Raw genomic sequence first — 233,131 nt, 5'->3', positions numbered from 1 at the left:
TAGTTGTGCAGTCTGATGGTCCAGTAGGTGGCGCTGCCCCGGCTCTGGGTGTTTACCTGTGCAGTCTGATGGTCCAGTAGGTGGCGCTGCCCCGGCTCTGGGTATATTAGCTGTGCAGTCTGATGGTCCAGTAGGTGGCGCTGCCCCGGCTCTGTGTATCTTACCTGTGCAGTCTGATGGTCCAGTAGGTGGCGCTGGCTCGGCTCTGGGTATATTAGTTGTGCAGTCTGATGGTCCAGTAGGTGGCGCTGCCCCGGCTCTGGGTATATTAGTTGTGCAGTCTGATGGTCCAGTAGGTGGCGCTGCCCCGGCTCTGGGTATATTAGTTGTGCAGTCTGATGGTCCAGTAGGTGGCGCTGCCCCGGCTCTGGGTATATTAGTTGTGCAGTCTGATGGTCCAGTAGGTGGCGCTGCCCCGGCTCTGGTATATTAGCTGTGCAGTCTGATGGTCCAGTAGGTGGCGCTGCCCCAGCTCTGGGTATATTAGTTGTGCAGTCGGTCCAGTAGGTGGCGCTGCCCCGGCTCTGGGTGTGTTACCTGTGCAGTCTGATGGTCCAGTAGGTGGCGCTGCCCCGGCTCTGGGTATATTACCTGTGCAGTCTGATGGTCCAGTAGATGGCGCTGCCCCGGCTCTGGGTATATTACCTGTGCAGTCTGATGGTCCAGTAGGTGGCGCTGCCCCGGCTCTGGGTATATTAGTTGTGCAGTCGGTCCAGTAGGTGGCGCTGCCCCGGCTCTGGGTGTGTTACCTGTGAAGTCTGATGGTCCAGTAGGTGGCGCTGCCCCGGCTCTGGGTGTGTTACCTGTGCAGTCTGATGGTCCAGTAGGTGGCGCTGCCCCGGCTCTGGGTATATTAGTTGTGCAGTCGGTCCAGTAGGTGGCGCTGCCCCGGCTCTGGGTATATTAGTTGTGCAGTCTGATGGTCCAGTAGGTGGCGCTGCCCCGGCTCTGGGTATATTAGTTGTGCAGTCTGATGGTCCAGTAGGTGGCGCTGCCCCGGCTCTGGGTATATTAGTTGTGCAGTCTGATGGTCCAGTAGGTGGCGCTGCCCCGGCTCTGGGTGTTTTACCTGTGCAGTCTGATGGTCCAGTAGGTGGCGCTGCCCCGGCTCTGTGTATCTTACCTGTGCAGTCTGATGGTCCAGTAGGTGGCGCTGCCCCAGCTCTGGGTATATTAGTTGTGCAGTCTGATGGTCCAGTAGGTGGCGCTGCCCCGGCTCTGGGTATATTACCTGTGCAGTCTGATGGTCCAGTAGGTGGCGCTGGCTCGGCTCTGGGTATATTAGTTGTGCAGTCTGATGGTCCAGTAGGTGGCGCTGCCCGGCTCTGGGTATATTACCTGTGCAGTCTGATGGTCCAGTAGGTGGCGCTGCCCCGGCTCTGGGTATATTAGTTGTGCAGTCGGTCCAGTAGGTGGCGCTGCCCCGGCTCTGGGTGTGTTACCTGTGCAGTCTGATGGTCCAGTAGGTGGCGCTGCCTCGGCTCTGGGTATATTAGTTGTGCAGTCTGATGGTCCAGTAGGTGGCGCTGCCCCGGCTCTGGGTGTTTTACTGTGCAGTCTGATGGTCCAGTAGGTGGCGCTGCCCCGGCTCTGGGTATATTAGCTGTGCAGTCTGATGGTCCAGTAGGTGGCGCTGCCCGGCTCTGTGTATCTTACCTGTGCAGTCTGATGGTCCAGTAGGTGGCGCTGCCCGGCTCTGGGTATATTAGTTGTGCAGTCTGATGGTCCAGTAGGTGGCGCTGCCCCGGCTCTGGGTGTTTTACCTGTGCAGTCTGATGGTCCAGTAGGTGGCGCTGCCCCGGCTCTGGGTATATTAGCTGTGCAGTCTGATGGTCCAGTAGGTGGCGCTGCCCCGGCTCTGTGTATCTTACCTGTGCAGTCTGATGGTCCAGTAGGTGGCGCTGCCCGGCTCTGTGTATCTTACCTGTGCAGTCTGATGGTCCAGTAGGTGGCGCTGGCTCGGCTCTGGGTATATTAGTTGTGCAGTCTGATGGTCCAGTAGGTGGCGCTGCCCCGGCTCTGGGTATATTAGTTGTGCAGTCTGATGGTCCAGTAGGTGGCGCTGCCCCGGCTCTGGGTATATTACCTGTGCAGTCTGATGGTCCAGTAGGTGGCGCTGCCCCGGCTCTGGGTATATTAGTTGTGCAGTCTGATGGTCCAGTAGGTGGCGCTGCCCCGGCTCTGGGTATATTAGCTGTGCAGTCTGATGGTCCAGTAGGTGGCGCTGCCCCAGCTCTGGTATATTAGTTGTGCAGTCGGTCCAGTAGGTGGCGCTGCCCCGGCTCTGGGTGTGTTACCTGTGCAGTCTGATGGTCCAGTAGGTGGCGCTGCCCCGGCTCTGGGTATATTACCTGTGCAGTCTGATGGTCCAGTAGATGGCGCTGCCCCGGCTCTGGGTATATTACCTGTGCAGTCTGATGGTCCAGTAGGTGGCGCTGCCCCGGCTCTGGGTATATTAGTTGTGCAGTCGGTCCAGTAGGTGGCGCTGCCCCGGCTCTGGGTGTGTTACCTGTGAAGTCTGATGGTCCAGTAGGTGGCGCTGCCCCGGCTCTGGGTGTGTTACCTGTGCAGTCTGATGGTCCAGTAGGTGGCGCTGCCCCGGCTCTGGGTATATTAGTTGTGCAGTCTGATGGTCCAGTAGGTGGCGCTGCCCCGGCTCTGGGTATATTAGTTGTGCAGTCTGATGGTCCAGTAGGTGGCGCTGCCCCGGCTCTGGGTGTTTTACCTGTGCAGTCTGATGGTCCAGTAGGTGGCGCTGCCCCGGCTCTGTGTATCTTACCTGTGCAGTCTGATGGTCCAGTAGGTGGCGCTGCCCCAGCTCTGGGTATATTAGTTGTGCAGTCTGATGGTCCAGTAGGTGGCGCTGCTCTGGGTATATTACCTGTGCAGTCTGATGGTCCAGTAGGTGGCGCTGCCTCGGCTCTGGGTATATTAGCTGTGCAGTCTGATGGTCCAGTAGGTGGCGCTGCCCCGGCTCTGTGTATCTTACCTGTGCAGTCTGATGGTCCAGTAGGTGGCGCTGCCCCGGCTCTGGGTATATTAGTTGTGCAGTCTGATGGTCCAGTAAGTGGCGCTGCCCCGGCTCTGTGTATCTTACCTGTGCAGTCTGATGGTCCAGTAGGTGGCGCTGCCCCGGCTCTGGGTATATTAGTTGTGCAGTCTGATGGTCCAGTAGGTGGCGCTGCCCCGGCTCTGGGTGTTTTACCTGTGCAGTCTGATGGTCCAGTAGGTGGCGCTGCCCCGGCTCTGGGTATATTAGCTGTGCAGTCTGATGGTCCAGTAGGTGGCGCTGCCCCGGCTCTGTGTATCTTACCTGTGCAGTCTGATGGTCCAGTAGGTGGCGCTGCCCCGGCTCTGTGTATCTTACCTGTGCAGTCTGATGGTCCAGTAGGTGGCGCTGGCTCGGCTCTGGGTATATTAGTTGTGCAGTCTGATGGTCCAGTAGGTGGCGCTGCCCCGGCTCTGGGTATATTACCTGTGCAGTCTGATGGTCCAGTAGGTGGCGCTGCCCCGGCTCTGGGTATATTAGTTGTGCAGTCTGATGGTCCAGTAGGTGGCGCTGCCCCGGCTCTGGGTATATTAGCTGTGCAGTCTGATGGTCCAGTAGGTGGCGCTGCCCCAGCTCTGGGTATATTAGTTGTGCAGTCGGTCCAGTAGGTGGCGCTGCCCCGGCTCTGGGTGTGTTACCTGTGCAGTCTGATGGTCCAGTAGGTGGCGCTGCCCCGGCTCTGGGTATATTACCTGTGCAGTCTGATGGTCCAGTAGATGGCGCTGCCCCGGCTCTGGGTATATTACCTGTGCAGTCTGATGGTCCAGTAGGTGGCGCTGCCCCGGCTCTGGGTATATTAGTTGTGCAGTCGGTCCAGTAGGTGGCGCTGCCCCGGCTCTGGGTGTGTTACCTGTGAAGTCTGATGGTCCAGTAGGTGGCGCTGCCCGGGCTCTGGGTGTGTTACCTGTGCAGTCTGATGGTCCAGTAGGTGGCGCTGCCCCGGCTCTGGGTATATTAGTTGTGCAGTCTGATGGTCCAGTAGGTGGCGCTGCCCCGGCTCTGGGTATATTAGTTGTGCAGTCTGATGGTCCAGTAGGTGGCGCTGCCCCGGCTCTGGGTGTTTTACCTGTGCAGTCTGATGGTCCAGTAGGTGGCGCTGCCCCGGCTCTGTGTATCTTACCTGTGCAGTCTGATGGTCCAGTAGGTGGCGCTGCCCCAGCTCTGGGTATATTAGTTGTGCAGTCTGATGGTCCAGTAGGTGGCGCTGCCCCGGCTCTGGGTATATTACCTGTGCAGTCTGATGGTCCAGTAGGTGGCGCTGGCTCGGCTCTGGGTATATTAGTTGTGCAGTCTGATGGTCCAGTAGGTGGCGCTGCCCCGGCTCTGGGTATATTACCTGTGCAGTCTGATGGTCCAGTAGGTGGCGCTGCCCCGGCTCTGGGTATATTAGTTGTGCAGTCGGTCCAGTAGGTGGCGCTGCCCCGGCTCTGGGTGTGTTACCTGTGCAGTCTGATGGTCCAGTAGGTGGCGCTGCCTCGGCTCTGGGTATATTAGTTGTGCAGTCTGATGGTCCAGTAGGTGGCGCTGCCCCGGCTCTGGGTGTGTTACCTGTGCAGTCTGATGGTCCAGTAGGTGGCGCTGCCCCGGCTCTGGGTATATTAGTTGTGCAGTCGGTCCAGTAGGTGGCGCTGCCCCGGCTCTGGGTGTTTTACCTGTGCAGTCTGATGGTCCAGTAGGTGGCGCTGCCCCGGCTCTGGGTATATTAGCTGTGCAGTCTGATGGTCCAGTAGGTGGCGCTGCCCCGGCTCTGTGTATCTTACCTGTGCAGTCTGATGGTCCAGTAGGTGGCGCTGCCCCGGCTCTGGGTATATTAGTTGTGCAGTCTGATGGTCCAGTAGGTGGCGCTGCCCCGGCTCTGGGTATATTAGTTGTGCAGTCTGATGGTCCAGTAGGTGGCGCTGCCCCGGCTCTGGGTATATTAGCTGTGCAGTCTGGTGGTCCAGTAGGTGGCGCTGCCCCGGCTCTGGGTATATTAGCTGTGCAGTCTGGTGGTCCAGTAGGTGGTGCTGCCCCAGCTCTGGGTATATTAGTTGTGCAGTCGGTCCAGTAGGTGGCGCTGCCCCGGCTCTGGGTATATTACCTGTGCAGTCTGATGGTCCAGTAGGTGGCGCTGCCTCGGCTCTGGGTATATTAGCTGTGCAGTGTGGTGGTCCAGTAGGTGGCGCTGCCCCGGCTCTGGGTATGTTACCTGTGCAGTCTGATGGTCCAGTAGGTGGCGCTGCCCCGGCTCTGGGTATATTACCTGTGCAGTCTGATGGTCCAGTAGGTGGCGCTGCCCCGGCTCTGGGTATGTTACCTGTGCAGTCGGTCCAGTAGGTGGCGCTGCCCCGGCTCTGGGTATATTAGTTGTGCAGTCGGTCCAGTAGGTGGCGCTGCCCCGGCTCTGGGTGTGTTAGCTGTGCAGTCGGTCCAGTAGGTGGCGCTGCCCCGGCTCTGGGTATATTACCTGTGCAGTCTGATGGTCCAGTAGGTGGCGCTGCCCCGGCTCTGGGTATATTAGCTGTGCAGTCTGATGGTCCAGTAGGTGGCGCTGCCCCGGCTCTGGGTATATTAGTTGTGCAGTCTGATGGTCCAGTAGGTGGCGCTGCCCCGGCTCTGGGTATATTAGCTGTGCAGTCGGTCCAGTAGGTGGCGCTGCCCCGGCTCTGGGTATATTAGTTGTGCAGTCGGTCCAGTAGGTGGCGCTGCCCCGGCTCTGGGTATATTACCTGTGCAGTCTGATGGTCCAGTAGGTGGCGCTGCCCCGGCTCTGGGTATATTAGTTGTGCAGTCTGATGGTCCAGTAGGTGGCGCTGCCCCGGCTCTGGGTATATTAGTTGTGCAGTCTGATGGTCCAGTAGGTGGCGCTGCCCCGGCTCTGGGTATATTAGTTGTGCAGTCTGATGGTCCAGTAGGTGGCGCTGCCCCGGCTCTGGGTATATTACCTGTGCAGTCTGATGGTCCAGTAGGTGGCGCTGCCCTGGCTCTGGGTGTGTTACCTGTGCAGTCTGATGGTCCAGTAGGTGGCGCTGCCCCGGCTCTGGGTGTGTTACCTGTGCAGTCTGATGGTCCAGTAGGTGGCGCTGCCCCGGCTCTGGGTATATTAGCTGTGCAGTCTGATGGTCCAGTAGGTGGCGCTGCCCCGGCTCTGGGTGTGTTACCTGTGCAGTCTGATGGTCCAGTAGGTGGCGCTGCCCTGGCTCTGGGTATATTAGTTGTGCAGTCTGATGGTCCAGTAGGTGGTGCTGCCCCGGCTCTGGGTATATTAGCTGTGCTGTCTGATGGTCCAGTAGGTGGTGCTGCCCCGGCTCTGGGTATATTAGTTGTGCAGTCTGATGGTCCAGTAGGTGGCGCTGCCCCGGCTCTGGGTATATTAGTTGTGCAGTCTGATGGTCCAGTAGGTGGTGCTGCCCCGGCTCTGGTTATATTAGTTGTGCAGTCTGATGGTCCAGTAGGTGGCGCTGGCTCGGCTCTGGGTATATTAGTTGTGCGGTCTGATGGTCCAGTAGGTGGCGCTGCCCTGGCTCTGGGTATATTAGTTGTGCAGTCTGATGGTCCAGTAGGTGGCGCTGCCCCGGCTCTGGGTATATTAGCTGTGCTGTCTGGTGGTCCAGTAGGTGGCGCTGCCTCGGCTCTGGGTATATTAGTTGTGCAGTCTGATGGTCCAGTAGGTGGCGCTGGCTCGGCTCTGGGTATATTAGTTGTGCGGTCTGATGGTCCAGTAGGTGGCGCTGCCTCGGCTCTGGGTATATTAGCTGTGCAGTCTGATGGTCCAGTAGGTGGCGCTGCCTCGGCTCTGGGTATATTAGCTGTGCAGTCTGATGGTCCAGTAGGTGGCGCTGCCTCGGCTCTGGGTATATTAGCTGTGCAGTCTGATGGTCCAGTAGGTGGCGCTGCCCCGGCTCTGGGTATATTAGTTGTGCAGTCTGATGGTCCAGTAGGTGGTGCTGCCCCGGCTCTGGGTATATTAGTTGTGCAGTCTGATGGTCCAGTAGGTGGCGCTGCCCCGGCTCTGGGTATATTAGTTGTGCAGTCTGATGGTCCAGTAGGTGGCGCTGCCCCGGCTCTGGGTATATTAGTTGTGCAGTCTGATGGTCCAGTAGGTGGCGCTGCCCCGGCTCTGGGTATATTACCTGTGCAGTCTGATGGTCCAGTAGGTGGCGCTGCCCCGGCTCTGGGTATATTAGTTGTGCAGTCTGATGGTCCAGTAGGTGGCGCTGCCCTGGCTCTGGGTATATTACCTGTGCAGTCTGATGGTCCAGTAGGTGGCGCTGCCCCGGCTCTGGGTATATTACCTGTGCAGTCTGATGGTCCAGTAGGTGGCGCTGCCCCGGCTCTGGGTGTGTTACCTGTGCAGTCTGGTGGTCCAGTAGGTGGCGCTGCCCCGGCTCTGGGTATATTAGTTGTGCAGTCTGATGGTCCAGTAGGTGGCGCTGCCCTGGCTCTGGGTGTGTTACCTGTGCAGTCTGATGGTCCAGTAGGTGGCGCTGCCCCGGCTCTGGGTGTGTTACCTGTGCAGTCTGATGGTCCAGTAGGTGGCGCTGCCTCGGCTCTGGGTATATTAGTTGTGCAGTCTGATGGTCCAGTAGGTGGCGCTGCCCCGGCTCTGGGTATATTAGTTGTGCAGTCGGTCCAGTAGGTGGCGCTGCCCCGGCTCTGGGTATATTAGTTGTGCAGTCTGATGGTCCAGTAGGTGGCGCTGCCCCGGCTCTGGGTATATTACCTGTGCAGTCTGATGGTCCAGTAGGTGGCGCTGCCTCGGCTCTGGGTATATTAGTTGTGCAGTCTGATGGTCCAGTAGGTGGCGCTGCCCCGGCTCTGGGTGTTTTACCTGTGCAGTCTGATGGTCCAGTAGGTGGCGCTGCCCCAGCTCTGGGTATATTAGTTGTGCAGTCTGATGGTCCAGTAGGTGGCGCTGCCCTGGCTCTGGGTATATTAGCTGTGCAGTCTGATGGTCCAGTAGGTGGCGCTGCCCCGGCTCTGGGTATATTAGTTGTGCAGTCTGATGGTCCAGTAGGTGGCGCTGCCCTGGCTCTGGGTATATTAGCTGTGCAGTCTGATGGTCCAGTAGGTGGCGCTGCCCCGGCTCTGGGTGTGTTATCTGTACAGTCTGATGGTCCAGTAGGTGGCGCTGCCCCGGCTCTGGGTATATTAGTTGTGCAGTCTGATGGTCCAGTAGGTGGCGCTGCCCCGGCTCTGGGTATATTAGTTGTGCAGTCTGATGGTCCAGTAGGTGGCGCTGCCTCGGCTCTGGGTATATTAGTTGTGCAGTCTGATGGTCCAGTAAGTGGCGCTGCCCCGGCTCTGGGTGTGTTACCTGTGCAGTCTGATGGTCCAGTAGGTGGCGCTGCCCCGGCTCTGTGTATCTTACCTGTGCAGTCTGATGGTCCAGTAGGTGGCGCTGCCCCGGCTCTGGGTATATTAGTTGTGCAGTCTGATGGTCCAGTAGGTGGCGCTGGCTCGGCTCTGGGTATATTAGTTGTGCAGTCTGATGGTCCAGTAGGTGGCGCTGCCCCGGCTCTGGGTATATTAGCTGTGCTGTCTGGTGGTCCAGTAGGTGGCGCTGCCTCGGCTCTGGGTATATTAGTTGTGCAGTCTGATGGTCCAGTAGGTGGCGCTGGCTCGGCTCTGGGTATATTAGTTGTGCGGTCTGATGGTCCAGTAGGTGGCGCTGCCTCGGCTCTGGGTATATTAGCTGTGCAGTCTGATGGTCCAGTAGGTGGCGCTGCCTCGGCTCTGGGTATATTAGCTGTGCAGTCTGATGGTCCAGTAGGTGGCGCTGCCCCGGCTCTGGGTATATTAGTTGTGCAGTCTGATGGTCCAGTAGGTGGTGCTGCCCCGGCTCTGGGTATATTAGTTGTGCAGTCTGATGGTCCAGTAGGTGGCGCTGCCCCGGCTCTGGGTATATTAGTTGTGCAGTCTGATGGTCCAGTAGGTGGCGCTGCCCCGGCTCTGGGTATATTAGTTGTGCAGTCTGATGGTCCAGTAGGTGGCGCTGCCCCGGCTCTGGGTATATTACCTGTGCAGTCTGATGGTCCAGTAGGTGGCGCTGCCCCGGCTCTGGGTATATTAGTTGTGCAGTCTGATGGTCCAGTAGGTGGCGCTGCCCTGGCTCTGGGTATATTACCTGTGCAGTCTGATGGTCCAGTAGGTGGCGCTGCCCCGGCTCTGGGTATATTACCTGTGCAGTCTGATGGTCCAGTAGGTGGCGCTGCCCCGGCTCTGGGTGTGTTACCTGTGCAGTCTGGTGGTCCAGTAGGTGGCGCTGCCCCGGCTCTGGGTATATTAGTTGTGCAGTCTGATGGTCCAGTAGGTGGCGCTGCCCTGGCTCTGGGTGTGTTACCTGTGCAGTCTGATGGTCCAGTAGGTGGCGCTGCCCCGGCTCTGGGTATATTAGTTGTGCAGTCTGATGGTCCAGTAGGTGGCGCTGCCCTGGCTCTGGGTATATTACCTGTGCAGTCTGATGGTCCAGTAGGTGGCGCTGCCCCGGCTCTGGGTATATTAGCTGTGCAGTCTGATGGTCCAGTAGGTGGCGCTGCCCCGGCTCTGGGTGTGTTACCTGTGCAGTCTGGTGGTCCAGTAGGTGGCGCTGCCCCGGCTCTGGGTATATTAGTTGTGCAGTCTGATGGTCCAGTAGGTGGCGCTGCCCTGGCTCTGGGTGTGTTACCTGTGCAGTCTGATGGTCCAGTAGGTGGCGCTGCCCCGGCTCTGGGTGTGTTACCTGTGCAGTCTGATGGTCCAGTAGGTGGCGCTGCCTCGGCTCTGGGTATATTAGTTGTGCAGTCTGATGGTCCAGTAGGTGGCGCTGCCCCGGCTCTGGGTATATTAGTTGTGCAGTCTGATGGTCCAGTAGGTGGCGCTGCCCCGGCTCTGGGTATATTAGTTGTGCAGTCTGATGGTCCAGTAGGTGGCGCTGCTCTGGGTATATTAGTTGTGCAGTCTGATGGTCCAGTAGGTGGCGCTGCCCCGGCTCTGGGTATATTACCTGTGCAGTCTGATGGTCCAGTAGGTGGCGCTGCCTCGGCTCTGGGTATATTAGTTGTGCAGTCTGATGGTCCAGTAGGTGGCGCTGCCCCGGCTCTGGGTGTTTTACCTGTGCAGTCTGATGGTCCAGTAGGTGGCGCTGCCCCAGCTCTGGGTATATTAGTTGTGCAGTCTGATGGTCCAGTAGGTGGCGCTGCCCTGGCTCTGGGTATATTAGCTGTGCAGTCTGATGGTCCAGTAGGTGGCGCTGCCCCGGCTCTGGGTATATTAGTTGTGCAGTCTGATGGTCCAGTAGGTGGCGCTGCCCTGGCTCTGGGTATATTAGCTGTGCAGTCTGATGGTCCAGTAGGTGGCGCTGCCCCGGCTCTGGGTGTGTTATCTGTACAGTCTGATGGTCCAGTAGGTGGCGCTGCCCCGGCTCTGGGTATATTAGTTGTGCAGTCTGATGGTCCAGTAGGTGGCGCTGCCCCGGCTCTGGGTATATTAGTTGTGCAGTCTGATGGTCCAGTAGGTGGCGCTGCCTCGGCTCTGGGTATATTAGTTGTGCAGTCTGATGGTCCAGTAAGTGGCGCTGCCCCGGCTCTGGGTATATTAGTTGTGCAGTCTGATGGTCCAGTAGGTGGCGCTGGCTCGGCTCTGGGTATATTAGTTGTGCAGTCTGATGGTCCAGTAGGTGGCGCTGGCCCGGCTCTGGGTGTGTTACCTGTGCAGTCTGATGGTCCAGTAGGTGGCGCTGCCCCGGCTCTGTGTATCTTACCTGTGCAGTCTGATGGTCCAGTAGGTGGCGCTGCCCCGGCTCTGGGTATATTAGTTGTGCAGTCTGATGGTCCAGTAGGTGGCGCTGGCTCGGCTCTGGGTATATTAGTTGTGCAGTCTGATGGTCCAGTAGGTGGCGCTGCCCCGGCTCTGGGTATATTAGTTGTGCAGTCTGATGGTCCAGTAGGTGGCGCTGCCCCGGCTCTGGGTATATTAGTTGTGCAGTCTGATGGTCCAGTAGGTGGCGCTGCCCCGGCTCTGGGTATATTAGTTGTGCAGTCGGTCCAGTAGGTGGCGCTGCCCCGGCTCTGGGTATATTACCTGTGCAGTCTGGTGGTCCAGTAGGTGGCGCTGCCCCGGCTCTGGGTATATTAGTTGTGCAGTCTGATGGTCCAGTAGGTGGCGCTGGCTCGGCTCTGGGTATATTAGTTGTGCAGTCTGATGGTCCAGTAGGTGGCGCTGCCCCGGCTCTGGGTATATTAGTTGTGCAGTCTGATGGTCCAGTAGGTGGCGCTGGCTCGGCTCTGGGTATATTAGTTGTGCAGTCTGATGGTCCAGTAGGTGGCGCTGCCCCGGCTCTGGGTATATTAGTTGTGCAGTCTGATGGTCCAGTAGGTGGCGCTGCCCCGGCTCTGGGTATATTAGTTGTGCAGTCTGATGGTCCAGTAGGTGGCGCTGGCTCGGCTCTGGGTATATTAGTTGTGCAGTCTGATGGTCCAGTAGGTGGCGCTGCCCCGGCTCTGGGTATATTAGTTGTGCAGTCTGATGGTCCAGTAGGTGGCGCTGCCCCGGCTCTGGGTATATTAGTTGTGCAGTCTGATGGTCCAGTAGGTGGCGCTGCCCCGGCTCTGGGTATATTAGTTGTGCAGTCTGATGGTCCAGTAGGTGGCGCTGCCCCGGCTCTGGGTATATTAGTTGTGCAGTCTGATGGTCCAGTAGGTGGCGCTGCCCCGGCTCTGGGTATGTTACCTGTGCAGTCTGATGGTCCAGTAGGTGGCGCTGCCCCGGCTCTGGGTATATTAGTTGTGCAGTCGGTCCAGTAGGTGGCGCTGCCCCGGCTCTGGGTATATTAGTTGTGCAGTCTGATGGTCCAGTAGGTGGCGCTGCCCCGGCTCTGGGTATATTAGTTGTGCAGTCTGATGGTCCAGTAGGTGGCGCTGCCCCGGCTCTGGGTATATTAGTTGTGCAGTCTGATGGTCCAGTAGGTGGCGCTGCCCCGGCTCTGGGTATATTAGCTGTGCAGTCTGATGGTCCAGTAGGTGGCGCTGCCCCGGCTCTGGGTGTGTTACCTGTGCAGTCTGGTGGTCCAGTAGGTGGCGCTGCCCTGGCTCTGGGTATATTAGCTGTGCAGTCTGATGGTCCAGTAGGTGGCGCTGCCCTGGCTCTGGGTATATTAGCTGTGCAGTCTGATGGTCCAGTAGGTGGCGCTGCCCCGGCTCTGGGTATATTAGTTGTGCAGTCTGATGGTCCAGTAGGTGGCGCTGGCTCGGCTCTGGGTATATTAGTTGTGCAGTCTGATGGTCCAGTAGGTGGCGCTGCCCCGGCTCTGGGTATATTAGCTGTGCAATCGGTCCAGTAGGTGGCACTGCCCTGGCTCTGGGTATATTAGCTGTGCAGTCTGATGGTCCAGTAGGTGGCGCTGCCCCGGCTCTGGGTATATTAGCTGTGCAGTCTGATGGTCCAGTAGGTGGCGCTGCCCCGGCTCTGGGTATATTAGTTGTGCAGTCTGATGGTCCAGTAGGTGGCGCTGCCCCGGCTCTGGGTATATTAGTTGTGCAGTCTGATGGTCCAGTAGGTGGCGCTGCCCCGGCTCTGGGTATATTAGCTGTGCAATCGGTCCAGTAGGTGGCACTGCCCTGGCTCTGGGTATATTAGCTGTGCAGTCTGATGGTCCAGTAGGTGGCGCTGCCCCGGCTCTGGGTATATTAGCTGTGCAGTCTGGTGGTCCAGTAGGTGGCGCTGCCCCGGCTCTGGGTATATTACCTGTGCAGTCTGGTGGTCCAGTAGGTGGCGCTGCCCCGGCTCTGGGTATATTAGCTGTGCGGTCGGTCCAGTAGGTGGCGCTGCCCCGGCTCTGGGTATATTAGTTGTGCAGTCGGTCCAGTAGGTGGCGCTGCCCCGGCTCTGGGTATATTAGTTGTGCAGTCTGATGGTCCAGTAGGTGGCGCTGCCCTGGCTCTGGGTATATTAGTTGTGCAGTCTGATGGTCCAGTAGGTGGCGCTGCCCTGGCTCTGGGTATATTAGTTGTGCAGTCTGATGGTCCAGTAGGTGGCGCTGCCCCGGCTCTGGGTATATTAGTTGTGCAGTCTGATGGTCCAGTAGGTGGCGCTGGCTCGGCTCTGGGTATATTAGTTGTGCAGTCTGATGGTCCAGTAGGTGGCGCTGCCCCGGCTCTGGGTATATTAGTTGTGCAGTCTGATGGTCCAGTAGGTGGCGCTGGCTCGGCTCTGGGTATATTAGTTGTGCAGTCTGATGGTCCAGTAGGTGGCGCTGCCCCGGCTCTGGGTATATTAGTTGTGCAGTCTGATGGTCCAGTAGGTGGCGCTGGCTCGGCTCTGGGTATATTAGTTGTGCAGTCTGATGGTCCAGTAGGTGGCGCTGCCCCGGCTCTGGGTATATTAGTTGTGCAGTCTGATGGTCCAGTAGGTGGCGCTGCCCCGGCTCTGGGTATATTAGTTGTGCAGTCTGATGGTCCAGTAGGTGGCGCTGCCCCGGCTCTGGGTATATTAGTTGTGCAGTCTGATGGTCCAGTAGGTGGCGCTGCCCCGGCTCTGGGTATATTAGTTGTGCAGTCTGATGGTCCAGTAGGTGGCGCTGCCCCGGCTCTGGGTATGTTACCTGTGCAGTCTGATGGTCCAGTAGGTGGCGCTGCCCCGGCTCTGGGTATATTAGTTGTGCAGTCGGTCCAGTAGGTGGCGCTGCCCCGGCTCTGGGTATATTAGTTGTGCAGTCTGATGGTCCAGTAGGTGGCGCTGCCCCGGCTCTGGGTATATTAGTTGTGCAGTCTGATGGTCCAGTAGGTGGCGCTGCCCCGGCTCTGGGTATATTAGTTGTGCAGTCTGATGGTCCAGTAGGTGGCGCTGCCCCGGCTCTGGGTATATTAGCTGTGCAGTCTGATGGTCCAGTAGGTGGCGCTGCCCCGGCTCTGGGTGTGTTACCTGTGCAGTCTGGTGGTCCAGTAGGTGGCGCTGCCCTGGCTCTGGGTATATTAGCTGTGCAGTCTGATGGTCCAGTAGGTGGCGCTGCCCTGGCTCTGGGTATATTAGCTGTGCAGTCTGATGGTCCAGTAGGTGGCGCTGCCCCGGCTCTGGGTATATTAGTTGTGCAGTCTGATGGTCCAGTAGGTGGCGCTGGCTCGGCTCTGGGTATATTAGTTGTGCAGTCTGATGGTCCAGTAGGTGGCGCTGCCCCGGCTCTGGGTATATTAGCTGTGCAATCGGTCCAGTAGGTGGCACTGCCCTGGCTCTGGGTATATTAGCTGTGCAGTCTGATGGTCCAGTAGGTGGCGCTGCCCCGGCTCTGGGTATATTAGCTGTGCAGTCTGATGGTCCAGTAGGTGGCGCTGCCCCGGCTCTGGGTATATTAGTTGTGCAGTCTGATGGTCCAGTAGGTGGCGCTGCCCCGGCTCTGGGTATATTAGTTGTGCAGTCTGATGGTCCAGTAGGTGGCGCTGCCCCGGCTCTGGGTATATTAGCTGTGCAATCGGTCCAGTAGGTGGCACTGCCCTGGCTCTGGGTATATTAGCTGTGCAGTCTGATGGTCCAGTAGGTGGCGCTGCCCCGGCTCTGGGTATATTAGCTGTGCAGTCTGGTGGTCCAGTAGGTGGCGCTGCCCCGGCTCTGGGTATATTACCTGTGCAGTCTGGTGGTCCAGTAGGTGGCGCTGCCCCGGCTCTGGGTATATTAGCTGTGCGGTCGGTCCAGTAGGTGGCGCTGCCCCGGCTCTGGGTATATTAGTTGTGCAGTCGGTCCAGTAGGTGGCGCTGCCCCGGCTCTGGGTATATTAGTTGTGCAGTCTGATGGTCCAGTAGGTGGCGCTGCCCTGGCTCTGGGTATATTAGTTGTGCAGTCTGATGGTCCAGTAGGTGGCGCTGCCCCGGCTCTGGGTATATTAGTTGTGCAGTCTGATGGTCCAGTAGGTGGCGCTGCCCCGGCTCTGGGTATATTAGTTGTGCAGTCTGATGGTCCAGTAGGTGGCGCTGCCCCGGCTCTGGGTATATTAGTTGTGCAGTCTGATGGTCCAGTAGGTGGCGCTGCCCCGGCTCTGGGTATATTAGCTGTGCTGTCTGATAGTCCAGTAGGTGGCGCTGCCCCGGCTCTGGGTATATTAGTTGTGCAGTCTGATGGTCCAGTAGGTGGCGCTGCCCCGGCTCTGGGTATATTAGTTGTGCAGTCTGATGGTCCAGTAGGTGGCGCTGCCCCGGCTCTGGGTATATTAGTTGTGCAGTCTGATGGTCCAGTAGGTGGCGCTGCCCCGGCTCTGGGTATATTACCTGTGCAGTCTGATGGTCCAGTAGGTGGCGCTGCCCCGGCTCTGGGTATATTAGTTGTGCAGTCGGTCCAGTAGGTGGCGCTGCCCCGGCTCTGGGTGTGTTACCTGTGCAGTCTGATGGTCCAGTAGGTGGCGCTGCCCCGGCTCTGGGTGTTTTACCTGTGCAGTCTGATGGTCCAGTAGGTGGCGCTGCCCCGGCTCTGGGTATATTAGCTGTGCAGTCTGATGGTCCAGTAGGTGGCGCTGCCCCGGCTCTGTGTATCTTACCTGTGCAGTCTGATGGTCCAGTAGGTGGCGCTGCCCCGGCTCTGGGTATATTAGTTGTGCAGTCTGATGGTCCAGTAGGTGGCGCTGCCCCGGCTCTGGGTATATTAGCTGTGCAGTCTGGTGGTCCAGTAGGTGGTGCTGCCCCAGCTCTGGGTATATTAGTTGTGCAGTCGGTCCAGTAGGTGGCGCTGCCCCGGCTCTGGGTATATTACCTGTGCAGTCTGATGGTCCAGTAGGTGGCGCTGCCCCGGCTCTGGGTATATTACCTGTGCAGTCTGATGGTCCAGTAGGTGACGCTGCCCCGGCTCTGGGTATATTACCTGTGCAGTCTGATGGTCCAGTAGGTGGCGCTGCCTCGGCTCTGGGTATATTAGCTGTGCAGTGTGGTGGTCCAGTAGGTGGCGCTGCCCCGGCTCTGGGTATGTTACCTGTGCAGTCTGATGGTCCAGTAGGTGGCGCTGCCCCGGCTCTGGGTATATTACCTGTGCAGTCTGATGGTCCAGTAGGTGGCGCTGCCCCGGCTCTGGGTATGTTACCTGTGCAGTCGGTCCAGTAGGTGGCGCTGCCCCGGCTCTGGGTATATTAGTTGTGCAGTCGGTCCAGTAGGTGGCGCTGCCCCGGCTCTGGGTGTGTTAGCTGTGCAGTCGGTCCAGTAGGTGGCGCTGCCCCGGCTCTGGGTATATTACCTGTGCAGTCTGATGGTCCAGTAGGTGGCGCTGCCCCGGCTCTGGGTATATTAGCTGTGCAGTCTGATGGTCCAGTAGGTGGCGCTGCCCCGGCTCTGGGTATATTAGTTGTGCAGTCTGATGGTCCAGTAGGTGGCGCTGCCCCGGCTCTGGGTATATTAGCTGTGCAGTCGGTCCAGTAGGTGGCGCTGCCCCGGCTCTGGGTGTGTTACCTGTGCAGTCTGGTGGTCCAGTAGGTGGCGCTGCCCCGGCTCTGGGTATATTAGTTGTGCAGTCTGATGGTCCAGTAGGTGGCGCTGCCCCGGCTCTGGGTATATTAGTTGTGCAGTCTGATGGTCCAGTAGGTGGCGCTGCCCCGGCTCTGGGTATATTAGTTGTGCAGTCTGATGGTCCAGTAGGTGGCGCTGCCCCGGCTCTGGGTATATTAGTTGTGCAGTCTGATGGTCCAGTAGGTGGCGCTGCCCCGGCTCTGGGTATATTACCTGTGCAGTCTGATGGTCCAGTAGGTGGCGCTGCCCCGGCTCTGGGTATATTAGTTGTGCAGTCTGATGGTCCAGTAGGTGGCGCTGCCCCGGCTCTGGGTATATTAGCTGTGCAGTCTGGTGGTCCAGTAGGTGGTGCTGCCCCAGCTCTGGGTATATTAGTTGTGCAGTCGGTCCAGTAGGTGGCGCTGCCCCGGCTCTGGGTATATTACCTGTGCAGTCTGATGGTCCAGTAGGTGGCGCTGCCCCGGCTCTGGGTATATTACCTGTGCAGTCTGATGGTCCAGTAGGTGACGCTGCCCCGGCTCTGGGTATATTACCTGTGCAGTCTGATGGTCCAGTAGGTGGCGCTGCCTCGGCTCTGGGTATATTAGCTGTGCAGTGTGGTGGTCCAGTAGGTGGCGCTGCCCCGGCTCTGGGTATGTTACCTGTGCAGTCTGATGGTCCAGTAGGTGGCGCTGCCCCGGCTCTGGGTATATTACCTGTGCAGTCTGATGGTCCAGTAGGTGGCGCTGCCCCGGCTCTGGGTATGTTACCTGTGCAGTCGGTCCAGTAGGTGGCGCTGCCCCGGCTCTGGGTATATTAGTTGTGCAGTCGGTCCAGTAGGTGGCGCTGCCCCGGCTCTGGGTGTGTTAGCTGTGCAGTCGGTCCAGTAGGTGGCGCTGCCCCGGCTCTGGGTATATTACCTGTGCAGTCTGATGGTCCAGTAGGTGGCGCTGCCCCGGCTCTGGGTATATTAGCTGTGCAGTCTGATGGTCCAGTAGGTGGCGCTGCCCCGGCTCTGGGTATATTAGTTGTGCAGTCTGATGGTCCAGTAGGTGGCGCTGCCCCGGCTCTGGGTATATTAGCTGTGCAGTCGGTCCAGTAGGTGGCGCTGCCCCGGCTCTGGGTATATTAGTTGTGCAGTCGGTCCAGTAGGTGGCGCTGCCCCGGCTCTGGGTGTGTTACCTGTGCAGTCTGGTGGTCCAGTAGGTGGCGCTGCCCCGGCTCTGGGTATATTAGTTGTGCAGTCTGATGGTCCAGTAGGTGGCGCTGCCCCGGCTCTGGGTATATTAGTTGTGCAGTCTGATGGTCCAGTAGGTGGCGCTGCCCCGGCTCTGGGTATATTAGCTGTGCTGTCTGATGGTCCAGTAGGTGGCGCTGCCCCGGCTCTGGGTATATTAGTTGTGCAGTCTGATGGTCCAGTAGGTGGCGCTGCCCCGGCTCTGGGTATATTAGTTGTGCAGTCTGATGGTCCAGTAGGTGGCGCTGGCTCGGCTCTGGGTATATTACCTGTGCAGTCTGATGGTCCAGTAGGTGGCGCTGCCCTGGCTCTGGGTGTGTTACCTGTGCAGTCTGATGGTCCAGTAGGTGGCGCTGCCCCGGCTCTGGGTATATTACCTGTGCAGTCTGATGGTCCAGTAGGTGGCGCTGCCCCGGCTCTGGGTATATTAGCTGTGCAGTCTGATGGTCCAGTAGGTGGCGCTGCCCCGGCTCTGGGTGTGTTACCTGTGCAGTCTGATGGTCCAGTAGGTGGCGCTGCCCTGGCTCTGGGTATATTAGTTGTGCAGTCTGATGGTCCAGTAGGTGGTGCTGCCCCGGCTCTGGGTATATTAGTTGTGCAGTCTGATGGTCCAGTAGGTGGTGCTGCCCCGGCTCTGGGTATATTAGTTGTGCAGTCTGATGGTCCAGTAGGTGGCGCTGCCCCGGCTCTGGGTATATTAGCTGTGCTGTCTGGTGGTCCAGTAGGTGGCGCTGCCTCGGCTCTGGGTATATTAGTTGTGCAGTCTGATGGTCCAGTAGGTGGCGCTGCCCCGGCTCTGGGTATATTAGTTGTGCAGTCTGATGGTCCAGTAGGTGGCGCTGCCCCGGCTCTGGGTATATTAGTTGTGCAGTCTGATGGTCCAGTAGGTGGCGCTGCCCCGGCTCTGGGTATATTAGTTGTGCAGTCTGATGGTCCAGTAGGTGGCGCTGGCTCGGCTCTGGGTATATTAGTTGTGCGGTCTGATGGTCCAGTAGGTGGCGCTGCCTCGGCTCTGGGTATATTAGCTGTGCAGTCTGATGGTCCAGTAGGTGGCGCTGCCCCGGCTCTGGGTATATTAGTTGTGCAGTCTGATGGTCCAGTAGGTGGTGCTGCCCCGGCTCTGGGTATATTAGTTGTGCAGTCTGATGGTCCAGTAGGTGGCGCTGCCCCGGCTCTGGGTATATTAGTTGTGCAGTCTGATGGTCCAGTAGGTGGCGCTGCCCCGGCTCTGGGTATATTAGTTGTGCAGTCTGATGGTCCAGTAGGTGGCGCTGCCCCGGCTCTGGGTATATTACCTGTGCAGTCCGATGGTCCAGTAGGTGGCGCTGCCCCGGCTCTGGGTATATTAGTTGTGCAGTCTGATGGTCCAGTAGGTGGCGCTGCCCTGGCTCTGGGTATATTACCTGTGCAGTCTGATGGTCCAGTAGGTGGCGCTGCCCCGGCTCTGGGTATATTAGTTGTGCAGTCTGATGGTCCAGTAGGTGGCGCTGCCCCGGCTCTGGGTATATTAGTTGTGCAGTCTGATGGTCCAGTAGGTGGCGCTGCCCCAGCTCTGGGTATGTTACCTGTGCAGTCTGATGGTCCAGTAGGTGGCGCTGCCCCGGCTCTGGGTATATTACCTGTGCAGTCTGATGGTCCAGTAGGTGGCGCTGCCCCGGCTCTGGGTGTGTTACCTGTGCAGTCTGGTGGTCCAGTAGGTGGCGCTGCCCCGGCTCTGGGTATATTAGTTGTGCAGTCTGATGGTCCAGTAGGTGGCGCTGCCCTGGCTCTGGGTGTGTTACCTGTGCAGTCTGATGGTCCAGTAGGTGGCGCTGCCCCGGCTCTGGGTATATTACCTGTGCAGTCTGATGGTCCAGTAGGTGGCGCTGCCCCGGCTCTGGGTATATTAGTTGTGCAGTCTGATGGTCCAGTAGGTGGCGCTGCCTCGGCTCTGGGTATATTAGTTGTGCAGTCTGATGGTCCAGTAGGTGGCGCTGCCCCGGCTCTGGGTATATTAGTTGTGCAGTCGGTCCAGTAGGTGGCGCTGCCCCGGCTCTGGGTATATTAGTTGTGCAGTCTGATGGTCCAGTAGGTGGCGCTGCCCCGGCTCTGGGTATATTACCTGTGCAGTCTGATGGTCCAGTAGGTGGCGCTGCCTCGGCTCTGGGTATATTAGTTGTGCAGTCTGATGGTCCAGTAGGTGGCGCTGCCCCGGCTCTGGGTGTTTTACCTGTGCAGTCTGATGGTCCAGTAGGTGGCGCTGCCCCGGCTCTGGGTATATTACCTGTGCAGTCTGATGGTCCAGTAGGTGGCGCTGCCCCGGCTCTGGGTATATTAGTTGTGCAGTCTGATGGTCCAGTAGGTGGCGCTGCCCCGGCTCTGGGTATATTAGCTGTGCTGTCTGATGGTCCAGTAGGTGGCGCTGGCTCGGCTCTGGGTATATTACCTGTGCAGTCTGATGGTCCAGTAGGTGGCGCTGCCTCGGCTCTGGGTATATTACCTGTGCAGTCTGATGGTCCAGTAGGTGGCGCTGCCCCAGCTCTGGGTATATTAGTTGTGCAGTCTGATGGTCCAGTAGGTGGCGCTGCCCCGGCTCTGGGTATATTAGTTGTGCAGTCTGATGGTCCAGTAGGTGGCGCTGGCTCGGCTCTGGGTATATTAGTTGTGCAGTCTGATGGTCCAGTAGGTGGCGCTGCCCTGGCTCTGGGTATATTAGCTGTGCAGTCTGATGGTCCAGTAGGTGGCGCTGCCCCGGCTCTGGGTGTGTTATCTGTACAGTCTGATGGTCCAGTAGGTGGCGCTGCCCCGGCTCTGGGTATATTACCTGTGCAGTCTGATGGTCCAGTAGGTGGCGCTGCCCCGGCTCTGGGTATATTAGTTGTGCAGTCTGATGGTCCAGTAGGTGGCGCTGCCTCGGCTCTGGGTATATTAGTTGTGCAGTCTGATGGTCCAGTAAGTGGCGCTGCCCCGGCTCTGGGTGTGTTACCTGTGCAGTCTGATGGTCCAGTAGGTGGCGCTGCCCCGGCTCTGTGTATCTTACCTGTGCAGTCTGATGGTCCAGTAGGTGGCGCTGCCCCGGCTCTGGGTATATTAGTTGTGCAGTCTGATGGTCCAGTAGGTGGCGCTGCCCCGGCTCTGGGTATATTAGTTGTGCAGTCTGATGGTCCAGTAGGTGGCGCTGGCTCGGCTCTGGGTATATTAGTTGTGCAGTCTGATGGTCCAGTAGGTGGCGCTGCCCTGGCTCTGGGTATATTAGTTGTGCAGTCTGATGGTCCAGTAGGTGGCGCTGGCTCGGCTCTGGGTATATTAGTTGTGCAGTCTGATGGTCCAGTAGGTGGCGCTGCCCCGGCTCTGGGTATATTAGTTGTGCAGTCTGATGGTCCAGTAGGTGGCGCTGCCCCGGCTCTGGGTATATTAGTTGTGCAGTCTGATGGTCCAGTAGGTGGCGCTGCCCCGGCTCTGGGTATATTAGCTGTGCAGTCTGATGGTCCAGTAGGTGGCGCTGCCCCGGCTCTGGGTATATTAGCTGTGCAGTCTGATGGTCCAGTAGGTGGCGCTGCCCCGGCTCTGGGTATATTACCTGTGCAGTCTGATGGTCCAGTAGGTGGCGCTGCCCCGGCTCTGGGTATATTAGTTGTGCAGTCTGATGGTCCAGTAGGTGGCGCTGCCCCGGCTCTGGGTATATTAGTTGTGCAGTCTGATGGTCCAGTAGGTGGCGCTGCCCCGGCTCTGGGTATATTAGTTGTGCAGTCTGATGGTCCAGTAGGTGGCGCTGCCCCGGCTCTGGGTATATTAGCTGTGCAGTCTGATGGTCCAGTAGGTGGCGCTGCCCTGGCTCTGGGTGTGTTACCTGTGCAGTCTGGTGGTCCAGTAGGTGGCGCTGCCCTGGCTCTGGGTATATTAGCTGTGCAGTCTGATGGTCCAGTAGGTGGCGCTGCCCTGGCTCTGGGTATTTTAGCTGTGCAGTCTGATGGTCCAGTAGGTGGCGCTGCCCCGGCTCTGGGTATATTAGTTGTGCAGTCTGATGGTCCAGTAGGTGGCGCTGGCTCGGCTCTGGGTATATTAGTTGTGCAGTCGGTCCAGTAGGTGGCGCTGCCCCGGCTCTGGGTATATTAGTTGTGCAGTCTGATGGTCCAGTAGGTGGCGCTGCCCCGGCTCTGGGTATATTAGTTGTGCAGTCTGATGGTCCAGTAGGTGGCGCTGCCCCGGCTCTGGGTATATTAGCTGTGCAATCGGTCCAGTAGGTGGCACTGCCCTGGCTCTGGGTATATTAGCTGTGCAGTCTGATGGTCCAGTAGGTGGCGCTGCCCCGGCTCTGGGTATATTAGCTGTGCAGTCTGGTGGTCCAGTAGGTGGCGCTGCCCCGGCTCTGGGTATATTACCTGTGCAGTCTGGTGGTCCAGTAGGTGGCGCTGCCCCGGCTCTGGGTATATTAGCTGTGCAGTCGGTCCAGTAGGTGGCGCTGCCCCGGCTCTGGGTATATTAGTTGTGCAGTCGGTCCAGTAGGTGGCGCTGCCCCGGCTCTGGGTATATTAGTTGTGCAGTCTGATGGTCCAGTAGGTGGCGCTGGCTCGGCTCTGGGTATATTAGTTGTGCGGTCTGATGGTCCAGTAGGTGGCGCTGCCCTGGCTCTGGGTATATTAGTTGTGCAGTCTGATGGTCCAGTAGGTGGCGCTGCCCCGGCTCTGGGTATATTAGCTGTGCTGTCTGGTGGTCCAGTAGGTGGCGCTGCCTCGGCTCTGGGTATATTAGTTGTGCAGTCTGATGGTCCAGTAGGTGGCGCTGGCTCGGCTCTGGGTATATTAGTTGTGCGGTCTGATGGTCCAGTAGGTGGCGCTGCCTCGGCTCTGGGTATATTAGCTGTGCAGTCTGATGGTCCAGTAGGTGGCGCTGCCTCGGCTCTGGGTATATTAGCTGTGCAGTCTGATGGTCCAGTAGGTGGCGCTGCCTCGGCTCTGGGTATATTAGCTGTGCAGTCTGATGGTCCAGTAGGTGGCGCTGCCCCGGCTCTGGGTATATTAGTTGTGCAGTCTGATGGTCCAGTAGGTGGTGCTGCCCCGGCTCTGGGTATATTAGTTGTGCAGTCTGATGGTCCAGTAGGTGGCGCTGCCCCGGCTCTGGGTATATTAGTTGTGCAGTCTGATGGTCCAGTAGGTGGCGCTGCCCCGGCTCTGGGTATATTAGTTGTGCAGTCTGATGGTCCAGTAGGTGGCGCTGCCCCGGCTCTGGGTATATTACCTGTGCAGTCTGATGGTCCAGTAGGTGGCGCTGCCCCGGCTCTGGGTATATTAGTTGTGCAGTCTGATGGTCCAGTAGGTGGCGCTGCCCTGGCTCTGGGTATATTACCTGTGCAGTCTGATGGTCCAGTAGGTGGCGCTGCCCCGGCTCTGGGTATATTACCTGTGCAGTCTGATGGTCCAGTAGGTGGCGCTGCCCCGGCTCTGGGTGTGTTACCTGTGCAGTCTGGTGGTCCAGTAGGTGGCGCTGCCCCGGCTCTGGGTATATTAGTTGTGCAGTCTGATGGTCCAGTAGGTGGCGCTGCCCTGGCTCTGGGTGTGTTACCTGTGCAGTCTGATGGTCCAGTAGGTGGCGCTGCCCCGGCTCTGGGTGTGTTACCTGTGCAGTCTGATGGTCCAGTAGGTGGCGCTGCCTCGGCTCTGGGTATATTAGTTGTGCAGTCTGATGGTCCAGTAGGTGGCGCTGCCCCGGCTCTGGGTATATTAGTTGTGCAGTCGGTCCAGTAGGTGGCGCTGCCCCGGCTCTGGGTATATTAGTTGTGCAGTCTGATGGTCCAGTAGGTGGCGCTGCCCCGGCTCTGGGTATATTACCTGTGCAGTCTGATGGTCCAGTAGGTGGCGCTGCCTCGGCTCTGGGTATATTAGTTGTGCAGTCTGATGGTCCAGTAGGTGGCGCTGCCCCGGCTCTGGGTGTTTTACCTGTGCAGTCTGATGGTCCAGTAGGTGGCGCTGCCCCAGCTCTGGGTATATTAGTTGTGCAGTCTGATGGTCCAGTAGGTGGCGCTGCCCTGGCTCTGGGTATATTAGCTGTGCAGTCTGATGGTCCAGTAGGTGGCGCTGCCCCGGCTCTGGGTATATTAGTTGTGCAGTCTGATGGTCCAGTAGGTGGCGCTGCCCTGGCTCTGGGTATATTAGCTGTGCAGTCTGATGGTCCAGTAGGTGGCGCTGCCCCGGCTCTGGGTGTGTTATCTGTACAGTCTGATGGTCCAGTAGGTGGCGCTGCCCCGGCTCTGGGTATATTAGTTGTGCAGTCTGATGGTCCAGTAGGTGGCGCTGCCCCGGCTCTGGGTATATTAGTTGTGCAGTCTGATGGTCCAGTAGGTGGCGCTGCCTCGGCTCTGGGTATATTAGTTGTGCAGTCTGATGGTCCAGTAAGTGGCGCTGCCCCGGCTCTGGGTGTGTTACCTGTGCAGTCTGATGGTCCAGTAGGTGGCGCTGCCCCGGCTCTGTGTATCTTACCTGTGCAGTCTGATGGTCCAGTAGGTGGCGCTGCCCCGGCTCTGGGTATATTAGTTGTGCAGTCTGATGGTCCAGTAGGTGGCGCTGGCTCGGCTCTGGGTATATTAGTTGTGCAGTCTGATGGTCCAGTAGGTGGCGCTGCCCCGGCTCTGGGTATATTAGCTGTGCTGTCTGGTGGTCCAGTAGGTGGCGCTGCCTCGGCTCTGGGTATATTAGTTGTGCAGTCTGATGGTCCAGTAGGTGGCGCTGGCTCGGCTCTGGGTATATTAGTTGTGCGGTCTGATGGTCCAGTAGGTGGCGCTGCCTCGGCTCTGGGTATATTAGCTGTGCAGTCTGATGGTCCAGTAGGTGGCGCTGCCTCGGCTCTGGGTATATTAGCTGTGCAGTCTGATGGTCCAGTAGGTGGCGCTGCCCCGGCTCTGGGTATATTAGTTGTGCAGTCTGATGGTCCAGTAGGTGGTGCTGCCCCGGCTCTGGGTATATTAGTTGTGCAGTCTGATGGTCCAGTAGGTGGCGCTGCCCCGGCTCTGGGTATATTAGTTGTGCAGTCTGATGGTCCAGTAGGTGGCGCTGCCCCGGCTCTGGGTATATTAGTTGTGCAGTCTGATGGTCCAGTAGGTGGCGCTGCCCCGGCTCTGGGTATATTACCTGTGCAGTCTGATGGTCCAGTAGGTGGCGCTGCCCCGGCTCTGGGTATATTAGTTGTGCAGTCTGATGGTCCAGTAGGTGGCGCTGCCCTGGCTCTGGGTATATTACCTGTGCAGTCTGATGGTCCAGTAGGTGGCGCTGCCCCGGCTCTGGGTATATTACCTGTGCAGTCTGATGGTCCAGTAGGTGGCGCTGCCCCGGCTCTGGGTGTGTTACCTGTGCAGTCTGGTGGTCCAGTAGGTGGCGCTGCCCCGGCTCTGGGTATATTAGTTGTGCAGTCTGATGGTCCAGTAGGTGGCGCTGCCCTGGCTCTGGGTGTGTTACCTGTGCAGTCTGATGGTCCAGTAGGTGGCGCTGCCCCGGCTCTGGGTGTGTTACCTGTGCAGTCTGATGGTCCAGTAGGTGGCGCTGCCTCGGCTCTGGGTATATTAGTTGTGCAGTCTGATGGTCCAGTAGGTGGCGCTGCCCCGGCTCTGGGTATATTAGTTGTGCAGTCTGATGGTCCAGTAGGTGGCGCTGCCCCGGCTCTGGGTATATTAGTTGTGCAGTCTGATGGTCCAGTAGGTGGCGCTGCTCTGGGTATATTAGTTGTGCAGTCTGATGGTCCAGTAGGTGGCGCTGCCCCGGCTCTGGGTATATTACCTGTGCAGTCTGATGGTCCAGTAGGTGGCGCTGCCTCGGCTCTGGGTATATTAGTTGTGCAGTCTGATGGTCCAGTAGGTGGCGCTGCCCCGGCTCTGGGTGTTTTACCTGTGCAGTCTGATGGTCCAGTAGGTGGCGCTGCCCCAGCTCTGGGTATATTAGTTGTGCAGTCTGATGGTCCAGTAGGTGGCGCTGCCCTGGCTCTGGGTATATTAGCTGTGCAGTCTGATGGTCCAGTAGGTGGCGCTGCCCCGGCTCTGGGTATATTAGTTGTGCAGTCTGATGGTCCAGTAGGTGGCGCTGCCCTGGCTCTGGGTATATTAGCTGTGCAGTCTGATGGTCCAGTAGGTGGCGCTGCCCCGGCTCTGGGTGTGTTATCTGTACAGTCTGATGGTCCAGTAGGTGGCGCTGCCCCGGCTCTGGGTATATTAGTTGTGCAGTCTGATGGTCCAGTAGGTGGCGCTGCCCCGGCTCTGGGTATATTAGTTGTGCAGTCTGATGGTCCAGTAGGTGGCGCTGCCTCGGCTCTGGGTATATTAGTTGTGCAGTCTGATGGTCCAGTAAGTGGCGCTGCCCCGGCTCTGGGTATATTAGTTGTGCAGTCTGATGGTCCAGTAGGTGGCGCTGGCTCGGCTCTGGGTATATTAGTTGTGCAGTCTGATGGTCCAGTAGGTGGCGCTGGCCCGGCTCTGGGTGTGTTACCTGTGCAGTCTGATGGTCCAGTAGGTGGCGCTGCCCCGGCTCTGTGTATCTTACCTGTGCAGTCTGATGGTCCAGTAGGTGGCGCTGCCCCGGCTCTGGGTATATTAGTTGTGCAGTCTGATGGTCCAGTAGGTGGCGCTGGCTCGGCTCTGGGTATATTAGTTGTGCAGTCTGATGGTCCAGTAGGTGGCGCTGCCCCGGCTCTGGGTATATTAGTTGTGCAGTCTGATGGTCCAGTAGGTGGCGCTGCCCCGGCTCTGGGTATATTAGTTGTGCAGTCTGATGGTCCAGTAGGTGGCGCTGCCCCGGCTCTGGGTATATTAGTTGTGCAGTCGGTCCAGTAGGTGGCGCTGCCCCGGCTCTGGGTATATTACCTGTGCAGTCTGGTGGTCCAGTAGGTGGCGCTGCCCCGGCTCTGGGTATATTAGTTGTGCAGTCTGATGGTCCAGTAGGTGGCGCTGGCTCGGCTCTGGGTATATTAGTTGTGCAGTCTGATGGTCCAGTAGGTGGCGCTGCCCCGGCTCTGGGTATATTAGTTGTGCAGTCTGATGGTCCAGTAGGTGGCGCTGGCTCGGCTCTGGGTATATTAGTTGTGCAGTCTGATGGTCCAGTAGGTGGCGCTGCCCCGGCTCTGGGTATATTAGTTGTGCAGTCTGATGGTCCAGTAGGTGGCGCTGCCCCGGCTCTGGGTATATTAGTTGTGCAGTCTGATGGTCCAGTAGGTGGCGCTGGCTCGGCTCTGGGTATATTAGTTGTGCAGTCTGATGGTCCAGTAGGTGGCGCTGCCCCGGCTCTGGGTATATTAGTTGTGCAGTCTGATGGTCCAGTAGGTGGCGCTGCCCCGGCTCTGGGTATATTAGTTGTGCAGTCTGATGGTCCAGTAGGTGGCGCTGCCCCGGCTCTGGGTATATTAGTTGTGCAGTCTGATGGTCCAGTAGGTGGCGCTGCCCCGGCTCTGGGTATATTAGTTGTGCAGTCTGATGGTCCAGTAGGTGGCGCTGCCCCGGCTCTGGGTATGTTACCTGTGCAGTCTGATGGTCCAGTAGGTGGCGCTGCCCCGGCTCTGGGTATATTAGTTGTGCAGTCGGTCCAGTAGGTGGCGCTGCCCCGGCTCTGGGTATATTAGTTGTGCAGTCTGATGGTCCAGTAGGTGGCGCTGCCCCGGCTCTGGGTATATTAGTTGTGCAGTCTGATGGTCCAGTAGGTGGCGCTGCCCCGGCTCTGGGTATATTAGTTGTGCAGTCTGATGGTCCAGTAGGTGGCGCTGCCCCGGCTCTGGGTATATTAGCTGTGCAGTCTGATGGTCCAGTAGGTGGCGCTGCCCCGGCTCTGGGTGTGTTACCTGTGCAGTCTGGTGGTCCAGTAGGTGGCGCTGCCCTGGCTCTGGGTATATTAGCTGTGCAGTCTGATGGTCCAGTAGGTGGCGCTGCCCTGGCTCTGGGTATATTAGCTGTGCAGTCTGATGGTCCAGTAGGTGGCGCTGCCCCGGCTCTGGGTATATTAGTTGTGCAGTCTGATGGTCCAGTAGGTGGCGCTGGCTCGGCTCTGGGTATATTAGTTGTGCAGTCTGATGGTCCAGTAGGTGGCGCTGCCCCGGCTCTGGGTATATTAGCTGTGCAATCGGTCCAGTAGGTGGCACTGCCCTGGCTCTGGGTATATTAGCTGTGCAGTCTGATGGTCCAGTAGGTGGCGCTGCCCCGGCTCTGGGTATATTAGCTGTGCAGTCTGATGGTCCAGTAGGTGGCGCTGCCCCGGCTCTGGGTATATTAGTTGTGCAGTCTGATGGTCCAGTAGGTGGCGCTGCCCCGGCTCTGGGTATATTAGTTGTGCAGTCTGATGGTCCAGTAGGTGGCGCTGCCCCGGCTCTGGGTATATTAGCTGTGCAATCGGTCCAGTAGGTGGCACTGCCCTGGCTCTGGGTATATTAGCTGTGCAGTCTGATGGTCCAGTAGGTGGCGCTGCCCCGGCTCTGGGTATATTAGTTGTGCAGTCTGGTGGTCCAGTAGGTGGCGCTGCCCCGGCTCTGGGTATATTACCTGTGCAGTCTGGTGGTCCAGTAGGTGGCGCTGCCCCGGCTCTGGGTATATTAGCTGTGCGGTCGGTCCAGTAGGTGGCGCTGCCCCGGCTCTGGGTATATTAGTTGTGCAGTCGGTCCAGTAGGTGGCGCTGCCCCGGCTCTGGGTATATTAGTTGTGCAGTCTGATGGTCCAGTAGGTGGCGCTGCCCTGGCTCTGGGTATATTAGTTGTGCAGTCTGATGGTCCAGTAGGTGGCGCTGCCCTGGCTCTGGGTATATTAGTTGTGCAGTCTGATGGTCCAGTAGGTGGCGCTGCCCCGGCTCTGGGTATATTAGTTGTGCAGTCTGATGGTCCAGTAGGTGGCGCTGGCTCGGCTCTGGGTATATTAGTTGTGCAGTCTGATGGTCCAGTAGGTGGCGCTGCCCCGGCTCTGGGTATATTAGTTGTGCAGTCTGATGGTCCAGTAGGTGGCGCTGGCTCGGCTCTGGGTATATTAGTTGTGCAGTCTGATGGTCCAGTAGGTGGCGCTGCCCCGGCTCTGGGTATATTAGTTGTGCAGTCTGATGGTCCAGTAGGTGGCGCTGCCCCGGCTCTGGGTATATTAGTTGTGCAGTCTGATGGTCCAGTAGGTGGCGCTGGCTCGGCTCTGGGTATATTAGTTGTGCAGTCTGATGGTCCAGTAGGTGGCGCTGCCCCGGCTCTGGGTATATTAGTTGTGCAGTCTGATGGTCCAGTAGGTGGCGCTGCCCCGGCTCTGGGTATATTAGTTGTGCAGTCTGATGGTCCAGTAGGTGGCGCTGCCCCGGCTCTGGGTATATTAGTTGTGCAGTCTGATGGTCCAGTAGGTGGCGCTGCCCCGGCTCTGGGTATATTAGTTGTGCAGTCTGATGGTCCAGTAGGTGGCGCTGCCCCGGCTCTGGGTATGTTACCTGTGCAGTCTGATGGTCCAGTAGGTGGCGCTGCCCCGGCTCTGGGTATATTAGTTGTGCAGTCGGTCCAGTAGGTGGCGCTGCCCCGGCTCTGGGTATATTAGTTGTGCAGTCTGATGGTCCAGTAGGTGGCGCTGCCCCGGCTCTGGGTATATTAGTTGTGCAGTCTGATGGTCCAGTAGGTGGCGCTGCCCCGGCTCTGGGTATATTAGTTGTGCAGTCTGATGGTCCAGTAGGTGGCGCTGCCCCGGCTCTGGGTATATTAGCTGTGCAGTCTGATGGTCCAGTAGGTGGCGCTGCCCCGGCTCTGGGTGTGTTACCTGTGCAGTCTGGTGGTCCAGTAGGTGGCGCTGCCCTGGCTCTGGGTATATTAGCTGTGCAGTCTGATGGTCCAGTAGGTGGCGCTGCCCTGGCTCTGGGTATATTAGCTGTGCAGTCTGATGGTCCAGTAGGTGGCGCTGCCCCGGCTCTGGGTATATTAGTTGTGCAGTCTGATGGTCCAGTAGGTGGCGCTGGCTCGGCTCTGGGTATATTAGTTGTGCAGTCTGATGGTCCAGTAGGTGGCGCTGCCCCGGCTCTGGGTATATTAGCTGTGCAATCGGTCCAGTAGGTGGCACTGCCCTGGCTCTGGGTATATTAGCTGTGCAGTCTGATGGTCCAGTAGGTGGCGCTGCCCCGGCTCTGGGTATATTAGCTGTGCAGTCTGATGGTCCAGTAGGTGGCGCTGCCCCGGCTCTGGGTATATTAGTTGTGCAGTCTGATGGTCCAGTAGGTGGCGCTGCCCCGGCTCTGGGTATATTAGTTGTGCAGTCTGATGGTCCAGTAGGTGGCGCTGCCCCGGCTCTGGGTATATTAGCTGTGCAATCGGTCCAGTAGGTGGCACTGCCCTGGCTCTGGGTATATTAGCTGTGCAGTCTGATGGTCCAGTAGGTGGCGCTGCCCCGGCTCTGGGTATATTAGCTGTGCAGTCTGGTGGTCCAGTAGGTGGCGCTGCCCCGGCTCTGGGTATATTACCTGTGCAGTCTGGTGGTCCAGTAGGTGGCGCTGCCCCGGCTCTGGGTATATTAGCTGTGCGGTCGGTCCAGTAGGTGGCGCTGCCCCGGCTCTGGGTATATTAGTTGTGCAGTCGGTCCAGTAGGTGGCGCTGCCCCGGCTCTGGGTATATTAGTTGTGCAGTCTGATGGTCCAGTAGGTGGCGCTGCCCTGGCTCTGGGTATATTAGTTGTGCAGTCTGATGGTCCAGTAGGTGGCGCTGCCCCGGCTCTGGGTATATTAGTTGTGCAGTCTGATGGTCCAGTAGGTGGCGCTGCCCCGGCTCTGGGTATATTAGTTGTGCAGTCTGATGGTCCAGTAGGTGGCGCTGCCCCGGCTCTGGGTATATTAGCTGTGCTGTCTGATAGTCCAGTAGGTGGCGCTGCCCCGGCTCTGGGTATATTAGCTGTGCGGTCGGTCCAGTAGGTGGCGCTGCCCCGGCTCTGGGTATATTAGCTGTGCGGTCGGTCCAGTAGGTGGCGCTGCCCCGGCTCTGGGTATATTAGTTGTGCAGTCGGTCCAGTAGGTGGCGCTGCCCCGGCTCTGGGTATATTAGTTGTGCAGTCTGATGGTCCAGTAGGTGGCGCTGCCCTGGCTCTGGGTATATTAGTTGTGCAGTCTGATGGTCCAGTAGGTGGCGCTGCCCCGGCTCTGGGTATATTAGTTGTGCAGTCTGATGGTCCAGTAGGTGGCGCTGCCCCGGCTCTGGGTATATTAGTTGTGCAGTCTGATGGTCCAGTAGGTGGCGCTGCCCCGGCTCTGGGTATATTAGCTGTGCTGTCTGATAGTCCAGTAGGTGGCGCTGCCCCGGCTCTGGGTATATTAGTTGTGCAGTCTGATGGTCCAGTAGGTGGCGCTGCCCCGGCTCTGGGTATATTAGTTGTGCAGTCTGATGGTCCAGTAGGTGGCGCTGCCCCGGCTCTGGGTATATTAGTTGTGCAGTCTGATGGTCCAGTAGGTGGCGCTGCCCCGGCTCTGGGTATATTACCTGTGCAGTCTGATGGTCCAGTAGGTGGCGCTGCCCCGGCTCTGGGTATATTAGTTGTGCAGTCGGTCCAGTAGGTGGCGCTGCCCCGGCTCTGGGTGTGTTACCTGTGCAGTCTGATGGTCCAGTAGGTGGCGCTGCCTCGGCTCTGGGTATATTAGTTGTGCAGTCTGATGGTCCAGTAGGTGGCGCTGCCCCGGCTCTGGGTGTTTTACCTGTGCAGTCTGATGGTCCAGTAGGTGGCGCTGCCCCGGCTCTGGGTATATTAGCTGTGCAGTCTGATGGTCCAGTAGGTGGCGCTGCCCCGGCTCTGTGTATCTTACCTGTGCAGTCTGATGGTCCAGTAGGTGGCGCTGCCCCGGCTCTGGGTATATTAGTTGTGCAGTCTGATGGTCCAGTAGGTGGCGCTGCCCCGGCTCTGGGTATATTAGCTGTGCAGTCTGGTGGTCCAGTAGGTGGTGCTGCCCCAGCTCTGGGTATATTAGTTGTGCAGTCGGTCCAGTAGGTGGCGCTGCCCCGGCTCTGGGTATATTACCTGTGCAGTCTGATGGTCCAGTAGGTGGCGCTGCCCCGGCTCTGGGTATATTACCTGTGCAGTCTGATGGTCCAGTAGGTGACGCTGCCCCGGCTCTGGGTATATTACCTGTGCAGTCTGATGGTCCAGTAGGTGGCGCTGCCTCGGCTCTGGGTATATTAGCTGTGCAGTGTGGTGGTCCAGTAGGTGGCGCTGCCCCGGCTCTGGGTATGTTACCTGTGCAGTCTGATGGTCCAGTAGGTGGCGCTGCCCCGGCTCTGGGTATATTACCTGTGCAGTCTGATGGTCCAGTAGGTGGCGCTGCCCCGGCTCTGGGTATGTTACCTGTGCAGTCGGTCCAGTAGGTGGCGCTGCCCCGGCTCTGGGTATATTAGTTGTGCAGTCGGTCCAGTAGGTGGCGCTGCCCCGGCTCTGGGTGTGTTAGCTGTGCAGTCGGTCCAGTAGGTGGCGCTGCCCCGGCTCTGGGTATATTACCTGTGCAGTCTGATGGTCCAGTAGGTGGCGCTGCCCCGGCTCTGGGTATATTAGCTGTGCAGTCTGATGGTCCAGTAGGTGGCGCTGCCCCGGCTCTGGGTATATTAGTTGTGCAGTCTGATGGTCCAGTAGGTGGCGCTGCCCCGGCTCTGGGTATATTAGCTGTGCAGTCGGTCCAGTAGGTGGCGCTGCCCCGGCTCTGGGTGTGTTACCTGTGCAGTCTGGTGGTCCAGTAGGTGGCGCTGCCCCGGCTCTGGGTATATTAGTTGTGCAGTCTGATGGTCCAGTAGGTGGCGCTGCCCCGGCTCTGGGTATATTAGTTGTGCAGTCTGATGGTCCAGTAGGTGGCGCTGCCCCGGCTCTGGGTATATTAGTTGTGCAGTCTGATGGTCCAGTAGGTGGCGCTGCCCCGGCTCTGGGTATATTACCTGTGCAGTCTGATGGTCCAGTAGGTGGCGCTGCCCCGGCTCTGGGTATATTAGTTGTGCAGTCTGATGGTCCAGTAGGTGGCGCTGCCCCGGCTCTGGGTATATTAGCTGTGCAGTCTGGTGGTCCAGTAGGTGGTGCTGCCCCAGCTCTGGGTATATTAGTTGTGCAGTCGGTCCAGTAGGTGGCGCTGCCCCGGCTCTGGGTATATTACCTGTGCAGTCTGATGGTCCAGTAGGTGGCGCTGCCCCGGCTCTGGGTATATTACCTGTGCAGTCTGATGGTCCAGTAGGTGACGCTGCCCCGGCTCTGGGTATATTACCTGTGCAGTCTGATGGTCCAGTAGGTGGCGCTGCCTCGGCTCTGGGTATATTAGCTGTGCAGTCTGATGGTCCAGTAGGTGGCGCTGCCCCGGCTCTGGGTATATTACCTGTGCAGTCTGATGGTCCAGTAGGTGGCGCTGCCCCGGCTCTGGGTATGTTACCTGTGCAGTCGGTCCAGTAGGTGGCGCTGCCCCGGCTCTGGGTATATTAGTTGTGCAGTCGGTCCAGTAGGTGGCGCTGCCCCGGCTCTGGGTGTGTTAGCTGTGCAGTCGGTCCAGTAGGTGGCGCTGCCCCGGCTCTGGGTATATTACCTGTGCAGTCTGATGGTCCAGTAGGTGGCGCTGCCCCGGCTCTGGGTATATTAGCTGTGCAGTCTGATGGTCCAGTAGGTGGCGCTGCCCCGGCTCTGGGTATATTAGTTGTGCAGTCTGATGGTCCAGTAGGTGGCGCTGCCCCGGCTCTGGGTATATTAGCTGTGCAGTCGGTCCAGTAGGTGGCGCTGCCCCGGCTCTGGGTATATTAGTTGTGCAGTCGGTCCAGTAGGTGGCGCTGCCCCGGCTCTGGGTGTGTTACCTGTGCAGTCTGGTGGTCCAGTAGGTGGCGCTGCCCCGGCTCTGGGTATATTAGTTGTGCAGTCTGATGGTCCAGTAGGTGGCGCTGCCCCGGCTCTGGGTATATTAGTTGTGCAGTCTGATGGTCCAGTAGGTGGCGCTGCCCCGGCTCTGGGTATATTAGCTGTGCTGTCTGATGGTCCAGTAGGTGGCGCTGCCCCGGCTCTGGGTATATTAGTTGTGCAGTCTGATGGTCCAGTAGGTGGCGCTGCCCCGGCTCTGGGTATATTAGTTGTGCAGTCTGATGGTCCAGTAGGTGGCGCTGGCTCGGCTCTGGGTATATTACCTGTGCAGTCTGATGGTCCAGTAGGTGGCGCTGCCCTGGCTCTGGGTGTGTTACCTGTGCAGTCTGATGGTCCAGTAGGTGGCGCTGCCCCGGCTCTGGGTATATTACCTGTGCAGTCTGATGGTCCAGTAGGTGGCGCTGCCCCGGCTCTGGGTATATTAGCTGTGCAGTCTGATGGTCCAGTAGGTGGCGCTGCCCCGGCTCTGGGTGTGTTACCTGTGCAGTCTGATGGTCCAGTAGGTGGCGCTGCCCTGGCTCTGGGTATATTAGTTGTGCAGTCTGATGGTCCAGTAGGTGGTGCTGCCCCGGCTCTGGGTATATTAGTTGTGCAGTCTGATGGTCCAGTAGGTGGTGCTGCCCCGGCTCTGGGTATATTAGTTGTGCAGTCTGATGGTCCAGTAGGTGGCGCTGCCCCGGCTCTGGGTATATTAGCTGTGCTGTCTGGTGGTCCAGTAGGTGGCGCTGCCTCGGCTCTGGGTATATTAGTTGTGCAGTCTGATGGTCCAGTAGGTGGCGCTGCCCCGGCTCTGGGTATATTAGTTGTGCAGTCTGATGGTCCAGTAGGTGGCGCTGCCCCGGCTCTGGGTATATTAGTTGTGCAGTCTGATGGTCCAGTAGGTGGCGCTGCCCCGGCTCTGGGTATATTAGTTGTGCAGTCTGATGGTCCAGTAGGTGGCGCTGGCTCGGCTCTGGGTATATTAGTTGTGCGGTCTGATGGTCCAGTAGGTGGCGCTGCCTCGGCTCTGGGTATATTAGCTGTGCAGTCTGATGGTCCAGTAGGTGGCGCTGCCCCGGCTCTGGGTATATTAGTTGTGCAGTCTGATGGTCCAGTAGGTGGTGCTGCCCCGGCTCTGGGTATATTAGTTGTGCAGTCTGATGGTCCAGTAGGTGGCGCTGCCCCGGCTCTGGGTATATTAGTTGTGCAGTCTGATGGTCCAGTAGGTGGCGCTGCCCCGGCTCTGGGTATATTAGTTGTGCAGTCTGATGGTCCAGTAGGTGGCGCTGCCCCGGCTCTGGGTATATTACCTGTGCAGTCCGATGGTCCAGTAGGTGGCGCTGCCCCGGCTCTGGGTATATTAGTTGTGCAGTCTGATGGTCCAGTAGGTGGCGCTGCCCTGGCTCTGGGTATATTACCTGTGCAGTCTGATGGTCCAGTAGGTGGCGCTGCCCCGGCTCTGGGTATATTAGTTGTGCAGTCTGATGGTCCAGTAGGTGGCGCTGCCCCGGCTCTGGGTATATTAGTTGTGCAGTCTGATGGTCCAGTAGGTGGCGCTGCCCCAGCTCTGGGTATGTTACCTGTGCAGTCTGATGGTCCAGTAGGTGGCGCTGCCCCGGCTCTGGGTATATTACCTGTGCAGTCTGATGGTCCAGTAGGTGGCGCTGCCCCGGCTCTGGGTGTGTTACCTGTGCAGTCTGGTGGTCCAGTAGGTGGCGCTGCCCCGGCTCTGGGTATATTAGTTGTGCAGTCTGATGGTCCAGTAGGTGGCGCTGCCCTGGCTCTGGGTGTGTTACCTGTGCAGTCTGATGGTCCAGTAGGTGGCGCTGCCCCGGCTCTGGGTATATTACCTGTGCAGTCTGATGGTCCAGTAGGTGGCGCTGCCCCGGCTCTGGGTATATTAGTTGTGCAGTCTGATGGTCCAGTAGGTGGCGCTGCCTCGGCTCTGGGTATATTAGTTGTGCAGTCTGATGGTCCAGTAGGTGGCGCTGCCCCGGCTCTGGGTATATTAGTTGTGCAGTCGGTCCAGTAGGTGGCGCTGCCCCGGCTCTGGGTATATTAGTTGTGCAGTCTGATGGTCCAGTAGGTGGCGCTGCCCCGGCTCTGGGTATATTACCTGTGCAGTCTGATGGTCCAGTAGGTGGCGCTGCCTCGGCTCTGGGTATATTAGTTGTGCAGTCTGATGGTCCAGTAGGTGGCGCTGCCCCGGCTCTGGGTGTTTTACCTGTGCAGTCTGATGGTCCAGTAGGTGGCGCTGCCCCAGCTCTGGGTATATTAGTTGTGCAGTCTGATGGTCCAGTAGGTGGCGCTGCCCCGGCTCTGGGTATATTACCTGTGCAGTCTGATGGTCCAGTAGGTGGCGCTGCCCCGGCTCTGGGTATATTAGTTGTGCAGTCTGATGGTCCAGTAGGTGGCGCTGCCCCGGCTCTGGGTATATTAGCTGTGCTGTCTGATGGTCCAGTAGGTGGCGCTGGCTCGGCTCTGGGTATATTACCTGTGCAGTCTGATGGTCCAGTAGGTGGCGCTGCCTCGGCTCTGGGTATATTACCTGTGCAGTCTGATGGTCCAGTAGGTGGCGCTGCCCCAGCTCTGGGTATATTAGTTGTGCAGTCTGATGGTCCAGTAGGTGGCGCTGCCCCGGCTCTGGGTATATTAGTTGTGCAGTCTGATGGTCCAGTAGGTGGCGCTGGCTCGGCTCTGGGTATATTAGTTGTGCAGTCTGATGGTCCAGTAGGTGGCGCTGCCCTGGCTCTGGGTATATTAGCTGTGCAGTCTGATGGTCCAGTAGGTGGCGCTGCCCCGGCTCTGGGTGTGTTATCTGTACAGTCTGATGGTCCAGTAGGTGGCGCTGCCCCGGCTCTGGGTATATTACCTGTGCAGTCTGATGGTCCAGTAGGTGGCGCTGCCCCGGCTCTGGGTATATTAGTTGTGCAGTCTGATGGTCCAGTAGGTGGCGCTGCCTCGGCTCTGGGTATATTAGTTGTGCAGTCTGATGGTCCAGTAAGTGGCGCTGCCCCGGCTCTGGGTGTGTTACCTGTGCAGTCTGATGGTCCAGTAGGTGGCGCTGCCCCGGCTCTGTGTATCTTACCTGTGCAGTCTGATGGTCCAGTAGGTGGCGCTGCCCCGGCTCTGGGTATATTAGTTGTGCAGTCTGATGGTCCAGTAGGTGGCGCTGCCCCGGCTCTGGGTATATTAGTTGTGCAGTCTGATGGTCCAGTAGGTGGCGCTGGCTCGGCTCTGGGTATATTAGTTGTGCAGTCTGATGGTCCAGTAGGTGGCGCTGCCCTGGCTCTGGGTATATTAGTTGTGCAGTCTGATGGTCCAGTAGGTGGCGCTGGCTCGGCTCTGGGTATATTAGTTGTGCAGTCTGATGGTCCAGTAGGTGGCGCTGCCCCGGCTCTGGGTATATTAGTTGTGCAGTCTGATGGTCCAGTAGGTGGCGCTGCCCCGGCTCTGGGTATATTAGTTGTGCAGTCTGATGGTCCAGTAGGTGGCGCTGCCCCGGCTCTGGGTATATTAGCTGTGCAGTCTGATGGTCCAGTAGGTGGCGCTGCCCCGGCTCTGGGTATATTAGCTGTGCAGTCTGATGGTCCAGTAGGTGGCGCTGCCCCGGCTCTGGGTATATTACCTGTGCAGTCTGATGGTCCAGTAGGTGGCGCTGCCCCGGCTCTGGGTATATTAGTTGTGCAGTCTGATGGTCCAGTAGGTGGCGCTGCCCCGGCTCTGGGTATATTAGTTGTGCAGTCTGATGGTCCAGTAGGTGGCGCTGCCCCGGCTCTGGGTATATTAGTTGTGCAGTCTGATGGTCCAGTAGGTGGCGCTGCCCCGGCTCTGGGTATATTAGCTGTGCAGTCTGATGGTCCAGTAGGTGGCGCTGCCCTGGCTCTGGGTGTGTTACCTGTGCAGTCTGGTGGTCCAGTAGGTGGCGCTGCCCTGGCTCTGGGTATATTAGCTGTGCAGTCTGATGGTCCAGTAGGTGGCGCTGCCCTGGCTCTGGGTATTTTAGCTGTGCAGTCTGATGGTCCAGTAGGTGGCGCTGCCCCGGCTCTGGGTATATTAGTTGTGCAGTCTGATGGTCCAGTAGGTGGCGCTGGCTCGGCTCTGGGTATATTAGTTGTGCAGTCGGTCCAGTAGGTGGCGCTGCCCCGGCTCTGGGTATATTAGTTGTGCAGTCTGATGGTCCAGTAGGTGGCGCTGCCCCGGCTCTGGGTATATTAGTTGTGCAGTCTGATGGTCCAGTAGGTGGCGCTGCCCCGGCTCTGGGTATATTAGCTGTGCAATCGGTCCAGTAGGTGGCACTGCCCTGGCTCTGGGTATATTAGCTGTGCAGTCTGATGGTCCAGTAGGTGGCGCTGCCCCGGCTCTGGGTATATTAGCTGTGCAGTCTGGTGGTCCAGTAGGTGGCGCTGCCCCGGCTCTGGGTATATTACCTGTGCAGTCTGGTGGTCCAGTAGGTGGCGCTGCCCCGGCTCTGGGTATATTAGCTGTGCAGTCGGTCCAGTAGGTGGCGCTGCCCCGGCTCTGGGTATATTAGTTGTGCAGTCGGTCCAGTAGGTGGCGCTGCCCCGGCTCTGGGTATATTAGTTGTGCAGTCTGATGGTCCAGTAGGTGGCGCTGCCCCGGCTCTGGGTATATTAGTTGTGCAGTCTGATGGTCCAGTAGGTGGCGCTGCCCCGGCTCTGGGTATATTAGTTGTGCAGTCTGATGGTCCAGTAGGTGGCGCTGCCCCGGCTCTGGGTATATTAGTTGTGCAGTCTGATGGTCCAGTAGGTGGCGCTGCCCCGGCTCTGGGTATATTAGTTGTGCAGTCTGATGGTCCAGTAGGTGGCGCTGCCCCGGCTCTGGGTATATTAGCTGTGCTGTCTGATAGTCCAGTAGGTGGCGCTGCCCCGGCTCTGGGTATATTAGTTGTGCAGTCTGATGGTCCAGTAGGTGGCGCTGCCCCGGCTCTGGGTATATTAGTTGTGCAGTCTGATGGTCCAGTAGGTGGCGCTGCCCCGGCTCTGGGTATATTAGTTGTGCAGTCTGATGGTCCAGTAGGTGGCGCTGCCCCGGCTCTGGGTATATTAGTTGTGCAGTCTGATGGTCCAGTAGGTGGTGCTGCCCCGGCTCTGGGTATATTAGTTGTGCAGTCTGATGGTCCAGTAGGTGGCGCTGCCCCGGCTCTGGGTATATTAGTTGTGCAGTCTGATGGTCCAGTAGGTGGTGCTGCCCCGGCTCTGGGTATATTAGTTGTGCAGTCTGATGGTCCAGTAGGTGGCGCTGCCCCGGCTCTGGGTATATTAGTTGTGCAGTCGGTCCAGTAAGTGGCGCTGCCCCGGCTCTGGGTATATTAGCTGTGCAGTCTGATGGTCCAGTAGGTGGCGCTGCCCCGGCTCTGGGTATATTAGCTGTGCAGTCTGATGGTCCAGTAGGTGGTGCTGCCCCGGCTCTGGGTATATTAGTTGTGCAGTCGGTCCAGTAGGTGGCGCTGCCCCAGCTCTGGGTATATTAGCTGTGCAGTCTGATGGTCCAGTAGGTGGCGCTGCCTCGGCTCTGGGTATATTAGTTGTGCAGTCTGATGGTCCAGTAGGTGGCGCTGCCCCGGCTCTGGGTATATTAGTTGTGCAGTCTGATGGTCCAGTAGGTGGCGCTGCCCCGGCTCTGGGTATATTAGTTGTGCAGTCGGTCCAGTAGGTGGCGCTGCCCCGGCTCTGGGTGTGTTACCTGTGCAGTCTGATGGTCCAGTAGGTGGCGCTGCCCCGGCTCTGGGTATATTAGTTGTGCAGTCTGATGGTCCAGTAGGTGGCGCTGCCCCGGCTCTGGGTATATTAGCTGTGCAGTCTGATGGTCCAGTAGGTGGTGCTGCCCCGGCTCTGGGTATATTAGCTGTGCAGTGTGGTGGTCCAGTAGGTGGCGCTGCCCCAGCTCTGGGTATATTAGTTGTGCAGTCTGATGGTCCAGTAGGTGGCGCTGCCCCGGCTCTGGGTATATTAGTTGTGCAGTCGGTCCAGTAGGTGGCGCTGCCTCGGCTCTGGGTATATTAGCTGTGCAGTCTGATGGTCCAGTAGGTGGCGCTGCCCCGGCTCTGGGTATATTAGTTGTGCAGTCGGTCCAGTAGGTGGCGCTGCCCCGGCTCTGGGTATATTAGTTGTGCAGTCGGTCCAGTAGGTGGCGCTGCCCCGGCTCTGGGTGTGTTACCTGTGCAGTGTGGTGGTCCAGTAGGTGGCGCTGCCCCGGCTCTGGGTATATTAGTTGTGCAGTCTGATGGTCCAGTAGGTGGCGCTGCCCCAGCTCTGGGTATATTAGTTGTGCAGTCTGATGGTCCAGTAGGTGGCGCTGCCCCGGCTCTGGGTATATTAGCTGTGCAATCGGTCCAGTAGGTGGCACTGCCCTGGCTCTGGGTATATTAGCTGAGCAGTCTGGTGGTCCAGTAGGTGGCGCTGCCCCGGCTCTGGGTATTTTAGCTGTGCAGTCGGTCCAGTAGGTGGCGCTGGCTCGGCTCTGGGTATATTAGTTGTGCAGTCTGATGGTCCAGTAGGTGGCGCTGCCCCGGCTCTGGGTATATTAGTTGTGCAGTCGGTCCAGTAGGTGGCGCTGCCCCAGCTCTGGGTATATTAGTTGTGCAGTCTGATGGTCCAGTAGGTGGCGCTGCCCCGGCTCTGGGTATATTAGTTGTGCAGTCTGATGGTCCAGTAGGTGGCGCTGCCCCGGCTCTGGGTATATTAGTTGTGCAGTCTGATGGTCCAGTAGGTGGCGCTGCCCCGGCTCTGGGTATATTAGCTGTGCAGTCGGTCCAGTAGGTGGCGCTCGCTCGGCTCTGGGTATATTACCTGTGCAGTCTGATGGTCCAGTAGGTGGCGCTGCCCCGGCTCTGGGTATCTTACCTGTGCAGTCTGATGGTCCAGTAGGTGGCGCTGCCCCGGCTCTGTGTATATTAGTTGTGCAGTCGGTCCAGTAAGTGGCGCTGCCCCGGCTCTGGGTATATTAGCTGTGCAGTCGGTCCAGTAGGTGGCGCTGCCCCGGCTCTGGGTATATTAGTTGTGCAGTCTGATGGTCCAGTAGGTGGCGCTGCCCCAGCTCTGGGTATATTAGTTGTGCAGTCTGATGGTCCAGTAGGTGGCGCTGCCCCGGCTCTGGGTATATTACCTGTGCAGTCTGATGGTCCAGTAGGTGGCGCTGCCCCAGCTCTGGGTATGTTACCTGTGCAGTCTGATGGTCCAGTAGGTGGCGCTGCCCCGGCTCTGGGTATATTAGTTGTGCAGTCGGTCCAGTAGGTGGTGCTGCCCCGGCTCTGGGTATATTAGTTGTGCAGTCTGATGGTCCAGTAGGTGGCGCTGCCCCGGCTCTGGGTGTGTTACCTGTGCAGTCTGATGGTCCAGTAGGTGGCGCTGCCCCGGCTCTGGGTGTGTTATCTGTGCAGTCTGATGGTCCAGTAGGTGGCGCTGCCCCGGCTCTGGGTGTATTAGTTGTGCAGTCTGATGGTCCAGTAGGTGGCGCTGGCTCGGCTCTGGGTATATTAGTTGTGCAGTCTGATGGTCCAGTAGGTGGCGCTGCCCCGGCTCTGGGTATATTAGTTGTGCAGTCGGTCCAGTAGGTGGCACTGCCCCAGCTCTGGGTATATTAGTTGTGCAGTCTGATGGTCCAGTAGGTGGCGCTGCCCCGGCTCTGGGTGTGTTACCTGTGCAGTCTGATGGTCCAGTAGGTGGCGCTGGCTCGGCTCTGGGTATCTTACCTGTGCAGTCTGATGGTCCAGTAGGTGGCGCTGCCCCGGCTCTGGGTATATTAGTTGTGCAGTCTGATGGTCCAGTAGGTGGCGCTGCCCCGGCTCTGGGTATCTTACCTGTGCAGTCTGATGGTCCAGTAGGTGGCGCTGCCCCGGCTCTGGGTATATTAGCTGTGCAGTCTGATGGTCCAGTAGGTGGCGCTGCCCCGGCTCTGGGTATATTAGTTGTGCAGTCTGATGGTCCAGTAGGTGGCGCTGCCCCGGCTCTGGGTATATTAGTTGTGCAGTCTGATGGTCCAGTAGGTGGCGCTGCCCCGGCTCTGGGTATATTAGTTGTGCAGTCTGATGGTCCAGTAGGTGGCGCTGCCCCGGCTCTGGGTATATTAGTTGTGCAGTCTGATGGTCCAGTAGGTGGCGCTGCCCCGGCTCTGGGTATATTAGCTGTGCAGTCTGGTGGTCCAGTAGGTGGCGCTGCCCCGGCTCTGGGTGTGTTACCTGTGCAGTCTGATGGTCCAGTAGGTGGCGCTGGCTCGGCTCTGGGTATATTAGCTGTGCAGTCGGTCCAGTAGGTGGCGCTGGCTCGGCTCTGGGTATATTAGCTGTGCAGTCTGATGGTCCAGTAGGTGGCGCTGCCCCAGCTCTGGGTATGTTACCTGTGCAGTCTGATGGTCCAGTAGGTGGCGCTGCCCCAGCTCTGGGTATATTAGTTGTGCAGTCTGATGGTCCAGTAGGTGGCGCTGCCCCGGCTCTGGGTGTGTTACCTGTGCAGTCTGATGGTCCAGTAGGTGGCGCTGGCTCGGCTCTGGGTATCTTACCTGTGCAGTCTGATGGTCCAGTAGGTGGCGCTGCCCCGGCTCTGGGTATATTAGTTGTGCAGTCTGATGGTCCAGTAGGTGGCGCTGCCCCGGCTCTGGGTATCTTACCTGTGCAGTCTGATGGTCCAGTAGGTGGCGCTGCCCTGGCTCTGGGTGTGTTACCTGTGCAGTCTGATGGTCCAGTAGGTGGCGCTGCCCCGGCTCTGGGTATATTAGTTGTGCAGTCTGATGGTCCAGTAGGTGGCGCTGCCCCGGCTCTGGGTATATTAGTTGTGCAGTCTGATGGTCCAGTAGGTGGCGCTGCCCCGGCTCTGGGTATATTAGTTGTGCAGTCTGATGGTCCAGTAGGTGGCGCTGGCTCGGCTCTGGGTATATTAGTTGTGCAGTCTGATGGTCCAGTAGGTGGCGCTGCCCCGGCTCTGGGTATATTAGTTGTGCAGTCTGATGGTCCAGTAGGTGGCGCTGGCTCGGCTCTGGGTATATTAGTTGTGCAGTCTGATGGTCCAGTAGGTGGCGCTGCCCCGGCTCTGGGTATATTAGTTGTGCAGTCTGATGGTCCAGTAGGTGGCGCTGGCTCGGCTCTGGGTATATTAGTTGTGCAGTCTGATGGTCCAGTAGGTGGCGCTGCCCCGGCTCTGGGTATATTAGTTGTGCAGTCTGATGGTCCAGTAGGTGGCGCTGCCCCGTCTCTGGGTATATTAGTTGTGCAGTCTGATGGTCCAGTAGGTGGCGCTGGCTCGGCTCTGGGTATATTAGCTGTGCTGTCTGGTGGTCCAGTAGGTGGCGCTGCCCCGGCTCTGGGTATATTAGTTGTGCAGTCTGATGGTCCAGTAGGTGGCGCTGGCTCGGCTCTGGGTATATTAGCTGTGCTGTCTGATAGTCCAGCTGCCTTGGCTCACATGAAGGAGAATACGTTTCTAACTACTCCATTGTAGTATCTGACATCCTTTATGTGCACTGATACACTGTGTCTGCTGCTGCTGACGCATTTACCGCACCACTACACTGTAGCAAACCTTCGGCTGTGATAAGTATTAGGTCAGGACTGGTTTCCCACATTTGGATCACTGTCTGACACTTTTGTGACTTTGTGTTGCAGGATGATCCTGAAGGAGAGTGGTCTGTCGCGGTACCTGCACTCTGCCGTGCTGATCAGCGGCGCCATGCTTGTATTTGGTGGTAACACACATAACGACACATCTCTGAGCAACGGCGCCAAGTGCTTCTCTGCAGACTTCCTGGCTTATGACATCGGTGAGTGACTGCCAAGTGTCCAGAGACATAGAGGAGGACTCTAGTGTTACCTCCAGCTAGACAACGCTTAGTCCATGCCTGCACTTCTACCAATTACACTCATTCCTTTAATACGCCATTAAGCCAGCTTGGATTATTAGGGAATCACAGAAAGGCGTAAGAAAGTTCACGTACGAAATCAGTGACGCAAAATTATCAGATGCCAGATTAGAGGAAATTTACAAAACAACTAAGTGTATCGTGACGCACATCCACTGCCGACGACGCACATCCACTGCCGACGACGCACATCCACTGCCGACGACGCACATCCACTGCCGACGACGCACATCCACTGCCGACGTCGCACATCCACTGCCGACGACGCACATCCACTGCCGACGACGCACATATACTGCCGACGACATACATATACTGCCGACGACGCACATCCACTGCCGACGTCGCACATATACTGCCGACGACGCACATCCACTGCCGACGACGCACATCCACTGCCGACGACGCACATCCACTGCCGACGACATACATATACTGCCGACGACGCACATCCACTGCCGACGACGCACATCCACTGCCGACGACGCACATATACTGCCGACGACATACATATACTGCCGACGACGCACATCCACTGCCGACGTCGCACATATACTGCCGACGACGCACATCCACTGCCGACGACGCACATCCACTGCCGACGACGCACATCCACTGCCGACGACGCACATCCACTGCCGACGACATACATATACTGCCGACGACGCACATCCACTACTGCCGACGACGCACATCCACTGCCGACGACATACATATACTGCCGACGACGCACATCCACTGCCGACGACGCACATCCACTGCCGACGACGCACATCCACTGCCGACGACGCACATATACTGCCGACGACGCACATCCACTGCCGACGACGCACATCCACTGCCGACGACGCACATCCACTGCCGACGACGCACATCCACTGCCGACGACGCACATCCACTGCCGACGACATACATATACTGCCGACGACGCACATCCACTGCCGACGACGCACATCCACTGCCGACGACATACATATACTGCCGACGACGCACATCCACTGCCGACGACGCACATCCACTGCCGACGACATACATATACTGCCGACGACGCACATCCACTGCCGACGACGCACATCCACTGCCGACGACGCACATCCACTGCCGACGACGCACATATACTGCCGACGGCGCACATCCACTGCCGACGACGCACATCTACTGTTGACAACTATGTATTATGTATAAGTAATAGGCTCTGTAGCTTTAAGAGATTGTGCGCTCGGCCTGTTGTAATAATGATGCACCAAGAATATTCCGGAGAACTTGTGATAAATGGTGCCTGGACAAATCTCCATATAGTAATAACAGTAAGAAGTAACTGCTAGTATACAGGGTGTCCGGAAAGTGCGTACACAGAATGACAGGGCGGCAGACTTTGGCCGGTATATGAAGCGTCCTTTTATTAATGAACATGTGGCCGGTGATGCACGGTTGTGGTGCCGCAGGTAGGCCGAGATGTCGGTTGCCTATCCCTGGCTGTGCCATGTGACAGGAGAAACGAAGATCTTTTCTTGTGGGGACAGGTCAAGTCCATTGTGTACACAACGCCTGTGCCAACCTGCGAAGAGCTCGTGAACCGCATCCAGGCTGCGTACGTCATGGTGAGGGCCATGCTAGGAGTCTGAACGGGCGCGTCAGTCCATCTCCCGGCCTTGCGCTGTTTGCATCGAGGGAGGCGGCAGCACTTCCAGCAATTCTTGTAATAAGTAACAGTGATGAAGCGCATTTCCCATTAAAGCGCTTTCTCTTCTTCGTTTCTCCTGTCACATGGCACAGCGAGGGAGAGGCAACCGACATCTCGGCCTACCTGCGGCGCCACAACCTCAGCCTACCTGTGGCGCCACAACCGCGCATCACCGGCCACATGTTCATCAATGAAAAACGCTTCATATACCGGCTAAAGTCCATCCTTTTAATTTGTGTACTTACTTTCCAGACACTCAGTATATAGGTCAGGTTCTATGCTCTAGTCACTTCTAGAGCTGCTGCTACTACAATTATGTCTATTTCCCGTTAGATCTGTAGGTCCAGGTCCTGACGTGTCACTGCTGCCCCCTGCTGGATTATTGTCTGCACAATCCTGCAATCATAAATAGCTGGAGATGTAATGTTTATAGAAGTTAGAAAAATCCAGCATCCACGTAGATAAAAAAGTATTTCTTTATTGTATCAAATTAAAAAAACATATTTCACCAGGTCAGAGGTGCTCCCTACCCCAAACGCTAGAGAAAATGATGACGTCGGCTGACGCGTTTCAGCACATGCGTGCCTTATTCATAGCCAACGTCATCATTTATGTTTTTTTAATTTGATACAATAAAGAAATACTTTTTTATCGACGTGGATGCTGGATTTTTCTAACTTCTGCATGCTACACCTTGAGCCGACGAGGATTCGTATCCCGGGCACCCGACCATATTACCTGACCGTGTGAATTCAGCATATAAATGCGTTTGGATGTGTATGCTATATTGGGCTCATATTGAATACTGTGTGTATTTGCAACTTTCAAAGCATTTATATCGAGGATATTATAATGGGACTCATGAATTCCAAGTTGCATTAAGATATGGCCTGAAGGATTCGTTTGTTTGGGCTGTGTTTTCCCTTTTCCCCAACTTTCCTATCTAATCATGTAATGTTTATACCTATCTGATCTGACATGTTATATGGGAGCGTGTGACTGCAGCTCTGGATGTGACACGTTATATGGGAGCGTGTGACTGCAGCTTTGGATGTGACTGGAGTATATCACGCAATGTCATTCAGGATGAGCCTTCAGAATGGGCCGGTTATTTTCCCGCCACTGTCCATGAGGCAATTAGCTCTTAATTGTCAGCTTTTTGCCGCCTCCACATCTCCCATAATTCCTCCTTACAATGGCGGGGGAGGGGTGGGGTAATAGATGCTCCTGAACAATAAGTTGTTTGATTCGCATCTTTGTGCCGTTTTTTGTTGTTGTTGTTGTCGATACTAAATTGCCTGTTACTTTCATGGCACTGTCGCACTTAAACTCCGGCAAAGAGAAAGCGTAATGCTATTTTTTTTCTGTGGCTTTAAGGTTCCGGACTATTGTGCCGCTTCATTTTCTCCCTTTATTTGGAGCTTTTCTGCGGCTCCGATCGGACGCTGTAATAACGGTGTTCAGCGAGCACTCCGGCGCTTTTAAAGGGAATCTTGATTAACTGGGAATGGCGAGAAGAGCGTCCTGCGCCGCCGCTGTATGGCTGGTTCTGGAGCGTCCACAGCAATCAGAGCGAAGCGGCTAATTCTCCTCTGGTAAAAGCCTCATTCATCCGCACCTTCTGCCGAATGAATCAAATCAATTGCAAATACTTAGATAATGGAGCCATTAACTCCGCCGGAGCGCCCACGCTACCGCCGGCCCCTCCCTCATTTTACAAGCGCTACTTTCATGCTTTGGCACAAAGCAAGACGCATTGTTATGTTCACAGATGAAACCACTTACCTCCGCGCCATTGTGTCTGGGAAAGTAGGTCTTATTTACCCGCGGATTATTACATGGGACTGAGTCTGTTTACGGCTAAATCTACGACCGCCACTACTAAGAAGCAAAATCAGGCGGTTTTTGTTGGATTTAATAAGTCCTTGTCACTTCCTGTGCAAAGCAGAGCAACAAGTCCATTAGATTTCAGCAAATAATAAAAAACCTGCAACAAAATAACTTAAGAAACATAAAGTTGGAAATGTACATGGACATTCTACAGATGTCCACCAGGGGGCACCACATACAGTAGTACAGTACAGTACAGTAATACAGTACAGCCTAGTGGTGCACGCAGGGGAGGCTATGCCGTATATCACTGATCCTACAACTCCCAGCATCCTCTGACACCTGCAGACCACTGTACTAGAAGTCACAATGAGACCAGATTTATAGGCAGAAGAGTAAGTGGATTCAATGCGTCAAGTCTACAAATCTGTGGACACTGTTCACACTGCTCATCCACTGCAGAATCCTACTGTCAGTCTTAGGTTTCTGCTGCAGCTGTGGAAGTAAAATACAGGCCTGACGCACAATATAGAATATAGAAATCCGACAGGTGTGTCAGTCCTGTGCCTGATGGGAGTTTATGGCAGTAGTTCTATGTCCTGGGCTCTGGATAACGCTGGATACTGAGGCGTGGAGACTTCTGCAATAGCTAAGTAAGGAACATTTAGTGCGCCACAGTCTATGAGTCCAGCACAAATGTAATTACCAGTCTGGTCTGTACGTGATATACAGGTAGAGTTGTGATCTCATTGTCCTCGCTGCCCCTTTAAGAACAATGCTCCAGTCTTAACATTGGGCGGACGCGATGCCGGAGTGTGAGTAACCCTGAAAGTGACCGTATTATATGCGGTGGAATGCGGCCAGGAGGAACAACACCACAACAGATGTCGCTCTTGGGCCGACAGGTGCCGTCTGCCAGGGAGAGTTCTCATCTGAAGCTTGTGATTGATGCACAAGGTGAAAATGAAATCCAGGTCACAGCCCCAGGTGATCGCCAAGAACGCCACGCGTACGGCGGTGGAGGGCACAGCCAAGGTAGAGAATACGGAGTAACCTTGTAACTACTTCACTAAGCTACAGGAGTGTGGTACTCCAGTCACATCCAGAGCTGCACTGATAATTCAGCTGTCTGTCAGTAGAGATTGGCTGTACTGCATCGTGGGAGGTGTAGATTAGTCTAGTGCCTGGTGTAAAGACAGAGTATTTGCAGCTCTGGATGTGACTGGAGCTCCAGAACTTGTAGCAAGATGTGTTATTCTGTACATGTAAGGTCATTGCCAACTACATCAATGACTCCATTCTGTAAGTAGTAACGCCGCCCCCTCCCCATATTGGGCTGCAATTGATCCCCCCCCCCCCCCCCAGTCTCTCTATCATCGATGGGTTAATTGCTGTGGCAGACCAGATGCTCCTGAATGGAGACGGCTGCGCTGATCAATGGGGAGCTCTGGTTTCACTGGACACTCCAGTCAATGAAATAGATAAACTAACTAGTTACTGCCCCCTCCCCATCTCCAGGAGGCGCTATTACCCTCCCTCCACCACCAGGAATACAGTCCATGGATACATGAATATAGAGCACTCGATCAGGAGACTGGGACTTGCGAAGACAATAACAAATTCCTAATTAAAGGAGTTTCTTTCTTTTATCTGCTTCTTGGAAAGTTGGGTGACAACCAATATAGCCACGGCACGCCTGACCGCAGCATCACCAAACTGTCCCAAACTCTTGAATGGAAAATGTATCTTATCTGATAGTTGTTAGTAAGCACCCCTCCCCTGCACCTCTCTGTCATGGCCGCCCATTACTCCCCGCTGCAGGCGATCTATCTCTGGCATTTAATATTCACGGGGCGAATGCGGTGCTCAGATTCATCCCGCTGATTGTCAGGTGCAGAGCCATCTGTTATACTAAATTACCTGCACTGGTGAGTTACTCCCATGGATGGCGCCAGCTGGGGCAAAAACAGAGGCCCCTATTTTGTTGTCATAGAACTGCGGCCCCCACGCCATGCACAGTGTCAGTGTATCCTGTGTGATGTCACATCTGGCAATGTCACCTACATGTAAGAGTGGAGAGAAAATGGGGGAGGCCAGGAGAGCAGTATTAGCTCCCCAAGACAGTAGACATAGGCAGTGTGAAGTCATATCTCATAGGATACACTGAAGGTGCTGCACACAGTGCACCCACATCATATAGACAGGTAGTGTAGCGTTACATCTCATAGGATACACTGGAGATTTTGCATACAGTGCACCAACATCATACAGACAGGTAGCGTGAAGTTACATCTCATAGGATACACTGGAGATTCTGCATACAGTGCACCCACATCATACAGGTAGTGTAGAGTTACATCTCATAGGATACACTGGAGATTCTGCACACAGTGCACCCACATCATATAGACAGGTAGTGTAGAGTTACATCTCATAGGATACACTGGAGATTCTGCATACAGTGCACCCACATCATATAGACAGGTAGTGTAGCGTTACATTTCATAGGATACACTGGAGATTCTGCATACAGTGCACCCACATCATACAGACAGGTAGCGTGAAGTTACATCTCATAGGATACACTGGAGATTCTGCATACAGTGTACCCACATCATATAGACAGGTAGTGTAGAGTTACATCTCATAGGATACACTGGAGATTCTGCATACAGTGCACCCACATCATACAGACAGGTAGTGTGAAGTTACATCTCATAGGATACACTGGAGATTCTGCACACAGTGCACCCACATCATATAGACAGGCAGTGTAGAGTTACATCTCATAGGATACACTGGAGATTCTGCACACAGATAGCATAGACGGTCCTGTCTAGTACATAGTTTATATCATCACTTGTACTATTGATGTATGACCAGTTGATAATCTAGAACAGTGATGGCGAACCTTTTAGAGACCGAGTGCCCAAACTGCAACCCAAAACCCACAAAATTTTCGCGGAGTGCCAACACGACAATATAGACTTAATACTATGCGGATCCACAATTGCGGACAGTTACTGACCAAAAATTACAGTCATGTGGGGCTTTACAGAGCTTTCAATAATACAAACAACGTTGTACTGAAATGTAAAGGTCTCGGCATTTGGGACTTTGAACAATTAATTTTCACTATTTACATCGCACAGGATCTGTTTTATAGTTACCGTGTAATATTCTTACATCCTGTACTAATATCACGTCTGCTATAAAACAGATACTGTGTGATATAAATAGTGAGGGGACCCCAGACAGTATTATATGCTCTGCAGTGGGCCCACCACACAATATTATATTCTCCACAGTACCACAGTAGCCCCCCAGTGTTATATGCTCCGCAGTAGGTGTCCCCCCCCACAGGATTATATGCTCCACAGTGGCATCCACACACAGTATTGTGTGCTTATAAATAGCCCCCCCCCCCAGTATTATATGCTCTTTAGTACACCCCCCAGTATTATAAGCCACCCCAGTATTATAAGCCCCCCCAGTATTATACACTCCCCCCAGTATTATAAGCCCCCTCAGTATTATACACTCCCCCCAGTATTATAAGCCCCCTCAGTATTATACACTCCCCCCTGTATTATACACTCCCCCCAGTATTATACACCCCACCCAGTATTATAAGCCCCCCCAGTATTATACACTCCCCCCCAGTATCACACACCCCACCAAGTATTATAAGCGCTCCCCCCAACATCATATACACAGTGAGCCACTCTCATACTCACCCCTGAAGAGCCGCCGGCATCCACCTTCTTGTCACTGGCGGCGCTGATGACGTCATCGCGCCCGCGTCGGGGCAGAGGTCAAACTCTGCAGCCAGTGTAGGCCGCGGTCGCGCGATCCGCGGCCTACCCTGACAGCTTTCAGCTGTATGTGCATTTGCACATACAACTGAAGGCAGTGATCGCTCATCAACGGGGAATCCTGTACCGGATTCCCTGTTGGTGAGCGATCCGGGCGACCGCACGCGTGCCATAGGTTCGCCGTCACTGATCTAGAACATGTGACGATCCGGCAGCGATTAGGTCATGTTACTTCTGGATTACCATCATGTTACACTTGTCTATTATACGTGTGTAGTACAGGGAATCCCTGTGAGTGTATCAGCGGTGGCAGCGGACTGTGGGGGAGGAGGATACCGCCACAGCGTAGTACAATGTGTCTGATTAGAGGCCGCGCCGCTCTGAACTTTCACCACTTGTTAATATTAATAGAGTTTTAATGAAGATAAAAGCGATATTTATAGGAGATTCTGATGAATAAAAGACGCTGATATCAAAGTGGCGAGAACCGCGAGGTAAACGCCACCGTCGCCCGCCCCTACTGCCGCCCGCCACTGAATAATGGACTTTGATGAGAGATAATTACATCTTCAAAGCCTAGAACTCCGCTGATGTCCAGGGGGTCACGGGGCAGGGGCGACCGTCCGCCAAGTTCTGGGCGCTGTGACCTGTGTCTGGTCTGTACACACCTGTCAGCACACTTGGGATAACGGCACCTAAACATCAGGCAAATAGTGGGCCAAAGTCATGTGACCTGACCGACACCATGCAGAATGTGGACGTAATTCACACTGATGAGATCGGTGCCAGAATATCCTCTATGTATATATGATCAGTCCCTGTTACACCTGGTCTTATACTCCAGTCACATTCAGAGCTGCAGCCACTGGTAACATGTCCTCTGCTCCAGTCACATCCATAGCTGCATCCACTGGTATCATGTCCTCTGCTCCAGTCACATTCAGAGCTGCAGTCACTGGTATCATGTCCTCTCCTCCAGTCACATCCATAGTTGCAGCCACTGGTAGCATGTCCTCTGCTCCAGTCACATATAGAGCTGCAGTCACTGGTATCATGTCCTCTGCTCCAGTCACATATAGAGCTGCAGTCACTGGTATCATGTCCTCTGCTCCAGTCACATATAGAGCTGCAGTCACTGGTATCATGTCCTCTGCTCCAGTCACATCCATAGCTGCAGTCACTGGTATCATGTCCTCTGCTCCAGTCACATATAGAGCTGCAGTCACTGGTATCATGTCCTCTGCTCCAGTCACATCCATAGCTGCAGTCACTGGTATCATGTCCTCTGCTCCAGTCACATATAGAGCTGCAGTCACTGGTATCATGTCCTCTCCTACAGTCACATCCATAGTTGCAGCCACTGGTAGCATGTCCTCTGCTCCAGTCACATATAGAGCTGCAGTCACTGGTATCATGTCCTCTGCTCCAGTCACATTCAGAGCTGCAGTCACTGGTATCATGTCCTCTGCTCCAGTCACATCCATAGCTGCAGTCACTGGTATCATGTCCTCTGCTCCAGTCACATATAGAGCTGCAGTCACTGGTATCATGTCCTCTGCTCCAGTCACATCCATAGCTGCAGTCACTGGTATCATGTCCTCTGCTCCAGTCACATCCATAGCTGCAGTCACTGGTATCATGTCCTCTCCTCCAGTCACATCCATAGTTGCAGCCACTGGTAGCATGTCCTCTGCTCCAGTCACATATAGAGCTGCAGTCACTGGTATCATGTCCTCTGCTCCAGTCACATTCAGAGCTGCAGTCACTGGTATCATGTCCTCTGCTCCAGTCACATATAGAGCTGCAGTCACTGGTATCATGTCCTCTGCTCCAGTCACATTCAGAGCTGCAGTCACTGGTATCATGTCCTCTGCTCCAGTCACATTCAGAGCTGCAGTCACTGGTATCATGTCCTCTGCTCCAGTCACATATAGAGCTGCAGTCACTGGTATCATGTCCTCTGCTCCAGTCACATCCATAGCTGCAGCCACTGGTAACATGTCCTCTGCTCCAGTCACATTCAGAGCTGCAGTCACTGGTATCATGTCCTCTGCTCCAGTCACATCCATAGCTGCAGCCACTGGTAACATGTCCTCTGCTCCAGTCACATATAGAGCTGCAGTCACTGGTATCATGTCCTCTGCTCCAGTCACATCCATAGCTGCAGTCACTGGTATCATGTCCTCTGCTCCAGTCACATCCATAGCTGCAGTCACTGGTATCATGTCCTCTGCTCCAGTCACATCCATAGCTGCAGTCACTGGTATCATGTCCTCTGCTCCAGTCACATATAGAGCTGCAGTCACTGGTATCATGTCCTCTCCTCCAGTCACATCCATAGTTGCAGCCACTGGTAGCATGTCCTCTGCTCCAGTCACATATAGAGCTGCTGTCACTGGTATCATGTCCTCTGCTCCAGTCACATTCAGAGCTGCAGTCACTGGTATCATGTCCTCTGCTCCAGTCACATTCAGAGCTGCAGTCACTGGTATCATGTCCTCTGCTCCAGTCACATATAGAGCTGCAGTCACTGGTATCATGTCCTCTGCTCCAGTCACATCCATAGCTGCAGCCACTGGTAACATGTCCTCTGCTCCAGTCACATTCAGAGCTGCAGTCACTGGTATCATGTCCTCTGCTCCAGTCACATCCATAGCTGCAGCCACTGGTAACATGTCCTCTGCTCCAGTCACATTCAGAGCTGCAGTCACTGGTATCATGTCCTCTGCTCCAGTCACATCCATAGCTGCAGCCACTGGTAACATGTCCTCTGCTCCAGTCACATTCAGAGCTGCAGTCACTGGTATCATGTCCTCTGCTCCAGTCACATCCATAGCTGCAGCCACTGGTATCATGTCCTCTGCTCCAGTCACATTCAGAGCTGCAGTCACTGGTATCATGTCCTCTGCTCCAGTCACATCCATAGCTGCAGTCACTGGTATCATGTCCTCTGCTCCAGTCACATCCATAGCTGCAGCCACTGGTAACATGTCCTCTGCTCCAGTCACATTCAGAGCTGCAGTCACTGGTATCATGTCCTCTGCTCCAGTCACATATAGAGCTGCAGTCACTGGTATCATGTCCTCTGCTCCAGTCACATCCATAGCTGCAGCCACTGGTATCATGTCCTCTGCTCCAGTCACATCCATAGCTGCAGCCACTGGTAACATGTCCTCTGCTCCAGTCACATTCAGAGCTGCAGTCACTGGTATCATGTCCTCTGCTCCAGTCACATATAGAGCTGCAGTCACTGGTATCATGTCCTCTGCTCCAGTCACATCCATAGCTGCAGCCACTGGTATCATGTCCTCTGCTCCAGTCACATTCAGAGCTGCAGTCACTGGTATCATGTCCTCTGCTCCAGTCACATATAGAGCTGCAGCCACTGGTATCATGTTCTCTGCTCCAGTCACATCCATAGCTGCAGTCACTGGTATCATGTCCTCTGCTCCAGTCACATCCAGAGCTGCAATCTCTTTCTTACTGTTTATACCTGGTCTTCTTACTCCAGTCACATACAAAGCTGTAGTCTCTTTCTTGCTATTATACCTGGTCTTCTACTCCAGTCACATACAAAGCTGTAGTCTCTTTCTTGCTATTATACCTGGTCTTCTTACTCCAGTCACATACAAAGCTGTAGTCTCTTTCTTGCTATTATACCTGGTCTTCTACTCCAGTCACATACAAAGCTGTAGTCTCTTTCTTGCTATTATACCTGGTCTTCTTACTCCAGTCACATACAAAGCTGTAGTCTCTTTCTTGCTATTATACCTGGTCTTCTTACTCCAGTCACATACAAAGCTGTAGTCTCTTTCTTGCTATTATACCTGGTCTTCTTACTCCAGTCACATACAAAGCTGTAGTCTCTTTCTTGCTATTATACCTGGTCTTCTTACTCCAGTCACATACAAAGCTGTAGTCTCTTTCTTGCTATTATACCTGGTCTTCTACTCCAGTCACATACAAAGCTGTAGTCTCTTTCTTGCTATTATACCTGGTCTTCTTACTCCAGTCACATACAAAGCTGTAGTCTCTTTCTTGCTATTATACCTGGTCTTCTTACTCCAGTCACATACAAAGCTGTAGTCTCTTTCTTGCTATTATACCTGGTCTTCTACTCCAGTCACATACAAAGCTGTAGTCTCTTTCTTGCTATTATACCTGGTCTTCTACTCCAGTCACATACAAAGCTGTAGTCTCTTTCTTGCTATTATACCTGGTCTTCTTACTCCAGTTGCCAGACATTTTTCCCGACACCCCGTATTTCCCGGACACCCCGTATTTCCCGGACACCCCGTATTCCTGGACACCCCGTATTCCTGGACACCCCGTATTTCCCGGACACCCCGTATTTCCCGGACACCCCGTATTTCCCGGACACCCCGTATTCCTGGACACCCCGTATTCCTGGACACCCCGTATTTCCCGGACACCCCGTATTTCCCGGACACCCCGTATTCCTGGACACCCCGTATTTCCCGGACACCCCGTATTCCTGGACACCCCGTATTTCCCGGACACCCCGTATTCCTGGACACCCCGTATTCCTGGACACCCCGTATTCTCGGACACCCCGTATTTCCTGGACACCCCGTATTTCCCGGACACCCCGTATTTCCTGGACACCCCGTATTCCTGGACACCCCGTATTTCCTGGACACCCCGTATTTCCTGGACACCCCGTATTTCCTGGACACCCCGTATTTCCCGGACACCCCGTATTCCTGGACACCCCGTATTTCCCGGACACCCCGTATTCCCGGACACCCCGTATTCCTGGACACCCCGTATTCCTGGACACCCCGTATTCCTGGACACCCCGTATTTCCCGGACACCCCGTATTCCCCGGACACCCCGTATTCCCCGGACACCCCGTATTTCCTGGACACCCCGTATTCTCGGACACCCCGTATTTCCTGGACACCCCGTATTTCCCGGACACCCCGTATTCTCGGACACCCCGTATTCCTGGACACCCCGTATTCCTGGACACCCCGTATTTCCTGGACACCCCGTATTTCCTGGACACCCCGTATTTCCCGGACACCCCGTATTCCTGGACACCCCGTATTTCCCGGACACCCGTATTCCTGGACACCCCGTATTCCTGGACACCCCGTATTCTCGGACACCCCGTATTTCCTGGACACCCCGTATTTCCCGGACACCCCGTATTCTCGGACACCCCGTATTTCCTGGACACCCCGTATTTCCCGGACACCCCGTATTCTCGGACACCCCGTATTTCCTGGACACCCCGTATTTCCCGGACACCCCGTATTCCTGGACACCCCGTATTTCCTGGACACCCCGTATTTCCCGGACACCCCGTATTCCCCGGACACCCCGTATTTCCCGGACACCCCGTATTCCTGGACACCCCGTATTCCTGGACACCCCGTATTCCCCGGACACCCCGTATTCCCCGGACACCCCGTATTTCCCGGACACCCCGTATTCCTGGACACCCCGTATTTCCCGGACACCCCGTATTCCTGGACACCCCGTATTCCCCGGACACCCCGTATTCCTGGACACCCCGTATTTCCCGGACACCCCGTATTTCCCGGACACCCCTCTTTGCCTGAGCGGTGCTGTTAGGGGGCTGAGGAGAAAGCGCGGGAACCGTGTGGAGGATTCCAGTCAGATCAGACGAGTTTGAATTCCTCTTCAAAGCTGTGAGCGCGGCGCTGATTGGTGCTCGGACTAGTCAGTCTTTGCCCATCGTTGTCGAGCACCAATCAGCGCCGCGCTCTTCTGTGTGTGACAGCAGGGGGCGTGGCCTGGCCGTTCTCCTCAGCGCTCCGTCTTCCCCTTTGGCGCCTTCCTGTGGCGGCGCCGCTGACTGAGAGAAGATGGCGGGAAGGTAAGAAGGCCTCCGGTACCGCAGGAGATCTCACGGCTGGGTTCACACTTGGATACGTTTTAGATGGCTGTGGCGGGGAGTCTGCGGCTTCTCAGCTCTGTGGAGAAAAACTGCAACAAATCCCTGAAATTCATAAGAGGCCGAAAAACGCAGGAAAAAACCTCAACATTTATTAAAAATATTTCACAAGTCACTTATAAAGCTGCTGTTTGTAAGCTGAACAGCGACTGTGACTGGAGCCAACTGTACATGTATACTAGGACTGAGAGTGCAGCTCTGGATGTGACTGGAGCCTATGTTATACATGTATACTAGGACTGAGAGTGCAGCTCTGGATGTGACTGGAGCCTATGTTATACATGTATACTAGGACTGAGATTGCAGCTCTGGATGTGACTGGAGCCTATGTTATACATGTATACTAGGACTGAGAGTGCAGCTCTGGATGTGACTGGAGCCTATGTTATACATGTATACTAGGACTGAGATTGCAGCTCTGGATGTGACTGGAGCCTATGTTATACATGTATACTAGGACTGAGAGTGCAGCTCTGGATGTGACTGGAGCCTATGTTATACATGTATACTAGGACTGAGAGTGCAGCTCTGGATGTGACTGGAGCCTATGTTATACATGTATACTAGGACTGAGAGTGCAGCTCTGGATGTGACTGGAGCCTATGTTATACATGTATGCTAGGACTGAGATTGCAGCTCTGGGTGTGACTGGAGCCAACATATATACTAGGACTGAGAGTGCAGCTCTGGGTGTGACTGGAGCCAACATATATACTAGGACTGAGAGTGCAGCTCTGGATGTGACTGGAGCCAACTTGTATGATAGGACTGAGATTGCAGCTCTGGATGTGACTGGAGCCTATGTTATACATATATACTAGGACTGAGAGTGCAGCTCTGGATGTGACTGGAGCCTATGTTATACATGTATACTAGGACTGAGAGTGCAGCTCTGGATGTGACTGGAGCCTATGTTATACATGTATACTAGGACTGAGAGTGCAGCTCTGGATGTGACTGGAGCCTATGTTATACATGTATACTAGGACTGAGAGTGCAGCTCTGGATGTGACTGGAGCAGGCGTTATACATGTATACTAGGACTGAGATTGCAGCTCTGGATGTGACTGGAGCCAACTTGTATGATAGGACTGAGAGTGCAGCTCTGGATGTGACTGGAGCAGGCGTTATACATGTATACTAGGACTGAGAGTGCAGCTCTGGATGTGACTGGAGCCTATGTTATACATGTATACTAGGATTGAGAGTGCAGCTCTGGATGTGACTGGAGCCTATGTTATACATGTATACTAGGACTGAGATTGCAGCTCTGGATGTGACTGGAGCTTATGTTATACATGTATACTAGGACTGAGATTGCAGCTCTGGATGTGACTGGAGCCTATGTTATACATGTATACTAGGACTGAGATTGCAGCTCTGGATGTGACTGGAGCCAACTGTACATGTATACTAGGACTGAGATTGCAGCTCTGGATGTGACTGGAGCATACATCACAATGTTCTACAAAAATCACAACTTGGATATCTCTTGGAAACGTCTGACTTTTGGGTAGTTTTATTCCTCGGACTTGGATTCTCGCTTCTTTTGGGATGTCCTTGGTACTAGTGACCCTCTACCTGCGCCCCGCCCCTCCTCTACTCCTCTGGGCAGACGAAATCTATTTCCAGTGAACTTTCCCTTCTGTCAGTTTGACAAATAACACTGAGCTGATAAGAAATGATTTCATCTCCCGTCTGTCCTGCGTCTTATCTGCAGAGCGCCCGTTTAATAACGGATTTATGGCGTCGCCGCTCCCCCTCCCCCCTTACCGATCATTTTGTACATTGTAAGGTCTCTAAGATATTGTGCAAACTTTACTCCATAAACACATTACACACATGATAGGCGCTGCTAGTCAGGAGCCTGGGAAAGCTGAATGGCAGTCCCAGCAGCAGGAATATTGAATCCTTTTTTTCTTAGTTTTCTTTCTGAGTCTGGGAAAGTTGGGTTATTTTCCTGCTTTTTTTTTTTTTTTTTTTTTTTTTTAATGTTTTACAGCAGTACACCCCTTTCTGGTTTTGTAATGTAGAAAGTTTGTTGCTCAAACACTTGGGAAGTGCAGTGATAGCGTCAGCCATGTTGGTTGTACCCAGGGTGTAGCTATTGGGGTGTGGAGGTCGTCATTTCTACCGGACTCGGGAGCCTCAAGGAGACATAAGAAAGTGCCGCTATTATAGATGTCACCTGGCCAGTGGGGGTCGGATGCAGATTGCATTGGGCACAGGAGCTGCAAGTTACATATCTGGTTGTCACCCAGGTTTCCCAAAAACAAAGAGCAATAGCGTAGAGGAGGTGGAAGCACTGACCTGTCCTTTAGGACCAGCTTCATGTCCCTATTCCTAACTTGTCACTTAACTAGTCATGTTAGTCATTCAGAAACATGGAAAAGCTGGGTGAATACTCACGTATTTGCATAATGGCAGCCATATTAAAGAGGCCGACTTGTCACTGAAAACTTTTTGAATTTATGGTATAAACAATGTGATTTTGCATTTCTGCAGCTTAAGAGCTGGAAAAAAATACACAAATGCTAACAGGCTACAGACGTGTGTGTGTGTGTGTGTGTGTGTGTGTGTGTGTGTGTGTGTGTGTATATATGTATATATGTATGTATGTGTATATATATATATATATATATATATATATATATTATTAGTGTATTCAATATTAACAAGAAAGCACGTTGTCAAAAGACAGAAGCACCAATTGTAAAATGGTATAAATGTATTCATTAATGATATCAATAAAATGATGCAAATAATAAGAAGAACAAACAAGGAAAGGGGGGGGGGGCAATGTTACCTCATATGGAGGAATAGAAACATGACTATAATACAGGTGGTGATACAATGTATCTATATACTAACAAGTATCGCTAGAAGCACCTCAGTGACATCATGTGGACAACATAGAGTGACCTCCTAATAATACAATCAGGTGGATACATAAACCATACAAGGTGCAATATCATAATAAAACACCACTAGTCTGTCCTTAGGAGTATAACCTGAGTCTCGCCATACGAGAACGCACACCGACACGCGTTTCGCCACACTGGCTCCGTCAGGGGGTCACTTAAGAGCTGAAATGGTCCCAGAATTCCCTGCTTGTTCAGTGTCTGGTGACTTTCATTCTGGGACGTGTAGTCTTTACAGCAGTCATCTGATGGATGAAAGCCAACTCTGCCAGCAGAAGTGTGAATGCAGCTCTAGTTGTAACCAGAGTAGCATAATCTATAATAACTGGTAATAGTTGTCATTTAGGAGTTCTGTTACAGTCCACACAGGGTGATGCTCGGTAATACTATCTGTGATTATTAACATTCATCCTTTTTATTTCTTCATCAGCTTGTGATGAGTGGAAAGTTCTGCAGAAGCCGAATCTGCACCGTGACGTCAACCGGTTTGGCCACTCGGCTGTAGTCAGTAATGGGTAAGATGTCATGTTGCATCTTCTTATACCGGTGTGTTCACACAAAGTTTTTTGCTGGTGTATTTATTCAGAGCAAAAAAAAAAATAGTGTCAGGACCCATTTGCAGGCGGAGTTCTCCTTACAGAGGCTTTTTTTTTATCTGCCTCCTATTCATTTCAATCGCTTTACAAGCCTGAACATAAGTCCTGACGCTTCTATTTCCCTCTAGCTGAAAAAATCAACTAGAGGAAAAAATCTGCCTGACTCCTGAATAAATGAATGTGAGAACTGGGAGGCGGATTACACCATAAAAATCCACCCGCAAAAAAACTCTGTATGAATGTCATTATATGAATGTAACAGTAAAGAATCTTTCCCTGTCAGTCATGTAGATCCGTGATTTAATAGTGGTGTATATGACACAGCCGGTGTATTGTGCCGTATCCAATCCTTTCCTGAGTGTATCTAGAGCTACCTATAGTTTACTCCACTCAGGGGGAGTTCACCCTGACGTTAACCTTGCTGTCATCCTATGGTGGAAGATGGCAGCGGACTTTAGTCACGGTAGTGTGATCTCCTCCTTACAGCAAATAAATCCCTAATTCCGGCTGTTTTCCAGGTTTACGCTTTTGAGAGCTTGTGTAGTATTTTTCCTGAATTATCCAGAAGGCGGCGAGGAATATCATTAATTAAGTCACAAATATTTGTGGATCAGCTATTTTACCCCCCAAGCCTTTGTCAATCCAGAAGTTTCTATAGGACGATGTCTCTACTTACACATTTCTACAGTGCCCAGAAGTGCAGTTTTTGTAGTTTACTGCTCTTACTGTGAAGAATCCTCTCATTTAGTAAAGGTCTTTGTGCCACATACACAGTTATACATAGAAATGGAATTTATCTTCTTCTTCACATTGTAATGGCCGCTCATCTTCACCCCTTCAGGTCCATGTTCATATTTGGTGGTTTCTCCAGTGTTCTCCTCAATGACATCTTGGTGTACAAACCTCCAAGTTGTGAGGCCTTCCATACTCAGGAGCAGTGCACCAACGCTGTACAGGGCATCTGCTGTCTATGGGACAGGGGCCATTGTGTCTCATGGGAGACCGCGCATACCAGCAGCAGCCTGTTCCGTGCTCACTGTACCAACAAATCTGGTAAGTCTGGCACTTGTCTGAAGTTACATCATGCCTTATACACAAGTCACTTCCAGAGCTGCAGTCTCCATTTATTGGTTTAGCTCTGCTCTGTTGTCATGTGGTCACTTGTGTACCTGTCATTGTGAGGTAACATGCCTAGTCTTCTCATCCCTCCTCTGCAGCGCCAGCAGACGACAGATGCTACAAGAACACAGACTGCGCCAGCTGCACCGCCAACACCAATGGCTGCCAGTGGTGCGATGATAAGAAGTGCATGTCCCTGAGCAGCAACTGCAGCATGGTGAGGCGGAGCAAAGAAATGATATAGATGTGTTAATTATATATAATTGTTATGTCTTGGTTCTCCAGGCATGCTGGGAGTTGTTTTTTCACAACAGCCGAGAGCCTTAGCAGTGCTCTAGGTCAGAAATCAGCAACCTTCAGTATTCCGGCTGTTGTCAAACTACAAGTCTCAGCTGGTGTAGTGGATCAGGGTGGTCTGGCCAGAAGACATGACCACCGTATTAGTTCTCTCATATAAGAACATACGTAGGCATTCATCATTCAGTAGTCAGGGAAAGCTGAGTGGCAATCAGTATGGCCACAGCCACGTCTTCAGAATTGAATGTCACCCAACTTTCCTGGTGCTCTTATCTTCTCACTCTGCAGACATTATTACCAGTTGGTGTAGGGGATCAGCTGTTCTCAAAACTCCCATAGAAATAAGTGAGCATTGCTGAGAGTTGTAGTGCTAGAGTCCTAGGGGTGAGCCGTGTTACCTGCACTGCGGTTATGTACTGCCCCCTGTGGTTCTGTATTCTGTATGTCCCCAATTATTGGTTTTATGTTCTGCTTTCTAGTCTGTGAAGAATTATGTGAAATGTTACGTGAGGAATGAGCAGATCTGCAACAAACTGACCAGCTGCAAAAGCTGCTCCCTCAACCTGAACTGCCAGTGGGACCAGCGTCAGCAGGAGTGCCAAGCTCTGCCCGGTGAGTGCCACCTCCTCAGTGATCCTGTGTCTGGCTAAACACTCTGCAGGAGGGGCTGACTTTGTTCTCTTCTCATAGCTCACCTATGTGGAGAAGGATGGAGCCACGTGGGAGACGCCTGCCTGCGCATCAACTCCAGCCGCGACAGCTACGACAATGCCCGAGTGTACTGCCACAACCTGAGCGGTAGCCTCGCCTCCCTCACCACCCCAAAAGAGGTGGACTTTGTGCTGGATGAAATGCAAAAGTATACAGTACAGGTGAGAAGATACCACACCTCACAATATACCAGCACACAATACACCACCACACTGTACAAGTCTGCACAATAAACAACTGCTTTACTGTGCAGATGAGAAGAGGTTTATTCTGGACGGGCACAGTGCACATAAATGTACAAATGCTGTGTAATAAACCCCTCCTAATCCTCCAAGACTCCTCTGTCCTTCTCTAGTCCTCTCTGTCCCCTCTCCAGACTCCTCTGTCCCCTCTCCAGACTCCTCTGTCCCCTCTCCAGACTCCTCTGTCCCCTCTCCAGACTCCTCTGTCCCCTCTCCAGACTCCTCTGTCCCCTCTCCAGACTCCTCTGTCCCCTCTCCAGACTCCTCTGTCCCCTCTCCAGACTCCTCTGTCCCCTCTCCAGACTCCTCTGTCCCCTCTCCAGACTCCTCTGTCCCCTCTCCAGACTCCTCTGTCCCCTCTCCAGACTCCTCTGTCCCCTCTCCAGACTCCTCTGTCCCCTCTCCAGACTCCTCTGTCCCCTCTCCAGACTCCTCTGTCCCCTCTCCAGACTCCTCTGTCCCCTCTCCAGACTAATCTGTCCTTCTCTAGTCCTCTCTGTCCCCTCTCCAGACTCCTCTGTCCCCTCTCCAGACTCCTCTGTCCCCTCTCCAGACTCCTCTGTCCCCTCTCCAGACTCCTCTGTCCCCTCTCCAGACTCCTCTGTCCCCTCTCCAGACTCCTCTGTGCCCTCTCCAGACTCCTCTATCCTTCTCTAGTCCCCTCTGTCCCCTCTCCAGACTCCTCTGTCCCCTCTCCAGACTCCTCTGTCCCCTCTCCAGACTCCTCTGTCCCCTCTCCAGACTCCTCTGTCCCCTCTCCAGACTCCTCTGTCCCCTCTCCAGACTCCTCTGTGCCCTCTCCAGACTCCTCTGTGCCCTCTCCAGACTCCTCTATCCTTCTCTAGTCCCCTCTGCCGCCTCTCCAGACTCCTCTATCCTTCTCTAGTCCTCTCTGTCCCCTCTCCAGACTCCTCTATCCTTCTCTAGTCCTCTCTGTCCCCTCTCCAGACTCCTCTGTCCCCTCTCCAGACTCCTCTGTCCCCTCTCCAGACTCCTCTGTCCCCTCTCCAGACTCCTCTGTCCCCTCTCCAGACTCCTCTGTCCCCTCTCCAGACTCCTCTGTCCCCTCTCCAGACTCCTCTGTCCCCTCTCCAGACTCCTCTGTCCCCTCTCCAGACTCCTCTGTGCCCTCTCCAGACTCCTCTATCCTTCTCTAGTCCCCTCTGCCGCCTCTCCAGACTCCTCTATCCTTCTCTAGTCCTCTCTGTCCCCTCTCCAGACTCCTCTATCCTTCTCTAGTCCCCTCTGTCTCCTCTCCAGACTCCTCTATCCTTCTCTAGTCCTCTCTGTCCCCTCTCCAGACTCCTCTGTCCCCTCTCCAGACTCCTCTGTCCCCTCTCCAGACTCCTCTGTCCCCTCTCCAGACTCCTCTGTCCCCTCTCCAGACTCCTCTGTCCCCTCTCCAGACTCCTCTGTCCCCTCTCCAGACTCCTCTGTCCCCTCTCCAGACTCCTCTGTCCCCTCTCCAGACCCCTCTGTCCTTCTCTAGTCCTCTCTGTCCCCTCTCCAGACTCCTCTGTCCCCTCTCCAGACTCCTCTGTCCTTCTCTAGTCCTCTCTGTCCCCTCTCCAGACTCCTCTGTCCCCTCTCTAGACTCCTCTGTCCCCTCTCTAGACTCCTCTGTCCGCTCTCCAGACTCCTCTGTCCGCTCTCCAGACTCCTCTGTCCGCTCTCCAGACTCCTCTGTGCCCTCTCCAGACTCCTCTGTCCCCTCTCCAGACTCCTCTGTCCTTCTCTAGTCCTCTCTGTCCCCTCTCCAGACTCCTCTGTCCTTCTCTAGTCCTCTCTGTCCCCTCTCCAGACTCCTCTGTCCCCTCTCCAGACTCCTCTGTCCCCTCTCCAGACTCCTCTGTCCCCTCTCCAGACTAATCTGTCCTTCTCTAGTCCTCTCTGTCCCCTCTCCAGACTCCTCTGTCCCCTCTCCAGACTCCTCTGTCCCCTCTCCAGACTCCTCTGTCCCCTCTCCAGACTCCTCTGTCCCCTCTCCAGACTCCTCTGTCCCCTCTCCAGACTCCTCTGTCCCCTCTCCAGACTCCTCTGTCCCCTCTCCAGACCCCTCTGTCCTTCTCTAGTCCTCTCTGTCCCCTCTCCAGACTCCTCTGTGCCCTCTCCAGACTCCTCTATCCTTCTCTAGTCCCCTCTGCCGCCTCTCCAGACTCCTCTGTCCTTCTCTAGTCCTCTCTGTCCCCTCTCCAGACTCCTCTGTCCCCTCTCCAGACTCCTCTGTCCCCTCTCCAGACTCCTCTGTCCCCTCTCCAGACTCCTCTGTCCCCTCTCCAGACTCCTCTGTCCCCTCTCCAGACTCCTCTGTCCCCTCTCCAGACTCCTCTGTCCCCTCTCCAGACTCCTCTATCCTTCTCTAGTCCCCTCTGCCGCCTCTCCAGACTCCTCTGTCCTTCTCTAGTCCTCTCTGTCCCCTCTCCAGACTCCTCTGTCCTTCTCTAGTCCCCTCTGTCCTCCCCCAGTCCTCTGTCCCCTCTCTAGTCCCCTCTGTCCCCTCTCCAGACTCCTCTGTCCCCTCTCCAGACTCCTCTATCCTTCTCTAGTCCCCTCTGTCCTCCCCCAGTCCTCTGTCCCCTCTCTAGTCCCCTCTGTCCCCTCTCCAGACTCCTCTGTCCTTCTCTAGTCCCCTCTGTCCTCCCCCAGTCCTCTATCCCCTCTCTAGTCCCCTCTGTCCCCTCTCCAGACTCCTCTGTCCCCTCTCCAGACTCCTCTATCCTTCTCTAGTCCCCTCTGTCCTCCCCCAGTCCTCTGTCCCCTCTCTAGTCCCCTCTGTCCCCTCTCCAGACTCCTCTGTGCCCTCTCCAGACTCCTCTATCCTTCTCTAGTCCCCTCTGCCGCCTCTCCAGACTCCTCTGTGCCCTCTCCAGACTCCTCTATCCTTCTCTAGTCCCCTCTGCCGCCTCTCCAGACTCCTCTATCCTTCTCTAGTCCCCTCTGCCGCCTCTCCAGACTCCTCTGTCCCCTCTCCAGACTCCTCTGTCCCCTCTCCAGACTCCTCTATCCTTCTCTAGTCCCCTCTGTCCCCTCTCCAGACGCCTCTGTCCTTCTCTAGTCCTCTCTGTCCCCTCTCCAGACTCCTCTGTCCTTCTCTAGTCCCCTCTGTCCCCTCTCCAGACTCCTCTGTCCCCTCTCCAGACTCCTCTGTCCCCTCTCCAGACTCCTCTGTCCTTCTCTAGTCCCCCCTGCCGCCTCTCCAGACTCCTCTATCCTTCTCTAGTCCCCTCTGCCGCCTCTCCAGACTCCTCTATCCTTCTCTAGTCCCCTCTGCCGCCTCTCCAGACTCCTCTGTCCCCTCTCCAGACTCCTGTCCCCTCTCCAGACTCCTCTGTCCTTCTCTAGTCCTCTCTGTCCCCTCTCCAGACTCCTCTGTCCTCCCCCAGTCCTCTGTCCCCTCTCTAGTCCCCTCTGTCTCCTCTCCAGACTCCTCTGTCCCCTCTCCAGACTCCTGTCCCCTCTCCAGACTCCTCTGTCCTTCTCTAGTCCCCTCTGTCCCCTCTCCAGACTCCTCTGTCCCCTCTCCAGACTCCTCTGTCCCCTCTCCAGACTCCTCTGTCCTTCTCTAGTCCTCTCTGTCCCCTCTCCAGACTCCTCTATCCTTCTCTAGTCCTCTCTGTCCCCTCTCCAGACTCCTCTGTCCTCCCCCAGTCCTCTGTCCCCTCTCTAGTCCCCTCTGTCTCCTCTCCAGACTCCTCTGTCCTTCTCTAGTCCCCTCTGCCCCCTCTCCAGACTCCTCTTCTGATCCTCTTCTGTCATTGCGCCCTCATGCATATAAAGTAGTCACCTGAAGTCGCGGGTTTCACCTAATGTGCATTAGTAATTATAAATGCTGTAACTTCCCGTGTTTGTCGCTTTGTGCTCCGATGACAGGTAAACTGCATAGAGTGGTGAACCTACACAATGGCAGCCCCAGTAGGTCAGGGACACATCACACATTCATGTGACAGTCTGACAGCACTTATAATTTTTTTGTCAGCTGTCTGTCATTTTGGGCACTCTTTGGTAGCCATGCTGAGTGGCTCGGACCCTTGTGGTGCCCCCTGATGCTTGAAAGCCTTTTTACAACCCTAGCTGCAGCTGTTTCTATAGAAAGCTGGGATGTATAGTTATATCATGGGGGGCTTGGGGCCCTCTGATCTCCAGTCGCCAGGCCCATCACCCCAAGTCAGTCACCAGGACAATCACCTCAAATCCTTGTGTATGTAAAAGAAAAAGTCATCATTGACATTGAGAAGTTGCCCAAGATCCTGGCTGTCCCCCTACTAATATGGTGGCTCTGGCCATCCTGATAAATGATTCATCACACTCGTCTGTCGTCTTGATCTGCTCTTATGGTGTTTTGGCTGCTGATATATCACTAAATGAAGAGCAGATGAAGGTTCGGGGTTGGCAAGGGACAGTCACCGCTCAAAGTCGTAATGCACTTTACAACCGAAGCAAATGGACGCCATTATCCGCAGCCTCACACTGTGACCGAGACCAATCAATAGGATTATTCCGGAAATCAGCGGCCGAGCCATCCGTCTGGATGTTGGCAAACGGCCCTGAGGTGTGAAGAAGTAGAAGTCGCAACTTACACATCAGATATTGTCTGAACATGTTCTGCTCTGTGAATGTGGTTGACGGGTCATGTACCAGGAGAGGCGGCCGCCATAGTAGTTCTCCTATATAACTGCATACATAGGCAATCTTCGTTCTCATATCAATACATAGCTATCCATGTATCAGTCACAAATTGGACAGCTGGGTGTCATTCAATATGGCTGTTCTAGTTCTGTCAGAGAATGTCACCCAGCTTTTCCACCTGCTGTTATACGATGACGTCCAAGTTCTTCTATGTGTACATAAATATCCATGCGACAGTGAAAGCCGGGTGTCAATCAATATGGCTACAGTTTCAGTTCTAGTAGTGAATGTCACCCAGCTTTCCAGGGGCGTAGTCTGCTTCTTATCCCAAATTCCCATGACCATGAATTTTGACCTATTTGTCAATCAGGAATCAGAGAAAGCTGGGTCAGTTGCAGTGGCCTCCAAATTGGATTTCATCCAGAATTGGATAAAACTAAGTAACAATGAGTAAATCGTTCCCAGCTGTTGCAGGTAAATGGCGTAACTGTAGGTAATTTGGGGGCCGCGCTCACTGCCGCTTCTTTCACTCCTCGGTCAGGGATCATTTTACGTCTGGCATTAAAATATCGCTCTGCAGACATTGCTACAAGGTCATCACAATAGTAGGAATATGGCCGCTGCTGCCGCCTCGAGGTTTTACGACTAGGAAAACAGCGGATTTATAACCATAGAAATAAACAAGACTGCAGATCATGGAGAACAGGGAAAAAGTGGCATAATAATCCTTGGACAACATCAAAATAGAGGAATATTCTGGATTATCACAACTAGAACAAGTCTGGATTGTCCTGGACCTGATGCTTCAGGGTGGGGCCCCTGACTGCTGCACATATAGGGGCCAGTTAGTCAATGGGGCTGCATCACCAGCTTTGATGGACCTTTACGTAGGGACTGACATCACAGAGGCTCTTCCTGGTGACACCGCCCCTTTAAGAAGTTCCTCTCCCTTTATGTCTGTGATTTCCATGGAACGTTTTGTCTCATTTTGTGAGGCGCTGCGGTCCTCAAATTTCTCAACACGAAAAGAGAAAACTGAATTTCGGGTTTATTAAGAATTTAGAAATGAAATTATCACATAAATAATACACTGAGCCTAATGAGAAGACGCACGGCGGGGAACTGATACAGCGACTCACGCCAAAAGGAATGTCAGACAGCGCGGCAGAATCACAGAATGCCGGATTATTCTCTGGATAAAATGATTCTCAGCGGGAAGTGAGATGTTCATGAAGAGCGGCTGATTAGCTGCAACCTCTACTGTGGAGATGTATGGAGCTGTACGTTATATACCGCCTCCAATATCTGTATTACATGCTGCCCAAAGTAACTGATCACTGAAGAGTCGTGATGTCACCGCCAGAAACTCTAGAGAACACTGATGTCACCTCCTGTATACCTAGAGAGCAGTGATGTCACCTCCTGTATACCTAGAGAGCAGTGATGTCACCTCCTGTATACCTAGAGAGCAGTGATGTCACCTCCTGTATACCTAGAGAGCAGTGATGTCACCGCCAGAAACTCTAGAGAACACTGATGTCACCTCCTGTATACCTAGAGAGCAGTGATGTCACCTCCTGTATACCTAGAGAGCAGTGATGTCACCTCCTGTATACCTAGAGAGCAGTGATGTCACCTCCTGTATACCTAGAGAGCAGTGATGTCACCTCCTGTATACCTAGAGAGCAGTGATGTCACCTCCTGTATACCTAGAGAGCAGTGATGTCACCTCCTGTATACCTAGAGAGCAGTGATGTCACCTCCTGTATACCTAGAGAGCAGTGATGTCACCTCCTTTATACCTAGAGAGCAGTGATGTCACCTCCTGTATACCTAGAGAGCAGTGATGTCACCTCCTGTATACCTAGAGAGCAGTGATGTCACCTCCTGTATACCTAGAGAGCAGTGATGTCACCTCCTGTATACCTAGAGAACACTGATGTCACCTCCTGTATATCTAGAGAGCACTGATGTCACCTCCTGTATATCTAGAGAGCAGTGATGTCACCTCCTGTATATCTAGAGAACACTGATGTCACCTCCTGTATATCTAGAGAGCAATGATGTCACCTCCTGTATATCTAGAGAGCAGTGATGTCACCGCCAGCAACTCTAGAGAACACTGATGTCACCTCCTGTATATCTAGAGAGCAGTGATGTCACCTCCTGTATATCTAGAGAGCAGTGATGTCCCCTCTTGTATACCTAGAGAGCAGTGATGTCACCGCCTGTATATCTAGCGAGCAGTGATGTCACCTCCTGTATATCTAGAGAGCCGTGATGTCACCTCCTGTATATCTAGAGAACACTGATGTCACCTCCTGTATATCTAGAGAGCAGTGATGTCACCTCCTGTATACCTAGAGAGCAATGATATCACCTGCTGTATATCTAGAGAACAGTAATGTCACCTCCAGCAACTCTAGAGAACACTCTCTAGATATACAGCAGATGACATCACTGTTCTCTAGATATACAATAGGAGATATCTGTGTCCTCTAGAGTTGCTGGCGGTGACTTCAGTGTTCTCTAGATATACAGGATGAGACATCAGTGTTCTCTAGATATACAGGAGATGACATCACTGCTCTCTAGATATACAGGAGATGACATCACTGCTCTCTAGATATACAGGAGATGACATCACTGCTCTCTAGATATACAGGAGATGACATCACTGCTCTCTAGATATAAAGGAGGTGACATCACTTCTCTCAGAACACTGATGTCACCTCCTTTATATCTAGAGAGCAGTGATGTCACCTCCTTTATATCTAGGGAGCAGTGATGTCATCTCCTGTATATCTAGTGAGCAGTGATGTCACCTCCTGTATACCTAGAGAGCAGTGATGTCACCTCCTTTATATCTAGGGAGCAGTGATGTCATCTCCTGTATATCTAGTGAGCAGTGATGTCACCTCCTGTATACCTAGAGAGCAGTGATGTCACCTCCTTTATATCTAGTGAGCAGTGATGTCACCTCCTGTATATCTAGAGAGCAGTGATGTCACCTCCTCTATATCTAGAGAGCAGTGATGTCACCTCCTGTATATCTAGAGAGCAGTGATGTCACCTCCTTTATATCTAGAGAGCAGTGATGTCACCTCCTGTATACCTAGAGAACACTGATGTCACCTCCTGTATACCTAGAGAGCAGTGATGTCACCTCCTTTATATCTAGTGAGCAGTGATGTCACCTCCTGTATATCTGGAGAGCAGTGATGTCACCTCCTTTATATCTAGGGAGCAGTGATGTCACCTCCTTTATATCTAGAGAGCAATGATGTCACCTCCTTTATATCTAGAGAGCAGTGATGTCATCTCCTGTATATCTAGAGAGCAGTGATGTCACCTCCTTTATATCTAGAGAGCAGTGATGTCACCTCCTTTATATCTAGAGAGCAGTGATGTCATCTCCTGTATATCTAGAGAGCAGTGATGTCACCTCCTTTATATCTAGAGAGCAATGATGTCACCTCCTTTATATCTAGAGAGCAGTGATGTCATCTCCTGTATATCTAGAGAGCAATGATGTCATCTCCTGTATATCTAGTGAGCAGTGATGTCACCTCCTTTATATCTAGAGAGCAGTGATGTCACCTCCTTTATATCTAGAGAGCAGTGATGTCACCTCCTGTATATCTGGAGAGCAGTGATGTCACCTCCTGTATATCTAGAGAGCAGTGATGTCCCCTCCTTTATATCTAGGGAGCAGTGATGTCACCTCCTTTATATCTAGAGAGCAGTGATGTCATCTCCTGTATATCTAGAGAGCAGTGATGTCATCTCCTGTATATCTAGTGAGCAGTGATGTCACCTCCTGTATATCTGGTGAACAATGATGTCACCTCCTGTATACCTAGAGAACACTGATGTCACCTCCTTTATATCTAGAGAACACTGATGTCACCTCCTGTATATCTAGAGAGCAGTGATGTCACCTCCTGTATATCTAGAGAACACTGATGTCACCTCCTGTATATCTAGAGAGCAATGATGTCACCTCCTGTATATCTAGAGAGCAGTGATGTCACCGCCAGCAACTCTAGAGAACACTGATGTCACCTCCTGTATATCTAGAGAGCAGTGATGTCCCCTCTTGTATACCTAGAGAGCAGTGATGTCACCGCCTGTATATCTAGTGAGCAGTGATGTCACCTCCTGTATATCTGGTGAGCAGTGATGTCACCTCCTTTATATCTAGGGAGCAGTGATGTCACCTCCTTTATATCTAGAGAGCAGTGATGTCACCTCCTGTATATCTAGTGAGCAGTGATGTCACCTCCTGTATATCTAGAGAGCAGTGATGTCACCTCCTGTATACCTAGAGAACACTGATGTCACCTCCTTTATATCTAGTGAGCAGTGATGTCACCTCCTGTATATCTGGTGAGCAGTGATGTCACCTCCTTTATATCTAGAGAGCAGTGATGTCACCTCCTTTATATCTAGAGAGCAGTGATGTCACCTCCTGTATATCTGGTGAGCAGTGATGTCACCTCCTGTATATCTAGAGAGCAGTGATGTCACCTCCTGTATATCTGGTGAGCAGTGATGTCACCTCCTGTATATCTAGAGAGCAGTGATGTCACCTCCTGTATATCTGGTGAGCAGTGATGTCACCTCCTGTATATCTAGAGAGCAGTGATGTCACCTCCTGTATAATATAACATATATCTTGTGAGTGATGATGTAACTGGTGTCACAATTTATTTATTTTTCTTCTCTTTTACAGAAACTCTCTCCTTGGGTTGGATTACGGAAGATCAATGTTTCATATTGGGGTTGGGAAGACATGTGCCCGTTCACTAACACCACCCTGCAGTGGCTACCTGGAGAGCCCAGTGACTCTGGGTTCTGCGCCTACCTGGAGAGGGCAGAGGTAGCTGGACTCAAGGCAAATCCTTGCACTGCCATGACTGATGGCCTGGTGTGTGAGAAGCCAGTAGGTAGGTGTAATACATCCATAATGGAGAGTCACAGGTAACAGATCAGTAATATACAGGCGCAGAAGCATCCCCATAAATAGTGACGTATGTGCAAACCCCATAGCTGACACCTGTGACAGGAGAACTGAAGGCGAGTTTAAGGTGTTTCCTCCCCATTATCCAGCCCTATGGCTTTGCATTTTGGGGACCAATCGTCAGTGAGCGTATAATACAGGATCAGTAATTTACTATATGTATAGAGTGACTGCACCAGCAGAATAGTGAGTTCAGCTCTGGAGTTTTACAACTTTCCATAGTAACAGAACTAAGAACAATAGAAATCTCATGTAATGCTCCCTTTCAGTTGTTTCTGGTTTTTAACCCTGTGGTGGCTGTCTTGCGCTCCTTCTTGCTGCTGTGCACCGCTCCCCCGCTCAGGTTTCATTGTGTCGGGCTCTGGAGAGCTGTGCTGGATGTTCTAGGAAGAATCTTTGGCGCTGTGCATATAATGAGTGCTGTGGTGAGCACTTGTGCATTGTGTCTCTCGCTTCTTCAGCGTCGTTATAAATGATCTTTTTGTCCCTTTTCCTTGTCCCGCCTCCTACGGGGTCACTCACCTTTTGTTATATCCGGTGTCCCTCTGGGCATTATTAAATCTGCTACCAGTCCATTACACACTCGGATCTCAGACAACTTTTAGCGGCTTATGAAAGGTAAAAAAAAAAAAAAAGATGCTATTTTAGACGCTGCACCGTTTGTGATCACAGCAGTAGAAGAGAGCGGCCCGGACCAGTCCTCAGAACTCCAGATACAGCCAGAAATGTGACCTCGGTCCACACAGGAATCATCTCAGAAAAGCCTTGAAATAAGGATTTAGTCTGTGGGAAGCGTTTGTCAGTTCAAGTGTGTGGGGGAGGGAAGGAGAAGAGCGCAGAGTTCAAGGAAGAACAGAGACACCTCAGAAATTGTGCAAGAAAGAAGAAAGTAGAACGCTCATCCCATCACACTGGGGACCCTCCGGCAGCCATATTGTAAGGATCCAATAGTGTTCCTTCCTTCTGTGTTCCTAGTAAAACTTCAGACATGATTTCTGGTTGAATAAAGGAGAAGATCCTCACTCATCTTCCCATCATCCCTTCACCATTCTTTCGTCTATTGTCTACTCATTGTCCTCATCCTCAACACCCTGTCTTTGTTTTCTCATTGTGAACTCTTCATCCTCTCATTGTCCTCTTATTGTCCCCGTTACCTGTCTATCGTTCTATCTGATCATCTTCTCATCATCCTTCCATCGTTCTCTCATGGTCCTTTCATCATCTTCTCATTGTCCTCATATCGTCCTCTTGTCTTATCATCCTCTCATTATATTTTCATTGTCCAGTTATCTTATTCTCCTCTTCTACTCATCCTCACTCATCTTCCCATCATCCCTTCATCATTCTCTCGTCTATTGTCATCTAATTGTCTTCTCATCGTCCTCATCATCATTCTCAATATCCTCTCATTGTTTTCTTATAGTCCCGTTACCTGTCTTGTCTTATTGATCTCATCAACTTCCCGTCATCCTTCCATCACCCTCTTATCGCCGCCTTATCGTCCTCTCATTGTCTTCTCATCCGCCTTTCATAAACTTCTCATTGTCCTCTCAGCGTTCTCTTAGTCTTCTCATCATCCTCTCATTGTTCTCTTACTGTCCTGTTACCTGTCTTGTCTTATCAATCTCTTCATCCTCTTATCGTTCTCTCATCGTCTTCTCGTTATCCTTCCATCGTCCTCTCATCATCCTTTCATAGTCTTCTCATTGTCTTCTCATTGTCTTCTCATTGTCTTCTCATTGTCTTCTCATTGTCTTCTCATTGTCTTCTCATTGTCTTCTCATTGTCTTCTCATTGTCTTCTCATTGTCTTCTCATTGTCTTCTCATTGTCTTCTCATTGTCTTCTCATTGTCTTCTCATCGTCTTCTCATCGTCTTCTCATCGTCCTTTCAATCACCTTCTATCATCTTCTGAACGTCTTCTCATCTTCTATCGTCCTCTGATCGTCTACTCATCATACCTCAATCGTCCTCTCCATCGTCCTCTCCATCGTCCTCTCCATCGTCCTCTCCATCTTCTCATTGTTCTCTTATTTTTCTCTCATTGTTTTCTCATCATCCTCTCGTCTTCTCAACAAACTTCCATCGTCCTCTCGTCTTCTCATCGTCCTCTCATGATATTGCCATCGTCCTCTCATGATATTGCCATCGTCCTCTTATCATATTGCCCTCGTCCTCTCATCATACTTCCATCGTCCTCTCATTGTCTTCTCATGATACTCTCACCATATTTTCATTGACCTACTATCTTCTTCTCATCATCGTCATCATTTCATCTTCTTTTCAACTTCTTATCATTCTTTCGTCATCTCATTATTTTCTGATCCACCTGACATCAAGAACTTTATATTCTCATAATCTTCTCTTCTTCCTATCATCGTTATCTTATCGTCTACTCTTTGTTCCCTTCTTGCCTCGTCATTTCCTTCTTATTGTCTTTTCACCGTCCTATCATCATCCCTGCAGTGCCGCCTCACATACCATAGAGGGTTTTCTGACACTGAAGACGGAAACCTCTTTCCATGACTATTTGGCTCATTCCCTACCCCCAGTTGCTAATGATGTAGAGTTCTGCCCATATTTTTACCAACCAACAGAAGTAATGGGAACATCCAAGAGCCCCATATATCTAACCCCCATGTGGTCTTCCCATATAGTACCTCACATCACAAGAGATGTGATTGACTGTAGGGTGTGTATGTATATATATATATATATATATATATATATATATATATATATATATATATATATATATAGCTTATAATATTATTCCCACTCCCCTGTGCACTCCCCACATGGATTTCTATGTATATTCATCTAATGTGCATTTATTGTGTGGTTTTCTTCTATAATTGATGCGGAGGATCTTATTACTAATAATAATAATTCAGCGGGTGACCTGATATCCGAGTGACTGTGCTGTGGATTCCAGAAGATCACACACCGCTCTTACGGAGCCATTAGCTAATGAAATGAGCTCTTGTGAAGGTCACCCCTCCCCCAGCCCTCTGTGATAAAGTAATATCTCGCTAATATGAAGGTACATAAGAGAATTATCCAGGCTGGAGGTCTGCTGCGCTCTCACCCCTAATTGTGCTGGGGGAGGAGAGGGGGCTGGGTAGGCCTCAGGGGGTCCACACTTATGTGGCTGACTCCTGGCTGTGAGAGCTGCTCTTACCTTGATGACTATGAGCGCAGCACTATGTATACATGTTTATCACTGATGCAACGTTGCTCTCTCTTTCTATCTATACAAGGGCTCCTCAAACTTTCTAAACAGGGGCCAGTTCACCATCCCACAGACCATTGGAGGGCCAAAATATAGTTAAAAAATAAATAAATAAGAAAATACACAACACAGTAGCCCCCATCCCCACAGTATTATATGCTCCATAACACGTCCCCCACACAGTATTATATGCTCCTCAGTACACACACACACACACACACACACAGTATTATATGCTCCTCAGTACGCCCACACACACACACACACACACACACACACACACACACACACACACACACACACACAGTATTATATGCTCCTCAGTACACCCCCCACACAGTATTATATGCTCCTCAGTATACCCCCCCACACACAGTATTATATGCTCCTCAGTACCCACCCACAGTATTATATTCTCCTCAGTACCCACCCACAGTATTATATTCTCCTCAGTACGCCCCCCACACACACAGTATTATATTCTCTGTATACCCCCCACAGTATTATATTCTCCTCAGTAACCCCCCCACAGTATTATATGCTCCTCAGTATGCTCTCATACACACAGTATTATATGCTCCTCAGTACGCCCCCCCCCACAGTATTATATGCTCCTCAGTATACCCCCACACACATAGTATTATATGCTCCTCAGTATGACCCCACACAGTATTATATGCTCCTCAGTACGCCAACACAGTATTATATTCTCCTCAGTACCCCCCCCACACACAGTATTATATTCTCCTCAGTACGCCCCCCACACACACAGTATTATATTCTCCTCAGTATACCCCCCCACAGTATTATATGCTCCTCAGTACGCCCCCACACACAGTATTATATGCTCCTCAGTATATCCCCCCACACTCACACCTAGTATTATATGCTCCTTAGTACGCCAACACAGTATTATATTCTCCTCAGTACGCCCCCCACACACACAGTATTATATTCTCCTCAGTATACCCCCCCCCCACAGTATTATATGCTCCTCAGTACGCCCCCCACACACAGTATTATATGCTCCTCAGTTTTTCCCTCCACACTCACACCTAGTATTATATGCTCCTCAGTACGCCAACACAGTATTATATTCTCCTCAGTACCCCCTCCCACACAATATTATATTCTCCTCAGTACGCCCCCCCCACACACAGTATTATATTCTCCTCAGTAACCCCCCCACAGTATTATATGCTCCTCAGTATATTCCCCCCACACACAGTATTATATGCTCCTCAGTATATTCCCCCCACACACAGTATTATATGCTCCTCAGTACACCCCCCCACACAGTATTATATGCTCCTCAGTACGCCCCCCCACACAGTATTATATGCTCCTCAGTATATTCCCCCCCTCCCACAGTATTATATGCTCCTCAGTACGCCCCCCCACACACAGTATTATATGCTCCTCAGTATACCCCCCCACAGTATTATATGCTCCTCAGTATACCCCCCCACACACACAGTATTATATGCTCCTCAGTACGCCCCCCCAGTATTATATGCTCCTCAGTATACCCCCCCACAGTATTATATGCTCCTCAGTATACCCCCCACACACACAGTATTATATGCTCCTCAGTATGCCCCCCCAGTATTATATGCTCCTCAGTATACCCCCCCACAGTATTATATGCTCCTCAGTACGCCCCCCACACACACAGTATTATATGCTCCTCAGTATACCCCCCCACACACAGTATTATATGCTCCTCAGTACGCCCCCCCAGTATTATATGCTCCTCAGTATACCCCCCCCACAGTATTATATGCTCCTCAGTATGCCCCCCACACACAGTATTATATGCTCCTCAGTACGTCCCCCCCACACACAGTATTATATGCTCCTCAGTATACCCCCCACAGTATTATATGCTCCTCAGTACGCCCCCCCAGTATTATATGCTCCTCAGTATACACCCCCCCACACACACAGTATTATATGCTCCTCAGTATACCCCCCCAATCAGTATTATATGCTCCTCAGTATACCACCCTCCCCCCCACACAGTATTATATGCTCCTCATTATTATATGCATGGAGTGCATATATTGGACTCCCCGTTAGTGAGTGATCCGGGCGATGGTGCGCGGGCCACATGTGGCGGGCCGGAAAAATGTCCACGGCGGGCTGTCGGTTGAGGACCCATAATCTCCACATTGGTTGTTTTCTGCTTCTTATTTTGAGCATGTCAATGGTGATTATAACCGGCACCATCTTCTGTGTATAGGAGCATCCAATCCGCCTAGTCCTGCTCGCACAGATGCGGGGTTGTTACAAGGTATCCAGTGTAGGCAGTCGTCCATACCAATTTTACCTGTACTTCAGATCCATCTATAACAGTAGGGAGGAGATTGCAGTAGTCAAGATGGTGTGTATATATAGAGTATATATGTATAGAGTGCACTGTGTATAGGGAGCCCTGCGCTGTCTGACACTCTCTCTTCTTCTCTCTGCAGTCAGTCCCAACCAGAATGCCCGGCCATGTAAGGTGCCATGTTCCCTGCGTACTTCATGCTCCAACTGCACCAGTAATGGCATGGAGTGCATGTGGTGCAGCAACACCAAGCGATGTGTGGACTCCAACGCCTACATCATCTCCTTCCCCTATGGACAGTGCCTGGAGTGGCAGACCAACACCTGCTCCCGTGAGTAGCCATGACATGTGGCTCTGTCTGTCTGTCTATGCCATACACTGGAATTAAGCGTGCAGGTTTGGATGTGACTAGAGTATAAGACATGATATAACTCAGGATCAGTACTTATACACTACTTGTACGACACCTCGCTGAAGGTCTGAGATGGGCTGTAAGTCATGAGCGCCAGCCTCTACATTACCCGCTACTGGCCGGGTCCACCGCCAGTCCCATCGCACTCATGACTGAAGTGATTGGAGACAGATGGGAAATTGATATAAAAGAGGCTGCAAACAAATGGGAACAAACTGTCTGCTGGCAAGTGCAGGGCTGACATTTGGTGGCAGGAAATAAATGAAATTAGAAGCAAATGAAAAAGACGTATAATCTGCTTTATGTAAAATGGTTGAGGTAGAGAACGGCGGCGGCGATGGTGGGAGGGGGCGCTGTGGTGGGGGAGGGGACGATTTTTCTGCAGACCTGGGGACAGGTGCGTAGAGCAGACAGGCAGCAAGTACTTACAGATAACCCTGGACCTCATCTTACCCGGAGCCGCCGTGTCTGACGCAGGTTAATAGCCGGGTCTTTCCATTGTACAAGCAGCGTATATATTCGCACAATGTGAGGCCACCATGATTCTGACATACGGCGAGTAATTCACTTCTCATTCTGCAATGTCTTATAAAAAATGTATATTTTTATTAAATAAGCCTAATAGAATTTTCCGGCTGTCCGACCGTCTTTGCATAGATGCCGCACATTGAAAGATTGTAGGGTTTCTTTTTCCATTGTCCAGATACAAAACAATTTCCATAAGTTTAAGGACAGAGAAACAAAGAAAGAGAGAGAGCACGGCAGAGAGTAATGAGATTACGCTGCACTCCGCGCTCCTCAGTGGAGAATTCAATATTACATGCGGCATTGAGATTTACTGGCTTTTATGGACAGTAATTATGTGCATTGTAAAATTAAAGACGTTCGGCCCAGCAGACCTTGGTGCTGTGGCCCGTGCCATTGTCACATCCCAGTGAGGAGGGGGAGGAGGGGACAGCGCTGCACTGATTCAACAATAATAACCGTAATATTGGTCCTATAAAGCACCTAATGTTTCACGAGCAGGTTGTGTTGCGTAGAGGAGGAACACACAAGCTGTTCTCACACCACCATGAGGTCGCTGTGACCTTGCTGTGAGTTTATAAGCCTGAACTGGGATGTTCATTATAGATTGAATCCAGCTACAGCAGTACTGAGAATATATGAGAAGAAAAATAATCTAATATAATATTACCCCCTGTGTGCAAGAATATAACTACTATAATACTGCTCCTATGTACAAGAATATAACTACTATAATACTACTCCTATGTACAAGAATATAACTACTATAATACTACTCCTATGTACAAGAATATATCTACTATAATACTACTCCTATGTACAAGAATATAACTACTATAATACTACTCCTATGTACAAGAATATAACTACTATAATACTGCTCCTATATACAAGAATATAACTACTATAATACTGCTCCTATGTACAAGAATATAACTACTATAATACTGCTCCTATGTACAAGAATATAACTACTATAATACTACTCCTATGTACAAGAATATAACTACTATAATACTACTCCTATGTACAAGAATATATCTACTATAATACTACTCCTATGTACAAGAATATAATTACAATACTACTCCTATATACAAGAATATAACTACTATAATACTACCTCCTATATACAAGAATATAACTACTATAATACTACCTCCTATATACAAGAATATAACTACTATAATACTGCTCCTATGTACAAGAATATAACTACTATAATACTACTCCTATGTACAAGAATATAACTACTATAATACTACTCCTATGTACAAGAATATAACTACTATAATACTACTATGTACAAGAATATAACTACTATAATACTACTACTATGTACAAGAATATAACTACTATAATACTACTCCTATGTACAAGAATATATCTACTATAATACTGCTCCTATATACAAGAATATAACTACTATAATACTACTCCTGTGTACAAGAATATAACTACTATAATACGGCTCCTATGTACAAGAATATAACTACTATAATGCTGCTCCTATGTACAAGAATATAACTACTATAATACTACTCCTGTGTACAAGAATATAACTACTATAATACTACTATGTACAAGAATATAACTACTATAATACTACTCCTATGTACAAGAATATAACTACTATACTACTCCTATGTACAAGAATATAACTACTATAATACTGCTCCTATGTACAAGCATATAACTACTATAATACTGCTCCTATGTACAAGAATATAACTACTATAATACTACTCCTATGTACAAGAATATAACTACTATAATACTGTTCCTATGTACAAGAATATAAGTACTATAATACTACTCCTATGTACAAGAATATAACTACTATAATACTACCTCCTATGTACAAGAATATAACTACTATAATACTACTCCTATATAGAAGAATATAACTACTATAATACTACTCCTATGTACAAGAATATAACTACTATAATACTACTCCTATGTACAAGAATATAACTACTATAATACTACTCCTATGTACAAGAATATAACTACTATAATACTACTCCTATGTACAAGAATATAACTACTATAATACTGCTCCTATGTACAAGAATATAACTACTATAATACTGCTCCTATGTACAAGAATATAACTACTATAATACTACTCCTATGTACAAGAATATAACTACTATAATACTACTCCTATGTACAAGAATATAACTACTATAATACTGCTCCTATGTACAAGAATATAACTACTATAATACTGCTCCTATGTACAAGAATATAACTACTATAATACTACTCCTATGTACAAGAATATAACTACTATAGTACTACTCCTATGTACAAGAATATAACTACTATAATACTACTATGCACAAGAATATAACTACTATAATACTGCTCCTATATACAAGAATATAACTACTATAATACTGCTCCTATGTACAAGAATATAACTACAATACTACTCCTATATACAAGAATATAACTACTATAATACTACCTCCTATATACAAGAATATAACTACTATAATACTACCTCCTATATACAAGAATATAACTACTATAATACTGCTCCTATGTACAAGAATATAACTACTATAATACTGCTCCTATGTACAAGAATATATCTACTATAATACTACTATGTACAAGAATATAACTACTATAATACTACTCCTATGTACAAGAATATATCTACTATAATACTGCTCCTATATACAAGAATATAACTACTATAATACTGCTCCTATGTACAAGAATATAACTACTATAATACTGCTCCTATGTACAAGAATATAACTACTATAATACTACTCCTATGTACATGAATATAACTACTATAATACTGCTCCTATGTACAAGAATATAACTACTATAATACTACTCCTGTGTACAAGAATATAACTACTATAATACTACTCCTATGTACAAGAATATAACTACTATACTACTCCTATGTACAAGAATATAACTACTATAATACTGCTCCTATGTACAAGAATATAACTACTATAATACTGCTCCTATGTACAAGAATATAACTACTATAATACTACTCCTATGTACAAGAATATAACTACTATAATACTACCTCCTATGTACAAGAATATAACTACTATAATACTACTCCTATATAGAAGAATATAACTACTATAATACTACTCCTATGTACAAGAATATAACTACTATAATACTACTCCTATGTACAAGAATATAACTACTATAATACTACTCCTATGTACAAGAATATAACTACTATAATACTACTATGTACAAGAATATAACTACTATAATACTACTCCTATGTACAAGAATATATCTACTATAATACTGCTCCTATATACAAGAATATAACTACTATAATACTACCTCCTATGTACAAGAATATAATTACTATAATACTACTCCTATGTACAAGAATATAATTACAATACTACTCCTATATACAAGAATATAACTACTATAATACTACCTCCTATATACAAGAATATAACTACTATAATACTACCTCCTATATACAAGAATATAACTACTATAATACTGCTCCTATGTACAAGAATATAACTACTATAATACTACTCCTATGTACAAGAATATAACTACTATAATACTACTCCTATGTACAAGAATATAACTACTATAATACTACTATGTACAAGAATATAACTACTATAATACTGCTACTATGTACAAGAATATAACTACTATAATACTACTCCTATGTACAAGAATATATCTACTATAATACTGCTCCTATATACAAGAATATAACTACTATAATACTACTATGTACAAGAATATAACTACTATAATACTACTCCTATGTACAAGAATATATCTACTATAATACTGCTCCTATATACAAGAATATAACTACTATAATACTGCTCCTATGTACAAGAATATAACTACTATAATACTACTCCTATGTACAAGAATATAACTACTATAATACTACTCCTATGTACATGAATATAACTACTATAATGCTGCTCCTATGTACAAGAATATAACTACTATAATACTACTCCTATGTACAAGAATATAACTACTATAATACTACCTCCTATGTACAAGAATATAACTACTATAATACTACTATGTACAAGAATATAACTACTATAATACTACCTCCTATGTACAAGAATATAACTACTATAATACTACTATGTACAAAAATATAACTACTATAATACTACTCCTATGTACAAGAATATAACTACTATACTACTCCTATGTACAAGAATATAACTACTATAATACTGCTCCTATGTACAAGAATATAACTACTATAATACTGCTCCTATGTACAAGAATATAACTACTATAATACTACTCCTATGTACAAGAATATAACTACTATAATACTACTCCTATGTACAAGAATATAACTACTATAATACTACCTCCTATGTACAAGAATATAACTACTATAATACTACTCCTATATAGAAGAATATAACTACTATAATACTACTCCTATGTACAAGAATATAACTACTATAATACTACTCCTATGTACAAGAATATAACTACTATAATACTACTCCTATGTACAAGAATATAACTACTATAATACTACTCCTATGTACAAGAATATAACTACTATAATACTACTCCTATGTACAAGAATATAACTACTATAATACTGCTCCTATGTACAAGAATATAACTACTATAATACTGCTCCTATGTACAAGAATATAACTACTATAATACTACTCCTATGTACAAGAATTTAACTACTATAATACTACTCCTATGTACAAGAATATAACTACTATAATACTGCTCCTATGTACAAGAATATAACTACTATAATACTGCTCCTATGTACAAGAATATAACTACTATAATACTACTCCTATGTACAAGAATATAACTACTATAATACTACTCCTATGTACAAGAATATAACTACTATAATACTACTATGCACAAGAATATAACTACTATAATACTGCTCCTATATACAAGAATATAACTACTATAATACTGCTCCTATGTACAAGAATATAACTACAATACTACTCCTATATACAAGAATATAACTACTATAATACTACCTCCTATATACAAGAATATAACTACTATAATACTACCTCCTATATACAAGAATATAACTACTATAATACTGCTCCTATGTACAAGAATATAACTACTATAATACTGCTCCTATGTACAAGAATATATCTACTATAATACTACTATGTACAAGAATATAACTACTATAATACTACTCCTATGTACAAGAATATATCTACTATAATACTGCTCCTATATACAAGAATATAACTACTATAATACTGCTCCTATGTACAAGAATATAACTACTATAATACTGCTCCTATGTACAAGAATATAACTACTATAATACTACTCCTATGTACATGAATATAACTACTATAATACTGCTCCTATGTACAAGAATATAACTACTATAATACTACTCCTGTGTACAAGAATATAACTACTATAATACTACTCCTATGTACAAGAATATAACTACTATACTACTCCTATGTACAAGAATATAACTACTATAATACTGCTCCTATGTACAAGAATATAACTACTATAATACTGCTCCTATGTACAAGAATATAACTACTATAATACTACTCCTATGTACAAGAATATAACTACTATAATACTACCTCCTATGTACAAGAATATAACTACTATAATACTACTCCTATATAGAAGAATATAACTACTATAATACTACTCCTATGTACAAGAATATAACTACTATAATACTACTCCTATGTACAAGAATATAACTACTATAATACTACTCCTATGTACAAGAATATAACTACTATAATACTACTATGTACAAGAATATAACTACTATAATACTACTCCTATGTACAAGAATATATCTACTATAATACTGCTCCTATATACAAGAATATAACTACTATAATACTACCTCCTATGTACAAGAATATAACTACTATAATACTACTCCTATGTACAAGAATATAATTACAATACTACTCCTATATACAAGAATATAACTACTATAATACTACCTCCTATATACAAGAATATAACTACTATAATACTACCTCCTATATACAAGAATATAACTACTATAATACTGCTCCTATGTACAAGAATATAACTACTATAATACTACTCCTATGTACAAGAATATAACTACTATAATACTACTCCTATGTACAAGAATATAACTACTATAATACTACTATGTACAAGAATATAACTACTATAATACTGCTACTATGTACAAGAATATAACTACTATAATACTACTCCTATGTACAAGAATATATCTACTATAATACTGCTCCTATATACAAGAATATAACTACTATAATACTACTATGTACAAGAATATAACTACTATAATACTACTCCTATGTACAAGAATATATCTACTATAATACTGCTCCTATATACAAGAATATAACTACTATAATACTGCTCCTATGTACAAGAATATAACTACTATAATACTACTCCTATGTACAAGAATATAACTACTATAATACTACTCCTATGTACATGAATATAACTACTATAATGCTGCTCCTATGTACAAGAATATAACTACTATAATACTACTCCTATGTACAAGAATATAACTACTATAATACTACTCCTATATAGAAGAATATAACTACTATAATACTACTCCTATATAGAAGAATATAACTACTATAATACTACTCCTATGTACAAGAATATAACTACTATAATACTACTCCTATGTACAAGAATATAACTACTATAATACTACTCCTATGTACAAGAATATAACTACTATAATACTACTCCTATGTACAAGAATATAACTACTATAATACTGCTCCTATGTACAAGAATATAACTACTATAATACTGCTCCTATGTACAAGAATATAACTACTATAATACTGCTCCTATGTACAAGAATATAACTACTATAATACTACTCCTATGTACAAGAATTTAACTACTATAATACTACTCCTATGTACAAGAATATAACTACTATAATACTGCTCCTATGTACAAGAATATAACTACTATAATACTGCTCCTATGTACAAGAATATAACTACTATAATACTACTCCTATGTACAAGAATATAACTACTATAATACTACTCCTATGTACAAGAATATAACTACTATAATACTGCTCCTATATACAAGAATATAACTACTATAATACTGCTCCTATGTACAAGAATATAACTACTATAATACTGCTCCTATGTACAAGAATATAACTACTATAATACTACTCCTATGTACAAGAATATAACTACAATACTACTCCTATATACAAGAATATAACTACTATAATACTACCTCCTATATACAAGAATATAACTACTATAATACTACCTCCTATATACAAGAATATAACTACTATAATACTGCTCCTATGTACAAGAATATAACTACTATAATACTGCTCCTATGTACAAGAATATATCTACTATAATACTACTATGTACAAGAATATAACTACTATAATACTACTCCTATGTACAAGAATATATCTACTATAATACTGCTCCTATATACAAGAATATAACTACTATAATACTGCTCCTATGTACAAGAATATAACTACTATAATACTGCTCCTATGTACAAGAATATAACTACTATAATACTACTCCTATGTACATGAATATAACTACTATAATACTGCTCCTATGTACAAGAATATAACTACTATAATACTACTCCTGTGTACAAGAATATAACTACTATAATACTGCTCCTATGTACAAGAATATAACTACTATAATACTACTCCTATGTACAAGAATATAACTACTATAATACTATTCCCTATGTACAAGAATATAACTACTATAATACTACGTCCTATGTACAAGAATATAACTACTATAATACTACGTCCTATGTACAAGAATATAACTACTATAATACTGCTCCTATGTACAAGAATATAACTACTATAATACTACTCCTATGTACAGGAATATAACTACTATAATACTGCTCCTATGTACAAGAATATAACTACTATAATACTGCTCCTATATACAAGAATATAACTACTATAATACTACTCCTATATACAAGAATATAACTACTATAATACTACTCCTATGTACAAGAATATAACTACTATAATACTACCTCCTATGTACAAGAATATAACTACTATAATACTACTCCTATATACAAGAATATAACTACTATAATACTACTCCTATGTACAAGAATATAACTACTATAATACTGCTCCTATGTACAAGAATATAACTACTATAATACTACTCCTATGTACAAGAATATAACTACTATAATACTATTCCCTATGTACAAGAATATAACTACTATAATACTACTCCTATGTACAAGAATATAACTACTATAATACTACCTCCTATGTACAAGAATATAACTACTATAATACTACCTCCTATGTACAAGAATATAACTACTATAATACTACTCCTATGTACAAGAATATAACTACTATAATACTACCTCCTATGTACAAGAATATAACTACTATAATACTACCTCCTATGTACAAGAATATAACTACTATAATACTACTCCTATGTACAAGAATATAACTACTATAATACTATTCCCTATGTACAAGAATATAACTACTATAATACTGCCTCCTATGTACAAGAATATAACTACTATAATACTACCTCCTATGTACAAGAATATAACTACTATAATACTACTCCTATGTACAAGAATATAACTACTATAATACTACTCCTATGTACAAGAATATAACTACTATAATACTACTCCTATGTACAAGAATATAACTACTATAATACTGTTCCTATGTACAAGAATATAAGTACTATAATACTACTCCTATGTACAAGAATATAACTACTATAATACTACCTCCTATGTACAAGAATATAACTACTATAATACTACTCCTATATAGAAGAATATAACTACTATAATACTACTCCTATGTACAAGAATATAACTACTATAATACTACTCCTATGTACAAGAATATAACTACTATAATACTACTCCTATGTACAAGAATATAACTACTATAATACTACTCCTATGTACAAGAATATAACTACTATAATACTACTCCTATGTACAAGAATATAACTACTATAATACTGCTCCTATGTACAAGAATATAACTACTATAATACTGCTCCTATGTACAAGAATATAACTACTATAATACTACTCCTATGTACAAGAATTTAACTACTATAATACTACTCCTATGTACAAGAATATAACTACTATAATACTGCTCCTATGTACAAGAATATAACTACTATAATACTGCTCCTATGTACAAGAATATAACTACTATAATACTACTCCTATGTACAAGAATATAACTACTATAATACTACTCCTATGTACAAGAATATAACTACTATAATACTGCTCCTATATACAAGAATATAACTACTATAATACTGCTCCTATGTACAAGAATATAACTACTATAATACTGCTCCTATGTACAAGAATATAACTACTATAATACTACTCCTATGTACAAGAATATAACTACAATACTACTCCTATATACAAGAATATAACTACTATAATACTACCTCCTATATACAAGAATATAACTACTATAATACTACCTCCTATATACAAGAATATAACTACTATAATACTGCTCCTATGTACAAGAATATAACTACTATAATACTGCTCCTATGTACAAGAATATATCTACTATAATACTACTATGTACAAGAATATAACTACTATAATACTACTCCTATGTACAAGAATATATCTACTATAATACTGCTCCTATATACAAGAATATAACTACTATAATACTGCTCCTATGTACAAGAATATAACTACTATAATACTGCTCCTATGTACAAGAATATAACTACTATAATACTACTCCTATGTACATGAATATAACTACTATAATACTGCTCCTATGTACAAGAATATAACTACTATAATACTACTCCTGTGTACAAGAATATAACTACTATAATACTGCTCCTATGTACAAGAATATAACTACTATAATACTACTCCTATGTACAAGAATATAACTACTATAATACTATTCCCTATGTACAAGAATATAACTACTATAATACTACGTCCTATGTACAAGAATATAACTACTATAATACTACGTCCTATGTACAAGAATATAACTACTATAATACTGCTCCTATGTACAAGAATATAACTACTATAATACTACTCCTATGTACAGGAATATAACTACTATAATACTGCTCCTATGTACAAGAATATAACTACTATAATACTGCTCCTATATACAAGAATATAACTACTATAATACTACTCCTATATACAAGAATATAACTACTATAATACTACTCCTATGTACAAGAATATAACTACTATAATACTACCTCCTATGTACAAGAATATAACTACTATAATACTACTCCTATATACAAGAATATAACTACTATAATACTACTCCTATGTACAAGAATATAACTACTATAATACTACTCCTATGTACAAGAATATAACTACTATAATACTACTCCTATGTACTAACTACTATAATACTACTATGTACAAGAATATAACTACTATAATACTACTCCTATGTACAAGAATATATCTACTATAATACTGCTCCTATATACAAGAATATAACTACTATAATACTACCTCCTATGTACAAGAATATAACTACTATAATACTACTCCTATGTACAAGAATATAATTACAATACTACTCCTATATACAAGAATATAACTACTATAATACTACCTCCTATATACAAGAATATAACTACTATAATACTACCTCCTATATACAAGAATATAACTACTATAATACTGCTCCTATGTACAAGAATATAACTACTATAATACTACTCCTATGTACAAGAATATAACTACTATAATACTACTCCTATGTACAAGAATATAACTACTATAATACTACTATGTACAAGAATATAACTACTATAATACTGCTACTATGTACAAGAATATAACTACTATAATACTACTCCTATGTACAAGAATATATCTACTATAATACTGCTCCTATATACAAGAATATAACTACTATAATACTACTATGTACAAGAATATAACTACTATAATACTACTCCTATGTACAAGAATATATCTACTATAATACTGCTCCTATATACAAGAATATAACTACTATAATACTGCTCCTATGTACAAGAATATAACTACTATAATACTACTCCTATGTACAAGAATATAACTACTATAATACTACTCCTATGTACATGAATATAACTACTATAATGCTGCTCCTATGTACAAGAATATAACTACTATAATACTACTCCTATGTACAAGAATATAACTACTATAATACTACCTCCTATGTACAAGAATATAACTACTATAATACTACTATGTACAAGAATATAACTACTATAATACTACCTCCTATGTACAAGAATATAACTACTATAATACTACTATGTACAAAAATATAACTACTATAATACTACTCCTATGTACAAGAATATAACTACTATACTACTCCTATGTACAAGAATATAACTACTATAATACTGCTCCTATGTACAAGAATATAACTACTATAATACTGCTCCTATGTACAAGAATATAACTACTATAATACTACTCCTATGTACAAGAATATAACTACTATAATACTGTTCCTATGTACAAGAATATAAGTACTATAATACTACTCCTATGTACAAGAATATAACTACTATAATACTACCTCCTATGTACAAGAATATAACTACTATAATACTACTCCTATATAGAAGAATATAACTACTATAATACTACTCCTATGTACAAGAATATAACTACTATAATACTACTCCTATGTACAAGAATATAACTACTATAATACTACTCCTATGTACAAGAATATAACTACTATAATACTACTCCTATGTACAAGAATATAACTACTATAATACTACTCCTATGTACAAGAATATAACTACTATAATACTGCTCCTATGTACAAGAATATAACTACTATAATACTGCTCCTATGTACAAGAATATAACTACTATAATACTGCTCCTATGTACAAGAATATAACTACTATAATACTACTCCTATGTACAAGAATATAACTACTATAATACTGTTCCTATGTACAAGAATATAAGTACTATAATACTACTCCTATGTACAAGAATATAACTACTATAATACTACCTCCTATGTACAAGAATATAACTACTATAATACTACTCCTATATAGAAGAATATAACTACTATAATACTACTCCTATGTACAAGAATATACTACTTAATACTATAATACTACTCCTATGTACAAGAATATAACTACTATAATACTACTCCTATGTACAAGAATATAACTACTATAATACTACTCCTATGTACAAGAATATAACTACTATAATACTACTCCTATGTACAAGAATATAACTACTATAATACTGCTCCTATGTACAAGAATATAACTACTATAATACTGCTCCTATGTACAAGAATATAACTACTATAATACTACTCCTATGTACAAGAATTTAACTACTATAATACTACTCCTATGTACAAGAATATAACTACTATAATACTGCTCCTATGTACAAGAATATAACTACTATAATACTGCTCCTATGTACAAGAATATAACTACTATAATACTACTCCTATGTACAAGAATATAACTACTATAATACTACTCCTATGTACAAGAATATAACTACTATAATACTGCTCCTATATACAAGAATATAACTACTATAATACTGCTCCTATGTACAAGAATATAACTACTATAATACTGCTCCTATGTACAAGAATATAACTACTATAATACTACTCCTATGTACAAGAATATAACTACAATACTACTCCTATATACAAGAATATAACTACTATAAATACTACCTCCTATATACAAGAATATAACTACTATAATACTACCTCCTATATACAAGAATATAACTACTATAATACTGCTCCTATGTACAAGAATATAACTACTATAATACTGCTCCTATGTACAAGAATATATCTACTATAATACTACTATGTACAAGAATATAACTACTATAATACTACTCCTATGTACAAGAATATATCTACTATAATACTGCTCCTATATACAAGAATATAACTACTATAATACTGCTCCTATGTACAAGAATATAACTACTATAATACTGCTCCTATGTACAAGAATATAACTACTATAATACTACTCCTATGTACATGAATATAACTACTATAATACTGCTCCTATGTACAAGAATATAACTACTATAATACTACTCCTGTGTACAAGAATATAACTACTATAATACTGCTCCTATGTACAAGAATATAACTACTATAATACTACTCCTATGTACAAGAATATAACTACTATAATACTATTCCCTATGTACAAGAATATAACTACTATAATACTACGTCCTATGTACAAGAATATAACTACTATAATACTACGTCCTATGTACAAGAATATAACTACTATAATACTGCTCCTATGTACAAGAATATAACTACTATAATACTACTCCTATGTACAGGAATATAACTACTATAATACTGCTCCTATGTACAAGAATATAACTACTATAATACTGCTCCTATATACAAGAATATAACTACTATAATACTACTCCTATATACAAGAATATAACTACTATAATACTACTCCTATGTACAAGAATATAACTACTATAATACTACCTCCTATGTACAAGAATATAACTACTATAATACTACTCCTATATACAAGAATATAACTACTATAATACTACTCCTATGTACAAGAATATAACTACTATAATACTGCTCCTATGTACAAGAATATAACTACTATAATACTACTCCTATGTACAAGAATATAACTACTATAATACTATTCCCTATGTACAAGAATATAACTACTATAATACTACTCCTATGTACAAGAATATAACTACTATAATACTACCTCCTATGTACAAGAATATAACTACTATAATACTACCTCCTATGTACAAGAATATAACTACTATAATACTACTCCTATGTACAAGAATATAACTACTATAATACTACCTCCTATGTACAAGAATATAACTACTATAATACTACCTCCTATGTACAAGAATATAACTACTATAATACTACTCCTATGTACAAGAATATAACTACTATAATACTATTCCCTATGTACAAGAATATAACTACTATAATACTGCCTCCTATGTACAAGAATATAACTACTATAATACTACCTCCTATGTACAAGAATATAACTACTATAATACTACTCCTATGTACAAGAATATAACTACTATAATACTACTCCTATGTACAAGAATATAACTACTATAATACTGCTCCTATGTACAAGAATATAACTACTATAATACTGCTACTATGTACAAGAATATAACTACTATAATACTACCTCCTATGTACAAGAATATAACTACTATAATACCACTCCTATGTACAAGAATATAACTACTATAATACTACTCCTATGTACAGGAATATAACTACTATAATACTATTCCCTATGTACAAGAATATAACTACTATAATACTACTCCTATGTACAAGAATATAACTACTATAATACTACTCCTATGTACAAGAATATAACTACTATAATACTACTCCTATGTACAGGAATATAACTACTATAATACTGCTCCTATGTACAAGAATATAACTACTATAATACTGCTCCTATATACAAGAATATAACTACTATAATACTGCTATGTACAAGAATATAACTACTATAATACTGCTACTATGTACAAGGATATAACTACTATAATACTACTCCTATGTACAAGAATATAACTACTATAATACTGCTCCTATGTACAAGAATATAACTACTATAATACTACTATGTACAAGAGTATAACTACTATAATACTGCTACTATGTACAAGAATATAACTACTATAATACTACCTCCTATGTACAAGAATATAACTACTATAATACTACTCCTATGTACAAGAATATAACTACTATAATACTGCTCCTATATACAAGAATATAACTACTATAATACTGCTCCTATGTACAAGAATATAACTACTATAATACTACCTCCTATGTACAAGAATATAACTACTATAATACTACTCCTATGTACAAGAATATAACTACTATAATACTACTCCTATGTACAAGAATATAACTACTATAATACTGCTCCTATGTACAAGAATATAACTACTATAATACTACCTCCTATGTACAAGAATATAACTACTATAATACTACTCCTATGTACAAGAATATAACTACTATAATACTACTCCTATGTACAAGAATATAACTACTATAATACTACTCCTATGTACAAGAATATAACTACTAGAATACTACCTCCTATGTACAAGAATATAACTACTATAATACTACTCCTATATACAAGAATATAACTACTATAATACTACCTCCTATGTACAAGAATATAACTACTATAATACTACTCCTATGTACAAGAATATAACTACTATAATACTACTCCTATGTACAAGAATATAACTACTATTATACTACTCCTATGTACAAGTATATAACTACTATAATACTACTCCTATGTACAAGAATATAACTACTATAATACTACCTCCTATGTACAAGAATATAACTACTATAATACTACTCCTATATACAAGAATATAACTACTATAATACTACTCCTATGTACAAGAATATAACTACTATAATACTACTCCTATATACAAGAATATAACTACTATAATACTACCTCCTATGTACAAGAATATAACTACTATAATACTACTCCTATGTACAAGAATATAACTACTATAATACTACCTCCTATGTACAAGAATATAACTACTATAATACTACTCCTATGTACAAGAATATAACTACTATAATACTACCTCCTATGTACAAGAATATAACTACTATAATACTACTTCCTATGTACAAGAATATAACTACTATAATACTACTCCTATGTACAAGAATATAACTACTATAATACTACTCCTATGTACAAGAATATAACTACTATAATACTACTTCCTATGTACAAGAATATAACTACTATAATACTACTCCTATGTACAAGAATATAACTACTATAATACTGCTCCTATGTACAAGAATATAACTACTATAATACTGCTCCTATGTACAAGAATATAACTACTATAATACTACTCCTATGTACAAGAATATAACTACAATACTACTCCTATATACAAGAATATAACTACTATAATACTACCTCCTATATACAAGAATATAACTACTATAATACTACCTCCTATATACAAGAATATAACTACTATAATACTGCTCCTATGTACAAGAATATAACTACTATAATACTGCTCCTATGTACAAGAATATATCTACTATAATACTACTATGTACAAGAATATAACTACTATAATACTACTCCTATGTACAAGAATATATCTACTATAATACTGCTCCTATATACAAGAATATAACTACTATAATACTGCTCCTATGTACAAGAATATAACTACTATAATACTGCTCCTATGTACAAGAATATAACTACTATAATACTACTCCTATGTACATGAATATAACTACTATAATACTGCTCCTATGTACAAGAATATAACTACTATAATACTACTCCTGTGTACAAGAATATAACTACTATAATACTGCTCCTATGTACAAGAATATAACTACTATAATACTACTCCTATGTACAAGAATATAACTACTATAATACTATTCCCTATGTACAAGAATATAACTACTATAATACTACGTCCTATGTACAAGAATATAACTACTATAATACTACGTCCTATGTACAAGAATATAACTACTATAATACTGCTCCTATGTACAAGAATATAACTACTATAATACTACTCCTATGTACAGGAATATAACTACTATAATACTGCTCCTATGTACAAGAATATAACTACTATAATACTGCTCCTATATACAAGAATATAACTACTATAATACTACTCCTATATACAAGAATATAACTACTATAATACTACTCCTATGTACAAGAATATAACTACTATAATACTACCTCCTATGTACAAGAATATAACTACTATAATACTACTCCTATATACAAGAATATAACTACTATAATACTACTCCTATGTACAAGAATATAACTACTATAATACTGCTCCTATGTACAAGAATATAACTACTATAATACTACTCCTATGTACAAGAATATAACTACTATAATACTATTCCCTATGTACAAGAATATAACTACTATAATACTACTCCTATGTACAAGAATATAACTACTATAATACTACCTCCTATGTACAAGAATATAACTACTATAATACTACCTCCTATGTACAAGAATATAACTACTATAATACTACTCCTATGTACAAGAATATAACTACTATAATACTACCTCCTATGTACAAGAATATAACTACTATAATACTACCTCCTATGTACAAGAATATAACTACTATAATACTACTCCTATGTACAAGAATATAACTACTATAATACTGCTCCTATATACAAGAATATAACTACTATAATACTGCTCCTATGTACAAGAATATAACTACTATAATACTACCTCCTATGTACAAGAATATAACTACTATAATACTACTCCTATGTACAAGAATATAACTACTATAATACTACTCCTATGTACAAGAATATAACTACTATAATACTGCTCCTATGTACAAGAATATAACTACTATAATACTACCTCCTATGTACAAGAATATAACTACTATAATACTACTCCTATGTACAAGAATATAACTACTATAATACTACTCCTATGTACAAGAATATAACTACTATAATACTACTCCTATGTACAAGAATATAACTACTAGAATACTACCTCCTATGTACAAGAATATAACTACTATAATACTACTCCTATATACAAGAATATAACTACTATAATACTACCTCCTATGTACAAGAATATAACTACTATAATACTACTCCTATGTACAAGAATATAACTACTATAATACTACTCCTATGTACAAGAATATAACTACTATTATACTACTCCTATGTACAAGTATATAACTACTATAATACTACTCCTATGTACAAGAATATAACTACTATAATACTACCTCCTATGTACAAGAATATAACTACTATAATACTACTCCTATATACAAGAATATAACTACTATAATACTACTCCTATGTACAAGAATATAACTACTATAATACTACTCCTATATACAAGAATATAACTACTATAATACTACCTCCTATGTACAAGAATATAACTACTATAATACTACTCCTATGTACAAGAATATAACTACTATAATACTACCTCCTATGTACAAGAATATAACTACTATAATACTACTCCTATGTACAAGAATATAACTACTATAATACTACCTCCTATGTACAAGAATATAACTACTATAATACTACTTCCTATGTACAAGAATATAACTACTATAATACTACTCCTATGTACAAGAATATAACTACTATAATACTACTCCTATGTACAAGAATATAACTACTATAATACTACTTCCTATGTACAAGAATATAACTACTATAATACTACTCCTATGTACAAGAATATAACTACTATAATACTGCTCCTATGTACAAGAATATAACTACTATAATACTGCTCCTATGTACAAGAATATAACTACTATAATACTACTCCTATGTACAAGAATATAACTACAATACTACTCCTATATACAAGAATATAACTACTATAATACTACCTCCTATATACAAGAATATAACTACTATAATACTACCTCCTATATACAAGAATATAACTACTATAATACTGCTCCTATGTACAAGAATATAACTACTATAATACTGCTCCTATGTACAAGAATATATCTACTATAATACTACTATGTACAAGAATATAACTACTATAATACTACTCCTATGTACAAGAATATATCTACTATAATACTGCTCCTATATACAAGAATATAACTACTATAATACTGCTCCTATGTACAAGAATATAACTACTATAATACTGCTCCTATGTACAAGAATATAACTACTATAATACTACTCCTATGTACATGAATATAACTACTATAATACTGCTCCTATGTACAAGAATATAACTACTATAATACTACTCCTGTGTACAAGAATATAACTACTATAATACTGCTCCTATGTACAAGAATATAACTACTATAATACTACTCCTATGTACAAGAATATAACTACTATAATACTATTCCCTATGTACAAGAATATAACTACTATAATACTACGTCCTATGTACAAGAATATAACTACTATAATACTACGTCCTATGTACAAGAATATAACTACTATAATACTGCTCCTATGTACAAGAATATAACTACTATAATACTACTCCTATGTACAGGAATATAACTACTATAATACTGCTCCTATGTACAAGAATATAACTACTATAATACTGCTCCTATATACAAGAATATAACTACTATAATACTACTCCTATATACAAGAATATAACTACTATAATACTACTCCTATGTACAAGAATATAACTACTATAATACTACCTCCTATGTACAAGAATATAACTACTATAATACTACTCCTATATACAAGAATATAACTACTATAATACTACTCCTATGTACAAGAATATAACTACTATAATACTGCTCCTATGTACAAGAATATAACTACTATAATACTACTCCTATGTACAAGAATATAACTACTATAATACTATTCCCTATGTACAAGAATATAACTACTATAATACTACTCCTATGTACAAGAATATAACTACTATAATACTACCTCCTATGTACAAGAATATAACTACTATAATACTACCTCCTATGTACAAGAATATAACTACTATAATACTACTCCTATGTACAAGAATATAACTACTATAATACTACCTCCTATGTACAAGAATATAACTACTATAATACTACCTCCTATGTACAAGAATATAACTACTATAATACTACTCCTATGTACAAGAATATAACTACTATAATACTATTCCCTATGTACAAGAATATAACTACTATAATACTGCCTCCTATGTACAAGAATATAACTACTATAATACTACCTCCTATGTACAAGAATATAACTACTATAATACTACTCCTATGTACAAGAATATAACTACTATAATACTACTCCTATGTACAAGAATATAACTACTATAATACTGCTACTATGTACAAGAATATAACTACTATAATACTGCTACTATGTACAAGAATATAACTACTATAATACTACCTCCTATGTACAAGAATATAACTACTATAATACCACTCCTATGTACAAGAATATAACTACTATAATACTACTCCTATGTACAGGAATATAACTACTATAATACTGTTCCCTATGTGCAAGAATATAACTACTATAATACTACTCCTATGTACAAGAATATAACTACTATAATACTACTCCTATGTACAAGAATATAACTACTATAATACTACTCCTATGTACAGGAATATAACTACTATAATACTGCTCCTATGTACAAGAATATAACTACTATAATACTGCTCCTATATACAAGAATATAACTACTATAATACTACTATGTACAAGAATATAACTACTATAATACTGCTACTATGTACAAGGATATAACTACTATAATACTACTCCTATGTACAAGAATATAACTACTATAATACTGCTCCTATGTACAAGAATATAACTACTATAATACTACTATGTACAAGAGTATAACTACTATAATACTGCTACTATGTACAAGAATATAACTACTATAATACTACCTCCTATGTACAAGAATATAACTACTATAATACTACTCCTATGTACAAGAATATAACTACTATAATACTGCTCCTATATACAAGAATATAACTACTATAATACTGCTCCTATGTACAAGAATATAACTACTATAATACTACCTCCTATGTACAAGAATATAACTACTATAATACTACTCCTATGTACAAGAATATAACTACTATAATACTACTCCTATGTACAAGAATATAACTACTATAATACTGCTCCTATGTACAAGAATATAACTACTATAATACTACCTCCTATGTACAAGAATATAACTACTATAATACTACTCCTATGTACAAGAATATAACTACTATAATACTACTCCTATGTACAAGAATATAACTACTATAATACTACTCCTATGTACAAGAATATAACTACTATAATACTACCTCCTATGTACAAGAATATAACTACTATAATACTACTCCTATATACAAGAATATAACTACTATAATACTACCTCCTATGTACAAGAATATAACTACTATAATACTACTCCTATGTACAAGAATATAACTACTATAATACTACTCCTATGTACAAGAATATAACTACTATTATACTACTCCTATGTACAAGTATATAACTACTATAATACTACTCCTATGTACAAGAATATAACTACTATAATACTACTCCTATATACAAGAATATAACTACTATAATACTACTCCTATGTACAAGAATATAACTACTATAATACTACTCCTATATACAAGAATATAACTACTATAATACTACCTCCTATGTACAAGAATATAACTACTATAATACTACTCCTATGTACAAGAATATAACTACTATAATACTACCTCCTATGTACAAGAATATAACTACTATAATACTACTCCTATGTACAAGAATATAACTACTATAATACTACCTCCTATGTACAAGAATATAACTACTATAATACTACTTCCTATGTACAAGAATATAACTACTATAATACTACTCCTATGTACAAGAATATAACTACTATAATACTACCTCCTATGTACAAGAATATGACTACTATAATACTGCCCCTATGTACAAGAATATAACTACTATAATACTACTCCTATGTACAAGAATATAACTACTATAATACTGCTCCTATGTACAAGAATATAACTACTATAATACTGCCCCCATGTGGAGATTCATGTTACTGCCAAAATTGTCCTATTGTTTATAGTGTGATATTGTCTTTATTTCACGGTCACTGAAGTTCTTTTGTCTTCCTACAGCTCAGAATTGCTCCGGCTTCCGCACTTGCTCTCAGTGTTTGGAGCACCCTGGCTGCGGTTGGTGTAATGACCCCAGTAACACTGGGAAGGGCAGTTGTATAGAAGGTTCCTCCCGGGGACCTATGAAACCTCTGGGCAAACAGTCAAGTGAAATGGTTCTAGATTCCAGCTTGTGCCCTCGGGACAAGAACTACGAGTGGTCATTTATCCACTGTCCAGGTGAGTGGGACGATGGTGTCTACTGTCTGATGTATGATAAATAGATATATATATAGATTTATATGTGCATATGTCATGTCTCTCTCTCTCTCTCTTTATATATATATAATCTCAATCTCTTCCAAAAGTACTCACACCCCTTGAACTTTTTCACATTTTATCTCAACCACAAACTTAAATGTATTTTCTTGAGATTTTAATTGATGACAAGACAAAGTGTCAGAAAATTGTGAAGTGGATGGAAAATGATACAAGGTTATCAACATTGTCATTAAATAAACATCTGACAAGTGTGACGTGCAAAAGTTTTCAGCCCCCTGTACTCTGATACCCCTAAATAAAATATTATGTACTGCAGCTAAGAAGCCCATGGTTAGTGCGGAGGAGCTGCAGAATTCCTCATGTACAGGAGAATCTGTCCACAGGACACCTAGAAGTCACTGCGCACCCCACAAATCTGACAGTCTATATGGAAAAACGGCAAGAAGAAAACCATTGTTGTAAGAAAGACTTAAGAAGGGGCGTCTGCAGGCTATGGCCACAAAACATATAGGGGCACCCTGCAAACATGTGAGAGAAGGTGAAAGGAGACAAAAGGGGGACTTTATGGCCTAATTGCAAAGCCCTATGTGTGGTGGAAAAGTAACCTTGCATCCCCCGAGCACCCTGTCATCCTCCAACTGTGACACATAGGGGGCAGTATCATGCTGGTGGGAGGGGCGCAGCAGGGACAGGGAAGCTGCTCAGAGGGGATGGGAAGATGGAGCGAAATACAGGACAATCCTGGCAGAAAGCCTGAGACTGGAGGCTGCAAAAGACTTAACTCTGAGAAGGAGATTCCAGCAATGACCCGAAACCTCCAACTCCAGCCCCTGTGAATGCTTTAGATCACAGAATATTCCGGGGTGAGAACGGCCCCGTCACAGGCCAGAGCATCTGTGGCAAGACATGAAAATTACTGATCACAGACGTCTCCATCCAATGTGGCTGCAAAGGAGAAGGGCCGGAAATCTCATCTCTACATGTGCAAAGCTGAGACCGAGCCTAAAGGACTTGTAGCTGGAATTGTAGCCAAATGAGGCTCCAAGAAGTATTGGTACAGGGGGGCTGAAGACTTTTGCACATCACTTGTCAGATGTGTATTGGATTACACTTGTGATCATCTTCTATCATTTTCCTTCCACCTCCTTCCAATTATCAGATACTATGTGTTGGCTATAACTGAAAATCTCACTAAAATACATTGAAGTTTGTGGTTGTGAGAAAGTTGAAGGGGTGTGAATAGCCTTGCGTGGTACTGAGTGTGTGTGTTATACTATATATTAGCATGTACCTGCAAATTCGCTGCGGGTTTAGCGGTGGCGCTGAACTGCTTATATGTATGCAATCGCTGATTGGCGGTGCGAACCCCTGCTTGCCCCTGCCTCCCATTGGCCCTTGCTGGGCACCGCGGTCTCTGTACCTACCTGTACATCCCAACTTTTGAAGAGCCGAAAGAGGGAGAAAATATGCGCCGCACGCGGTGCCAGATACTTAATGCCGCCCACTTTTATGTTGATTCCGCCCATTCTCATGGTTTTTTTTATGTGCCCCCACATGTTCCCCCCTCCTCTGCCCAGTGTCATGCCGTGCTCCCCTTCATCTGCAGCAGTGTGATGACGTTCCCCCCCCGGACCTTCCCCAGTGTCATGCCGTTCTCCCCTTCATCTGGCCCAGTGTCATGCCGTTGTCCCGCCCCTTCATGTGCCCCAGTGTCATGCTGCTCTCCCTCCTGCTCTTTATCTGCCCCCAGTTTCATAGGCTCCTTACATCAGGGGTCTCAAACTCAACTCAGCATGTGGGCCGCAGAGCAAGATCCCAGCCAGTCGGCGGGCCGCACCGCGGCAAATTTAACTCCACCCACTTTTATGTTGACTCTGCCCATTCATTTTTCATGTGCCCCCACACTGTATAATCTTCCTACAGTCACCCGTAAACTATATGTCCCCCTCCATCTTTCCCCCAGTTACATATACACCCTTCATCTGCCCCGCAGATTCATGTCCCCCCATCTCTGCCCTCAGATTCATGTCCCCCCATCTCTGCCCTCAGATTCATGTCCCCCCATCTCTGCCCCCAGATTCATGTCCCCTCCATTTCTGCTCCAGTTTCATGTCCCCCCATCTCTGCCCCCAGATTCATGTCCCTCCATTTCTGCCCCAGTGTCATGTCCCCCCCATCTCTGCCCCCAGATTCATGTCCCCCCATCTCTGCCCTCAGATTCATGTCCCCCCATCTCTGCCCCCAGATTCATGTCCCTCCATTTCTGCCCCAGTGTCATGTCCCCCCCATCTCTGCCCCCAGATTCATGTCCCTCCATTTCTGCCCCAGTGTCATGTCCCCCCCATCTCTGCCCCCAGATTCATGTCCCCCCATCTCTGCCCCCAGATTCATGTCCCTCCATTTCTGCCCCAGTGTCATGTCCCCCCCATCTCTGCCGCCAGATTCATGTCCCCGCATCTCTGCCCCCAGATTCATGTCCCTCCATTTCTGCCCCAGTGTCATGTCCCCCCCATCTCTGCCCCCAGATTCATGTCCCCCCATCTCTGCCCCCAGATTCATGTCCCTCCATTTCTGCCCCAGTGTCATGTCCCCCCCATCTCTGCCCCCAGATTCATGTCCCCCATCTCTGCCCCCAGATTTATGTCCCTCCATCTCTGCCCCCAGATTCATGTCCCCCATCTCTGCCCCCAGATTCATGTCCCTCCATTTCTGCCCCAGTGTCATGTCCCCCCCATCTCTGCCCCCAGATTCATGTCCCCCCATCTCTGCCCTCAGATTCATGTCCCCCCATCTCTGCCCCCAGATTCATGTCCCTCCATTTCTGCCCCAGTGTCATGTCCCCCCCATCTCTGCCCCCAGATTCATGTCCCTCCATTTCTGCCCCAGTGTCATGTCCCCCCCATCTCTGCCCCCAGATTCATGTCCCCCCATCTCTGCCCCCAGATTCATGTCCCTCCATTTCTGCCCCAGTGTCATGTCCCCCCCATCTCTGCCGCCAGATTCATGTCCCCGCATCTCTGCCCCCAGATTCATGTCCCTCCATTTCTGCCCCAGTGTCATGTCCCCCCCATCTCTGCCCCCAGATTCATGTCCCCCCATCTCTGCCCCCAGATTCATGTCCCTCCATTTCTGCCCCAGTGTCATGTCCCCCCCATCTCTGCCCCCAGATTCATGTCCCCCCATCTCTGCCCCCAGATTCATGTCCCTCCATTTCTGCCCCAGTGTCATGTCCCCCCCATCTCTGCCCCCAGATTCATGTCCCCCATCTCTGCCCCCAGATTTATGTCCCTCCATCTCTGCCCCCAGATTCATGTCCCCCCATCTCTGCCCCCAGATTTATGTCCCTCCATCTCTGCCCTCAGATTCATGTCCCTCGATTTCTGCCCCAGTGTCATGTCCCCCCCATCTCTGCCCCCAGATTCATGTCCCTCCATTTCTGCCCCAGTGTCATGCCGTTCTCCCCCCTCCCTTCGTCTGCCCCCAGTGTCATGAGCCCCTTCATTCCACCTCAATGTTTAAAGAGGACCTTCCACCATTTTGCCCACAGGCAGTTCTATATACTGAGTTCAGCGCACTGTCGGCTTTCCCGATGTGGGCCCAGTGTGAAGAGCTTACAGTCCGGTACCGTAGCTCTTCTATGGTCAGAAGAGCGTCTCTGACACTCAGTCAGAGACGTCCTTCTTCACAGCACAGCCAATCGCGCTGTGCCGCGAGAGCCGGGAGGAACGCCCCCCTCCCTCTGCTCGCAGTACTCATCCATAGACGAGCATTATCAGGGAGGGAGGGGGCGTTCCTCCCGGCTCTCGCAGAACAGCGCGATTGGCTGTGCTATGAAGAAGGACGTCTCTGACTGAGTGGCAGAAACTCCCTTCTGACCATAGAAGAGCTACGGTACCGGACCGTAAGCTCTTCACACCGGGCCCAGATCGGGAAAGCCGACAGTGCGCTGAACTCAGCGCACTGTCAGCTTTCCGGCAGTGTATAGAACTGCCTGTGGGCAAAATGGTGAAACGTCCGGATTCAACTTGGATCCGGCGTCCCTAAGCTTGTGCGGGCTGCACAAAATTGCTCGGGGGGCCGCATGAGGCCCGTGGGCCGCGAGTTTTAGACCCCTGCCTTACATTATGTCCCCCTGGATGTGTAACACAAAGTACTATTTGGACTCACCTTCCCACGCCGCTCTCTCCGCTCACTCACTCCACATAGTTGTTGGGCGGATGGGTGGGAGGTATGCGTAGCTGCTCTGCCTCATGTATGCCACATTCAGCCGGAGCTGTGAGTAGGCGCCATGCTGGCCGGCCTCGGGAGTGGAGAGCGGCCCGCCCACACACTGCCTTGGACGTATCTGGCCGCGCCGCTTCTCCACAGCCCCGCCCAGAGTCTGGCGTGCACCAATGGGAGCGCCGTGGGCAGAGCAGCGAGGATGCCATGACAGGCCGTACAGCGGAGCCGAAGTATCGTTTCGCTGGTCCCAGTGGGGCTGTGAGGGGGAGTATGAACCTCAGGAGGTGGCTTATCATTCCTTCTGGCAAAATATCTAGGTATGTGCGAAATCTCAGGCAAATCCGTACAGGCGTTTGGTTGTGATTGAGGAACAAACATCCAAACCCACACACATCCACACACATCCACACACATCCACACACATACTTTCACAGTGATAATATTAGTAGGATAGTATATATATATAATTATTTATACACATACACAGCTCTCTGCTGTTTGCGCTTGTTACCGTGCTTCTATATAGTATTATTACGCCTTTTGTAGGCTGCGGTATTCACAGGCTGATTACGCACTCGGCGGCGTTGCGCTTCTTCTCACAGGACATGGTATCGCTGGCAGTGCTGTCCTCGCTCAGGTTCACCATGTGCTTATCTCCAGTATTGCAGCTTATCAGTGTAATAACAAATAACACAATCCTCTGTCCCTGTACTTTATTATTTTGCGGTGTTTCTGCTCCTTGTGCTGCTCCCTGCGGATATGACGAGATGATGGGAGTTATAGTGGATGCATTGTTCTACAGCAAATAGAGAATTCAGTACTTTATATTCTCTCCCCATTATCAATGTCTGGAGACGTACATTATAATATTACCATATAATATGCAGTACTTATCATAAAATCTGTCTATGATGTACACTGTGTATTCCATTACTATGGCATAGCGTACACAAGTATTATACTGTATAATATTATGGTATGGTGTACACAAGTATTATACTGTATAATATTATGGTATAGTGTACACAAGTATTATACTGTATAATATTATGGTATAGTGTACACAAGTATTATACTGTATAATATTATGGTATGGTGTACACAAGTATTATACTGTATATTATTATGGTATAGTGTACACAAGTATTATACTGTATATTATGGTATGGTGTACACAAGTATTATACTGTATAATATGGTATAGTGTACACAAGTATTATACTGTATAATATTATGGTATAGTGTACACAAGTATTATACTGTATAATATGGTATAGTGTACACAAGTATTATACTGTATAATATGGTATAGTGTACACAAGTATTATACTGTATAATATTATGGTATAGTGTACACAAGTATTATACTGTATATTATGGTATAGTGTACACAAGTATTATACTGTATAATATGGTATAGTGTACACAAGTATTATACTGTATAATATGGTATAGTGTACACAAGTATTATACTGTATAATATTATGGTATAGTGTACACAAGTATTATACTGTATAATATGGTATAGTGTACACAAGTATTATACTGTATATTATGGTATAGTGTACACAAGTATTATACTGTATAATATTATGGTATAGTGTACACAAGTATTATACTGTATAATATTATGGTATGGTGTATACAAGTATTATACTGTATAATATGGTATAGTGTACACAAGTATTATACTGTATATTATGGTATAGTGTACACAAGTATTATACTGTATAATATTATGGTATAGTGTACACAAGTATTATACTGTATATTATTATGGTATAGTGTACACAAGTATTATACTGTATAATATTATGGTATAGTGTACACAAGTATTATACTGTATAATATGGTATAGTGTACACAAGTATTATACTGTATAATATTATGGTATAGTGTACACAAGTATTATACTGTATAATATTATGGTATAGTGTACACAAGTATTATACTGTATAATATGGTATAGTGTACACAAGTATTATACTGTATAATATTATGGTATAGTGTACACAAGTATTATACTGTATATTATGGTATGGTGTACACAAGTATTATACTGTATAATATGGTATAGTGTACACAAGTATTATACTGTATATTATTATGGTATAGTGTACACAAGTATTATACTGTATATTATGGTATGGTGTACACAAGTATTATACTGTATAATATGGTATAGTGTACACAAGTATTATACTGTATAATATTATGGTATAGTGTACACAAGTATTATACTGTATAATATTATGGTATAGTGTACACAAGTATTATACTGTATAATATTATGGTATGGTGTACACAAGTATTATACTGTATATTATGATATAGCGTACACAAGTATTATACTGTATAATATTATGGTATAGTGTACACAAGTATTATACTGTATAATATTATGGTATAGTGTACACAAGTATTATACTGTATAATATGGTATGGTGTACACAAGTATTATACTGTATATTATTATGGTATAGTGTACACAAGTATTATACTGTATATTATGGTATGGTGTACACAAGTATTATACTGTATAATATGGTATAGTGTACACAAGTATTATACTGTATATTATGGTATAGTGTACACAAGTATTATACTGTATATTATTATGGTATAGTGTACACAAGTATTATACTGTATATTATGGTATAGTGTACACAAGTATTATACTGTATAATATGGTATAGTGTACACAAGTATTATACTGTATAATATGGTATAGTGTACACAAGTATTATACTGTATAATATGGTATAGTGTACACAAGTATTATACTGTATAATATTATGGTATAGTGTACACAAGTATTATACTGTATAATATGGTATAGTGTACACAAGTATTATACTGTATATTATGGTATAGTGTACACAAGTATTATACTGTATATTATGGTATGGTGTACACAAGTATTATACTGTATATTATGGTATGGTGTACACAAGTATTATACTGTATAATATTATGGTATAGTGTACACAAGTATTATACTGTATAATATTATGGTATGGTGTATACAAGTATTATACTGTATAATATGGTATAGTGTACACAAGTATTATACTGTATATTATTATGGTATAGTGTACACAAGTATTATACTGTATATTATGGTATGGTGTACACAAGTATTATACTGTATAATATGGTATAGTGTACACAAGTATTATACTGTATATTATGGTATGGTGTACACAAGTATTATACTGTATAATATGGTATAGTGTACACAAGTATTATACTGTATATTATGGTATAGTGTACACAAGTATTATACTGTATAATATGGTATAGTGTACACAAGTATTATACTGTATAATATTATGGTATAGTGTACACAAGTATTATACTGTATAATATTATGGTATAGTGTACACAAGTATTATACTGTATAATATGGTATGGTGTACACAAGTATTATACTGTATATTATTATGGTATAGTGTACACAAGTATTATACTGTATATTATGGTATGGTGTACACAAGTATTATACTGTATGATATGGTATAGTGTACACAAGTATTATACTGTATAATATTATGGTATAGTGTACACAAGTATTATACTGTATAATATGGTATAGTGTACACAAGTATTATACTGTATATTATTATGGTATAGTGTACACAAGTATTATACTGTATATTATGGTATGGTGTACACAAGTATTATACTGTATAATATTATGGTATGGTGTATACAAGTATTATACTGTATAATATTATGGTATAGTGTACACAAGTATTATACTGTATAATATTATGCTATGGTGTACACAAGTATTATACTGTATAATATTATGGTATAGTGTACACAAGTATTATACTGTATATTATGGTATGGTGTACACAAGTATTATACTGTATATTATGGTATGGTGTACACAAGTATTATACTGTATATTATGGTATGGTGTACACAAGTATTATACTGTATAATATGGTATAGTGTACACAAGTATTATACTGTATAATATTATGGTATAGTGTACACAAGTATTATACTGTATAATATTATGCTATGGTGTACACAAGTATTATACTGTATAATATTATGGTAGTGTACACAAGTATTATACTGTATAATATTATGCTATGGTGTACACAAGTATTATACTGTATAATATGGTATAGTGTACACAAGTATTATACTGTATATTATTATGGTATAGTGTACACAAGTATTATACTGTATATTATGGTATGGTGTACACAAGTATTATACTGTATAATATGGTATGGTGTACACAAGTATTATACTGTATATTATGGTATAGTGTACACAAGTATTATACTGTATATTATGGTATGGTGTACACAAGTATTATACTGTATAATATTATGGTATAGTGTACACAAGTATTATACTGTATAATATTATGGTATAGTGTACACAAGTATTATACTGTATAATATGGTATAGTGTACACAAGTATTATACTGTATATTATGGTATGGTGTACACAAGTATTATACTGTATAATATGGTATAGTGTACACAAGTATTATACTGTATAATATTATGGTATAGTGTACACAAGTATTATACTGTATATTATGGTATGGTGTACACAAGTATTATACTGTATAATATGGTATAGTGTACACAAGTATTATACTGTATAATATTATGCTATGGTGTACACAAGTATTATACTGTATATTATTATGGTATAGTGTACACAAGTATTATACTGTATAATATTATGCTATGGTGTACACAAGTATTATACTGTATAATATGGTATAGTGTACACAAGTATTATACTGTATAATATTATGGTATAGTGTACACAAGTATTATACTGTATAATATTATGGTATGGTGTACACAAGTATTATACTGTATAATATGGTATAGTGTACACAAGTATACTGTATAATATTATGGTATAGTGTACACAAGTATTATACTGTATATTATGGTATAGTGTACACAAGTATTATACTGTATGATATAGTATAGTGTACACAAGTATTATACTGTATGATATGGTATAGTGTACACAAGTATTATACTGTATAATATGGTATAGTGTACACAAGTATTATACTGTATAATATGGTATAGTGTACACAAGTATACTGTATAATATTATGGTATGGTGTACACAAGTATTATACTGTATAATATTATGGTATGGTGTACACAAGTATTATACTGTATAATATGGTATAGTGTACACAAGTATTATACTGTATAATATGGTATAGTGTACACAAGTATTATACTGTATAATATGGTATAGTGTACACAAGTATTATACTGTATATTATTATGGTATAGTGTACACAAGTATTATACTGTATATTATGGTATAGTGTACACAAGTATACTGTAAGATGTACTCCGTATTATAAAGTACACTAATATAATACTGCGGTATAATGTGTAGTATAACTTATATTACTGTATATTGTGCACTGTCATAACATTGTGCTTGTTGTTGCAGCCTGCCAATGTAACGGTCACAGCACCTGTATTAACAACAACGTTTGTGAACAGTGTAAGAACCTGACTACAGGGAAACATTGTGAGACCTGCATGCCCGGCTACCATGGGAATCCCACCAATGGAGGAGAGTGTGAAGGTAAGTGATACTGGTGGATATACTGCCATATATATATATATACAGTGCACTCAACCCCTGGGACCATACTGCCCAGATATACCATACACCCTTCTCTCTACATACACCACATATCCTTCTGTACTCTGTATATACTGTACCATGGATATTTCTCTTATCTTTCTATGTCCACTCTATTCTCTACTTTTTCTCTGCATATACCTTATATCTACCTCTTCTCTGTATATATCATGTATCCTCCTCTTCTCTGTATATATCATGTATCCTCCTCCTCTTTGTATATTTCATTTATATATTCTCCTCTTCTCTATATATTATGTATCCTCCGCTACTCTGTATGTATATACCATGTAATATCTGCTTCTTCTCTGTATATGCCATGTGTTGTCCCTGTATATACCATGTGTTGCTAGTAAGCAGATGTAGGTTGAAGTATTTGCTGTGAATTGTTTCCTCTATCCATACCTATGTTTCCTGCCACATAATACAGATTTGTCTCTGACCCTGGACACCACGTAATGGAACCTGCTGACCCTGCGCCGCCATGCTGCCTGATCCCCTGTTAGTCATTGATACAAGATCACAGGAAACAGAAGCTTCATATTTCTTCCTATTGACAGATGAACAACTTCTGCCACTTTATGGCGCTCTAAATAATTCCTGAGCGTGGCGGTATTCTGTGAAGTTGGCAGAACCTTGTTGTGCGCTGTGCAGCCGCGCTCTGTCAGAGTGATCTATGGCTCTGGTTGTTATTCTGTAGGGAAACATTACAGAAGTCAGCGAATAAGCTCTCCTGTCACCTATACTAAATTATGTGCGGAGCAGTAATGGCCTGAATCAATCCCCACGCCCTGTCAGTGTGTGTGTGTGTGTGTGTATATATATATATATATATATATATATATATATATATATATATATATATATATATATATGTGTGTGTGTTCTTCTCATTCAAAGAGTTTTCTGTATGTCCATGGCTATGACAATTGTAGATTCACATTGAAGGCATCAAAACTCTGAAGTAAGACATGTGGGATTATAGACTTACCAAACAATGTGACACAACTGACAATCTGTCTTCTATTCTCGCTTCCTTTTGCTTTGATTCCTGCTTTGCACACTCTCTGCATTCTCTTGATGAGCTTCATGAGGTAGTCACCGGGAATGGTCTTCCAACAGTCTTGAAGAAGTTCCCAGAGATGCTTAGCACTTGTTGGCTCTTTTGCCTTCACTCTGCAGTCCAGCTCACCCCAAACCATCTGGATTGTGTTCAGGTCTGGTGACTGTGAAGGCCGGGTCATCTGGTGTAGCCCCCCATCACTCTCCTTCTTGGTCACAGCCTGGAGGTGTTTGGGGTCATTGTCCTTTTGGTCCAACTAAAAGCAAACCAGATGGAATAGCATGCCGCTGCAAGATGCTGTGGTAGCCATGCTGGTTCAGTATAAATTCCCAACAGTGTCCTCAGCTTGGCCCCCCCACACCATCACACCTCCTCCTCCATGCTTCACGGTGGGAACCAGGCATGCAGAATCCATCCGGTCACTAAAGACACGCTGGTTGGAACCAAAGATCTCAAATTTGGACTCATCAGACCAAAGCACAGATTTCCCACTGGTCTAATGTCCATTCCTTGTGGTCTCTTCTGCTTGTTGCCGGTCCTTAGCAGGGGTTTTCTAGCAGCTATTTCACCATGAAGGCCGGCGGCTGCACAAAGTCTCCTCTTACCAGTTGTTGTAGAGATGTGTCTGCTGCTAGAACTCTGTGTGGCATTGACCTGCTCTCTAATCTGAGCTGCTGGTAACCTGCGATTTCTGAGGCTGGTGACTCGGATGAACTTATCCTCTGCAGCAGAGGTGACTCTTGGTCTTCCTTTCCTGGGGCGGTCCTCATCCTCCGCAGCAGAGGTGACTCTTGGTCTTCCTTTCCTGGGGCGGTCCTCATCCTCCGCAGCAGAGGGTGACTCTTGGTCTTCCTTTCCTGGGGCGGTCCTCATCCTCCGCAGCAGAGGTGACTCTTGGTCTTCCTTTCCCGGGGTGGTCCTTATCCTCCGCAGTAGAGGTGACTCTTGGTCTTCCATTCCTGGGGCGGTCCTCATCCTCCACAGCAGAGGTGACTCTTGGTCTTCCTTTCCCGGGGTGGTCCTTATCCTCCGCAGTAGAGGTGACTCTTGGTCTTCCTTTCCTGGGGCGGTCCTCATCCTCCACAGCAGAGGTGACTCTTGGTCTTCCTTTCCTGGGGTGGTCCTCATCCTCCACAGCAGAGGTGACTCTTGGTCTTCCTTTCCCGGGGTGGTCCTTATCCTCCGCAGCAGAGGTGACTCTTGGTCTTCCTTTCCTGGAGTGGTCCTCATCCTCCACAGCAGAGGTGACTCTTGGTCTTCCTTTCCTGGGGCGGTCCTCATCCTCCATAGCAGAAGTGACTCTTGGTCTTCCTTTCCTGGGGCAGTCCTCATCCTCCGCAGCAGAAGTGACTCTTGGTCTTCCTTTCCTGGGGCAGTCCTCATCCTCCGCAGCAGAGGTGACTCTTGGTCTTCCTTTCCTGGGGCGGTCCTCATCCTCCGCAGCAGAGGTGACTCTTGGTCTTCCTTTCCTGGGGCGGTCCTCATCCTCCACAGCAGAGGTGACTCTTGGTCTTCCTTTCCTGGGGCGTTCTTCATCCTCCACAGCAGAGGTGACTCTTGGTCTTCCTTTCCCGGGGTGGTCCTTATCCTCCGCAGCAGAGGTGACTCTTGGTCTTCCATTCCTGGGGCGGTCCTCATCCTCCGCAGCAGAGGTGACTCTTGGTCTTCCTTTCCTGGGGCAGTCCTCATCCTCCGCAGCAGAAGTGACTCTTGGTCTTCCTTTCCTGGCGCGGTCCTTATGTGAGCCAGTTTCTTTGTAGCGCTTGATGGTTTTTGCAACTGTACTTGTGGACACTTTCAAAGTTTTCCCAATTTTTCAGACCGACTGACCTTCATTTCTTACAGTAATGATGGCCGCTCATTTTTCTTTACTTAGCTGCTTTTTTTCTTGCCATAATACAAATTCTAAGAGTCTATTCAGTCGGACTATCAGCTGTGTATCCACCTGACTTCTGCACAACACAACTGATGGTCCCAACCCCATTTATAAGCCAAGAAATCCCACTTATTACACCTGACAGCATGGCAGACCTGTGAAGTGAGAACCATTCCTGGTGACTACCTCATGGAGCTCATCAAGGGAATGCAGAGAGTGTGCAAAGCAGGAATCAAAGCAAAAAGAAGAAGCGAGAATAGAAGACAGATTGCCAGTTGTGTCACACTGTTTGGTAAGTCTATAATCCCACATGTCTTCTGAGTTTTGATGCCGTCAGTGTGATCTACAATTGTCATAGTCATGGAAATACAGAAAACTCACAGAATGAGAAGGTGCGGCCAAACACACACACACACACACACACACACACACACACACACACACACACAGAGTTACTAATGAATTCATTGATTTCAATTAAGAAAATCTTGAGAATTCCTGGGTCACTCCCGTCTGCTGCAGTATTCTGGCCTCGTGTGAATAGGTGTTTACACCACTAGAAATGAGAAGCTCTACAACAGAATCAGCATTATAATTTTTTCCAATTTTTCAGACCTCTGCTTGCTGTGAGTGTGCAAACTCTCTTTACTCAGAGGCAGTTCTTTACATACAGCACCATATATAACTGCCGGGTCCACTCTCTTATACAGCGATATGGCTTGCAATCAGAGTCTACTTTGATCGTGGCTTTTAACCCATTGAACACCCGCTGATTTTCCATTCCTCCCCAGTTGCTGTCATCAGCCGATGCTTTCACTTTCTATTTGCAGAACAGCTCCAGGAACCGTTCCATCCCCATGACAGCAGCATGGCCGTATGAAGGCTCCTGGGCTTGTTATAGTAATATATGCCTTGAGGCCGGCCTTAATAGACCCTTAGGCATTTTCCCATACACTTCTATACAGTTGTACTGCACGTTATAGACCCAGTGGTTGGAGGGTCGCAGGTTTAAAGGGGTATTCCCACCTCACATACTCATCAGTCTTTACTGCTGTAAAATCTTCTTTCTTCCTGGTTTCTTACATCATTTGGTGGGCGGGGTTTCACATGCAACCTGCTGTTTAGCTCCGCCCACCCATATTGGACTATGAAGTACAGGCAGGAGCAGCTCCATTCTGTGTTACATACAGAGACTGCCTGTCTCTGCCATAATGAACACAATTGTATTAGCTAGCCTGATAACTGGGAGAACAGAAGAAATGAAAGCAGCTCCTCTCCTCTATCTGAGAGCAGGAAGCTAGGTCACATGGTGCAGACACAGGAATAGCTAGATACACAGGCTCGCTCCCTGCACTTAGCCCCTCCCCCTGAGAGCAGCAGATACATCACTGGACTCATGAGCAGATAAGTCAGGGCTGTGGCCACAAAGAATTGAATAAAGTAAGATAGTGGACAAACAAAGCCGTTTTGCTGAAGCAGTGTATTTAGGAAAAGTCTTACATCCACATTAACAAGCAGTATAGATAGGAGCCTTGTGATGGGACAACCCCTTTAACAAGCAGTATAGATAGGATCTTTGTGATGGGACAACCCCTTTAACAAGCAGTATAGATAGGATCCTTGTGATGGGACAACCCCTTTAAGTCATATAGGGAGGCTAAAAAAATAATCTGGAAAAATATTATAAAAATGATTAGAATTGTAATTCTCCCCTTCGCTAGAATCCAAATAAAAGTAAACAAAGGCAAGCCAATCCACATTCGTTATCTCCGTGCGTGTCTGGAAATGTCCAAACTTCAAATCTATAAAATATTCTTCTCATACGGTGAACGCCAGAAAGGGAAAAAAGTCTAAATATCCAAACTGCTCAGCCACCCATAAATGGAAATGACTGCGCCCCCTCTTCTCCCGGTGACCGTGCCCCCTCTTCTCCCGGTGACCGTGCCCCCTGTTCTCCCGGTGACCGTGCCCCCTCTTCTCCCGGTGACCGTGCCCCCTCTTCTCCCGGTGACCGTGCCCCCTCTTCTCCCGGTGACCGTGCCCCCTCTTCTCCCGGTGACCGTGCCCCCTGTTCTCCCGGTGACCGTGCCCCCTGTTCTCCCGGTGACCGTGCCCCCTGTTCTCCCGGTGACCGTGCCCCCTGTTCTCCCGGTGACCGTGCCCCCTCTTCTCCCGGTGACCGTGCCCCCTGTTCTCCCGGTGACCGTGCCCCCTGTTCTCCCGGTGACCGTGCCCTCTCTTCTCCCGGTGACCGTGCCCCCTCTACTCCCGGTGACCGTGCCCCCTCTTCTCCCGGTGACCGTGCCCCCTCTTCTCCCGGTGACCGTGCCCCCTGTTCTCCCGGTGACCGTGCCCCCTCTTCTCCCGGTGACCGTGCCCCCTCTTCTCCCGGTGACCGTGCCCTCTCTTCTCCCGGTGACCGTGCCCCCTGTTCTCCCGGTGACCGTGCCCCCTGTTCTCCCGGTGACCGTGCCCCCTGTTCTCCCGGTGACCGTGCCCTCTCTTCTCCCGGTGACCGTGCCCCCTCTTCTCCCGGTGACCGTGCCCCCTCTTCTCCCGGTGACCGTGCCCCCTGTTCTCCCGGTGACCGTGCCCCCTCTTCTCCCGGTGACCGTGCCCCCTGTTCTCCCGGTGACCGTGCCCTCTCTTCTCCCGGTGACCGTGCCCTCTCTTCTCCCGGTGACCGTGCCCCCTCTTCTCCCGGTGACCGTGCCCTCTCTTCTCCCGGTGACCGTGCCCCCTCTTCTCCCGGTGACCGTGCCCCCTCTTCTCCCGGTGACCGTGCCCCCTCTTCTCCCGGTGACCGTGCCCCCTCTTCTCCCGGTGACCGTGCCCCCTGTTCTCCCGGTGACCGTGCCCTCTCTTCTCCCGGTGACTTCCCGTTGCGAGCCTGGAGTCACTCTCCATCAATTCCTTTGGCGAAGGGGAGTCATGGATTGAGGCAGATCTGCGAGAAACCTCTGGCAGGGAAGAAAATGCTTTATTATTAAATGTCTGTGGCAACTTAAGATGTGACTGAGACTTCCAAGGTGACGTCACTTTTACACTGGAATTATTAGAAATTATGTGAGCTGAAGACATTAATGACTACAACACCCATCGTTCCATGGCTAGCTCAGTGTGGAGGAATCCGTCATACTTCAAAGACCACTTAGCTGAGATTTGAGGTCACTCCTTTATTTTGTGCGAATTCAGACTTTCTATGAGTTTCTTATTAATCTTACAAATCTGTGCTCAGATATCATAATACCAGAAAGGTGAGAAATCTGTCCATCAGTTCCCTTTGGCCTTCACCGATTATATTGGGGTCATCATATTGTCATTTTGGCACAATCTGCGAGGGAGCCCCCAACATACATGTGATGATGTCAGTATAGTCACACCCCTTATGATGTCATAGAGTCCAGTTCATTGATATTATCTCAAACGGATCCATACTACGTGTAAACGTAACAGCATCTGTTGATGGTGAAATTTGCTTTTCAGGGTTCTGGGAAAGCAGTGGTTTATTTGCATTCATTGAGTTACATAGTGAGGTAAATTTCTGGACGTAGCAATCTGTCCATCCTGCAGTTCATGAAGTGACAGTATATATTCACTGCTCTAATCTATATAACACTCAGGAAATGCTCCTTGGAGGGATATAGAGTTATTGGCATCTGCTCCTGCTGTAATCAACTTTACAGATGTCGATTCCCGGTGATGTGCAGTGTGTACATTGTCACGACCACAGCAGCTCTAATTGACTGTCTACATAGCAGTGTGCAATATTGGTTTATTGGGATTTCCCACCTTGTACCTATCAATATCTGGGGATCAGCGCGGCACTTTCTACATGTTTACTACTCAGGAAAACCTCTCAAGACATTTGTCTCTGGCAGCAAAATCCAAGGAATCAGCACATTCTCTGTGTATTGACTTCTGTGCATTAGCTACATGAAGCAAAAAAACTGCAAGGGCAATGGGCAAGAGGAGAATTCGGGGTGGTACTGCTCCTATGTACGAGAATATAACTACTATAATACTACTCCTATGTACAAGAATATAACTACTATAATACTACTCCTATGTACAAGAATATAACTACTATAATACTACTCCTATGTACAAGAATATAACTACTATAATACTGCTCCTATGTACAAGAATATAACTACTATAATACTACTCCTATGTACAAGAATATAACTACTATAATACTGCTCCTATGTACAAGAATATAACTACTATAATACTACTCCTATGTACAAGAATATAACTACTATAATACTACTCCTATGTACAAGAATATAACTACTATAATACTACCTCCTATGTACAAGAATATAACTACTATAATACTGCTCCTATGTACAAGAATATAACTACTATAATACTACTCCTATGTACAAGAATATAACTACTATAATACTGCTCCTATGTACAAGAATATAACTACTATAATACTACTATGTACAAGAATATAACTACTATAATACTACCTCCTATGTACAAGAATATAACTACTATAATACTACTCCTATGTACAAGAATATAACTACTATAATACTGCTCCTATGTACAAGAATATAACTACTATAATACTACTATGTACAAGAATATAACTACTATAATACTACTCCTATGTACAAGAATATAACTACTATAATACAACCTCCTATGTACAAGAATATAACTACTATAATACTACTCCTATGTACAAGAATATAACTACTATAATACTACTCCTATGTACAAGAATATAACTACTATAATACTACTCCTATGTACAAGAATATAACTACTATAATACTACTCCTATGTACAAGAATATAACTACTATAATACTACTCCTATGTACAAGAATATAACTACTATAATACTACTCCTATGTACAAGAATATAACTACTATAATACTGCTCCTATGTACAAGAATATAACTACTATAATACTGCTCCTATGTACAAGAATATAACTACTATAATACTACTATGTACAAGAATATAACTACTATAATACTACCTCCTATGTACAAGAATATAACTACTATAATACTACTCCTATGTACAAGAATATAACTACTATAATACTGCTCCTATGTACAAGAATATAACTACTATAATACTACTATGTACAAGAATATAACTACTATAATACTACTCCTATGTACAAGAATATAACTACTATAATACAACCTCCTATGTACAAGAATATAACTACTATAATACTACTCCTATATACAAGAATATAACTACTATAATACTGCTCCTATGTACAAGAATATAACTACTATAATACTACTCCTATGTACAAGAATATAACTACTATAATACTACTCCTATATACAAGAATATAACTACTATAATACTACTCCTATGTACAAGAATATAACTACTATAATACTACCTCCTATGTACAAGAATATAACTACTATAATACTACTCCTATGTACAAGAATATAACTACTATAATGCTACTCCTATGTACAAGAATATAACTACTATAATACTGCTCCTATGTACAAGAATATAACTACTATAATACTGCTCCTATGTACAAGAATATAACTACTATAATACTACCCCCTATGTACAAGAATATAACTACTATAATGCTACTCCTATGTACAAGAATATAACTACTATAATACTACTCCTATGTACAAGAATATATCTACTATAATACTACTCCTATATACAAGAATATAACTACTATAATACTACTCCTATGTACAAGAATATAACTACTATAATACTACCTCCTATGTACAAGAATATAACTACTATAATACTACTCCTATGTACAAGAATATAACTACTATAATACTACTCCTATGTACAAGAATATAACTACTATAATACTGCTCCTATGTACAAGAATATAACTACTATAATACTACCTCCTATGTACAAGAATATAACTACTATAATACTACTCCTATATACAAGAATATAACTACTATAATACTACTCCTATGTACAAGAATATAACTACTATAATACTACCCCCTATGTACAAGAATATAACTACTATAATACTGCTCCTATGTACAAGAATATAACTACTATAATACTACCTCCTATGTACAAGAATATAACTACTATAATACTACTCCTATATACAAGAATATAACTACTATAATACTGCTCCTATGTACAAGAATATAACTACTATAATACTACTCCTATGTACAAGAATATAACTACTATAATACTACTCCTATGTACAAGAATATAACTACTATAATACTACCCCCTATGTACAAGAATATAACTACTATAATACTGCTCCTATGTACAAGAATATAACTACTATAATACTACTCCTATGTACAAGAATATAACTACTATAATACTACTCCTATATACAAGAATATAACTACTATAATACTACTCCTATGTACAAGAATATAACTACTATAATACTACCTCCTATGTACAAGAATATAACTACTATAATACTACTCCTATGTACAAGAATATAACTACTATAATGCTACTCCTATGTACAAGAATATAACTACTATAATACTGCTCCTATGTACAAGAATATAACTACTATAATACTACTCCTATATACAAGAATATAACTACTATAATACTGCTCCTATGTACAAGAATATAACTACTATAATACTGCTCCTATGTACAAGAATATAACTACTATAATACTACCTCCTATGTACAAGAATATAACTACTATAATACTACCTCCTATGTACAAGAATATAACTACTATAATACTACTCCTATGTACAAGAATATAACTACTATAATACTACTCCTATGTACAAGAATATAACTACTATAATACTGCTCCTATGTACAAGAATATAACTACTATAATACTGCTCCTATGTACAAGAATATAACTACTATAATACTACCTCCTATGTACAAGAATATAACTACTATAATACTACTCCTATGTACAAGAATATAACTACTATAATACTGCTCCTATATACAAGAATATAACTACTATAATACTGCTCCTATATACAAGAATATAACTACTATAATACTACTCCTATATACAAGAATATAACTACTATAATACTACTCCTATGTACAAGAATATAACTACTATAATACTACTCCTACGTACAAGAATATAACTACTATAATACTGCTCCTATGTACAAGAATATAACTACTATAATACTGCTCCTATGTACAAGAATATAACTACTGTAATACTACTCCTATGTACAAGAATATAACTACTATAATACTACCTCCTATGTACAAGAATATAACTACTATAATACTACTCCTATATACAAGAATATAACTACTATAATACTACTCCTATGTACAAGAATATAACTACTATAATACTACTCCTATGTACAAGAATATAACTACTATAATACTACTCCTATGTACAAGAATATAACTACTATAATACTGCTCCTATGTACAAGAATATAACTACTATAATACTACTCCTATATACAAGAATATAACTACTATAATACTACCTCCTATGTACAAGAATATAACTACTATAATACTACTACTATGTACAAGAATATAACTACTATAATACTACCTCCTATGTACAAGAATATAACTACTATAATACTACCTACTATGTACAAGAATATTTGGGGTCATACAGGTAGTGTGTAGGTGTAGTATTTGGGGTCATACAGGTAGTGTGTAGGTGTAGTATTTGGGGTCATACAGGTAGTGTGTAGGTGTAGTATTTGGGGTCATACAGGTAGTGTGTAGGTGTAGTATTTGGGGTCATACAGGTGTAGTATTTGGGGTCATACAGGTAGTGTGTAGGTGTAGTATTTGGGGTCATACAGGTAGTGTGTAGGTGTAGTATTTGGGGTCATACAGGCAGTGTGTAGGTGTAGTATTTGGGGTCATACAGGTAGTGTATAGGTGTAGTATTTGGGGTCATATATGTATTGTACAGGTGTAGTGTTATGTTGTGACTTTGACTCTGTACACATGTAACATCTTGTACGGCCCAGGATCTTGTTCCTGGGTTGAGCACTGATTCCCGCTTTCGCCTGTGAAGCGCGAGGTGATGTGTGGCAGGTGCTTCTTGTTCACGCCTCGATACATCCCCTGATCTTGTAGGAGCCATTAACAAGCCCCCCCCCCCCCTCCTCCTCTTTTCTGGATTGCAGCCGTGTAAACAAGGCTCTTGTATAGAAGACATCAGCGTGCAGCAGCCTGGAGAGATGGCGCTTCTACCTGACTGGCCCCCGGTGACCGCCGCCGCCGCTCAAAGCCAATTAGCCGTAAAGAAGTGACATCTAGAGAGTTGTTAGGAAAGCTAATTAACTGCGTTGGTCACTTTAATTGTACATGGTGGATGCAGCGAGGAGATGGGAGACGCGTCCATTACAATAACTGGCGCTCGGTGCGCTGCTGCCTGGTCTTTATCCGCTGCCCGCTCTGCCATGGCGGTTCACAGTATCTGTGTGTGACGTGTGTAATTCTACAACGTGTTCTTCACCATTGTCTAGATCTCGGTTTGCTGTCAGTGACTGTGGACTGTCCGATTTACATCCTCAGGCGCATGTTCTGTCCTGATTGAGTTCGGTTCACAGCTGAAGGTTTGTTTCTGTGTATTCATGAGCTGAACTCAGAAGCACGCTGAAGTCTGAAAAGCCTGGAATATCATATAATATACATGTATACAACTGCTTGCTGTCAGTGAATGATGCTGTTCCTTTTTACACATCTGTGGTTCTGTTACAGTGTGTTTATCATGGTTCGCAGAATTTATGAGCCACTCGAGACCTATAAGTTGGATGTCTTAGATTTTTTTGGGTTCCCGTGTACCCCACTCCTGATCTTTTACACTGAGGTTTCCATATAATGCTCACAGAGTGTTTTGGGTGCTATGGGGTGATTTGCTCATGTTGTCACTGTATTGGGGGCGCTCTTGGTTCTCTGGGGACGCTGTGCGGTAATGATCCCCTTGGGCCGCAGCTCTAATGTCGATGCGTCAGATTAGATTTCAGGATCTCACCTGCGGCTTCACAGATGCTTCATATCCATAAAATGTAATGTGCGCGCCGCTCCCTGCCATCATCGCGGCCGGCGGGATAAACTGCAAAACAAAATGTCTCGTCTCCGTGCAAGGTGACACCGGCGGCTGATGGGGACATTTCCATAACGACACCTCGACAGACGAGACGCCGGCGGCAGATTTACCGTCACTGCCGACCTGGTGGAGAAGGTTTCTGTGCAGATGATCCAAACCCTGTTCTAGAAGTCTGATCACCGCAACACTCCAGATATCTGATATCTCACAATGCTCCAATAATCTGATCCCACAATGCTCCAATAATCTGATCATCTGATACAACAATGCTCCAATAATCTGATCATCTGATACCACATTGTTCCAATAATCTGATCATCTGATCTTACAATGCTCCAATAATCTGATCCCACAATGCTCCAATAATCTGATCCCACAATGCTCCAATAATCTGATCCCACAATGCTCCAATAATCTGATCATCTGATACAACAATGCTCCAATAATCTGATCATCTGATACCACATTGCTCCAATAATCTGATCATCTGATCCCACAATGCTCCAATAATCTGATCATCTGATCTCACAGTGCTTCAATAATCTGATCCCACAATGCTCCAATAATCTGATCCCACAATGCTCCAATAATCTGATCCCACAATGCTCCCATAATCTGATCCCACAATGCTCCCATAATCTGATCATCTGATCCCATAATCTGATCATCTGATCCCACGATGCTCCAATAATCTGATCATCTGATACAACAATGCTCCAATAATCTGATCCCACAATGCTCCAATAATCTGATCATCTGATCCCACAATGCTCCAATAATCTGATCATCTGATACAACAATGCTCCAATAATCTGATCATCTGATACCACATTGCTCCAATAATCTGATCATCTGATCCCACAATGCTCCAATAATCTGATCATCTGATACAACAATGCTCCAATAATCTGATCATCTGATACAACAATGCTCCAATAATCTGATCATCTGATCCCACATTGTTCCAATAATCTGATCATCTGATCCCACAATGCTCCAATAATCTGATCATCTGATCTCACAGTGCTCCAATAATCTGATCCCACAATGCTCCAATAATCTGATCCCACAATGCTCCAATAATCTGATCTCACAATGCTCCAATAATCTGATCCCACAATGCTCCAATAATCTGATCATCTGATCCCACAATGCTCCAATAATCTGATCATCTGATACAACAATGCTCCAATAATCTGATCATCTGATCCCACATTGTTCCAATAATCTGATCATCTGATCCCACAATGCTCCAATAATCTGATCATCTGATACAACAATGCTCCAATAATCTGATCATCTGATCCCACATTGTTCCAATAATCTGATCATCTGATCCCACAATGCTCCAATAATCTGATCATCTGATCTCACAGTGCTCCAATAATCTGATCCCACAATGCTCCAATAATCTGATCCCACAATGCTCCAATAATCTGATCTCACAATGCTCCAATAATCTGATCCCACAATGCTCCAATAATCTGATCATCTGATCCCACAATGCTCCAATAATCTGATCATCTGATCCCACATTGTTCCAATAATCTGATCATCTGATCCCACAATGCTCCATTAATCTGATCCCACAATGCTCCAATAATCTGATCCCACAATGCTCCAATAATCTGATCCCACAATGCTCCCATAATCTGATCATCTGATCCCACAATGCTCCAATAATCTGATCCCACAATGCTCCAATAATCTGATCTCACAATGCTCCAATAATCTGATCCCACAATGCTCCAATAATCTGATCATCTGATCCCACAATGCTCCAATAATCTGATCATCTGATACAACAATGCTCCAATAATCTGATCATCTGATCCCACATTGTTCCAATAATCTGATCATCTGATCCCACATTGTTCCAATAATCTGATCCCACAATGCTCCAATAATCTGATCCCACAATGCTCCAATAATCTGATCCCACAATGCTCCAATAATCTGATCCCACAATGCTCCAATAATCTGATCCCACAATGCTCCAATAATCTGATCATCTGATACAACAATGCTCCAATAATCTGATCATCTGATACCACATTGCTCCAATAATCTGATCATCTGATCCCACAATGCTCCAATAATCTGATCATCTGATCTCACAGTGCTCCAATAATCTGATCCCACAATGCTCCAATAATCTGATCCCACAATGCTCCAATAATCTGATCCCACAATGCTCCCATAATCTGATCATCTGATCCCATAATCTGATCATCTGATCCCACGATGCTCCAATAATCTGATCATCTGATACAACAATGCTCCAATAATCTGATCCCACAATGCTCCAATAATCTGATCCCACAATGCTCCAATAATCTGATCATCTGATACAACAATGCTCCAATAATCTGATCATTTGATACAACAATGCTCCAATAATCTGATCATCTGATCCCACATTGGTCCAATAATCTGATCATCTGATCCCACAATGCTCCAATAATCTGATCATTTGATACAACAATGCTCCAATAATCTGATCATCTGATCCCACATTGGTCCAATAATCTGATCATCTGATCCCACAATGCTCCAATAATCTGATCATCTGATCTCACAGTGCTCCAATAAACTGATCCCACAATGCTCCAATAATCTGATCCCACAATGCTCCAATAATCTGATCCCACAATGCTCCAATAATCTGATCCCACAATGCTCCCATAATCTGATCATCTGATCCCACGATGCTCCAATAATCTGATCATCTGATACAACAATGCTCCAATAATCTGATCATCTGATACCACATTGCTCCAATAATCTGATCATCTGATCCCACAATTCTCCAATAATCTGATCATCTGATCCCACAATGCTCCAATAATCTGATCATCTGATCCCACATTGTTCCAATAATCTGATCATCTGATCCCACAATGCTCCAATAATCTGATCATCTGATCTCACAGTGCTCCAATAATCTGATCCCACAATGCTCCAATAATCTTATCCCACAATGCTCCAATAATCTTATCCCACAATGTTCCAATAATCTGATCCCACAATGCTCCAATAATCTGATCATCTGATACCACATTGCTCCAATAATCTGATCATCTGATCCCACAATTCTCCAATAATCTGATCATCTGATCCCACAATGCTCCAATAATCTGATCATCTGATCCCACATTGTTCCAATAATCTGATCATCTGATCCCACAATGCTCCAATAATCTGATCATCTGATCTCACAGTGCTCCAATAATCTGATCCCACAATGCTCCAATAATCTTATCCCACAATGCTCCAATAATCTTATCCCACAATGCTCCAATAATCTGATCCCACAATGCTCCAATAATCTGATCATCTGATACCACAATGTTCCAATAATCTGATCATCTGATACAACAATGCTCCAATAATCTGATCCCACAATGCTCCAATAATCTGATCCCACAATGCTCCAATAATCTGATCATCTGATACCACATTGCTCCAATAATCTGATCATCTGATCCCACAATGCTCCAATAATCTGATCATCTGATACAACAATGCTCCAATAATCTGATCATCTGATCCCACATTGTTCCAATAATCTGATCATCTGATCCCACAATGCTCCAATAATCTGATCATCTGATCTCACAGTGCTCCAATAAACTGATCCCACAATGCTCCAATAATCTGATCCCACAATGCTCCAATAATCTGATCCCACAATGCTCCAATAATCTGATCCCACAATGCTCCCATAATCTGATCATCTGATCCCACGATGCTCCAATAATCTGATCATCTGATACAACAATGCTCCAATAATCTGATCATCTGATCCCACAATGCTCCAATAATCTGATCATCTGATCCCACATTGTTCCAATAATCTGATCATCTGATCCCACAATGCTCCAATAATCTGATCATCTGATCTCACAGTGCTCCAATAATCTGATCCCACAATGCTCCAATAATCTGATCCCACAATGCTCCAATAATCTTATCCCACAATGCTCCAATAATCTGATCCCACAATGCTCCAATAATCTGATCCCACAATGCTCCAATAATCTGATCATCTGATCCCACGATGCTCCAATAATCTGATCATCTGATACAACAATGCTCCAATAATCTGATCATCTGATACCACATTGCTCCAATAATCTGATCATCTGATCCCACAATTCTCCAATAATCTGATCATCTGATCCCACAATGCTCCAATAATCTGATCATCTGATCCCACATTGTTCCAATAATCTGATCATCTGATCCCACAATGCTCCAATAATCTGATCATCTGATCTCACAGTGCTCCAATAATCTGATCCCACAATGCTCCAATAATCTTATCCCACAATGCTCCAATAATCTGATCCCACAATGCTCCAATAATCTGATCATCTGATACCACAATGCTCCAATAATCTGATCCCACAATGCTCCAATAATCTGATCATCTGATACCACAATGCTCCAATAATCTGATCATCTGATCCCACAGTGCTCCAATAATCTGATCCCACAATGCTCCAATAATCTGATCATCTGATCTCACAGTGCCCCAATAATCTGATCCCACAATGCTCCAATAATCTGATCCCACAATGCTCCAATAATCTGATCCCACAATGCTCCAATAATCTGATCATCTGATACCACAATGCTCCAATAATCTGATCATCTGATCCCACAATGCTCCAATAATCTGATCATCTGATCCCACAATGCTCCAATAATCTGATCCCACAATGCTCCAATAATCTGATCCCACAATGCTCCCATAATCTGATCATCTGATCCCACAATACTCCAGAGATCCAATAATCTGATCCCACAATGCTCCAATAATCTGATCATCTGATCCCACAATGCTCCAATAATCTGATCATCTGATCCCACATTGTTCCAATAATCTGATCATCTGATCCCACAATGCTCCAATAATCTGATCCCACAATGCTCCAATAATCTGATCCCACAATGCTCCAATAATCTGATCATCTGATCCCACAATGCTCCAATAATCTGATCCCACAATGCTCCAATAATCTGATCATCTGATCCCACGATGCTCCAATAATCTGATCATCTGATCCCGCAATGCTCCAATAATCTGATCATCTGATACCATATTGCTCCAATAATCTGATCATCTGATCCCACAATTCTCCAATAATCTGATCATCTGATCCCACAATTCTCCAATAATCTGATCATCTGATCCCACAATGCTCCAATAATCTGACTATCTGATCCCACAATGCTCCAATAATCTGATCCCACAATGCTCCAATAATCTGATCCCACAATACTCCAGAGATCCAATAATCTGATCCCATAAAGCTCCAATAATCTGATTGCTGACTCCACAATACTCCAGATATCTGATAATCTGATCCCATAATGCTCCAATAATCTGATCTGATCCCACAATGCTCCAATAATCTGATCGCTGACCCCACAATACTCCAGATATCTGATGATCTAATCCCATAATGATCCAGTGATCCGATAATCTGATCCCATAATGATCCAGAGATCTGATAATCTGATCCCGCAATGCTCCAATAATCTGATTATTTGATCCCACAATGCTCCAGAAATCTGATCACTGACCCCAAAATACTCCAGAGATCCGATAATCTGATCCCACAATACTCCAATAATCCGATCCCGTAATGCTCCAGAGATCTGATAATCTATTCCCACAATACTCCAGAAATCTGATTGAAATCTGACTCTACTGCAGAGATCTGATATTCCATCCTGAGTGCTCCAGAAATCTGATAATCTGACCCAAGTGCTCCAGAAATCTTATTGCTGACCCCACAGTAATCCAGAGATTTGATAAAACGACCCCACAACGCTCCAGAAATCTGTTAATCTGGCCTCAGTCCTTCAGAATTGTGATAGTTGAAACACAATGATCCAGAAAATGTGATAATCCCCCCCCCCAACTGTTCTCCAGAAGTCTGATTTCTGACCTCACTATGCTCCAGAAATTTGTCTTCTAGTGAAATATAATAGAAATTTGAAAATCAGGCCCCAATACTCCATAAATCTTAGGTATCCCTGTGCTAGAAAAGTGAATCTGAGAATCTTGCCTTGTGCTCCAGACATCTGAGAATCTTGCCCTGTGCTCCAGACATCTGAGAATCTTGCCCTGTGCTCCAGACATCTGAGAATCTTGCCTTGTGCTCCAGACATCTGAGAATCTTGCCCTGTGCTCCAGACATCTGAGAATCTTGCCCTGTGCTCCAGACATCTGAGAATCTTGCCCTGTGCTCCAGACATCTGAGAATCTTGCCCTGTGCTCCAGACATCTGAGAATCTTGCCCTGTGCTCCAGACATCTGAGAATCTTGCCCTGTGCTCCAGACATCTGAGAATCTTGCCCTGTGCTCCAGACATCTGAGAATCTTGCCCTGTGCTCCAGACATCTGAGAATCTTGCCCTGTGCTCCAGACATCTGAGAATCTTGCCCTGTGCTCCAGACATCTGAGAATCTTGCCCTGTGCTCCAGACATCTGAGAATCTTGCCCTGTGCTCCAGACATCTGAGAATCTTGCCCTGTGCTCCAGACCAGACATCTGAGAATCTTGCCTTGTGCTCCAGACATCTGAGAATCTTGCCCTGTGCTCCAGACATCTGAGAATCTTGCCTTGTGCTCCAGACATCTGAGAATCTTGCCCTGTGCTCCAGACATCTGAGAATCTTGCCCTGTGCTCCAGACCAGACATCTGAGAATCTTGCCCTGTGCTCCAGACATCTGAGAATCTTGCCTTGTGCTCCAGACATCTGAGAATCTTGCCCTGTGCTCCAGACATCTGAGAATCTTGCCCTGTGCTCCAGACATCTGAGAATCTTGCCCTGTGCTCCAGACATCTGAGAATCTTGCCTTGTGCTCCAGACATCTGAGAATCTTGCCCTGTGCTCCAGACATCTGAGAATCTTGCCTTGTGCTCCAGACATCTGAGAATCTTGCCCTGTGTTCCAGACCAGACATCTGAGAATTTTGCCCTGTGCTCCAGACATCTGAGAATCTTGCCCTGTGCTCCAGACATCTGAGAATCTTGCCTTGTGCTCCAGACATCTGAGAATCTTGCCCTGTGCTCCAGACATCTGAGAATCTTGCCCTGTGCTCCAGACATCTGAGAATCTTGCCCTGTGCTCCAGACATCTGAGAATCTTGCCCTGTGCTCCAGACATCTGAGAATCTTGCCTTGTGCTCCAGACATCTGAGAATCTTGCCCTGTGCTCCAGACATCTGAGAATCTTGCCCTGTGCTCCAGACATCTGAGAATCTTGCCCTGTGCTCCAGACCAGACATCTGAGATTCTTGCCCTGTGCTCCAGACATCTGAGAATCTTGCCCTGTGCTCCAGACATCTGAGAATCTTGCCCTGTGCTCCAGACATCTGAGAACCTTGCCCTGTGCTCCAGACCAGACATCTGAGAATCTTGCCCTGTGCTCCAGACATCTGAGAATCTTGCCCTGTGCTCCAGACATCTGAGAATCTTGCCCTGTGCTCCAGACCAGACATCTGAGAATCTTGCCTTGTGCTCCAGACATCTGAGAATCTTGCCCTGTGCTCCAGACCAGACATCTGAGAATCTTGCCCTGTGCTCCAGACATCTGAGAATCTTGCCTTGTGCTCCAGACATCTGAGAATCTTGCCCTGTGCTCCAGACCAGACATCTGAGAATCTTGCCCTGTGCTCCAGACCAGACATCTGAGAATCTTGCCCTGTGCTCCAGACATCTGAGAATCTTGCCCTGTGCTCCAGACCAGACATCTGAGAATCTTGCCTTGTGCTCCAGACATCTGAGAATCTTGCCCTGTGCTCCAGATGATTAAAGGGGCTCTATCTGCAAAATCCTGCTGCTAGAGCCCCACATATGCGTGAAGCCCCCCCCCCCCCGTTTTAAAATAATAACCTAAAAAAGAATGTGCTCTACTTACGCATCGTGCACGCTGGGCGGGCATTCAGGGTGTGTCTTCATCTTCATCCATGCCTCTTCTTCCTCCGATGTCCTCCAGTCCCGTCTTCCTCCGGCACTCGCGAACGGACATTGATAAAAAAAAAAAATAGCCTGGGCGCATGCGCAGTAGTCGTAGTAGAAGCCGCGTGCTACTGCGCATGTGCCCAAGTTATTTTTTTATATCAGTGTCCGTTTGCGAACATGAGCACTCTCCATAGAAATGTATGGGCTGCTTCTTTCACTCTGAGCGGGACTGGAGGACATCGGAGGAAGAAGAGGCGTGGATGAAGATGACGGCGCACCCTGAATGCCCGCCCAGCGTGCACGATGCGTAAGTAGATCACATTCTTTTTTAGGTTATTATTGTAAAACAGGGGGGGGGGGGGGGTAGTGTAATATAACATTTACAGGGCCTGAATAGCCTTTCTAACGGCTTCACGTATATGTGGGGCTCTAGCTGCAGGATTTTGCCGATAGAGCCCCTTTAATGAACGATTATTGTAGGATTGTAGATTTTTGTTTATTGACTGATTGGTGATCCTGATTGGACAGTGAGCAATGAGTGACAGATCCAGTGGTAGGCAGAATGGTGGCATAATAATAATGACCCATCAATAATTAGCCGCCCCCAGTTGTGTGATAATCTGGATTACGAGGAGTATATCCCCGCTGTGTCTCCTAGTTCGGCATTCTCCATGTTCCCCCTGCACGGTGACATCCGGAGTGACAACCCCCTCCTCTCCTCCAGGACATTAATAATGCGTCATGGCCGGGTTTTCCAGCAGGACAATGACCCAAGGCAACAGAGGAGCGGCTCAAAAAGCAGTGGCCCAGCCAGTGGCCAGACCTGAATCCCATAGAAAGCTTATGGAGGAGCTGGAGCTTCGAGTTGCCAAGTGACAGCCCCAAATCTTACTGATCTAGAGATGATCTGCAGAGAGGAGCGGAGCACAATCCTCCTGCCATGTGCGCAAATCATCCCCTCCTAAAACCTCTGCTGGGCGGCCACCAAGTATTAGTCTGCCAGAGGGGTCACATACTTATTTCCTGCACTGTAGCTCATCCTACTCGCAGCTGAGGCTTTGCTACAGTTGTGTCCAGTCTAAACAATCCTCTGCTGCACATTTGTCTCTGTTAGTTTGCTACAATGTGTCAGTGTTGTAGGACTGGTGTGTATTCTGTGCTGAGATCAGTGGGCTGTGCTACTTCTGTTTAGGGGAGGTTGTCCGATTCCCCCCCCCCCCCCCATATAATAGTCCGTCTCTCTGGAGGCTGCGATACGTTCGCTCTTGTTTATCATTAATAATTAAGCGCGTTTTCCGCCGTTTTCCTCACAGGGTTTGTTTTTTCTTGGTTATTTTCAGCAGGAATCTTCCATTTTGGTTCCTTTTCTTTGTTTGCTCTGCAGCGCTCCCCAATGACACCAAGATTGGATTGAGTGGGAGGTCGGCACACAAAATTTTGTCTCCTCCTTAGGACGCTCGCTACAGATACCCACGTGAAATGTGCGACTGGAGTATTAAAGATGGAGGGCACGGTGTCTTGTGCGTTGTAGTCCGCACGTTCCTGGCTACCCATGGCCGTTTCTAGAGCGCTGTGTGCTGGCACACGTGGCAGATTATATCGCTGGTTTTACAGCCCACCACTGCCTGGCGCTCCTCCTAGTACTGACCGCCGCTTCGCGCTTCATTTACGACTCCGACCTGTAAATAGAAATGACTTTATCGCTTTATTTCGGGCTGTGTCATATCTGCGCCTCTCGCCTCTTCCTGATCAATTTTACTAAACAAGAGAAATATTTCAAACCGCATTTTATATGGAAACGCAGAAAACGTGTCACATGATGTCATAACTCCGAAACCGCCGCAGTAACCCATGGCGAGATTCATTACATTAATCTAAAAGCAAAACTATCGTAGTTGTCCATAGCAACCAAGTGACCAACCACAGCTCAGCTTTCATGTGTCAGTTTTGCGACTAAAAATGTAATAACTTTTAGGAATGAAGACCACCCACCTGACTCCTCCTAGATAGGGATACGCCCACCTGACTCCTCCTAGATGGGGATACGCCCACCTGACTCCTCCTAGATGGGGATACGCCCACCTGACTCCTCCTAGATGGGGATACGCCCACCTGACTCCTCCTAGATGGGGATACGCCCACCTGACTCCTCCTAGATGGGGATACGCCCACCTGACTCCTCCTAGATGGGGATACGCCCACCTGACTCCTCCCAGATGGGGATACGCCCACCTGACTCCTCCCAGATGGGGATACGCCCACCCGACTCCTCCCAGATGGGGATACGCCCACCCGACTCCTCCTAGATGGGGATACGCCCACCCGACTCCTCCTAGATGGGGATACGCCCACCCGACTCCTCCTAGATGGGGATACGCCCACCCGACTCCTCCTAGATGGGGATACGCCCACCCGACTCCTCCTAGATGGGGATACGCCCACCCGACTCCTCCTAGATGGGGATACGCCCACCCGACTCCTCCTAGATGGGGATACGCCCACCCGACTCCTCCTAGATGGGGATACGCCCACCCGACTCCTCCTAGATGGGGATACGCCCACCCGACTCCTCCTAGATGGGGATACGCCCACCCGACTCCTCCTAGATGGGGATACGCCCACCCGACTCCTCCTAGATGGGGATACGCCCACCCGACTCCTCCTAGATGGGGATACGCCCACCCGACTCCTCCTAGATGGGGATACGCCCACCCGACTCCTCCTAGATGGGGATACGCCCACCCGACTCCTCCTACGATGGGGATACGCCCACCCGACTCCTCCTACGATGGGGATACGCCCACCCGACTCCTCCTACGATGGGGATACGCCCACCCGACTCCTCCTACGATGGGGATACGCCCACCCGACTCCTCCTACGATGGGGATACGCCCACCCGACTCCTCCTACGATGGGGATACGCCCACCCGACTCCTCCTACGATGGGGATACGCCCACCCGACTCCTCCTACGATGGGGATACGCCCACCCGACTCCTCCTACGATGGGGATACGCCCACCCGACTCCCTATATACATTACAGATTCGTGCCCCGTGTATCGCGGTATTTCAGTGATGGGCCACAATATATTGTGAGGATATTTTTTCATTTCTGCCGCGTCTTGACCTGATCGTATAAATAGCGATTTTATTCATGTATCTTTTTTCTGCGTCCTCTTTGCGTCTGCGTTAGATGATCCGGATAATCTGGTGACATCCGGTGATCAGCAGACGATGACATTGTGATGTTGCCGCCATGATAATCGCGGGGTGTCGGTGATGGTGCAGCTATTGGTTGGGGGATGGGATGTGTGTTTATTCCTCATTTAGATGCCAATCAATCACTCGGTCGGATCCAGGGCGCAGTCTTGGCGGTTTCATTGTGAGCGCCGCCACTGCCAGTACCCAATATTGAGCCAATCTGACAGACGGAACGCACCGCTCGCTACTTAATGACTTCTCGGCTGTTTCCTTCTCATTCTACAAACATAATTAAGCGACTCAATAACAAACAGCCGCTAATTCACAGAGACGAGGGAGCGCGAGCGGCCCGCCAATTGTCAGGCACCAGGGGGTCCCTGCTTAACTCTCCTATATCCAGACAGCGAGTGCTGCTGAGCTTTGTGGTGATTCTCAATAACTCACTAAGCTTCTACTCCAGTCACTGCCAAAGCTGCTACTACATCAGTGCCATCAGTGCCTGGCTGAAGTGCATTGTGGGAGATGTGGGGCAATAACCTGATAGACCATGTCTACACTGGCAGCCCCCAGGATTGTGCATGCAGCTCTGGCTGTGACTGGATTAGTGGAAGCTGTGCTGTCCAGAGTCTCCCCTCTTCTCTCTGCACCCCATGAAGGTGGTTTTCACTCTCTCTTCTCTGCCGCCATCGATTTTGTGGACGCTCGCGGTAACAGACTGTCTGCTCATTGATTTTTGTCTGCTTGAGCGACACCCGATCCAGAATCTCTGAGCTGTTAAATCATCTCCCCCCGAAACCTCTGAGGGTTCAGAGAGCGCAGAGACTCCATTAGTGTCCCGAATTAACAGAAAGATCTATCTATCTATCTATCTATTTATCTCCTATCTATCTATCTATCTATCTATCTATCTATCTATCTATCTATCTATCTATCTATCTCCTATCTATCTATCTATCTATCTCCTATCTATCTATCTATCTATCTATCTATCTATCTATCTATCTCCTATCTATCTATCTATCTATCTATCTATCTCCTATCTATCTATCTATCTTCTATCTATCTATCTATCTATCTATCTATCTATCTTCTATCTATCTATCTATCTATCTATCTATCTATCTCCTATCTATCTATCTATCTATCTATCTATCTATCTATCTTCTATCTATCTATCTATCTCCTATCTATCTATCTATCTATCTATCTATCTATCTATCTCTCTCCTATCTATCTATCTATCTATCTATCTATCTATCTATCTGTCTCCTATCTATCTATCTATCTATCTGTCTCCTATCTATCTATCTATCTGTCTCCTATCTATCTATCTATCTATCTATCTCCTATCTATCTATCTATCTATCTATCTATCTGTCTCCTATCTATCTATCTATCTATCTATCTATCTATCTATCTATCTATCTCCTATCTATCATCTATCTATCTATCTATCTATCTATCTATCTATTTATATATCTATCTATCTATCTATCTCCTATCTATCTCCTATCTATCTATCTATCTATCTATCTGTCTCCTATCTATCTATCTATCTATCTATCTATCTATCTATCTATCTATCTATCTCCTATCTATCTATCTATCTATCTATCTCCTCTCTATCTATCTATCTCCTATCTATCTATCTCCTATCTATCTATCTCCTATCTATCTATCTATCTATCTATCTATCTATCTATCTATCTCCTATCTATCTATCTATCTATCTATCTATCTATCTATCTCCTATCTATCTATCTCCTATCTATCTATCTATCTATCTATCTATCTATCTATCTATCTATCTATCTATCTATCTATCTCCTATCTATCTATCTCCTATCTATCTATCTCCTATCTATCTATCTCCTATCTATCTATCTATCTATCTATCTATCTATCTATCTATCTATCTATCTCCTATCTATCTATCTCCTATCTATCTATCTCCTATCTATCTATCTCCTATCTATCTATCTATCTATCTATCTATCTATCTATCTATCTATCTATCTATCTCCTATCTATCTATCTATCTATCTATCTATCTATCTATCTATCTCCTATCTATCTATCTCCTATCTATCTATCTCCTATCTATCTATCTATCTATCTATCTATCTATCTCCTATCTATCTATCTATCTATCTATTTATCTATCTATCTATCTATCTATCTATCTATCTATCTATCTCCTATCTATCTATCTCCTATCTATCTATCTCCTATCTATCTATCTATCTATCTATCTATCTATCTATCTCCTATCTATCTATCTATCTATCTATCTATCTATCTCCTATCTATCTATCTATCTATCTATCTATCTATCTATCATCTATCTATCTATCTATCTATCTATCTATCTCCTATCTATCTATCTATCTATCTATCTATCTATCTATCTATCTTCTATCTATCTCTCTATCTCCTATCTATCTATCTATCTATCTATCTATCTATCTATCTATCTCCTATCTATCTATCTATCTATCTATCTCCTATCTATCTATCTATCTATCTATCTATCTATCTATCTATCTATCTCCTATCTATCTATCTATCTTCTATCTATCTCTCTATCTCCTATCTATCTATCTATCTATCTATCTATCTATCTATCTATCTCTCTATCTCCTATCTATCTATCTATCTATCTATCTATCTCCTATCTATCTATCTCCTATCTATCTATCTCCTATCTATCTATCTATCTATCTATCTATCTATCTATCTATCTCCTATCTATCTATCTCCTATCTATCTATCTATCTATCTATCTATCTATCTATCTATCTATCTATCTATCTATCTATCTATCTATCTATCTATCTATCTATCTCCATCTATCTCCTATCTATCTATCTATCTATCTATCTATCTATCTATCTATCTATCTATCTATCTATCTATCTATCACCTATCTATCTATCTCCTATCTATCTATCTATCTATCTATCTATCTATCTATCTATCTATCTATCTATCCATCCATCCCCGTCTGTTTCCTGCAGGTGACTTCGGCTCCACCATTTCGCTTCCAGCTCTGAAATACTTTACAGCTATTTACTAAAATAATGATTTTCCGTCACTCTTCGGAATTTCTTCTCTCCTGTAAAATGATGCGTATTAATCAGAAATGACACAGAATTTGGGGCGCGTGTTCTGTGGCAATTTGTAAAATGAAGGATAATTTTCCCAGTGACTGGTTCACCTAGCAGACGTTAATGTTATGTGCGCTGAGCGCGATCCGGGGAATAAATATCACCAGGATTATCCGTCACTCCACGGAATAAACAATGTCATGGATTTCATTTCTGGAAAAGTTCAAGTTCATTTTATCCACCAAATATCTATCACTAGGGAGTTCTGCACAGCACAAGTACCAGATGCTGAAAACCCCCAGCAGCGGTGGCCAGAATGTCACCCAGCTTTCTACACACCCGGAGTGGCTCCTTTCATTCTATTAATCAATTAATTCAATTAATCACTTCAATGGGACTGCTCAGAGTGAAAGAAGCAGCCCATACATTTCTATGGAGAGTGCTCATGTACCGGCTGCCATAGAAATGAATGGAGCTGCTTTATACGCCGCTGATAATGAACGTGTTTTACATACAGGATATGCTGGCGTTTACTCCATGTGAATGTCCCCCAATGCTAATCCTACAATTCTGCTGAGTGGTATGGGAAACCATCAGCAAGCATGTGGATAGACACCCACTAAGAGCTTAGATGAATACCCTATATTACTGGAATATGTAAAGTATAGTGAGCGCAGCTCTGGAGTATAATACAGGATAAGTAATGTAATGTATGTACACAGTACACCAGCAGAATAGTGAGCGCAGCTCTGGAGTATAATACAGGATAAGGAATGTAATGTATGTACACAGTACACCAGCAGAATAGTGAGCGCAGCTCTGGAGTATAATACAGGATAAGTAATGTATGTACACAGTGACTGTACCAGCAGAATAGTGAGCGCAGCTCTGGAGTATAATACAGGATAAGTAATGTAATGTATGTACACAGTGACTGCACCAGCAGAATAGTGAGCGCAGCTCTGGAGTATAATACAGTATAAGTAATGTAATGTATGTACACAGTGACTGTACCAGCAGAATAGTGAGCGCAGCTCTGGAGTATAATACAGGAAATGTAATGTATGTACACAGTGACTGTACCAGCAGAATAGTGAGCGCAGCCCTGGAGTATAATACAGGATAAGTAATGTAATGTATGTACACAGTGACTGTACCAGCAGAATAGTGAGCGCAGCCCTGGAGTATAATACAGGATAAGTAATGTAATGTATGTACACAGTGACTGTACCAGCAGAATAGTGAGCGCAGCTCTGGAGTATAATACAGGATAAGTAATGTAATGTATGTACACAGTGACTGCACCAGCAGAATAGTGAGCGCAGCTCTGGAGTATAATACAGTATAAGTAATGTAATGTATGTACACAGTGACTGTACCAGCAGAATAGTGAGCGCAGCTCTGGAGTATAATACAGGATATGTAATGTAATGTATGTACACAGTGACTATACCAGCAGAATAGTGAGCGCAGCCCTGGAGTATAATACAGGATAAGTAATGTAATGTATGTACACAGTGACTGTACCAGCAGAATAGTGAGCGCAGCCCTGGAGTATAATACAGGATAAGTAATGTAATGTATGTACACAGTGACTGTACCAGCAGAATAGTGAGCGCAGCTCTGGAGTATAATACAGGATAAGTAATGTAATGTATGTACACAGTGACTGCACCAGCAGAATAGTGAGCGCAGCTCTGGAGTATAATACAGGATAAGTAATGTAATATATGTACACAGTGACTGTACCAGCAGAATAGTGAGCGCAGCTCTGGAGTATAATACAGGATAAGTAATGTAATGTATGTACACAGTGACTGTACCAGCAGAATAGTGAGCGCAGCTCTGGAGTATAATACAGGATAAGTAATGTAATGTATGTACACAGTGACTGCACCAGCAGAATAGTGAGCGCAGCTCTGGAGTATAATACAGGATAAGTAATGTAATGTATGTACACAGTGACTGTACCAGCAGAATAGTGAGCGCAGCTCTGGAGTATAATACAGGATAAGTAATGTAATGTATGTACACAGTGACTGTACCAGCAGAATAGTGAGCGCAGCTCTGGAGTATAATACAGGATAAGTAATGTAATATATGTACACAGTGACTGTACCAGCAGAATAGTGAGCGCAGCTCTGGAGTATAATACAGGATAAGTAATGTAATGTATGTACACAGTGACTGTACCAGCAGAATAGTGAGCGCAGCTCTGGAGTATAATACAGGATAAGTAATGTAATGTATGTACACAGTGACTGTACCAGCAGAATAGTGAGCGCAGCTCTGGAGTATAATACAGGATAAGTAATGTAATGTATGTACACAGTGACTGCACCAGCAGAATAGTGAGCGCAGCTCTGGAGTATAATACAGGATAAGTAATGTAATGTATGTACACAGTGACTGTACCAGCAGAATAGTGAGCGCAGCTCTGGAGTATAATACAGGATAAGTAATGTAATATATGTACACAGTGACTGTACCAGCAGAATAGTGAGCGCAGCTCTGGAGTATAATACAGGATAAGTAATATAATGTATGTACACAGTGACTGTACCAGCAGAATAGTGAGCGCAGCTCTGGAGTATAATACAGGATAAGTAATGTAATGTATGTACACAGTGACTGCACCAGCAGAATAGTGAGCGCAGCTCTGGAGTATAATACAGGATAAGTAATGTAATGTATGTACACAGTGACTGTACCAGCAGAATAGTGAGCGCAGCTCTGGAGTATAATACAGGATAAGGAATGTAATGTATGTACACAGTACACCAGCAGAATAGTGAGCGCAGCTCTGGAGTATAATACAGGATAAGTAATGTATGTACACAGTGACTGTACCAGCAGAATAGTGAGCGCAGCTCTGGAGTATAATACAGGATAAGTAATGTAATGTATGTACACAGTGACTGCACCAGCAGAATAGTGAGCGCAGCTCTGGAGTATAATACAGTATAAGTAATGTAATGTATGTACACAGTGACTGTACCAGCAGAATAGTGAGCGCAGCCCTGGAGTATAATACAGGATAAGTAATGTAATGTATGTACACAGTGACTGTACCAGCAGAATAGTGAGCGCAGCCCTGGAGTATAATACAGGATAAGTAATGTAATGTATGTACACAGTGACTGCACCAGCAGAATAGTGAGCGCAGCTCTGGAGTATAATACAGGATAAGTAATGTAATATATGTACACAGTGACTGTACCAGCAGAATAGTGAGCGCAGCTCTGGAGTATAATACAGGATAAGTAATGTAATGTATGTACACAGTGACTGTACCAGCAGAATAGTGAGCGCAGCTCTGGAGTATAATACAGGATAAGTAATGTAATGTATGTACACAGTGACTGTACCAGCAGAATAGTGAGCGCAGCTCTGGAGTATAATACAGGATAAGTGATGTAATGTATGTACACAGTGACTGCACCAGCAGAATAGTGAGCGCAGCTCTGGAGTATAATACAGGATAAGTGATGTAATGTATGTACACAGTGACTGCACCAGCAGAATAGTGAGTGCAGCTCTGGAGTATAATACAGGATAAGTAATGTAATGTATGTACACAGTGACTGCACCAGCAGAATAGTGAGTGCAGCTCTGGAGTATAATACAGGATAAGTAATGTGATGTATGTATACAGTGACTGTACCAGCAGAATAGTGAGCGCAGCTCTGGGGTATAATACAGGATAAGTAATGTAATGTATGTACACAGTGACTGTACCAGCAGAATAGTGAGCGCAGCTCTGGAGTATAATACGGGATAAGTAATGTAATGTATGTACACAGTGACTGAACCAGCAGAATAGTGAGCGCAGCTCTGGAGTATAATACAGGATAAGTAATGTAATGTATGTACACAGTGACTGTACCAGCAGAATAGTGAGCGCAGCTCTGGAGTATAATACAGGATAAGTAATGTAATGTATGTACACAGTGACTGAACCAGCAGAATAGTGAGCGCAGCTCTGGAGTATAATACAGGATAAGTAATGTAATGTATGTACACAGTGACTGTACCAGCAGAATAGTGAGCGCAGCTCTGGAGTATAAAACAGGATAAGTAATGTAATGTATGTACACAGTGACCTTTCCTCAATAGTTTGCAGATTATTACTCGTTTAATTCGTGCTCCATTATTTTTACCCTTGCTCTATAAGGGGTGTGGCTTAGCTTTGAAAGGAGTGGCTTAATTGAACAAAATTATGGTTGCAAAACTTTGACATAGAGGCAGACAATTGTGTCTTTAGGTGTTCTGGGTAATTTTGCACTTGGTATTAGGAGGAATACATTTTCAGCTCTGACTAATGATATGAATTCTGATTGATTAACCCTTTGATTGCTTCTGCAGGGCTGGGGTAGATTTAGAACACTTCTTCAGAAACCTTGCAGATTTCTAGTATCGGCTTTGGTTAGGTGGCGGCTTGTGCTGCCCATCACGCCTGTGATGTAATATCATCTCATACAGGAGCCCCTGGAGTGTGAGCGCCCGCAGGTGGATGCGGCGGCTGCCATGATTCCCGCCTCGTTCTATATTCAGACATATAAATCGCCGGGATCTCAGCTGTCGTCTCTGCAGAATCTCGTTTTGTCTGGATGTGAAATGTGCTGCGTCTTTTTTAATAACCGAGCTCGCCGCGTGTCACTTTCCCAAACAAATGGTGGCAGATTCTCATTGCAGCGAGCTGGGGTGGAGGGTTTATTGACTGGAGTGGGCAGATGAGGTTTGACGTTCATAATTCATGGCGGCGTCTGACAGCGGAAGAACGAGAAACACAGTTTCGCATTAGAGAAAGTCATCATCTGGCCTTTGCGCACACACGCCGTGACCGTGAGACCTGCATTAGACGTACAGGTTTGACAGGAGCGTCTTCCGAATATACTGACTGTGGATTAATGGCGCGCCCTGCGACATGGGACGAGAGTAAGAAATACTGGTGCCCAGGAATACAGGATGTGTAAGGTTCACAGGGTATTCTAGGTGTATGCGAGGACCAGGATAAAGACAGCGCTTCACTTTGGAATAGTTGATATCCGCTTTATTAGAGTTCAGCACAACGCGTTTCAGGCATAACTAGCCCTTTCTCAAGTGCAAAAAGAACTGTTGTGTACGGCATGGTGGTGTGAATACAGCCTTATTTATAGCAAGTATTTCTTTCTTTGTAAATCCACACATGACGAAAAGGTTTTTCTTATAGATTTTGTGTCTTCATTTCTCCTCTATCTAGTTTACAGCTGACTTTTTGTTACAGTTGCTCCAGCTTGTACGTCAGTCAGGAACTGGTGTAGGAGTTATATTAAATATGTTGGGGTACAGTGTCGCCACCCTCTGCATAGCTCCACCCACATTCACAGGGAATGAAGAACGTTGTGGACCATCAGAATGGACCCATACAGCGCCACATTGTCACACACCTAACCCCGAAAACTGCCAACGGGCCAATCTTTACTGATTTCATATTGCTCCAAATGGCAAAAAACTTGCCATATATATAATTACAAATCTCCATAAGGCCGAGGCCGCACAAAGCTTGTGATGATATAAGCCAAAGTCAGGAGCAGCTACAAAAGAAATGGGAAATATAAAGGAAGTTCTCAGACCTTGTGTGGTAACAATGTTATTTGAGGGATTAATAAAGATTATTCGTTTTACATAAATTTATATGCCCTGATAGTGGTTTTTGCGACTAGGAGGAGCTCACTACATACAGATTATACAGTCACCACTAGGGGGAGCTCACTACATACAGATTATACAGTCACCACTAGGGGGAGCTCACTACATACATATTATACAGTCACCACTAGGAGGAGCTCACTACATACAGATTATACAGTCACCACTAGGGGGAGCTCACTACATACAGATTATACAGTCACCACTAGGGGGAGCTCACTACATACAGATTATACAGTCACCACTAGGAGGAGCTCACTACATACAGATTATACAGTCACCACTAGGAGGAGCTCACTACATACAGATTATACAGTCACCACTAGGAGGAGCTCACTACATACAGTATATACAGTCACCACTAGAGGGAGCTCACTACATACAGATTATACAGTCACCACTAGGAGGAGCTCACTACATACAGATTATACAGTCACCACTAGGAGGAGCTCACTACATACAGATTATACAGTCACCACTAGGAGGAGCTCACTACATACAGATTATACAGTCACCACTAGGAGGAGCCACTACATACAGATTATACAGTCACCACTAGGAGGAGCTCACTACATACAGATTATACAGTCACCACTAGGGGGAGCTCACTACATACAGATTATACAGTCACCACTAGGAGGAGCTCACTACATACAGATTATACAGTCACCACTAGGAGGAGCTCACTACATACAGATTATACAGTCACCACTAGGAGGAGCTCACTACATACAGATGATACAGTCACCACTAGGGGGAGCTCACTACATACAGATTATACAGTCACCACTAGGGGGAGCTCACTACATACAGATTATACAGTCACCACTAGAGGGAGCGCACTACATACAGATTATATAGTCACCACTAGGGGGAGCTCACTACATACAGATTATACAGTCACCAGTAGGGGAAGCTCACTACATACAGATGATACAGTCACCACTAGGAGGAGCTCACTACATACAGATGATACAGTCACCACTAGGGGGAGCTCACTACATACAGATTATCCAGTCACCACTAGAGGGAGCTCACTACATACTGATTATACAGTCACCACTAGAAGGCGCTCACTACATACAGATTATACAGTCACCACTAGAGGGAGCTCACTACATACTGATTATACAGTCACCACTAGGAGGAGCTCACTACATACAGATTATACAGTCACCACTAGGGGGAGCTCACTACATACAGATTATACAGTCACCACTAGAGGGAGCTCACTACATACAGATTATACAGTCACCACTAGGAGGAGCTCAATACATACTGGTTATACAGTCACCACTAGGAAGAGCTCAATACATACTGGTTATACAGTCACCACTAGAGGGAGCTCACTACATACTGATTATACAGTCACCACTAGAAGGCGCTCACTACATACAGATTATACAGTCACCACTAGGAGGCGCTCACTACATACAGATTATACAGTCAACACGAGGAGGAGCTCACTACATACTGGTTATACAGTCAACACTAGGGGGAGCTCACTACATACAGATTATACTGTCACCACTAGGGGGAGCTCAGTACATACAGATTATACAGTCACCACTAGGGGAACTCACTACATACAGATTATACAGTTACCACTAGGGGGAGCTCACTACATAGAAATTATACAGTCACCACTAGGGGGAGCTCACTACATACAGATTATACAGTCACCACTAGAGGGAGCTCACTACATACAGATTATACAGTCACCACTAGGAGGAGCTCACTACATACAGCTTATACTGTCACCACTAGGGGGAGCTCACTACATACAGATTATACAGTCACCACTAGGGGGAGCTCACTACATACAGATTATACAGTCATCACTAGGGGGAGCTCACTACATACAGCTTATACTGTCACCACTAGGGGGAGCTCAACTACATACAGATTATACAGTCACCACTAGGAGGAGCTCACTACATATAGACTATGCAATCACCACTAGGGGGAGCTCACTACATACTGATTATACAGTCACCACTAGAGGGAGCTCACTACTTACAGTATATACAGTCACCACTAGGAGGAGCTCACTACATACAGATTATACAGTCACCACTAGAGGGAGCTCACTACATACAGATGATACTGTCACCACTAGGAGGAGCTCACTACATACAGATTACACTGTCACCACTAGGGGGAGCTCACTACATACTGATTATACTGTCACCACTAGGAGGAGCTCACTACATACAGATTATACAGTCACCACTAGGGGGAGCTCACTACATACTGATTATACAGTCACCACTAGGGGGAGCTCACTACATACAGCTTATACTGTCACCACTAGGGGGAGCTCACTACATACTGATTATACAGTCACCACTAGGGGGAGCTCACTACATACAGCTTATACTGTCACCACTAGGGGGAGCTCACTACATCCTGATTATACAGTCACCACTAGGAGGAGCTCACTACATACATATTATACAGTCACCACTAGGGGGAGCTCACTACATACAGATTATACAGTCACCACTAGAGGGAGCTCACTACATACAGCTTATACAGTCACCACTAGGAGGAGCTCACTGCATACAGATTATACAGTCACCACTAGGGGGAGCTCACTACATACTGATTATACAGTCACCACTAGGGGGAGCTCACTACTTACAGTATATACAGTCACCACTAGGAGGAGCTCACTACATACAGATTATACAGTCATCACTAGGGGAGCTCACTACATACAGATTATACAGTCACCACTAGGAGGAGCTCACTACATACAGATTATACAGTCACCACTAGAGGGAGCTCACTACATACAGTATATACAGTCACCACTAGGAGCAGCTCACTACATACAGCTTATACTGTCACCACTAGGGGGAGCTCAACTACATACAGATTATACAGTCACCACTAGGGGGAGCTCACTACTTACAGTATATACAGTCACCACTAGGAGGAGCTCACTACATACAGATTATACAGTCATCACTAGGGGAGCTCACTACATACAGATTATACAGTCACCACTAGGAGGAGCTCACTACATACAGATTATACAGTCACCACTAGAGGGAGCTCACTACATACAGTATATACAGTCACCACTAGGAGGAGCTCACTACATACAGATTATACAGTCACCACTAGGAGGAGCTCACTACATATAGACTATGCAATCACCACTAGGGGGAGCTCACTACATACTGATTATACAGTCACCACTAGAGGGAGCTCACTACTTACAGTATATACAGTCACCACTAGGAGGAGCTCACTACATACAGATTATACAGTCACCACTAGAGGGAGCTCACTACATACAGATGATACTGTCACCACTAGGAGGAGCTCACTACATACAGATTACACTGTCACCACTAGGGGGAGCTCACTACATACTGATTATACTGTCACCACTAGGAGGAGCTCACTACATACAGATTATACAGTCACCACTAGGGAGAGCTCACTACATACAGATTATACAGTCACCACTAGGGGGAGCTCACTACATACTGATTATACAGTCACCACTAGGGGGAGCTCACTACATACAGCTTATACTGTCTCCACTAGGGGGAGCTCACTACATACTGATTATACAGTCACCACTAGGGGGAGCTCACTACATACAGCTTATACTGTCACCACTAGGGGGAGCTCACTACATACTGATTATACAGTCACCACTAGAGGGAGCTCACTACATACAGCTTATACTGTCACCACTAGGGGGAGCTCACTACATACTGATTATACAGTCACCACTAGGGGGAGCTCACTACATACTGATTATACAGTCACCACTAGGAGGAGCTCACTACATACAGATTATACAGTGACCACTAGGAGGAGCTCACTACATACAGATTATACAGTCACCACTAGGAGGAGCTCACTACATACAGATTATACAGTCACCACTAGGAGGAGCTCACTACATACATATTATACAGTCACCACTAGGAGGAGTTCACTACATACAGATTATACAGTCACCACTAGAGGTAGCTCACTACATACAGCTTATACTGTCACCACTAGGGGGAGCTCAACTACATACAGATTATACAGTCACCACTAGGGGGAGCTCACTACATACAGATTATACAGTCACCACTAGGGGGAGCTCACTACATATAGACTATGCAATCACCACTAGGGGGAGCTCACTACATACAGATTATACAGTCATCACTAGGAGGAGCTCACTACATACAGATTATACAGTCACCACTAGGAGGAGCTCACTACATACAGATTATACAGTCACCACTAGGAGGAGCTCACTACATACAGATTATACAGTCACCACTAGGGGGAGCTCACTACATACAGATTATACAGGCACCACTAGAGGGAGCTCACTACATACAGATTATACAGTCACCACTAGGGGGAGCTCACTACATACAGATTATACAGTCACCACTAGGGGGAGCTCACTACATAGAGGTTGTACAGTCACCACTAGATGGCGCTCACTACACAAAGATTATACAGTCACCACTAGAGGGAGCTCACTACATACAGATTATACAGTCACCACTAGGGGGAGCTCACTACATAGAGGTTGTACAGTCACCACTAGATGGCGCTCACTACACAAAGATTATACAGTCACCACTAGGAGGAGCTCACTACATACAGATTATACAGTCACCACTAGAGGGAGCTCACTACATACAGATTATACAGTCACCACTAGGAGGAGCTCACTACATACTGATTATACTGTCACCACTAGGGGAGCTCACTACATACAGATTATACAGTCACCACTAGGAGGAGCTCACTACATACAGATTATACAGTCACCACTAGGGGGAGCTCACTACATACTGATTATACAGTCACCACTAGGGGGAGCTCACTACATACAGATTATACAGTCACCACTAGGAGGAGCTCACTACATACTGATTATACAGTCACCACTAGGGGGAGCTCACTACATACAGGTTATACAGTCACCACTAGAGGGAGCTCACTACATACAGATTATACAGTCACCACTAGGAGGAGCTCACTACATACAGATTATACAGTCCCCACTAGGGGGAGCTCACTACATAGAGGTTGTACAATCACCACTAGATGGCGCTCACTACACAAAGATTATACAGTCACCACTAGAGGGAGCTCACTACATACAGATTATACAGTCACCACTAGGGGGAGCCCACTACATACAGATTATACAGTCACCACTAGGAGGAGCTCACTACATACAGATTATACACTCTCCACTAGGGGGAGCTCACTACATACAGATTATACAGTCACCACTAGGAGGAGCTCACTACATATAGACTATGCAATCACCACTAGGGGGAGCTCACTACATACAGATTGTACAGTCATCACTAGGGGGAGCTCACTACACACAGATTATACACTCTCCACTAGGGGGAGCTCACTACATACAGATTATACAGTCACCACTAGGAGGAGCTCACTACATATAGACTATGCAATCACCACTAGGGGGAGCTCACTACATACAGATTATACAGTCATCACTAGGGGGAGCTCACTACATACAGATTATACTGTCACCACTAGGAAGAGCTCACTACATACAGATTATACAGTCACCACTAGGGGGAGCTCACTACATAGAGGTTGTACAGTCACCACTAGATGGCGCTCACTACACACAGATTATACAGTCACCACTAGGGGGAGCTCACTACATACAGATTATACAGTCACCACTAGAGGGAGCTCACTACATATAGATTATACAGTCATCACTAAGGGTAGCTCACTACATACAGATTATACAGTCACCACTAGAGGGAGCTCACTACATATAGATTATACAGTCACCACTAGGGGGAGCTCACTACATACTGATTATACAGTCACCACTAGAGGGAGCTCACTACATACAGATTATACAGTCACCACTAGGAGGAGCTCACTACATACAGATTATACAGTCACCACTAGAGGGAGCTCACTACATACAGATTATACAGTCACCACTAGGGGGAGCTCACTACATACAGATTATACAGTCACCACTAGGGGGAGCTCACTACATACAGATTATACAGTCACCACTAGGAGGAGCTCACTACATACAGATTATACAGTCACCACTAGGGGGAGCTCACTACATACAGATTATACAGTCACCACTAGAGGGAGCTCACTACATACAGATTATACAGTCACCACTAGGAGGAGCTCACTTCATACAGATTATACAGTCACCACTAGGAGGAGCTCACTACATACAGATTATACAGTCACCACTAGGAGGAGCTCACTTCATACAGATTATACAGTCACCACTAGGAGGAGCTCACTACATACAGATTATACAGTCACCACTAGAGGGAGCTCACTATATACAGATTATACAGTCACCACTAGGAGGAGCTCACTACATACAGATTATACAGTCACCACTAGAGGGAGCTCACTACATACAGATTATACAGTCACCACTAGGAGGAGCTCACTACATATAGATTATACAGTCACCACTAGGAGGAGCTCACTACATATAGATTATACAGTCACCACTAGGAGGAGCTCACTACATATAGATTATACAGTCACCACTAGAGGGAGCTCACTACATACAGATTATACAGTCACCACTAGGGGGAGCTCACTACATACAGATGTATGTTTATGCCTGCAGAAGATTTGGAGCTGTGTTTTAGCACTGTCCAGTATAATCACACCACATCATCCCTTATTTTGATGAGATTGTGATCCTATAGCGCTGGCTGCTTTTCTTGGCTCCTCCTTCTCACTATTGTCTGGTTATAACCACGCCCTTTTCTCTTGCGCCATCTGGTGGTCTTTTTTTACACCACATTTTATCTAGTGCAGACTTGCTACATGTTATTTGCGGTCTATACGTAAATTATTCTCCAATTATCTCTTGGCATTTTGACATCTACACGGACAGTGTGAATAGAAGCCTAGTTATGGTGGACGACCATAGGTGCCTAGTCAGCTGATAGCGGTGCTGGGGCCCAGCAGAAGTTGGGGTCCTATAATTGATGAGTCGGTCCTGCCAGGATCGAGAGCAGTGAGGTTTGGGGCGGTGATTTATGGCGCGCTGCGTTATCTCGCTCATGGTTATTTGATTTCTTGCCGAGGATTAATGATAATCTTATAATTGCCTCCATTGATATCAGTGATCGCGCTCCAGTGTGCGATTGTGCTGCGGGGGTTATGGCAGTGATAAATGAGTGCCGGGCGTGTTTCTTCCGTCTCTCGTGTTGCTTTTCTCTCGTTGTCTCGTCTTATTACTCCATTATACGTGTTCCAGACTTTTTTCCTAATCATCGGATGTAAATCTTATCTGCGCCGTCGATACTCCGCGTGCAAGCGATTATGGTGGCAATGAGGCAGTTAACGGCCTGGTCAAATCAGGAACAAGATAAACGTTTTCAGCAGATAAGATTTCCGCTCTCAGCTGCTTTGTTCATCCTGAGGTTCCTGATTCATGAATAGAATACAAGAACTTCTTTGAATACCAAAAGACCTGGAGGAGATAGCGGTGTAAAAATTATATTGTGGAATGGAAGTGCCAGTGAAATGAAGATGCCTCCTCTCGGCCCTGGTACTGCTGGAGATGCCTCCTCTCGGTCCTGGTACTGCTGGAGATGCCTCCTCTCGGTCCTGGTACTGCTGGAGATGCCTCCTCTCGGTCCTGGTACTGCTGGAGATGCCTCCTCTCGGTCCTGGTACTGCTGGAGATGCCTCCTCTCGGTCCTGGTACTGCTGGAGATGCCTCCTCTCGGTCCTGGTACTGCTGGAGATGTCTCCTCTCGGTCCTGGTACTGCTGGAGATGTCTCCTCTCGGTCCTGGTACTGCTGGAGATGCCTCCTCTCGGTCCTGGTACTGCTGGAGATGCCTCCTCTCGGCCCTGGTACTGTTGGAGATGCCTCCTCTCGGTCCTGGTACTGCTGGAGATGCCTCCTCTCGGTCCTGGTACTGCTGGAGATGTCTCCTCTCGGTCCTGGTACTGCTGGAGATGTCTCCTCTCGGTCCTGGTACTGCTGGTGGTGCCTCCTCTCGGTCCTGGTACTGCTGGAGATGCCTCCTCTCGGCCCTGGTACTGCTGGAGATGCCTCCTCTCGGTCCTGGTACTGCTGGAGATGCCTCCTCTCGGTCCTGGTACTGCTGGAGATGCCTCCTCTCGGTCCTGGTACTGCTGGAGGTGTCTCCTCTCGGTCCTGGTACTGCTGGAGATGTCTCCTCTCGGTCCTGGTACTGCTGGAGATGCCTCCTCTCGGTCCTGGTACTGCTGGTGGTGCCTCCTCTCGGTCCTGGTACTGCTGGAGATGCCTCCTCTCGGCCCTGGTACTGCTGGAGATGCCTCCTCTCGGTCCTGGTACTGCTGGAGATGCCTCCTCTCGGTCCTGGTACTGCTGGAGATGCCTCCTCTCGGTCCTGGTACTGCTGGTGGTGCCTCCTCTCGGTCCTGGTACTGCTGGAGATGCCTCCTCTCGGCCCTGGTACTGCTGGAGATGCCTCCTCTCGGTCCTGGTACTGCTGGAGATGCCTCCTCTCGGTCCTGGTACTGCTGGAGATGCCTCCTCTCGGTCCTGGTACTGCTGGAGGTGTCTCCTCTCGGTCCTGGTACTGCTGGAGGTGTCTCCTCTCGGTCCTGGTACTGCTGGAGATGTCTCCTCTCGGTCCTGGTACTGCTGGAGATGCCTCCTCTCGGTCCTGGTACTGCTGGTGGTGCCTCCTCTCGGTCCTGGTACTGCTGGAGATGCCTCCTCTCGGTCCTGGTACTGCTGGAGATGCCTCCTCTCGGTCCTGGTACTGCTGGAGATGTCTCCTCTCGGTCCTGGTACTGCTGGAGATGTCTCCTCTCGGTCCTGGTACTGCTGGAGATGCCTCCTCTCGGTCCTGGTACTGCTGGAGGTGTCTCCTCTCGGTCCTGGTACTGCTGGAGATGTCTCCTCTCGGTCCTGGTACTGCTGGAGATGTCTCCTCTCGGTCCTGGTACTGCTGGAGATGCCTCCTCTCGGTCCTGGTACTGCTGGAGATGCCTCCTCTCGGTCCTGGTACTGCTGGAGATGTCTCCTCTCGGTCCTGGTACTGCTGGAGATGCCTCCTCTCGGTCCTGGTACTGCTGGAGGTGTCTCCTCTCGGTCCTGGTACTGCTGGTGGTGCCTCCTCTCGGTCCTGGTACTGCTGGAGATGCCTCCTCTCGGTCCTGGTACTGCTGGTGGTGTCTCCTCTCGGTCCTGGTACTGCTGGAGATGCCTCCTCTCGGTCCTGGTACTGCTGGAGATGCCTCCTCTCGGTCCTGGTACTGCTGGTGGTGTCTCCTCTCGGTCCTGGTACTGCTGGAGATGTCTCCTCTCGGTCCTGGTACTGCTGGAGATGCCTCCTCTCGGTCCTGGTACTGCTGGAGGTGTCTCCTCTCGGTCCTGGTACTGCTGGTGGTGTCTCCTCTCGGTCCTGGTACTGCTGGAGATGCCTCCTCTCGGTCCTGGTACTGCTGGAGATGTCTCCTCTCGGTCCTGGTACTGCTGGAGGTGCCTCCTCTCGGTCCTGGTACTGCTGGAGATGTCTCCTCTCGGTCCTGGTACTGCTGGAGGTGTCTCCTCTCGGTCCTGGTACTGCTGGAGGTGTCTCCTCTCGGTCCTGGTACTGCTGGAGATGCCTCCTCTCGGTCCTGGTACTGCTGGAGGTGCCTCCTCTCGGTCCTGGTACTGCTGGAGATGTCTCCTCTCGGTCCTGGTACTGCTGGAGGTGTCTCCTCTCGGTCCTGGTACTGCTGGAGGTGTCTCCTCTCGGTCCTGGTACTGCTGGAGATGCCTCCTCTCGGTCCTGGTTCTGTCCTGCCTGTATGTAGGACGTCCTGAGGCCGCTGGTTCAGGATCTCTGATTTTTTACGCTTTATTGCCACTAGTTTATCTGTCATTTTATCTCAAAGTTACTTTGCACTTTTGCTGTACTGTGTGAACAAGACCTTGCCGGCGGTTAAAAACTTCATAACAACCTGAATAAATTCATAACAAACAAATATAGAAAATGTGTAACATCCCCTAAATGTAGACGCCCTGTTCTCTCCTTTCTTCTCATTCTGAACTGACTTTCACTCTGAATTCTCTGCTGAATCTGTCTCCATAGAGTTGTGCAGCTCACAGCAGAAATCTATGGAGAGGGGAGATGGGCACAGTGGGAGAATAAGACAACTGGCTGCAGCAGGCGCCTCTCCCCCTCTGCCCTGCGTTTTGCCCCACCCCCTTCATCACTGCCAGTATAAGATGGTGCAGATTTGCAGGAGATTAACCCCTTGTTCTCTGCAGGCTCTCACAGACAATAGCTTTCCTTTTCTTACTTTTGTATGTCATTTGCAGGTGTAATGGTCCTTTAAGTGTTAGGTTGTGGCTTGGGCGCCCTGATATGACCGGGGGAAGGGGATATTCCAGGATACAGGAGCCAGGACCTATGTGCCCCCTGCACTCTCAGCATCCACACATTAACTCTTTAGCACCTGCTCTCCTGGCATTGGACCAACCTCAGTTTTTTCCTCTCCCCTCCCCCGCCCGCCGCCATTACAGGACTGTTAGTTTTAACACTGAGAAATATTTTAAAAGGGGCTGTAAAAATCAATGCCGCGGATCAATGGCAAGCTGCATAAAAGCCTGCGATGGAACACCTGCCACCAGCCTCTCATCTCTGCCCGCCGCAGCTGGCGCCCAGCCAAGACGCTTCCAGCTAATGTGCGCTTCCTCCAGCACAGGCTGTGTATGCTGTATCTGGGGCAGGAGAGGCGCTCACAACTCTGTATAAGACAATCCTCTGCACCTCGGAAAGCTGGCTGATGGCACACACTATTACAGGTCCCAGATGTGTTACCACCTAACTTTCCTAGGCTCCTGAAAGCTGCCAAGTTATACAGTGGTAAAGCAACTGGGGATGGGTGGTAAGAAAGCTGGGTGACAAGTGATCTGCACGGTTATGCATCATTGACTCAGTCCGGGAAAGCAAATCTACAAAGTGATGACAGCCATTAACCGTGCTATTCCGCAGTATTCACGCCCCACAGTCTCAGTCACTTCCAGGCAGAGGGGTGTGAATACTTAGCAGCATAGCCCTGTATATATGAATAGCTTCCTCAGTGCATGGTATCTGAGGATAGGCCTACTTATGCCCTCTGTACATTGTCCAGTACGGTCACTTTCAGCCAGTGCGGGGTGTGAATACTTATGATTAGGCCTTATATACATCCATACATGGGTATAACCGTAGAGAATCCCCTCTGTAAATATTCTGCACCATGCTTTTTCTCCAGACTCGGCCTAAACCGCGATCTAATCTCCCGGCCTTGTCTTACACGCGGTGTTTAATCAGCTCGGCCGCCCCTTTGATCTCTTGACACGGCCGACTAGAAAGCGGCGCGGTCCAGGTGTGCGCGCCTCTCGCCTTATTTGCTGTATATAAGACATCCATCAGAAGGAGCCTCCAGTCATTAGCCATAATCTGAGCGCTCCTCGCTGGAAATGTGATTGCTCGGCATTTCCTGATTTCCTGAGAAAAAGCCATTTCCTTCGCGTCCTGCAAATCACCGGTTTACAAAAAAGCAGCCGGAGTGAATTAATCTGGGCCGCGCCGCACCGCGCAGCTTGACCTGTGTTAAACCCTTCACCCCGGGATTTATTGTCCTCCGGGCCGTGCAGAAAGAAAGCGAAGCAATTTAATTCTACGCCAAGCGAGTTGTGTAACAGTGTGCGGGAGGCCGGGACTCATTCTGCCTGACAGGAGCCTCCACGTCATCCCGTCTACCGCCACATGACGGATACAGGACGGTATATATGAGACTCACTTACAGGGGTCACAGATCAGATCATTTCTAGATATGCAGTATTGTAATTTTGGCGACCTGCCCCAATATCATGGCGATAAGCGAGGAAAGGGGCAATGAAAGCCAAATATAAAAGGCCATTAGAGACCGACTCAGCTCTGCTATATCTGCGCCTATTACATGTCGCAGGATAACAGCTGGAGGAGGAGGCGCCGTTATGTTGGGAGGAGCCTCCTGTGGTGCTGATCAGAAGACGCCATGTTCCCTGTAGATAAGACGCAGGTCGCTGTCTTTAGGGAGGGGTTAGAGTCTTGTGATCTTGTTGTACGGAGGATGAGAGTCGTCACATGTTGTGAGCCCCCGCTGTACGGCACACAATACTCTGCAGCGCAACATTCAGCAGGACTAAAAAATCTAAGAGATAAAAGTGGAAAAGCCTCCGCAGCTGTCTGTGCTGGTTTCTATGCAGAGCGCCCATGATGTATCGCTCACCAGAGGTGGAGAGGTGCACGTAGGTTCCAAGGGTCCAACACCAGATGTCTGAGGATCCCCCGCCCTACTGTCCTATGTAATTGTACATCATATGAGTGTATGGAGGGGGCTCAGCGTCTCCTGGTTACAGATCTCCTGTGAGGCACTGAAGCTTACTGGTTGCAATTTTTTTTTTTTTTTTTTTTTTTTTTTTTAGAAAAAACTTGAACAGTCCAAAGTATTTACAGATATAACTCTTATCTGGGCACTGCTGACCCCTGGTGCTGACCCCCAGGCAGTGTTCTCTTCACGCAAACCTCTTTGTGGCCCCTAGTGTCCTGGCTTTGCTCTTTTGTGGCCTCTGGTGTTATGGCTGTTCTTAGCTGTGGCCTCCACTATCCTTGTTGTGCTCCTTTTCTGTGCCCCTGATGTTGTGGCTCTTCTCACTCGTGGCCCCTGATGTTGTGGCTCTCCTCACTCGTGGCCCCTGATGTGGTGGCTCTTCTCACTCGTGGCCCCTGATGTTGTGGCTCTTCTCACTCGTGGCCCCTGATGTGGTGGCTCTTCTCACTCGTGGCCCCTGATGTTGTGGCTCTTCTCACTCGTGGCCCCTGATGTTGTGGCTCTCCTCACTCGTGGCCCCTGATGTTGTGGCTCTCCTCACTCGTGGCCCCTGATGTGGTGGCTCTTCTCACTCGTGGCCCCTGATGTGGTGGCTCTTCTCACTCGTGGCCCCTGATGTTGTGGCTCTCCCCACTCGTGGCCCCTGATGTGGTGGCTCTTCTCACAGTGGCCCCTGATGTTGTGGCTCTCCCCACTCGTGGCCCCTGATGTTGTGGCTCTTCTCACTCGTGGCCCCTGATGTTGTGGCTCTCCTCACTCGTGGCCCCTGATGTGGTGGCTCTTCTCACTCGTGGCACTTGATGTTGTGGCTCTCCCCACTCGTGGCCCCTGATGTGGTGGCTCTTCTCACAGTGGCCCCTGATGTTGTGGCTCTCCCCACTCGTGGCCCCTGATGTTGTGGCTCTTCTCACTCGTGGCCCCTGATGTTGTGGCTCTTCTCACTCGTGGCCCCTGATGTTGTGGCTCTCCTCACTCGTGGCCCCTGATGTGGTGGCTCTCCTCACTCGTGGCCCCTGATGTGGTGGCTCTTCTCACTCGTGGCCCCTGATGTTGTGGCTCTTCTCACTCGTGGCCCCTGATGTTGTGGCTCTCCTCACTCGTGGCCCCTGATGTGGTGGCTCTTCTCACAGTGGCCCCTGATGTTGTGGCTCTCCTCACTCGTGGCCCCTGATGTTGTGGCTCTTCTCACTTGTGGCCCCTGATGTTGTTTCATTTCTCAGGGTCTTGGTGATGCTGATTTGTCACCTTTGCATAGTGATTAGTTATTTGGGGTCCCCCGCCTCGCCTCCTGTGATTGGCCACATGCACACTTGGCATTCTTCTTCAGTCTTCGTGTCCATATTTACCTGCAGAATCTTGAAACAAACAGAAAATTAGATGTTTTTCCCCCGAACACCTTTCTGTCTATTAATCTAAATGTAATTTCCCTGCCTGCCCCGCGGCCAGCGCCGACTCCGCATAACAAACTACAATGCGCGCGTTCAGCTATTAATAATTCAGCGCAGCAGCTTAGCGCAACGCGCACCTTACATCTCCACCGCTCCTAACATCACATCGGAGGGAGAAACGGAAGGAAACGGAACGTGCGGCTGTTAACCCTTCACATAACAATCTGTGTAATACCGTATATATTATATACTCAGAGTATATACCGTATTATATCCCCATAGTACAGAGTATATACCGTATTATATCCCATAGTACAGAGTATATACTGTATTATATCCCATAGTACAGAGTATATACCGTATTATATCCCATAGTACAGAGTATATGCCATATTAGATCCTCACAGTTTGTTTCAGTGTGTCAGTGCAGGTAACAGGTATCAGTCAGGAGTCCAGGCCATTGTCTAGACTGGAGATCTTGAAGATGGTGAGGACCCCGCTGGGGGTGGGGCAGGAGATGTCACCCCCGTGTTGCCTGCTGGATATGTAGTTGTGTTCGGACTCTCATCCTCCTCCTCCTCTCTCTTCTCTTCCAGCCTGTGAGTGTAATGGACACGCCAGTATTTGTGAAATGCAGACGGGGAAATGTCACTGCACCACCAAAGGGATCAAAGGAGACCACTGCCAGCTGTGAGTACCCCATCATTGTGTGTCACCTCATCTCTGGGGGGCTTTACTATCCAGGACCCCCAATAATCAGTGTCATGTAAGTGTCTGACAGCGCCCCTTGTAGGCCCGGAGCCATTCACCAAAGACTCAACTTATAAATCTGCATTTATTGCATTGTCCCGCTCCAGTCACTTTTAGAGCTGCATTACAATTCTGCCTCCGTGCACCCTGGTACAGCACAATATATTATGTCATATAGTTGTGGGAAGAATATGCAAATCTGTCTTCCATGATGTAATTAGGGCCTCAGTGTTGCAGACCAATAGAGGGCGCTCCCTGGAATGTGCAAGCCTGTCTTCCCTGATGTAGTTAGGATGACAGAACTCCAGTGAAATAACCCAATAGCGGCTGCTCCCTTTAGCCTCAGGCCCGACCTCCCAAGAGGCCTTTGTTTAGCAGTGACGCTGGGATTGTTACCAGGTATAGTCTCTCAATCCAGGACGGCGGTTTCCATCTACTTGTATCTCATCAGCCCCATGTAGAGAGGACTAACCTGGTAGAGGAGAGAGGCTGAGACAGGGTTAAGGGGATATTGTCACTCCTTAGGGGGAGACCACCATATAGGTGTGGCAGCTAAAAAACATTGAAATAGCCGCTTCGGATGTGACTGGAGTATAAAAACTGATGTAGCATTTGAATTGTAAATGCAGATTTAGATGTAACTGAAGAATTGTAATGACAGCTCTAGGGGTGACTAGAGTACAAGGTAAGGTGTAATGCAGCTATAGATGTGACTAGAGTATAATACCTGATATAAGAGCAGGACTGTGAATGCAGCTCTGGATGGGATTAGAATATAGTACCTGATAGAATAGCAGCATTGAGAAGGCAGCTCTAGATGTGACTAGAGTATAGAACCTGATATAGGAGCAGCATTGAGAAGGCAGCTCTGGATGTGATTAGAGTATAGAACCTGATATAGGAGCAGAATTGTTAGCAGCTCTGGATGTGACTGGAGTATACGCCATGATGTATTAGCTATACATTGGCTGCACATTGTGTTGTGTGCTCGCAGCTTATGACATAACGTGTAAATTTGTGCGTCTCCCGCCATCGCCGGCAGTATCTACTAATGTCACCGACACAGGTGTGAACGCCGGGGTGGGGGCTCCGCTGGCTCTTCCCAGAAGGGTTAACATCATCCTCACACATTGGGGGGTTTCAGTGTTGTCACAGACAGTGCACGCTTTTAGGGTCTCGCCCCTCCCCCTCTGAGTGATATATAATTAATACGAAGAGACGACTTTTAACAATTTTTCTGGCTGTAGATTCCCCCCAGCAAGTGATATGTGGGCGAAAAAACACCCAAAAAAAAAAATGAAGTGCCAGAGCGATTCCGCTTAACGCTTTCCGGAACAGAGTTAAATCCCCCCTGGCCAGGAGCGGCGGCGGCGAGCGGAGGTAAAATTACTGCAATTAGTAATTCAGCCCTGAAGATGGCGAGACGCCGGAGGAGGTGACTTTTAAGAAGGTCGAATTATGCATGAAATCCTAGCACTCCCAAGAAACCTCAGTGAGCGTGCACGAAACCGCGCCAGAGAACGCCGCCACCGCCGCACAGAACCGGTAACAACAGGCAAGCTGATGCCACATAGCCTGAGATGGCTGATAACAGAAAGCAGTAAATAGTATCCGCCCCTCCCCCCCCCCGAGCTGGCACGCCGCGGCACCTCGCTACCGGGGGAGATGGAACGATTGATTCACCCAACTGAGCAGTTACCTGATAAGCAGCGATCGGCGCCGCCGCGCATTTATTAACACGTTCATGATAACTAAGGTGATGAACCTCGCAGGTTTTCTGCAGAGCGTCGGCTTTTTTTAGGTGTCGAGTCTGAACATGTCGCTAAATACGGTAATGAGCATGCGAGGAAAACAGCGTTACCCTTGGGAGCGGAGACGTGAGGGTGATGGTACCCTCCCAGCCTGCGGAGAGTGGGGGTCCTACTCCACCCTAATCTAGTCTGACACCCCTTCTGTGTGTATAGGTGCAGGGGAATCCAGATGAAAGCCCAGGTGGGAAATAACTGGGGGTCTTACTGGTGTAACGTAGGCCACTGGGGGGGTCCTGGGTCGGTGACCTCTCCCCCATGTTAGATTCTGGCTGTGGATCACTGAAGTCTCTTCATCTTCTGGATACAAAGTCTCAGAAGCCGTCAATCCAGAAGAAGCCAAAACTGAGCCCATCATGGCTGACAACAGAGAGACAATGGCAGAAGGAGACTCCTCCTAAGATTAGCGAGATTTACAAGACGTCTTATCCTTCTGGTTGTCACCCAGATTTCCTAAGAACATCCATGACTGATCTGGTTAGTGTGTGTGCTGTGCGGCGCCCACTCCAGCTCTGCTACATCTGCCTGGGGGCCTACCAAAGACATGTAAGAGCTAGGCCAGAACCTACAACATGACATCCACAAAACAGGTGAACGATCCCAGCTAGAGATCTGCCGTTCAGGACTCCAGGAAAGCTGATTGACAACCCTGCTCCCCACCCAGCTTTCCCGGCAACCCGTAGAAGTAGATTTGTTTGTCATTATAAATGTCTCATAGGTGCTGGAGAATTGGGGTCCGGTAATAGTGTTCATAGAGATCAATGGAGAAAAAAAAGTGCCCCCCCCGTGCTTCTGGGAGAGGCTCTGCAGCGCCATCTTGTGTCAGGTTTTATATCTTAGTCACATCCATCTCTTTTACTCCAGACACATCCAGAGCTGCATCAATAATGCTCCTAATTCATCATGTCTTCTACTCTAGTCACACCTACAGCTGTTCGTACACTGCTTGTATGATGTCATGTGGTAGGGGGGAGGGGCTGCGGTTCCCTGGCAGGTGTCACTATTCGTTTTCCCATAGGTGTGCAGCTCAGCCTATCCATAGGGGGCGCTCTATAAAGGTTTGGTGGCAGTGGCGCGGTTATTACTCGCATTATCACCTGAGCCAATATTTTTCTCTTGGAGAGCGGGTTTGTTTTAGTCGGGCCGGAGGTAATTAGTGCGCGGCGGGGCTCGCGCTCTAAAGCTCATCAGCATAAACCTGTCACCGTCTCGCGGTCGTCAGAGGTGCGAATATTAACGTTTTATTTACAGAGCGTAGCGCAGGTGTGCGGTTAATGCTCCCCGCAATAACAGCCTCATCCTGAAGCCGCAGATTTATTTCATTCACTTCTCCATTTCCGAGCGTTTAATTACCCAGCGAGACGCCGTCGGCGCTCCTTTACAGGCTGCCCCTCCCCCTCCGGACTGAGAGCCGCTATACTGCACGCACTTGACGTACGGGGGCTGACACGGCGCGCTCTCCGCTGCACGCCGGCGCTCTAACTCTTCTCTATGTTTGTGTTTTTCTTGTAAATGATCAAGCGTCTAATCAGCAGATAAAATCCTCTAATGGCGCCGACGCTTGCCGCATCATCCGACCGCTTTACGTTATTGCGTATATCACTGCTATTCCGGGAGAACACTAATGTTTACTTACTGTTTAATAAGGAGAAAATAAAGACGGGTCAGAGAAGGTTCACAGGTAAAACTGTGGGCGCAGCGCAAATCCCAGAAACCGCCAAGAATCTTCCAGTATGTCCGAGGTGATCCGAGTCACAGCTGATAGGTCGGTGTTAGCGAGTAGTTGCATGGGCAGTATACTGTAGGGGGCAGTATTAGGAGTCACAATTAGAGCTGCCTTCACAACTATGCCATTCCACAGGCTTTTATACTCAAGTTGCCTCCAGAGCTGCATTCATCATTGTGTTGCTTCATTAATATCTCTGAGGCTGCCCCATGTTGGTTCAGGGTGTGTAAAGAGCGCTACAGATCGGCTATAGACCTGGCGTTGTGCAGACACCTTATGTAAGAAGATCTTCTCTACATCCCCCACAATGCAATGCAGCAGAGAACAAATTAAGAGGTGTGGACGCCAGCACAGTGGTGACTACAGCTTTAAGTGTGACTGGAGTATTACACATGATGTAATAGCTGTGGATATGACTGGAAGACGAAACCTGATGTAACGATAGAATTGTGAGTGCAGCTTTGGATGTGACTAGAGAATATACTTCTACTATAACAGAAATACAGCTCTGGATCAGGAGAGATCATTTGTAACATTAACCTTTATTATGTCATCTTATGCTCCCGTTGCATCCAGAGCTCCTCGTCATGCAGGCTCCTAAGGGCTAGTTCACACGGGGCTGATTCAGCCGCGGTGTCCGCCTCACGACAACATCCTCCGGACTTCATTCAGGCCTAATCCGGAGCGGAAAGCCGTGACTGGATGCCGTGCACTGCACCAGCACCCCAATGTGGCAGCCATGATGGAATGTGCCCACGCAGAATCCCCACGTGAACTAGCCCTAAGGCCACTGACCGTTTGCTACAATGTATCAGTCTGGAATCCAGGCTATTTAGCTGACAGAGCATTGTCTAGACTGGATACAATTGTAACAAACCCTCAGCTGAGGACAGGACAAGTTATGGGGATATTTCCTCCTCCTCCTCTGTTGGCAAGCAGTGATCTTAACCTCTATTAAATAAAGTTGTGGAAATTGGTTAAACTTTATTTTATATAAGGAAGGACGACATGTCTGGTTGGAAAAGGGTTAAGTCCTTCCTTGGAACGGATCAGGCTGAGCGCATCGCTCCATATATCCAGTGTACGGACAGTCCTGGTGGCTCTGGTATCTAATCTCCCCGCGAGCAGCTGTCCGCCCCGCGTAATTCTTGCCTTCCTGTTACTATACCTCCGCCGCGCCGCGCTGCCGTATTTCTCGGAGTGAAGGGCAGGTCGTATATCGGGGAGATTGATACACCAGATATTTACGAGGCTCCTTTTATCTGGAAGTTGCAGGAATTGTGCGCGGTCTTCTTCCTCTGCCACTGTCCTGACCACGCTGATATTTCGTCTTCTCCCGAGCAATTATGAAAAGCCAATTATAAAGACCTTAAATTCTCAAACATCACTGAGGAACCAGGTGGGGCCAAATAGCCGTGTGACATCGCCGCCACATGGAGTTCAATCCAAGACATGGGCCGCACGTACGACGTATCGGCTTCAGCTCGGCTACATGGTGTGAACTGTGCAGTAGTGGGAGGTGGAGCTGTAGGGGCAACAGGTGATAGATGGGGCGCTGTCACCAGGGATGTTGGGGTGGTGATTGATGACTCCTCCCCCTTGTCATCATGTCACCGGTGACAAACTCATTGCCTGTGGCTTGTTAATTATCCTAATAAATGAGTTTGGATCAGTCACTGTCACTGCCGGGATCTGGATTATGGGGAAGAGGCAATAACGTCACAAGACGACTTCTAGAACCATTGCAGACTGCCTCCGATAGGAATGGCTGATAACAGGGGACAATAGCATATACTAAAGAACAGATCCGTATTAGTACAGGAGTGAAGGCGCCTCCCGGTGCTGATTTCTCTTTGATTTCTTCTACAGATGTGATTCCGAAAACCGTTACTTGGGGAACCCGCTGCGAGGAACCTGCTACTGTAAGTATGAGCATATGGTGGTATAAACCAAGCAGAGGGGAGGGGGGTCTACATTATTACCAGGACTGTGGCTCCTGTCAGGAGGGTTCCCAGGTCTGAACCTCCTCACTACCCTCCCCTAATACTCACAGGCTCTGTCACCCAGCTTTCCACAGGCCCTGAATGTCATATGGTGATACCCTTGCTGCGTGTCTCTTTTCTCTCTAACTCGCCCTGCTTTCCCAGAGCCAAATATGTCATAAGAGACGATTCCACCTGTACTTGCCGTTTCTTCTTACAATGCAGATCTTGTAGTTTCACTTCCTGACTGTGGTCACTAGGGGGCAGTCTGGTCCTTTCTGGACAGAACTTGTAAGTTTCAGAAGATCAGAACTTTTCTTCTTCAGTCGTTTAGCTGGAACCAGCGCATGAAATCCTGTTGCCAAAAGCAAAGCAATATACTGAATCCTTGCACCATCTAATAATCCGCCGCAGCCTCTAGAGATGCTCTGCTGCCTCCTGACGCCCTCCCAGAGTCTTCCTCACTTCTTTATCTGCTGTAGAGACCAGAGCGCTGGTTACCGGGCACATGATAATGTGTTTCCCACTGCCACTCACCAGATACAATAGTACTATAAGGAGCAGTAGGAAAGATACAATGTAACAGAGGAAGGACAACAATGATACATTATAAGAGGAGCTGTAGTAACGATACAATGTAACAGGAGCAGTAATAGTGATAATGATACAATGTAACAGGAAGGACAACAATGATACATTATAAGAGGAGCTGTAGTAACGATACAGTGTCACATGGAGCAGTAATAGTGATAATGATACAATGTAACAGAGGAAGGACAACAATGATACATTGTAAGAGGAGCTGTAGTAACGATACAATGTAACAGGAGCAGTAATAGTGATAATGATACAATGTAACAGGAAGGACAACAATGATACATTATAAGAGGAGCTGTAGTAACGATACAGTGTCACATGGAGCAGTAATAGTGATAATGATACAATGTAACAGAGGAAGGACAACAATGATACATTGTAAGAGGAGCTGTAGTAACGATACAATGTAACAGGAGCAGTAATAGTGATAATGATATAATGTAACAGAGGAAGGACAACAATGATACATTATAAGAGGAGCTGTAGTAACGATACAGTGTCACATGGAGCAGTAATAGTGATAATGATACAATGTAACAGGAAGGACAACAATGATACATTATAAGAGGAGCTGTAGTAACGATACAGTGTCACATGGAGCAGTAATAGTGATAATGATACAATGTAACAGAGGAAGGACAACAATGATACATTGTAAGAGGAGCTGTAGTAACGATACAATGTAACAGGAGCAGTAATAGTGATAATGATATAATGTAACAGAGGAAGGACAACAATGATACATTATAAGAGGAGCTGTAGTAACGATACAGTGTCACATGGAGCAGTAATAGTGATAATGATACAATGTAACAGAGGAAGGACAACAATGATACATTGTAAGAGGAGCTGTAGTAACGATACAGTGTCACAAGGAGCAGTAATAGTGATAATGATACAATGTAACAGAGGAAGGACAACAATGATACATTATAAGAGGAGCTGTAGTAACGATACAGTGTCACATGGAGCAGTAATAGTGATAATGATACAATGTAACAGAGGAACGATAACAACGATACCATGTAACAGGAGCTGTAATAGTGATAACAATGATACAATGTAATAGAGGAGCGATGTAACAAGAGGAGGATTGATTGTACAATGTAACCAAAGAGCATTAATAACTATACAATGTAGCAGAAGAGCAATAAACCTCATGTGCTTTACAATAGTCATAAATAAATTGTTCCATATAAATTTACAATGCAGTCCTGAATGTGACTGGAGCATAAGACAACAGAACAGTAAATGCAGCTCTGGTTATTACTGGAGTCATAGTATACAGTATGAATAGTGAATGCAGTGGAGCATAGGACATGATGTAACAGCAAAATAACACATGTAGCTCTAGATGTTACTGCAGCCAAAGACTGATGAAAGATTAAAATCGTATGTGCAGTTGTGTCTGTGACTAGAGTATAAGAGCAGGAGCAGAATAGTGATTGCAGCTTTGGCTGTTACAGGTTAAAATGTAGTGCTGTACATGGCGTCCATCCTCTGCTGACTCCTCGTAAATGTTGCGTGTCCCTCTATGAGGAGAAGGATGGGATGTGTCAGGCTAATGGTGCCCGATGTGACACAAGCCAGATGTGCTGTGTGGAATGTGAGGGCAGCGGATTATCCCACTCAACACAGTAATGAGTGACAGGCAGCAAACCTCCCGCCGCCACATCCCCGCCATGTGAGGACAGTGACATTATAAAGAATAAGTTGCCTTTGTGATAAGAGACAAGAAACCGACTGTGAGAGCAAATACAGAACATATCAGACCGCTGCCGCCGGAGCGAGCGCAGAACAGCATAGAGGGCCAGGCGTCTGAATATCAGCAGATTATATCAGAACTGAAGAGTTATAAGAGGGACGGATGATATCATTCACACAGCCTACCCCTGGAAGTGCTGATAACAGATAGTAATAGATTGTATTCTCCTGTCCTACAGTCAGCCTCTCCTGACATGGCTGATAACAGATAGTAATAGATTGTATTCCCCTGTCCTACAGTCGGCCTCTCCTCTCCTGACCTGGCTGATAACAGATAGTAATAGATTGTATTCTCCTGTCCTACAGTCGGCCTCTCCTCTCCTGACATGGCTGATAACAGATAGTAATAGATTGTATTCTCCTGTCCTACAGTCAGCCTCTCCTGACATGGCTGATAACAGATAGTAATAGATTGTATTCCCCTGTCCTACAGTCGGCCTCTCCTCTCCTGACATGGCTGATAACAGATAATAATAGATTGTATTCTCCTGTCCTACAGTCGGCCTCTCCTCCCCTGACATGGCTGATAACAGATAGTAATAGATTGTATTCTCCTGTCCTACAGTCGGCCTCTCCTCTCCTGACATGGCTGATAACAGATAGTAATAGATTGTATTCTCCTGTCCTACAGTCGGCCTCTCCTCTCCTGACCTGGCTGATAACAGATAGTAATAGATTGTATTCTCCTGTCCTACAGTCGGCCTCTCCTCCCCTGACATGGCTGATAACAGATAGTAATAGATTGTATTCTCCTGTCCTACAGTCGGCCTCTCCTCTCCTGACATGGCTGATAACAGATAGTAATAGATTGTATTCCCCTGTCCTACAGTCGGCCTCTCCTCTCCTGACATGGCTGATAACAGATAGTAATAGATTGTATTCTCCTGTCCTACAGTCAGCCTCTCCTGACATGGCTGATAACAGATAGTAATAGATTGTATTCCCCTGTCCTACAGTCGGCCTCTCCTCTCCTGACATGGCTGATAACAGATAGTAATAGATTGTATTCTCCTGTCCTACAGTCGGCCTCTCCTGACATGGCTGATAACAGATAGTAATAGATTGTATTCCCCTGTCCTACAGTCGGCCTCTCCTCTCCTGACATGGCTGATAACAGATAGTAATAGATTGTATTCTCCTGTCCTACAGTCGGCCTCTCCTCTCCTGACATGGCTGATAACAGATAGTAATAGATTGTATTCTCCTGTCCTACAGTCGGCCTCTCCTCTCCTGACATGGCTGATAACAGATAGTAATAGATTGTATTCCCCTGTCCTACAGTCGGCCTCTCCTCTCCTGACATGGCTGATAACAGATAGTAATAGATTGTATTCTCCTGTCCTACAGTCGGCCTCTCCCCTCCTGACATGGCTGATAACAGATAGTAATAGATTGTATTCCCCTGTCCTACAGTCGGCCTCTCCTCTCCTGACATGGCTGATAACAGATAGTAATAGATTGTATTCTCCTGTCCTACAGTCGGCCTCTCCTCTCCTGACATGGCTGATAACAGATAGTAATAGATTGTATTCTCCTGTCCTACAGTCGGCCTCTCCCCTCCTGACATGGCTGATAACAGATAGTAATAGATTGTATTCCCCTGTCCTACAGTCGGCCTCTCCCTAGTATGACATGGCTGATAACAGATAGTAATAGATTGTATTCCCCTGTCCTACAGTCGGCCTCTCCTCTCCTGACATGGCTGATAACAGATAGTAATAGATTGTATTCTCCTGTCCTACAGTCGGCCTCTCCCCTCCTGACATGGCTGATAACAGATAGTAATAGATTGTATTCTCCTGTCCTACAGTCGGCCTCTCCCCTCCTGACATGGCTGATAACAGATAGTAATAGATTGTATTCCCCTGTCCTACACTTGGCCTGTCCTCTCCTGACATGGCTGATAACAGATAGTAATAGATTGTATTCTCCTGTCCTACAGTCGGCCTCTCCCCTCCTGACATGGCTGATAACAGATAGTAATAGATTGTATTCCCCTGTCCTACACTTGGCCTGTCCTCTCCTGACATGGCTGATAACAGATAGTAATAGATTGTATTCTCCTGTCCTACAGTCGGCCTCTCCTGACATGGCTGATAACAGATAGTAATAGATTGTATTCCCCTGTCCTACAGTCGGCCTCTCCTCTCCTGACATGGCTGATAACAGATAGTAATAGATTGTATTCTCCTGTCCTACAGTCGGCCTCTCCTGACATGGCTGATAACAGATAGTAATAGATTGTATTCCCCTGTCCTACAGTCGGCCTCTCCTCTCCTGACATGGCTGATAACAGATAGTAATAGATTGTATTCCCCTGTCCTACAGTCGGCCTCTCCTCTCCTGACATGGCTGATAACAGATAGTAATAGATTGTATTCTCCTGTCCTACAGTCGGCCTCTCCTCTCCTGACATGGCTGATAACAGATAATAATAGATTGTATTCTCCTGTCCTACAGTCGGCCTCTCCTCCCCTGACATGGCTGATAACAGATAGTAATAGATTTTATTCCCCTGTCCTACAATCGGCCTCTCCTCTCCTGACATGGCTGATAACAGATAGTAATAGATTGTATTCCCCTGTCCTACAGTCTGCCTCTCCCCTCCTGACATGGCTGATAACAGATAGTAATAGATTGTATTCTCCTGTCCTACAGTCGGCCTCTCCTCTCCTGACATGGCTGATAACAGATAGTAATAGATTGTATTCTCCTGTCCTACAGTCGGCCTCTCCTCTCCTGACATGGCTGATAACAGATAGTAATAGATTGTATTCCCCTGTCCTACAGTCGGCCTCTCCTGACATGGCTGATAACAGATAGTAATAGATTGTATTCCCCTGTCCTACAGTCATTGTCATGTATGTGTCACGCGTGTCCTGTGTTTTCTCTGTAGACAGCCTCCTTATTGACTATCAGTTCACCTTCAGCCTTATCCAGGACGATGATCGTCACCACACGGCCATCAACTTCATCGCCAACCCTGAGCAGGTGAGCCGCCTCCACGGTCACATCTTGTCTTCTTCGGTAGTCGTCCGTCTTCTCCTGCGATACATCTGTGCCTGTTATCACTAGCGATAATTAGTCACCCGCAGATGGTCACGGCCGGATCTGACTGATGACAGGACGGCAGTGACCCCGCAGTAAATGCAGATTATCTCATTACTCAAACTATTTGTATAAGTTTGGTTTGTTTTTGGAGAAGTTGGGTGACATTGTGTGTGGTCTCCATTCCCCCCCATAGCCGCCTGTGATGTCACTGTATACCTGTGCTGGGTGACTGCAGTGTTACTTACTCTACAGCTGCGCTTACACTTCCATTTGTTGCTTTTGGGAACAGACACCCCTTTAATGCTATGGCTATGGGGAGGGGGGGGGGGGGGAAGATTTCCTGACATCAGAGGCTGTAGACGAATGCCAATATCCAGAACTCTGCCTGCACAGACACTAAGAAGCAGGGGGTGCTGGGAGATTTCAGCTCTGTGCTGCAGCCTTGTAATTCTGACACGACTAGTTCTGTCCTGTAGCGGCGCTCAGTGTCAGTAAGCTGCAGAGACAGCCGCCCAGAGCTTGCTGGTTATAATCTTTACTCTTTTGCTTTTTTTTTTTTTTTTTTTTTTTTACAGTCAAATAAGAATTTGGACATTTCTATTAATGCGTCCAACAATTTCAACCTTAACATCACCTGGTCTATTGGATCTACAGGTAAGATGTCTTCTCGGGGTCAGGAACATCCTCCCTCCTTCCTTTTCCATCCTAGCCTTCCCTTCTTTCCGTATTTCTTCCTGTTCCTTTCCTTTCCCTGCTTTTTTCTTCACTTCCCTCTTTGTTCCGGTTTTTCCTCTCTTTTCTCCTATTTCTTTACTTCAGTCTTCTTTCTTCTTCTTCTTTAGTTCTTTTCCTCTTCCTCCCTCACTTCTCTCCTCTTGCCACTGCTTCATGCTCTTTCCCAACACTCTGCTTTACCCCCACTTCTTTTCTGCCCCCTTCATCTTCCCCCTCTGTCCCCTCTTCCTCCCCCCTCTCCTCTCCTTACCCCACTACCCCTCTTCTGCCCCCTCCTCCTCCTCACTCCCCTCCTCTTACCCCACTACCCCTCTTCTGCCCCCTCCTCCTCCTCACTCCCCTCCTCTTACCCCACTACCCCTCTTCTGCCCCTTCTCCTCCTCACTCCCCTCCTTTTACCCCACTACCCCTCTTCTGCCCCCTCCTCCTCCTCACTCCCCTCCTCTTACCCCACTACCCCTCTTCTGCCCCCTCCTCCTCCTCACTCCCCTCCTCTTACCCCACTACCCCTCTTCTGCCCCTTCTCCTCCTCACTCCCCTCCTCTTACCCCACTACCCCTCTTCTGCCCCCTCCTCCTCCTCACTCCCCTCCTCTTACCCCACTACCCCTCTTCTGCCCCTTCTCCTCCTCACTCCCCTCCTCTTACCCCACTACCCCTCTTCTGCCCCCTCCTCCTCCTCACTCCCCTCCTCTTACCCCACTACCCCTCCTCTGCCCCCTCCTCCTCCTCACTCCCCTCCTCTTACCCCACTACCCCTCTTCTGCCCCCTCCTCCTCCTCACTCCCCTCCTCTTACCCCACTACCCCTCCTCCTCCTCACTCCCCTCCTCTTACCCAACTACCCCTCTTCTGCCCCCTCCTCCTCCTCACTCCCCTCCTCTTACCCCACTACCCCTCTTCTGCCCCTCCTCCTCCTCACTCCCCTCCTCTTACCCCACTACCCCATCTCTGCCCCCTCCTCCTCCTCACTCCCCTCCTCTTACCCCACTACCCCTCTTCTGCCCCCTCCTCCTCACTCCCCTCCTCTTACCCCACTACCCCTCTTCTGCCCCCTCCTCCTCCTCACTCCCCTCCTCTTACCCCACTACCCCTCTTCTGCCCCCTCCTCCTCCTCACTCCCCTCCTCTTACCCCACTACCCCTCTTCTACCCCCTCCTCCTCACTCCCCTCCTCTTACCCCGCTACCCCTCTTCTGCCCTTCTCCTCCTCACTCCCCTCCTCTTACCCCACTACCCCTCTTCTGCCCCTTCTCCTCCTCACTCCCCTCCTCTTACCCCACTACCCCTCTTCTGCCCCTCCTCCTCCTCACTCCCCTCCTCTTACCCCACTACCCCTCTTCTGCCCCCTCCTCCTCCTCACTCCCCTCCTCTTACCCCACTACCCCTCTTCTGCCCCCTCCTCCTCCTCACTCCCCTCCTCTTACCCCACTACCCCTCTTCTGCCCCCTCCTCCTCCTCACTCCCCTCCTCTTACCCCACTACCCCTCCTCTGCCCCCTCCTCCTCCTCACTCCCCTCCTCTTACCCCACTACCCCTTTTCTGCCCCCTCCTCCTCCTCACTCCCCTCCTCTTACCCCACTACCCCTCCTCTGCCCCCTCCTCCTCCTCACTCCCCTCCTCTTACCCCACTACCCCTCTTCTGCCCCCTCCTCCTCCTCACTCCCCTCCTCTTACCCCACTACCCCTCTTCTGCCCCCTCCTCCTCCTCACTCCCCTCCTCTTACCCCACTACCCCTCCTCTGCCCCCTCCTCCTCCTCACTCCCCTCCTCTTACCCCACTACCCCTCCTCTGCCCCCTCCTCCTCCTCACTCCCCTCCTCTTACCCCACTACCCCTCCTCTGCCCCCTCCTCTGCCCCCTCCTCCTCCTCACTCCCCTCTTCTGCCCCCTCCTCCTCCTCACTCCCCTCTTCTGCCCCCTCCTCCTCACTCCCCTCCTCTTACCCCACTACCCCTCCTCTGCCCCCTCCTCTGCCCCCTCCTCCTCCTCACTCCCCTCTTCTGCCCCCTCTTCCTCACTCCCCTCCTCTTACCCCACTACCCCTCTTCTGCCCCCTCCTCCTCCTCACTCCCCTCCTCTTACCCCACTACCCCTCTTCTGCCCCCTCCTCCTCCTCACTCCCCTCCTCTTACCCCACTACCCCTCTTCTGCCCCCTCTTCCTCACTCCCCTCCTCTTACCCCACTACCCCTCTTCTGCCCCCTCCTCCTCCTCACTCCCCTCCTCTTACCCCACTACCCCTCTTCTGCCCCCTCCTCCTCCTCACTCCCCTCCTCTTACCCCACTACCACTCTTCTGCCCCCTCTTCTGCCCCTCCTCCTCCTCACTCCCCTCCTCTTACCCCACTACCCCTCTTCTGCCCCCTCCTCCTCCTCACTCCCCTCCTCTTACCCCACTACCACTCTTCTGCCCCCTCTTCTGCCCCTTCTCCTCCTCACTCCCCTCCTCTTACCCCACTACCCCTCCTCTGCCCCCTCCTCCTCCTCCTCACTCCCCTCCTCTTACCCCACTACCCCTCCTCTGCCCCCTCCTCTGCCCCCTCCTCCTCCTCACTCCCCTCTTCTGCCCCCTCCTCCTCACTCCCCTCCTCTTACCCCACTACCCCTCCTCTGTCCCCTCCTCTGCCCCCTCCTCCTCACTCCCCTCCTCTTACCCCACTACCCCTCTTCTGCCCCCTCCTCCTCCTCACTCCCCTCCTCTTACCCCACTACCCCTCTTCTGCCCCCTCCTCCTCCTCACTCCCCTCCTCTTACCCCACTACCCCTCTTCTGCCCCCTCCTCCTCCTCACTCCCCTCCTCTTACCCCACTACCCCTCTTCTGCCCCCTCCTCCTCCTCACTCCCCTCCTCTTACCCCACTACCCCTCTTCTGCCCCCTCCTCCTCCTCACTCCCCTCCTCTTACCCCACTACCCCTCCTCTGCCCCCTCCTCCTCCTCACTCCCCTCCTCTTACCCCACTACCCCTTTTCTGCCCCCTCCTCCTCCTCACTCCCCTCCTCTTACCCCACTACCCCTCCTCTGCCCCCTCCTCTGCCCCCTCCTCCTCACTCCCCTCCTCTTACCCCACTACCCCTCTTCTGCCCCCTCCTCCTCCTCACTCCCCTCCTCTTACCCCACTACCCCTCTTCTGCCCCCTCCTCCTCCTCACTCCCCTCCTCTTACCCCACTACCCCTCTTCTGCCCCCTCCTCCTCCTCACTCCCCTCCTCTTACCCCACTACCCCTCTTCTGCCCCCTCCTCCTCCTCACTCCCCTCCTCTTACCCCACTACCCCTCTTCTGCCCCCTCCTCCTCCTCACTCCCCTCCTCTTACCCCACTACCCCTCCTCTGCCCCCTCCTCCTCCTCACTCCCCTCCTCTTACCCCACTACCCCTTTTCTGCCCCCTCCTCCTCCTCACTCCCCTCCTCTTACCCCACTACCCCTCCTCTGTCCCCTCCTCTGCCCCCTCCTCCTCACTCCCCTCCTCTTACCCCACTACCCCTCTTCTGCCCCCTCCTCCTCCTCACTCCCCTCCTCTTACCCCACTACCCCTCTTCTGCCCCCTCCTCCTCCTCACTCCCCTCCTCTTACCCCACTACCCCTCTTCTGCCCCCTCCTCCTCCTCACTCCCCTCCTCTTACCCCACTACCCCTCTTCTGCCCCCTCCTCCTCCTCACTCCCCTCCTCTTACCCCACTACCCCTCTTCTGCCCCTCCTCCTCCTCACTCCCCTCCTCTTACCCCACTACCCCTCCTCTGCCCCCTCCTCCTCCTCACTCCCCTCCTCTTACCCCACTACCCCTTTTCTGCCCCCTCCTCCTCCTCACTCCCCTCCTCTTACCCCACTACCCCTCCTCTGCCCCCTCCTCCTCCTCACTCCCCTCCTCTTACCCCACTACCCCTCCTCTGCCCCCTCCTCCTCCTCACTCCCCTCCTCTTACCCCACTACCCCTCTTCTGCCCCCTCCTCCTCCTCACTCCCCTCCTCTTACCCCACTACCCCTCTTCTGCCCCCTCCTCCTCCTCACTCCCCTCCTCTTACCCCACTACCCCTCCTCTGCCCCCTCCTCCTCCTCACTCCCCTCCTCTTACCCCACTACCCCTCCTCTGCCCCCTCCTCCTCCTCACTCCCCTCCTCTTACCCCACTACCCCTCCTCTGCCCCCTCCTCCTCCTCACTCCCCTCCTCTTACCCCACTACCCCTCCTCTGCCCCCTCCTCTGCCCCCTCCTCCTCCTCACTCCCCTCTTCTGCCCCCTCCTCCTCACTCCCCTCCTCTTACCCCACTACCCCTCTTCTGCCCCCTCCTCCTCCTCACTCCCCTCCTCTTACCCCACTACCCCTCTTCTGCCCCCTCCTCCTCACTCCCCTCCTCTTACCCCACTACCCCTCCTCTGCCCCCTCCTCCTCCTCACTCCCCTCTTCTGCCCCCTCTTCCTCACTCCCCTCCTCTTACCCCACTACCCCTCTTCTGCCCCCTCCTCCTCCTCACTCCCCTCCTCTTACCCCACTACCCCTCTTCTGCCCCCTCCTCCTCCTCACTCCCCTCCTCTTACCCCACTACCCCTCTTCTGCCCCCTCTTCCTCACTCCCCTCCTCTTACCCCACTACCCCTCTTCTGCCCCCTCCTCCTCCTCACTCCCCTCCTCTTACCCCACTACCCCTCTTCTGCCCCCTCCTCCTCCTCACTCCCCTCCTCTTACCCCACTAGCACTCTTCTGCCCCCTCTTCTGCCCCTCCTCCTCCTCACTCCCCTCCTCTTACCCCACTACCCCTCCTCTGCCCCCTCCTCTGCCCCCTCCTCCTCCTCACTCCCCTCTTCTGCCCCTTCTCCTCCTCACTCCCCTCCTCTTACCCCACTACCCCTCCTCTGCCCCCTCCTCCTCCTCACTCCCCTCCTCTTACCCCACTACCCCTCCTCTGCCCCCTCCTCCTCCTCACTCCCCTCTTCTGCCCCCTCTTCCTCACTCCCCTCCTCTTACCCCACTACCCCTCTTCTGCCCCCTCCTCCTCCTCACTCCCCTCCTCTTACCCCACTACCCCTCTTCTGCCCCCTCCTCCTCCTCACTCCCCTCCTCTTACCCCACTACCCCTCTTCTGCCCCCTCTTCCTCACTCCCCTCCTCTTACCCCACTACCCCTCTTCTGCCCCCTCCTCCTCCTCACTCCCCTCCTCTTACCCCACTACCCCTCTTCTGCCCCCTCCTCCTCCTCACTCCCCTCCTCTTACCCCACTAGCACTCTTCTGCCCCCTCTTCTGCCCCTCCTCCTCCTCACTCCCCTCCTCTTACCCCACTACCCCTCCTCTGCCCCCTCCTCTGCCCCCTCCTCCTCCTCACTCCCCTCTTCTGCCCCTTCTCCTCCTCACTCCCCTCCTCTTACCCCACTACCCCTCCTCTGCCCCCTCCTCCTCCTCCTCACTCCCCTCCTCTTACCCCACTACCCCTCCTCTGCCCCCTCCTCTGCCCCCTCCTCCTCCTCACTCCCCTCTTCTGCCCCCTCCTCCTCACTCCCCTCCTCTTACCCCACTACCCCTCTTCTGCCCCTTCTCCTCCTCCCATTCCCCCTGTGCTTGCCCCGCTCCCCTTCCTGCCTGTATTGATGACTTTACATCACCCTCCAGTCATGAAGCTTCATTAACATGTTACGTTTCCTCCTCTTTCAATTAGTTGCACGTTGGCGGCGGCACTGCGCGGTTTTGTCATATTGAAATGCAAAAAATAAAAAATAAAATGTTGGTGTTATGAAATGCGGCGATTTTAATTAAGATAAAAGCTTCCTGCGACGGAGAGACAAAGATCCCACATCCCGGCCTAATTATTAACCTTAACATTGATAGCAGACAATGGCGGCGCGCCTGCTGCCACAGATAAAGGGGCGGTTTTATCTGCGCTCGCTCTGGGGTGCCGGCCCCGCTTCCCTCCTCTCCAGGGATCCAGACTCTTTATCTGGAAAGTTTTTCCTTTCGGCATCGATGACTTCTGAAAGAGACGTTGGTGGAGGACGTGGAGCCGGTGGGAAATAACGTGAATGAGAAGACGGAGGATCTGCGTGCGACGCTCCCAGCACTTCCATTGTGTCCCGTCCTGCAGGCGCCGGCTACGACAATTATATTTACATATATTAATGAACTTGGAGAAAAGTTGAATTTTTAGAGATAAAGCGACGTCTCATCTGGGAACAGATGGAATCTGAGAAGGAGCGGACTGAACTGAGTGAGCGCGCAAAAGTTCTAATGAGAGTAACACAGGAAGTGACTGACATGGAGGAGCAGAGACCTGGACGTGTCGGCCCCTAAAACTGACAGGGTCATGTAAAGGTCATCTAATTTACACAGCTCGCCGCGTATGGCCATACAGCGCGGTCATGCCATTGTCGTAACACAGCGTGAATGTGAACGCCGTCTGCAGATCCAGTTATCATCACGTGACTTGTATACAAATTCTTAAAGGAAATGTCCAATGTTATGTAGTGTAAATGAGATGCAATTGTCGTCCCCAGTCCTGCTCACACAGCTGAATGTTCCAGGACTCCAAACTGATACAACGTAACAAACTGCGCTCCTCAGCAGGTCGCGGGGTCACTACGATCTGCAAATGGTGAAATGGTTCAGCTCCAATCTGTGACATGTGGGAGGAGCCTACCCGAGATTCCCTGACCTGCAGCGTCTCTGGCTTTGTCTCCCATCCAGCACATTTGGGTTGTTATTGGTTGGCATTGAAAGAGAGAGGCCTGGGGCCAATCCTGATGATTAGCGCCCCCAAGTGCTTTCAACTAATAAGCGCAGGGATCCCTGCGGGGGGCGCTCCTACTGAATAGATCCAAATGTGCTGAATATTTTATTTTTTATCTCTTTTGCATATCAGTAACAGGCCGCTCCACCCTGGGATTTCCTGAACTCCAAAACTTTACCTTCCTGGTGCTGCAGCCTCAGTCCTGAGGATCGTATCGGCACAGCAAAGATATTTGTGCTGCTGCAGCGTGTCGCTCACAGGCTTGTCTGTACATACACAATGTAACACTGATGCTGTGTGAGCAGGACTAGGCTTGGACACGTTTTCTGGGTGTAAATCCAGAGGCTTCCGGGCACTGACAGCAAGCAGAGGTCTTGAAATAAAGCAAAGCATTCTATTAGAGTCTGAAATCTATTAGAAAGTTCTGGATATTTACTGTGCGGAGCAGGTGCCGCGCTCTGTAAGATTCCCCCGTGTCTCCAGAAACTTACGGCTGAGTCAATTAGGGGATAAATTTCACTGTAAACGCCGCGTTTCGCACCTTCTCCTGCGCAGACCGCGCTGAAATTTACACATTGTGTCAATAAAAATTCATGGATTGATAAAGCCGGGCGGAGTGAATCAGCGCACGGGGGAGGACGACTCCACAGCCCACGAAGCCCATACATAAAAATCCAGGGTGACATTTACGATCGACATTTAAGAGCCCGGCGCTCGTGTTTGATCAGCGCAATAGATTGGGAATTAAGGTGGAAAGACGCAGCGGAGACTGGGCCCGTGTTAAGGTGGAATGTCACGAGTAACGCTGCGCAGCCTACATGTTACAGTCATGGCTTCCTTTGCTCTAGTCACTTCCAGAGCTACAATCCTGCTTCTTGTACTCCAGTTACATACAAAACTGCAATCTCACATGTAGAATTGCCTTCTGGTTGCCCTGGAATACAGAATACATAGTAAGGACAATGGAATAGGAGTGAATGCAGCCCTAGATGTGACTAGAGTATAACACGTGCAGGTATACAGTATGTGGATATACAGTATTCTTAGTTTCAGCTCCTCACTGTTATCACGATCTCTGCTTGCTCCTAGTGAACGGTTCATCCTGAAAACCTGTCCTGAGCCTGGACTTCTGACTTTTAGGCTCAGTTCACACAACATAAACAAATTACACTTAAAGGGGATGTGCTATTACAGAGATTGTGGGGAAGGGGGGGTCCGACTGTTGGGTCCCCCAGGAATCAGGAGAACGGAGGCCTCAGCAGCCCCAAATATTGATCGGAGCACCAGCCATGCAGGTGCATGGACACTTCAGGGAAGCTTTTGGGGTGAATCTTAGTCCCTGTCCTCCAAATTACTGGGGGGCTCCAACGGTCGGACCCCCAGTGATGTGACACTTATCCCCTATCCTGTTTTAGAGGATTTAGAGGCCTATACTGGGACAACCCCTTTAAGGAGTTGTTACAATGTATCCAGTCTAGACAATCCCCTGTGAGCTAAACAGACTGCGCTGATACATTGTAACAACCTATCGGAACAGGCGAGGAGTTGAAGAAAAAAGTTCTGTGCTGCTAATGTGTTGTCTAGACTGGATACAATTGTAACGAAGACCCAGCTGTGAGAAGTTTTAGGTCAGGATATGTTTTCAGTATATTATGAAAGTTCACAAAAATTATTGAAGAATTGAAGAAAAGACTCCAAGAAAGTTGCAGAACTTCTCATTATTGCCGCAAGCTTTTGTGTGACTTTTTTCACTTCTGTGAATGACAATCACATAGTAGAGCGTTCCCGCCTCTGCTCATCCATCCTGCCGGCGCCGACGCCGCTGATCTCCAGTCACAAACCTGAAAGCGATTGCTGTAATTAGGTCTGTGTTCAGATTCTGCTGACCCTTTGTGATTGCTGTCAGGTGTCGCCCGCTTCTCACGTACCATCGCAGGACGCTGTTGATTACAGAATTGCACCGCCCACCGTGACCTTCTAGAGGAAAATATAAACTGCTCATCGCCAAGCATGGTGGATTTATTACAGAGGAAATCCTGATGAGATACAATCCCTGCACCGCCATTACTTATACTACACTCCGTCCACAGCTCCGCAGGGGCGGGGTTATACATAGACATATGATATTTAGTGATCTGGCTGCATCTCTACAGGCTGTGAGCTCACCATTCATCTGCCCTGGTCACCAGTATGGCCGCCAATAGACAAGAGTGAGATCCCGGGATCTGACGCTCAGTAGTAGGATCTGCAGGGGCGGGGCTATATATATAGATATGATATTTGCTTGTCTATGACCACTATTAGAGATACATGACCTCATGGGATCTGACGCTCAGTAGTAGGATCTGCGGGGGCGGGGCTGTATATGTAGATATGATATTTGCTTGTCTATGACCACTATTAGAGATACATGACCTCATGGGATCTGACGCTCAGTAGTAGGATCTGCGGGGGCGGGGCTGTATATGTAGATATGATATTTGCTTGTCTATGACCACTATTAGAGATACATGACCTCATGGGATCTGACGCTCAGTAGTAGGCTCTGCGGGGGTGGGGCTGTATATGTAGATATGATATTTGCTTGTCTATGACCACTATTAGAGATACATCCTGGGAGCGGTAGCTCAGTAGTAGGCTCTGCGGGGGCGGGGCTGTATATGTAGATATGATATTTGCTTGTCTATGACCACTATTAGAGATACATCCTGGGAGCGGTAGCTCAGTAGTAGGCTCTGCGGGGGCGGGGCTGTATATGTAGATATGATATTTGCTTGTCTATGACCACTATTAGAGATACATCCTGGGAGCGGTAGCTCAGTAGTAGGCTCTGCGGGGGCGGGGCTGTATATGTAGATATGATATTTGCTGGTCTATGACCACTATTAGAGATACATCCTGGGAGCGGTAGCTCAGTTCTAGGTTCTCTTTATATACAGGATATATGTAGCAAGCTTTACCGCTCATTCTAATGTGTCTTGTGTTTTCTTGCAGCCGGCACCATCTCTGGAGAAGAGGTTCCTCTGGTGGCCAAGTCTCAAATCAAGGAGTATCGGGACAGTTTCTCCTGCGAGAAGTTTAATTTCAGGAGTAACCCGAACATCACCTTCTACGTCTACGTCAGCAACTTCTCCTGGCCAATCAAGATCCAGGTCAGTGCCCAGTAGGAAAGTGGGGGTCACTACAGTGACTGAGCCCTGAGCACATGATGAAGACTAAGCCGCCTCCTTCTGCAGTCCCATGTAAATCATATACAGGTCTGCCCTTTCTAATACACTGTATCACTATATATAAGACCTCTGCTTACTGTCAGTGAATAGAGAGCTTGCTGCAATGTATCAGCTTTGTCAGTATCTACCCAGAGAACACAGATCCATTGTAACAAGCTGATCAGCCGTGTGAGCAGAACATGTCCACGTTACATTGGGGGCTCTCGCTTCACTTTATGTCTCTTGGCGCCTGCATCGCTGTGTTTTGCTTCCTTTGTGTTCCTGTAGCTTCTTGTCCTCCTCTGAGGACATCAATCAGGAGGAATTGGATCAGCGCCAGCACTAACCAGTGCGTCTTGGGCTCCTCGGTGACTTGTTCATCATCTTACAGCACCATCTGGGCCCCGGAGACCTTAGCGATTCCTGGCTCCCGTCCTCGCCGCCAGTTCTGCTTTGCTGATTTTATTCTCTTTTGCTTTAACTCCTCCACGTCAAAGTAAACCAGAATCTGCCCGATCCTGACAGCGCAATGTAAACTGCAACCGAGCGGAAAGCGCAGCATCATTAAGCTGAGCCCAGGGGTCCTAAACAGGGGCAACAGCTCATGATACCTCCTAATACTGGATAGAAGGTCTGGCAAAGCTGGGTGACAGCAAATATGGCCACCATTACTGTGGGAATGCTAATGGCAGCCATATTGGAGAAGTCAATTCTCTGTTGTCCATTATGGCTGTTGTCACTCAGCTTTCCCATATTCCTGTAGGGCTGTATGACCCTCTCCCCATGGTGATGATCTATAGTCGCCCACCTTTACCATCAGTTTTTGGTACTATGTATATGAGGGTCACATGCTCACAGGCCGCCACTGCTGCTCTGACCGGAGACTCGTCCTCTCTTCTGTTTCCCAGTATTTGTAGAAATTTCATTTTCTGGTTTAGAATCAGCAGATTTTATAAGAACTGACGTCCCTGGATCAGCGCCATCTTCTCTCTGCCCCCTGGCACCGCTCCCGTCACCCCTCCCCCATCGCCTCCGCTGTAAATACTGGTAATAATGTGCGGCCTGAGCCCATAAAACCCAATGTGTTCCTGGAATGAGCGTCACTCGCGCCCCTCTGCCCGGACATCACAATTCACAGCCACACATCAGTATTCACCATATGCAAAACCGCGGCGGATGGCTTCCACGTCTCAATTACCGGGGAATGAGGGATGGCCGCCATCGCTCTTCCTTTATACTCTGCCATAAATTACTGCTCCTTCCAGAGCGACCGGCGTAGAAATCACCAAAGACGCGACTTATTAAGGGGCTTTTTCTGTTTTTTAATTCTCGTCCTCGGATAATAAATGACTCCGGCAGAAAGTCACAAAATTCTAATCACGGCGGCGAAAGAGAACGACGGATTTATGGAGGGAAGTCAACGAGCGTCTGAATTATCCAGGCGGAACGTTTACTCCTAGAAATAATAATATATCTGTTCCTAGAAAAGCTGGGTGACCACCAATATGGCTGCCCTGGAGACCTCACCCAGCTTTTCATGCAGCCATATCTATACTGTAGTAAGGAAGGGCAAGATCTAAAGCTCTTCTAGCTCCTCTTGAGATGTCACACAGCTTTCCTAGAACCCTGAATGGTAAACCTGTCTTGTTCTACTTGGTGCACGCTGCCATGTCATTGCATCTCTAGGCTGATTGCCTTTAAGGAGTCCAGAATGGTCACTCAGCTTTCCTAAAAACACCTAAGAAATGCCACAGCAGTCGTCACTCAGCTTTCTTCACACCCTGAATGATCTAGAAATCTCTCTACTGGTGTCAGTCTTCACTATGTTTAGCATACTACTTATGAACTAGGAAGCTCAGGATGAGCAAAGGATGGGGTAACAATGCTGCCTGTGTGATGTGATCTGGGGGTGTAGTGGTCTCTCAGGGGGTCCTTATGGGGGTGTAATGAGCTATGGGGTGATGGAGGGGGCAGTGATCAAATCAAATAGACTTTATTGGCACGTCCGAATAGATATTTGGCATTGCCAAAGTTAGTAAAGTGTGTGTGTGGGGGGGGGGGAGTTGGAGTCGAGGAGGAGAGTATGGGGTGGGGGGGTGGTTTGGGGTATAACAGTCTGTGGAGTCTCATCTTCCTCTGGTTTGGTGACCGCTATATGGGGGGGTGGGGCGGTTGGTTTGGGGTATAACAGTCCATGGAGTCTCATCTTCCTCTTCGTTGGTGACCGCTATATGGGGAGGTGGGGGTGGGGCGGGTGTATTGGGATAAATATAACAGTCCGTGGAGTCTCATCTTCCTCTTCGTTGGTGACCACTATATGGGGAGGTGGGGTGGGGGTAGGGCGGGTGTATTGGGATAAATATAACAGTCCGTGGAGTCTCATCTTCCTCTTCGTTGGTGACTGCTATATGGGGAGGTGGGGTGGGGTGGGGTAGGGCGGGTGTATTGGGATAAATATAACAGTCCGTGGAGTCTCATCTTCCTCTTCGTTGGTGACTGCTATATGGGGAGGTGGGGTGGGGTGGGGGTGGGGGTGGGGCGGGTGTATTGGGATAAATATAACAGTCCGTGGAGTCTCATCTTCCTCTGGTTTGGTGACAGCTGGACACGTATTGGGCAGCGATCTCCACAGTGGCCTCTTCTTCTCCCAGTAGGATGTAGAGTTTCCTCGTCTCCCAGTCTGGGATGTGGGCAGAGAGTCTTTGGTAGTAGACGGCCCTCACAGCTGAGTATTTGGTGCAGTGTAGCAGGAAGTGGGTCTGGTCTTCTAGGGCCCCCTGGTCACAGTGCTGGCACAGTCTCTTCTCCCGTGGCTTGTACGTCTGCCTGTATCGCCCCGTCTCTATCTCTAGGTTGTGGGCGCTCAGTCTGTACCGGCTCAGGGTCTGTCTGTGCTTGGGGTGGCGTATTCTCTCCAGGTAGGTGGCCATGGTGTAGTCCCTTTGTAGGGATTGGTACACATTGGTGAGTTTCTTGGAGTTATTTATTTGGTTTCTCCATTCTTCAATGTCCCGCTCTCTGTTTGCCTCTGTGGTCGCCTTTATTTCGGCCTTGGTTATCATCTGTTGGTGTTTTTGGTTTGGTGGTTGGCTGCTGTTTGGTTGTTGAGTGTCTGGTTTGCTCCGGTGGCTTAGCCAGGCTTGGTGGTGGTAGGAGTCGCTCCCCTGTAGGTGTGCCTGGAAAGCTAGCGCCCTCTTCTGTATGGTGAGCCATAGGGGGAGTCTGCCTAGCTCTGCCCTGCAGGCCATGTTGGTGGTGTTGCGATGGACATGTAGCAGGTATTTGCAGAACTCCAGGTGGAAGTTCTCTGTTGGGCTGGAATCCCACTGTGACTGGTCTGGGTAGGTGGCTGGGCCCCAAACCTCACTGCCATAGAGAAGGATCGGGGAGATGACAGCGTCAAATATCTTCAGCCAGACCCTCACCGGTGGTTTGAGGTGTTGTGATGGAGGGGGCAGTGATCTGTGGATGGGGCAGTGATCTGTGGAGGGGGCAGTGATCTATGGAGGGGGCAGTGATCTGTGGATGGGGCAGTGATCTTTGGGGTGCCTATGTCTGTCCAGTGGTGTGAGCCCCTTCCCCTCCCCCCTCCTCCCAGGGGTCTCATTTCTCTGACCCGTCCCCATTGATAATTGAGTGACTATTTGCTGTGATCGCTCGGTTCGCCATTCATCAGCCTAAGAGCAGCAATAAATCCATCGCCGTCCAGATCTCGCTGATGTCAGCGCTCGGCCGCCGCGTCCCCTCCGGGAAGTCTCACGTGTCGGTCACCTTGGGACATCACCGGCAAAGGAAAAGTGATGTCTACTGTGGTCATCTCCATCATCATTATCATCATCCTCAGGAATTCTTATGAAGGGGCTGGGGGACCCATGAGAGGAGCCCCGGAGCCCCCGCTCACTCCATTTATCAGCAGAGTTATGGCTTTACTTTCCCAGAGTCTGTAGGATGGAACTGAGGAAAGCTGGGTGAGCGCTTCTCTGAGAGCTCGGATACAGGTTGTCACCCAGCTTTCCTAGATTCTTGATGCAGTGATAGATTCCTAACGTGTTACACAATCGGTTTATATCTTTATCTAGGAAAGTTGTGTGACTGCACACACGGTCACCAGATGGTTCACCCAGCTTTTCCTCATCCGTGTTGCCATAACTGCCCGTCCCTTTAAGCCGCAGAGATATTGAGGTTGAGACCAGAGTGACGGCCGCCGGGGGGCGCTTCCTGATTTTCCTTGTGTTTTCCTTGGCTGACGTCCTCTTGCTGCTTTGGTTGTGTGCAGCTCGCCGCAGGTGCTGTAATCACTGGCCATGTAGTGGAATAAACCAGCGCGGTGCGTGCTGAGCAGTGTTGTGCGCCGCTAATGGCGGTTTTATCCCGGTGCTCAGCAGATGATCATTGTGCATTTCCTTCCCTTCCTTCACGCTGGTTCAATGTATTATCCTGGAGGGCGACGCTGCTCTCAGGCCCGGCCGGGGGTCGCTGATCGGCCACTCAGTGAAGCCACGTGTTATGTACCGTGGTCGCCGTCTTCACGGTCCGCTGCGTTGCCTCCTGCACATAATGAGCGTACACAGCCGGCGCTCAGACGCTGCCTCCTAATAGATAAGTAACGGCTATCTATCCTACCCAGGTAACAAGAAGCATTAGAGGACCTGCCGGGGGAATCACTCAGCTTTCCACACACTCGGAATGGCACACAAACCTTTCCCAGAGTCCGCTTACACTCTTATTGTAGCGTCAGAGAATGAAGACTTACACCGAAAAGCAATCCGAAAAATCTGATGGGGGAGGGGGGGCAGCGAGATCTGGAAGTGACTGCAGTGTGAGACATAACAGAATTGTGTCTGCAGCTCTGGATGTGACTGGTGTATAGCCCATAACAGAATTGTGTCTGCAGCTCTGGATGTGACTAGAGCTCCTGACTGTAACACGCAGTGGTCTCCTGTACTCGTCTCCTTCTTGCTGTATGGGGGTAATGGTCGTACATCAGCAGTGTGGATCCGGGGTCTGTTCCCCGTGCTGCGCTCCTGCACATGAGGCCGCCATTCTTGGCTTTCCTTCCGTTGGCGGTCTTTGTGTCTGACGGTCACCGCGCTCCGCTCCCTGGCCCGGCCTCCTGTCACTTCTTGCTGTATGGGGGTAATGGTCGTACATCAGCAGTGTGGATCCGGGGTCTTTTCCCCGTGCTGCGCTCCTGCACATGAGGCCGCCATTCTTGGCTTTCCTTCCGTTGGCGGTCTTTGTGTCTTTCGGTCACCGCGCTCCGCTCCCTGGCCCGGCCTCCTGTCACTTCTTGCTGTATGGGGGTAATGGTCGTACATCAGCAGTGTGGATCCGGGGTCTGTTCCCCGTGCTGCGCTCCTGCACATGAGGCCGCCATTCTTGGCTTTCCTTCCGTTGGCGGTCTTTGTGTCTGACGGTCACCGCGCTCCGCTCCCTGGCCCGGCCTCCTGTCACTTCTTGCTGTATGGGGGTAATGGTCGTACATCAGCAGTGTGGATCCGGGGTCTTTTCCCCGTGCTGCGCTCCTGCACATGAGGCCGCCATTCTTGGCTTTCCTTCCGTTGGCGGTCTTTGTGTCTTTCGGTCACCGCGCTCCGCTCCCTGGCCCGGCCTCCTGTCACTTCTTGCTGTATGGGGGTAATGGTCGTACATCAGCAGTGTGGATCCGGGGTCTTTTCCCCGTGCTGCGCTCCTGCACATGAGGCCGCCATTCTTGGCTTTCCTTCCGTTGGCGGTCTTTGTGTCTTTCGGTCACCGCGCTCCGCTCCCTGGCCCGGCCTCCTGTCACTTCTTGCTGTAGTTAGCGAGCATCTCCGTGACGAGATAAGAGGAGATTGTTCTTGGAGATCTGCCGAGACGTTCACTTCCACATGGCAAGGAATCTTCTTTGTAGTAAAATCAACTTTTTAGCCAAAACTGAGAGAATGTTGAGCGTGAGTCAGTGCCGCTCCTGTAATCCGCGACAGCACCGCATTTACTGTAATGGCGTCACCATGGCGGTCCTGCACAGTCAGCGCTTTATAGAGCAGCTTCATCCATACTGTGTCCTGTGCTGGTAACCACCCTGGGAATACAGAACACTGCCCCCTGCTGCTTGCACTGACATGTACAGGGGGAGGAGCAAGACAAGGGGGATGATGGGGGTGATTGTGGCGGTCCTCGGTGGTACATCACTCCCACAATCCTCTTGGCTTCTGGGGGCAAAACTATTTGACCCTTAGATCAGCAGTGGTCAGAATTAATGAATGCAGCAGTGGATGTGACTAGAGTAGACTAGGGGCAGCATGGTGGCTCAGTGGTTAGCACTGCAGCCTTGCAGCACTGGAGTCCTAGGTTCAAATCCTGCCAAGGACAACATCTGCAAGGAGCTTGTATGTTCTCCCCGTGTTTGCGTTGGTTTCCTCCCACACACCACAGACATACTGATAGGGGGATGTAGACTGTGAGCCCTGTATGGGACTGCCCATGTGTGTACAGCGCTGCGGAATATGATGGCGCTATATCAGTAAGTAGAATAAAGAAGTAATAGAGTATATAAGATATAGTATTACAGCAGAAGAGTGAATGCAGCTCTGGATGTAAACAGAGTGTTAGCCGTGACTTCTAGCTCCTTATACCTTACAGCGGCATTGTACAGGCCTCTACGTGTCACTGGTGGGGTCACAAGGAGGGGGCGCTCTCTCTCTCCCCCCCCCCTGGTTTCAGTTGCACCCTCTTTCCTGTCACTGTTCGGGTCCCTTTAAGTCATTGACCTTTTGCAGGATTCTAGCCGCTGCCGAGCCCAGAGATATGATATTAATATAAAGTACATTGCAGGCGGCCACGGGGTGTGCGTTTCCTGAAAACCGGCCTTTCAGTCGCAGCAGGGGGGTGTGTAAGAGGCTTTTAGATTTGCTGGAATCGTAATACGGCTAAAGAACTGGACTTACAAAATTATACGCTGCCGCAGCGACTTTTACCTGAGGGCTATTAACGGCCTGTGGTGGAAATAAGCCGCGGCCAGGGTCACATGACCTGTAAATTCTCTCTGACAAGAATGGGACGAAGCTGCAGAATCTGTAAATCCGGACGGAAATAATAGCGATTATTAGTGTTCTAACTGTAAATTACACCATTATTAATACTCGCCATCTGTGGCAGAATGTGCGAGCAACGGCTGTCGTGTGTGGCCCTTTAAGAATCAGCCTCCTAATAGTGCAAAATGCTACATAATAAGGAAGACTGATACATAGTATAAAAGTGATACCTAGTAACCAAAGCAACTGAGTAGTAACTCTAGTCACACCTAGAGCTGCAGTCTGTTACTCCAGTCACACCTAGAGCTGCAGTCTGGTACTCCAGTCACATCTAGAGCTACAGTCAGGTACTCCAGTCACATCTAGAGCTACAGTCTGGTACTCCAGTCACATCCAGAGCTACAGTCTGGTACTCCAGTCACATCCAGAGCTACAGTCTGGTACTCCAGTCACATCTAGAGCTGCAGTCTGGTACTCCAGTCACATCCAGAGCTGCAGTCTGGTACTCCAGTCACATCCAGAGCTGCAGTCTGGTACTCCAGTCACATCCAGAGCTGCAGTCTGGTACTCCAGTCACATCCAGAGCTGCAGTCTGGTACTCCAGTCACATCCAGAGCTACAGTCAGGTACTCCAGTCACACCTAGAGCTACAGTCTGGTACTCCAGTCACATCCAGAGCTGCAGTCTGGTACTCCAGTCACATCTAGAGCTGCAGTCTGGTACTCCAGTCACATCTAGAGCTACAGTCTGGTACTCCAGTCACATCCAGAGCTGCAGTCTGGTACTCCAGTCACATCCAGAGCTGCAGTCAGGTACTCCAGTCACATCTAGAGCTACAGTCCGGTACTCCAGTCACATCTAGAGCTGCAGTCTGGTACTCCAGTCACATCTAGAGCTGCAGTCTGGTACTCCAGTCACACCTAGAGCTGCAGTCAGGTACTCCAGTCACATCCAGAGCTGCAGTCTGGTACTCCAGTCACATCCAGAGCTGCAGTCTGGTACTCCAGTCACATCTAGAGCTACAGTCCGGTACTCCAGTCACATCTAGAGCTGCAGTCTGGTACTCCAGTCACATCTAGAGCTGCAGTCTGGTACTCCAGTCACATCTACAGCTGCAGTCTGGTACTCCAGTCACACCTAGAGCTGCAGTCTGGTACTCCAGTCACATCTAGAGCTGCAGTCTGGTACTTCAGTTACATCTAGAGCTGCAGTCTGGTACTCCAGTCACATCTACAGCTGCAGTCTGGTACTTCAGTTACATCTAGAGCTGCAGTCTGGTACTCCAGTCACATCTAGAGCTACAGTCTGGTACTCCAGTCACATCTAGAGCTACAGTCTGGTACTCCAGTCACACCTAGAGCTACAGTCTGGTACTCCAGTCACATCTACAGCTGCAGTCTGGTACTCCAGTTACATCTAGAGCTACAGTCTGGTACTCCAGTCACATCTAGAGCTGCAGTCTGGTACTCCAGTTACATCTAGAGCTGCAGTCAGGTACTCCAGTCACATCTAGAGCTACAGTCAGGTACTCCAGTCACATCTAGAGCTGCAGTCAGGTACTCCAGTCACATCTAGAGCTACAGTCTGGTACTCCAGTCACATCTAGAGCTACAGTCAGGTACTCCAGTCACATCTCGAGCTGCAGTCAGGTACTCCAGTCACACCTAGAGCTACAGTCAGGTACTCCAGTCACATCTAGAGCTGCAGTCAGGTACTCCAGTCACATCTAGAGCTACAGTCAGGTACTCCAGTCACATCTAGAGCTGCAGTCAGGTACTCCAGTCACATCTAGAGCTACAGTCAGGTACTCCAGTCACACCTAGAGCTACAGTCAGGTACTCCAGTCACATCTAGAGCTGCAGTCCGGTACTCCAGTCACATCTAGAGCTACAGTCAGGTACTCCAGTCACATCTAGAGCTGCAGTCTGGTACTCCAGTCACATCTAGAGCTGCAGTCAGGTACTCCAGTCACATCTAGAGCTGCAGTCAGGTACTCCAGTCACACCTAGAGCTACAGTCTGGTACTCCAGTCACATCTAGAGCTGCAGTCAGGTACTCCAGTCACATCTAGAGCTGCAGTCAGGTACTCCAGTCACATCTAGAGCTACAGTCAGGTACTCCAGTCACATCTAGAGCTGCAGTCAGGTACTCCAGTCACATCTAGAGCTACAGTCAGGTACTCCAGTCACATCTAGAGCTGCAGTCAGGTACTCCAGTCACATCTAGAGCTGCAGTCAGGTACTCCAGTCACATCTAGAGCTGCAGTCTGGTACTCCAGTCACATCTAGAGCTGCATCCACAGTCCTGCTGGCTTACTGACAGCAATCAGAGGTCTTAGACTCACAAGGTCTATTATTCAGAGACGACTCTTCAGTTAATGTTGTTTTTAGCGCCGTCCTCCATACCCTGTCACCTGATCCGGCGGCAGCGGCGTCTCCCGGCAGTATCATATTCCGCCATCGCTGCACTTTCTATATATGACCCTATACCCTGATCCACCTGAGCTTTGTGGTCAGTGACATCTATACATCCAGCTGTGCCGCGCGTCCGCTAATGAGCGTCCCCGGAGGCTGCGGAGGACACCCGACCCCGACACCGCCATGTTTACACCTTGTCATGGTGTCTGCTTACATACCGCAGGAATCTGCAGTGCCATACACACAAATCCCATAGAACGCCACCTTAGTCACTGCCAAAGCATCAAATCTATAAGGGTCTTGTATGTGGAGAGCAGCGGTGCCCAGGTGACTTACCTCATATACTGCTGCTTATCCCAAACACTTGTATCACTCCTATCATCCTGTGGTTATGGACAGTCAGCAATAGTATATACAGGAGAGGAGAAGTGGTACTGTGCACTACTCATATATACAGGAGAGGAGAAGTGGTACTGTGCACTGTCCATATATACAGGACTAGAGAAGTGGTACTGTGCACTACTCATATATACAGGAGAGGAGAAGTGGTACTGTGCACTGTCCATATATACAGGACTAGAGAAGTGGTACTGTGCACTACTCATATATACAGGAGAGGAGAAGTGGTACTGTGCACTGTCCATATATACAGGACTAGAGAAGTGGTACTGTGCACTGTCCATATATACAGGACTAGAGAAGTGGTACTGTGCACTGTCCATATATACAGGACTAGAGAAGTGGTACTGTGCACTACTCATATATACAGGACTAGAGAAGTAGTACTGTGCACTGTCCATATATACAGGACTAGAGAAGTGGTACTGTGCACTACTCATATATACAGGACTAGAGAAGTAGTACTGTGCACTGTCCATATATACAGGACTAGAGAAGTGGTACTGTGCACTACTCATATATACAGGACTAGAGAAGTGGTACTGTGCACTGTCCATATATACAGGACTAGAGAAGTGGTACTGTGCACTACTCATATATACAGGACTAGAGAAGTAGTACTGTGCACTGTCCATATATACAGGACTAGAGAAGTGGTACTGTGCACTACTCATATATACAGGAGAGGAGAAGTGGTACTGTGCACTGTCCGTATATACAGGACTAGAGAAGTGGTACTGTGCACTGTCCATATATACATGACTAGAGAAGTGGTACTGTGCACTACTCATATATACAGGACTAGAGAAGTAGTACTGTGCACTGTCCATATATACAGGACTAGAGAAGTGGTACTGTGCACTACTCATATATACAGGACTAGAGAAGTAGTACTGTGCACTGTCCATATATACAGGACTAGAGAAGTGGTACTGTGCACTACTCATATATACAGGACTAGAGAAGTGGTACTGTGCACTGTCCATATATACAGGACTAGAGAAGTGGTACTGTGCACTGTCCATATATACAGGACTAGAGAAGTGGTACTGTGCACTGTCCATATATACAGGACTAGAGAAGTGGTACTGTGCACTGTCCATATATACAGGAGAGGAGAAGTGGTACTGTGCACTACTCATATATACAGGACTAGAGAAGTGGTACTGTGCACTGTCCATATATACAGGAGAAGTAGTACTGTGCACTGGCTATATATACAGGACTAGAGAAGTGGTACTGTGCACTACTCATATATACAGGAGAGGAGAAGTAGTACTGTGCACTGTCTATATATACAGGACCAGAGAAGTAGTACTGTGCACTGTCCATATATACAGGAGAGGAGAAGTAGTACTGTGCACTGTCCATATATACAGGACTAGAGAAGTAGTACTGTGCACTGTCCATATATACAGGACTAGAGAAGTGGTACTGTGCACTGTCCATATATACAGGACTAGAGAAGTAGTACTGTGCACTGTCCCTATATACAGGACTAGAGAAGTAGTACTGTGCACTGTCCATATATACAGGACTAGAGAAGTGGTACTGTGCACTGTCCATATATACAGGACTAGAGAAGTAGTACTGTGCACTGTCCATATATACAGGACTTGAGAAGTGGTACTGTGCACTGTCCATATATACAGGACTAGAGAAGTGGTACTGTGCACTGTCCTTATATACAGGAGAAGTGGTACTGTGCACTGTCCATATATACAGGACTAGAGAAGTGGTACTGTGCACTGTCCATATATACAGGACTAGAGAAGTGGTACTGTGCACTGTCCATATATACAGGACTAGAGAAGTGGTACTGAGCACTGTCCATATATACAGGACTAGAGAAGTGGTACTGTGCACTGTCCATATATACAGGACTAGAGAAGTGGTACTGTGCACTGTCCATATATACAGGACTAGAGAAGTGGTACTGTGCACTGTCCATATATACAGGACTTGAGAAGTGGTACTGTTCACTGTCCTTATATACAGGACTAGAGAAGTGGTACTGTGCACTGTCCATATATACAGGACTAGAGAAGTAGTACTGTGCACTGTCCATATATACAGGACTAGAGAAGTGGTACTGTGCACTGTCCATATATACAGGACTAGAGAAGTGGTACTGTTCACTGTCCATATATACAGGAGAAGAGCAGATACTTTTTGGTAGTGTTACTGTGCCTATGCTATTTATAACCCTTTTTTACCATCACGGCCTCGGGTGTATTTGGGGAGGGGTGCGGCGGCCTTGCCCTCAGAGACACCTGCTCATCAGCCTGCAGATTGAGCAGATGGCAGCTCGGGTACATTAAGTCCTGCGGTGCCATCAGCCTGGCACAGTAAATGGACAGGGCGAATCTTAGTCTAATGAAGGATCCATCTCATTCCAATGTCACAGCGCAGCTTCAGCTAACAGCTTGGGGTCAGCATTGATCAAGGGCTCTTGAATCAGACTTGGTGGAAGAAGCTTTCTCAGCAACCCTGGAGCTGATTGATGACAAGAGGCCGCATTGTCTTCTGGCTCCACAGGACTCCTTGGAGCAGTGGTCACAGCTATGGGGGCGGCTTTTAGAGTGGTTTTGGCAGCTCTTGGTCATGTGTGATTGCTGCATCTCTGAATTGATGCTTCAAGAAGCTGCTTGGTGATGGTCACTAATTTCTGGCATCCTGCCATTTCACTTCTTGCCTTTTATCCGCGTCCTAATAATGTCTCACTATTCTGCTGGTACAGTCACTGTGTACATACATTACATTACTTATCCTGTATTATACTCCAGGGCTGCGCTCACTATTCTGCTGGTGCAGTCACTGTGTACATACATTACATTACTTATCCTGTATTATACTCCAGAGCTGCGCTCACTATTCTGCTGGTGCAGTCACTGTGCACATACATTACATTACTTATCCTGTATTATACTCCAGAGCTGCGCTCACTATTCTGCTGGTCACTGTGTACATACATTACATTACTTATCCTGTATTATACTCCAGAGCTTCACTCACTATTCTGCTGGTACAGTCACTGTGTATATACATTACATTACTTATCCTGTATTATACTCCAGAGCTGTGCTCACTATTCTGCTGGTACAGTCACTGTGTACATACATTACATTACTTATCCTGTATTATACTCCAGAGCTGCGCTCACTATTCTGCTGGTGCAGTCACTGTGTACATACATTACATTACTTATCCTGTATTATACTCCAGGGCTGCGCTCACTATTCTGCTGGTGCAGTCACTGTGTACATACATTACATTACTTATCCTGTATTATACTCCAGAGCTGCGCTCACTATTCTGCTGGTACAGTCACTGTGTACATACATTACATTACTTATCCTGTATTATACTCCAGAGCTGCGCTCACTATTCTGCTGGTACAGTCTCTGTGTACATACATTACATTACTTATCCCGTATTATACTCCAGAGCTGCGCTCACTATTCTGCTGGTACAGTCACTGTGTACATACATTACATTACTTATCCCGTATTATACTCCAGAGCTGCGCTCACTATTCTGCTGGTGCAGTCACTGTGTACATACATTACATTACTTATCCTGTATTATACTCCAGAGCTGCGCTCACTATTCTGCTGGTACAGTCACTGTGTACATACATTACATTACTTATCCTGTATTATACTCCAGAGCTGCGCTCACTATTCTGCTGGTCACTGTGTACATACATTACATTACTTATCCTGTATTATACTCCAGAGCTGCGCTCACTATTCTGCTGGTACAGTCACTGTGTACATACATTACATTACTTATCCCGTATTATACTCCAGAGCTGCGCTCACTATTCTGCTGGTGCAGTCACTGTGTACATACATTACATTACTTATCCTGTATTATACTCCAGAGCTGCGCTCACTATTCTGCTGGTACAGTCACTGTGTACATACATTACATTACTTATCCTGTATTATACTCCAGATCTGCGCTCACTATTCTGTTGGTGCAGTCACTGTGTACATACATTACATTACTTATCCTGTATTATACTCCAGAGCTGCGCTCACTATTCTGCTGGTACAGTCACTGTGTACATACATTACATTACTTATCCTGTATTATACTCCAGAGCTGCGCTCACTATTCTGCTGGTACAGTCACTGTGTACATACATTACATTACTTATCCTGTATTATACTCCAGAGCTGCGCTCACTATTCTGCTGGTGCAGTCACTGTGTACATACATTACATTACATTACTTATCCTGTATTATTCTCCAGAGCTGCGCTCACTATTCTGCTGGTACAGTCTCTGTGTACATACATTACATTACTTATCCTGTATTATACTCCAGAGCTGCGCTCACTATTCTGCTGGTACAGTCACTGTGTACATACATTACATTACTTATCCTGTATTATACTCCAGAGCTGCGCTCACTATTCTGTTGGTACAGTCACTGTGTACATACATTACATTACTTATCCTGTATTATACTCCAGAGCTGCGCTCACTATTCTGCTGGTGCAGTCACTGTGTACATACATTACTTATCCTGTATTATACTCCAGAGCTGCGCTCACTATTCTGCTGGTGCAGTCACTGTGCACATACATTACATTACTTATCCTGTATTATACTCCAGAGCTGCGCTCACTATTCTGCTGGTACAGTCACTGTGTGCATACATTACATTACTTATCCTGTATTATACTCCAGAGCTGCGCTCACTATTCTCCTGGTACAGTCGCTGTGTACATACATTACATTACTTATCCTGTATTATTCTCCAGTGCTGCGCTCACTATTCTGCTCGTCACTGTGTACATACATTACATTACCTATCCTGTATTATACTCCAGAGCTGCGCTCACTATTCTGCTGGTACAGTCTCTGTGTACATACATTACATTACTTATCCTGTATTATGCTCCAGAGCTGCGCTCACTATTCTGCTGGTACAGTCACTGTGTACATACATTACATTACTTATCCTGTATTATACTCCAGAGCTTCACTCACTATTCTGCTGGTACAGTCACTGTGTACATACATTACATTACTTATTCTCTATTATACTCCAGAGCTGCGCTCACTATTCTGCTGGTGCAGTCACTGTGCACATACATTACATTACTTATCATGTATTATACTCCAGAGCTGCGCTCACTATTCTGCTGGTACAGTCACTGTGTACATACATTACATTACTTATCCTGTATTATACTCCAGAGCTGCGCTCACTATTCTGCTGGTCACTGTGTACATACATTACATTACTTATCCTGTATTATACTCCAGAGCTTCACTCACTATTCTGCTGGTACAGTCACTGTGTATATACATTACATTACTTATCCTGTATTATACTCCAGAGCTGCGCTCACTATTCTGCTGGTACAGTCACTGTGTACATACATTACATTACTTATCCTGTATTATACTCCAGAGCTGCGCTCACTATTCTGCTGGTACAGTCACTGTGTACATACATTACATTACTTATCCTGTATTATACCCCAGAGCTGCGCTCACTATTCTGCTGGTACAGTCACTGTGTACATACATTACATTACTTATCCTGTATTATACTCCAGAGCTGCGCTTACTATTCTGCTGGTACAGTCACTGTGTACATACATTACATTACTTATCCTGTATTATACTCCAGAGCTGCGCTCACTATTCTGCTGGTCACTGTGTACATACATTACATTACTTATCCTGTATTATACTCCAGAGCTGCGCTCACTATTCTGCTGGTGCAGTCACTGTGTACTTACATTAAATTACTTATCCTGTATTATACTCCAGAGCTGCGCTCACTATTCTGCTGGTGCAGTCACTGTGTACATACATTACATTACTTATCCTGTATTATACTCCAGAGCTGCGCTCACTATTCTGCTGGTGCAGTCACTGTGTACATACATTACATTACTTATCCTGTATTATACTCCAGAGCTGCGCTCACTATTCAGCTGCTCTAGTGCTCCATCATAGAGGGGTCAGCTGCTCTCATGCTCCATCATAGAGGGGTCAGCTGCTCTAGTGCTCCATCATAGAGGAGTCAGCTGCTCTAGTGCTCCATCATATGGGGGTCAGCTGCTCTCATTCTCCGTCTTAGAGTGTCAGCTGCTTTAGTGCTCCATCATAGAGTAGTCAGCTGCTCTAGTGCTCCATCATAGAGGAGTCAGCTGCTCTAGTGCTCTATCATATGGGGATCAGCTGCTCTAGTGCTCCATCATAGAGGGGTCAGCTGCTCTAGTGCTCCATCATAGAGGAGTCAGCTGCTCTAGTGCTCCATAATAGAGGGGTCAGCTGCTCTAGTGCTCCATCATAGAGGGGTCAGCGGCTCTAGTGCTCCATCATAGAGGAGTCAGCTGCTCTAGTGCTCCATCATAGAGGAGTCAGCTGCTCTAATGCTCCATCATAGAGGAGTCAGCTTCTCTAGTGCTCCATCATATGGGGGTCAGCTGCTCTAGTGCTCCATCATATGTGGGTCAGCTGCTCTAGTGCTCCATCGTAGAGGGGTCACCTCCTCTAGTGCTCCATCATAGAGGGGTCAGCGGCTCTAGTGCTCCATCATAGGAGGTCAGCTGCTCTACTGCTCCATCATAGAGGGGTCAGCTGCTCTAGTGCTCTATCATAGAGGAGTCAGCTGCTCTAGTGCTCCATCATACAGGAGTCAGCTGCTCTAGTGCTCCATCATAGAGGAGTCAGCTGCTCTAGTGCTCCATCGTAGAGGGGTCAGCTGCTCTAGTGCTCCATCATATGGGGGTCAGCTGCTCTAGTGCTCCATCATAGAGGAGTCAGCTGCTCTAGTGCTCCATCATAGAGGGGTCAGCTGCTCTAGTGCTCCATCATAGAGGGGTCAGCTGCTCTAGTGCTCCATCATAGAGGGTCACCTCCTCTAGTTCTCCATCATAGGAGGTCAGCTGCTCTAGTGCTCCATCATAGAGGGGTCAGCTGCTCTAGTGCTCCATCATAGAGGGGTCAGCGGCTCTAGTGCTCCATCATAGAGGAGTCAGCTGCTCTAGTGCTCCATCATAGAGGAGTCAGCTGCTCTAGTGATCCATCATAGGAGGTCAGCTGCTCTAGTGCTCCATCATAGAGGAGTCAGCTGCTCTAGTGCTCCATCATAGATGTGTCACCTGCTCTAGTGCTCCATCATAGAGGGGTCACCTGCTCTAGTGCTCCATCATAGAGGAGTCAGCTGCTCTAGTGCTCTATCATAGAGGGGTCACGTGCTCTATCATAGAGGAGTCAGCTGCTCTAGTGCTCCATCATAGAGGAGTCAGCTGCTCTAGTGCTCCATCATAGAGGAGTCAGCGGCTCTAGTGCTCCATCATAGAGGAGTCAGCGGCTCTAGTGCTCCATCATAGAGGAGTCAGCGGCTCTAGTGCTCCATCATAGAGGGGTCAGCTGCCTTAGTTCTCCATCATAGAGGGGTCAGCGGTTCTAGTGCTCCATCATAGAGGAGTCAGCTGCTCTAGTGCTCCATCGTAAAGGAGTCAGCTGCTCTAGTACTCCATCATAGAGGAGTCAGCTGCTCTAGTGCTCCATCGTAGAGGAGTCAGCTGCTCTAGTGCTCCATCATAAAGGAGTCAGCTGCTCTAGTGCTCCATCATAGAGGGGTCAGCTGCTCTAGTGCTCCATCATAGGAGGTCAGCTGCTCTAGTGCTCCATCGTAGAGGAGTCAGCTGCTCTAGTGCTCCATCATAGAGGGGTCAGCTGCTCTAGTGCTCCATCATAGGAGGTCAGCGGCTCTAGTGCTCCATTATAGAGGGGTCAGCTGCTCTAGTGCTCCATCATAGAGGGGTCAGCGGCTCTAGTGCTCCATCATAGAGGGGTCAGCTGCTCTAGTGCTCCATCATAGAGGGGTCAGCTGCTCTAGTGCTCCATCATAGGAGATCAGCGGCTCTAGTGCTCCATCATAGAGGGATCAGCTGCTCTAGTGCTCCATCATAGAAGGTCAGCTGCTCTAGTGCTCCATCATAGGAGGTCAGCTGCTCTAGTGCTCCATCATAGAGGAGTCAGCTGCTCTAGTGCTCCATCATAGAGGGGTCAGCGGCTCTAGTGCTCCATCGTAGAGGAGTCAGCTGCTCTAGTGCTCCATCATAGAGGGGTCAGCGGCTCTAGTGCTCCATCATAGAGGAGTCAGCTGCTCTAGTGCTCCATCATAGAGGGGTCAGCTGCTCTAGTGCTCCATCATAGAAGGTCAGCTGCTCTAGTGCTCCATCATAGGAGGTCAGCTGCTCTAGTGCTCCATCATAGAGGAGTCAGCTGCTCTCGTGCTCCATCATAGAGGGGTCAGCGGCTCTAGTGCTCCATCGTAGAGGAGTCAGCTGCTCTAGTGCTCCATCATAGAGGGGTCAGCGGCTCTAGTGCTCCATCATAGAGGAGTCAGCTGCTCTAGTGCTCCATCGTAGAGGAGTCAGCTGCTCTAGTGCTCCATCATAGAGGGGTCAGCGGCTCTAGTGCTCCATCATAGAGGAGTCAGCTGCTCTAGTGCTCCATCATAGAGGAGTCAGCTGCTCTAGTGCTCCATCATAGAGGGGTCAGCTGCTCTAGTGCTCCATCATAAAGGAGTCAGCTGCTCTAGTGCTCCATCATAGAGGGGTCAGCTACTCTATTGCTCCATCATAGAGGAGTCAGCTGCTCTAGTGCTCCATCATAGAGGGGTCAGCGGTTCTAGTGCTCCATCATAGAGGAGTCAGCTGCTCTAGTGCTCCATCATAGAGGAGTCAGCTGCTCTAGTGCTCCATCATAGAGGAGTCAGCTGCTCTAGTGCTCCATCATAGAGGGGTCAGCGGCTCTAGTGCTCCATCATAAAGGAGTCAGCTGCTCTAGTGCTCCATCATAGAGGAGTCAGCTGCTCTAGTGCTCCATCATAGAGGAGTCAGCTGCTCTAGTGCTCCATCATAGAGGGGTCAGCGGCTCTAGTGCTCCATCATAAAGGAGTCAGCTGCTCTAGTGCTCCATCATAGAGGAGTCAGCTGCTCTAGTGATCCATCATAAAGGAGTCAGCTGCTCTAGTGCTCCATCATAGAGGGGTCAGCTGCTCTAGTGCTCCATCATAGAGGGGTCAGCTACTCTAGTGCTCCATCATAGAGGGGTCAGCTACTCTAGTGCTCCATCATAGAGGAGTCAGCGGCTCTCGTGCTCCATCATAGAGGGGTCAGCTGCTCTAGTGCTCCATCATAGAGGGGTCAGCTGCTCTAGTGCTCCATCATAAAGGAGTCAGCTACTCTAGTGCTCCATCATAGAGGGGTCAGCTGCTCTAGTGCTCCATCATAGAGGGGTCAGCTACTCTAGTGCTCCATCATAGAGGAGTCAGCGGCTCTCGTGCTCCATCATAGAGGGGTCAGCTGCTCTAGTGCTCCATCATAGAGGGGTCAGCTACTCTAGTGCTCCATCATAGAGGAGTCAGCGGCTCTCGTGCTCCATCATAGAGGAGTCAGCTGCTCTAGTGCTCCATCATATGGGGGTCAGCTGCTCTCATTCTCCGTCTTAGAGTGTCAGCTGCTTTAGTGCTCCATCATAGAGTAGTCAGCTGCTCTAGTGCTCCATCATAGAGGAGTCAGCTGCTCTAGTGCTCTATCATATGGGGATCAGCTGCTCTAGTGCTCCATCATAGAGGGGTCAGCTGCTCTAGTGCTCCATCATAGAGGAGTCAGCTGCTCTAGTGCTCCATAATAGAGGGGTCAGCTGCTCTAGTGCTCCATCATATGTGGGTCAGCTGCTCTAGTGCTCCATCGTAGAGGGGTCACCTCCTCTAGTGCTCCATCATAGAGGGGTCAGCGGCTCTAGTGCTCCATCATAGGAGGTCAGCTGCTCTACTGCTCCATCATAGAGGGGTCAGCTGCTCTAGTGCTCTATCATAGAGGAGTCAGCTGCTCTAGTGCTCCATCATACAGGAGTCAGCTGCTCTAGTGCTCCATCATAGAGGAGTCAGCTGCTCTAGTGCTCCATCGTAGAGGGGTCAGCTGCTCTAGTGCTCCATCATATGGGGGTCAGCTGCTCTAGTGCTCCATCATAGAGGAGTCAGCTGCTCTAGTGCTCCATCATAGAGGGGTCAGCTGCTCTAGTGCTCCATCATAGAGGGGTCAGCTGCTCTAGTGCTCCATCATAGAGGGTCACCTCTTCTAGTTCTCCATCATAGGAGGTCAGCTGCTCTAGTGCTCCATCATAGAGGGGTCAGCTGCTCTAGTGCTCCATCATAGAGGGGTCAGCGGCTCTAGTGCTCCATCATAGAGGAGTCAGCTGCTCTAGTGCTCCATCATAGAGGAGTCAGCTGCTCTAGTGATCCATCATAGGAGGTCAGCTGCTCTAGTGCTCCATCATAGAGGAGTCAGCTGCTCTAGTGCTCCATCATAGAGGTGTCACCTGCTCTAGTGCTCCATCATAGAGGGGTCACCTGCTCTAGTGCTCCATCATAGAGGAGTCAGCTGCTCTAGTGCTCTATCATAGAGGGGTCACGTGCTCTATCATAGAGGAGTCAGCTGCTCTAGTGCTCCATCATAGAGGAGTCAGCTGCTCTAGTGCTCCATCATAGAGGAGTCAGCGGCTCTAGTGCTCCATCATAGAGGAGTCAGCTGCTCTAGTGCTCCATCATAGAGGAGTCAGCGGCTCTAGTGCTCCATCATAGAGGGGTCAGCTGCCTTAGTTCTCCATCATAGAGGGGTCAGCGGTTCTAGTGCTCCATCATAGAGGAGTCAGCTGCTCTAGTGCTCCATCGTAAAGGAGTCAGCTGCTCTAGTACTCCATCATAGAGGAGTCAGCTGCTCTAGTGCTCCATCGTAGAGGAGTCAGCTGCTCTAGTGCTCCATCATAAAGGAGTCAGCTGCTCTAGTGCTCCATCATAGAGGGGTCAGCTGCTCTAGTGCTCCATCATAGGAGGTCAGCTGCTCTAGTGCTCCATCGTAGAGGAGTCAGCTGCTCTAGTGCTCCATCATAGAGGGGTCAGCTGCTCTAGTGCTCCATCATAGGAGGTCAGCGGCTCTAGTGCTCCATTATAGAGGGGTCAGCTGCTCTAGTGCTCCATCATAGAGGGGTCAGCGGCTCTAGTGCTCCATCATAGAGGGGTCAGCTGCTCTAGTGCTCCATCATAGAGGGGTCAGCTGCTCTAGTGCTCCATCATAGGAGATCAGCGGCTCTAGTGCTCCATCATAGAGGGATCAGCTGCTCTAGTGCTCCATCATAGAAGGTCAGCTGCTCTAGTGCTCCATCATAGGAGGTCAGCTGCTCTAGTGCTCCATCATAGAGGAGTCAGCTGCTCTAGTGCTCCATCATAGAGGGGTCAGCGGCTCTAGTGCTCCATCGTAGAGGAGTCAGCTGCTCTAGTGCTCCATCATAGAGGGGTCAGCGGCTCTAGTGCTCCATCATAGAGGAGTCAGCTGCTCTAGTGCTCCATCATAGAGGGGTCAGCTGCTCTAGTGCTCCATCATAGAAGGTCAGCTGCTCTAGTGCTCCATCATAGGAGGTCAGCTGCTCTAGTGCTCCATCATAGAGGAGTCAGCTGCTCTCGTGCTCCATCATAGAGGGGTCAGCGGCTCTAGTGCTCCATCGTAGAGGAGTCAGCTGCTCTAGTGCTCCATCATAGAGGGGTCAGCGGCTCTAGTGCTCCATCATAGAGGAGTCAGCTGCTCTAGTGCTCCATCGTAGAGGAGTCAGCTGCTCTAGTGCTCCATCATAGAGGGGTCAGCGGCTCTAGTGCTCCATCATAGAGGAGTCAGCTGCTCTAGTGCTCCATCATAGAGGAGTCAGCTGCTCTAGTGCTCCATCATAGAGGGGTCAGCTGCTCTAGTGCTCCATCATAAAGGAGTCAGCTGCTCTAGTGCTCCATCATAGAGGGGTCAGCTACTCTAGTGCTCCATCATAGAGGAGTCAGCTGCTCTAGTGCTCCATCATAGAGGGGTCAGCGGTTCTAGTGCTCCATCATAGAGGAGTCAGCTGCTCTAGTGCTCCATCATAGAGGAGTCAGCGGCTCTAGTGCTCCATCATAGAGGAGTCAGCTGCTCTAGTGCTCCATCATAGAGGGGTCAGCGGCTCTAGTGCTCCATCATAAAGGAGTCAGCTGCTCTAGTGCTCCATCATAGAGGAGTCAGCTGCTCTAGTGCTCCATCATAGAGGAGTCAGCTGCTCTAGTGCTCCATCATAGAGGGGTCAGCGGCTCTAGTGCTCCATCATAAAGGAGTCAGCTGCTCTAGTGCTCCATCATAGAGGAGTCAGCTGCTCTAGTGATCCATCATAAAGGAGTCAGCTGCTCTAGTGCTCCATCGTAGAGGGGTCAGCTGCTCTAGTGCTCCATCATAGAGGGTCACCTCCTCTAGTGCTCCATCATAGAGGGGTCAGCTACTCTAGTGCTCCATCATAAAGGAGTCAGCTACTCTAGTGCTCCATCATAGAGGGGTCAGCTGCTCTAGTGCTCCATCATAGAGGGGTCAGCTGCTCTAGTGCTCCATCATAAAGGAGTCAGCTACTCTAGTGCTCCATCATAGAGGGGTCAGCTGCTCTAGTGCTCCATCATAGAGGGGTCAGCTACTCTAGTGCTCCATCATAGAGGGGTCAGCTACTCTAGTGCTCCATCATAGAGGAGTCAGCGGCTCTCGTGCTCCATCATAGAGGGGTCAGCTGCTCTAGTGCTCCATCATAGAGGGGTCAGCTGCTCTAGTGCTCCATCATAAAGGAGTCAGCTACTCTAGTGCTCCATCATAGAGGGGTCAGCTGCTCTAGTGCTCCATCATAGAGGGGTCAGCTACTCTAGTGCTCCATCATAGAGGGGTCAGCTACTCTAGTGCTCCATCATAGAGGAGTCAGCGGCTCTCGTGCTCCATCATAGAGGGGTCAGCTGCTCTAGTGCTCCATCATAGAGGGGTCAGCTGCTCTAGTGCTCCATCATAAAGGAGTCAGCTACTCTAGTGCTCCATCATAGAGGGGTCAGCTGCTCTAGTGCTCCATCATAGAGGGGTCAGCTACTCTAGTGCTCCATCATAGAGGGGTCAGCTACTCTAGTGCTCCATCATAGAGGAGTCAGCGGCTCTCGTGCTCCATCATAGAGGGGTCAGCTGCTCTAGTGCTCCATCATAGAGGGGTCAGCTGCTCTAGTGCTCCATCATAAAGGAGTCAGCTACTCTAGTGCTCCATCATAGAGGGGTCAGCTGCTCTAGTGCTCCATCATAGAGGGGTCAGCTACTCTAGTGCTCCATCATAGAGGAGTCAGCGGCTCTCGTGCTCCATCATAGAGGGGTCAGCTGCTCTAGTGCTCCATCATAGAGGGGTCAGCTACTCTAGTGCTCCATCATAGAGGAGTCAGCGGCTCTCGTGCTCCATCATAGAGGGGTCAGCTGCTCTAGTGCTCCATCATAGAGGGGTCAGCTACTCTAGTGCTCCATCATAGAGGGGTCAGCGGCTCTAGTGCTCCATCATAGAGGAGTCAGCGGCTCTCGTGCTCCATCATAGAGGGGTCAGCTACTCTAGTGCTCCATCATAGAGGGGTCAGCGGCTCTCGTGCTCCATCATAGAGGGGTCAGCTGCTCTAGTGCTCCATCATAGAGGGGTCAGCTACTCTAGTGCTCCATCATAGAGGGGTCAGCTACTCTAGTGTTCCATCATAGAGGGGTCAGCGGCTCTAGTGCTCCATCATAGAGGGGTCAGCGGCTCTAGTGCTCCATCGTAGAGGGGTCAGCGGCTCTAGTGCTCCATCGTAGAGGGGTCAGCGGCTCTAGTGCTCCATCGTAGAGGGGTCAGCGGCTCTAGTGCTCCATCATAGAGGGGTCAGCGGCTCTAGTGCTCCATCGTAGAGGGGTCAGCTGCTCTAGTGCTCCAACATAGAGGGGTCAGCGGCTCTAGTGCTCCATCATAGAGGGGTCAGCGGCTCTAGTGCTCCATCATAGAGGAGTCAGCGGCTCTCGTGTTCCATCATAGAGGGGTCAGCGGCTCTAGTGTTCCATCATAGAGGAGTCAGCGGCTCTCGTGTTCCATCATAGAGGGGTCAGCGGCTCTAGTGTTCCATCATAGAGGAGTCAGCGGCTCTCGTGTTCCATCATAGAGGGGTCAGCGGCTCTCGTGTTCCATCATAGAGGGGTCAGCTACTCTAGTGCTCCATCATAGAGGGGTCAGCGGCTCTAGTGCTCCATCATAGAGGGGTCAGCTGCTCTAGTGCTCCATCGTAGAGGGGTCAGCGGCTCTAGTGTTCCATCATAGAGGGGTCAGTATTCTTCTGTTACACCATAGGGAAGGGATGGGGTTCTGCTGCAGTTTTGGCGTTCCCACTGTAATGCGGTCCTCTGCTGTAACCTCCGGGGGGCGCAGCCTCTCCTAATATTAACCTTTCATATTTTGCTCTTTCTCTCAGCAAATAAATAAATCAGTAGTAACTTCCTGAAATGTCAGCTATGTGGGGGGAGGGGAGGGGACAGCCGGAGCACTGTGGCCCCTGATCTGAGTGGGAGCCGCGGCTGCAGATCTCCTTGTACCTGGAGCTCATTTTATCAGCTGTAATATGGCAGTACCCACCACTGAAATCTGCAGGAAATACAACATTGGGGGCGCAGTAGAGAACATGTGACATCATGTATGTGTGTAGGGTAACTGACGGTGGTGCCCGGGGTGTGATACATGTCATCCCCAAAGTCTCAGCTGAGCGATGAGTGTAATATATACCAAGGGAACGGTGAGGAGACCCCGCAGCAATCAGCAGGGACCCCTACCACATATAAGATACAGGACTAGAGAGGCCGCCTATAGTGGGATCAGTGACTTGTACTTTCCCTTTCCCTCATGATCCCTACACTTTGTCACATATTTGCCATCCTGGCTCTTCTACCCTTTACTTCATGTTGTGTCATTGCCTCGGTGCTGCCCCAGTGACTGTTGGAGCCTCTTATGTCTCAGTGTTTTGCTTTTGCTACAGTGTATCAGCGCAGATAAGCCTAATAGTGGTCCCTTTTCCCGCCGGTCACATTCTCTCAGACCCTCCGCCGCCACCGCCGCCTCCTCGCTGTCACTTCTCACCGTTCACTTAATTAAAGCAATTTCCAATTTGTCTCAGATGAGGTGAAATTGCTTCCTGATTCCAGAACGGCGAAGTAATTACACAAGAATTAACAATCTGCAAATATACATAACCAGCGCGTGATGGGAGGCCTATGAGAGTGACAGGCAGCAGGGCCCCGGGGGCCACAGAACCCCCACACAAGCCTGCCTGATACAAGACTTCAAAGGGTTGCAGGGTGGTAGTGAGAGCACTGCACCAAGGAGGGTGAAGTCTGTCTTGTGCTCTAGTCACATCCAAAGCTACTAGTTGTTTGTGACCTCTCGGGGTGAAGGGTCTCACTTTGTCCCTGCTACAGTATGTAAGGCCTTATCCCCCAGTCACATCCGGAGCTGCAGTCTTCTGGCTACTGTAGTAAGTGTGCTGACAGACCCTGCTCTTGCAGCTTAGCTTGGGTTCTGTAACACACTTCACTCTGCTACGTTGCATTCAGGTAGACAGAGCCCCCCTGTAATCCCACTACATCTTCTACAATGCAATACAGCAGAGGGTGCAGGTGGTCAGGAGCGGTGCGGAGCCTGAGAGCCGGGGCTCCATGTCTTGTGTCTGGTCTCTAAGTGGCTCATGTTGTGCGGGCTGCTGGTGAGGTGTCAGCCTGCGTGGGGCGCCAGTAATTTATGGGGGGGGGGGGGTGATCTGCCTGGTGCACAGTGATACCTGACAAGCACCTGCCAAGAAGAGCGAAGCTGGAAGGAATCTGCTACTCATATATAAAGAGGAACAACACGGCGCTGCTGCTTGTGGGGTGAAGAGGTGCAGGTGGAGCAGACCCAGCAGAATATCTGTATATGGGCTCAATCTGAGTTTAAAGGGATTCACTTGGAATATGATATGAATTGTCTGTTCTTAAGATAAGCCATCAATATTATAGTCCTGGGAAAGGCGACTCCACCTGTAAGGTGTGAACAATCCCCAATGTGTTACCCAAGAGAAGTGGGCGCTCCCTGCACCCCAATCAACTGGCCAGAGCATCCCTGCACCCCAAACAACTGGCCAGAGCATCCCTGCACCCCAAACAACTGGCCAGAGCATCCCTGCACCCCAAACAACTGGCCAGAGCATCCCTGCACCCCAAACAACTGGCCAGAGCATCCCTGCACCCCAAACAACTGGCCAGAGCATCCCTGCACCCCAAACAACTGGCCAGAGCATCCCTGCACCCCAAACAACTGGCCAGAGCATCCCTGCACCCCAAACAACTGGCCAGAGCATCCCTGCACATGTCACTACCTCCCAAATAATGATGAGAAACTTTCTACTGCTCTCATTCCAATCCTCAATTCATATAGATTTATACTCCATTCACAACCAGAGCTGCATTCACAATTCTACTGTAAGTTCCCTGTGTGCAATAATCATTCTTTGCGTGTTTATACATTGTTGAAGATGTTTGTGCCAGACACCATCATATAATACATGGATACACTGATATAATACATGGATACACTGATATAATACATGGATACACTGATATAATACATGGATACACTGATATAATACATGGATACACTGATATAATACATGGATACACTGTGATATAATACATGGATACACTGATATAATACATGGATACACTGATATAATACATGGATACACTGTGATATAATACATGGATACACTGATATAATACATGGATACACTGTGATATAATACATGGATACGCTGTGATATAATACATGGATACACTGATATAATACATGGATACACTGTGATATAATACATGGATACACTGATATAATACATGGATACACTGATATAATACATGGATACACTGATATAATACATGGATACACTGATATAATACATGGATACACTGATATAATACATGGATACACTGATATAATACATGGATACGCTGTGATATAATACATGGATACACTGATATAATACATGGATACACTGATATAATACATGGATACACTGTGATATAATACATGGATACACTGATATAATACATGGATACGCTGTGATATAATACATGGATACACTGTGATATAATACATGGATACACTGATATAATACATGGATACACTGATATAATACATGGATACGCTGTGATATAATACATGGATACACTGATATAATACATGGATACACTGATATAATACATGGATACACTGATATAATACATGGATACACTGATATAATACATGGATACACTGATATAATACATGGATACACTGTGATATAATACATGGATACACTGATATAATACATGGATACACTGATATAATACATGGATACGCTGTGATATAATACATGGATACGCTGTGATATAATACATGGATACACTGATATAATACATGGATACACTGATATAATACATGGATACACTGATATAATACATGGATACGCTGTGATATAATACATGGATACGCTGTGATATAATACATGGATACGCTGTGATATAATACATGGATACACTGTGATATAATACATGGATACGCTGTGATATAATACATGGATACACTGTGATATAATACATGGATACGCTGTGATATAATACATGGATACACTGATATAATACATGGATACACTGATATAATACGTGGATACACTGATATAATACATGGATACACTGATATAATACATGGATACACTGATATAATACATGGATACACTGATATAATACATGGATACACTGTGATATAATACATGGATACACTGATATAATACATGGATACACTGATATAATACATGGATACACTGTGATATAATACATGGATACACTGTGATATAATACATGGATACACTGATATAATACATGGATACACTGATATAATACATGGATACACTGTGATATAATACATGGATACACTGATATAATACATGGATACACTGATATAATACATGGATACGCTGTGATATAATACATGGATACACTGTGATATAATACATGGATACACTGATATAATACATGGATACACTGATATAATACATGGATACACTGTGATATAATACATGGATACACTGATATAATACATGGATACACTGATATAATACATGGATACACTGATATAATACATGGATACACTGTGATATAATACATGGATACACTGATATAATACATGGATACGCTGATATAATACATGGATACACTGATATAATACATGGATACGCTGATATAATACATGGATACGCTGATATAATACATGGATACACTGATATAATACATGGATACACTGATATAATACATGGATACACTGATATAATACATGGATACACTGATATAATACATGGATACACTGATATAATACAAGGATACACTGATATAATACATGGATACACTGTGATATAATACATGGATACACTGATATAATACAAGGATACACTGATATAATACATGGATACGCTGTGATATAATACATGGATACACTGTGATATAATACATGGATACACTGATATAATACATGGATACACTGTGATATAATACATGGATACACTGTGATATAATACATGGATACGCTGTGATATAATACATGGATACACTGATATAATACATGGATACACTGATATAATACATGGATACACTGTGATATAATACATGGATACACTGTGATATAATACATGGATACACTGATATAATACATGGATACACTGTGATATAATACATGGATACACTGATATAATACATGGATACACTGTGATATAATACATGGATACACTGTGATATAATACATGGATACACTGTGATATAATACATGGATACACTGTGATATAATACATGGATACGCTGATATAATACATGGATACACTGATATAATACATGGATACGCTGATATAATACATGGATACGCTGATATAATACATGGATACACTGATATAATACATGGATACACTGATATAATACATGGATACACTGATATAATACATGGATACACTGATATAATACATGGATACACTGATATAATACATGGATACACTGATATAATACATGGATACACTGATATAATACATGGATACGCTGTGATATAATACATGGATACACTGATATAATACATGGATACGCTGTGATATAATACATGGATACACTGATATAATACATGGATACACTGATATAATACATGGATACACTGATATAATACATGGATACACTGATATAATACATGGATACACTGTGATATAATACATGGATACGCTGTGATATAATACATGGATACACTGATATAATACATGGATACACTGTGATATAATACATGGATACGCTGATATAATACATGGATACACTGATATAATACATGGATACACTGATATAATACATGGATACACTGTGATATAATACATGGATACACTGTGATATAATACATGGATACACTGATATCATACATGGATACGCTGATATAATACATGGATACACTGATATAATACATGGATACACTGATATAATACATGGATACGCTGATATAATACATGGATACGCTGATATAATACATGGATACACTGATATAATACAAGGATACACTGATATAATACATGGATACACTGTGATATAATACATGGATACACTGATATAATACATGGATACACTGATATAATACAAGGATACACTGATATAATACATGGATACGCTGTGATATAATACATGGATACACTGTGATATAATACATGGATACACTGATATAATACATGGATACACTGTGATATAATACATGGATACACTGTGATATAATACATGGATACGCTGTGATATAATACATGGATACACTGATATAATACATGGATACACTGATATAATACATGGATACACTGTGATATAATACATGGATACACTGATATAATACATGGATACACTGTGATATAATACATGGATACACTGTGATATAATACATGGATACACTGATATAATACATGGATACACTGATATAATACATGGATACACTGTGATATAATACATGGATACACTGATATAATACATGGATACACTGTGATATAATACATGGATACACTGTGATATAATACATGGATACACTGATATAATACATGGATACACTGATATAATACATGGATACACTGTGATATAATACATGGATACGCTGTGATATAATACATGGATACACTGATATAATACATGGATACACTGATATAATACATGGATACGCTGTGATATAATACATGGATACACTGTGATATAATACATGGATACACTGATATAATACATGGATACACTGATATAATACATGGATACACTGTGATATAATACATGGATACACTGATATAATACATGGATACACTGATATAATACATGGATACACTGATATAATACATGGATACACTGATATAATACATGGATACACTGATATAATACATGGATATACTGATATAATACATGGATACACTGATATAATACATGGATACACTGATATAATACATGGATACACTGTGATATAATACATGGATACGCTGATATAATACATGGATACACTGATATAATACATGGATACGCTGATATAATACATGGATACGCTGATATAATACATGGATACACTGATATAATACATGGATACACTGATATAATACATGGATATACTGATATAATACATGGATACACTGATATAATACATGGATACACTGATATAATACATGGATACACTGATATAATACATGGATACACTGATATAATACATGGATACACTGATATAATACATGGATACGCTGTGATATAATACATGGATACACTGATATAATACATGGATACGCTGTGATATAATACATGGATACACTGATATAATACATGGATACACTGATATAATACATGGATACACTGATATAATACATGGATACACTGATATAATACATGGATACACTGTGATATAATACATGGATACGCTGTGATATAATACATGGATACACTGATATAATACATGGATACACTGTGATATAATACATGGATACACTGTGATATAATACATGGATACACTGATATCATACATGGATACGCTGATATAATACATGGATACACTGATATAATACATGGATACACTGATATAATACATGGATACGCTGATATAATACATGGATACGCTGATATAATACATGGATACACTGATATAATACATGGATACACTGATATAATACATGGATACACTGTGATATAATACATGGATACACTGATATAATACATGGATACACTGATATAATACATGGATACACTGATATAATACAAGGATACACTGATATAATACATGGATACACTGATATAATACATGGATACACTGATATAATACATGGATACACTGTGATATAATACATGGATACACTGATATAATACATGGATACACTGATATAATACATGGATACACTGATATAATACATGGATACACTGTGATATAATACATGGATACACTGATATAATACATGGATACACTGATATAATACATGGATACACTGTGATATAATACATGGATACACTGATATAATACATGGATACACTGATATAATACATGGATACACTGATATAATACAAGGATACACTGATATAATACATGGATACGCTGTGATATAATACATGGATACACTGTGATATAATACATGGATACACTGATATAATACATGGATACACTGTGATATAATACATGGATACACTGTGATATAATACATGGATACGCTGTGATATAATACATGGATACACTGATATAATACATGGATACACTGATATAATACATGGATACACTGTGATATAATACATGGATACACTGATATAATACATGGATACACTGTGATATAATACATGGATACACTGATATAATACATGGATACACTGTGATATAATACATGGATACACTGATATAATACATGGATACACTGTGATATAATACATGGATACACTGATATAATACATGGATACACTGTGATATAATACATGGATACACTGATATAATACATGGATACACTGTGATATAATACATGGATACACTGTGATATAATACATGGATACACTGATATAATACATGGATACACTGATATAATACATGGATACACTGTGATATAATACATGGATACACTGATATAATACATGGATACACTGTGATATAATACATGGATACACTGTGATATAATACATGGATACACTGATATAATACATGGATACACTGATATAATACATGGATACACTGTGATATAATACATGGATACACTGATATAATACATGGATACACTGATATAATACATGGATACACTGTGATATAATACATGGATACACTGTGATATAATACATGGATACACTGTGATATAATACATGGATACACTGTGATATAATACATGGATACACTGTGATATAATACATGGATACACTGATATAATACATGGATACACTGATATAATACATGGATACACTGATATAATACATGGATACACTGTGATATAATACATGGATACACTGATATAATACATGGATACACTGATATAATACATGGATACACTGTGATATAATACATGGATACACTGATATAATACATGGATACACTGATATAATACATGGATACACTGATATAATACATGGATACACTGATATAATACATGGATACACTGTGATATAATACATGGATACACTGATATAATACATGGATACACTGATATAATACATGGATACACTGATATAATACATGGATACACTGTGATATAATACATGGATACACTGATATAATACATGGATACACTGATATAATACATGGATACACTGATATAATACATGGATACGCTGATATAATACATGGATACGCTGATATAATACATGGATACGCTGTGATATAATACATGGATACGCTGTGATATAATACATGGATACACTGATATAATACATGGATACACTGATATAATACATGGATACGCTGTGATATAATACATGGATACACTGATATAATACATGGATACACTGATATAATACATGGATACACTGTGATATAATACATGGATACACTGATATAATACATGGATACACTGTGATATAATACATGGATACACTGATATAATACATGGATACACTGATATAATACATGGATACACTGATATAATACATGGATACACTGTGATATAATACATGGATACGCTGTGATATAATACATGGATACACTGATATAATACATGGATACACTGTGATATAATACATGGATACGCTGTGATATAATACATGGATACACTGATATAATACATGGATACGCTGTGATATAATACATGGATACACTGATATAATACATGGATACGCTGTGATATAATACATGGATACACTGATATAATACATGGATACACTGTGATATAATACATGGATACACTGTGATATAATACATGGATACACTGTGATATAATACATGGATACACTGATATAATACATGGATACACTGATATAATACATGGATACACTGATATAATACATGGATACACTGTGATATAATACATGGATACACTGATATAATATATGGATACGCTGTGATATAATACATGGATACACTGATATAATATATGGATACGCTGTGATATAATACATGGATACACTGTGATATAATACATGGATACACTGTGATATAATACATGGATACACTGTGATATAATACATGGATACACTGATATAATACATGGATACGCTGTGATATAATACATGGATACGCTGTGATATAATACATGGATACGCTGTGATATAATACATGGATACACTGTGATATAATACATGGATACACTGTGATATAATACATGGATACGCTGTGATATAATACATGGATACGCTGTGATATAATACATGGATACACTGTGATATAATACATGGATACACTGATATAATACATGGATACGCTGTGATATAATACATGGATACACTGTGATATAATACATGGATACGCTGTGATATAATACATGGATACGCTGATATAATACATGGATACGCTGTGATATAATACATGGATACACTGTGATATAATACATGGATACACTTCTACCTCTGCACTGCATTATGTCGGTTATACTGGATACTTTGGATACTTTGTTGCCATAAGAATGATAACTGCAGCTTTGGAAGTATAAGCCTCTATTCACACTTTGCAGGTTTACTGCAGATATTTCCAGTGCACACATCGGGCTGTATGTGACGCAGCGCCTGGTGCCATTTGAGTGTAAATAGTGTCTCTTTGGATAACGTGTGAGTGCGGCTCTGGCTGTGAGTGGAGTGTATTGTGTGAGTGCAGCTCTGGCTGTGAGTGGAGTGTATTGTGTGAGTGCAGCTCTGGCTGTGAGTGGAGTGTATTGTGTGAGTGCAGCTCTGGCTGTGAGTGGAGTGTAATGTGTGAGTGCAGCTCTGGCTGTGAGTGGAGTGTATTGTGTGAGTGCAGCTCTGGCTGTGAGTGGAGTGTATTGTGTGAGTGCAGCTCTGGCTGTGAGTGGAGTGTATTGTGTGAGTGCAGCTCTGGCTGTGAGTGGAGTGTAATGTGTGAGCGCAGCTCTGGCTGTGAGTGGAGTGTAATGTGTGAGTGCAGCTCTGGCTGTGAGTGGAGTGTAATGTGTGAGTGCAGCTCTGGCTGTGAGTGGAGTGTAATGTGTGAGTGCAGCTCTGGCTGTGAGTGGAGTGTATTGTGTGAGTGCAGCTCTGGCTGTGAGTGGAGTGTATTGTGTGAGTGCAGCTCTGGCTGTGAGTGGAGTGTAATGTGTGAGCGCAGCTCTGGCTGTGAGTGGAGTGTATTGTGTGAGTGCAGCTCTGGCTGTGAGTGGAGTGTATTGTGTGAGTGCAGCTCTGGCTGTGAGTGGAGTGTAATGTGTGAGTGCAGCTCTGGCTGTGAGTGGAGTGTATTGTGTGAGTGCAGCTCTGGCTGTGAGTGGAGTGTATTGTGTGAGTGCAGTTCTGGCTGTGAGTGGAGTGTATTGTGTGAGTGCAGTTCTGGCTGTGAGTGGAGTGTATTGTGTGAGTGCAGCTCTGGCTGTGAGTGGAGTGTATTGTGTAAGTGCAGCTCTGGCTGTGAGTGGAGTGTATTGTGTGAGTGCAGCTCTGGCTGTGAGTGGAGTGTATTGTGTGAGTGCAGCTCTGGCTGTGAGTGGAGTGTAATGTGTGAGTGCAGCTCTGGCTGTGAGTGGAGTGTATTGTGTGAGTGCAGCTCTGGCTGTGAGTGGAGTGTAATGTGTGAGTGCAGCTCTGGCTGTGAGTGGAGTGTAATGTGTGAGTGCATCTCTGGCTGTGAGTGGAGTGTAATGTGTGAGTGCAGCTCTGGCTGTGAGTGGAGTGTATTGTGTAAGTGCAGCTCTGGCTGTGAGTGGAGTGTATTGTGTGAGTGCAGCTCTGGCTGTGAGTGGAGTGTAATGTGTGAGTGCAGCTCTGGCTGTGAGTGGAGTGTATTGTGTGAGTGCGGCTCTGGCTGTGAGTGGAGTGTAATGTGTGAGTGCAGCTCTGGCTGTGAGTGGAGTGTATTGTGTAAGTGCAGCTCTGGCTGTGAGTGGAGTGTATTGTGTGAGTGCAGCTCTGGCTGTGAGTGGAGTGTAATGTGTGAGTGCAGCTCTGGCTGTGAGTGGAGTGTAATGTGTGAGTGCAGCTCTGGCTGTGAGTGGAGTGTAATGTGTGAGTGCAGCTCTGGCTGTGAGTGGAGTGTATTGTGTGAGTGCAGTTCTGGCTGTGAGTGGAGTGTAATGTGTGAGTGCAGCTCTGGCTGTGAGTGGAGTGTATTGTGTGAGTGCAGCTCTGGCTGTGAGTGGAGTGTAATGTGTGAGTGCAGCTCTGGCTGTGAGTGGAGTGTATTGTGTGAGTGCAGCTCTGGCTGTGAGTGGAGTGTATTGTGTGAGTGCAGCTCTGGCTGTGAGTGGAGTGTATTGTGTGAGTGCAGCTCTGGCTGTGAGTGGAGTGTAATGTGTGAGTGCAGCTCTGGCTGTGAGTGGAGTGTATTGTGTGAGTGCAGCTCTGGCTGTGAGTGGAGTGTATTGTGTGAGTGCAGCTCTGGCTGTGAGTGGAGTGTATTGTGTGAGTGCGGCTCTGGCTGTGAGTGGAGTGTATTGTGTGAGTGCAGTTCTGGCTGTGAGTGGAGTGTAATGTGTGAGTGCAGCTCTGGCTGTGAGTGGAGTGTATTGTGTGAGTGCGGCTCTGGCTGTGAGTGGAGTGTATTGTGTGAGTGCGGCTCTGGCTGTGAGTGGAGTGTATTGTGTGAGTGCAGTTCTGGCTGTGAGTGGAGTGTATTGTGTGAGTGCAGCTCTGGCTGTGAGTGGAGTGTAATGTGTGAGTGCAGCTCTGGCTGTGAGTGGAGTGTAATGTGTGAGCACAGCTCTGGCTGTGAGTGGAGTGTATTGTGTGAGTGCAGCTCTGGCTGTGAGTGGAGTGTATTGTGTGAGTGCAGCTCTGGCTGTGAGTGGAGTGTATTGTGTGAGTGCAGCTCTGGCTGTGAGTGGAGTGTATTGTGTGAGTGCAGCTCTGGCTGTGAGTGGAGTGTAATGTGTGAGCGCAGCTCTGGCTGTGAGTGGAGTGTATTGTGTGAGCGCAGCTCTGGCTGTGAGTGGAGTGTAATGTGTGAGTGCAGCTCTGGCTGTGAGTGGAGTGTATTGTGTGAGTGCAGCTCTGGCTGTGAGTGGAGTGTAATGTGTGAGTGCAGCTCTGGCTGTGAGTGGAGTGTAATGTGTGAGTGCAGCTCTGGGGCCATGTGGGGGTGAGGACGCCTCTCCTGCAGCCGCTGCACTTCCATTGCTTGTAGATGGGGATGGGATTCGTCTTTGCTCTGGGAGATGCCTCTCTCTGAAGGTTACGTGTGTGCGCCGGTGAGCTCGCCTGTCAGGTGGAGCGTGTCCGGGGGTCTCGCTGTCTTCCCCAGCATATGTTCTGCTTTGTACGGGTGAGCCAGGCCCCGCAGAGAAACTGTGAGACACAGAAAGGTCACAGAAAACTTCTCAAATTCACCTCCAAAGTTTTAGTACATGGTGGGCGGTAGTGGCGAGGGGTTAAACATGGCGCCACTTACATCCTATTGTTCCGTTTGTGTCTTTCAGATCGCCTTCTCGCAGCACAACACCATCATGGACCTGGTGCAGTTCTTTGTCACCTTCTTCAGGTAAGGACTAGCGTAGCCGGAGCCCTCACCCCCCACACCCTCTAAATATCCCCCCGAGGCTCTTCTCTCATGTCAGCATGTATCTGTTCCTGGTAAAGCTGAGTGACAGCCAATATGGCCCCCAAAGTCCTGAGAAGTCGGTGTGCCTCAGTCAGCAGTTGTATTGGCAGCTATTGTGATTCTTTTCACCCAGCATTTCCAGGAACAGATAGACCTGATCTGAGCAGCAGATGACCCCCGTTAGATGGCGACTGCGCACACGCGTATTGTGTGTAAGATCTATGTCTGGGAGGTGTCATGTGACGGACGCGGCACAACAAATCCGTAGTGAATGTAGAGTGCACCAATAGCAGAGCCCCTCAGCGCCCCCCCGGGTCAGGGGTCAGGGCCCTTACATGACTGGTGACAGTGCTGAGGTCATGTGATAGTCTATTGAAGTCAAGAGAAGCGCCTTGATTCTGTGGGCGCCGCTTATTATGTAACATATCTTCAGCCGCTGCTTGTAATATCGAGCTGGATAATGGCGGCCCGCGGAGTTCATTAGTCTTTTTGCCGTTTGCCTCCATGTTCCTCCATTAGGAGTGTTTTACATCTGGGATACAATGACCCCGCGGGCCTTAGTGAATGTCGGCGCCCGCCTCGCCTAATGACGCTGATCACTGTAAACACGCTTCTTTTCCACACCACACGATTTGCTTTGTTTCTGCCCGTTCACCGTCTTCAGTCGGGCGCCGGGCGATGTCCCGTGGCCGCAGCTAAGTGAATGTGACGTGAGTTGTCTTTTAAGACTCTGCAGGCTGTCAGCCCCCCAGGACGTCTTCCATGAAGGGCGAGCGTGAGGATGTGGGAGGGCTACGGATTCTCAAGCTTAAGATACTTTGTGTCTCCTCCCGGCGGCGGCGTCCAGTCCCAGCCGATTATGTAACGCACTAACTGCTGTGCCGAACCAGTCACTGCATGATGCGAGCGGCTCAGGTAATGGGGAGCGTACCCAAACTGTGGTATCCTGAGCCGCTGTATCTAATCCTAGCATGCCTCATACTGTCTACTCAGCCACTGTATCTAATCCCTGCCTGCTGTATCTAAGCCTGCCATCTGACTCAGAGTGTCCTTGCTATGTGGGTCTGTATGTCTAGATTCATCAGGGGCAGGACATGTGTGAGATGAGTTTGGCGCAGGCCACGATTGGTGGAGATTTGATAACTTGTCGCCATGTTTGGCTTCATGACGTCGGCCCAATGGCAGGAACCTGGTCTGCAGCGTCTTCTGTTCTCTCCTCTGTCCTGACACACTGGTTTAGGAGAGGCGCGCAGCGCGCCGTGTCCGGTGACTGATCGCTGAGGTGGCCTGGTCGCGCGGCTCTTCAGAGGCCTGACGGGGAAAACCAATACAATCATTAAATTCTTTTTTAGTATGTTGGTACAGCAGAGCCCAGGGGCGCACAAGTGACCGGGGAGGATTTGGGATTATGGTGAGAGGTTTCCAGGGGTGCTGCGCACATTGACCCCTCTGTGGTGACCATCAGACGGCAGAGTCCCCCACGTCTGTCCCGCTCGTGTCCGGGGCGTTGTCATTTCTCTTCTTATTAATGTCGCCTGACGCCCCCTATAGCTCACTGCTGTCCATGGCTTCCATCACTGACTGTCTCCCTCTGATTTCTGCAGCTGTTTCTTGTCGCTCCTCCTGGTGGCCGCTGTGGTTTGGAAGATTAAGCAGACGTGCTGGGCGTCTCGGCGGAGAGAGGTAAGTGTGCGCCAAATCTGTAGTACCCACATTACACCTATAGGGTTATACTACACAGCGCCCCCTCTGGTCAGGTGGAGAATCCCTGGTTTGAGGACACACTGTCACAGAACGCTGCTGTGGTAACTACTCAGATAAATCACATCTTTCTTTTTCCATTTTCCCCACATATAATATTGGGATTGTAGTTTAGTGTGTGCAGAGCCCGCCATAGTTTCTGCACAATTGTATTATTTCCGGACATCCCATGTCTGGGAAGGATCAGCAGCTCTGGCCATCCTGGGCTTGTAGTTCTAGTTATGAATAGAATGCCAGAATGACGGTACAGACTGACTCTTGTGGTGATTTCAGATATAATGACTCTCCTCAATTCCAGTGATAGTGTCTGGTGGTGCTTATGTTATGTCACACCAGGCCTTTCAGGGTCTGTGGAAAGCTGGGTGTCAGGAGCTGTGTGTAGCTGGCTCCTGCACAGACTCCTGGGTAATCACAGACTACCGTTCCTTATGAAATGGAAAACAGACGTTTGATCTGTGAGCCGGTAAATGCGCCAGATGCGCTGACAGGTGGAGGAGCGCTGCGGGAGATGCTGCAACACTCAGACAAGCTGCCGGGCGCTGCATACACATGCCCCATGAGGGAACGGGGGGCCACAGAGCCACGTGGTGCGAGATAGTGCCACACTCTGTGCATGCACCTGTAACCGGGAAAGCTGGATGATCAGCCATGACACAGAATTGCCATTTGATGACACATCCCCTCCCCCTTTCCATGCTGTCTACTTGTATTCTGGGATCTCGGAAAGCTGAGTTACAGCCCCATGTAAGCTGTAATGTCGGCCATATTGGTCACCCAGCTTTCCCAGCACATCCTGACGGCGGGGTCGTGTATCTACAGACAATTTCTCGATTGCAGCAGGAAATGATTCCTAATCCTAAATCTAAATGTTACAATGTGACATTTTCGCTGCCTTTTCCCATAATCCTCAGCGTCCGCGGCAGCGGCGGAGCGCGGCCTCTCATCCGATCGGACAGGAGATGTTATCTGAGCGATTCCTGTAAATCTCAGCCTTCAGTCCTAATCTGTCACCAGACAGTAGAAAGTTTCCGTCTCCTCCCCGCTTATGGCGCGCTCTGCGCCCGCGGTTCTATCTCGCCACTTAATTGTATCCAAATATACTGGGGCTGGATAATGCCAAGAGGCGGGGGAGGGGGCAGCTGCCATCGCTCCTCCTAATCCGATTATCCGCCTGTGATGTCAGGTTATAAATAACAACCGGTGACTTCATTAACCCTGCGACCGCCAGTGGATGGGATATGGAAAGCGATAGAATGATGGAGTGAGGTTTTTCCACCTGCGGCCGCTCTGCGCTCAGGAGGGAACGTCTGCCGCCGATATTCTGCTCACCTGTACATGTCATATGGATGACATTTATCTCATCTCAGGCTTTGCTACAATTGTATCCAATCTAGACAATGCTCTAGCCTCCCACATTGTTACATTGTTGCATCCAGCAGACGTGTCTTTAGCTGACAGAGCATTGTCTAGATGCAGTTGTAACAGAAGCTCAGCGGAGGGCAGGAGCGGCTGTATACAGGATGACTACCCCTGACTGTATCCTTCTCAGGATGGAAAGTCTGTAGAGCGTCTCACGGGTACACGTCCCACAATTGATCATGTGTCTCTCCCCAGACGGCTTAGCTGGGATTCTGTAATACGCTGCACTCTGCTACGTTGCATTCAGATAGAGGCCGCTCCCCTGTAATCCCACTACATCTTCTACAATGCAATACAGCAGAGGGTGCAGGTGGTGCGGAGCCTGAGCGCTGGGTCTCCATGTGTTGTGTCTGGTTTCTATGAGGCTCATGTAGTGCAGGCTGCTGCTGAGGTGTCAGCCTGCGTGGGGCGCCGGTGATTAATGGGGGGCGGGATATCCGCCCGGCACGCGGTGATACCTGACAAGCACCTGCCGAGGAGAGCGAAGCTGGAAGGAATCTGCCGTCACCCATAATTACTCCTGAAAGAGCAGAATGATGTGAGCGCAGGCCGCTGCAGCTTGTGGGGTAAGGAGGCGCAGCAGGATTATCGGGGGACAATATGGTCGCTGACACTCTGCGCATTAGCACTGGCTCCACCTGCTGGTGTGATCTGATACTGGGGAGGGGGCACTGATTGAAACCCCCCGAATCAACTATCCTCACCTGGGGAAAGTCTTCAGGTCTCACCTTCTGTATGATTCATGTAAGCCGGGGCTGCTGGAAAGACGGGATGTCCAGAATAGAATGACAGAACTACAGAGAAGACTGACACATAGGAGGTGACGGAGGGAGGATGGGCCGGTCTGGGAGACGTCTTCAGGTCAGGCATAGCTCCACTATCAGAACCAAATACTAAGCGGTGCTGTAATATGTCTATAAATAATCTCACCCCATGTGTCTGCAGCGCTTGTACAGCCCTATGTGTCTCCATGGTGACCCTGTGATCCCGGGACATACATTCATGAAGAAGAAGAGGCGCTGCAGCATCTGACAACACTCTGCTTGTAGTCAGTAACCATGGATACATGTAGGTCTGTATAGGAGCTGCAAACACTAAACCACCCCTCACTGACACCCTGGACTAGTTATTCTTATTACCTCACTGACTCCCTGGACTAGTTATTCTTATTACCTCACTGACACCCTGGACTAGTTATTCTTATTACCTCACTGACTCCCTGGACTAGTTATTCTTATTACCTCACTGACACCCTGGACTAGTTATTCTTATTACCTCACTGACTCCCTGGACTAGTTATTCTTATTACCTCACTGACACCCTGGACTAGTTATACTTATTACCTCTCTGACACCCTGGACTAGTTATTCTTATTACCTCACTGACACCCTGGACTAGTTATTCTTATTACCTCACTGACACCCTGGACTAGTTATTCTTATTACCTCACTGACACCCTGGACTAGTTATTCTTATTACCTCACTGACACCCTGGACTAGTTATTCTTATTACCTCTCTGACACCCTGGACTAGTTATACTTATTACCTCACTGACACCCTGGACTAGTTATTCCTATTACCTCTCTGACACCCTGGACTAGTTATTCTTATTACCTCACTGACTCCCTGGACTAGTTATTCTTATTACCTCACTGACTCCCTGGACTAGTTATTCTTATTACCTCACTGACTCCCTGGACTAGTTATTCTTATTACCTCACTGACACCCTGGACTAGTTATTCTTATTACCTCACTGACACCCTGGACTAGTTATTCTTATTACCTCACTGACTCCCTGGACTAGTTATTCTTATTACCTCACTGACTCCCTGGACTAGTTATTCTTATTACCTCACTGACACCCTGGACTAGTTATTCTTATTACCTCACTGACTCCCTGGACTAGTTATTCTTATTACCTCACTGACACCCTGGACTAGTTATTCTTATTACCTCTCTGACACCCTGGACTAGTTATACTTATTACCTCACTGACACCCTGGACTAGTTATTCTTATTACCTCACTGACTCCCTGGACTAGTTATTCTTATTACCTCACTGACACCCTGGACTAGTTATACTTATTACCTCTCTGACACCCTGGACTAGTTATTCTTATTACCTCACTGACACCCTGGACTAGTTATTCTTATTACCTCACTGACACCCTGGACTAGTTATTCTTATTACCTCTCTGACACCCTGGACTAGTTATACTTATTACCTCACTGACACCCTGGACTAGTTATTCTTATTACCTCACTGACTCCCTGGACTAGTTATTCTTATTACCTCACTGACACCCTGGACTAGTTATACTTATTACCTCTCTGACACCCTGGACTAGTTATTCTTATTACCTCACTGACTCCCTGGACTAGTTATTCTTATTACCTCACTGACACCCTGGACTAGTTATACTTATTACCTCTCTGACACCCTGGACTAGTTATTCTTATTACCTCACTGACACCCTGGACTAGTTATTCTTATTACCTCACTGACACCCTGGACTAGTTATTCTTATTACCTCTCTGACACCCTGGACTAGTTATACTTATTACCTCACTGACACCCTGGACTAGTTATTCTTATTACCTCACTGACTCCCTGGACTAGTTATTCTTATTACCTCACTGACACCCTGGACTAGTTATACTTATTACCTCTCTGACACCCTGGACTAGTTATTCTTATTACCTCACTGACACCCTGGACTAGTTATTCTTATTACCTCACTGACACCCTGGACTAGTTATTCTTATTACCTCACTGACACCCTGGACTAGTTATTCTTATTACCTCTCTGACACCCTGGACTAGTTATACTTATTACCTCACTGACACCCTGGACTAGTTATTCCTATTACCTCTCTGACACCCTGGACTAGTTATTCTTATTACCTCACTGACTCCCTGGACTAGTTATTCTTATTACCTCACTGACTCCCTGGACTAGTTATTCTTATTACCTCACTGACTCCCTGGACTAGTTATTCTTATTACCTCACTGACACCCTGGACTAGTTATTCTTATTACCTCACTGACACCCTGGACTAGTTATTCTTATTACCTCACTGACTCCCTGGACTAGTTATTCTTATTACCTCACTGACTCCCTGGACTAGTTATTCTTATTACCTCTCTGACACCCTGGACTAGTTATTCTTATTACCTCACTGACTCCCTGGACTAGTTATTCTTATTACCTCACTGACTCCCTGGACTAGTTATTCTTATTACCTCACTGACTCCCTGGACTAGTTATTCTTATTACCTCACTGACACCCTGGACTAGTTATTCTTATTACCTCACTGACACCCTGGACTAGTTATTCTTATTACCTCACTGACTCCCTGGACTAGTTATTCTTATTACCTCACTGACTCCCTGGACTAGTTATTCTTATTACCTCACTGACACCCTGGACTAGTTATTCTTATTACCTCACTGACTCCCTGGACTAGTTATTCTTATTACCTCACTGACACCCTGGACTAGTTATTCTTATTACCTCTCTGACACCCTGGACTAGTTATTCTTATTACCTCACTGACTCCCTGGACTAGTTATTCTTATTACCTCACTGACACCCTGGACTAGTTATACTTATTACCTCTCTGACACGCTGGACTAGTTATTCTTATTACCTCACTGACACCCTGGACTAGTTATTCTTATTACCTCACTGACTCCCTGGACTAGTTATTCTTATTACCTCACTGACACCCTGGACTAGTTATTCTTATTACCTCTCTGACACCCTGGACTAGTTATTCTTATTACCTCACTGACACCCTGGACTAGTTATTCTTATTACCTCACTGACACCCTGGACTAGTTATTCTTATTACCTCACTGACTCCCTGGACTAGTTATTCTTATTACCTCACTGACTCCCTGGACTAGTTATTCTTATTACCTCACTGACACCCTGGACTAGTTATTCTTATTACCTCACTGACACCCTGGACTAGTTATTCTTATTACCTCACTGACACCCTGGACTAGTTATTCTTATTACCTCACTGACACCCTGGACTAGTTATTCTTATTACCTCTCTGACACCCTGGACTAGTTATTCTTATTACCTCACTGACACCCTGGACTAGTTATTCTTATTACCCTCACTGACACCCTGGACTAGTTATTCTTATTACCTCACTGACACCCTGGACTAGTTATTCCTATTACCTCACTGACACCCTGGACTAGTTATTCTTATTACCTCACTGACACCCTGGACTAGTTATTCTTATTACCTCACTGACTCCCTGGACTAGTTATTCCTATTACCTCACTGACACCCTGGACTAGTTATTCTTATTACCTCTCTGACACCCTGGACTAGTTATTCTTATTACCTCACTGACTCCCTGGACTAGTTATTCCTATTACCTCACTGACACCCTGGACTAGTTATTCCTATTACCTCACTGACACCCTGGACTAGTTATTCTTATTACCTCACTGACACCCTGGACTAGTTATTCTTATTACCTCACTGACTCCCTGGACTAGTTATTCCTATTACCTCACTGACACCCTGGACTAGTTATTCTTATTACCTCTCTGACACCCTGGACTAGTTATTCTTATTACCTCACTGACTCCCTGGACTAGTTATTCCTATTACCTCACTGACACCCTGGACTAGTTATTCTTATTACCTCACTGACTCCCTGGACTAGTTATTCTTATTACCTCACTGACACCCTGGACTAGTTATTACCTCACTGACACCCTGGACTAGTTATTCTTATTACCTCACTGACACCCTGGACTAGTTATTCTTATTACCTCTCTGACACCCTGGACTAGTTATTCCTATTACCTCACTGACACCCTGGACTAGTTATTCTTATTACCTCACTGACTCCCTGGACTAGTTATTCCTATTACCTCACTGACACCCTTGACTAGTTATTCTTATTACCTCACTGACACCCTGGACTAGTTATTCTTATTACCTCACTGACACCCTGGACTAGTTATTCTTATTACCTCACTGACACCCTGGACTAGTTATTCTTATTACCTCACTGACACCCTAGACTAGTTATTCTTATTACCTCACTGACACCCTGGACTAGTTATTCTTATTACCTCACTGACACCCTGGACTAGTTATTCTTATTACCTCTCTGACACCCTGGACTAGTTATTCTTATTACCTCTCTGACACCCTGGACTAGTTATTCTTATTACCTCACTGACACCCTGGACTAGTTATTCCTATTACCTCACTGACACCCTGGACTAGTTATTCTTATTATCTCACTGACACCCTGGACTAGTTATTCTTATTACCTCACTGACACCCTGGACTAGTTATTCTTATTACCTCACTGACACCCTGGACTAGTTATTCCTATTACCTCACTGACACCCTGGACTAGTTATTCTTATTACCTCACTGACACCCTGGACTAGTTATTCTTATTACCTCACTGACACCCTGGACTAGTTATTCTTATTACCTCACTGACACCCTGGACTAGTTATTCTTATTACCTCACTGACTCCCTGGACTAGTTATTCTTATTACCTCTCTGACACCCTGGACTAGTTATTCTTATTACCTCACTGACACCCTGGACTAGTTATTCTTATTACCTCACTGACACCCTGGACTAGTTATTCTTATTACCTCACTGACACCCTGGACTAGTTATTCTTATTACCTCACTGACACCCTGGACTAGTTATTCTTATTACCTCACTGACACCCTGGACTAGTTATTCTTATTACCTCACTGACACCCTGGACTAGTTATTCTTATTACCTCACTGACTCCCTGGACTAGTTATTCTTATTACCTCACTGACTCCCTGGACTAGTTATTCTTATTACCTCACTGACTCCCTGGACTAGTTATTCCTATTACCTCACTGACACCCTGGACTAGTTATTCTTATTACCTCACTGACACCCTGGACTAGTTATTCTTATTACCTCACTGACACCCTGGACTAGTTATTCTTATTACCTCTCTGACACCCTGGACTAGTTATTCTTATTACCTCACTGACACCCTGGACTAGTTATTCTTATTACCTCACTGACACCCTGGTCTAGTTATTCTTATTACCTCACTGACACCCTGGACTAGTTATTCTTATTACCTCACTGACTCCCTGGACTAGTTATTCTTATTACCTCACTGACTCCCTGGACTAGTTATTCTTATTACCTCACTGACACCCTGGACTAGTTATTCTTATTACCTCACTGACACCCTGGACTAGTTATTCTTATTACCTCACTGACACCCTGGACTAGTCATTCCTATTACCTCACTGACACCCTGGACTAGTTATTCTTATTACCTCACTGACACCCTGGACTAGTTATTCCTATTACCTCACTAACACCCTGGACTAGTTATTCTTATTACCTCACTGACACCCTGGACTAGTTATTCTTATTACCTCACTGACTCCCTGGACTAGTTATTCTTATTACCTCACTGACTCCCTGGACTAGTTATTCTTATTACCTCACTGACTCCCTGGACTAGTTATTCCTATTACCTCACTGACACCCTGGACTAGTTATTCTTATTACCTCTCTGACACCCTGGACTAGTTATTCTTATTACCTCACTGACACCCTGGACTAGTTATTCTTATTACCTCACTGACTCCCTGGACTAGTTATTCTTATTACCTCTCTGACACCCTGGACTAGTTATTCTTATTACCTCACTGACACCCTGGACTAGTTATTCTTATTACCTCACTGACACCCTGGACTAGTTATTCTTATTACCTCACTGACACCCTGGACTAGTTATTCCTATTACCTCACTGACACCCTGGACTAGTTATTCTTATTACCTCACTGACACCCTGGACTAGTTATTCTTATTACCTGACACCCTGGACTAGTTATTCTTATTACCTCACTGACTCCCTGGACTAGTTATTCTTATTACCTAACTGACACCCTGGACTAGTTATTCTTATTACCTCACTGACTCCCTGGACTAGTTATTCTTATTACCTCTCTGACACCCTGGACTAGTTATTCTTATTACCTCACTGACACCCTGGACTAGTTATTCTTATTACCTCACTGACACCCTGGACTAGTTATTCTTATTACCTCACTGACACCCTGGACTAGTTATTCTTATTACCTCTCTGACACCCTGGACTAGTTATTCTTATTACCTCACTGACACCCTGGACTAGTTATTCTTATTACCTCACTGACACCCTGGACTAGTTATTCCTATTACCTCACTGACACCCTGGACTAGTTATTCCTATTACCTCACTGACACCCTGGACTAGTTATTCTTATTACCTCACTGACACCCTGGACTAGTTATTCCTATTACCTTACTGACACCCTGGACTAGTTATTCTTATTACCTCACTGACACCCTGGACTAGTTATTCCTATTACCTCACTGACACCCTGGTCTAGTTATTCTTATTACCTCACTGACACCCTGGACTAGTTATTCTTATTACCTCACTGACTCCCTGGACTAGTTATTCTTATTACCTCACTGACACCCTGGACTAGTTATTCTTATTACCTCACTGACACCCTGGACTAGTTATTCTTATTACCTCACTGACACCCTGGACTAGTTATTCTTATTACCTCACTGACTCCCTGGACTAGTTATTCTTATTACCTCACTGACTCCCTGGACTAGTTATTCTTATTACCTCACTGACACCCTGGACTAGTTATTCTTATTACCTCACTGACACCCTGGACTAGTTATTCTTATTACCTCTCTGACACCCTGGACTAGTTATTCTTATTACCTCACTGACACCCTGGACTAGTTATTCCTATTACCTCACTGACACCCTTGACTAGTTATTCTTATTACCTCACTGACACCCTGGACTAGTTATTCCTATTACCTCACTGACACCCTGGACTAGTTATTCTTATTACCTCACTGACACCCTGGACTAGTTATTCTTATTAACTCACTGACTCCCTTGACTAGTTATTCTTATTACCTCATTGACACCCTGGACTAGTTATTCTTATTACCTCACTGACACCCTGGACTAGTTATTCTTATTACCTCACTGACACCCTGGACTAGTTATTCTTATTACCTCACTGACACCCTGGACTAGTTATTCTTATTACCTCACTGACTCCCTGGACTAGTTATTCTTATTACCTCTCTGACACCCTGGACTAGTTATTCTTATTACCTCACTGACACCCTGGACTAGTTATTCTTATTACCTCACTGACACCCTGGACTAGTTATTCTTATTACCTCACTGACACCCTGGACTAGTTATTCCTATTACCTCACTGACACCCTGGACTAGTTATTCTTATTACCTCACTGACACCCTGGACTAGTTATTCTTATTACCTCTCTGACACCCTGGACTAGTTATTCTTATTACCTCACTGACTCCCTGGACTAGTTATTCTTATTACCTCACTGACTCCCTGGACTAGTTATTCTTATTACCTCTCTGACACCCTGGACTAGTTATTACCTCACTGACACCCTGGACTAGTTATTCTTATTACCTCACTGACACACTGGACTAGTTATTACCTCACTGACACCCTGGACTAGTTATTCTTATTACCTCACTGACTCCCTGGACTAGTTATTCTTATTACCTCACTGACTCCCTGGACTAGTTATTCTTATTACCTCTCTGACACCCTGGACTAGTTATTACCTCACTGACACCCTGGACTAGTTATTCTTATTACCTCACTGACACACTGGACTAGTTATTACCTCACTGACACCCTGGACTAGTTATTCTTATTACCTCACTGACACCCTGGACTAGTTATTACCTCACTGACACCCTGGACTAGTTATTCTTATTACCTCACTGACACACTGGACTAGTTATTACCTCACTGACACCCTGGACTAGTTATTCTTATTACCTCACTGACACCCTGGACTAGTTATTCCTATTACCTCACTGACACCCTGGACTAGTTATTCTTATTACCCTCACTGACACCCTGGACTAGTTACTCTTATTACCTCACTGACACCCTGGACTAGTTATTCCTATTACCTCACTGACACCCTGGACTAGTTATTCTTATTACCTCACTGACACCCTGGACTGGTTATTCCTATTACCTCACTGACACCCTGGACTAGTTATTCTTGTTTCCTCACTGACACCCTAGACTAGTTATTCTTATTACCCTCACTGACACCCTGGACTAGTTATTACCTCACTGACACCCTGGACTAGTTATTCTTATTACCTCTCTGACACCCTGGACTAGTTATTCTTATTACCTCACTGACACCCTGGACTAGTTATTCCTATTACCTCACTGACACCCTGGACTAGTTATTCTTATTACCTCACTGACACCCTGGACTAGTTATTCTTATTACCTCACTGACACCCTGGACTAGTTATTCCTATTACCTCACTGACACCCTGGACTAGTTATTCCTATTACCTCACTGACACCCTGGACTAGTTATTCTTATTACCTCACTGACTCCCTGGACTAGTTATTCTTATTACCTCACTGACACCCTGGACTAGTTATTCCTATTACCTCACTGACACCCTGGACTAGTTATTCCTATTACCTCACTGACACCCTGGACTAGTTATTCTTATTACCTCACTGACACCCTGGACTAGTTATTCTTATTACCTCACTGACACTCTGGACTAGTTATTCCTATTACCTCACTGACACCCTGGACTAGTTATTACCTCACTGACACCCTGGACTAGTTATTCTTATTACCTCACTGACACCCTGGACTAGTTATTACCTCACTGACACCCTGGACTAGTTATTCCTATTACCTCACTGACACCCTGGACTAGTTATTCTTATTACCTCACTGACACCCTGGACTAGTTATTCTTATTACCTCACTGACACCCTGGACTAGTTATTACCTCACTGACACCCTGGACTAGTTATTCTTATTACCTCACTGACACCCTGGACTAGTTATTACCTCACTGACACCCTGGACTAGTTATTCTTATTACCTCACTGACACCCTGGACTAGTTATTACCTCACTGACACCCTGGACTAGTTATTCTTATTACTTCACTGACACCCTGGACTAGTTATTACCTCACTGACACCCTGGACTAGTTTTTCTTATTACCTCACTGACACCCTGGACTAGTTATTCCTATTACCTCACTGACACCCTGGACTAGTTATTCTTATTACCTCACTGACACCCTGGACTAGTTATTCTTATTACCTCACTGACACCCTGGACTAGTTATTACCTCACTGACACCCTGGACTAGTTATTCTTATTACCTCACTGACACCCTGGACTAGTTATTACCTCACTGACACCCTGGACTAGTTATTCTTATTACCTCACTGACACCCTAGACTAGTTATTCTTATTACCTCACTGACACCCTGGACTAGTTATTACCTCACTGACACCCTGGACTAGTTATTCCTATTACCTCACTGACACCCTGGACTAGTTATTCTTATTACCTCTCTGACACCCTGGACTAGTTATTCTTATTACCTCTCTGACACCCTGGACTAGTTATTCCTATTACCTCACTGACACCCTGGACTAGTTATTCTTATTACCTCACTGGCACCCTGGACTAGTTATTACCTCACTGACACCCTGGACTAGTTATTCCTATTACCTCACTGACACCCTGGACTAGTTATTCTTATTACCTCTCTGACACCCTGGACTAGTTATTCCTATTACCTCACTGACACCCTGGACTAGTTATTCTTATTACCTCACTGACACCCTGGACTAGTTATTCTTATTACCTCACTGACACCCTGGACTAGTTATTCTTATTACCTCACTGACACCCTGGACTAGTTATTCTTATTACCTCACTGACTCCCTGGACTAGTTATTCTTATTACCTCTCTGACACCCTGGACTAGTTATTCTTATTACCTCACTGACACCCTGGACTAGTTATTCTTATTACCTCACTGACACCCTGGACTAGTTATTCTTATTACCTCACTGACACCCTGGACTAGTTATTCTTATTACCTCACTGACACCCTGGACTAGTTATTCTTATTACCTCACTGACACCCTGGACTAGTTATTCTTATTACCTCACTGACACCCTGGACTAGTTATTCTTATTACCTCACTGACACCCTGGACTAGTTATTCTTATTACCTCACTGACTCCCTGGACTAGTTATTCTTATTACCTCACTGACTCCCTGGACTAGTTATTCTTATTACCTCACTGACTCCCTGGACTAGTTATTCCTATTACCTCACTGACACCCTGGACTAGTTATTCTTATTACCTCACTGACACCCTGGACTAGTTATTACCTCACTGACACCCTGGACTAGTTATTCCTATTACCTCACTGACACCCTGGACTGGTTATTCCTATTACCTCACTGACACCCTGGACTAGTTATTCTTGTTACCTCACTGACACCCTAGACTAGTTATTCTTATTACCCTCACTGACACCCTGGACTAGTTATTACCTCACTGACACCCTGGACTAGTTATTCCTATTACCTCACTGACACCCTGGACTAGTTATTCTTATTACCTCACTGACACCCTGGACTAGTTATTCTTATTACCTCACTGACACCCTGGACTAGTTATTCTTATTACCTCACTGACTCCCTGGACTAGTTATTCTTATTACCTCACTGACACCCTGGACTAGTTATTCCTATTACCTCACTGACACCCTGGACTAGTTATTCCTATTACCTCACTGACACCCTGGACTAGTTATTCTTATTACCTCACTGACACCCTGGACTAGTTATTCTTATTTCCTCACTGACACCCTGGACTAGTTATTCTTATTACCTCACTGACACCCTGGACTAGTTATTACCTCACTGACACCCTGGACTAGTTATTCTTATTACCTCACTGACACACTGGACTAGTTATTACCTCACTGACACCCTGGACTAGTTATTCTTATTACCTCACTGACACCCTGGACTAGTTATTCCTATTACCTCACTGACACCCTGGACTAGTTATTCTTATTACCCTCACTGACACCCTGGACTAGTTACTCTTATTACCTCACTGACACCCTGGACTAGTTATTCCTATTACCTCACTGACACCCTGGACTAGTTATTCTTGTTACCTCACTGACACCCTGGACTGGTTATTCCTATTACCTCACTGACACCCTGGACTAGTTATTCTTGTTACCTCACTGACACCCTAGACTAGTTATTCTTATTACCCTCACTGACACCCTGGACTAGTTATTACCTCACTGACACCCTGGACTAGTTATTCTTATTACCTCTCTGACACCCTGGACTAGTTATTCTTATTACCTCACTGACACCCTGGACTAGTTATTCCTATTACCTCACTGACACCCTGGACTAGTTATTCTTATTACCTCACTGACACCCTGGACTAGTTATTCTTATTACCTCACTGACACCCTGGACTAGTTATTCCTATTACCTCACTGACACCCTGGACTAGTTATTCCTATTACCTCACTGACACCCTGGACTAGTTATTCTTATTACCTCACTGACTCCCTGGACTAGTTATTCTTATTACCTCACTGACACCCTGGACTAGTTATTCCTATTACCTCACTGACACCCTGGACTAGTTATTCCTATTACCTCACTGACACCCTGGACTAGTTATTCTTATTACCTCACTGACACCCTGGACTAGTTATTCTTATTACCTCACTGACACTCTGGACTAGTTATTCCTATTACCTCACTGACACCCTGGACTAGTTATTACCTCACTGACACCCTGGACTAGTTATTCTTATTACCTCACTGACACCCTGGACTAGTTATTACCTCACTGACACCCTGGACTAGTTATTCCTATTACCTCACTGACACCCTGGACTAGTTATTCTTATTACCTCACTGACACCCTGGACTAGTTATTCTTATTACCTCACTGACACCCTGGACTAGTTATTACCTCATTGACACCCTGGACTAGTTATTCTTATTACCTCACTGACACCCTGGACTAGTTATTACCTCACTGACACCCTGGACTAGTTATTCTTATTACCTCACTGACACCCTGGACTAGTTATTACCTCACTGACACCCTGGACTAGTTATTCTTATTACTTCACTGACACCCTGGACTAGTTATTACCTCACTGACACCCTGGACTAGTTTTTCTTATTACCTCACTGACACCCTGGACTAGTTATTCCTATTACCTCACTGACACCCTGGACTAGTTATTCTTATTACCTCACTGACACCCTGGACTAGTTATTCTTATTACCTCACTGACACCCTGGACTAGTTATTACCTCACTGACACCCTGGACTAGTTATTCTTATTACCTCACTGACACCCTGGACTAGTTATTACCTCACTGACACCCTGGACTAGTTATTCTTATTACCTCACTGACACCCTAGACTAGTTATTCTTATTACCTCACTGACACCCTGGACTAGTTATTACCTCACTGACACCCTGGACTAGTTATTCCTATTACCTCACTGACACCCTGGACTAGTTATACTTATTACCTCTCTGACACCCTGGACTAGTTATTCTTATTACCTCTCTGACACCCTGGACTAGTTATTCCTATTACCTCACTGACACCCTGGACTAGTTATTCTTATTACCTCACTGACACCCTGGACTAGTTATTACCTCACTGACACCCTGGACTAGTTATTCCTATTACCTCACTGACACCCTGGACTAGTTATTCTTATTACCTCTCTGACACCCTGGACTAGTTATTCCTATTACCTCACTGACACCCTGGACTAGTTATTCTTATTACCTCACTGACACCCTGGACTAGTTATTCTTATTACCTCACTGACACCCTGGTCTAGTTATTCTTATTACCTCACTGACACCCTGGACTAGTTATTCTTATTACATCACTGACACCCTGGACTAGTTATTCTTATTACCTCACTGACACCCTGGACTAGTTATTCCTATTACCTCACTGACACCCTGGACTAGTTATTCCTATTACCTCACTGACACCCTGGACTAGTTATTCTTATTACCTCACTGACACCCTGGACTAGTTATTCTTATTACCTCACTGACACCCTGGACTAGTTACTCTTATTACCTCACTGACACCCTGGACTAGTTATACTTATTCCCTCA

At 46.8% G+C, this 233,131-nt stretch overlaps 1 protein-coding gene across 1 annotated transcript; it reads left to right on the top strand.

Annotated features, from left to right (window-relative positions):
- Positions 1 to 43,098: 43,098 nt before the first annotated feature.
- LOC142186809 (attractin-like protein 1) lies at positions 43,099 to 218,005 on the top strand (the record flags this gene model as incomplete). Its single annotated transcript, XM_075261373.1, has 18 exons — positions 43,099 to 43,253; positions 59,978 to 60,062; positions 60,985 to 61,196; positions 61,361 to 61,479; positions 62,039 to 62,171; positions 62,250 to 62,431; positions 71,874 to 72,087; positions 77,865 to 78,053; positions 100,665 to 100,883; positions 110,614 to 110,751; positions 157,148 to 157,241; positions 162,705 to 162,757; positions 168,075 to 168,169; positions 168,805 to 168,883; positions 178,668 to 178,825; positions 215,691 to 215,752; positions 217,417 to 217,514; positions 217,872 to 218,005. Coding segments are annotated over 18 exons (2,419 nt in total), but the record flags the coding sequence as incomplete, so codon positions are not given.
- Positions 218,006 to 233,131: the final 15,126 nt, after the last annotated feature.

Source organism: Leptodactylus fuscus, unplaced genomic scaffold (genome assembly GCF_031893055.1).
Source record: "Leptodactylus fuscus isolate aLepFus1 unplaced genomic scaffold, aLepFus1.hap2 HAP2_SCAFFOLD_120, whole genome shotgun sequence".
Lineage (NCBI taxonomy): Eukaryota > Metazoa > Chordata > Amphibia > Anura > Leptodactylidae > Leptodactylus > Leptodactylus fuscus.
This window is presented reverse-complemented; position numbering and strand designations above follow the sequence as displayed.